The sequence below is a fragment of the Leishmania martiniquensis genome, chromosome 27 (assembly GCF_017916325.1).
Source record: "Leishmania martiniquensis isolate LSCM1 chromosome 27, whole genome shotgun sequence".
Classification (NCBI taxonomy): domain Eukaryota; phylum Euglenozoa; class Kinetoplastea; order Trypanosomatida; family Trypanosomatidae; genus Leishmania; species Leishmania martiniquensis.
The window spans coordinates 467,782-736,616 of NC_090162.1; the positions used below are offsets into that span (position 1 = coordinate 467,782).

At 59.3% G+C, this 268,835-nt stretch overlaps 69 protein-coding genes across 69 annotated transcripts in view; 48 read left to right on the plus strand and 21 right to left on the minus strand.

Moving 5' to 3' along the window:
• LSCM1_03454 (uncharacterized protein) overlaps positions 1–167 on the minus strand; it is a gene marked incomplete at both ends in the record, with an annotated part of 1,323 nt that extends 1,156 nt beyond the window's left edge. The window contains one exon of the mRNA XM_067320996.1: positions 1–167. This exon is cut by the window's left edge and continues 1,156 nt beyond it. Coding sequence (XP_067177606.1) covers positions 1–167 — 167 coding nt within the window.
• A 1,301-nt stretch (positions 168–1,468) lies between these two features.
• LSCM1_03455 (uncharacterized protein) lies at positions 1,469–4,495 on the minus strand (the record flags this gene model as incomplete). Its single annotated transcript, XM_067320997.1, has 1 exon — positions 1,469–4,495. One exon carries the CDS (start codon positions 4,493–4,495, stop codon positions 1,469–1,471), a length of 3,027 nt encoding a protein of 1,008 aa, XP_067177607.1.
• Positions 4,496–6,659: 2,164 nt separating this feature from the next.
• On the minus strand, positions 6,660–11,324 carry LSCM1_03456 (uncharacterized protein; the record flags this gene model as incomplete). The annotated part of the gene is made up of 1 exon (XM_067320998.1): positions 6,660–11,324. The coding sequence occupies one exon, from the start codon at positions 11,322–11,324 to the stop codon at positions 6,660–6,662; it is 4,665 nt and encodes a 1,554-aa protein (XP_067177608.1).
• A 2,548-nt stretch (positions 11,325–13,872) lies between these two features.
• Positions 13,873–14,466, minus strand: LSCM1_03457 (uncharacterized protein; the record flags this gene model as incomplete). The annotated part of the gene is made up of 1 exon (XM_067320999.1): positions 13,873–14,466. The coding sequence occupies one exon, from the start codon at positions 14,464–14,466 to the stop codon at positions 13,873–13,875; it is 594 nt and encodes a 197-aa protein (XP_067177609.1).
• A 908-nt stretch (positions 14,467–15,374) lies between these two features.
• LSCM1_03458 (uncharacterized protein) lies at positions 15,375–17,348 on the minus strand (the record flags this gene model as incomplete). Its single annotated transcript, XM_067321000.1, has 1 exon — positions 15,375–17,348. One exon carries the CDS (start codon positions 17,346–17,348, stop codon positions 15,375–15,377), a length of 1,974 nt encoding a protein of 657 aa, XP_067177610.1.
• Positions 17,349–19,103: 1,755 nt separating this feature from the next.
• LSCM1_03459 (uncharacterized protein) lies at positions 19,104–19,808 on the minus strand (the record flags this gene model as incomplete). Its single annotated transcript, XM_067321001.1, has 1 exon — positions 19,104–19,808. One exon carries the CDS (start codon positions 19,806–19,808, stop codon positions 19,104–19,106), a length of 705 nt encoding a protein of 234 aa, XP_067177611.1.
• Positions 19,809–21,181: 1,373 nt separating this feature from the next.
• LSCM1_03460 (uncharacterized protein) lies at positions 21,182–21,844 on the minus strand (the record flags this gene model as incomplete). The annotated part of the gene is made up of 1 exon (XM_067321002.1): positions 21,182–21,844. The coding sequence occupies one exon, from the start codon at positions 21,842–21,844 to the stop codon at positions 21,182–21,184; it is 663 nt and encodes a 220-aa protein (XP_067177612.1).
• Positions 21,845–22,613: 769 nt separating this feature from the next.
• Positions 22,614–23,702, minus strand: LSCM1_03461 (uncharacterized protein; the record flags this gene model as incomplete). Its single annotated transcript, XM_067321003.1, has 1 exon — positions 22,614–23,702. One exon carries the CDS (start codon positions 23,700–23,702, stop codon positions 22,614–22,616), a length of 1,089 nt encoding a protein of 362 aa, XP_067177613.1.
• Positions 23,703–25,379: 1,677 nt separating this feature from the next.
• Positions 25,380–27,827, minus strand: LSCM1_03462 (uncharacterized protein; the record flags this gene model as incomplete). Its single annotated transcript, XM_067321004.1, has 1 exon — positions 25,380–27,827. The coding sequence occupies one exon, from the start codon at positions 27,825–27,827 to the stop codon at positions 25,380–25,382; it is 2,448 nt and encodes an 815-aa protein (XP_067177614.1).
• Positions 27,828–30,820: 2,993 nt separating this feature from the next.
• Positions 30,821–32,578, minus strand: LSCM1_03463 (uncharacterized protein; the record flags this gene model as incomplete). The annotated part of the gene is made up of 1 exon (XM_067321005.1): positions 30,821–32,578. The coding sequence occupies one exon, from the start codon at positions 32,576–32,578 to the stop codon at positions 30,821–30,823; it is 1,758 nt and encodes a 585-aa protein (XP_067177615.1).
• A 4,041-nt stretch (positions 32,579–36,619) lies between these two features.
• On the minus strand, positions 36,620–39,628 carry LSCM1_03464 (uncharacterized protein; the record flags this gene model as incomplete). Its single annotated transcript, XM_067321006.1, has 1 exon — positions 36,620–39,628. One exon carries the CDS (start codon positions 39,626–39,628, stop codon positions 36,620–36,622), a length of 3,009 nt encoding a protein of 1,002 aa, XP_067177616.1.
• Positions 39,629–40,550: 922 nt separating this feature from the next.
• LSCM1_03465 (uncharacterized protein) lies at positions 40,551–41,249 on the minus strand (the record flags this gene model as incomplete). Its single annotated transcript, XM_067321007.1, has 1 exon — positions 40,551–41,249. One exon carries the CDS (start codon positions 41,247–41,249, stop codon positions 40,551–40,553), a length of 699 nt encoding a protein of 232 aa, XP_067177617.1.
• A 2,857-nt stretch (positions 41,250–44,106) lies between these two features.
• On the minus strand, positions 44,107–45,348 carry LSCM1_03466 (uncharacterized protein; the record flags this gene model as incomplete). The annotated part of the gene is made up of 1 exon (XM_067321008.1): positions 44,107–45,348. One exon carries the CDS (start codon positions 45,346–45,348, stop codon positions 44,107–44,109), a length of 1,242 nt encoding a protein of 413 aa, XP_067177618.1.
• Positions 45,349–56,309: 10,961 nt separating this feature from the next.
• On the minus strand, positions 56,310–57,572 carry LSCM1_03467 (uncharacterized protein; the record flags this gene model as incomplete). The annotated part of the gene is made up of 1 exon (XM_067321009.1): positions 56,310–57,572. One exon carries the CDS (start codon positions 57,570–57,572, stop codon positions 56,310–56,312), a length of 1,263 nt encoding a protein of 420 aa, XP_067177619.1.
• Positions 57,573–61,708: 4,136 nt separating this feature from the next.
• LSCM1_03468 (uncharacterized protein) lies at positions 61,709–63,730 on the minus strand (the record flags this gene model as incomplete). The annotated part of the gene is made up of 1 exon (XM_067321010.1): positions 61,709–63,730. The coding sequence occupies one exon, from the start codon at positions 63,728–63,730 to the stop codon at positions 61,709–61,711; it is 2,022 nt and encodes a 673-aa protein (XP_067177620.1).
• Positions 63,731–66,385: 2,655 nt separating this feature from the next.
• LSCM1_03469 (uncharacterized protein) lies at positions 66,386–67,627 on the minus strand (the record flags this gene model as incomplete). Its single annotated transcript, XM_067321011.1, has 1 exon — positions 66,386–67,627. One exon carries the CDS (start codon positions 67,625–67,627, stop codon positions 66,386–66,388), a length of 1,242 nt encoding a protein of 413 aa, XP_067177621.1.
• A 1,395-nt stretch (positions 67,628–69,022) lies between these two features.
• Positions 69,023–70,579, minus strand: LSCM1_03470 (uncharacterized protein; the record flags this gene model as incomplete). Its single annotated transcript, XM_067321012.1, has 1 exon — positions 69,023–70,579. One exon carries the CDS (start codon positions 70,577–70,579, stop codon positions 69,023–69,025), a length of 1,557 nt encoding a protein of 518 aa, XP_067177622.1.
• Positions 70,580–77,367: 6,788 nt separating this feature from the next.
• On the minus strand, positions 77,368–78,333 carry LSCM1_03471 (uncharacterized protein; the record flags this gene model as incomplete). Its single annotated transcript, XM_067321013.1, has 1 exon — positions 77,368–78,333. The coding sequence occupies one exon, from the start codon at positions 78,331–78,333 to the stop codon at positions 77,368–77,370; it is 966 nt and encodes a 321-aa protein (XP_067177623.1).
• A 1,225-nt stretch (positions 78,334–79,558) lies between these two features.
• On the minus strand, positions 79,559–81,148 carry LSCM1_03472 (uncharacterized protein; the record flags this gene model as incomplete). Its single annotated transcript, XM_067321014.1, has 1 exon — positions 79,559–81,148. One exon carries the CDS (start codon positions 81,146–81,148, stop codon positions 79,559–79,561), a length of 1,590 nt encoding a protein of 529 aa, XP_067177624.1.
• A 720-nt stretch (positions 81,149–81,868) lies between these two features.
• Positions 81,869–83,701, minus strand: LSCM1_03473 (uncharacterized protein; the record flags this gene model as incomplete). Its single annotated transcript, XM_067321015.1, has 1 exon — positions 81,869–83,701. One exon carries the CDS (start codon positions 83,699–83,701, stop codon positions 81,869–81,871), a length of 1,833 nt encoding a protein of 610 aa, XP_067177625.1.
• Positions 83,702–85,459: 1,758 nt separating this feature from the next.
• On the plus strand, positions 85,460–87,190 carry LSCM1_03474 (uncharacterized protein; the record flags this gene model as incomplete). The annotated part of the gene is made up of 1 exon (XM_067321016.1): positions 85,460–87,190. The coding sequence occupies one exon, from the start codon at positions 85,460–85,462 to the stop codon at positions 87,188–87,190; it is 1,731 nt and encodes a 576-aa protein (XP_067177626.1).
• A 639-nt stretch (positions 87,191–87,829) lies between these two features.
• Positions 87,830–89,026, plus strand: LSCM1_03475 (uncharacterized protein; the record flags this gene model as incomplete). The annotated part of the gene is made up of 1 exon (XM_067321017.1): positions 87,830–89,026. One exon carries the CDS (start codon positions 87,830–87,832, stop codon positions 89,024–89,026), a length of 1,197 nt encoding a protein of 398 aa, XP_067177627.1.
• A 736-nt stretch (positions 89,027–89,762) lies between these two features.
• LSCM1_03476 (uncharacterized protein) lies at positions 89,763–90,437 on the plus strand (the record flags this gene model as incomplete). Its single annotated transcript, XM_067321018.1, has 1 exon — positions 89,763–90,437. One exon carries the CDS (start codon positions 89,763–89,765, stop codon positions 90,435–90,437), a length of 675 nt encoding a protein of 224 aa, XP_067177628.1.
• Positions 90,438–91,046: 609 nt separating this feature from the next.
• LSCM1_03477 (uncharacterized protein) lies at positions 91,047–92,246 on the plus strand (the record flags this gene model as incomplete). The annotated part of the gene is made up of 1 exon (XM_067321019.1): positions 91,047–92,246. One exon carries the CDS (start codon positions 91,047–91,049, stop codon positions 92,244–92,246), a length of 1,200 nt encoding a protein of 399 aa, XP_067177629.1.
• Positions 92,247–93,177: 931 nt separating this feature from the next.
• LSCM1_03478 (uncharacterized protein) lies at positions 93,178–94,059 on the plus strand (the record flags this gene model as incomplete). Its single annotated transcript, XM_067321020.1, has 1 exon — positions 93,178–94,059. The coding sequence occupies one exon, from the start codon at positions 93,178–93,180 to the stop codon at positions 94,057–94,059; it is 882 nt and encodes a 293-aa protein (XP_067177630.1).
• Positions 94,060–95,817: 1,758 nt separating this feature from the next.
• Positions 95,818–97,416, plus strand: LSCM1_03479 (uncharacterized protein; the record flags this gene model as incomplete). Its single annotated transcript, XM_067321021.1, has 1 exon — positions 95,818–97,416. The coding sequence occupies one exon, from the start codon at positions 95,818–95,820 to the stop codon at positions 97,414–97,416; it is 1,599 nt and encodes a 532-aa protein (XP_067177631.1).
• A 3,194-nt stretch (positions 97,417–100,610) lies between these two features.
• On the plus strand, positions 100,611–102,689 carry LSCM1_03480 (uncharacterized protein; the record flags this gene model as incomplete). The annotated part of the gene is made up of 1 exon (XM_067321022.1): positions 100,611–102,689. One exon carries the CDS (start codon positions 100,611–100,613, stop codon positions 102,687–102,689), a length of 2,079 nt encoding a protein of 692 aa, XP_067177632.1.
• Positions 102,690–103,542: 853 nt separating this feature from the next.
• LSCM1_03481 (uncharacterized protein) lies at positions 103,543–105,381 on the plus strand (the record flags this gene model as incomplete). The annotated part of the gene is made up of 1 exon (XM_067321023.1): positions 103,543–105,381. The coding sequence occupies one exon, from the start codon at positions 103,543–103,545 to the stop codon at positions 105,379–105,381; it is 1,839 nt and encodes a 612-aa protein (XP_067177633.1).
• Positions 105,382–106,428: 1,047 nt separating this feature from the next.
• LSCM1_03482 (uncharacterized protein) lies at positions 106,429–107,730 on the plus strand (the record flags this gene model as incomplete). The annotated part of the gene is made up of 1 exon (XM_067321024.1): positions 106,429–107,730. One exon carries the CDS (start codon positions 106,429–106,431, stop codon positions 107,728–107,730), a length of 1,302 nt encoding a protein of 433 aa, XP_067177634.1.
• A 2,949-nt stretch (positions 107,731–110,679) lies between these two features.
• Positions 110,680–111,819, plus strand: LSCM1_03483 (uncharacterized protein; the record flags this gene model as incomplete). The annotated part of the gene is made up of 1 exon (XM_067321025.1): positions 110,680–111,819. The coding sequence occupies one exon, from the start codon at positions 110,680–110,682 to the stop codon at positions 111,817–111,819; it is 1,140 nt and encodes a 379-aa protein (XP_067177635.1).
• A 3,331-nt stretch (positions 111,820–115,150) lies between these two features.
• On the plus strand, positions 115,151–116,173 carry LSCM1_03484 (uncharacterized protein; the record flags this gene model as incomplete). Its single annotated transcript, XM_067321026.1, has 1 exon — positions 115,151–116,173. The coding sequence occupies one exon, from the start codon at positions 115,151–115,153 to the stop codon at positions 116,171–116,173; it is 1,023 nt and encodes a 340-aa protein (XP_067177636.1).
• Positions 116,174–118,085: 1,912 nt separating this feature from the next.
• On the plus strand, positions 118,086–120,089 carry LSCM1_03485 (uncharacterized protein; the record flags this gene model as incomplete). The annotated part of the gene is made up of 1 exon (XM_067321027.1): positions 118,086–120,089. The coding sequence occupies one exon, from the start codon at positions 118,086–118,088 to the stop codon at positions 120,087–120,089; it is 2,004 nt and encodes a 667-aa protein (XP_067177637.1).
• Positions 120,090–123,410: 3,321 nt separating this feature from the next.
• On the plus strand, positions 123,411–127,943 carry LSCM1_03486 (uncharacterized protein; the record flags this gene model as incomplete). Its single annotated transcript, XM_067321028.1, has 1 exon — positions 123,411–127,943. One exon carries the CDS (start codon positions 123,411–123,413, stop codon positions 127,941–127,943), a length of 4,533 nt encoding a protein of 1,510 aa, XP_067177638.1.
• Positions 127,944–130,054: 2,111 nt separating this feature from the next.
• LSCM1_03487 (uncharacterized protein) lies at positions 130,055–131,035 on the plus strand (the record flags this gene model as incomplete). Its single annotated transcript, XM_067321029.1, has 1 exon — positions 130,055–131,035. The coding sequence occupies one exon, from the start codon at positions 130,055–130,057 to the stop codon at positions 131,033–131,035; it is 981 nt and encodes a 326-aa protein (XP_067177639.1).
• Positions 131,036–132,440: 1,405 nt separating this feature from the next.
• Positions 132,441–133,421, plus strand: LSCM1_03488 (uncharacterized protein; the record flags this gene model as incomplete). Its single annotated transcript, XM_067321030.1, has 1 exon — positions 132,441–133,421. The coding sequence occupies one exon, from the start codon at positions 132,441–132,443 to the stop codon at positions 133,419–133,421; it is 981 nt and encodes a 326-aa protein (XP_067177640.1).
• Positions 133,422–134,668: 1,247 nt separating this feature from the next.
• LSCM1_03489 (uncharacterized protein) lies at positions 134,669–135,100 on the plus strand (the record flags this gene model as incomplete). The annotated part of the gene is made up of 1 exon (XM_067321031.1): positions 134,669–135,100. The coding sequence occupies one exon, from the start codon at positions 134,669–134,671 to the stop codon at positions 135,098–135,100; it is 432 nt and encodes a 143-aa protein (XP_067177641.1).
• Positions 135,101–136,344: 1,244 nt separating this feature from the next.
• Positions 136,345–137,466, plus strand: LSCM1_03490 (uncharacterized protein; the record flags this gene model as incomplete). The annotated part of the gene is made up of 1 exon (XM_067321032.1): positions 136,345–137,466. The coding sequence occupies one exon, from the start codon at positions 136,345–136,347 to the stop codon at positions 137,464–137,466; it is 1,122 nt and encodes a 373-aa protein (XP_067177642.1).
• A 2,360-nt stretch (positions 137,467–139,826) lies between these two features.
• LSCM1_03491 (uncharacterized protein) lies at positions 139,827–141,752 on the plus strand (the record flags this gene model as incomplete). Its single annotated transcript, XM_067321033.1, has 1 exon — positions 139,827–141,752. One exon carries the CDS (start codon positions 139,827–139,829, stop codon positions 141,750–141,752), a length of 1,926 nt encoding a protein of 641 aa, XP_067177643.1.
• Positions 141,753–143,922: 2,170 nt separating this feature from the next.
• On the plus strand, positions 143,923–146,625 carry LSCM1_03492 (uncharacterized protein; the record flags this gene model as incomplete). Its single annotated transcript, XM_067321034.1, has 1 exon — positions 143,923–146,625. The coding sequence occupies one exon, from the start codon at positions 143,923–143,925 to the stop codon at positions 146,623–146,625; it is 2,703 nt and encodes a 900-aa protein (XP_067177644.1).
• Positions 146,626–148,110: 1,485 nt separating this feature from the next.
• Positions 148,111–148,758, plus strand: LSCM1_03493 (uncharacterized protein; the record flags this gene model as incomplete). The annotated part of the gene is made up of 1 exon (XM_067321035.1): positions 148,111–148,758. The coding sequence occupies one exon, from the start codon at positions 148,111–148,113 to the stop codon at positions 148,756–148,758; it is 648 nt and encodes a 215-aa protein (XP_067177645.1).
• Positions 148,759–151,488: 2,730 nt separating this feature from the next.
• LSCM1_03494 (uncharacterized protein) lies at positions 151,489–154,002 on the plus strand (the record flags this gene model as incomplete). Its single annotated transcript, XM_067321036.1, has 1 exon — positions 151,489–154,002. The coding sequence occupies one exon, from the start codon at positions 151,489–151,491 to the stop codon at positions 154,000–154,002; it is 2,514 nt and encodes an 837-aa protein (XP_067177646.1).
• A 1,607-nt stretch (positions 154,003–155,609) lies between these two features.
• LSCM1_03495 (uncharacterized protein) lies at positions 155,610–156,614 on the plus strand (the record flags this gene model as incomplete). The annotated part of the gene is made up of 1 exon (XM_067321037.1): positions 155,610–156,614. One exon carries the CDS (start codon positions 155,610–155,612, stop codon positions 156,612–156,614), a length of 1,005 nt encoding a protein of 334 aa, XP_067177647.1.
• A 1,244-nt stretch (positions 156,615–157,858) lies between these two features.
• On the plus strand, positions 157,859–161,935 carry LSCM1_03496 (uncharacterized protein; the record flags this gene model as incomplete). Its single annotated transcript, XM_067321038.1, has 1 exon — positions 157,859–161,935. The coding sequence occupies one exon, from the start codon at positions 157,859–157,861 to the stop codon at positions 161,933–161,935; it is 4,077 nt and encodes a 1,358-aa protein (XP_067177648.1).
• A 1,767-nt stretch (positions 161,936–163,702) lies between these two features.
• On the plus strand, positions 163,703–165,790 carry LSCM1_03497 (uncharacterized protein; the record flags this gene model as incomplete). The annotated part of the gene is made up of 1 exon (XM_067321039.1): positions 163,703–165,790. The coding sequence occupies one exon, from the start codon at positions 163,703–163,705 to the stop codon at positions 165,788–165,790; it is 2,088 nt and encodes a 695-aa protein (XP_067177649.1).
• Positions 165,791–167,577: 1,787 nt separating this feature from the next.
• Positions 167,578–168,051, plus strand: LSCM1_03498 (uncharacterized protein; the record flags this gene model as incomplete). Its single annotated transcript, XM_067321040.1, has 1 exon — positions 167,578–168,051. The coding sequence occupies one exon, from the start codon at positions 167,578–167,580 to the stop codon at positions 168,049–168,051; it is 474 nt and encodes a 157-aa protein (XP_067177650.1).
• Positions 168,052–169,341: 1,290 nt separating this feature from the next.
• Positions 169,342–170,754, plus strand: LSCM1_03499 (uncharacterized protein; the record flags this gene model as incomplete). The annotated part of the gene is made up of 1 exon (XM_067321041.1): positions 169,342–170,754. One exon carries the CDS (start codon positions 169,342–169,344, stop codon positions 170,752–170,754), a length of 1,413 nt encoding a protein of 470 aa, XP_067177651.1.
• Positions 170,755–171,461: 707 nt separating this feature from the next.
• LSCM1_03500 (uncharacterized protein) lies at positions 171,462–173,675 on the plus strand (the record flags this gene model as incomplete). The annotated part of the gene is made up of 1 exon (XM_067321042.1): positions 171,462–173,675. The coding sequence occupies one exon, from the start codon at positions 171,462–171,464 to the stop codon at positions 173,673–173,675; it is 2,214 nt and encodes a 737-aa protein (XP_067177652.1).
• A 1,978-nt stretch (positions 173,676–175,653) lies between these two features.
• On the plus strand, positions 175,654–175,980 carry LSCM1_03501 (uncharacterized protein; the record flags this gene model as incomplete). The annotated part of the gene is made up of 1 exon (XM_067321043.1): positions 175,654–175,980. The coding sequence occupies one exon, from the start codon at positions 175,654–175,656 to the stop codon at positions 175,978–175,980; it is 327 nt and encodes a 108-aa protein (XP_067177653.1).
• Positions 175,981–177,322: 1,342 nt separating this feature from the next.
• Positions 177,323–177,535, plus strand: LSCM1_03502 (uncharacterized protein; the record flags this gene model as incomplete). The annotated part of the gene is made up of 1 exon (XM_067321044.1): positions 177,323–177,535. The coding sequence occupies one exon, from the start codon at positions 177,323–177,325 to the stop codon at positions 177,533–177,535; it is 213 nt and encodes a 70-aa protein (XP_067177654.1).
• An 80-nt stretch (positions 177,536–177,615) lies between these two features.
• Positions 177,616–177,879, plus strand: LSCM1_03503 (uncharacterized protein; the record flags this gene model as incomplete). Its single annotated transcript, XM_067321045.1, has 1 exon — positions 177,616–177,879. The coding sequence occupies one exon, from the start codon at positions 177,616–177,618 to the stop codon at positions 177,877–177,879; it is 264 nt and encodes an 87-aa protein (XP_067177655.1).
• A 774-nt stretch (positions 177,880–178,653) lies between these two features.
• On the plus strand, positions 178,654–179,058 carry LSCM1_03504 (uncharacterized protein; the record flags this gene model as incomplete). Its single annotated transcript, XM_067321046.1, has 1 exon — positions 178,654–179,058. The coding sequence occupies one exon, from the start codon at positions 178,654–178,656 to the stop codon at positions 179,056–179,058; it is 405 nt and encodes a 134-aa protein (XP_067177656.1).
• A 3,416-nt stretch (positions 179,059–182,474) lies between these two features.
• Positions 182,475–187,364, plus strand: LSCM1_03505 (uncharacterized protein; the record flags this gene model as incomplete). Its single annotated transcript, XM_067321047.1, has 1 exon — positions 182,475–187,364. One exon carries the CDS (start codon positions 182,475–182,477, stop codon positions 187,362–187,364), a length of 4,890 nt encoding a protein of 1,629 aa, XP_067177657.1.
• A 1,155-nt stretch (positions 187,365–188,519) lies between these two features.
• On the plus strand, positions 188,520–189,821 carry LSCM1_03506 (uncharacterized protein; the record flags this gene model as incomplete). The annotated part of the gene is made up of 1 exon (XM_067321048.1): positions 188,520–189,821. The coding sequence occupies one exon, from the start codon at positions 188,520–188,522 to the stop codon at positions 189,819–189,821; it is 1,302 nt and encodes a 433-aa protein (XP_067177658.1).
• An 8,139-nt stretch (positions 189,822–197,960) lies between these two features.
• On the plus strand, positions 197,961–199,535 carry LSCM1_03507 (uncharacterized protein; the record flags this gene model as incomplete). Its single annotated transcript, XM_067321049.1, has 1 exon — positions 197,961–199,535. The coding sequence occupies one exon, from the start codon at positions 197,961–197,963 to the stop codon at positions 199,533–199,535; it is 1,575 nt and encodes a 524-aa protein (XP_067177659.1).
• Positions 199,536–204,102: 4,567 nt separating this feature from the next.
• Positions 204,103–204,759, plus strand: LSCM1_03508 (uncharacterized protein; the record flags this gene model as incomplete). The annotated part of the gene is made up of 1 exon (XM_067321050.1): positions 204,103–204,759. The coding sequence occupies one exon, from the start codon at positions 204,103–204,105 to the stop codon at positions 204,757–204,759; it is 657 nt and encodes a 218-aa protein (XP_067177660.1).
• Positions 204,760–205,379: 620 nt separating this feature from the next.
• Positions 205,380–205,568, plus strand: LSCM1_03509 (uncharacterized protein; the record flags this gene model as incomplete). The annotated part of the gene is made up of 1 exon (XM_067321051.1): positions 205,380–205,568. The coding sequence occupies one exon, from the start codon at positions 205,380–205,382 to the stop codon at positions 205,566–205,568; it is 189 nt and encodes a 62-aa protein (XP_067177661.1).
• Positions 205,569–213,850: 8,282 nt separating this feature from the next.
• On the plus strand, positions 213,851–214,489 carry LSCM1_03510 (uncharacterized protein; the record flags this gene model as incomplete). The annotated part of the gene is made up of 1 exon (XM_067321052.1): positions 213,851–214,489. The coding sequence occupies one exon, from the start codon at positions 213,851–213,853 to the stop codon at positions 214,487–214,489; it is 639 nt and encodes a 212-aa protein (XP_067177662.1).
• A 3,204-nt stretch (positions 214,490–217,693) lies between these two features.
• On the plus strand, positions 217,694–220,195 carry LSCM1_03511 (uncharacterized protein; the record flags this gene model as incomplete). Its single annotated transcript, XM_067321053.1, has 1 exon — positions 217,694–220,195. One exon carries the CDS (start codon positions 217,694–217,696, stop codon positions 220,193–220,195), a length of 2,502 nt encoding a protein of 833 aa, XP_067177663.1.
• A 1,562-nt stretch (positions 220,196–221,757) lies between these two features.
• LSCM1_03512 (uncharacterized protein) lies at positions 221,758–224,484 on the plus strand (the record flags this gene model as incomplete). Its single annotated transcript, XM_067321054.1, has 1 exon — positions 221,758–224,484. One exon carries the CDS (start codon positions 221,758–221,760, stop codon positions 224,482–224,484), a length of 2,727 nt encoding a protein of 908 aa, XP_067177664.1.
• A 2,541-nt stretch (positions 224,485–227,025) lies between these two features.
• LSCM1_03513 (uncharacterized protein) lies at positions 227,026–230,961 on the plus strand (the record flags this gene model as incomplete). The annotated part of the gene is made up of 1 exon (XM_067321055.1): positions 227,026–230,961. One exon carries the CDS (start codon positions 227,026–227,028, stop codon positions 230,959–230,961), a length of 3,936 nt encoding a protein of 1,311 aa, XP_067177665.1.
• Positions 230,962–231,605: 644 nt separating this feature from the next.
• Positions 231,606–235,427, plus strand: LSCM1_03514 (uncharacterized protein; the record flags this gene model as incomplete). The annotated part of the gene is made up of 1 exon (XM_067321056.1): positions 231,606–235,427. One exon carries the CDS (start codon positions 231,606–231,608, stop codon positions 235,425–235,427), a length of 3,822 nt encoding a protein of 1,273 aa, XP_067177666.1.
• Positions 235,428–237,525: 2,098 nt separating this feature from the next.
• LSCM1_03515 (uncharacterized protein) lies at positions 237,526–238,923 on the plus strand (the record flags this gene model as incomplete). The annotated part of the gene is made up of 1 exon (XM_067321057.1): positions 237,526–238,923. One exon carries the CDS (start codon positions 237,526–237,528, stop codon positions 238,921–238,923), a length of 1,398 nt encoding a protein of 465 aa, XP_067177667.1.
• A 2,711-nt stretch (positions 238,924–241,634) lies between these two features.
• LSCM1_03516 (uncharacterized protein) lies at positions 241,635–243,302 on the plus strand (the record flags this gene model as incomplete). The annotated part of the gene is made up of 1 exon (XM_067321058.1): positions 241,635–243,302. The coding sequence occupies one exon, from the start codon at positions 241,635–241,637 to the stop codon at positions 243,300–243,302; it is 1,668 nt and encodes a 555-aa protein (XP_067177668.1).
• Positions 243,303–249,992: 6,690 nt separating this feature from the next.
• Positions 249,993–251,837, plus strand: LSCM1_03517 (uncharacterized protein; the record flags this gene model as incomplete). Its single annotated transcript, XM_067321059.1, has 1 exon — positions 249,993–251,837. The coding sequence occupies one exon, from the start codon at positions 249,993–249,995 to the stop codon at positions 251,835–251,837; it is 1,845 nt and encodes a 614-aa protein (XP_067177669.1).
• Positions 251,838–254,475: 2,638 nt separating this feature from the next.
• Positions 254,476–254,844, plus strand: LSCM1_03518 (uncharacterized protein; the record flags this gene model as incomplete). The annotated part of the gene is made up of 1 exon (XM_067321060.1): positions 254,476–254,844. The coding sequence occupies one exon, from the start codon at positions 254,476–254,478 to the stop codon at positions 254,842–254,844; it is 369 nt and encodes a 122-aa protein (XP_067177670.1).
• Positions 254,845–255,294: 450 nt separating this feature from the next.
• Positions 255,295–255,750, plus strand: LSCM1_03519 (uncharacterized protein; the record flags this gene model as incomplete). Its single annotated transcript, XM_067321061.1, has 1 exon — positions 255,295–255,750. One exon carries the CDS (start codon positions 255,295–255,297, stop codon positions 255,748–255,750), a length of 456 nt encoding a protein of 151 aa, XP_067177671.1.
• A 1,803-nt stretch (positions 255,751–257,553) lies between these two features.
• On the plus strand, positions 257,554–258,915 carry LSCM1_03521 (uncharacterized protein; the record flags this gene model as incomplete). Its single annotated transcript, XM_067321062.1, has 1 exon — positions 257,554–258,915. One exon carries the CDS (start codon positions 257,554–257,556, stop codon positions 258,913–258,915), a length of 1,362 nt encoding a protein of 453 aa, XP_067177672.1.
• A 5,135-nt stretch (positions 258,916–264,050) lies between these two features.
• Positions 264,051–265,034, plus strand: LSCM1_03522 (uncharacterized protein; the record flags this gene model as incomplete). Its single annotated transcript, XM_067321063.1, has 1 exon — positions 264,051–265,034. One exon carries the CDS (start codon positions 264,051–264,053, stop codon positions 265,032–265,034), a length of 984 nt encoding a protein of 327 aa, XP_067177673.1.
• Positions 265,035–268,788: 3,754 nt separating this feature from the next.
• The window catches only part of LSCM1_03523 (uncharacterized protein), a gene marked incomplete at both ends in the record, with an annotated part of 13,383 nt that continues 13,336 nt past the window's right edge, over positions 268,789–268,835 (minus strand). The window contains one exon of the mRNA XM_067321064.1: positions 268,789–268,835. This exon is cut by the window's right edge and continues 13,336 nt beyond it. Coding sequence (XP_067177674.1) covers positions 268,789–268,835 — 47 coding nt within the window.

Consider the following 268,835-nt stretch of genomic DNA (forward strand, 5'->3'; position numbering starts at 1 on the left):
GGATCCAGTGGGGTGGTAGCCTGATTATCCATGTAGATCGGGCGGGTCTTGAAGAGAGTGAGGGCAGACGGAGGGCCAGCGACGGCTGCGGCAGCCTTGGCAGCTGCCCCAGCACCGCTAGCGGTGGCGGCGGTCGTGCAGAAAAGCACACGCGACACCCGCCACATTATACCTCCGCTCGTAGGCTACTCGTACTTGGGACGGATATGGGAATGGGGGGCAGCGTTTCTGATGCGCAGGCACAGACGCGACAGGGGAGTGCCTCGCCGTACGCTTTATGACTTGTCCTAGAAGGTGTGTTTACCTCCTTGCTGTGCTTGCGTGTGCAACGTTCTCACGACTCAGAATGGTGGTGCGCGCGCTGGAGAGCACCATGGCCACAGAAAGAGAGAGAGAGCAGGCACATGTCCACAGGCGTGGTAGAGCCAAAGAAGAGAAGGGCGTTAAAAGCGGGCGGTCTGCAAAGGGCACGTCGACAGCAGCCATACATGGAAGAGGAGAGGGACAGAGCAGCATGGCGATGGCACCGCCCAGCAGCGTCTTGCGGAGCAAAAAGGGAAAGCCTACGACCGCGATGTACAATGCGGGGGGAGGAGAGGGGCCTCTCCCGCACGGCGAGCAAAGGTGCCCGCATACATTCCGCGTTCAGTTGATCGAGCTGCATCTCCAAATGCGGCACTCTTAATCAGGAAGCAGTGGTGGCGACGCCTTCTATTTGTTGAGCTGAAGTTCACTGTTTATGAGACATAATCTGCGTCCTACGGTGGGCCCGAAGGGACATGTAAATAATAAAAGGTCGGGCGTGTCTCTCTGGCGCCTCCAGAATGCACTGTGCACCAGAGGTTGGCCTACTTCCACCAAGGTCACCCCCTACTCCCAAACATGCAGACACACGCCATACCGCTGTGCGCCGACTCAGCCACCTGTGCGCGGCTCCTGGCACAGGCCCCGCCCACTCTCCGCTTCGCACACCGCCTCGAAGCCGCTCCTTCCATCATGCCGGTCGCCACGTGGTGCATGCCTGTCGCGGGGTAATGGCGGCGGGCTCAGGCACTTCGCACCCGTGTGTAAGTGTGAGGGACTGGGCGAGGTACGTAAGCGCTACGAGGGCGCGCCGACCATCACGTAGACGGTGCAAAACTGTTCGCACGCGGCAGTCTCTCCGACACAACCCCCGCCCAAAGCCTGGCCACCGGCACGAGCAGCGATGCGCCCCTCGGGCCCCCTCACCTCTTGAGCACTTGGCCCTGCTGCCCGCACACGAAGTGCACCGGCATCCATTCGGATGGAGGGACGGGGGAGGGGGCTGCATGGCGCTGCCCGCGCAGAGTCGGGCGCCGGCGCCTCTGAGGCATCGCGCACTGCAGCATTCTTTCCCCTTTTCTTCGGCGTCATCGGAGGCGGGGGATGGGATTGCGGCGGAGTGATCATTCACCGACCGTTTAAAGCCAACGCCTGGCATGAGCAGCTACCAGAGCAGTTCATCCGCAGTGCCCACGACCTCGTCCGCATTCACCGCACCCTCCTCCTTCTGTTCGTCATCGCTATCCTCACCGTCCCAGCCTTGGTAAGGGTCCATCAACCCCATGTTTGCCACTGTGGTGCGCACGGCGGTGGCAAAGCTGCGACTGGCGACGTCATCACCCACCGTGTAGAAGTTCGCCGCCTCCTGCTCAGCATGCAGTTCGTTGTAGACGGCTCGCATCGTGTCAGATGTGGCAAAAAACGCCGGCAACTCCGGTGTCGACTTCGCCTGCTTTCCATTACTGCTCGACGAGTAGCCCTCTGCAGCCGCTTTGCTTTCGGCCTCCTGCACCCACCGCCGCAAGGACATGTCCGTGATGCGGAGGAATGTGCGATAGCTCATTGACACTGGGTAGGCCGCTGCCGCCTTCACTGCGTGCGCCAGGTTCACCACGCGGTACTCTTGAAGCAGGGCCGCTGCCCCGCGCCGCAGGACTGGATGCACACGCAGATATGCATCGAAAGAGAGCTGCTGTAGCGCCGACGAGAGAGAAGACGTGAGCACCAGCATGCGGTGGTTGCGATCCGCCGGCACGCGACTTTCCGCGCTCATGTCTACGCTACCTCTCACGGACTCGCCACCGACTTCCTCAGCGCCCATCAACAGAGAGCCGGAGGTCAGCCCGCGACTCACCCCCCTCGGGCGGTGCATGTACTCGTACAGCAAACTGCGCAACGCGTTCGCGGCGTAGCCATCTGTGTCCATGGCCCCGGCGAGGACGTCGTAGTCGTCAAGGACGACGATCCCGCACTCTGTGTGCGACGCTTCGCTGAGGGCGTCCCTCAGCTTCGCGAGCTGCTCCTCGTGGTCGGGCAGCTGCGTCAGGCGACGGCAGGAGATGTAGCGTACTGTTGTAAAGTCGTAGACGCGAGTGAGGGCGCGGGCCACGGTCGACTTGCCGGTGCCTGGGGCCCCGGTGATGGCGAGCATCCCCGTGACGGTGCGGTTGCTCTGCATCACGCGCTCAATCACTGCAGTCGCCCTCATGATGTTCTTGCTCACGGTACCGTCGTAGTCCACCACTACCACGCCGGCCCCGTCGCCGTCAACGGAGAGTTGCGACAACACCGACGCCTCGTCTTTAGCACTGCGGATGTCTGTGATGGCGCGCTCGAAGTCTGCCAGCGTTACTTGAAACGCAGGCGACGAGGCGGCTGAAGTCGTGGTGCCGCTCCCTTCCGTCTCCTCTTCCGCAAACCCACCAACATCGACTGCTCGGTGGCCAATCGCATCGGTGCCCGCCAGCCCCCCAGACCCCTCGTCGGCCTCCGTGCTCTGCGGGCCGCCCTGGACGAGACCACCCATGCGATACCGCAGCAAAGCATAGCTTACGGCCGAGCGCACCGTGCCTGCAATGTCAGACCCCGAGAACCCACCGCTCTCCAACGCCAAATTTCGAAGCTCCACGTCTGGCGCCAGGAAGTTGTGCTCACGCAGTTGCTCTGTATGAATGAAAAAGATGTCCTCGCGGCCAGGAATATCTGGTGCGGGGATCTCGATGAGCACCTCGAAGCGGCCAGGGCGAAGCAGCGCTGAGTCGATCGCCTGCAGGCGGTTCGTCAGGCCAACAACCAGCACGTCGTTCCGGCTCTTGACGCCGTCCATCAGAGACAGCAGCGTGTTTGTGATCCCGTCGTATACTGCCTTTGCAGAGCTCTCATCACTGGAGTGGCCACGACGGCGGAAGAGGGCCTCGAACTCGTCGATCACGAGCACCAGCAGCGTGCCTTTCTTCTTGGAGCAGCTGGCCTTGTGTGCTGAACGGTCAAAGTTATGGCCCTCCTGCTGTGCTGTGTCCTCCTTGGAACTCGTGCCGATACTGTATCCCTCGAACAAGTCCCGCAAGTTCTTCTCCGACTCGCCAACGAACTTCGACAAGATATCCGCCGCGTTCACAACGGAGAGGCGTGTGTCAGGGCCCAGCAGGCGGAACAAGCTGCGTGCAATAAGTGTCTTGCCGTTCCCGGGAGGTCCGTAGAGAATGACGCCGCGCACGTGCTGCAGCTGCAACGCGTCGGCAAGGGGCTTCAGAGACGGAAGTCGAGACAGGAAGACGCGGCGGAAGAGAGTGCGGAGCTCACGCTTGAGGCCGCCGATGCCGAGCTCCATCCATACCTCCTCGCCGCCTGCTGCGGGGTCGCTGTCGTACAGATCCGTCGCGCCGCTACGCGGCTTGTTCCAGCCCTGGAATCGGACCTGAGACGAGGACCGCGGCGCGTACAGACGCTCTAGTGGATGATGACGCACGTCCTCCCATGAAACCCTCTCCAGCCGCCTCCGTGGTGCCCCGGCCGCCGTCTTGCTTTCGGCAGCCGTCGTGTTGCTCACTCGCAACTCTACCGCACGGCGCAGTATGCTTACGGTGCGGTAGGTTTCCTCACCGCTGCGTCGCTCCTCAAGTCGCACGTCGAACCACATTGGTTGGCTCAGCAGCCGCACCAGCTGCGGTGCCATATCCTCTACAGCAGCAAGGCTGAGCAGCGGGTTGGCTAGCTCGCAAGAAAGGAGCTGTGTGGGGAAGACCGGTGAGGCAGTGAGTCGGTTGCAGGTAAGGACGACCTTCTCGAGCAGGGGTGTGCTCGCCTCGTTCGGCTCCTCGCCGAGTAGTGGTGGACGGCGGTGCTCCAGCAGAAGAACCCGGTGCAGTACCGCCTGTGAGTCGCCGCTGTCCACGTCCCGCACCTCTGATGGAAGGTGAACGCCCTGCAGGGAGAGTCTGACCATCTCGATTGGGGCCTGAGAACGTGACCGAGATGCGGACGCGGTAGCGCTTGCCGCAAAGCAGCCAGTTGTCTCCCGCGCCTCCGCCGCGCCATCGCGGCAACCGCGGACGTACAAGATCTCTGGCAAAGCATCCTCTGTCTCGGCGCCAGCAAGGGCCTTCGTGCATGACAGGATACACAGAGAGAGCACCAAGATGGTAATCGCCCACTCAGCACCATGGCGCAGGCGATATGGCGGACGGCACATGGTTGGACAAGCAGAAACGCACTGCACAACGGGGCCAGCCCAAGAGAAGACGGCCCACGCGCACTCACAGCGACGCTGCAGACGACTTTAATTACGGCCTCCCCCCGCCCGAAGCAGGAGCAGCGCCTTGGATATGAATATATGTATACGTATGTGGGTGTGTTGGGGTGCAAGAGAAAATAGGGAGAGGCGTCGACGGCAAGCGCAGAGCACACGCAGAGAAATCGAGGTGGATTCGGCAAAGAGAAGAAGCGACGGAAACGCGCACAGTAATTTTGTGTGGTGCCGCGTGGATGCGTGGCTGTGGGGTACACATAAACAAAAGACACACACACAGTGCACTATTCTGTGCGCACGCGGCCCCCACGGATAGGACGATAACGGGCACAGTTAACCGCAGCACACGTGGCCCTCAAAAGAGGACACCTGCGGCAGCGGCGAAATACCAAAGGAGGAGAGAGAGGAAGGGTAGGGGGAGAAACGTTGGGGGAGGAAGGAGAAACTTGGATGAGATTACTTTCGAGTGGGAATCGAGTTGTATGCACTTGCGTGGAAGAAAGTTGGGAGAAGGAGCCGGTGGTGAGGGTGCAGGCCTGGACAGCGTGTTATCGCCTCTCCGTGGATCCGCTGCCTGTGGCACTGCTCAATGTGAAAGAACCTGCAGCTATCCTCCTCCTTCGTGCCGTCCTCTCTCGTTTCTACGATGCTCCTTCAGCGCAAGGGATGCGCAGCAGCGATAGAGGCGACCAGAACAAATACGGTCGAGCACGCGAGGGCAAGTACCAGGAGCGAACCCCTCAGAGGTCCCCTGTGTCACACACCTTTGACAGCGCAGAGCAGCGCATACGAAGTAGTAAAAAAAGGCGCGCAGAGGTAACACCGGCATGCCTGTGAGTGAGTGGAGCGCAGATTGCCAGAACGGCCGCCAATCGAAGACAGTGAAAGTGGGAAAGCGTAGGGGTGGTCGAAAGAGCGTGTGAAACAGTGTGTAGGAGCCGGGGAAAGCAGCGCATGCAAAGCGCAGAGACACGCGAAGGGGCATGGCTGGGAGTCCCCGGGGAGGGAGAGCGAAGTCATGCAACTGCTCAGGCGCGCTATCCGCTCTGCTCCTTTTCGGTCCTGTGTCGTCTTGGACGGAGAGAAGAATAACGCGCCGGAAAGCTCGGCCGCTGATCCAGCTGCACGATAAAGCAGTCAGTCGCGTGCCGCTGTGCTTCACGGGTGTCGTGCCACACAAGCCCGTCCCGCATATGCGCTACGCTTCAGCCTTCCTACCTGTGATAGGGAGTCAACTCATTCCTTCTTTGCCTTCGCTGACAGTTTCCGGCCCCCCCTTCCCATTCGCGAGAAGGGAGAGAGCGCCAAACGACGCGGTACACACACACACACACTGACACACATACATGCCACTACTCCGCCGTGTACACATGCGGCCATGTGTATGCAATACGAGTACACAGAAGCCGAGGGACGCCCCTCGATTGGAGGAGGTAATGCACGTGGAAAGCGGTGGAAGCACACATACATCTGCCTAATGTACAAGGGGGAAGCGTATGAATGCCGGGGGAGGTGGGGGAGAGAGCAAGACAGGGGGGAAGTTCACGCGCCGGCGCAGAGTGAAAGGTTACAAAAACAGCAACGAAACATAAAAGGAGGGAGAGAAAGAGAGAGAGAGGATTGTCTGGGGTACACTAAAGAGAGGAGGCGTAACACCAACAGCATACAAATAATATATATATAGGGATGTATATTAGATATATATATAAGGCAAAAAAAGTAGATTCTGCGTACAGGTACACACACCGCCGCCCCCTCCCCTCCCACCCGCGCTCTGTCTCTCTCGCTCTGTGTGTGTGTGTGTCAGTGTACCTCGCCTTCCTCTCCGCGCTCTCCTCGGCATCTGAAGGTGAGTAAGAAGAACGCGTACGCACAGAGAAAGAGGGACGCAGGGCGCTACACAAAACATCGGGCGCGCGTGTCTCCTAGAGCGCGTGGGCTCAGGTTGATTGAGGGATCGATGTTCGTCATACAGCAGCTCCCACCCCCTCACCATACCGGCAGTCAAGGGAGAAGGAAAGGGGAGATGCCAATGAAACCGAAAGGGACGTGCGCAGAGACCATACGTTAATTATTCCTTTGGTCTTGGCATCACCACGATCGCCACCTATTTGCGGTTGAGCTTTTCAATGCGTCTGTAGATAGCGGCGGCCAGCTTCGGGTCATGCAGCGTCTCCACAGCGAAGCGCGCGTAGGACTCCAGCGTCGCCTTGTCGTCTGGGTCCATCCTCAGAACGTGCTCGAACATGTCCCGGGTCGCATCGACCAGTGAGTGCAGTCGGCCCGAGAGTGAGTGTGCGTTGAAGCCCTGCGATCCCACGGCGCTGCCGCGCTGCAGCCCTTCTTTTTGCGTGCGCACACACTCGCCATGCAAGGCACCGAGAAGGTGCCGCAAAACCTCCGCGTTGCCTGGCTGCAGCCTGTGTGCCCGCTGCAGCATTGCTACAGCGTCCTCAAAGCGATTCTGCCGGTTGGCGTAGAAAGTGCCGAGCTGATGGCACGCTGTAAAGCTGTCTGGGTTAATGGCAACAGCCTTCTTGAAAAGCTGCTCCGTCCTGTCGAACACGCGCTGGCGCACCTCGTCGTTTGTGTAGGCCGTCTTGCTATCGGTGCAGGCCCACATAAACTGGCCGTACTGTAGCACCACGTCCTCCGATGTCGGGGCCAGCTGCAGCGCCGCCTTGAAGTGCAGCTCCGTCTTGAAAGGGGTGGGCATAACACCGGCCATATAGTTGGCGAACGCCGCGTGTGCCTGGGCTGCGTTCGGATACAGCTCGAGAAAGCGAGCATAGAGGGCTTCGCCGCTGCCCACCTGCTGGTTGTCAAAATAGCGGCAGAGGTAGTGCGCGTAGCACATGGTGCAGTTCAAATCGCCGGAAGAGGCCGCGTAGGCCTTCGCGATGTACTTGCGCGCTAGCGTGTGGTAGCCAGAGTGCATGCACAGCGTGGCGTAGTTCACGAGGATGGTGGCGTGCTGCGGGAAGCGCAGTAGCGCGCGGCGGTACATGCGGTTCAGCAACTGCGGCTCATTGAAGCGTGTCTGCACGACGTAGGTGGCAAAGCACACAGCGTCCTCGCTCATGGAGGTGGCGACGCCGTCCAGGAGGAGCGGCGCGAGATCGCTGAGGGGCATGACGGCGCTAAGCTTGTTTGCGTCCGACAGCTGGCTCTGCACTCCGGCCGCGAACGCCGCCGCGACGCGCTCAGGCGCTACACCGAGGCCCCTCAGCAGGTGCTCCATCGCCTCCATTCGCTGCCCATGCGACAGCGTCTCCCAGGCGTTGCCGATGCCGAGCCGTGCCAGCCGCATGTGCATCTCAGCCGCCGACGAGGGGTTTGCGCGCATGACGCGCTTCATGTACGCAGCCCCCTTGGCGTAATCGCCGGACTGCACAAGGACGTCCGCGACCACCTCCGCCACTTCCAAGTACGTCGGGCACACTGCCGCGGCTCGCTCGTACAGAGTCGCGGCCAGCTTCGGGTCCGCCGTCGATTTGAGTGTGGCGTAGTTGACGAGCAAGATGCCCATCTCGCGCTGGAGCCTCTCCGTCAGCACCGGCATCGAGGAGACGATATGGTCGACGTGTTGCAGGGCAGCAGCGTACAGCTCCTCCGCATCCTTCATGAACCGATTCTGATGAAAGAAGAAGGCGCCGCGGCTGAGCACGATGAGGCCACTCAGCGCCCTGTCTACGCGCTCCCGCGTCCACGAAGACGACGATGTCGAAGGGGATCTTGATCGCGCGTTGCCGCCACGCGCCCCGCGGTCATCGCGAGAAGCCTGCTCCTCGTCCTCGATGCCGTTGACGACCATGTCGGTCACGACAATGCTGGCGGCCCGGCGGAAAACACGACCGATAGAATCGATGCTCGTCGCGATATCCATGCCATCCAGCTGCACGCGGTCAGAGGAATCGAGTGCCTTGAGACCCATGGCGTATCGCGCGAGGGAGCTGGCGTCGTGGTCACCGCGTACTTGTTGCACTGCCTGCAGCAGCACAGACCCCATGCGGCTGTTCCCGAGCCGATGGCAACTGGAAGCGAAACTGTTTGCGACGCTCAGCCGTGTCTCGCTTGGCATCATGTTGTCGGGAAGAAAGAAGACGTAGAAGCAGAGCGCCAGCGTCTTCTCCATGTCTCCAGCCTGGCGAGCGAGGGAGATGAGCTTCACGTAGGAATCGACGACGCCGCCGCCCAAGGCGCCTTCGATTTCGATGAGGCGTTTCTGCACCTCGACCGCCTCCGCATAGGCGCCAATGCGCTCGCAGCACGCCACGTAGTTGCTCAGAATCCAGTGCATCACGTCCGGCTGAAGAGAAAAGTCGGCGCGCGGCAGCGCAGGAAAGGACCTGGCGCGAGCCTGACCGCTTGTGAAGGCAGCACCGTCCAAAACACCGATGCTGCCCGCGGTCGCGCGCTGGCGCCGAGAACGCTTGTGTAGTCGCGCTTGCGCACTCTTCACTGGCGCATCCCTCTTGTGCCACCCTTTCACAATGTTGCGGTAGTGCTTTACGGCCCGCTTGTGGTCACCGACGTAGGTTTGGAGACAGAAGGCGAGGTGCCCCTCCACCTCCCCGGGGTGAAGAGAGACCATCTCACCGCCGGCACCAAGCTGTGCAACAGAGTCGCCGCAGCCGTCGCGCAGCAGCTCAATCGTGCGTATGTACTCCTCCAGAGCCCGATCCACGAGGGCGACAGAGGCGAGCATGTCCGCATACTGTCGCCGTGCCCATCCGCTGATGAGACCGAGGTCAGCACGCTCGAGCAGGCGCAGACATCCCTCTAGCAGCCCGATCGCCTGGCCCGTCTTGCCCACCGCGTGGAATGCCATGGCTACATCAATGAGACCGCCAGCCGCACGGTGCGCTGCGTTGCCGGCAGCGATGCGCGCCTCCGCGGCAGCAGCCTCACTGTGGCGGTTGTTGCCGCTACTATCCCCCTGCGCCTCGGCCGCCTGCAGCCGCGTCTCAGCGTCTTCCAAGAGTATGCTCGAGGCCGTCTCCAGGTAGATGGCAGCCGCGTCGCTGCTCTTCACTTGGTAGAGTAAAAGCCGGCCCAGCTCTAGCATGGCCCAGCCGACGTCCTCCGTCTCCATGTGCTCGGTCACGCCGTCGAGGTAGCTCTCGTAGAGTCTCTGGCTCTCCGCGTACTGGCCAGCGTGCCGGTGCACACGTGCCATTGAAAGTTGCACCTGCAGCAACCGCGCCGAGTTCGCTGAGGGCCCCTTCGACTGGAGCAGCAGCAGCTGCGCGCGACCTTGCGAGATGGCATGATCGACGCGCTCGCTGTCCTCATAAAACAGCTTCGCATCTTCCGTCACAAAGGCGTGATTGAAAGGCAACGGGCTCACCAACCCAGGGGCGACCTGGGGCGGGCACCACATCGGGTTGCGCTCCATCGTGGATAGCGCCATCTGATACTGCTCAGCAGCTTCCCAGTATTGCTGATTACTCGCGTACGCGTTGGCTAGGAGCACGCGCAGGAGTAGCAGGTGGCACTCTGGATCACCCACAGCGTGCTCATGTTCAGCAGAGTGTGACGTCGCAGCCGCTGTGGATGTGCCGCTCTCACCAGGCGCCGTCGCAGTGGCACAGTCCTCCTGACCCAGCGCCAGGCGTCGCTGAAGCGCATATGCGGCCTTGGCTATGTGCACCACCTCGCACAGCAGATGTGTGGTGCGGTACGTCTCGAAACTGATGAGGCAAAACATCGCGTTGTTCACGAGCACACGCGCGTAAAGGGTGAGAAAGGCGACGTCCTCTCGACTACGACCGAATGGATCCTCGTACCGCTGCTGCATAGCGTGCTGAATGGCGGCGCAGTCAGCGAAGGAGTCCTCGCGCAAGGACAGCGAAAGCTGCCGCTCCCATTCTCGCAGTGTGGGATCAAAGGTCGGCTGTGCCCACTCGGCCAGGGAAGAGGCCCACGCCTTTATCCGCTCCTTGACGTGCTCCACGAAAGATGTGAGCTGCAGATGCCTCCGCAGCTCAGCAGTTCTCAAAGCCGCTGCCTCCACCTTTTCCACCTCAGCAGCCGCCGCGGAAGGCAAGCTGGGAGGAGACCTGCGCAGTCGCGGCGTTGGGGTTCTGCCTCGAGCCTTCACCGCCGAATCGGCGGCCAACCCTACCCGCCCGAGGTGCCTGCCCTCTTCCACGGGCCTTTGGGCTGGCATCCCACTGGCAGCCCCAGCCGCCTCACTTGACGCTTTGTCGAGAGACTGAAGCAGCCGAGTCGCCTGTTGTCGGGGCGTCGCGCGTCCGCGAGGCGAGTCGGTTGCACATCGGCTACGCATCGGCTTCACGTCAAAACTGTCCGCTGCCGTTGCCGCAGCAACCGACGCGCAGCGCCGACCTTTCTGCCTGCGTGACAGCTGCCCTCGAGGCGCCGCCGATTCCGGCCCGCCCCTTCGCCCGCGCGACGACACGCCACAGCCTCTGCCTGTCCGGCCTGCCGGCTTCGATGCTGCCGCCGCCGCTGACGGGGGTGATGCCGCCGGCATTCCCGCAGCACCCCCCGGCATCGTGACGGGCAAGGAGGCTGCTGAGGCTTTGGCGAGCGATGCCGCCTTCGACGAATGAGTTGAGTAGAAAGCACACGACTGCCATGAGTTGCCCCGAGACGTACACATTTCTGAGCAGCACAGAATGCCTCCTGTGCGGCCCGCAACCGGTCGTCCTGCCCGACGCGCCGCTATACCGGTACCGGCGGACGCCAAAACGCTCGTGCGGCGGCTCGCCAGGAGACTGCCCTGGCGCGTTGAGAGGCGTCTCATTGCTAAGCCTGACCAGTTTACCCCAAAGAAGGAAAAAAGGACACCTATTCGACCCCCCTCCCTTGATCAGCTAGAGGAGAGCCGTGAAGAGGCGAGGCAGCCAACGTGCTGCGCCCTCTCCTGCGCAGGCGAGCACAATTTTCCCACTGTCCTCGAGACAGGAAAGGACGAGAACACCGTCGTGATAATCGTATATGGCGCCCCCGGGTGAGCGCACTATCGAAACGAGTGCTGGAAAAGAGGACACCAACACCAGGGGAGGGGGAGGGGAGGGAGTAATAGCGGCAGCACGCGTGGCGGCTACAGCCGCTTTGGCTGTCGTGAAAGCAGTAGCAGTAGTGGTACACGCACACTCACACAAATCAGCGAAAGGGCACCCGTACACCAAGAGGTCGAGCTCGCAACGAGTCGAACCACAAAGAAAAAGAAACTTTGACGGGAGAGGAGACGCAGAAACGCGCAGAGGGGGTGGGGGTGGGGGGAAGAGGTGTTAAGATACGCAAAAGAGCGTGAAGCAGTGTGATCAAGATCAGTGGATTCCTCCCTCCCTCTCTCACTCTATTCCGCTCTGTGCGCTTGAAGACTCACAGCTCTTCCTTATCTCTCTTCTTATTTCGTGTGTGTGGTCGCCGCCACCAATACGCACACCCACGCTGAGGGACGGAGGGGGGAGAGAGGCGCCAAGACAGGAAGAAAAAAATCGTTGGAAAAAGTGGAAGTGGAGGGGGGCAGCGGCTGAAGAGAAGGAAGGGGGGAGATTGAAAAATCTGTGGGACGACACCAACGCGCTGCCGTACTGCCAAGCGCACACAAAGGCTCAGCAACTTCCACAAAGAGGAAATGTACGGATACGCGAGTGGGCAATGGGGCCGCGCACACTCCGGCACCGTCACACACACACACACACCTCCGTTCTTATTCACGGTGCGCAGTGCTGTTTGGTGCTGAAGCTGGTTATATGTCCTTCCTCGGCAGGCCTCCGTGCGCGTTCGAACCCGGCGGATGGGGTAGCGAGCTCTGTTTATGTGAGCGTGTCTTTGTACAATATGGTGCTTGTGCCTGCGTCCGTGTCGTTTCGGTTGAGCGGTAGGCAATGACTGTAGCCGGCAGACGCGCACGAGACCAGAAAAGAGAACGAACGTGTATCACTCGTTCGACCTCGCAGGGAAGGGGCGCAGCAGGAGAGACGGCGCCGAGGAGGAGGAAGAGGACGCAGAGACGCTGCTGATGCAACGCGGTGACGCCGGATGAGCCCGTCGCTGTCTTTTTCCGCTTCCTCCTTTGTGTGTATGTCTGCCGGTGCTGGCTCGTGGCTCTTCAGCTCTCCTCTTTCTCTCACACACACGTCTGCAGTTGTCTCTGAAGAGCCAAGGCGCTGCTCCTGTGAAGAAGAGTGAGGGTGCAGCCACGGACGGGGGTGCGAAGTGGGCGGAAGGAAGAGAGTTGGGAAGGGGCGAATGCCTTTAGAAAGGCGCGCGTGTCCACCCCTGCACCAAAAATAAAGCGAACGAAAAGAGGAGTCGCGATGGTGTTCAATGAGAGATCCCTTCAGCAGTCTGTAGGTCGAGGGGAGGAGGGGGGTAGCGACGTACACGATTGATGCGTGCTCTGTGGACGGGGCAGGAAACGAGCATGAGGGGTGGGAATGTGAGAGCAAACGTTGTTGAAAAGGAATGTGAGCAGGCGGGGCGGGGGTAAGGTCGACAGTGGATGGAGATGAGGCGGGGCCGAGGCGCCCATCGATGTAGCCTATCCATGTACAGCTCGAAGGTCTGCGGAGGGGAAAAAAGGAAGCCCTCCAGTGGGGACGAGGCCCGCAGCGCTGGTGGTTCGGCGCGCGGAGTCAGAGGCATGGAACAGACCATCGCCCCCAGCCAGACGCCCCTACTTACTCGCTTTTCATGCTTTGAAGCCGTTACCGAGAACGTCCACCAGTCATGGGTGAAAACGGTGCTTAGGAACGTCGGCCCCCACCTACCAGCCCCTGCGTCTCCGTCGGATGCGTCGTATCTGCATCATCGCGTTGAGGAATGAACGTATCGACTCACAAGCGTAAAGGTCTAGTCCACAGGCACGGCGGGGAGCCTGGTCCGCGCTCAGAATCCAAGTAAGACCAGCGACATCGAAGCCCCACCTCACCTCGTGGGGGGGGGGAGTGGAGAAGATGGCTGAAGAAGCGGTCACCTGCTTCTTTCCGCAACATCCGCCGCCCTTCAACGACCCTGGGGCTCAATACAGGGTGCCCTGGCGGCGGCGAAAGAGACAGGCAACGCCGCCGGACGCATGCGAAAGGCCACCGCTGAAGGCCGTGTGGGTGAGAGGCGCAGGGCGCAGGCGGTACAGCCAGACCGATGGGGAGAGGGCGCGTGGCAGCGGGGTGGTTCAAAAGAGTGTCTGCACGCCCGTGCGGAGTCCTAAACTCCCCACCACCACCACCACCACACACACACACACCGAGGGACTGAGAGGAGATGTGTGTGTAGTCAGGGCATTTGTTGGCGCACCATCGAGGTGTGCGTCGATGATCGGATGGCACGGCAGCAAACTCTTACTTCGTCTTGCCGCCCTTGTGATTCTTGTGGCCCTGCTGTCGGTGCTGTTGCGGATGCGGTGACGCGACAGCCTTTGGCTTGGAGGTACAGGGCACGTTTTCGACGGCGGGCGCGCGGAAGCATTGATAAAGGAGGATAGATGGAGTGATGATCCACAGCGACCATGGAGCGATGAGCATTGTCAGTCGGTCCTGAAAGGGGTTGTGGCGCGTGTATTTGAATCCCTCGGCAACGTCAACGAGGCAGTAAAGGACGGTCTTGTACAGCGTCATGAGAGCAACCACAATCGTGAGTTTTATGGCGTCGCTTTGCCGATTGCACATCGACAAGAAGAGCGCGCAGACGCCCATCGCCACCTCCGCGAGGTTCATCCACGACTGCACCACGACGAAAGCATCCTCGTTTGCAGTGTAGCGCCTGTCGTATTGGGCGTACATGGTCCAGTACGTAAAAGGGACGACCTCGGCCAGAGGGTGGGGCACGTCGGCCCTCTGTGGGCGCATCAGCACAAAGATAGAGTCGACGATAACAGCGGGGGCCGTGGCAAGGAACCACACCTTTGCCAGCAGTGGGAGAGTGGCCTGCGGCATTGCCTGCTTGGGTGTGTGTCGCTCGTTCAGTGTATAGGTGCGTGTGTATACGCAAGCGGTGACCCGGCACGTGTAGAAAGGCAAGGAGTTACGCAAGGAAAGAGGCCTATTCGATGTATAGAGGGGAGGGGGAGTTGGCGAGATGCGAAGGCCAAGCTGGTAGGTGTCCAGTGCATGCGTGCGCAAGCAGGTGCGTGCTATGCCGGAGATGGTCACTGCAAAGTAATAGATGCTGAAAGTGGAGCATGCACGTGTGAATGTACATATATATATATATGTGTATGTAGTGTGTGCGTCGTTAGGCAGCTCGGAAGGATTTCAGCCACACCACCGATGAGCACACCGAAGGAAAGGGACCAGAGAAAAAAGGGGAAAGAAACAGCTCACGTGCTGAGCATGTAGGCTTTGTCAGTGGGCGCAGATGAAGTCCGCCTCCGCCTCCTCCTCCTCCTCCCGCCCCCCCCCGCAGTGCTCCGGAGCGAAAGCGTCCGTGCCACGTCAAAGAGACGCGCCTCTGTGCGAGAAGAAACCCACGGCAGGAGGCAGGGAGAAGAGGAGTTACTTGTGGCACCCAGCCTTCCTCCTCTTCTCCTCCCGGGCCCTGTGTAGCTGTGCGCCGCCTCACCACCCCTTCGCCAGTTGATCTGGTCTACTGCCCAACTTAGGGACTCTGTAAAAAGAGGAACAGTTGCTGTGGCGCAACATGTTTGTCTTACCAAGACACTTGTACGCGCATGGCAGCAGGGCATGCGCAAAAATTTCTCGCCTGCCCCCCCTCCTTCCCTGCTCACATGACCCTTGCCGGAGCCTAATCTACGGCATAGCAGTCAAGTGGCATGCACGCTTACATACAGTCGCACTTAGTCTCCCATCAGCATGGTCAATACACACGAGAGCGCAGCGACGGCCTAGAATGCCATGGTGTCCGCAGACTCCATCACTCCTCGGGACGCGGATACAGAAGCGGAGGCGGAGGCGGCGGACTTACGCTTTGCCGGCATCTTTCTGGACTTCTTCTTGGCCGTCTTTTTCTTACTGGACGCGGTCCCGCTGCCGCTCGCCTGGCGTTTGCGAGTCGGCGTGACAGCCTCATTCGCCGCACCCTCCTTTAGGTGCCTGTGCGGTCCGCTTCCACCTGTCTTCTCGGCATCCGCATCCGCTCTCGGTTGCGCGTTGGCTGCTGTGGCCTCGATGGTAGCGGTTTCCTCGCAGTCGTCATCGGCAGTCTTGCAATGAAGAGGAATGGCAGTCGCCGCGGCGACCGCGGCGGCGGCCTCTGCTGACGTCGCCTCTGCCGTTGTAGTCAAGTGCTCATACGCGAAGTTGCCTGTCACCCCCCCGCTGCTGGAGCGGAACGCACCGATGGTCTCCATCGCATGCACCGTTGTCCGCAAGTCGCCCGTCTCCGTGCTCCCCTGCATTTGGCGGGTGCGGCGGAGTACGTCGAAATCACCGGCACGACTCACCTCCTGCACCTCTGACACCGCCACGCTGCCATCGCGTACAAAACGGGCCTCGGCGTAGCGATCCGCTGACTCCATCGTCATCTCGCCTCGCTCTCGCGTGTGGGTGTTCACGTAGGATGTCGAGGAGGGGCCAGATCCTGAGGGGGCCACAGACAGGGTCGATGGCGTGGCTGCCGCGCACTTCTCTGCGGCCGCCTCGTCGTCATCCTCGCCGCCTTCGACTTCGCCGACATCCCTTTCGATCTCCTCATAGTCGTCCTCCTCCGCTTCTGCGGCCGCCATCGTCGGCGCAGCTTTCGCTGGCGTCTCAGTAAATGGCTTTGATTCTGCCTCCGCCGCACCCTCCTCCGTCACCTTGCTGGCGGCAGGGCTCGCAGCAGCAGCAGCGAAGCTGCTGTGGCGACTGCCGCCGCGGCTGCCAAGCTGAGGAGCTCGACTCTGGTAGCTATGCTCCATCACGCTACCGCGGGTCCTCGCTGCAGGCGTGTATCGGTGGCTGAGGTACTGCGGCTGACTCGTTGAAGCTCTCTCGAGCGAGCCCCGCATGGCGTAGGGGCGTTGACTCACACGGTTCTGCTGTGAGTTGGAGGCCTTCCGCCGCGCTATTTCACGGCTGCAGTGCTCGATGGCGAAGAGGTCGCTCAACACACTCTCGAGGTGGGCAGTGAGCAAAACGAGGTTGGAGTCGCGAAGCGCAACACTCAACGTGCACACATCCCTGTCGACGTAGACCGGGTCGGGGTAGTCTTCGTCAGCTTTCAGATCGGCATCCGTGGACGAGTGAGCCGCCGCCGCTGCAAGGGCAGCCCCGCCCGGGCCGCCGAACGCTGCCGGAACTGTTTTGCGCGTCAGGCAAGCCGTCAGCATCACCTCCCTCGGCCGCTCGTCAACGTTGCTGCTCTTTCCCAGCGTCGCCGATGTCGAGGGCGGCGGCACAGCGGTCAGCGTCAAGGAAGAGCGCGGCCGATTCACGACGGCTGGCAAGTCGGACCAGCCTTGCAGCACGGTCAGCAGCTGCGCCACGTTGTAGGGTCGCAGAAACAGCCGCCCGTACATAAAGTCCTCTGGTGTGCGAGGCGGGTCGTCGGCAGAGACCGTCGGCGCAGCAGGCGCCTCCGCCGCTTCCGCGCAGCGATCATCCTCACAGGTGTCTCCCGCGGTAAGGGGGGCCACCGGGGGGAGAGGCTCTCGTACGCAGAGGACGAGGTGCCGCGGTCGCTTGCTGCTGAACTGCCAGAGAAGACGGGCAGGGAAAGGGGCGACATCGCTGTTACTACACTTGAGAGTGGCCGGGGTGAAAAGCTCACGAACGAAAATGCAGCGGTACGTCGTGTGCAGACACAGCGCATGGGCAGCGCGGGGCACTACCTGCGCGCCGGCAAACCCTCGTGAGCAGCGCAGCAGCCAAGATCGCATGGCGGGCCGGCACCGCGCTGTGCACAGAAGAGAGATGAAAAAGAAGACGGTTACGGTAGGCACGACTCCTGCCTGAGCATGTTACGGTAAGGGCGGGGTGCGCTGGTGCGCGAGGACGCCTGCGGTATTGATGAGCTTCGATTCTACTTCCGTCCCTCACTGGCTGGAGAGAGCACCGAGGGAAAGGGTGGTCGCAGAGATGCGCAGCGCCGCCCCGACCCTTTTCGGCTGCACGCTCGCTCTGAAAAGAGAGCGCGCAGATGGTGGTGGAGAGGAGCTTTCTTTTTTGTTGTTTTTTGTGTGTAAAACAGTCAATTCTCTACTCTCAGCAGCGCGCTCGCAGACCCGATATGCTCGTGTACTTTGTGTGTGGGGGGGGGGGCGTGCCACACAGGCGAGGGAGACACAAGAGCCGAATGCTATGGTGAGATGTGTGACGAAAGACAGCTTCTTCGTTTTGAGTGTGTGATGAGGATGCGCTCAAGAGAGCAGAGGGGAGAGAGAAGGATAGAAGCGGGGAAGGGGCGGCACCGGCTCCACATCGTATCGGACAGAGGCGCACACGCACGCACACACACACAGTAAGAGGGCTCTTTTTCCCCCTTATTTCCGCTTGGGAGACGGTATTTGCCCGCAACGTAGGGATACAGCAGATGCTGGCGAAAGGACGAGGACGCGAAGTGGGGGGAGGGGGAGGGAGAGGCGAGGCAATCGTAGATCGAAGCAGGTGAGGAAAGATGAAGTGTCATACGTGTCACAGACACACAGGTGGCCCCTGTGTGGCTTCCGGTGCAGGCTTGCTGAAGAGGCTTGCCGGCAAGCGCCACAGGCCCTTCGCCTAAAAGAATGCTGGCGAGAACGCACGCAACAACACGAGCGCTCAATAACGAAAAAAAAACATACGGGCGCACTCGCCAAGCCAGCGTGAACACCCTCACCTCAAAAGCCTACCGCATGGCAGGAGTGTACATTACCCCACCGAGCGCACACACAAACACAAACGCCTGCGAAATCTTCGCCATTTTGTGTGGGGGGAGGGGGGGTTCTGCCTCGGCTGTGGCTGCTGCTGTATGCGTGTATCGGGCCGTTGTGTCCTCTCTCCTCCCTCTCCTCCTCCTCTTGGGGGCTGTCGACGCTTCCTTTGATCACTCCTGTTTGCCTTTGCATAGGCGTGCACCCGCCCGTGTTTTTTTTCGTAACCATGAAGGCAGCGAACATCATTTCCACTAACGTTTGTGCAACGAATCCTTCCCGCCTCTCCACCTCCGCTCCCGCCTCGGTCGTTCTCTCGCGCACCGCAAAGCGTCGTTTCCTATCGCCTTCCCCCTTTTCGATACGGCCCGCGTGGAGGAGAGAGGGGAGGGAGGGCCGGGGTGGAAGTAAGTCATACATGTGCATGCTCGCTGTTGCCTTGCAGCGCACGGTGCTCCGCACGTGCGCCGCCTTTTCTCCCGCAACGCCCACGAACACGCCTGACACAGGACACGTACTTGTGTAACCAAGGATGCCATCACGCATAGCGAGTACGAAAAAAAGAGCTACACATGTGGCACACGCTGATCTGCCCCATGAAGCGACACAACACCCTTTTAATGCGCCATACGAATTGGGTTGCGCTCGACCGCCTTCGGCCCATCAGCACCCAGCGCGGCAGTATCACAGCTAAGCACACCCCTCTCTCCCTCTCCCGCTATGGACGCGCGCGGAGTGCACGAAAGCGTGTTTAGAGGCGCCTTGCTGCCCGGCATAGGCTGCTCAGCTTTCTTGTTTGTCGGTGCTGATGTTGCCGCTCGCACGACGGCGGTTTTGATTGCGGCTTTGGCCTCTGTTGCGGTCCTGATTGTTTTTGAGGCCGTCGCTCTGGGGATTATCCCCACGCGTCAAAGCCCGCAGGTGCTGGGCAAAACCAAAGCTCTCCGTCAGCGCGCTCTGGAGGAAGTGCTCCATCGTCACGGCAAACTGATTCTCGAAGCGAACCGCCCACTCCTCGTTGATCTGCGAGTTGCTTCGGTGCACCTGGCCCTTCAGCACGTAGCCGTTCGCTGTCCTCTCGAACGCCATGTCGAACGCGTTATTCTTGACGTGGTGACTCTCGATACGGTTCTCAACGACGCTCACAAAGCCGGCGAGGTCGATGTGGCGAAAGCGCATTGAGATGCGACGCTGCCGATCAAACTGCGGCGTTGTGTCGTTCGGGTCCGCCTTTCGAGGGCCGAGCTGCGGAAACTGAGAAACGAGCAGCTGCTTGCCGTCTACCGACACTCGGGTCATGCTCCCATGCGCTGGGTCATCACGCACGTCGTGGATCTCGAACTTGGGCAGCAAGCTTGTGGAAGCGAAGGTGCGGCGGTTCTGATTGCGCCGGTTCGGGCTCGCCGCCGTGGCGGGGCTGGACTGGAAGCGCACCTGCGAGGCGGCAACTGTCGCCAGAGAAGGTCTGGCAGACACAAGACGGAACATGAAGCGCGCAAGCTCTTGTCGTGAAGGCAATAAACGAAGTCGAGAGGGAGTGAAGAGCTCAAGAGATGGGGAAGGGGGAATGCTACGCGATACGTCCAGCTACTGCTACGGTACTACACAGGCACCTGAGCACGAGAGCGATCGAGCAAAGGAGAAGGCGGCGACAGAGCCAAACAGCGATCGGCCTCTGTGCAGGGCGGAGTGCGGGGGAGGAGGAGGAAAGGGCAAACAGAAAGGGGGAAAGGGCGTATTTTCCAAAAAGAAGAGGCGGTTATCAAAGACACGCAACAAAAACAGACGCACGTGTGTACGACCGTTGTGCCAAGGTGCGCGTTGGGGTTGTGAGTCGGGCAGGTCGCTCAAAGAGGGGGAGGGGGGAGAGGGAACAGAAGGAAGGGAGCGGGCGCGGGTACGGCATTGTTGACGTGAATTCAGCGCCGCCAGGACGAGGTGCAGGCGAGCCAAGAGAAGGATGTTGAGCATCCTCTTTAAGGCGGCTGACTGAGCACCATCCACGACAGCCGCAGTGGTGCAGCGCACGCAGCCCGGTTCCCCCTCTCGGAGCAGAGTCCCGCGCTGGACAGGACGAGGAGAGGCTCTCGGAAGCGCTCCGCCAAGTAACGGAAGGTTCAAGAGCCGCAGCAGCGGCGCCAGGGAGAGGTCCAAGCAGAGAGGCTGCGCAAGCGTTACATCGGTGGGCCGCCAGAGAGCAGTGTGAAATAGCACATGCGAGCATGTGTGGTGCACCACCAATGGATCGCAGCATCCGCATGTGCTCTCCTGTCGTCTCCCGAATGCCTTTGACGCGTCTGCGTCGGCGTGTGCAATGACATCGCGTGATTGGTGAAGCGTCCTCGACAAAGGTCACGCTGGCTTGTCAGGTAGCCTTCATCTCTCCGCCCTCGCCCTCACCCTCTACTCCTCGCTCTTTTTTTCTTTTCGCCAGCAGTGCTTTCACAAGGCGGCAGTGCGCTTTACTTACGTTAAACGTTGGACAAAGGGAGAGGAAAAACAATAGCCGACGCAGGAGATGGGTAATGCGCGGAAGGAGATCAGAGGCCCTCTTCAACGCGGGCGAAGGGCCTCTGAGGACGCAGCGAACAAAGAAGGGGGGCATGGGCGGGTAGGAGGGCCGTGGTTGGGCAGCAGCAGGCAGCAAGAGGAGGACAAGGAGGGGGAGTGGCGGCGCAGAAGAGAGAAAAAATCAAGACCGCACGCCGTGCAGGCAGCACAGACACGAGTGGGCAAGTCACAAAGAGAAGCGTTTGTGGCTACCTTCGCCGTTTCCATCAAACGCCGCGGCGTGCGTGCGCCCCCCCCGCGCCTCCACCTCTTCACTACTCCTCTTTCTCTCCACCCCACACCGGCATGCCCTACTTAACAATGTTCCAGCCATTCGTCGACCGCACCGAAGCATTCTTGCGCTTCTTGCGCTGTGGCTGCTGCTGGCGCGGCACCTGTGGAGGCTGTTGCGGAGCCTCCAGCGCCGACTTCTGCGTGCGTGACGGCTCTTCAACTGCGTTGGCTATGTCTTCCTCACAGTCCACATCACCGGCCGCCTCACCGCCCTCCTCGGTATCATCGTCGAGCTCTTCTACAGTGCCACCGTTCACGGACATGGCGACCGGGTTCGTCTGCGCATAAATCAGCAGCGTCTGCAGGTAACGCTCCACCAGGCTAAAGTCGTCGAGGCAGCAGCGGACATACATGTCATGCAGAACTGTCCCCACCTCCTGCATGCTATCGTCCTCGATGCGGACGAAGCGGATGTTGTCAAAAAAGTCCTCAAAGTACAGCTCCATGTCGTCCGCGTACACCTCGCCGTCGCGCTGGTGCCAGGCGCACAGATCTTCATATAGCACAGCAGGGGCGCGGCTGTCACAGTGCTGGGCGACAAGCTGCAGAGCAGTCCACTGCTGCAGCACCGCCCGAAGACCGCGCGCAAACTGTCCCAACTGGGCTTCGTTCGCACGAAGTGTCTGCATTGAGGCCCGCAGCTGGACCCCGTACGACGGTTGCGCACGGCCTGCCTGCATCGGCGAGAAACACCAGAGAAAACAAAAAAGAGAGCGAGAGCGAGAGACGGGCTCTCCAGGCTAAGAGCGGGTGTGACTGGAGAGGAATTTTTTGTGCCGAGCACTGTACGCACCGTCACCTGAGAATGAAGACTGTTGCGTGTGCTTTTGGCTGTGCGCGTCGCGCCTTCACGTGTTGTTCCTCGCACGCGCACGATGAACGCGCCTTGGTGATATGGACTACAGGAAAAAAAAGAGAGTACCCGGACACTGTAGGGACGCGCCGATGCGGAGGGGTGTGTACACGCCACAGCACGCACACGGCTCACGGCTCGATCGGCGGAGAGGAGAAGCACAGAGGCGCGGAAAAGAAGCGTTAGACGTGAGGGAGGAAGCTCTGTAATCAACGAAACGGAAGAAGAAAAAGGACGGTGCGGTCCGGAGAATCTGTGGGGAAGAGAAGGGAAAAGGTGGTGAGAAGGTTCCCTGCAGAATTGCAAGAAAGGAAGAGCCGTGGCAACGCCAGCGGCGCCAGGCTTCACAGCAACCCTGGGCCGCTCAGGGGTTGCCTCTTGCGTTTTCGATGCACCCTAGTGGCTTTCCTACCTTCTCCCCTAACCCCACGTACACACACTTGGCGCTCGGTCATTGGCATAGCCGCCACAATGCCGTTAGGCGACAGTGGCCTGCACCCCTGCAGAGGCTCTCACCCTCCTCTTTCATCACTGTAGGTGTGTTTTTTCTGCTCTCGTTGCCCCCTCTCAACGGGCCAGTACATTTGGCGCGCGGCTCAGCTCCGGTGCAGCTGGCGAACTGCTGTGTCGATGGCGTTTGCCGTCGCGCTCACCGTACTCTCGCAGCAGTGACGAAAATTTCCGTACTCGTTCGTCATGAGATAGCTGTGGTACCCACAGCAGAAGTGCGCCTGCTCTCCGACCACGAGCTCCTCCCAGTCCTCCCCGAGGGCAGAGGCTATCGTGAAGACCTGGTACGGTGGAAGCGGTACCTTCGCTTTTTTCTGCAGCCACAGCAGCGCACAGCACACCTCCTTGTACTGCCGCTTTGTTGTGAGAAACGCCACACAGCGTTTCATGTCCTCAGACTGGCAAGTCCTTGTGGCGGCCTCAATGACGCGCGAGAGCATACCTCGAATGAAGCTTAACAGCTCCGCTTCTGCCCGCGCCACCATCACTCGCTTCTCCGCAGTGTAAGTACTGACGCCGCAAGGCCCCTCACGTGCCTTCGCCGTGACGCGACTCAGATCGCCGGCACTCTTTTTGTTGTCCAAAAGGGTGTGGCAATACTCATCCATGTAGACGCGGAACGTGCGGGTGGTCTTGCGCAGATCATCGAAGCCGGCGCTCATGCCCCGAGTAACGCAGGGGATGCCGTGGTGACTCTCAATGAGATGCCGCCACCGCTGCGCCGTCTGCGCCCGGGTCAGCTTCGCCATGTTCGACGCGCTCACCTCTGCTAAGTAAAGTATCGTCTCCGTTGCCTCGTGCTCCGGCTCCTCGAATGGGTACTGAACAACGCGCATGCTGCACTCCACGACTCGCTCGTTGATGTCGCCCTTCGGCCGCGTGGGGTCGAACATGGCGCAGTCAATCAGGACAGCGCAGCGCTCGAGGCACTCGACCGGCAAAGAGGACTCGCCCACAGGCACACAGTAGGCATCGCTACTCGTGCCCTGCGTCCACGCGGCCCCTCCGCCGCTGTGTCTACCCAGCAGTCCTGGTGCGCTGCGAACAAAGTCGTCATGCGCGCCGCAGTCAGCCTCGGGCTTCTTGTGCGTGCGTCCCTTAGTGCGCTTAGGAGCCTGTCGCTGCAGGGACCTGTATGAGCAGCTGCTCGCCTCTAACTCACTGTCGCTGTACATGCGTCAGTGTGTGTGTTGGGGGGAGGGGGGTGGCAGGTCTGATTCTGATCTCGCACGTCCTTCACGCCAACGAGAGTCAGACGGACCTTTGGCGAGCACACCAAACGGAGCACAAAGGCAGAAGAAAGAACGTGCGACAGAGGTCGAAAAGGGTCAACGCTCTCATACACGCAGAGATAGACACACGAGCGCACATACACACACGCGCGCGTGAGCGTCGATCTTTTTCTCTCCCTTCAATACTGACGCGCTAAAGAGCAGTGGTGGCGCAGTGCCCGTCAGAATGGCGTGTGGAACACACCGGCGGCCTCGACGATGAGGCTGGCGTCAACATGAGCGCGAGAAGCTGGCGTTGGTCTTGGCTAGAGCGACAGATGCAGAGGGAGAGTAAGAGCCAGAGAGAGGATGCGATGAGGAAGAGGATGAGAAGAAAAAGAGAAACTCAGCAGAAAGCCGTCTCCACCCTGCCAACACTTCTGCCCCCTCCCCCTCCTCCGCCTTCTCCTTCTTTCGCGCTACCGATCCCGCAATACCCCGTGCCAGACGACGTAATGAATTGCCTCATACAGCAGCACGCATCGGCCCTTCTTGTAGGTGTGCGCATGTGTGAATGACGGCCATTGTTGGAGTCGCACTTGCCTCTCAAGTCAACAGGAACATTTAAAAAAAAGACGTGGAAAAAGGGGGAGGAGGGATGACTTCCCGCTCGACGCTCGGTGAGACAAACACGCGCACACAGCCTGAGGAGAGAGAGGGGGAGAGGGGCAGACGTAGATGAAGAAAAATGCATGGGCTGCTGATAAGCACAACAAAGTGGCACAGGAAATCCAAAGAGTCAGCCGTGGAGCAGCCCAACCTCTCTCCGCACACTCTGCCGCTCCGCCTTCCCCGGCAGTTCCCAACACCCATCTTGGTCTCATCCCGTTCCGTGCGGAATGGCTCTGTTGAATCGCAGACGCACGCGTTGGTGGAGCATTGGCGCCCTTGCCTGCCTCTTTCCTTTTTCTTCCCCTATAGACAAGCATCCCACGTGCGAGTGGGCGGTGGGGGAGAAGGCGGAAGGAGTGGGGAGTCGTCAGTGAAACCGAAGCACAGCAAACACCAAACGTGCGAGAGTGAGCGCACACAGATTCTCAGACACGCCCTCTCTACACCGAGAGATCACCTGGCTCTGAGCGCACGCAAGACGCGCAGCTGCAGAGGAAAGACACAACGGCCAAAGGGGAAAAAAAAGGAAGCGACAGAGCGAGAAAGGCCGGCGTCTCTTGGGAACCGCCTCAGCTGTCACGAACCCGCAAGAAAAGAAACGAGAAGAAAAAAAGAGTTGCCACTGGTAGGCCTACCTTTACATGGAGTGGCTACGCCTTGCCCTTGCCACCGGCTCCGTCCCCTTTCGCCTTCCGTTGGCTGCCGCACAGAGTGTGAGAGTAGCCAGCACCATTGAGAGCGCACACAAGAAGCTGAAAGGCGATCCGCGCGAGCGTTTGAAAGAGAGACAGCTTCACACACGAAAAAAAAACAGAAACACATAAGGGCAGGCAGGAGAAGTGGAGAGAGCGTAAAAGACGGGCGGCGCATTTAGGCTGAAGGCCAATAACAGCCAGCCAAGGAGCCGAAGAAAAATAGCAGAGGCGCCGCGTGCGACGCGGCGTGCTCGACTCCGCCCCCAGCGTAGGACTAAATGCCTGGCAGGCTAATTTCGTCATCCGAGTCGCTGACCTTCGGCCTCTTCGGCCTCTTCGCGCCATTCTGCTGTGCTTTGCCGTCAACGACATCGTCATCGGAGAGGTCGGCGGAAAAGTCTCTGTCAGTCGCCGCACCACCACCACCTGCGCGGCGGCCCGCCACTGCCGCGTTGGTTTCGGCCGTTCCGCTTTCGCGACGGCGATGGTGTCCGTTGCTGCGGTTCCTGTCCTCGGCAGACGAGTCGCCGCCGTTGCCGCTTTCACCGCCGACGCTGCTGCTGCTGCTGCTGCTACTGCGGATCTGCTGTCGCTCCACTTTCTTTGCCGCCTTCAACCACTCGTTGGCCTCCTCGTGAAGGCCGGCATCCTTGCAAAGCTGCGTCAGGTAATTCAGGCACTCAATATTGTCGGGGTGCTTCCGGTGCACCTGCTCATATAGCCGCTTCGCCTGCGCGAAGTCGCCGCGGCGGCGGTGGCACGAGGCCATCATCAGCTGCCACTTCACCTCCTGCGGCTGAATGTGCGAGGCGCGCTCGAAGAACTGTACCGCCTTGTCATACAACTCATTCTTCACGAAGTACGCGCCGAGCCAGGAGATGACGCCCATGTTCACCTGGTAATAGCGGTAGGCCTCCAGGTAGTAGTGAAATGCCTGCACATCGTCGCCGTCTCGGGCGTAGAGGGAGCCGATGCGGGCCAGCGCGTTGGGGTCCGTTGGTACGCGCCCAATCAGACGGTTGAACCACTCTAGCGCTGATGGGTCGCCGACAAGGTCGCTGAGGTCGGCAATCTGGTACAGTACCTCGCTACTGTCCACGAGAGCCTGCACGCGCTTGAACATGCGCACCGCCTCCTCATACAGCCCTAGCTTCTTAGCGGTCAAGCCAAGGTTGTAGATGGCCTCCACGCTGTCGGCCTCCACCGCCAGTGCTTTGTTGTACAACTCCCTCGCCTTGTCGAACTCCTTCCTCACGAAGGAGAAGTTTCCCTTGTTAACGAGCGCCTTGGCGTTGTACTGATTCGCGTCGAGACTGAGATCGCTGTACCTCTCGCCGCTGTCGTAGTCGCCCTCGAGGAAGTAAAGGTACGCCAAGTTCGTCGCCGCACGTGCGCGCAGGCTCTTGTCCTTCTTTTCAAACTCCTTCAGACCATTGATCGCCTCTTGATATCGCTTGTGCTTGAGAAAGGTCAAATGTTTGCACATCTCCAGCTCACTCGCCACGTGCGAGGTCGGGTCGCGCATCTCGTAGTTGCGCAGCTGGGAGATGATGTAGTCGTAGCCGACGCACCAGTCCTTGTGGAGCACTGGCGCAATCAAGCGGGCTGCGGTGATGACGTACCTGAGGTACCGGGCGCGGCGCTCCTTTCGCATGCGGCTGAGGCTATCGTCCACCAGGACGTCCTTCCGCTTCTCCTCCTCCTCAAAGTCCTCCTCGCCCTCGAGGCCGGTAAGGCGACAATTCGTGAGGCGTGTGAAAGTCCGCTTCATCTTCTCCGTCTCGCCTAGCGCGTAATAGCACAGGATGAGGTTGAACGTGGCGTTGACGTCGCCATTGCCCTCCACCACCGTCTCATAGCTGTTCGCGGCGTCCCTGTACTGGCCCAGCTTCACAAACGCGTTTGCGATATTTCGGCAGAGGTGGTAACGGAGGTCCTTCCCGGCGGTCGGCGTCTCGTCGAGCACCTTGCGGTACATCTTGATGGCCAAGAGGTAGTTCTGCTGCGAGAGGTAGATGTTGCCCATGTTCACCCGCAGGCGGCCGGCCTGGGGGAACTGCACATTTCGAATGATGAGATTGTACGTGTTGAGCGCCTCGGTGTACAGCTGGTGGTTTTGGTACTGAACCGCCAAGTTGAAGTGCACGGCGTAGGTAAGGTCGACGTTGATCTGCTCAGATGACCCATACTGCTCTCGCTTTTTGCACAGCGCCCTCTCCAGCTTGCCAGCGTCTTTGGCCTTCTCGAGCGCCGCGCCGTGGTCCTTCTGCAGAGCCAGCATGGCACTCTCCTCGATCAGCCGGTTAACCTGCTTCTCCATCTCGGCCAGCTCGTCCTCTTGGCTGTTCTCGCTCCGCTTCTTCAATGGTGGGGCCGGACCCATCGTCATGTTGGCCATACGGGCCTGGCCAGTCGGGTCAAAAAGGGCGGCAGCAGCGGCGCCGTTGCTCGCGCGGTTGAAGCCGACGGCGCGGTTAGACGTCATGGGGCGCGCGGCGCCCGAGACACTACAGCCCATCGTTCCGGGGCGGTTGCCCGGTACACCCCAGCTGGAGCCCAAGCCCGCCCGACCCCACTGCGAGGGCGGAGCCTGCATAAGGGGGTTACCACTCATCGCCTCCTCTGGTGGTGCTTCGAAGGGGTTAGAGCTTGTCGTCCATGGGTTGGCACCCATGCCCGGCGCCTGGAATGCGGCGTAGATGTCTTCGTCGTTGCCGCTCATCTTGCAGACACCCTCGCCTCCGTTACAGGTGCAAATAAGAGCTCGAAAGGGGGCGGCCCTTTGTGGCAGAAGGGCGGTGGGGGCCTTGCACTAACACACACGCACGGGCGACGGCTTCGAAAAGGCGAAGCTGTGCGATGAAGGAAAGCGGGTTGGGGGAGAAGAGAGAAAGGGGGGCGAGGAGGAGGCTGATGTACAATGGATGAATGCCGTCGCTGCTACCGGTCTACAGGAATGGGGAAAGAGGTGCGATGAAGCTGTCGAATGAAGGAGGCAGGCTGAAACTCAAGACACGATGGAGCACAAGACGTTCCCCCACGCTCCCCCTTGGTGCTTCCGCAATGCTGGGGGAAAGCGAATGAGGAGCGATTTGATGCCACGAGGCGGAGGCACAGGGTTAGGATATCAAGAGCACAACGGGTTCGCAGCGGGGCTTGGGGGAGGTGAGGCAGGGAGATTAGTCTATGTGGCCTCCTTTCTAGCGGGCCTCTTGGTAACGGGCCAAAGCAAAGGCGAAGGCGGTGCTGTTAACAGAGCGCTCTCCAGAGAGTAACAAGGTGGAGAAAAGGTGCGAGGCAGAAAGGGCATCGGAAAGGCAGCACACATTCAGAGCTTCCAACTAACGGCGCGCATCGATACGAGCGAAACAACGAAAAAAAAGCAGTGGCGGAGCCCTTTCGGAGCGCCATGCGATGGGAACTGCGCGGCAAGAGGCGCAGCAACAGGCACGCGGTGGGCCATCGACCGCCCCATGATGCGCTGCGAGAGAAGAGCGCGAAACACGCAGACCACAGCGAAAAAAAGGGAGCGCTCTGGAGCAGGCGGGGTGACGTCGATGGCCGGTTGACCCCTTCACTTACCGTTTTTTGACGTCACCGCCGCTGCCCCCACCCCCTCCCTCCTCCACTGTGGTTTTTCATTTTGTTGCTGCCGCGAGACGAGTAATGTCTGCTCTCAAACATTTCACAGACTTCACACACACACACATTAGCGACGAAAAGGGAAATCGCCCCCATCGCTTCCATGCACCACACACGCCAAGCCACACAGAGGAAGAACAAGAGGGAAAAGGACACGCCCTAAACCGGAGCGCACGACGCCCATGGTTGCTCGCGCGGCATCCGCTCAAGAGAAACGAGCAGTCACAGCACGAAACAGAGCCGGTCGAGTGGAGCAGGCGCACACGTGGCTAGCAAGGCAAGCCCGCCTGGGAGACAAAGCAAGCAAGAAAAGGCAGCGGGTACTGGCGGCAGCAGCCGAAGGCACCCGCACAAGCCTCGATTGGGGAAGGCAAGTCGTAAGTGCCCACAGCAGCCTTCTTCACGCAACGGTGCAGCGCTTCCTCTCGCGGTGACCTCTGCTGGCAATGTGGCTGCGGAGCCACAGCAGCTTTCGCCGCGCCACACAATCTTCATGCGAGCACACAAAAAGCAGCAGGCTCGATCGCTTCCATCTCAGTCTTGCGCCCACACACACCCTTCCGCCGTCCTCCCCTTTCTCAAGCCTCATGACCGGAGCGCGTCATCCTGACACACACTGAGGAAGCCTGCAAGCTTAGCAAATTCGGTGAAAGTGTACAGACCCCTGCAGCTGGAGTCCGCGTGAAAGCACAGGGAAGACATGGAAAAGGTGAGAGCACGTGAGCGAGAGGAGGGGGAGGAAAGAGGAGAAGGCACCGATCAGCAGGCGCTGGGAAGGGAAGAAGCTTGGCAGCAAACGCAGAGGTGCACCTCTTTCGAATGGCCCTGAAGAGGAGAGGGGAAGGAGGGCCAAGCGATAAAAGGAAGAAGCGCAAACAGTACAGTTCCGCAGCGCAGACTAGACACATCTTCGGGCCAACACGAGACGACGCAAGAGTCACATGGATACAGAGGAAGAGAGAGAGGGAGAGGGAGGGGGGGATGGGGAGGCAATCGGAACAGGAAAAGGGAAACGAGGGCGCAACAAAGCGATAAAGGACAGAAACAGACGCGCACAATGCGCACCAGCAAACGCGCAGGAGATGACGGAGAAAAACGACAGGGTGCTACTTTTGTCGGGTTGCCCTGAGATCGCTCATCATCGCTCATCCCCCCACCCCCACAACCAATGGGTGAGCCTACCAGTGTATACGCATAAAGCGGCAGCTTACCTGCCTCTGCAGCGCTGTGAGAAGATCTGCAAGTCGGGCTGGCAGCACACATTTTTTTTTGGAGCCCTCCAGCACCCTTTTGCCAGCATCCTTAGCCGCGCAGGCAAAGCTGCAGAGTCACGCGCAGCACAGAAACAGAAGCAGTCAAGCGATGTGCCGCACTGCTACATCATCAATGCGATTCGTCGTGAGCTTGCTCAGTCGTGACCACGATCAGGAGACGCATCGAGGAAGCTGCAGCCCACACCTCTCCACTGACGCCAACGAGTTGGCTGGGGCGCACCCGAGGAGAAGCTGCAGGCTGCTGGCCTCCCCCTCCTCACCCCCCCCAGAACACACACTTAGCGGAGTGGGTAGAGTACCGGGTCTCCTTGATGATGCCACAAACGGAGGTGATCCGCATAACGACAAAAAGGCGGAAGTGACGGTCGACGCAGTTTTTTAAGCAAAAAGTGAAGGGAAAAACTAAACACAACCGCAAACACACATAAACCGAAACGCGGAGAGGGGAAGACAGAAGAACAGCCGGGGAGAGAGAGAGACGAGGCCGGGCTGCGCGTGTGTATGGGTATGTAGATGCCTGTGCTGATGCTTGAATGTGAGGAGAAAGAGTGTGCGCGAGGCGGAAGCGAGCCGAGCAGCAGCACAAGCAGACTACCCATCTAAGGCACGCCTACCTGTCAGCGAGTGCCAAAACGTGAAGCGCGTGAGGAACGGGTTCGAGGCACTTTCGCGTGAGAGCGCATCTGCGCCTTGTGCAATCGTTAGAGCGTTTTATTCTTTCCCCTTGCTCGGTCGTCTCTCCACTGCGGATGCGGCGCCCGCCCTCACGGTGCTTCCTCCCCGAAGCCGTGGCGCGCCGTCACGACGGAGCGAAGCGCTTGAAGGACGGCGGCGGTGGCAAGCCGGCCGCGCTTGGTCGCGTTGCGGCAGTACCGGTGGCTGAAAAGGTCTCCGGTGCGGCAGCAGAAGGATAAGCGCCGTAGCCCGTCGCCTCCGCCTTGGGAGGTGAAGGTTGCACCGGTGCGACGGGAGCAGCTGCAAATGGCTGGGCTGTCGCTGTCACTGGTGCCGGGAAAGCGTATGGATTGCTCGACGGTGCCTGCGGCTGCTGCCATTGCGCTGCTGTGTTCACACCGAATGACGCCTGGGCAGCAGCCGGGGCTCTGGCGCTCGCAGCAGCCGCGGTGGAATCATGAACGCTGGCAGTATCGCTGGCACTGCCGCGGCCGCAGAGGTATGTGTCTGGAGCAGCAGTTGGGTACGATGCAGCTGCCGGTGCACTCGCGTGCGCAGAGGACGAAGAGGGCACATCTACGCCGTTGTTGCCCGAAATAGAGGGGTATTGGCTCGGCGCCTGCGACGCACGCGGCGGTGGCACATATTGTTGTGGCGACACACGAGCTGGTGGAGATGCGAGCATGTCGTTGTGTGCAGGAAGAGCACAGAGATGCGGCTTCGAGGGCGGATTCGATAAGGCCGGCAAAGCTCTGATGGGTGGCGGTGGAGGGGAGCCCGTCTTCGCTATCTGTGTCGGCTCCAACGCGGCCATGTGCGACGGCGGCGAGAACGACGGCGCGTGTAGGTTACCTGTGTGTGGCGCGGAGGCGGCAGCATAAGCACTACCGCCGTTGGGGAACGCTGGCGCAGATGTGGCTGGTACCGCGGGCAGGTATGCCTGGGCAGGCGGCGGTAGCGTAGAGGTCGCCTGCGCGTGGGCCAATAGGGAGTGCCCGGGCAGGGTAGCCGGCATGGTCGCCGAGGCAGTAGCTCCAGAGGTTGGCTGGTTAGAGAGATAGGAGGCTCCGGGGTGGGTGCTCATCGTTGTCGGCGGAGGCAGCCCCACGGGAGCGGCCGATGGGGTATACTGCGGTGCGACGTCACCGTAGACGCCGTACGCCTGTGCCTCCTGTCGCGGCGCCGCTGGGGTAGCGTTCACGGTACCAAAGTAGTCCGGAACAGCGTATTGTGGGCCGCCGCCACCGTGACCACGCCCGGGCGCCCCGAGAAGTGGTGGCGGCCCTCGAGTAGCGGCGGCCGGTGGCGGCGGTCCCGCCTTCTTCTCGCCCATCCTCTCCCGGTTCGCCTCCTCGAGCTTCTCGTAGTATTCCCGCTGCACGCTCTCCGGGGCATCTCGCGACACAGTCCAGCGGCCCAGCTGCGTGTCGTAGTAATACCAGTTTCGTGTCACTGGAAGGCCGTTTTCGTCTAGTTCGGGGCGGTCGTCTGTCATCGCATTGCCTTTCATACCGCCTTGCGACCCCGCCGGTCCGAAGCCGAAGGGATCGTTGTTCGTTCGGCCGCGCATGCTAGTGTTCCAGTAGTGCGTCGCCTTATCGCTTGCCTGCTTCCACACTTGCCCGAGCTTCGACTCCAAGCCACTGGCCAGGCCCGAAAACGTGCCGGCGCCTCCGCCACCTTGGCCACCGCCGCCCAGGCTAGGGTCTGAGTCACCCGCCACGGCCGCGATCGGGTCTGTGCTATAGCTGCGATTCTCTGTCGTGGAGAAGCCCGCCAGCTCGCCTCCGCCAAGAGTACCGCTGTCACCGTCGCCGGAGCCGCGACCGCCAATGTCGAGGCCGAGCTTCGATTGAAGCCAGCCCACCGCACGAACGGACATGCTTGTAAATGCGTTTCTTCTCTCGTGTGTATGGTGGGGGCGAGAGGGAGGGGGATAAGAGAGAGGTGGGATTCTCTCAGGCGAGAGAGAGCAACACAGCACCAAAAGGCCCTGATGAAAGGGCGCAGCACTTCAGCTAACGGTCAACGAGTGACAAGAAAAAAGGACATAAAATTTGCTTGTGCGTAATATACCCAACTCTCTCCCACGAGCAACACACGACTCAGTCTGCCCTACAGCCCCGACCTATCGCACAGGCCCACCCCCGCCTGGTGTACACCCGCAGCAGCAGCAGCGGCACAGAGAGAAGCGTTACAGCGCTGGGTCGGCTTCTTAATGTCAGGCGAGCGAAAAGGATGCGCGGTTCAAAAACAGATATGTTTGAAAGCGTAGCGAAAAAAGGGGGGCGCTGAGCGAGTGCGCGCACAGCGTACGTAGGTGTCCCCGCACGAGTAAGAATGCGTGCACGATTCGGCAACGGTATGGAGAACAGGTAACGGGGCTCACAAGAGCGTTCGGTCTCAAGAGGGAGGTTGGCGACAGCGGAGAAAAGCGAAGCCGTGTATGGATGAGAGCTCCGCGTCTTCGCGCGACTGGCGACAGATCCGAAAGACCCCCTTACTGCAAGCGAGAGGGAGAAAGAAGTAGGGAGGAAGGGAGAAAGGGAGAGAGCTGCAACGGTACACAGACACGCAGACTCCTTTGGAAGAGATCGGTGGCCACGCAGCAGAGATGATAGAGAGCGGTGGGCAGAAAGAGTAATTGACCGACCTCAACGGCCCCCCTCACTAAAAAAAGAAAGAGGGCCGATGGTAATAAATAAACCGTTTATTACGTCGCACGCAGTGTTGCTATAGAGTGCGCGTGGTGTACTGTAGAAAAAGTGGTGGGAGAGGGTGACACCTGTTCACTCCAATTTCTTTGCGAGCGCGATAGAAACAATGTGGCACCCACACAGGTACGTGGGTAACAAGGCGCGTATGTATGGTGCCCCCGCATATTCGTGAGTTCGGAGTGTACGCAAGCGAAAGCACAAGGGATGAGCGTGAGGTTAGGGAAGAGGAAGAGGGGGGGCAAAGATGGAAGAAATGAAGCCGTCCGCCAGTGAGGTGTGAGTTGCCTACAGAGCAGACACACGCATACGCAGAGAGAGAGAGATAACGAAGATTCATCAGGCAAAGCAACTGTATTGGCAGAGCCTCACACCACGCAAGTGTGTCTGGGTGTTTACCCTGCGTACGCCTCGTCTTGTGTGATGGGAAAGGTGATGGGAGGGTGCGCCAACAACAGCAATCCCATCATCACCCACGCTTCTCGTTTCACCGGTTTCCTCTTCAAGTTTAGGACGGAGAGCCACCAGCGACGCACGCAGCACGTGATGATGCGTTTTATCGAGTACTGCTTCGGCGCGTGCGTCTGTCCTACGGGGCCTTCTTGTGTGTAAGCAATGGAGGGCAGCATGAGAAAGCAAGATTGATATGGCAACGCAGATGATGGGCACACTCGCAGCACAGACGGAGGAAGGGGGAAGCGCCCCCTCATGAACTCGATGGGGCACAAAACAGATCCACGAGAAAGAGCACTCTCTGCAAAACCGAGGAGAAGGCAGACGGGGACGAAGCACCTCTCCCTTCGCTGCACAGCAGCACCAATGCATCACTCATCCACGCCGCCTTGCCTTCCGCTCTCCCGGTTGGCAGGCGTACGACCTCCTTTCCTCCAGCAGGTGTGCGCGCTCGCCAACTATTCGACCACGCAGCCGGGGTAGCGCTCGACCTCTGCCCCAACTGCCACGGCCGCGCCTGCATCGAGCCGTGCTAAGGGATCGTCCAGGAAGAGGGCGACGCTCGCAAACGTCCTGTTTGGTTCTGCTTTGACGCACCGACTCAGCAAGCGGCCGCCAAGCCGCCGGGCCATCTGTCTCGCACAAGACGGTCCAGTCCTTCACGGAAAGGTAGGACCCAAGCTACCACGTATCGGCTAAAGCGCCGCGACTGTCAGCACCGGCGGCGAGCCAGTTGCGTCAGTGAAGGCGGGAAGCGCATCCGCCGGTGCCCTCGCAGAGACATTCCCACCACCACCACCACACACACACACACAGACTCCAACACCTTCAGCCGACAGCTCACCGGCACGCAAAGGAAGCAACTCGCCGGCAATGCTCTGCATGTGGTGGTAAAAGAAAGCAGGAAGACAGAGGGGGTCGTCAGAGCGTCGCACCACCGTCTCCAACTCCAAGTCGGCCAGCAGAGGTGCGCCCGGTGGCATCCGAAAGTGCGGTAAAAGGCGGCTGTGCACGTGCGCGCTGTCTGCAGCTCTGCAGAGGGAAGAAAAGGAAAAGCAAGGCGTGCCGCTGCGCACGTGGAGGGATAACAACGAGGTGCCTAACACATCGTAATGCAGCGCAATAACGCCCCTTCAATGGGTCATGCAGCCGACGCAGTCGTCCCCTCCACCACCGCCAAAGCCCACCTGGGCGCAGGCGTCGGTCCCCCCCCAGCTGGCGAGGTCGTCATGAGCACATCATTCTTGTTCACTCTGTGGCAACAAGAGAAGAAGTCCATCTAGTGCACACCGAGGAGCCTTGTAACGCGGCAGAGCCGGTAGACGCGCATGCCGCTCACGCCCGACGCTTGGCATCCCCATGCTATGGTGATAAGGCAGCTGACGACGCTTTCTTGGCGGCACCGGCCGCGGTGCTCTCCAGCACGGCTGGGCAAGAGCCAGTCCTTCAGATAATCCGCGTGCAGCGGCGACGGTGAGCAGGCGGCCACACACGTTTAATGCTGCCCACGCGCGCCGCACCGCTTCGAGAGGTGCCTCTTCGCAACAACCTTCATCGTCTTCCTCCCCACAGCCACCTCCTCCTCCCTTAACGCTGTCGGTGACTCGCCGCGTCTCTCACCCCACGCCACTGGCGCGCGTTCACTTGACGCGACGTGCAGCGTGGAAGGGGCGGGATTAGCATGAGCGAGAGCTCGTTGGGCGAGATAGCGGCGCACCTCTCCTGACGGCGGACGGCGCTCGAGAGCTTCGACATCAAAACAGATGCCGCCGCTCGCGTCACCGCATACCGGCCAAATAATAGCGGGGCGTTTCGGCCTGAGGCATTCGTCAAAATTCGCTTCGCAGGCCAGCGCCATTCCACTCAGCCTCCGCATTTCACGGCCGGTGTGGCCGAGGGCAACGGCGCTGGGCAGTTTAGGGAGGCGGGACTTGGAGGATAGTCGAGGTACTGGCAGAGACGAAGCGCATACGACGCGGTTCAAGTGCGATGTGTTCGAGACGATAGAACCGCATGGACAGCACGATCCCACGCAGGTGCAGCCGTGCACTGTGAAGTCCCAGGAGATGGCCGCGTGAGAGAGGGAGGAGTTGTCCATGCACGGCGTGCGCCCGTTTCAGTGAGGCATTGAGGAAAAGGAAGAGAGCGAAGGCAAAAAGAGGGAGACGTAAAGCGATCAGGCCACTTGGGCAATATGGTGATGCGGCAAGACGAAGGGCGCCACGCCTCTGCATCCCCTTGCGTGGTGACAGGTCCGCGAGCAACCCTCCGCCAGCCCCCGCTCCCGTGCTCGTGGTGATAAGGTGCGTACCAGTAGTAGCGCATGGCTCGTGTTGGAGGCTTCGGTGCGAGGGGAGAGGGGCATAGGCGCCTTTAGCGGAGAGGGGGCTGAGAGGAGCGACGATGTGGTTTGCCATCCGCCAAGACTGCGCACACGATAGGAGGTGAGCGGAGGCGAGGGAGGACGGCGAGAGGACTCGGGGCCGCTAGAGCGGAGACACGCATCTCGGAGAGGACCGTACAGCAGGGGAGAACCCAAGAAAGAACGAGACGCGTGAAGGCGTCGCAGCACACGGGTGTGCATGGGTGAGGGGAGCCAGGCAGACGCGCGCATGCACACGTCGGAGGAAGAGGACGCCTCTCAGGCAATGAGGACAATGCGAAGGGGGGTCGGTATAGCGGCCCACATACACACACACACGCCACCTTCCTCCACCTCCCCTCTGCAATTGTCCCACGGTCGCATCGGCATCAACTCAGCCGGACATCTTCAGGTACATCAGATTTTGCGATAGGGCTGTGTAACCAACCACGGCGTCCAGGTATGCGTGCAGGTACTCGGCGTAGAGACAGGCATACAGCACGTTTCGATGCTCCTCAATGGCACCACGAAGGATTTGGGAATGCACACCTGAATCGTGCGAGAAGCGGTCTGGCGTAGCTGGGGTCCTGCTTAGCTCCGCATCCTCGTCGGGGTCCAGGAGGTCCCAGTGCTGCACCAGCATGTCGTACAAAAACGGAATGGAGAAGGGAAGGGTGGAGGCGCCAGTGCTGGTGCCCGCTGATGCTCCACTGCTACCCCTGTCTTTTTTGGTTGGGGTAGGCTCCGTGGCCTTCCTTTCCAAGTGATGTTGCAGGAGGTCGCGCAACCGACGCAGGGCCGCCACCAGCGGGCCTCGCTTCGAATCCAACAGCGTGTACACCACGCGCAGGTCTGGCAGAACGGTCAGAGACACGATGAGGTCGGCAACAAGGGAGCTGACAGTGTATGGGGACGAGTCGAGGTGCTGCACCATTAGGCACAGAGTCGTGATGAGAGGGGAGGACTGTACACCTGCATGGAACCAGCAATTCACTGGCTCCGTTTCCGCGGCCGGCGCCTCGGCCGCCCTTGTGCTCTCAGCAGTCAGCATGGCGCCTGTAGACGAGGAGCCGCGCAACGGTGTCATGGCGCTCATCATGCGCTGCCGAGCCCTCAGCGCCGTCACGGGCATGTTAGACTCGACTCGCAGCAGCCGCGATAGCACAGCTTCCCCGACGCGATCGGGCTGCAGTCCTACTTTGGGGCCCGCCGCAGCGGCCGAGTGCAGACGACTCAGAAAGCAGTCGTGGATGTTCAGGTGCGGCGGTGCGACGGCGGTGTCCCATGAATCGGTGCTGTTGCAGCGTCCGGAGTCGTCAGTGCTGGACACGCGCGCCACCTGCTTGAGCTGCACGTCCGATAACGACATGATATCCATCAAAAACACCTCGCGCACAAACACATGCGGAACATGTTCGGCGAGGGTCTGCACTAGCAGCAGCGTCGCTTTCGTCGCCGACCATCGTGTCGTGACGAAGCCCAGTACCGCGCTGCTCTCCTTGTCCTCCTCAGAGAGGCAGGGGTTGCTAGAAAGGTGGGGAAGGATATAGTACGTGAAAAATGATGTCATCGGGTGCTCATGCAAAGCCGCGGCCGCCTTCTCCTCCCGCTGCCCAAGTGTCTCGGCACGGCCGTCCGTGAGCGCCGCGGCATCCTGCACCACAACCTCATAAAACTGTTTCTTTGGCACTATACGCCCGCTCCCTTTGCGGATCGTCGTCGAGAGCAGCGCCTTGGCAAAGCAAACCTTCAGCGGCGGCGCGGCGCCTTGCAGGCCTGCAAGTAGGTTGGACACCACTACACACGCCGCCGAGTACACGTGGCTGTCCGACGACTGAAGGAGCGGCAGGAGGGTCCGATGGAGAAACTCTTTCTCGATGAGGGGTAACAAGCGCAGCGCATCGGCGACGGATGGCGCCATTGTCAGCAGCGTTGCCCAGAAACGCAGCACATCACGAAGGTACAGCAACTGCGTCGCGCCGTCGTCGTTTCCAGGAATCTTACAGAGCGTCAAAAGGGTCGTGCGGGCAGCGTGGAGGGTGAGCGACGCCACGCGTGTCTCTTTGGCAACGAGGTCCTGAATCCACGGATCTGAGCACTTGGCCAGGGAGACAACGGCGCTTAAGGCAAAGCGACACGTGTCGCGCCGGTGCGTCCACTCCTTGGTGCTGCAGTCGTGCGTGAGGTAAAGCAGCAGCGCGTCCAGCAGCACGAAGAAGTTGCGCTCTTGTGAGCCTTCCTCGATGACAAAAAAGTTGGCCAGAGCGGGCACCCGCTCCATCTTCTCTGCCAATGTGCTGAGGAAGATGACAAACTGTGTGCGGCCGGCATCTTGCAGGAATGTGCCGTCATGTGGATCATCGCTCGCCCACTGGGGCGCCGCTGTTACCCCTGAAGTGGATGGCGAAGGCGACGCCAGTGTCGTCACAGAGGGACGGGTGGCGGCGTTGGCGGGGTCGAGGGCCCTGCTCACCTTGCGAACCATGTCCAGCAGCGGGACAATGAACGCAGACGGGCAGAGCTGCAGCAGTGACACGGCTGGTTCACCAGCTAGAAGTGAGAGGCGATCCATCGGCGCATCGGCGTCCTGCAGTAGACGCGACAGGAAGCCCAAAAGGATGGAGCGAACGCCGGGTGGTTCGTTCTGCTTGGCGTACTGGCACAGAGTGAGGAGAAAAACGTTGCCGATGGGCGGGGGGCCCTCGCAGGCTGCTGCAGCGTCTCTCGTCTTCGACACGGCCTGCGCCTCGGCTCCTGGGGGCGGCGGTGTCGACACACTGTGGCCATCCGCGAAGAGAAAATGGTAGCAGGGCGGCAATCCCGAGCAGCCGCCATGAAAGCCATCCAGCAGGCACGACGACGACAGCGAGGCGGATGGCGAGGTGCGGATGTCTGTGGCAGTCGTCACCGCCTCCGCCGTGCCACGGGCCCCTGTGCCACCGCAGGACGCCGATGACGGTGGCGGGGGCGGCGTGTGGCGGGGGCGGAAGTCGGGGACAGAGTTCAACGGCGGTGCCCTTTCAAAGCGGAAGGATCTCCCAAGGGCGGAGTCGTGCCGATGCAGCAGAAGATGCTTCTGCTGCAACATCATGCGATCCGCTCGCAGCGCGTCCAATATGGTCGAGAGTGCCTGCTCCACGCTGCCCAGCTCCTTCACGAGGCTCGCCCTCTCATCGCATGTGTTGGCGCATTGCACCCGCTGAAAGTAGTCGCACAGCTGCAGCCACTGCTCTTGAACCACCGCCACCATGGAGGCCGGCAAGCGATGGCCGGCAGGAGGCTCTCTCGCGGAAAAGGGAGCAGCTGTGGCGGTGGCCACGGCGGTGAACGCGTCTCTCGAGTCGCGCGTGTAGCACGGCGGCCCTCTAGAAGCATCGGCAGCCGTAGAAGCCCCTCGCTGCATCGGCTGCATCGACTGCACCGCTCATATAAGCGAGTGAGAGCCACTGAATCGTAATCGAGCCGTATGAATTTGTCTGTGTCCATGCGCGTGGGGGGGGGGGGCAGAAAGGCGACTTCAGCGCTGCCCTCGGAGCTGCGAAGGCATGCGGTCCGCCAAACGGTGTCGGTCGACTCAGCCACAGGGAACCCAAAACTATGGGAAGCGGATCGACTCGACTGACGGTCTGCTTGCGCTTGAGTGAGAGAAGAACCCTTTGCAGGAGAGGAGCTCGGCAGGTAGCTTTCACTACACAACCGCAAAAAAAAGAAGTGGAAGGAGAGAGAGGTGCAGCGAGGCGCAGCAACGACGAAACGGGCATAGGGCAGTCTTTTCCAAAAGACTGAGCGTACGCCACGCGCACTCTGCGTGGAGGGTGGAAGGAGAGACTGAGGGAGAGGCATGTGTAGAACACACCACATGTGCGACGCCACAGCGGCGGCAACTTTTGCCGAGTCAAGCTACCCTGCCACCCGTTCGAGTACTCCAGCGCCACCGCTGTTCCTCTAAGCGATGTGCCATCGCGTGCGCACGGCCGTTATCGGCGTTGCGCTTATCGTTGTCACTTTGTTGATCTGATTCGGACTCCCGTTAGTTTCTTATGCGGAAGCTCAGCAGGGGCAGCTAGCATCAGACGCTTCATGCCGTGTTAGTGTGGGTCGCCTTCACCGACGACACGCGTACGCCATCGGCGCAGCGGGGGGAGGAAGAAGGAGCGCCAAACACTGCTCTTCTCGGCCACTTCAGGGCCATCCGAAACCAACGAAAAAGGGCGTACGTTCACGAGCATCTGAGCGTGACGCTGTCACCTTCGTGAGGCTGCGGTGCAAACACCCCCCGACAGGCTGGGGGAGGAAGTCGCCGTCTACACGTCCCCCTCCGCAACCTAGTCCTCACTGTCGTCGTCAACGCCGTAGAAGAACTGCTGCTGGTGTTTGATGTTGCGCCAGTTTGGATTGCACACGTTATCTGCTTCGTCCCCGCTTCCCTCCCGGTACTGCTCCGATGCACCGTCGACGGCCGTGCGCGCTTCTGAGCGGACTTGCGGGGCGGTAAGCACTGATGTTGTTGTCAGTGCTGTGGCGCCATACTGCGGCATGCGTTGCAACGCAACACGCTCGTCCTCAGCGCGCCGCTGCGCCGCCGTCACGCGTTCACGCCACCCTTCGTTCTTGGGATCTTTGAGGAAGTTCTCCACTTGCTCAGGTGACGGTTTGAAGCTGACGGCGCCATCTGCAATTACGACAATGTCTTTGATGCTGAGCCAGATGACTTTGTGGAACTTTCTGGGCAGATGCACGACTTGCTGGACCCCCACGAGAGACGCTGAGGCATCCACCTGCGGTTCCCCCGCGTCACGGGGTGCAGCCTTCAGGCTTTCGCCATGCGAGGTCGGGGTGCTGGAAAGAGAGTTGGTGGACGCGCTGTTCGGTTGCGCTAGAAGAAGAACGCGGAGGTGCTGCCCATGCGGCGACTCGAGGCAAATCGCGAGCGTCTCGCCCTCTTTGGGTCCTACCCACCCAGAGACGTCAAGGTACTGTTGGGTAAGGTGCTTCGCACGATGCTTGCGACCAGCTCCGCTCATGTCTTCCCCCTTCGCAATGAGAGCGAAGGGCAGTGCGCGAAGGCGGCGTGTGTGCGCCCTATAGTGTATGTGTCCGAGTGTGGAGGGAGTCAGGTGCGGGTCAGGGGGCAGGTACGTCGGGCATCCGAAGGACAAGTTTTCGATCAACTGTGGAGAGTGACGCATAAAAAGGCTATTGGCGGGTGGTGCGAGCGCAGCACCAGCACAGAAGAGACGCTCGCGCGAACGGAGGCGTTGCCTCATCAGCCATGACCTACAAGGCAGCCGTGGATACGCACGCCGGGAGGAGCCAAAAAGGCCCGCGCCCTCACCATTCACTCACACCAAGTTCTCCGCTGGCCCCTGAACTGCACGTGCGGAGAAGGACGAGTATCCCCATTCGCTTACCCCAGTGTGTTTTTCTTCTCGCCTCCGTTACCTCCCCTTTATTAAGGACCAGTTCGCCGAAGTAAGAGGGTCCTGCGCAAGTTGTCGGGGAAGTGCCGCCCCAGTCGGTCGGCGACGGCATCCCCTAGGCACAACGAAACAGAAGCGCAGCCTGTGCATGGGAGAAGAGCACACGCACGCAGGCAGACGGGGCTTGCAGGGCAGGGGGTGAGGGAAGGGCCCGCGCTCAGATGAGCTGCTAAGAACCCCTGAAGATACATTACACATGAACAAAGAAGAGTGGGGGAAAGGCGAAAGGCGAGCGCGGCTTTACTGATTCATCAAAGCTTCCTCTCATCAGCCGCAGAGGGGAAAGGGGGGGCTCTGCTGCTCTCCTCTGAGGCCCGTCTGGCCGCACTCTCTCACCACCACCCTTTGTGCTGATATTTCTTTGAAGTCCTCTCTTCTTGTGGCTACGCCACAAGGCCCCTGCTTGTTTAAGAGCCCCCTCCCACCTCTCGCCCCCCTCCCTCTCACTCCTCGAGGCAGCCTCGTCCGCTCTCGGGGTGGTATTTTTGTGTGTTCGTGAACAGCCCCTCGTCTTCGTTCGAGCCCCTCCACAGGCCCCAGCCGATGTGGAGAAGAAAGAAGTAAGGGAATTTTTAAAAAAAGGGGAGGCAGCATTGTGGCGATACAGCGACAGCGGAACGTGTCGATGCGCGTCGGGCGTGCACGCCGGGGACGGGGAGGGGAGGGAGTCCGTCTCTAAGCTGAGAGACAGACAGACAGACAGATGTTCGCTTTCCCAGATGGAGCGTGACGCTGCCCACCCACGCCTACGAGATGGAGAGCGAGAATGAGGGGAGGATAAAAACAACGCGCACACGCACACACACACACAAAGGCAGAGGCGAGACGGCGAGGAGCAGAGGAATGAGCAGCAAGAGGGGCAAAAAAAATTAAAGCGAAGATGGCATGCACATCCCCTTTGCTGTGTGATTGTGACCTCACAAGAGAGCCGGAGCGGGCACACCGGCGTGCACGCACGGCACAAATCAAAAAAAAGGGAGAGAAAGAGAGATGCCAGAGAAAAAGTTTGCTTCTTTTTTTTGCTGACCAATTCCTTTCAGCGCGCCCATTTCTCTCTGCCGTGCAGCACACCATTTCAACTCCACTCCACCCTGGCCTATCCACGCAGGCCCCCAGCCCGCCTCGTGGGGCAAAGCAGCGCTAGACACATACTACAGCAATGCCTACTCAGCGATCTGAGCACGGCCATTGCCTTAACCTCTGCTCACTCACTTCGCCGGTTGCCTTAGAGCCGCCCACGCTACGCCACTCACCACACGGTGCATCCCCTCCCCCCCATCTCGAGGTGTGGCTCAGGTTCCGCGCACACAAGTCGGGATACGGAGATGCTGAGATGCCACGCCCTGAGGCGCACACTCTGTCATGAGGGCGAAGGATAAAAGGGCAGTCGAGAAGACAAATCGGAAAGCGAAAAACAAAGGTGGCGGTAGGCGAAAGCAAAAGAGGGCGGGGGGCACAATAGCGGCATCGGCGCTCCCCCATGTGACACCCAACCACAAGATGAGAGAAGGGGGAGCGGTGAGCGAGAGGAATGGCGAAAAGAGAGGAGGTGAGGAGCACACGCGGAAGCAACAGGAGGAAGACGGGGCGTCCGCAATGTTCCAGTCCGCGGCCCTATCACTACACACTACCCCCTTCAACAAGTTGGCACACTACAGCCGCTCCTCCCTCCTCTCCTGCCCCTCGCCTCAGTTGACCACGCACTTGCTCCCTTCATACTAACAAGCCTGTGGGCTCAGAGACACGCACAAGCACACCCACACACACTCCTGTCTCTTCGTGCCATGGTGCGTTTTTTTTCCTCGGGCGGAAGAAAGGATAGAGAGGAGAACGCAAGAGAGAGAGAGAGGGAGCGACCAAAGGGAAAATGAAAAAGAAAAGCGGGTCGGGTCGACGAAAGAGGGCGGAATATCGTATGGCGCACAGAAACGCACTCAGGCACAGACACAAACAAATTCAGCAACGGGTTATCGAAGACGTCAGCATTTTCTTCGAGCATTATACGGAGAAGAAGAGTCCGCTGCAAAGGCGAACGAGACACGTATAGGAAGAGAACAAGACGCGATTAAGAGCGAGGCAAACGAAGTGAAAGGATGAGGTAGCAGTGTAGAAGCGGCTACGGTGTCGTGGTGTCGACCGCCTGGCGAGAAACAGTGCGCTTCTTCGACCACAAAAAGACGGCTATTGCATGCAGAGAGGAAAGAGGGAGCGGGGATGTCGTCCGCCATCCTTGTCACGGGGGTACGCGAAGAGTTGCGGAGCAGCGGTCCGACGAGTTCAGCACCGACGGCATCCACGCTGAAAAGCATATGTCCTGTCTATACCCGCCTCATGTTCGATGCGAGCGGCTGTCGTCTCGCGGATGGCGGTGGGAAACTCAGCACTTTTCCTTTTTCGACGCTCAAGGCCAGTCGCGGTACGGGACGGGAAATGTCACTTCGCTGCTGGAGAAATGCGCGCTGGACTGCTCGTCGTTGCACTCACCGATAATGGAGATGAGCAGGGTCATGTCATCTGGCTTGCCGCCCTCGTAGAGGGCACCACTCTCTATACACTTGGAGGCGTACGGGGAGTCACAGCGCTTGTCATGCGCGACCGCGGTGGCATCGACCATGACAGCGTTCGCGCCCATGTCGATCGCCGCCATGATGTCGTCGAGAAGCGTGTGAGGGTTGCGGTTCTTCTCGTAGGTGGCGACATGCGTCGGTGCCTTCACCACCTCACCATCCCATTCGTGCAGGTATCCGTGCTGACGGAACACACGCTCCACATGCGGCCATATAAGCTCTGCAATCCGACTTGGGTACAGATTATCAAAAACGCCATCGGTGCCGAGCACAACCACGTCGCCTTTCTCCACCGGTATAAGAAGACGAACCCCATCCTTCGGTGTGTCGTTGCTCCCAGTACCCAGCTGGTAAGGGTAGTCCAGCTGGTGCGCCTGCTCCTCTGTCACGTAGCGCACGCGGCCACCGCGAATCAGCATCATTGTGCAGTCGCCAACGTAGACGACGTCCAGCAAGTAGTTCTCCGCGCCGTCTGTGCGCTGAAATCGCACGAAGGCTTGGTGCAGGTCTGACGTCGTCGCTGCCTGCGTCACCACAGCATCTTCAGCAGCGGTACGCTCCTTGGTGACCCCCGCACCCCCCATCGCATCATCAGCGGCTACGACGACTGCGGAAGCGGAAGCTGTGAGTGGCGCACCAGTGGTGGAGGCCCCCGACATTCGCAGTGACGGTCCGTCCAACAGCACCACCTCATAGTGATCCTTCGACTGAATCTCCTCTTGTGGCTCTTGCAGCGTTGCCACCAGCGCTGTGCATGTGCCTAAAACGTCACTATGCTTGCAGCGTTCGTAGCCACGCTCGAGCAGCCGAAATGAGCTCGCCGGGGCGTCACCAAGGAGTTCATCCTCCACGTACTCGTACATGCTCCGCGCCAGTGCCGCACTGTAGAGACCCGCGTTCAAGTCTGCGTTTTCTTTCCACCAGCTAACGCCATCCAGCACCGCCTGTACATTAGAAAGTGTCAGGAACGCGTCCTCGCCACCGCGCTCCGCTTTCTCCGGCAGAGGGGCCGCTCGCACATTACGGTATAAAAAAGATAGCCTCTTCCCGTAGCGGGATCCGATGAGGCGCAGCATACTTTGGTGGCTCTATGGCCACAGAAAGAGGGAAAAGATAGAGCAACGACGCACACGGTGCGTCATCAATGAGTGGTGAGCCGAAGAGAGCGGGGCGCCACAGGAAGTTTCCGCCTCCTACACGCGTGCACACACGCACGCGCGTCGACACACAACTAAGAATCAGCAGACCTCAAAGAGAGGCGGGAGATCAGAGAAGTAAGTTCAATGAGCCGTCGCCCTACGCCCAGGAGCAAAAATTGTCCATCAACGCATGGAACAGAAGAAGTGGCGCTCACAGCGCGGTCTCTACACGAGCAACAGAGCCGACAACGCCTCCGTGACAACAAATGGGCACGGCATGCACCAGGATATGGGCGAAAAAACAGTCTTTCCCTTTTTTCTTTTATGGCGTAACCCCCGCAACACACAAGCCAACAAATGTGTACACATATAGCTGTGGCACGCTCACCTGTGGCTGCACGACGGTGGCGCCCTCGTCGCCTGGAAGGAGCGGCCAGCCGTCGAAGCGGGCCATGCGCCTAACGGGCTCTCCACGCCGCCCCCTCGCCTCCTCTCTGCATGCGTGATGCGCGATCGGCGCCGGATCGGCGCGGGCGAGCCGCAGGCATGGATCCACGCGGGCCGCGTGCAGGGTCCCGGCTCAAGCGCGGAAGCGGCGGCCTCGCTCGCTCGGGCCGTAGGAGGCGCCCCCGGTGCATGCAGGATGAGCCGCAGGAGGACGCCACCCAGCGTCACGCAAGGGCCCGCACAGACCCCGTGCTCTGCCTGTATGCCGTGTGTCTCCACCAGCTGCCGCAAGCCCACGTGTTCCGTGACGGGGCGCCGAGACTCGACACATCGGAGACTGCACGACGCAGCGGTGTACGTCGGGGGCGTCCGCGTCATGCTTGCCGCGCCCGCGCCCCGTTAGCCAGCCCGGTCAGATGCAAGAGGTGCCGCATATGCCGCCCGCATCCACCCTGGGACTGCGCGACATGGGTTTCCGCGCGTCCATTCACGTCCACCACTCTTGCCCTCCGAGCCCCAACACGCTGTGCTCGGGTGTCATGCACCATGGCAGTCGCGCCGGACAGCGCCTGTGCACCGTGCTCACACTTTTGCATCCAGAGACCTGCCTCACGGCCGCATGGCTGCCGCCGTACCCCGCGGCCATCGCCCCCCGTTTCCGTGGCTATCAGCGGGGGCGTGACCGGATGGCCCGCCCGCATGTGCCGCGATAGGGGGGACGCTGCCGGGTCGGTGGCAGCAGGGGCCCGCGCAGAAGCAAGTGACCGCGCACAACAAGCGCACGGCCTGGCGTCCTGAGAGAGGGGAAGGGGACGGTGATGGACACTCGCCGGGGGAAGTCCATCCGGCGCGAGTAAGATGGGCGTAATCACATCAGCGGCCGCACCGTGTGAAATGATATGTGCCTTCGCCTTCGAGCGATCCGAGAAGCTCACGTGCCATATCGCGCACGACGCCGGGCGGGCTGATCTCTCAGAAAAGACAGGAAAGGGTGGGAGCGGTACCGCGGTGCCAGCGCTGCATCAGGTACCACACGATCTTCTGCAAGTGCCGCCACTGCCAGCCACCCCCCCCGGGTGCAGCAATCCAAAGTACGAGCAGGCGATCATGGGAGCTGCGCGAGGACGCCCCGCTGTCGTATCGTGAGCTCGTCACATTTGTTGGACGATGCGGGACAGCGGGCACCATGGGGCTCTCGGCGGAGTGCGGGGCAGCGCGTATTGCCATCGCGCAGGCGCCGGCCAGGCGTCAGAGACGCGTCCCCGGGCCTCTAGTCCCCCCCGTAGGAGGCGGCAAAGCGTCTGACCTCCGTTTGCCTTTTGATCCCTGCGGACTGGGGCGCTGCTGTGATGCTGACCCGCCTGCGAAAGGGCCGATGGCAGAGGCGCACACGACAGGCCGGCAGCGCCCTAATGTGCGGCCGAATGCGTGGCGCGAGGCCCCTTACACCGTGGTAGGGCCCATGCTCGGTAACGTGAAAAGGGGATAGCGACTCTCTAGCAAGAACCGTACCCGCTTGCCTCTGCCGTAGTTGATGGAGTTGCCTTAGCAGTCCTTCGAGCCTGAGCACCACTTCTTCCTACTCAGCGTGTAGACTGCAGGGAGCAAGACCGCCATTTTTGGTCGTCGTACCCATGGCCGTGTGATTCTTATCGAGCGTCACGACAGCTCCTCATTAGATGTTTCTCTATGAGACGCTGTCTATCTACCTCGGATGAAGGAGCCCACGTGAGCGACCAAAGCAGGACGAAAAAAAAAAAGCGCAATGCTGCTCCCTCCGTCAGCAAGCATGTAGCGTGCGCCTTTCATATGGCGTTGGTGCTCAGAGAGTGGCGCACCAGGAAGGCGCTCACTGTTAGCGACTTCACTTTGAAAGTACGCTGCCAGCGACGACCACGAAAAGAAGGAGGTCGAAACGGAAAGCGAATGCAGCGTCGTACTACGAGCAGCAACGAAAAGAGTTGTGCGGCATACACGATTGAGCGTACTGCATATGCACACTCGTCCATGGTGTTCGCGGAGAACAACTCCATCAACGAAAAAGTTTATATCGGCTCTCCTCTGCTTTTCTGTGTCCTTTGGCTCTTGGGGAGGAGGGATAGGGGCACACGTGGGCGGAGGAAGGGGGAAGCGTGACTGTTGCTGATTCAGGTTAGAGGTGAAACGCATAATGATGACGAGATCACAATCCAAGACAACTCACCCACAAGACCAAGCAAGCAATGGATAGCGGAAATGGTACTAGCCAGAGTATATGAGTTATATATACCTATATATATATATAGATATAGATATGGAACGGAAGAGGAATTTGGAGCAGGTAGGGGAGCAAACAATATGGTCGGAAGCCCTGCTGTGCGTAAATGCTGACGGGTCAGCAAGGGCGGGATACTCTGCCGAGAGGGCGAGAGGACCTCGCCATTATGGGGAGAAGGCAGATGAGGCTGACCGCAGTGCGCCAGCACGAGCGGCGAAAAGATACAGGGAGAAGAGGCGCGGTAAGGGAAACATCTGTATCGACATGTTCGCCCACTGCGCAAGCCTGTCAACGCCTGAGGGCGCGCCTGCGCCTTTGAATGCGCGGGCGGCGCAGAGATTGTATTCGTGTGAAGGGAGCAGGGAAGAGAGATGCGGGTAAAGGATACAAAGTGGAGGAGCATATTCAATGAGTTGAGAATAAGCAGGCCTACTCCAGGCGCGCAAAGATGGCGAGCACATCTGTGGTGACTTCTCGCCTCAGCAGCACGCGCGCCCTCTGTGCAAAGAGCGGTTTGCGGAACACAAGAGAGCGCATCCCCTTCCTCACGCCTCCGCTATAGGGGCCCACGTTGGGGTTCACCTGCAGATAGCGCCAATTCACCTTCTGTCGCGTCGAAGGACAGCAGGGCGCTCCAGAAGAAGAGTCCGACAGAGGGAAGCGCTCTTACAAGCGAGTGCCTCAGTGCCCACAGATGTGAGCATCTGGTACGACATGAGAACAGGATTCGAAAGACGGCCGCACAGCCTATGCGCTTAGCCCTTCTTTCCGCTCCTCGTTTCATCACTCCACTACGCCCCGCTCGTATGTGTGTGTGGGTGTGGGTGCCAGAGAGGAGGCGCTCGCCGCGTTCCACTTTCCTCGTGCAGCGGCTGCGCGTCTCGTCTTTGTCTGCTGACTGCTTCTCTCCGAGAAATCCTCGTACCTCACAGGTCTACAGTGCGACCCAGCAGCACATGCAAGCGTAGGAGAGTACACTTCGAGGTGAACGCGCACAAAGGCGCCGCTACCCTCCCTGCCACGATGTAGCCGCTCAGACCGAGAACACCGTCGACGATGAAGTGCGAGACAAAGCACAACTGGACATACAAAGAATGAAACGAAAACCTCAAACGAAACGAAAATAGGCTAAAGCGAGTCGGAGAGGAGAGAGGCGAACGGCCAAACAAACAAAAGAGACCAAATCGAAGGAAGAAAAAACATAACAAACAAAAAACAAACGGATCTATGGGTGTGTCTTCCGGCACGCGTGCCTCAGACGGGAGTGCAGTCAGGCATAGACCAGCGTCAAGGCGTCCTTCACTTCTTCTTCGCCGCCTTCTTCGCCGCCTTCTTCGCCGCCTTCTTCGCCGCCTTCTTCGCCGGCTTCTTCGCCGGCTTCTTCGCCGCCTTCTTCGGCGCCTTCTTCGGCCCAGCCTTCCTCGCCGGCTTCTTCGCGGCCTTCTTCGGCCCGGCCACCCTCTTCGGTGCAGTCTTCTTCGCAGCCTTCGATGCCTTCTTCGCAGCCGCCTTCTTCACCGCAGCGGAGCTCTTTCCAGGCGCCTTCCTGGGCGACGGGCGCGGCGACTTCTGTGGCGGCGCCGCAGCAGCGGCGGCAGCAGCAGCAGCAGGAGTACCGGACATCTTCGAAGGGACGGTTTGTGATAGAGGGGGAGGGGGGCGAACGCGGAAAGGCGAGAACTGTGAGTGGCGGGGGAACTGATGAGAGCTGATATCGGGGGGGGGGGTGGCCGGCGCAGGCGGGAGTGCAGGAGTGAGGGGGCCACGAGGGGAGGAGGGAGGGGGTCAGCGCGCGCGTCAGCATCGAAGCAAGAGGGGGAGGGAAGAGCAGGGATATAGTCGGCAGTGCAGCGCCAGCAGCGATCGAGAACGGCAGTGGTGAGCCGAGCGAGTCGCGTCGTTGGCCGGCGCACCACATCGCCCGCCCCCTGCCCTCCTTTCGGCAGCGCAGGCAGACAAACAACGCCGTGGCCGCGCCCTGCCAGCGGTAAGCAAGTGCGCGCATGCCAAGCGCGTAAGAGGGGGGGCGCGTGTTCGCCTGTGCACGCGGCATCGCCAGCCTCGCAGTGTCCGGTACAACGACCGCGCGCATGCCCTTCCTCCCTGCTGGCCGCCATGCACGGCTGCCGCGGCGCGCACGGCAGCTGCTGCACCTTTGCGCGTAGTTCATTCGCGTGGGCAGTGCGCGACGGCGGGCGTGCGCCTTTCATACGTCACGTTGAGAGCACCCGTGCGCCGGCGTGGCCGTGGGTCGCGCAGCGTGGAAGCGCGTGCGGCGACGGGAAAGAGAGGCAGCAGAAAAACAGGGAAGCTGGCAGCTGGCCGCGCCGCCAACGCAACAGAGACGGGAGGAACCACCAGCGCCCACACGCAAACACAGACGCGCCCGCCCGTACACACGCGCGCACACCAGCGGACGAGGCAACAGCAGTAAGGAGTAGAGCGGAAGCAAAACATGAAGGCAAACAGGCAACTCAGTCGACGAAAAGCGCACAACACTCAGAGAGGCGCGCGCACGCCAATGTTGGCGAGGGGGGAGGAGACACAGAGCGCCGAGCAGCCCATTCGGTGCAAGGCATGCGCGTGTACGTGTGCGCGCGAACACACAGAGAAGAAGCGCGAGGCCAGCATCGACGGGCACAACGACGGACAAAAATGAACGGCAAAGCGTCTCACAACCGGAGCAGAGAGCAAGCAGCCAGAAATGACGCGGCAGCCATACTCCTCCCTCCCTCCTCCCGAGCACATCGGCGCGGCTGTCCTTGGTCGCTCACTTCACCCTAGCACCAGCAAGCCAACAAATGTGTACACATATAGCTGTGGCCCGCTCACCTGTGGCTGCACGACGGTGGCGCCCTCGTCGCCTGGAAGGAGCGGCCAGCCGTCGAAGCGGGCCATGCGCCTAACGGGCTCTCCACGCCGCCCCCTCGCCTCCTCTCTGCATGCGTGATGCGCGATCGGCGCCGGATCGGCGCGGGCGAGCCGCAGGCATGGATCCACGCGGGCCGCGTGCAGGGTCCCGGCTCAAGCGCGGAAGCGGCGGCCTCGCTCGCTCGGGCCGTAGGAGGCGCCCCCGGTGCATGCAGGATGAGCCGCAGGAGGACGCCACCCAGCGTCACGCAAGGGCCCGCACAGACCCCGTGCTCTGCCTGTATGCCGTGTGTCTCCACCAGCTGCCGCAAGCCCACGTGTTCCGTGACGGGGCGCCGAGACTCGACACATCGGAGACTGCACGACGCAGCGGTGTACGTCGGGGGCGTCCGCGTCATGCTTGCCGCGCCCGCGCCCCGTTAGCCAGCCCGGTCAGATGCAAGAGGTGCCGCATATGCCGCCCGCATCCACCCTGGGACTGCGCGACATGGGTTTCCGCGCGTCCATTCACGTCCACCACTCTTGCCCTCCGAGCCCCAACACGCTGTGCTCGGGTGTCATGCACCATGGCAGTCGCGCCGGACAGCGCCTGTGCACCGTGCTCACACTTTTGCATCCAGAGACCTGCCTCACGGCCGCATGGCTGCCGCCGTACCCCGCGGCCATCGCCCCCCGTTTCCGTGGCTATCAGCGGGGGCGTGACCGGATGGCCCGCCCGCATGTGCCGCGATAGGGGGGACGCTGCCGGGTCGGTGGCAGCAGGGGCCCGCGCAGAAGCAAGTGACCGCGCACAACAAGCGCACGGCCTGGCGTCCTGAGAGAGGGGAAGGGGACGGTGATGGACACTCGCCGGGGGAAGTCCATCCGGCGCGAGTAAGATGGGCGTAATCACATCAGCGGCCGCACCGTGTGAAATGATATGTGCCTTCGCCTTCGAGCGATCCGAGAAGCTCACGTGCCATATCGCGCACGACGCCGGGCGGGCTGATCTCTCAGAAAAGACAGGAAAGGATGGGAGCACAAGCACTATGCACCTGAGGAGCAGTGGAGGGGCCCCCGAAGTAGTCCTCTGTCGTCTGCATGTGTCAGGGTGGCAACGCTAGCGGCGGTGGAAGCGGCATGAAAATGCTCGAGGATCCGGGTTAAGCCTCCGTCAACGCCTCCCCCTCCTTCATGTCACAGACACACAGACGCAGGGGCGTCGAATGGCAAATATGCTTTGTCCAGCCGTCTTCGAAAAGAGCAGAAATGGCCGGCTCACGGGCTCTCTGCTTGTCAGGCCAGCTGCCCGCCGCTAATCATGTTCAGTGGTAGCTCTGCTGGGAACCTCTGCAGCGGTTCGGCCAGCACTGCAGACGGAATCAACGTTTGCAGCGGGGAAGCGGGAGCGGCGATCCGCCTCTGCGGACGCGTGTGCGACGAAGCGCCGCATTAGGCCGCGGTGACCCGTATCGAAGAGGGCACACGCCCTTGAAGGGGAAGGGGGGTACTCGGCCCCATGAAGCGCTCTCGTGCACGGTGTCCTGCCCTCCAGAGCGGGAGAGGTAGTGTGGCTTGTACAGCATCCCTGGGTGCCATGGATGTGAGAAGTTCGGCGTCCTCTGGAAAGAGGGACTACCGTAGTCTGGCATTGTTGTGCGGCCCCAAACCCTGCGAGTCTACCGCAATGATGACGGAAAGAATGCCCCAGAGAAATGTCGGCGTAGCTCTGCAGGTGAGCTAGAGCACCTTCGACGTCTTCTGCTGAAAGCACGCAGAGTCATGGCTGTCGTCAAGGCACCCATGGCCCAGCGAGTGAGGTGGAGTTCCTTGCTGAGCTTTGTCCCCGCCGTGGTGAGGACATCATGCTCTGGTGGGTTGAGCACCCCAGCGCAGCCCACAGGCGCTGCTGCTCCTCGGGAGCCTGGCTGGCGCGAGGCTACTGTATGGGGGAAGGGGGTAAACTGGGGGATCCCAGGGTGGAGTGGAAGGCAGATGCCACATGGCTGTGGTCGAAGCATGCCTGCAACTTTATCGCGGACCCGTCCCAAGAGCACCTGTTCATGCAAGCTGCACAGATTTCTGATGCATCGTCCCCACAACGCTGACCTTCTGCCCTCTCGCACTGAGTGTTGGCTGTCGCCTTTCTCTCACTGCTAGTGCGCGTAGTGAGCCGGGGGGAGCAAGGAGAGTCCGGATAGGTGCTCCCTTGGTCGAGGGTCTCTCAAGTTGAGGCCATCACAGGACGGCGTCCATCCCTCGATGGCCGTCTCATGGGGGCCCTTCGGCCAGCGCATCAGAGAACGGGCGATGCCACGGGAGACGTGTGAGGCACTTTCTGAGGAGCTGATTTCAATCGCTCCAGCTTTGGCGCCCAGAACAGTTAGTAAGCGGATTTACCGGCGGCACCGGCATGGGCGGGGCCGTCCTTCCGTGTGTCTCCCACGCCGGGTGGTACGAGTGCGCAGCCGTTCCAGTAGCGCTACGGCTGGGGGTGACATTGCCTGGCATGCGATGGAGGGCTGCCCGTGCCGCCAGGCCGCTCGAAGGAATGTAGACGGACGTAAAGCGCATCCGCCTATTAGGGGGTATCGCATCGAAGCCGGACTGTCACTGCAGTGGCTTTGCCTCGTCAGGGCGGAAGGGTCAACACCGGTGCGTCTGTGCTCTCGTGAAAAGACAGAGAAGCCACCACCACTACACCTGTGCCCCCCCCGCCCCCCGTCTGTATATTGCCGCGCCGGACGGTCGACACCCCGAGAGACCGAATGCCTTGCAGGCCTGCTTAGGAGGCGGTGTTGCGGCTCTTGCGCCGTACAGCCGTGAATCGAATACGCCCCACGGAGTCGGGCCACACCGCACACCGCTTCGCGCCGGTCCGCCGACGGGCATTTCCGCCGCGCCCACAGCGCAGACCCCCGCCCCGCGACGATACCCGCCATCACCGCGGAGCAGCCCAGGCGGGGGAAGCGGCGGGCGACCGCGTGGATGTCCTGCGTCATCGGCACGGCTCGCAGTGAGCCGATGCAAAAGACGCGGCCGTGTGCGCACATTTCTGCGGTACAGGGGCAGTCCGACCCTGTATGCCGGCATCGTGAGCTCGCAGCCGCACACGAAGACAGGCTGCAGGTTCTTGGCCTCTCTCCCCCACCCACCCACACACACACACACAGAAGCACTGGGCCGTGACGATGCCGCGCAGTAAGGCGTCCGGCGTCGCCTGAGCGCGTATGTGCGACGAGGGAGAGAGCAACATGCTCAAAGACGTCGGTCGAAAACGGGGAAAGGGGAGGCGGATCGTCCGAAAGCTTCACGGACCCCATAGAGGCAAAGGTAAACCCTTAAAACGACACCTGACCGAAGGGAGTGTGCACGACAGAAACAGCTGAGCTGTTTCATGGCGAGCCACCAATGACACACAAAGCCTTACATCAAGCGCAAACCAAAAGGTTTTCGGCGACGGCAGAGAGGAGGAGGAGGAGGGGCGGAACACCCCCGCACCTCCTACACAGGAGTCAGCCGCATGGGTGCACGAGGGGTGCGATACGAAAGACACGGCAAGCACGAGAGAGAGTGAATGAGAGGCAAAGACGCAAGAACATTCATAAGCTCAGAAACAGCCGAAACAGAGAAAAGGGGTCGAAAAAAGAAAAGGGATGCGCATGCGACGGTGTCCGGATGGATGGCGTTCGCTTCTATTCCGCTCTGATGAGCTTCCCCCCTCCCCCGATGCAGTCTTTTCTTTTTTCCTCCCCAACCACTTCGAGAGTCAATGCCGCTCTTTTTTCCCTTCTTCGCTTTTGTCTGCCAAGTGCCTCTCCTCACCCTCTGCTGCGAAGTGCAGACGAACGTGATACAGCCGGCGACAAGAGAAGGCGATGAACAAGCACGGAGAGTAGTGCGTGAGAAACCTTTGAAGGAAAAAAAAGACGCGCATCTGCAACAAACGTCGCAACTCCAGAAAACGGAAAGCAGAGAGAAGGTGCGGTGCGATGGCGAAGCCGATCCACCCCTAGAAGGGGGCGGCGAGACCAAACAACTTCGCCTAGCATCACTGACAGCAGCACCCACCCGGTGGCATCGATGAAAAGGCAGCCAAGCACTTCGCTTCTTCGTTACTGTCTCGCTCGCTCACCCGCCCGCTCGAGCCGGGCCAGCATCCCTTTCCTATAGCGTGTGGATCAACAAGACTCAGCCTTTGGGCGCTTGTGGTGAGATCGAAAAAAAAAGTGTGTGCCTGCGCTCCCGTTCCCCAGCACAATCAGCACGCATCGGCAAAATCAGCTCTCTGTGATGCAACGACATGATTGCCGCCTCAGCTCGCACCGCTCTGCAAGACCTTTGTTGATTTGTGCTCACCCCCGCCTTTCTGCTGAGGTGCATCCATGCCCATGGCTTTTCGTTTGTTCTTTGACCCTGAACGCTTGGCTCTCCCAAGATGGGCGGAGGCGGAGGCGTGGGGTCACGATCGAATGAAGTCACTGCACACAAGATGCCGCTCTGAGGAAAGCGGTGGGGAGACGAGAGCCATGGCAGTTAGCGTGAGCCCCGGGGTGGCCAAGACCCCCTTCCAGGGTCGGTCCAACGCGATTTGGTTCATCCTTTTTGTCGGTGTCTGTTTGTTTGCGGATAGGAGATGATATGCGGACGGTCCTTCGAAGAGACCAAAAATCGATGCGGCGAAGGGAAGGGGGAGCGGGAAAGGAGGCAGGCAGCGGCAAGCATTCGAGTGCGCAACTCCGTCGGCTTCCTGAGCCACGCACAGAGAGAGAGAGAAACACACAAACGCAAACACATGCATACACCGACATACATTTTCAATATATATATATATATGTACATTCAGGCACACGTGCACTCGCCCATGCAAGCGCGTCGAAGGAGCTTCAGTCCTCGGGTAAAGGGGCAAAGAGAGGGAGAAAAAGAAGAGCAAAGGAAAGGCGGTGCACACAGTAGGAGAGAGAGGCGTGGACGCGTTCGAGGGAGAGTCAGGGGCGGGTTGAAGGGGAGGGAGAGGGAGGGGGGCAAGAGCAGCAGATGGAAGCGAGAGGGAGACGAGCGGAAACGGAGAAATAAGCCGATGACATAAAGAAAAGGCAGCAGCAGGTGCAAGCAAAGGCGCGAGCAAGGGAAAAGAGAAAACAAAAACGTGGAAGATGGTCGCGCTTCGCTGTACCACCCGCGGCAGATGGGGAAGGGGAAAGACCTCTGGGATGGAGTCAAAGCAGCTAGCCGATATAGGAAGGAGGGAGGGAGGGAGGGAGAGATCAATCGTGAAAGCCAGGAAATGCTTCCTCAGCTCTCCCTTAGCCACCACCGAACCCCTTCCCTCCATATCTTTCCTCTACATCAAAAAGCACCCCAGATGTGGCCGGCTGTGGGATCGCCGGCCACTCTGAATACTTGGACGCACCGGCGGCTGGGTCGACCGCGAAGGCGCGTTCGTTGTAACACGCTGCGGGCGAGCCCCCTCCGGTCGTCTTGGGTGTTGCGTAGACGGCACGCGCGCGATCCTGCCTAGATGCTGGGAGGTGCCACTGCTCTCCGCTTCCAGAGTTGTGGGAAGGCGCAGCGAGACCTCGGCGGCGGGCGGTAGGGTGAGCCTCGCCAAACCTCTTGGCGAGCAACTGCGCAGTGTGTGCGGCAGCCGCGCGGCGTTCCCAGGGCGCCCGTCGTTGCTGCCACGACGCTGCGCCTGCAGGAGATATTCACGTTGCAGCTGCTGCGCTATTTCGGCATCGCGCCTCGCGATATCTTTCTGTCGCGCCACCTCTGCCGGGTCAGCGGCTATGCAATGCTGCAATGCCTCAAACTCGCCCACGCCTCGGAGCGTTTCAGCGCAGCACATCGGGCACAAAGTGCTGCGCTGCTTCCATTCCATGAGGCAGGGAAGGTGGAAATGATGCTGACACGCGCCGCGGAACATCGGATTCTCAGTTGTGTACTCCTCTAGGCAAATGCAGCACAAATCCGCCTCCTCCGAAATCGAGATGGAATGCTCGCACAAAGACGGCGCGGCTGCTGGCACCAACGACGGTTTCGGCTCAGAGAGCGCGGCAGATGCCACCGACTCCTCTGCTGACCTCGGAGTCTCCATGGAGGATCTAAGGGACACAGGCGTCCCTGTCCACTTTGAGGGGACGCTCTGCTGCAGTAGTGATTGATATATGTCGAGCCTAGCGGTGGCGCGGAAGGTCTGCGGCAGCTCCGAAGTTTTGTCCTGCCTGTCTGCCCTTAGTGATGTGCTACTGAGCATTTCCTGGGATTCTCGAGCCCGCAGGGAGCTACTCAGCGGCGTCGCAGCATCTGGTGGCTGACCGTATCGCCTAGTCGGCGTGAGTGAGGCAAGCACTTGATCCCCTTCTTCAGCGGCATCTCCTGTATTGCCCATCCTGCTCGGAGAGGCAGCCGAGGCACGAAAGCCTCTGCTGCTCGAGGTCAGGCTTGGGAGCTGCGGCGACTCGAGCCCCTCACCGTCGCAGAATTCATTCAGATTAGCTTCGACAAGGTTGGCCTTTACAGGTGAGCAAGCGCACTCGGCCATGTAGCGCTTCTCCGCGCTGGCAGAGGAGCGAGAGGGGGAGTGGCTGCTTTCCATGGTGCTCATCCTTACCGAACGTCTCAAGAGCGCTCGCGAAACACCCGCGCGAGGCGCCGTCGATGCGCAGGCGGAAGGAGCGGGAGAGACGTATGGGGCAAGACACCGAGAGAGAAGGGGGAGCGACACAAGTCAGCAGCAGCAGCAACAGTCCCTCCACACCCTTTACCTCGACTGCCGGCAGAACGGGAAACAGACGTGAGAGGGAAACTGAGGTGAAGAGAAGCGCAGAATGAGAAGTGACTGGGGGAGAACAGGGTGAGGGAAGGGACGGAGCGGAGCACCGAAGACGAAGACCAAAAAAAACCTTGAGGAGAAATCTGACAAGGGAGAGAAAGAGAGAGCGGAGTGTGAAAAGAAAAAAAAACAGAAAAACGCGATGTACGCGTCAAAACGCGAAAATCGAGGGCGAGAAGAACTGAGAACGGCTTGGAGAGGAGACGAACCAACAAGAAAGGTGAAGGGGGAAAAAAAAGATGCCTATTCACAACGCAAACGCACACGCATTTATAAAAAAAGAGACACCACAGCGATAAAAGGCCCGAAAACTGAAGAAGCGTGCGGTGAGAAGTGGACGCAAAGAAAAAAAAACACGGAAAGCGGAAGGAGCCCCACGCAGCCGCGCGCTGCTACTTTACACGAATGTGTACGGCGTGCGTATCCGTCAACCCTCCCTCTCTTTCTCTCTGTGTGTGCTCTGTCGGTGGTGAAAGGGTAGGGGACGAAGATGAGGCAGCGCCAAAGAAGCGGCAGTGGAAGCAGAGACGAGGTCCTTCCTTGCCTTCACTCTCTCAAACCGCTTGTCCCTTTGACCCCTATTTTTGTGGCGACGGTTTCGTGGGCTGGAAACAAAGAAAATGCTGAGTTCTATAGCGACTCCTCCTCTTTACTGAAGCGCCTTTTTTGAGTGTGCCGTCGCTGCGTGCGTGTGTGTGTATGTGTGTGTGCGTGTGTGTGTGTGTGTATTGGAGGGGGGTGAGAAGGGAGTGATGGCGCTTCTGTCGATGAGCGTACGTCCCCCGCGGATGAGTTGCCCGGGATCGCAGGAGTGGGCAAGAGGAAGGACGAGGGCGCTGCACTGGGGCGAGGAAGAATACACGAACAGCGGAAGAGGGTGGCAATTGCTGATGCTTGCGTGAGTCTGGCAACGGTCAATCGAACCTACCAGGTACCCGTCATAGAAGGAACTAACCAAGAGAAGCCCCTAACAAAAGGGGAAGAGAGGCAACGTAGCGACAAGAAAGCCGTGCTGAGGTGGGCAGAACACAAAGGAAAAAGGGACGAACGAAAAGCGAAATGAAACGGCCAAAGCAAAAAGAAACTGGCGAAAAATGACGGAACTGTATCACCCCCTCCCCCGAGTCCCTCTTGACAGCGTTTTTGAGGGTTGGCAGAGAGGCGCTGGAGAAGAAGCGCCGCAGCACGTGAAGAGAAGGGGAATTCGTGGAAGCAATGTCGGTGGCGGTGGGAAGAGCGACAGACCTAAAAAGGAAAACAGAGGGGGAGCAAGCGCTAGAGATGATGCCCGGCGCGCCTTCGTGCGTGATGTACGCACTCTTCCGTGCCTCTAAGGCGGTATCTTCCTTAACGTGTATATGGAGAAGAGGGAAGGAGGTACCCTCTCTGACGGCCCCTTCTGTTTTGAATAGAGAGGCCTTCGGGGTCCAGCAAGACGGAAGAGATTCGATGTCTTTCTTTCACCCAACTGCTGTTGCGCGGTCAGGGTCGGGTGTGCTGAGAGCCTCTCTCCCTTCTCGTGCTCTGCTTCGGCGCGCCCGAGATGAATACGCTCACACGCCCACTGCTTCACCTCGAAGAAAAAAAGCGTTTCTCGTTTTTTTTGGGGGGGGATGGCTGACGTCTGCTTTCAACACTGTCGAGACGGCACGCCGTAGGGAGAGGGGGAGGGAGGGAAGCCTCTCTGGCTGCCTGCGCGAGCGCAGCGGATTTTAGCGAAAGGCCGAATGCGCAAGGCGGGGGTGGGGGGACGGAGGAACGGGACGAGAGACGGCAGCGGCGCTGGAGGGGGGAAGTGAGTCAGTGAGAAGTAACGTCACCAACGTTGTACCCCCGGCTCTCACACGGGCGCGACGGAGGCGTGGAGAAAGGGAATACAAAAAGGGTAGAGGAGGAAAGGGAAGGGTCTCGCAGGAGCAAGAAGAGAGGGAGATGGACGGGTACGCAATCACTAGTGAGCCCCTGCGTGTCTGCTGAGGTTGCCGTGGGTGCTGAGACGAGGAGAGTGAGATGGGGGGAGGGGGAGGGGGCAGGAAACTGATACTGTCGCGAATCAGCAACCACGACGCAGATTCACGCGACAGAGCGAGTTGATGGGGAGAAGAAATACAATAAAGAGCAGCAGGCATTCAAACAAATGCCATCAGAAATAAGAAAGACGATGGGAAAGGGAGGGCTGGCGCGATGTGATGTTTCCTTTTTCACATTCAATACGCACAGAGACGGGAGAGAGAGGGGAAGCTGTGTGCGCGATGAGAAAGGGGAAGGCGCGGGTGTGAGTGCGCAGCCTCACAGATGAGTCGCCGCTTGTTGTAGAGAGGATCTCCACCAGGTCGAAAGGCCTGGATTCCTCTTCTTTGTGGGGGTATAAATTGAGATCTCCTCACCTCTTTGGCGCTGCACACACAGGAGGGAGGGAAAGAGGAGGGAAAAAAGCAGAGGAGAGGCCGCAAGGCGCTCTCACTCTCAGCAACCGTCCCTGTGACGGGGTGTATGAAGGAGAAGCTGGGAGGAATAAGAGAAGGAAGGCGGTGCACGATGTGACGGCCGTTGCGCGAACGCTTACGTTTCGGTCGGCACGAGAGCCACTGTCACAAGCCAGTGAAATGAGCTACCTCTCCAGGCACACGCGCAGCAAGGGCGGTGCGCGAGTAGGTAGAAGGTAGGCAGAGCAACGCAGCCGACGAAAGGGAAATGAGTCGCACCGGTCAACTAAGTACACGTGCCCATCGAGTAAGGTACAAGAGCAGCAATAGTGGCAGTAACCAAAGACAACGGGGAGGGAGATGCAATGCGCTGTGAATAAGACCTGCTGAACGAAAAAAAAAAGAGGGGGAGGAAGACGAGGAGAGGTGCGACAGAGGTAAGAACACGTGTATCAACACAGATACAACGGTGTGAAGCGAAAACAAAATGTGGGCAGTAACGAAAGATGAAGAGAAAGGTGCACGTGCGAGCTGAGGCACATGAGCGAATGATTCTCCTCCACACGTGCGCACAGGCAGGTTTGAATACATATGAATGAATGAATGCATATATATATCATATATATATATATGTGCATGTGCATATATATGTACATATACGTATAAAGAGAGAGAGAACATACGTTCGTTTGTGCGGAGTCGTGCCAGAGAGAGGAAAGGGGTGGAGAAAGGCGGAAGAGGTTGCAGTGAAAGAAAGCAATGATGGAGACGTTGCGCAGCTGCGCAGGTGAACGCTCGCACGCCTCCCTCTCTCTTTTGCCAAACCCATCGGACGGGGCCGACACCACACTTCCCATTCGTCGGCTCCATGTAGTTTATGATCGCCATCCTTTTTTTCTTGCATGTGTGTGTATGTGTGTGTCGTTAATGAAGAGAGAGAGCGTGTCGCGCATTACGCGTGCCTCACCATCCCTGCAATGGTGTAGGAGCCTACGACACCTGAGAGCAGTAGAGCTTCCAAAGGAGTTCGGCGCCCCCTTGCCATCCTTCGCTCCACGTGCACCAGAGAGAATGTTCGCCGCTCCAGTGTGCATTGCGCTCCTCAACACGGACAAGTTCAGGGAATCGATCAGCCCATCGCCGCTGCCACAAATAGCGCACAAGAGAGACTGATGACAGCCACCACAGAGCAGCGGCGGAGCGCGGGCCCATCCCTATCCCCTCCTTGTCCTCGTTTGGCCTAATAGCCTGGGCTTGCGTTGTTGAGGTGTCGATGGAAAAGCACCATCTTGAGAGTGGTCGCGCACACATACACACAGTGGGGGGAGAGAGAGGGAGAGGGGAAGGCGTGGACGGCCCCTGCCCCCTCACTTTAGAACCACAAGCTACCACAGGACACCACGCTAATGAAGAACCGACGAGACGGCCGGCACACGTCACACGCTGACAGCACCACGCTGGCCCTTCTGCAGGCTGTTTTGCTCAGCCCTGAACAAGATTCACAAGCTGCGACGTGTCGCGGCCTTCGCGGTCCCTGATGGCTGCCATGATGGCAGACGTGTGCAGGCACCCCATCTCGCAGATGATCATGTCCACGTACGAGGCAGGCGTCACGTCGTAAAGGTATCCAGAGGCACTCGAGGAGAACAGGGTCGAGCCGCCAACGCCGCTGCGCGCGAGAAAGTCGGCGCCACGTGCTGGTGTACCCCACCCCCCAGACGCGCGTAGCTGGGGCGGGGATAGCGTGGGTGGGGTGGGGTAAACAAGTGGGCTGTGCGTGCCTGTCTCGCTGCCGTGCACCTCGGCGACAGGCCTCATATCCGCGAGTTTCGTGTTCTGAGCCAAGTTGCCTACCCACACCTCTGGAACAAACTTGTAGCTCTCACTAAAGCATAGCACAGGCTTGCGGAACAGCTTCGCGCAGGCCGCCACGAGCGCCATGCCACATCGCCCGAACATGTCACCGTTCTGCAGCACAGCCGAGGCACCCATGAACACGCGCGTGCACTTGGGCATCAATGTGCAGCATGCTGTGATGAGACCATACGTTACACCAATGCCAGCGCTTGAGAGCTTGTCGGCCAGCTGCCGCCCCTCAAAGAGTGGCGCCGAGTCGATTACAATGACGCGCTTCGGCTTGCATTGCGGATCGCGCGAGCGGGACAAGAGAATGTACTCGACCAGACTGCTGCGGCCAAACACTAAGATAGTGTCGCTGCTCGAGACGTACGGCAGCGAGCGATCCTCCACAATGCTCTTGAAAGACATCTTCAGCTCCGCCTCAATGGCGTCCAGTATCTTCAGTGTCACCTCACGCGGGTCACCAAGGTCCTTGATGAGGTCAACCATGTTCGGCTTGGGGTGAATCACCTCATCCCGCAACGCGACAAAGCGGCGCACGAGCACATCTTTCACGTGGCGCATGCCGGCAGAGGCCTCCCGCTTGCGGCGCACGAAGTCAAAGTTGATCTGGATGAGCTTTTCAAAGGCGGTGGTGTCCACTTCGTTCAGCGAGGGCACGGCGAGGACCGTTGTGGCACGACTGAGTTCACGGAAGGCAGAAATGAGTGCCAGAGCACGCGCACTGCCGCCGACGAGAAGCATCTGCTCCATCAGTACCGCTACCTCGGCGATGCGGGGGTGAACAACGGCGTCGCGCGGTGGCACGTGCATGCACTTGAGGCCGTTGGCATCCATGGCGCGTTGAACGAGGTCGTGCAGTCTCTTCGCTGCTGCCGCCCGCTCCTCCGCGCTAATCTCCTTGGCAGGCTCGCCGCCTTTCGCCGCTTTGGCGCTGCCACCCTTACCGGCCGAGACGGTAGCCAATGCGGCTGAAGAAGCCGCAGCGGTCGCAGGGGTCGTCGTGGAAGAAATGGATGCGATGTGCGCCGTCGACGGAGCTGACGATGCCTCGCTCAGAGATTCTAAGTGATGTATCTCGGCGAGCAGCGCCGCCTCCTCCTCCGTAACGGCAGCGACTTCGGCGTCGCTGCCACCTGCCCTGACTCTCCTCTGCACCTTGCGCAGCGCATCACGCCTCTTCCTCAACTCGCGCTGCGTCTTGACGGCTAGGCGGGCCTCGTCGCTTCCTTGGCCCACATAACGCATCTGGAGCTCCTTTGCGGCCCCCTCCGCCTCCTTGTCTACTGCGATCATCTTTGACGATACCCCGGCAATGGGCGACGAAGGGGAAGCGATCGGTGCTAGTTCGGTGGCGGAAGCGCTCCCGGCGGCCCTCTCGGTGAGCTCCGCCAACTTCTGCTCCATCGCGCTCAGCTCTGCAGCCGCCTCCTCTGCGGCAGCCTTCGCAGCCTCGTACTCCATCCTGCTCACCACATCGTCCTTGATGCCCTTAAGCTTCTTCTCCGCCTTGCGCAAGGCGTCTTTCTTCTTCTTTAGTTCGCGCTGTACTTTCACGGCAGCACGAGCGTCTTCGGAGTCTTTGCCGGCGAGCCGAAGCTTTGCCTGCCTCTGCGCTTCCTTCTCGTCTGCAGAAGATGACATGAGCTGCGATGACGCCTGTGGATTAATCCGTGTGGTTGACAGAGAAAAGAAGGGCTCTGTGGGCGGGAAGAAAGGTCGTATGAGGACAATGTGATGTCGCTCGGGTCGTTTTTTTGTGTTTGTCTGACTTGGGCGGGCGGCAGAGAGCTCGCGTGTGGTGTGAACCTCCTGGACCAGAGCGCCAGTGAGGGAGCAGCTGCGTCGGCGCGTGTAGAACGGAAAGAAAGACGCAATAAAGGGCAAGAAGCGTGCACACCGACTCCGTCTCGGTATGTTCGACTGATAGATCAAGACGCCCCGCACGCGCAAGCGTGACGACGAGAGGGATGATGTGGCGCTCTCGAGCAAGTAAAAGAAGAGGGAGACCCGAGAGAGGGGCTCTGATGGGGTGGTGAAGGACCGGAGGAGACACGGTGACACGCAGACATGAGTCGGCGCACGCGCAGAAGGGAAAGGGGTAGTGGAGAGGAAGATGGGATGTGGGTGAGGGTACAAACACCGCGGGAATGTACCGCGTGAAGAAGTCAGGCTTGATTCGCATCGCATAGCAATGAAGTATGTGCAGCCCTGCAAACGTGGCCAAATGGCAAAGCTGTCACCGCCATGATAGTCATGCCACCACGCGCCTCTCGCCGACGCAACCATCTTGACGACTTCGCGCAGGCTGGCCTACACCACCGTGTCAGGCGCTAAACACACATATGACACGCAGAGAACAAAGAGGCTCGGCCTGCTTTCAGCGCCGGTGTTTCTCAGACGTCTACGTCATGGGCATCGGCCTTCTTTGTTTGTTTCGTTTCCTTCAGCGGCAGCGCCACCACGTGAAGCAACGCGCGACGCTCGATGCGGCGAACAGCCACACGCGTGGCCCTCTGCTTTCGCTGCTGCGCCCAATAGCGTATTCATGTGGCGTTGTTTTGTCATCGCTGCCTCCACATAGTGAGATCGAGGAAAAAGGCGTCTCACGCGGTACAACGAGGGTAATGAAACACGATGACAAAAAAAAAAGCGAAAGGGGCAAAGAAACATTCAGTACAGACAAGAGCGAAGAAGAGGTGGGACCGAGAAACGAAGCTCTGATCTCGGTGGCGTAGCCGGTACTCTCGCTCATGAAATCGGTACATATCAAATCACATCTGTGTCTTTCACCCTTGCGAACAGACACGTTGCTCTGCTGCTCTCGTCTCCACACAGGAGCATCAGAACCAAGACGAGAGTGTGGGACACTTCAAAGAGCAACCGATCACACGGTACTCAAGAAGGGGGGAGGGGGGCCAAACGGCTACGACGCACAGACACCAAAGCACACGCGCATACGTGTGCACAGACAGCCGGGAGAGAGGGGAGTCACAGTGCAAATAAAGAAGGACATGGCGGCAAAAAAGGGGCTCCCCATTCGGCACAAGAAAGAAAACAAAGTCTAAACAAAATCCAACAGACAACAAAGAGAAGAAAACGTCATGTCAAAGTGCGGTGTGCACGGTGAAGGAGAGAGGGACAGAGAGGAACAGGGGGGAGGGTTGTCGGAGGAGAGAGACGGCAGCAGAGGCAAGGATCGGCAACGGCCGAGAGAGGGAAGCGGTCAAGAAACAGAAGAAGGGAGAAGGGGAGCGAAACCCCTCAGAAGAGAGCCACTCCAGCAACATTCGCACCACCATCACACACTCCTTTGCCCCTTACCCCAGTGCCTTCACCACCACCACCCACGGCCTCCGTCGATTTCGTTTTTGTTTGTCTATTTGTTTCCTCTTTGCTCGGCATCAGCGCACACCGCGTACAGGAAGAAAATAAAAACACAGAAAGCCAAAGAAAGAAACGAGAAGAAAAAAGTCAACGACACGCGCAATCAAAACATGCAAAGGAAACTTCTGCCAAGCGCGCATGGGACATAGAAGAGGGGCGGATGGGCGAGACGGCGAGCAAGCGAGCGAGGTGTCGGTGGTGGCGTGGCGCGTGCCAAACCGTCCCCAGGAGAGAGAGAAGGACATAGGAATGCAGCGCATGAAGCGTTTGTAAACGGAAAGAAAACAAAAGGAGGCCGCCATACAGAAAGAGGAAACACATCGCATCAACACCCACGCCCAGTGCGTACACGAGACGAGTGGGGACAGATACACGAACCCGCAGAGGAAAGTGGCAGGAAAGCGGTCCCTGCCCCCAGAAGATCGTGCGCCTTCAGAGGGAGTAAAGTCGAGTGTAATGAAAATGTGCAAAGACGCACGGCAACCTACACGAGGGACGGGGTAGACAGCAATGTCAGCGGATGCCGACGTGAACGTCTTCAAGCCATCAATCAGCCATTCTTTGCGCCCGACAGTGGTTTCAGCATTCGAGCCATCGCCTCTAAAGCCAGGCACACCGATCCACTCACCTGCAGAGATCTGCAGATAGAAACGGTACAAGAACGTATCTGAATGTTGCAACCGCTGGCCACCTAAAGGCTTGGCAACCTGACCGTCCTCCCTCGACGGCGCACCTTCCGCAATGTCAGCAGCAACTGAACTCACGCTCACCGGCACCAACGCGGCGGCAGGAGCGAGGTGACGATCAGCCCCTCCCCCCTCTCTGCGTCTTGTCAGTACCGTTTCTCGTCCTCTTTTTCCTTCATAAGCGAGTCGTGGAGGCAGTCTCACAGCCCAGTGCCGACCTCGGCGACTAATTCTTTCGGGCAGATTTCCTACGCAGGTTATCGACTTCGTCTTGGAGTCGTGTGATCATCTGGCCGTTCGTAAGGCGCTCCTTATCGAGGGTCTTCTGCACCTCGTCGAGGTAATGGAGGTGCTCACGGCGGAAGCGCCCCATCTCCACCACGGTGCTCTCCTTCGCATGCTGCAGCGCAGAGGCGCGCCATTCCATCTTCTCGATCTCGCAGTCTATATTGTCCATGCGAATGTTCGCCACAATGTGGGAATCATACAGCTGGTCGATCTCCTTCGCCATCTCTTCCACAATATCCGCATCAACGCGCTCCTCCTCCTCCATGTCGTCACCGATGACGGCGTCACCTACTAGCTCGAGGTGTGTCTGAATCTTCGCAATTTGCATGGCGCGAAAGCGGATGGCCAGCTCATTCTGCTTGATGAGATTATCCTCCTTGCTTAGTTCGTACAGCGCGACGCGGCGGTCGAAGTTGCTGTGGCGGATGTAGTCCTCCGACGTCATGCCGTGCTGGTTCTTGTCGGCGATCTTGTCTCGGCGGGCAGCCGCACGCGCCATCACGTCGCACTCGCGACGCAGGGCCGACAGCTTCGCCTTGCGCTCGGCGAGTACCTCGACAGCCTCCGCGCGCTGATTCTCCGCATCGGTTGTCTCCTGCAGAATGGCGGCAAGCCGCAGCAGCTCACGGGACTGGCCCTCCAATAGAATACGCGTATTCTCACGCTGGCGGTATACCTCCGCGGCGTCTCTCAAGGCAACGTTGTAGTCGTTCTTCTTTTTTGCGCCTATCGCAGAGCGCAGCCTGCCATCGGCGTCCATGCCAGCGACTTCCACAAGGCTAATGTACTGCTGCTCCGCCTCCTCTGCGCGGTCCTCCGCAGTGGCCAGTGCCCTCTGCAGGCACTCCTTCTCCTTCACCAGCAGCTTGTGCGCCTGAACGGAGGTCTCCACTTCACTGCACTTGTGCGTCAGCTCGTCAACGAAGTCCCGTGGAAGAGAGGTGCCGGCACTGTCAGCCGCACTGCTGCGCTGCGCCGAGACACGAGAGCGCTGCGACTTTGGCTGTACAGAGCTGCCCGTGCTCTCACGCATCTCTGATATCTTGGCCTGGGTTGCATCCGACACCTCGAGGGAGCGCTTCGTGGCACGCAGATATTCCACTTCGTTGCGGAGGGCCTTCGCCTGGCTGTCGAGCTGCAGAAGCTGCTTAGACAGCTCCAGCACGCTAGGGGACGCCATTGCTGTAGGAAATGTCCCTCTTGACCTCCGTTGATGTGTGCTCGTCAGTGACACCCCTCGAAGAGTCCGAGACAACCGGCCGGCGCACTAAAAGCCGAAAGGAAGTAGCGAAAACGAAGAAAAAAAGATACGTCCTCCGAATCGGGTGCGTGTGTGAGCGGCGGTATTCACTACTGAGTATCTCGTGTGGTGAGCAGTTTTGGGGACGAAACGGAGGAGGAAGGAGGGTTCCGGAGACGGAGAGAGATGTGGGCGAAGACCTCTGCATGGAGGAAGGGAGGAGGAGGAGGAGAGACAAAAACGAGTGCGCCGCAGAAATTCGTCCTTCTTGTTGCGCGCTCTTTTCTCTTGTCAACGTGGAGCTTTGAGCAGCGGGCGTGACGTGCTTGTGAGAGGAGACGGCGGCGGGCGCAGACGAATCGAAAAGGAAAGAGAAGGAAAGTGGGATAGCTGAGGTCGGCGCGCCCCTCGGCAGCTCTAAACAAAAGGAAAGCGCCGCGCGTACGGCAGCAGAAGTATTAATAGGCGGCAGAAGGGCAAGCGCTAAACGGTAAGTCTTATTCCTGAAATGGACTCCAGCTGAGGGAGATGCCGAGGCCTACATCCAGCTGACGTGTATAGAAGAGGAAGCCACTAAAAGGATGAGGGAGCGCTGAAGAAGGGCGGGTCCGGAACGCTGAGGGATGAGCATAGGAGACAGCCGTCCATGCGCACACAAATAGGGAGGGCGCCGCCCAGGCGCAGCAAAGCACACAAAAGGGGCGACAAAGATAAAAAAGCGATAAGCGGGCCGACCGTTGCACCCTCCACTCCCACCCCTCTTCTCAGCTGCGCACCGACTCCTGGGTGTATCTCACCCACACACACACACACATAGACAGACGTGCATCTGTGTCTGTGTGTAAAGGACGCGGAGCAACGCCAGATTTAGACATTCCAATCACTAACCGTTTCAAGATCGGTACGAGTCGAAGCGTAGACCTGCACCGCGCAGCCACACGCAGGCGCCCTGATGTGCCCTCGAGGTGTTGCGGAGCGGCTAGCCGGGTCTTCACGAAAAGCCACGTGAGGTAGAAGAAACGAAGAGCAGGCGGTGCGCAGAATGGTGCTTTTCACGCCAGCCACTTCATAGAAGCACCCCTCAGGTCGCATCTGTGTACATGAGTGCGAGCGTGCGGGAGGAGCCTGCGATCGAAGCAAACACACACACACAAACGAGAGAGAGAGGAGACGTATATGCGCAACGTGTACCGCAGAGGATTTTGAAAGATAAAAACATGTCGGCAGCACTGGCCCAAGCAGACAGCGGAGCAGTCAAAACAAAAGCACTGCTTCACCCCCCCTTCCCCCTTGCGATACGTCGGAGGGGGGGTAGAGAGAAGAGAAACGAGAGACTCAAGGATCCCTGTCAGCCTTGTCTGCAGGCGGCAAAACGCTCATGTGCACTGACGATGTAGAGTCGCTGCCGTCATCCACCCGCTCCAAACTGCGAGCGCTCGCTTGATGGCTGGGGTGGGCTACCCCATCACCCTCTTGAGGTGCTTGCTTTGGTAGAGAAGATTTACTGTCCGTATGCGCAGCAGGGGCTGCACGAGTAGTACCAGGAGACTCGCTTTCAAGCCCGAAAAGCTTCGACACATCGGTGTCGATGAGCTCAGCACGGTCATGACGATCCGAGAATCGTATCGGTGCCGGTTTTGTGCCGTGCTCTCGCGTATGAGGAAACTGAAAGACGGTGTGCTCGGCGCTGTTGTCCTCGTGAACCTCCACGTTTGTTTCGCTCTGCATTTCCGCCTTGTTGTAGCGCATAACATCCATGAATTGATCGAAATGCCCGCGCGGGTCCGTGAACCCTTTCGCGCCTTGAGACCTCGACATTGCAAAGTTGAACTCCGCCGCCTCTTGCATCTGCTTGCGCATCTGCTCCTCGTTCGCTGAGAGCCGCTCATTATAGACCGGAACACCGTGGATAGTGTCCACGGCGCGCTTGATGCGCCGCGTGCGGTCAAGCCACCAGACAAACTTTGCCTGATTGTGCTGGTCCTTTCCGAGATCTGCTGCGTACATGTGCTTGTAGATATTTCTGTGTGTGCTGAAGTGCTTGTGGCGCATCTGCAGCACCTCTGGCCTTTCAGCTACCTCCTCTGCCGTGACAGTAGCCTCACCGCGCTCCAGCTGCTCAATGCGCCGCTCCTCCAGCATGTCTTCCAACTCGCTCGCCTCCGCTGCCCGTTGCTGTCGGCGCTTTTCCCGGTTACTGGCGCCGAGATCATCGAGGGTGCGCACACCGCGGTGGCGATTTGTCAGGTACTGCTCCTCCTTCAGAACTTCCTCTTCACTGTAGCCAATCTGACGCAGGATCTCCGCCTCTCGAGCCTTCTGGATTTGTGCTTTGCGCGCCTCCATGTGGGTGTTGGCGTCGTCGATGCTCTTGTGTAACTTACCCTTGTAGTTGCGGTACTGTATGCGGGGCAACTCGACCGTGTCGAGGATGTCCTGTAGCACCTGCCTTTCCAGTTTCGTATGGCCTAAGAGCTCATCGAGCGGCTTCTTGCGCTGCTCCGGTTGCAGAACCCAGCGAAGGTCCTCGTCATCGATACGACCGCGCACCAGAGAGTATGGCTCATGCTTATCACGCTCCCACGCGAGGGGAAGGTTGCCGCTGATGACCGTATGGTCCGTCCGCAAGTTGTCAGCCATCTCCAAGTACGTGTTCAAGTACCACCGGGGTGCCACGTGGTCCGTCAGCTCGGTGCTGTTGGCGTCTTTAGACGTCTCCACGTACATGATCGGCTCGGTGTTCACATCGTCCTGGCGGCTGTTGATACCCTGTGCCGTAAACTGCGGCTTCTTGAACTGCTGCTCCACTGGGGTCTTCTCCAGGCGCGGCATCTTTTTGGCCACGTATCGTACAGGTGCTTCACGCACGGGCTTCGCAGCAGCGCCACCCATGGATTCCCTCAGCTTCTTCTGCTACAAATTGGTATTTCTCCTATGCTGTCACTTGTTGATATGTGTGCCTATGAGCACCGCTGTCGCCACTGCAGTGGTGTCACTGCTTTCCGCTTCGCGAGCTTGATGCTGTCTCTGCCCGCTACCCCAGCCCTAACACGGACACACACACACAGACATGCACACCCTCTTTAGATGGTGAGTAAGCGCGGGTCGGATTGGGCGCCTGCGTGCCGATAACGAGTAGGGAATAGATATGAGCGAGAGAGGTACAACTCCTCCTCATGAGCGCACTCATGCATGCACAGAGTGACGGGCAGGCGGGGAAATGGCGTTCGCACGATTAAGACGAAAGCACTCAAGAGAGACAGAGAGAGAGAAAACGCCCAAGAAGGGAGACGAGACGTTCGTCCATAACGTGGTTCACTGCGCACGTTTCCGAGAGTCGAGAATAGACGCTGGCGACACTGGTGCAAGACACAGAGCTTAGAGGCAAAGGCACCGAGGGAAGGGGGACAGGAAGAAAAATGAAAGGAGTGCAATAAAGGCCCTCACAGCACATTCCCCCAGTGACAGGGGGGGCGTGGGGTGCGGCCGAATGCGCCTTTCCTCCCTCTATTTGCTGGAGCGGCACAAGATTGGTTTCTTCCCCCCCTCCTCCTCCCACCCACCTTTGGCACTCCTCAGCGAAGCACCACCCACACGCTTTACGCTCACCTGTGTGCTCAACTAGCTCAGTAATGCTTGGGTGCATGCACCGGACACTTTGCCTCGTGACACCTCTTCCCACTCAGGCGTCTGCCCAGACTTTCACAGCTCTTTAGAATCTGCGAGAAGACGGCATACCATTGCTTGAGTAGCGCCGCGCACCAAGGTTCCCGGCGAGCACACAACCCTTCATCACCTATGAGGAGACAAGACAGCCGCAACGGTGAAGGGCTCACCATGCACGCAGTCCTTTGCATCCAGAGATGTCGCACGGAACTGAAAGCACGAAGTGAGGCGTAAACGAGGGAAGGCCAGGGAAATAGAGAGCGCGCCTTCACACCGACAACGCACCCAACCAAGGCACAGACGAGAGCTAGAGCAATAGTCAGCGCCAGACACGGTGCACCAGCCGCCAAACCCTCATGGCCCTTCGAAGACGAAATGCCCCCATGCAGCATCGTCGAGGCGCATGCGCACCCCCGCTCCCACGCGAAGGACGTCCGATGATGCCCGCAAAATGTTTTTTCTTTTTTTTCACGCTGTTCGTTTCTTCTTTGTGTGCGATTCTGCAACACGTCGAGCCCATCTACACACGTCGACAAACGTGTGCCGCTAGAAAAAATAGGCTAAAGCGAGTCGGAGAGGAGAGAGGCGAACGGCCAAACAAACAAAAGAGACCAAATCGAAGGAAGAAAAAACATAACAAACAAAAAACAAACGGATCTATGGGTGTGTCTTCCGGCACGCGTGCCTCAGACGGGAGTGCAGTCAGGCATAGACCAGCGTCAAGGCGTCCTTCACTTCTTCTTCGCCGCCTTCTTCGCCGCCTTCTTCGCCGCCTTCTTCGCCGGCTTCTTCGCTGGCTTCTTCGCCGCCTTCTTCGGCGCCTTCTTCGGCCCAGCCTTCCTCGCCGGCTTCTTCGCGGCCTTCTTCGGCCCGGCCACCCTCTTCGGTGCAGTCTTCTTCGCAGCCTTCGATGCCTTCTTCGCAGCCGCCTTCTTCACCGCAGCGGAGCTCTTTCCAGGCGCCTTCCTGGGCGACGGGCGCGGCGACTTCTGTGGCGGCGCCGCAGCAGCGGCGGCAGCAGCAGCAGCAGGAGTACCGGACATCTTCGAAGGGACGGTTTGTGATAGAGGGGGAGGGGGGCGAACGCGGAAAGGCGAGAACTGTGAGTGGCGGGGGAACTGATGAGAGCTGATATCGGGGGGGGGGGTGGCCGGCGCAGGCGGGAGTGCAGGAGTGAGGGGGCCACGAGGGGAGGAGGGAGGGGTCAGCGCGCGCGTCAGCATCGAAGCAAGAGGGGAGGGAAGAGCAGGGATATAGTCGGCAGTGCAGCGCCAGCAGCGATCGAGAACGGCAGTGGTGAGCCGAGCGAGTCGCGTCGTTGGCCGGCGCACCACATCGCCCGCCCCCTGCCCTCCTTTCGGCAGCGCAGGCAGACAAACAACGCCGTGGCCGCGCCCTGCCAGCGGTAAGCAAGTGCGCGCATGCCAAGCGCGTAAGAGGGGGGCGCGTGTTCGCCTGTGCACGCGGCATCGCCAGCCTCGCAGTGTCCGGTACAACGACCGCGCGCATGCCCTTCCTCCCTGCTGGCCGCCATGCACGGCTGCCGCGGCGCGCACGGCAGCTGCTGCACCTTTGCGCGTAGTTCATTCGCGTGGGCAGTGCGCGACGGCGGGCGTGCGCCTTTCATACGTCACGTTGAGAGCACCCGTGCGCCGGCGTGGCCGTGGGTCGCGCAGCGTGGAAGCGCGTGCGGCGACGGGAAAGAGAGGCAGCAGAAAAACAGGGAAGCTGGCAGCTGGCCGCGCCGCCAACGCAACAGAGACGGGAGGAACCACCAGCGCCCACACGCAAACACAGACGCGCCCGCCCGTACACACGCGCGCACACCAGCGGACGAGGCAACAGCAGTAAGGAGTAGAGCGGAAGCAAAACATGAAGGCAAACAGGCAACTCAGTCGACGAAAAGCGCACAACACTCAGAGAGGCGCGCGCACGCCAATGTTGGCGAGGGGGGAGGAGACACAGAGCGCCGAGCAGCCCATTCGGTGCAAGGCATGCGCGTGTACGTGTGCGCGCGAACACACAGAGAAGAAGCGCGAGGCCAGCATCGACGGGCACAACGACGGACAAAAATGAACGGCAAAGCGTCTCACAACCGGAGCAGAGAGCAAGCAGCCAGAAATGACGCGGCAGCCATACTCCTCCCTCCCTCCTCCCGAGCACATCGGCGCGGCTGTCCTTGGTCGCTCACTTCACCCTAGCACCAGCAAGCCAACAAATGTGTACACATATAGCTGTGGCCCGCTCACCTGTGGCTGCACGACGGTGGCGCCCTCGTCGCCTGGAAGGAACGGGGCCAAGAAAACACGCGTGGTCAACGTGCGGCGCAGGGTACAGTTACCACATCCAGCGCAGGGTCGCTCAAGAAGGACGCTCAACACGGCTCAGTGGTCACGTCGACGAGCCTCAGCTAGTTCTCGCGAATCGCAGCAGAGCACTACATGCAGGCTAAAAGCGCAAGCTTCTCTTTGAGCTTGCAGCTCGCTTTACAAAACGGGGCGAGCACAGGTCTTTAGGCGTTTTACGCGGAGTTGCACGGCGTGGCCTGGATCTGCCCCTTCACCTCTCCGGAGAGCGTGTTCGGTGCAACGCCCATCAGGCCCTCAGGGCCGTAGTCCCACGCATCTGCTCCATGAATCGGCCAACAGCGTCGTGCGTAGAGATTGGAAACGGTGTCAGGAGGTGCTTGATCGGAGCACACGTGGCCTTTTCCTTGCCATGCACTTCGCACGCTCTCTGAAGCACCCACACGTCGATGTCTTTGAAGATCTCTTTCACCTCCTTCACGAGTGATTCCGGCACTCGGAAGCCAAGTGGCGCACCGCACGGCACCATCCCAGTGTAACGGGTACGGATGAATACCTCCGCACAGTCGCCGTCTAACGTCTGCCTCCACTGGGAAAGGAGCATCTCGATGTCGTTGCGAAGCCATCGCCTACGCCCGCACGTGCAGAGGGGGGGCGCCTTTATCATTTACCCATGCGCTGTGCGAACGCGTACGCGAGTTTAGTCATCTTTTGCACGATCCGCTGCATCGTGCAAAAGCTTGCGCATCCCCGCTTCTGTCATCTCGACGACTGCGGCATAGCCCCCCACCCCGCAGCCCATTTCTTTCACCCCATCATGAGATTAGATGACGTGAATGTTATTCTGCACTGCCACTGCCTTGCTGAACACCGCCAGAGCGCACGGGGGGCATCACTGCCGCCTGCATCTCGTCACCCTACACCTCATGCTGCTGAAAGCACTACACTCTCACAGCAAGGGACTCGAGCCTCGCGTGTCTTCTTGTGTGTCTGTATGTGTCTGTCTGTGTGTGTCTGTGTGTGTGTTTGTGTGTGTGTGTGTGTGCATTTTGCGTCGAAGACGGACGCCTTGGCGCTGGGGACGCGGTACTTTTACGCGTCACAGGGAGCGGATAGGGGCATAGGCGAGCTCTTTTTTTTTGTTTCTGTGGAAGAAGGGAGGCTGCTTCAGAAAAAAAAAATGTGGGGACGTCTGAAGAGCTCCGGTGATGAGGCTGAACACGAAAGTACAGCGTCCGTTTCGGTATGGGCCATGCTCTTGATTCACGTATGCAGCATTACCCATTCTATGTGTCACCATCTCTGTCGTCTTTTCGCCTGTGCGCGCGGCGTGTGACAAAGGGGGTGAAGAAAACATCGGCGGCATTAGGAAGAATCTAATCAATGGTGTAATGTGCAAGTCGTTGAATTCTTATCGGAGGTGCTGACGCGGTGGCAAAGAAAACACCGGAGGTCGTGGTGAGAGAAGGAGGATAAGCGCCTATGAAGGGAGGGGAGGGAGGGTTGTGAGAAACAGCAGCGGGCGTACGCCCGTAAGGGCGTGCAACCAAGCGGCACGAAAATAAGGGACCGGGACGTTGGCAAGTTGAATGGTAAATGAGCCGCACACGATGCGAAGAGAGAGAAACATAAACACGTGCACAAGCAAGAGAAAACGAGCTGCAGCGATTGCGACGCGAGCTTTTGGACGAACGAGTGAAAGTGTGCGTCCCCCGACGTGTTGTAACTGGCGCCCCTCCCTTTTCGAAAAGATGCACGGAAGTCCAAACGTTTCATGCAGCAAGTCCCCTTTGCCATAGAGCACGAGCTCTGTCTCTCTCTGCCACGCCTACGAAAGGGACTTTCGGTGGTGCAAAGCAGCAGTAGGCAACCGTTACAGCAATTTTCCAGCTCAGCCACCTCAGCATGGTCCCTGCCGCAACCTCTGCCCAGTCGCCACTTCACAGGTCCCCTCCAAGCCTCCCCATAATCCCGGCCGCCACTTGATGCGTCCCCCCCTCCACGGGCATGTCTCCCAGGCCCCTCTGACCCCATCAGTCGGCATCGAGGGCCGGGTGAGATACGTTCGAGCCAAGCCGACATTTCGCCCGCCACATGGGTAGCACAAACGTCCTCACTGTCGCAGTTCGTACCGACGCAGCGCCATGCAGGACCCAGCAGGCGCCGTCCGCGGCGATGCATCGCGCTGGCTTCGCTACGTCACAGGCACCTGGCCCTGCCACAGTCGGGGGCGGTTCACGATTGGTAGGGGTACGGAGGCTGCTCGGCTCCCTCCAACAGAGTGGGGTACTGAGCCTCATTTCACAGCTGTAGTGTCTCTCGTCATCAGAGCCTAGAAAGTCGGAGAGTAACAACAAAAAAAAATAGCTCTGCCCTTGCCAAGCTGTGCGCCGTCTTCCATTCCCTCTCAGGCCGCTCACTTTAGCCTCACGCCCAAGACTTGTAGCATGCCTCCCTCTCTTCTCCTCACTCTTGACGTGGACGGTAGCGGAAACGTGTGCGCCCTACACAGAAATGCTGTTCTTTTTTCCCTTTCCGTTTCATTCTCCTCGAAAAAAACAAAAGAGTACTTACGATGCACCGTCTCATGTGTGTCTGTTATCCCTAACCTCACACACACACGCGCGCGCACGCACGCACACCAGCGCCCCATTCGTTGAAAACGGCAGTGGCACGGGCTGGGGGGATGACGAAAGAGGGAAAATGCACAGCCGAGAGACTGTTGGCAACGGATATGAAAAGAGAACTGGGCAACGAGGACCAAAAGGTACCAAAAAGTACCAGAAGAGCAAACCGCGGGAGCACGCGGACACCACGCGTCGTTGGAGCAGATGACGCAACAAAGTGCGTTCAAGAAGGGGTGAACGAGAACGGGAAAAAAGAGGGGCATCCTCTCCCCAATGTGCATCGGCCTCTTCCTTTTTGCTGGTCTCCAGCACCCGCGTGAGTAGCCGCCCTCGCTCTTCCCCCCCTCTCAACGTATTCATCACACAGGAAGCGTCGCATGGTCACCTCGGGAAGCTGCTGGTGCACAAGTCCTCCTTTCCTCTCGCACCACCCACAGATGCACGCTCCTACGCCAAAGGTAGCAAAAAGTCGCATGGCCGCAGTCAGCCGTGTGCTCCCCCCTCCTCGCCCGCCAACCGCTGACTGAAGCCCCTGAAGTCACGTACGCATCCATAGAGATTCATGGAACGTTCGAAAACACGAGAAGACACGGTGGCCGTCTTCAAGCCCTGCCTTTCCTGAGTTGTTGGTGCATCTGCTCCGACAGTGGGCCTCAGCAGTGAAAGAAACGCGAGAGGTGCGAGTTTCGCAGAGGGAAAAGTGGAACGCGTATTCGCCTGTAGGTCATCCTTGCAAAAACGCGAGACGTGACGCTGTAACAAGCGAAGAAGCGAGCAAGGGGGCTCCACAGACGCACACACACACGCAGGTGCGCGACATTAGACATCGTTGGCTACTTCACCGAGTCGACAGGCCGTCCCAAACGTTACCAAGAAGGTCACACACTTCGTTCTTGGAACGACAAAAGAAACTTTACGGCGGCGCCCCTCCTCCTGCGATGCGGACTGCAGACAGTGTGGATAAGTCGCGTCTTGAAAAGCACCTCGCCACACCGCGCTGTGTTGAGCACCTCTTTGTTTTCCACTGACGCCGTTCTCCTCTCTTTCAGCCAAAGCGCCCGTGGTGACCGTTTGCACCGCACTACGCATCTGTTTCATACTTCTCGATGATCTCGTGCGACGGCCACACGCGCACCATGCCGTCCTCGGCGCCAGAGGCGTAAGAGTTCCCATCTGAGGCCCAGCGTATGTGGAACACGGGCCCGTGGTGACCTCGGTTCGACTCCACCTCCACACCGTCCAGTGTGAACTCCTTTGCCTTCAGCTTCGATCCGGCTGCGACGCGCTGCCCGTCTGGGGAAAGAGACGCACACTCCACATCCTCGGAGGTGGTGAAACTGTTCTTCACCTCTAAAGATGTGGTGTCGATGAAGCTGATGCTTTTCTCATGAGCGGCGACGATGGAGTGGCGATGTGTGTACTCGACAAAGTTAAGACCAGGAATCTCACGTCGCAGGTAGGGGGCAGATGTGTCACGGAGATCCCACTTCATGATCACGTTCTCGCATGCCGTCACCATGGTGTTCGTGTCCAAAAAGTATGTCGACTTGACGTTAACAGCGTCAGGGCTGCCGAACGAGAGCGGGTCAGCGTCGTACCGAGTCGCATCGTAGATGCGGATGTTACCATCGAAGCAGCCTGTGGCAATGCGCTGGTCCATCCAGTCGCAGGACTTGATGTACTTTGGGTGACTCCACACATGAAGCTTCTTGCCGGTCAAGGCGTCCCATACCATCGCAGAGTAGTCACCGCTACCCGTCACCAGCCGCGTCGCACCAGCATTGAAAGCGGAGCAGAACACGGCACCCTTGTGCCCCTCAAACGTTCCTACCCAGTCGCCGGTCTGGCCATTGCGAAGCATCGGCTTTGCATCGTGGCATGACGTTACAAACCAGAAGGTGCCATCGATGATCTCACTGTAGTTAATGTGGCACACCGGGCGCGTGTGCCCAGAGCAGATTTTCACCTTCGTGATATCAGCAACACCGTTGTCCGCAGCGGGGGCTGCTGGCGCTACCTTACCAGTCGGAGCCACGTACTTACTCATCTCAGCTGCCGTGAGCAATGCTAAGTGAAGCAGAAACGTCAGTGCAGAAGCAGCAAGGCAAACGCGCACTATCGGTTCTGAGCCAAATCACCGCGTCAGGAAGCTGCAGTAGCATACGCAGATACCTGTGTGGACGCTAGTATGCCGTCACTACTGTTTTGCCGCCACACGGCAGTCGTTGTTGCTGTTGTTTTGGTGGTGTGTGCGTGCCACGGTGTGAGCTGCCGCCGCTTTTCTTTTTTCTTCCTGCTCTGCAACTCAGGTGTCTGTATCGCGATTTGACGAGAAGGTGAGAGAAGCACTAAAAGCTGACGCCCACAGAACGGCAACTGACCGCGCTAAGAAAAAAGCGTAATTTTGCTCGTTGAGAGGCTCTTAGGCGGCGCAGAGCGATGGAAGCCAGCGGAACCCAGCGTGCTGTGAGCGCCACAAGTTGAATTGATAGAAACAGGTAGCTGAGAAGCAGGAGAGGCGTACGTAAAGTATGAGAGGGAAGGGTGCAATCACTCACACCTATCAGACAACCTCTGCTGCCAGATCACTCAGTGAAATCCAGAGCTGACCAGGCACAAGTCTCACCACGGGAATCGTAGAGGAAAAGGGAAAAACAAAGGTTGCAAGCACTCGGGAGGCGGCGATACGGTATCGTTCGCCAGCAGGCAAGCACCTCGGCACAGGCTGTATGTATCGAAGACAGGAGTCAAGAAACGAAGACGGCTTAGATGACTTTGTTTTGCTTCCTTGGAGACGAGAAAAAGAAGAGTACGAGTTAGTCCCACTTAGCCCTTAGCCTATACAGAACACAGCCTCAGGCTGCTGATCATAAATGCACGGAAAAATCGATGGGAAAAAAGAGGGGCACAGCAAGCTTTGCCATGTCCTTGATTTTACCAGCTTCGCTAAGAACCACAACGCTGCATCCTTCACCCGTAGTTTGTCTGTCGTCCCTTACAGAGCTTTCAACTTTCGCGCTGCAAGAGGGGGCAGGCCCGGCACCAGTAGGTACAAAGCATGAACGGCCGCATTTTTTAGAATTCTCCGGCATTGAGCCGGTTCTCTATAGTGAGGGAAAAAAGGATGGCGGTGCGACTCGCTTTCGACCTGTCTTGGTGCTGCGGATCGCTGACACATGCCGTTGGCTACTGAAATGCGAACACAGACTTCGAAAGCATGCTCCGGTTCCAATGTCCCCTTTCGCCCCTACTTTCACGTGGCCATCTCTTCTTCACTGCGTGCGCTCACGCGGCACGGCACGGAGAACATCGTCCACACGCAAGATCATCTCAGCCGCCTCTGAGGCATACGCCACAACAGAACTCTTCACCTTGTAAGACTCGGTGATGCCAAGTGTCTTCACGTCCGCAATGTCACCACGGATGACATCAATACCGTACGATGTGTGCCCCTGATAGTGCTCTGCTTGGAGGCGCGTGACAAGGTCATTGCTATCGAGGCCGGCGTTGTCTGCAATGATCGCTGGAAGGGTGCGAAGCGCAGCAGCAAACGCCATCATCGCCAGCTGCTTCTTCCCAGCGATTGACTTGGCCTTCTCCTCCACAGCGTTCGCCATAAGAAATTCAGAGCATCCTGCACCGAGGACAGTGCGTGTCTCTTTCACTGTCTCCGAGATGACGCATACTGCATCGTGGATGGAGCGCTCCGCTTCATCAAGAATATGGCGCGAAGCGCCACGCAACACAATCGTGCACGCCTCACCCTTGGGCAGTCCAGAGAAGCGGATCACAGTACCCTCACCGATCATGACCTCATCGATCTTCTCCGCAAAGCCGTACTGCATGTTTGCTGTATCCTCGAATGTCGAGACCACATCAGCTCCAAGTGCCTTCGCAAGGCGCTCGATACCATCGAAATCAGCATGTTCGATGGCCATGATACCATGCTGTGCGAAGATCTCCTCTGGATAATTGTAAATGAGCTGACGATTGATGAAGCAGTTGATGTTATGGTTGATTATCTTCATGCACTTGGATTTCATCTTGGCCTTCTCTGACGCCTCGACCTCCGCAAGCTGAGATATGCTATCAACGTTCACCTTGGCTCCAAAAATCTTGATTTTATCGGTATCCATGGGGGTGTTTGCTACAAGAATCTTGGCGTTCTCCAGGCGGCGGGGCTGGCCGATGCCGATCTTCTTGTCCAGCAGGAAACCAGGCTCCAGATAGCTGTCCCGAAGCGTGCCACCAAGCTTCTTCATGACATTAATCATCTCAAGGTTGCCGCTGCCTTTCAGGCGAAGAACAGCGTCGACGCAGAGTTTTGCAAAATGATCTGACTCCACAGTGATGATCTTGGAACTGAGGGTCGTCTTGGCAATGCGAATGAGGTCTTCATAAAAAAGTTTCTCGTCCGAGCCGTGATCCTCAGCGGACTCTGCGAGCGCCTTCTGCGCAACATCAGCAGCCATGCGATAGCCCTCAATGATGGTCTGAGGATGAATGGACTGATCCAGCAGTTTTTCAGCATTGCGTAGGAGCTCTCCAGCAAACACCGTGACGCTAGTCGTGCCGTCGCCTACCTCATCATCCTGTGTCTTGCTCATATCGATGAGAATTTTTGCAGCCGGGTTATCCATGAAGAGAGACTTGAGAATTGTCGCACCGTCGTTCGTGACACGTACAGACTGAGTTCGATCCATTCCTTGAAGAATCTTGTCCATGCCCTTTGGGCCCAAAGTCGTCTTCACAATATCGGCCACTGATACGGCACCCATGATGTTCATGAGGCGCGCACGCTCGCCTTTCTCCTCCGAGGCGCCCTGGCGCAGCACCTGAGAAGCCTGGTTAGCAAAGAACATTTTCGTGTAGTGTGCAAATTAGTGCAGCGCGAAATTAAGAGCTCCTGTGTTGTTGTAGTTCTTTTGGAGGAGGTTCGAGCTGAATGCTGTGTATTGCGGCGGAAAGGAAAATCTAATGCAATATGCTTTTCATGTAAGGACAAGGTAGCTCTCCTGAATTTGTGGTAAGGTTGCAAAATGGAGAGAAGAATGAAAAATAGTGAAAGGCGAGGTTTGCGCTATGGACGACAAAATAGGCGCGTAGGTCCCAGAAATGACGAAAGATGAGGATGCACATGCGCCCCGTAGCGCAAAGGCGGCAACACTATACTATGTGCGTTCGAAACGCCAGCGAGTACTAGGCACTCTGATTCATTATCAAAAGTTTTCAGTCGACGCTAATTGACAAGTCGACAGCAAAATCAAGCAACAAAAATTGCTTCGTTGCCACCTTCCCGTGACGACAAAAACAAATGACTCGATCGCGATGTTGACAATGACAGGGGTGGTCAGTTGATCAGCAAAGCCCTCACTTCTTCTACACTATTTTTCCTCATGAATCTGCAGCGCATATATGGAGTAGAAGTGTATATCAGCCACATATGATAAGTGGAAGCTTTACGTATAGGAAGAACAACAAAAAGTACTCTTCTCGCTCATGATTTATAAAAAAAATACCGAGAAAAAACGATATGAATTCCTGCACTGAAAACTGGAAATTCTTCAAAAAAATCAGCTGGCTTACTCAAGGTGTAGCACAAAACTAACATTATGTACATCCAAGTGACGCTCCATGTGAGCCAGTGCAACTTCCGTGATCCTTTTTCGAGCGCTTGTGTATTCAATATTACTACGTAGCTTGCCAGCCACGGTGCAAATTGTAAGTTCACGCGGGGGAGTCGAGTGCATCCACAGCTTCGGGCAACCCACCTCTTGCAACAAAGCCGTTGCAAGAAGTACCTCACGTAATGCATCAGAGTAGTTGCTTTCATGATCAGGGGCTGAAAGCACGAGCACCTTCCCTGTTTCTTCAAGGAGCGGAAAGGCTGAGAGTAAAATTAGGGTCGCACTAATAGCGCTAAAGATGGGATCCGCAATCCAGAGGCCGAACAGGTGAATCAGAATACTTGAGATAATCACACTGACACTGCCCAGTAGATCAGCGAGAATATGAAGGTACACACCACGCATATTGTGGTCTACTTTGCCACCGATGCCTTCGCCATGCGAATGCGAATGACTGTGGCCGTGTGCATCGTGGAAAAACAAAATGCCTACAACGTTTACGGCTAGCCCAACTACAGAAACAAGGAGCAAATACGAGCCTTCAATTGCTGGTGGGTCCACAAACCGCTGTATCGACTCAACCATCACGTAAATGGCAATAAAAAGGAGAAGAACTCCATTTACAAATCCTCCTAGAACCTCGTACCGCGCATAGCCGAAAGGATGTGTTTTTTCGTTCGGTCGCCATGACGCCGCGTGCGCCGCATACAACCCAATGGCAATAGATGTACCATCCAGTAGCATATGAAACGAATCTGATATCAGTCCGAGAGAATTGACGGTAAAACCGTAAATGAACTCCAAAAACATAATGGCGATCGTCAAGAGCAGAAAAATAAAAAGCCTGCGTTCTCTTGAATTAGAGAGTAGAGTGGCAATGGCACTGCTACCCTCGTGGTTATGGTCGGTCTTCTTGAGCAGCTGGGCTGCGTTAACGGAAACGCTACTCAGCGATACTGCAGGCGAGTCCGTAAACGTGAGGCCTCTGTGAGCAAAATAAATGAGACCAACACAAAACACCAAAGCAAGGCTTTCCCAGCCATAGGCAGAAGGAAAAACGCTCTCACCGCAAGCAACCGACGCAGCTGACATACCAGCGACAGTGGCGACAATAGTGGGAATAGTCAGCTGCGGTGATAGTCCTGAAATCGCGCAGGTTGCTAAGATAATGCCCGATATGCAGTAAAGAAGAAGGAGGAGCATCTCATTCTCACTAATAGGACTATGCTGCGCAATTGTGGTAGCAAAGCCCACAAGACTTAGACCACCAGCAGCAAGGAGAAGCGCTGTTTGATCCGTTTTCACCGCATCTTTCGTTGAGAGATATACAGCACAAGAAGTACTAAGAACTCCAACCGGCCCGAAAATCGCGGATGAACCAGTTGCACTAGCTGGGTCCGATGTGAAGGCCAATATGACATAGCTAGCGACTGCACAAGCCATTTTTCTGTGCCGCGAGCTTCTTCGGATTCGAGCAATATATAGCATGCAAGATCCGCAGGCGAACGCGCAGGCAAATCGAAGAGGGCCCAGCGTGGCCAGCCCGTAGCTGGCGCTCGTGAAAAACAGAGCGCATGCGCACGCTGATAATAAGCGACCCTTGTCACGAGGAGGGTCGTGAGCTGCTGCCTTCGATCCGATAATGCGCGGAAGACGGGCCAAGAAGAACAGTACTGCCGCGAATGAGCTCAACCAGACGATACTTGTGCCAGACAACTTCGCGCAGTGGTAGGTGAACACAAGACACACAGATGCCACGAGGCTCAGAGCTACTGCAGGACAGGCCATCTGGCGATGAAGCGTCATGTAGAACTGTGCAGAAAGAAAAAGAGGTGGGAAGACGAAAGAGGAATGATGACGAAGTGAAGAGGATATATCTATTTGTCAGTCCGAGTAACCTCGACTGAAAGTTCAGCTAGTAAGAGGCCTATTGTTCCAGTGGCCCCCAGTGCGTCTGAGAAAGTGCGGTGGGGGTAGGGGCTACTCAATGAGACAATTTTAGGATGAACACGTCAGCTCACTGCAGAAAACGAATTACTCGTATATGGCATTCAAGGTAACTCTGAAACTGACGGGCATGGGAAGTCCCACATGCATGAGATGAGGAACAGGGTTTTTTGGGATGAAGGCACCGTTTCAAGCACTCATGAGGCTGCCATGCTACATCAACAAAATAAACACAGTGCGAGAAAGATAAGGCAACCAAATCTAGTACACTCTGTCGCTGATGCTAGGAGCACCCGATGGAGGAACACAGCAGCTCCTCCAATGGCCTCACCTGACTACAAGCGAGGAGAATGCTGAAGGAGGGTCAACAGAGAAAGCAGCGACAATAGTAGAGAGGGGGCCACTGAAAATCAGATGCGCCAAATCAACTTCGGAGGAGCCTGCCAAGGTGGTCGGCGTACCAGTCATCGTTGCAAGCCGACATATGCGGTCGGAATAAGACGCGAGGGAGGCGGAGACTCTACTTCACCTGCGCTGCAGACTCCTATTCTCACATTTTCTGTGGGGCACCATTAATACTACCGCTACTACCACCAATCTCGCTTCGTTCCCAGCTGCATCGCGCGGCTATTGGTTGAGGCGGTACGCTCGCAAATGAATATTCAGCGCACCGACACTTCGCCCACAGCAACTGAGCCCCTGCAGACCTCTAATTTGACTGCGCATATGTTTCCGCCCCCCCCCCCCGAGCAGCAGCCCTCGGCTGGCTGGGTCTCAATTTCTTCGTTTAGTAAAACCAAAGATTTACTTATAGTGACGGAGACTAGAGCTGTGAAATGAGGCTCAGTACCCCACTCTGTTGGAGGGAGCCGAGCAGCCTCCGTACCCCTACCAATCGTGAACCGCCCCCGACTGTGGCAGGGCCAGGTGCCTGTGACGTAGCGAAGCCAGCGCGATGCATCGCCGCGGACGGCGCCTGCTGGGTCCTGCATGGCGCTGCGTCGGTACGAACTGCGACAGTGAGGACGTTTGTGCTACCCATGTGGCGGGCGAAATGTCGGCTTGGCTCGAACGTATCTCACCCGGCCCTCGATGCCGACTGATGGGGTCAGAGGGGCCTGGGAGACATGCCCGTTTGGGGAACACGCATGTTGTGTTGGAGGAAGGGGAGTTCTCAAGTGAGGCTTACTTGGTGAGTATATTTCCTGTGACATAGTCAACAGTTGATGGAATGCAAAGGCGCCACCTCGTTGAAGTACGGCAAATCGAGGTGTTGCACAAAGGTGTCCTTCAAAGACGGGAGTAACAAAGAATTTCACCAGGGCCCTGAGAGAAGTTTTTCTCATGCTCAATTTGTGTAGATGAGGGGGGCCGGGAGAGGTTCGATTATGAGTCGCCTGCCTTTTTTTCGCATCGCTAACGCAAAGCAGGTAATGCGGACTTTACCCTTTTCTCATCTGTGAAGAAAGAAACGCAACCCACGCAATTTCCGCTCCGGCCTTGCCTGCAGAATGCAACCAATAATCCCTCTTCTTTTTTTCTGCTCTCTTCCCAGATCATGCCACCAATAAAAAGGGCCAGCTTATGTAGACGGCAAAAATGTTCAAGATCGACTACAAGATTTCTTACGACGATTTCGTCAAAACAATCTATCACCACGCACGACAATATCAAATAAAAGTTGCTGATCCTCTCAAACAATCCGTCACCGTCAAAGCGCTAATCGCAAAAGCCAGGGAGGAAGAGGGCAAGCGACACTACGCCAATGCATACTACTACGTCAACAAGTGCCTCCTTTTTTTCGACAAGGAAGAGAACCCTGTCGATTTTACGCAAAGAGATCCATCGACGAGAAGAATTTTCAGTGAGGCTCTCGACTTAGAGGCTAAGCTGAAGCTGAAAGAGCTGCCTATCGAGTACAAAGCTATGATCGAGGAAATCGATCGTAGGGAACCGGAGCGCCGTCGTATCGTAGCGCAGCAGCTGGAATCAGACTGGGTCAATGGCCATGGAAACAAGCAGTCTTCCACGTCTATAGACACGCACTTAACAAGACAGCAGCAACTGCTGTCTTCGGAGAATAGCAATGTGGATGAGTTGTTGCAGCGGTTACGATGGGCTTCAGTGCCTCACATGAGACAAGCCACCTCAAGCACTGTCCCGAACGAACCGCCTGCTCCCCCATCGACGTCCACTACTATTTCCCCATCCGGGCCGCCTCAGGTCCCAGAATATCCTGAAGCACCAGGTAGCAACTCCCCCCCTACAGCGGTCTCACCTAGAAGCTACGTGGCCTGTACACTGAATCCGTCGAGTGCCGCTATATCTGTGCGACGGAGAGGTATCGTAAATTTAGGCAACACTTGCTATATGAATAGCGTGCTGCAGGTACTCAATTCAACGCCACTCGGCCAGTATTTCCTCACCGATGACTATGTGTCGCACTTGATTGCGACCAAAGGAAAACTGACTCGTTTGATCAACTCTTTTAGCTTTGTAATCCGGGAGCTCAATCGCGCTGATTGTAACTTCTCAGTGAGTGCATCACCGTTCAAGGATGCCCTAGGAGAGTACTACGAAGGATTTCAAAACTCAAACCAGCAGGATGCGAACGAGTTTCTGCGTGTTGTATTGGACGGCATTCATGGAGCTTTGAATATGAACGAGAGTAATCGAATAGCGTTTCCCGAGATCGACAATTCTAAAGGCACCGATGACGATCTTGCTCGGCGCTACTGGGCACAATATTACCAGAAGAATTCGTCAATTATCGTTGACTACTGCGCCTTTCAGGAGCGGAGCGCGATTATCTGCCCCTCCTGCAATCATCAGTCCCGCTCTTTCAACGTTTCTCTCAGTATCGAAATACCTATTCCATGGACCTCGTCAAAGGTTTCACTCGATGACTGCTTTGCCGCGTACTGCCGAGAAGAAATCCTTGACAATAGCTCTATGTACATGTGTCCGAACTGTAGGCAGAAGGTGAACGCCCGCAAACAACTACTGTTTTATTCAGCGCCGCCAGTGCTATTCATTACGCTGAAGCGATTTCGATGTTATGGCGACTTCACCACTGCCTCAAAGGTCAACTCCAGCGTTTTCTTCAGTAAAACGCTGAACATTGCTTTATACATGTGCTCAAGTTTCTCGAAAACAAAGTACCATTTGGTGGGGGTTGTTAATCACCAAGGTAACATGCATGGTGGCCACTATACTGCCGATGCAGTTGGCGCCGATGGCGTGTGGTGCCACTTTAGCGATGAGCGGGTGACAAAAGCGGATGTGGCAGACAATAACCTTGCCTACATCCTCTGTTATGTACGTGGATGAAACACCTGTTTGGGGTAGTGACGAAGGGCTCCTTTTGTACATTTTTTCCGTGTGGAGTCGATGCCATAGTTTTTTTTCGGTTTGCTGTTTGTTCGGTTGCTTCGCTTTGTATTATCCATGATTCCCTTGGGGCCGGCATCTGCTGTTTTCATGCACTTCCTTTCATGAGAGCCGGATACCGAGAGAACGCTGTGAGCCAGCCTCTTGCGGTGTACAGTAAGTCGTCTTTATTCGCATCTTAGCGGCAGCGGCGACAATGGTAAGGTGCTTACTCTCAGCGACGGATAATAAGAAAAGGTCCTTTGGCCGAGGTAGTCTAGAAGCAGAGTGCATGCTTCAGTGCTCTAGAAGGACTCTGAGGGAGCTTCGTATCGGCGAGCGTGTTGCGTTTTATTGGCGACGCCTCATTTCCTTGAGCAGCACTCAAGTATGCGTCAACAGTGAGTTGCTGCTGGCTTTCAGGCACCTTCCTTTTTTTTGCTCTTCTTTTTTCTTGCTTTTATGCCGCTTTAGAGGCAAGGGAAAGAAGGCTCAGCCTTCTTTTTTAGGAGGGGGCGACTTTCAGGAAATGCAATGAAGAGGCGTATATTCTCTTGGGGTGGGAAATATACATGAGCGCTACTCTCGTAGTACTTCCTCATGCAAACAGCACACTTTCTCACTCCTCTTTTCCCGGCTCTCTTATCACTTCCCTCTTGGCAAAGAGGCGGGCAACCGTATATCCGGACACCCAGCACCTGCACGCGAGGAATGCAAAAAATATATAGAAGGAGTCCGTCTAGAAATGAAACCCAACAAGTGTACGCCTTCTCCGCTCCGTCCGTGAAGCAATACGACCCCCGGGCGTTGTCGCCGTCACGACTTCGCTATGTAGGAGCTCAAGTGACGAAACGAGTGAGTCCAAGTGACCTCCTCTGTGGAACGTCTGTGGCAAAGTTTCATGAGCGAGGTTCACCGAAAAGTCTCCTCACGTCACTCGAGCGCGCTACAGTGCCGACTACTTTTTCGGTGGATCATGAATCTGTGAGTACGGCCCTTGCTTCTCCATGCCATCCATTGCTCCAGCAAGTGTTGCTACTTATTGAGGCTGCAGAAGTCGAAGAGCGCTTGGCGTTTTCTCAGGAAGAGATGGACTCTTTTGAGTCCATAATCACCTCACTCAATGTAGCTAGGGAAGTCGAGGTGATTCGCGTTGCTGCTTTTGAATTATTTCACATCGAAAGAGCGTTTCGACGGGCTGTCAAGCGACAAGAACGACATGAACGACGGATTCTCCAGCGTTGGTATTGCGAAAGCTTCGCAGATACTCTGCTCTCTGAGGAGGTGAGGATAATTCGAAGGCAATCGGAGGAAGCCAGAAGCGTATTCAGCGGCTCGTCTTTGCGCTCGGGGAGCACTTCTGTACGACGACAAATACAAGAACCCTTAGATGTTATCGCCCATCAGATTCGCCCTTCCTTGTCAAGGAGCGTACCACGCTCGACAAAGTTTTTAGCGGCGGCACCCGCTTCTCCGTTGCAGTTCTCTGAACCGAGGCAGCGAGGGAAAGGTGCTCGAGATTCTTCTCCTACGGAGATCTGTTCCGAAGTCCCGCACGGCTCCACTCGAGTGTCGTCGCCGATGATATCAAATCCTTCTTTCCCGCAGCCTGTAGGGTTATCTCGCTCGCTGAGCGTTTATAGCGACTCAGTAAACGTTGTAGACGGGCGACAGTATAATTGCGGGTACGGTGGCCATCGTCAGAGTACGGTTGGAGGCATCGAGGCAGAATTGGAAGCTCGAATTGCCCGACAAGAAGCATTACTGCTACCTGCAAGACAGAGCTATCAAAAGTAGATAGCTGTTTTTTTCAATCGCCAGGCGCCAAGCCGCCATCCTGCTGCTCCTGAAGTGGGGCGATGATTTACATGCGAGACGCACGAAATAGGAGTGGATGTCGGCGGGGGCTTTCCCCCTTGTGATAGCCTGCTAAGTGAGGCACTTTTTTCTTTGCCGAATCGCTTGTTTTTCTTGCGCTCATGATGGCGCTACTGCTGCTACGGATGCCAGGTTTGCGCTCTCGTTAGCATCTTATATTATGTACTAATCGTCGTGTTGCTCTCGCTTTGCACCTGGCGAGCACCTCAAAGCAATCAGATGCCATGACCACACGCTTAGATGCACGCATTACGACGCCGCTCAGCAACCTTCCCAGCTAAGATGCTACTTAGCGCAAAGAGCAAAAGGAGATCCCTCTCTATTTCAGGTGCAATGAAAAGCTTCGTTCTTTGCTTGTCCTCCTCTTGTGCGTGTGTGTGCACTCGACAAGTCACTGGCTTCATCTTCTAAGGCTACTGTGGCGCTACAGCAACGAGGCAGTGAGACGCCAGCAGCAGAAGAATCGCAAAGCTTCTCTGCTTTGTCTGAAACTAATCATCATCTCGCTTAAGGCACTTTCTGGTGTCACAATAAGGGCACTCTAACCTTCTCCCCTTTTTCATTCCTCGCTCTTGCAAGGCACGCTAACAGTACCACTGAGGGACTGGTGCGCGGTAGGCAAAAAAGAGAGGAGCAGAGGCGGGGGTACGGCTGTATGCGTCGCTGCTACAAACTTCAGGTGCGCCCACGGGTGCTGAGTCTCTTGTCAGACTTGGCACAGCCCCGTACCTCAACTTCTTATCACGACCTTCTGCGCAGCTCACACATCCCGACTCAGTCGCTGCCTTTCCTTCCACCACCTCGATGGGCGGCGGAGTTGTCACGGGCGCTTCGCAGGGCCTTCCCGGATGTCGCACAGGATCACCACACTCGTTTTTTGCAAGTATTTGTGCACCCAAGTTTTACCACAGCTGCTGGTGTGTCCGGCACAATGCAACCTCTTCTTTCCATTGGTGACGCGCTCTTGGAACGGATTGGTGGCCTATGGATACTGGCCACATTCGAGGGCATTCGACGTGAGGAGTACGCCTCTCTACTTGCCTTGCTAACCAGCGACACCGCACTCTGCCGTGTTCTGCGTGATCACTGGCGCTTGGAGCACATGGTGCTCACAGATGCCTCGGCTGACCTCTTCTCGCGCCAGCGCCTCAGTACGACTAAAGGACTCATGAGTTGGCTTTCTCAAGGGAATGCGAGTGGAGTGCAATCGCTACCTGATCCGTATGGCGCAGGTTGTGTCAAAGCGATGGCTGCTGCAGTGCTTTTAGAGCACGGCGGCGATGCAGCAGAGCACTTTGTGAAGTCGGAGGTGCTCCCTTACGTCTTGTAACGCCGGCGAAGGTGATTCTTCTCTGTTGGTTTCCTGGCGCCGGCGGCCTCCCAGTGCCCACCGTCATCACTGCTGTGCTTGTCGTCAGGTCATGCCCTCTGGCTTCTGTGGACATCGGAATTCACCAAGGAGCATAAGAATGCGAGGCAAGAGCGCTACTGATGCTGCACTCCCACCTCTATTTGCATCACGCAGCCGGGGGCACTTAGCACAGCCTCAACCCCCTGGAAAAGTAAGCCTTTTTTTTCCCAGCGAATGATGTGTAGCACGAGCGGATGAAGCTGACAGCGTTTGGGGCAACGACCCGCCCTGTGGAGAATTTATACAGTGACCACGGTGCTTGCAGACTCGCTGAGCGCTGCCAAATGGGGATACGAATGCATGTTTTTACGCCTTCAGCAGAGAAAACAAGCTTCTCAGCGCCTCCATCTTAATAGGTAGCCCTTACTTTTGGCATTGCTTTGGCCTTCCTCACCTCTCTGTTTAAGTTGTTCCTCTTCACAGCCACTAAACCTCTACGTAGGCGAAAGCCGCGGGTGTCCGTCGTCGCAGCTTTTGCCGTCGCCGCGTCGTCGTGTGAGTGTCGCACCACTTTTCTCGGGGAAACACATGGCCACCACGGTGGACTCTAGCGCCGGGGTGGAAAACCCCGCCTTGTCCTCTTCACAGCTTTTCCTTACCGCATATGAAGAGGAAGCGCCACGGTGCAAACCGCCAGAGGAGTTGCTGGCAGAGCGACTGCAAGCACTCAAGAGGTATCAGTACGCCATTCCGGATGATCCCGAGTGCGACGCCTCCGGCTCTAGCGCTTACCTAGCGATGTGCGCAACGATAGCCAAGGCGACCGGTGTGAACGCACCAACTAATTCTATCGCGAAAGATTTGGCAGCCGAGAGCGAGGTGCTAGACTTGTCGTACGCCGGTCTAGGAGTGAGCGGATGCGCAGCGCTGGCCGCCGCCCTTCGCGTCACATCTGCGGTGCAATCGCTTATTCTTGTTGGCAATTACATTACTCCGTCCGCGGCGCTGGAGCTGGTACGCGCTATAAACGAAACGCGCAGCGTCCAGTCTCTTAACCTGTCGAAAAATCAAGTGGGCCGTGTGGAGACAATGCGGAAAGGCGCGCATAACCTCACCTCGATCTCCGGCGGCGCGGTGGTGAACGAGGCGCTCGCCCCTGGCAGTACGCTGCGTTCCTTGAGCCTCGCGAACAACCATCTCGGTGACACGGAAGTCTCTGCTTTTTCGGAAACCCTAGCCGAAAACATCACCCTGCACGAATTGGACCTGAGCTACAACCGCATCGGCTTTGTCGGAGCGAGCGAGCTGGCTAAGGTACTCTCCCGCAACAGCGATCTGCGCGTGCTAAACATGGAATGGAACCCCCTGCGAGCAGCAGGTGCCTACCTCTTCTTGTCTGAGGGGCTGCTGCAGAACAACACCATTAAGCAATGCAACCTGAGCTCTTGTGGGCTGGATGACAAGTGTGGGCAGTTGGTAGCGCGTGTAGTATCCGAAAATGCCATTGAGGAGGTGATTATGGCCAATAACCGTATTGGCCGCGTGGGTGCGGAGGCGATTGCCCGTACCCTACCGTCCACGTCTGCGCTGACAACGCTGGTCATGGATGGAAATCCCATTGGGGACTCTGGGAGTGCAGCGCTACTGGACGTGATCTTGAGCGGCAGCGTTTCCACACTTCGGCTGATGAGCTTGCAGCACTGTAGCTGCAGCGACCCTGCCATCCTCCGACGCGGGCAAGAAGGCTCCAGCGCAACTCTCACGATTCGCATTTCTGAGAGCGTGTAGATCTATTGCTTTTTTTTTATTTGCTTGTTGCGTCTCCCCCACTTAGATGACGTGCACAGGGAGAGTTGCTGAGGTTGAGTCTACGCGTGTGTGAGTGTGTATCTGGTTTCATTCCTCGTTGGGGGGGGATTTCGTCGTCGATGTACATACCACTGACTCCTACAATGGAAAGCTTAGCCGCCTTCCCACCCTGCTCCAACACGGGCGACTTGCGCTCAGGCGTGCAGCTGCGGAAAAGGAGATGCGGCGGTGGAAAGGGTCTCCTTTACTCCCCCTCACTCCCACCCCCTTCCCTTCCTTCTTTTCGCACGTCTTTCTGTTCACCGCCACTCAAATACGGGAGAGCGTAGAGCCGTGCGTATGGCCGCCACCCACAGCCACGCTAAAAGCGGCGGCGGCACTGAATAGGAGCAGAGACGGCGGAGGACATCTTCGGTTCTGAGCACGGTGTACACAGCAGGTGTGAAGCCAAGGTCGTCGTGTTGGTACGTCGCCACATTTCTCATCCGAGCATTCAATACCTAAATGGGAAGAGAATTATAAAGCCACGCGTTCCTTCGGCACACACCTGCACGCTTCTGTCTCCGTCTCCCGCCGGATTTGTGCTCGCTCAGGTCCTTAGGAAGTATCCACTGCGCGTTGTCATCTCTTTTCCAGTGTGCCTCCCCTCTCTCTCCTCCCTCCTCTGCACCCAGTCTCTCTAGCTCTCCCTTCCTCTTGGGTGGTAGGCGCTGTGCTTGCGTGCCTATTTGTGAGCGCCTCGCCCAGCCAGTTTACAGCGCTACATCGCTGGCGTACACAAGCAAACCAATTTTCCGGCTCAGAAGAGCACCGAAGGGCGAAGAAGGCTCGGCGCTTTGTACGTTGTGCCGATACAACAGCTGCTCGCACCGCGATCGCTTTGCAAGTTGGCTTACCTTCAAGACTCATCATGGATCCTTTAGCTGAGAAGATGCAGCAGTGTGAGGCGGCACTCGCCAGCCAAGTGGAGCAGTGCTGCGAAGAGGGTGAAGCAGACCTACCGTCATCTCTTCAGACGTTGGCCCTCCTGAAGTCGACCACAGAGGCGCTGGCAACGGTGACACCTGTGCCACAGCTCAGTGAGAGTCTTGTGAGTAACGTATCTTCGTTGCTCGACTGCTGCGGGCCTAGGGATACGCCACTGCTGCGCGTTGTCACAGAGTTCCTCGCTGACATGTCACTGAGCGAAGCCAATGGTTCCATGTTTCTTCGCTTTGGCATACCAAGCTCCTACGTGCTCGTGCTGCAAGGATGGTCCGCGCTGTCAAGCGACACTCTCCGTGCCGTCTTTGACTTTCTGAGCACCATCTCTTCGAGCAGTGCACAAAGTCGTCGTGCGCTTCGACCGTGCATCCCATATGTCCTGTCTGCCATGGAGCGCCACCTCTACGAAATGGATATCTTGTTCGGTGGAGCTGTCACCCTCAGTACGCTGACCACCATGGACGACGAGAACTGTGAGCTCGTTGCCCAACGTGGTGGTGTTCAGATCCTCATCGACGCCTTCTACCATGCCCACCGTATGGAGAACACTGTTCAGAAGGTAGCGCTAAAAAAATCGCTGCAGTCAAGCTCGGCTCTACTGACTCGCACCCAGGCTCGACGACTGGAGGAGAGAGCGGTTCTCTGCCGTGACGTTCAAAAGTGGTGCCGTGACGTGCTGCTCAAGGTGTGCTGCACGCGCTCGAAGACGGTGGAAGCTGTCCTGCAGCAGGCAGACTTCGGTGCCTACGGATGCTGCATCCCTTTAGATGAGCTCAAGTGGAGCTTAGTGCTTGGGCAGAGGATCTAGAGAGGTGCTCTCTCCTCCTATCTGATGCCGCGATGAATTGCCTTTTTTTCGTGCCCGCCGTGTATTGGTGTCGACGGAAAGGAAGTTGACACGATGCGGGTGAATGATATGAACGCACTCGCGCCTTCGCATCCTTGTGCACTGCGCCGCTTTGAGCCTCTATGCGCTGTTCTCCTCTCTGTAAGGGCTTGGGAGACGTAGTTGAGATGAGCGGCACGTAAAGGATGCTGGATGGGGCGACGATCCTCCCGCCAAGGTTGGACTTGCCAGCGTCGCTCAGGAGCGCCAACTCGAGTGTGCAAGCCATCTCCTCCACTGCAAGAAAGGGAAACAAACGTAGGCGCTTATGTGTTCGGTTCTAGGACTGCGCGCCTCCTGTTGCTCACTCCGGCCATTCGTCGCGCTCCCTCAATTTTTTTTTCACTGCTGCGTCGCCCGTTCCCTCTTTCCTTGCCGTCGCTCTCTTTCTCTTTGACTGGTCTCGTGCGTGTCCATATCAGCAAAGGCTTATTGCAGTGCCATGGAAAAGTCGGCGAACATTACGCATACATACACAATGAAAAAAAAAGAAAGCATTGCGTCTGCCTGCCCGTATCATGGGCGCTTGCGCTCCCAGAGGCGAAAGGCAGCCTGATCTTCATCGAAAGGGATTTCCTGCCGGCAATCATTTTTATAGCATTCGGCTGCGCAGAGGATTCGCGTATGGTAAACAGACCTGGCTCACCACACTTACTCAGTGACAGTCACCCCCTCCCCCTCCTGGAGGTGGTGCGCCACTTGCGCGATGGTGTGTTTCGTCTCGTTTACGTTGTACGAGAGTCCTTCTGATCTCCTCATGCGCTCACCACGAAAGCTGTACCGCTCTCACCCTCATCTACGCTCTTGATTTTTCTCCCTCCACTCCTACTCTCCCTCGCTCGCCTCCTTTGCCCATCACACACCCGTGCACGCCATACACGCACCCCTCTCCTGCGCGTCCACCACCCTCTCCCCCGCTTTCGCTCGTCTCCTCTCCTCCTCCTCACTGCAATCCGAAGCCCACATCAAAGTCCCCACTCCTATCCCCTCCCCTCCCCTCCTCCTCCTCCCCTCTTTTTTTCCACGTACTGCCTCAGGGAGAAGGTAAATCGAGCAGAAGCCCCACTTTCACCACGGCCACAGAATCTGACCACTCCTTCTTCCCCGCAGAGACACAGAACAGGAAAAAGAAGGGAAAAGAAAAGTAAGGAGAGAACCATCCGCACGGAAAACTTCATCCTACCTCGCCCTTTTCTTTTTTCTCCGTCTCTTCGTACTCGCCTTTCTTTTGTTGTCTCTCCTGTTGCGGCTTCCTACTCTCTCTCTCTCTACTAAAGGAAGCCGACGACCGCGACCGGTGGACCTCGTCCGGCTCACTCCTCTTGTCCACCTACCCCCTTGTCTTGGTCACCGCAGCAACTGACGCCGGACCATTTTGTCTGCCCCTTCTTTTGCACTCACGCCAGCGAAAGTAGTGGACGACCTATGCAAGAACGCCTCTCATCATTCAGCTCGTCTTTTCTCTTGCCGTACCTCTCCTTTTCTCAGCGTTGCTGTGAGGCCCTTTTGTAGGGACTTCGCCTACTTGAAGGGAAGCCTGTGATTGCCGCGCGTGATTACCCTGTGCCGCAGCCTCTGTTTTCTTCCTTTTTTTCTTCACACATCACGGATTTTATCTGTCGCTTCTAGCGCATATCCGCAAGCGCGGCCCCCATTTCGGAGCGCCGTGAAGTTTTCGGTATGTCTCAACAGAACGCTGTCGAGGCTCTTCTGGCGCGCCTGCAGATGGGGGATGCGATTCCCGCATTTCAGGCCATGGGTGTGGACCGTATCGTCACTCTGCGGAAGATGTCGGAGGAAGCCCTGCGCCAGGCTGTTCCGGACACTGAGCAGCGCCAGGCACTGATGGACGCTATCGAAAGTCGTGGTCACCTCCAGTCACGCCGCGCTGGCCCTCCGTCTAGCCAGCCGCACCTCCCTCGCACTGCTGATGCTGATTTTGGCCGTGGGGGCAACGACGATAGCCGCGGTGGCTATGCACCGCGTGCTGATCGTGGGGACCGTGGTCTTCGCGGCATGCGCAGCGGGCGCGGTGGCGGTCGTGGTTCCGGCATGCCGAACGGTGACGATGCGGCTCGTCTGTGCCGCCACGTCTTCACGTCTGAGGGTTGCAAGTATGGCGACAAGTGCCGTTATAGTCACGATGAGAACGACCGCCGCCGCGCGCAGGAGCTGCCGACGGGCGTCGGCATGGCGCAAAGGTCTTTGGAGCGCCCGCCAGCGAACTTCAAGTTCACGATCGAGGTTGAGATCCCGACAGAGCGCATCAAGTACCTCCTCGGCTCGCAGGGTAACAATATGAAGTACATTAATGAAACGTGCGGCACATACAACGAGCGCTTCGACCATGTGGACGAGAAGGAGGAGACCTTCACGATACGTTTACTGGGCGGCAGCGAGGAGGCGGTCAGCAAAGCCAAGGAAATGCTGCTGCTGTCGGCTGGCGTGAAGCGTGAGGAGGAGAAGAAGGATCGCTTTCAGTATGCTGTGAACGAGCTGGACGCGAACACGCACGCCGCTCGCCTGTTTGCGGCCTGCAACACCAAGAACAAGAACACCACGCGCCACCTGTCGGACGCCATCGTGCGCAACGTTGTCTCCAGCTTCAACTTTGTTCGCCCGCAAGAGGTGCGTCACTTTTACATGTACACCTCCAGCAGCGACAAGGACAAGCTCGAGATGGTGAGCAAGATCGTCTCTCAGCTGAAGGGCGTGCAAGCGATCTTGTTCTGCGACCAGAAACGCGTGGAGGAGATGTGCAAAGGCTCGCAACGGATCGCGCGTCACTTCAACGGCGTGGAGCCTCAGTTTGTGTTCCGTCAGCTGTCCAAGGAGGAGCGCATGATGGCGCTGGAGAGGTTCAAGAAGGGCGTGACGAATGAGAACGGCGTGCACCAGCGTCTGCTGGTGACGAGTGAGGATTACGCCAAGTTGGCTCGCAAGACCATCATTCCGTACGTGAACCTCGTCATCAACTTTTCCGTGCCGCGTGCGGAAGAGTTTTACGTTCTGCAGTCTCAGGTCTCTGGTCGTCAGGGAACCATCGGTGCTTCTTTTCTATGTGTTAGCAACTACGAAGAGTCCCTTTTCAGGGAGCTCGAGAAGAACATCCATTTCGAGCGCTTCGAGGACGAGGAACACTTCCGCGAGACGGCGGTAGAGTTGTCATACGACACGGAAGCTCATCCGCTGACGCCGGAGGACGCTGACCCTCCAGCGGACTGGCGCGAGCACCTCCACGACAAGAAGCCGCGCCAGAACTTTGGCAAGCGTCGGTAGGCACGCGCTACACACACACACACACATGCACACTGGCAGAAACGAGGGGGGGAGGATGCAAAAAAGGGAGCAAGAAAGCGGGTACTGCTGTCTCTACAGCGACGTTTCACTCGCTGCCCGCTGTATAGTCTCCAACTCTTGTCTTGCTTTTGTGTGACTCGTGCTAATGATGCAGTGCTTCTTCAAGGGAGATGCGGAATGCGGGAGGCAACAGCATCAAAAAAAAACAAGAATGACGCTTCTTGTTAGTTTTTTCCCTTTCGCTTCCCTCCCTCTCGTTGTTTCCTCTACTAGAGTGAGTGAGGTCGTATGCACGAACCTTTCTGTGTGTGTCTGTGTTTATGGGGCTGTCCGGATCGTTGACTGACCTGCATGCGTTTTTTTTTTCGTTTTTTTTTGCACTTTGATATTGTCTGAAGGATGAAGGGCGAGGGGGAAGAGGGCTGAGTGGCGTCAAATGAACAGGGGTGGAAGAGGTGGGGCGTAAGAGATGCACTGACCACCAAATATGCCGAGGAGGCTGACAAACAAAGGAAAAGGGGGAATAGTTGCGCTCTGCGAGGTGGCGGTAGCGCCTCCTTCGATTTCTCCCGCCTCCCCTTTCACCTTCGCCGGTCTCATCCTTCCCTCTTTTCTCACTCTGATTTCGCATCTCAGAAAGTCTTTGTGAGTGGTGACGAAGACGACAGAGCTCGGTGCTGTTCATTTCCTCTCCCACCCCCATGACGGACATGTGTCGTCTCCCTTGCTCCTCGCCTTGCTCTCCTTCCCACTCAGGCAAGTCGCCTGTGCCTTCCCACAAGCCCGCCCTCTTATCGGTCGACCCCCTCGCCCCTGTCTGTGTCTTTTTTTTTGCTTGTTTGGCTGTTTCGTTCTGTTTCTCTGCCCCTCGTATGGCTCCTCATGGGGGTCCTCGGGCCTCTGCGTTTCCCTTTGCGTTGTTTTCCCGATTTCTCATCTGTGTGTGTGTGCGTGCGTGTTGGTGTGTTCTTTCTCTTTTCGTAAAGCGCTGTTCAACTGTCTCTCTCTCTCTGTGTTTGGGATGCGCGCGTCTCTCTCTCTCTCTTTCTGTTTGTGGGTGTTTGCGTGCGCGTGTGCCAGCGGTACGTCTAGGCGCATACAGGTAGACGAGGGGCCAGGTGATGGCTTTCGGTACCTGACAACGTGGCTTGGTTATAGAAGTAAATAGAAAGATGTCAAGGAGGAAAGGAACGGGTGAGCGACGAAGGAAAAAAACGGAAAGATCGTCGTCGGCGGTGGACGATGCATGAGACGCGCACTTTTTTTCGGTGTCTCTTCATGTCAAGGAAGACAGCGTACTCGCGTGTGGTGCGGTGTGGACGAAGATACGCTTCCTTGGGTATGCGTGCGTGATCGAGTCGCTCTCCTGTAGGAACGCGACCCAACGGCTCAACCAGCAACTGTGTCGTACTTTTTGTTTTTGTGGCTGTGAGAGTGTAGGTGGGGAATAAAGTGCTCTAGAGCAAAGGTTGCAGGGCATAGGGGGAGCCAATGCGAGGAGGTGGAGAGGCTCATTGCAAGCTGCGCAGCGCTAACGGAGAGCACGGGCGAGGAAGGCAGCGAAAAAGCTGGTGAGCGATGACTGCCATGGCGGAGCTGTTCGACTTTCCGCTATCAGCATAGCCCCCCCCATCCCACCCATACACACACGCACCGCGGCCCAGGATGGGGGGGGGGCTATGCTGATAGCCGTGCAGCAGAGTATGTGCAATTTATCGTAACCCGAAGGAAGGTTTTTTTCTTTTGCTTTTGCGAAAGCGACTTGGTCGTTGCCACTGATCACGTTTGCCACATTCTCCACCCGTATATCGGTGCAAAGCTGCCCTTCCTCCTGCCCCCGTGCACACACCCACACAGGTATCTCTCCCTTTTTCTCGTGCTACCATTAAATATTTGTGCATGCGTAAGTGCCTCACTTTGTGGGATGGAGCTGATCTCGTATCTTTTTGATTGTTGATTGCTCTCTCGATCGTATTGGTGCCCTCAGTCTTCCGTGTACGGGTGGTTTCTTTCCAGGCGCTGTTTGCAGGCTCGTCGGCTCACACGAGAGAGGCTGCTCACCTGCGTGGTGCCGGAGACCTGCCCCTTCCTCACTCTACCCATCTTGAAATTTCACTATCGCATCCCTACGCAAGCACGCTAGATATGACGCGCCCACGCACGGATACCATCGGGCACATGCGTACCCCTCCCTCACCCCCCACTCCCAAAGCATCTGTAGGTGCTGCCTGCCACGAACACCTTACACGTACACGTACGCACGCATACATCCGCACAAGCGCGTAACCACGAGAAGCACGAACAGAGGCTGTATTTCTTTCTCTCCTAAAGAACTTGAAAGAAAAATAAAATATGAAATCGCGCTGGACGACATTTGAGCAGAAGAGAGCAGGTTGCGGGGGGCTGCCCCGCCTTCTCACCCTCTTTCTTCACTACCACCTTCCCCCGCGGCGGCCTCCTTCACATGCATGCGCGCGCGCACGACGCTCTTAACGAGCAAACGCGAGAGGTAAGCGCCCGCATGCCCACGACGCACCGAAATCCGCTCACCTGTGAAAAGGGGCGGCAATCGTGTCAAGTTTGGCCGCCGCTTTCCTTGGCGTCGGCGCATGCTTCTCTGGAGAACACCAGCTACGGCTCCCATGCAGGCGTGAACGAGAGGAAGCCCTGCGGGCGGTATAAGGAGGGAGGAGCCACATGGGTCGCAGGTGCCAGCGACGTCACCAGTAGTCCACAGGAAGAGGCGCACGTTCGCTTCTGCTCGCACCCTCTCATCTCCTTATCACCCCTCTTGCGGCGCTGCATATCATTTCTGGCGTTTCATTGGCATTTTCACGTTCCAACAATACTTTAGTGCACATCTTTTTTCACCCTCCGCCCCTCTTCCTCTTTCTTTGGATGCGGTGCGCTCTACTTCACACCTGAGCAACTGCCTCGTTTGTCCATGCCTCCTCCCCATATCATCTCTTCTCGATGGGACTTGGGGCTCTCAGTGAGTGCGCGCCTGCATCTACCCGTCCGCCCGCTCGTGCGATAGTGGCGTGAGTGGTCGGGACATCACACAACTCTTTACGCAAGCGGACAAACAGACGAGGGAAGGGAGCATTGCTGCTGTGAAGCACGAGATTATATATATATATGTGTATTGGAAACACTTGCGCCTTCGCGTCATCATGTGCGCCGCTGCCGCTACCGTGAACGTGGAGCTGGCACTGAAGGAGATCGTCAAGGCGACCATCGCCAAGGCCTTCCCGCTCCTTCCACCCCAGGAGCCTCTCATTACCCTTGGGAAGGTAAGCGAGTATCAGTGCAACAATGCCATGGGGCTGGTGAAGCTGCTCTCGCAGCAGCAGCAGCAGCCTATAAAGATGACCCCCCAGATGGTCGGCGAGGAGCTCAAGAAGAGCTTGGTGGACAACGACATAATCGACGAGTTCGAGCCGACCCCCAAGGGCTTCATCAACGTCGGCATCCGAAAGGAGTGGGTCGCGAAGATGGTGAACGAGGTCCTAAGCCAGGGCATCCGCCCACCCGTCGTACAGAAGCAGCGGGTGCTCGTCGACTTTTCGTCGCCGAACATTGCCAAGGAGATGCACGTCGGACATCTTCGCTCCACCATTATTGGCGAGTCCATCAGCCGTCTGCTGGAGTTCTGCCAGCACGACGTTGCACGCATCAACCACGTCGGTGATTGGGGCACGGCGTTCGGCATGCTCATTCTATACATCAAGCGCAACTTCCCCGACTACACGACGAACCCACCGGACATCTCAGACCTCACAGCCTTCTACCGCGCCGCGAAAAAGTGCTTCGACGAGGACCAGGAGTTCAAGGAGCAGGCTCGCCTCGAGGTGGTAAAGCTGCAGGCGCTGGAGGAGGAGTCCATCCAAGCGTGGAAGTACATCTGCGACGTTTCGCGTGAGGAGTTCGACAAGATCTACGCCCGCCTTGGTGTAACCATCGAGGAGCGCGGCGAGAGTTTCTACAACCCGCTTATCCCAAAGGTGCTGGGCCTGCTGGAGGAGGCGGGACAGATGGAGGTGCACGACGGCGCGAAGCTCATTATCAGCAAGGAGGAGCGAAAGCTTGATAGCCTCGATGCGCGTGATATGACGAAGCTGGCGAGCCAGCACCTCGCACTTGTCTCGCGCGACGGTCCGTCGTACCACCCAAACCTCATCGCGGCCATGAAGAAGGCCGGCATCTTGACCGGAGCCGAAGGCGAGGAGTCGGTGACACTGTCGAAGGAGGTGAAACCGTGGAAGAAGTTCGATGCGCGCATGGATCTGGACAAGTTGATGGCCCAGCTCGCCCCCTTGTACAAGAAGCAGCTTGATCCTCTCTTCCTAGAGGTGTTTGAAGCTGCAGGGATTGTCAAAGGTGACAGCATCCTTGTCCCCCGCTTCTCCTTTCCGCTGATGGTGGTCAAGAGTGATGGCGGCTACACCTACGACACAACCGATGTGGCGGCCACGTACCACCGCTTCGTCGTGGAGAAGATGAACCGCGTGATCTATTGCACGGATCTGGGCCAGTACGAGCACTTCCGTATGTGCCTGCAGACGGCCAAAGACATGGGCTGGATGAAACACGCCACGTGGGACCACGCCGGCTTTGGCCTCGTGACAGGTGCGGATGGCAAGAAGATCAAGACGCGCTCGGGTGAGACGGCGAAGCTGAAGGACCTCATGGACGAGGCGGTGGAGCGCTCTCTTTCGATCCTGAGAGAGCGTGAGGCGGGCGAGCGCAGCCAAGGTCACTCGGAGGCGGAGATTCAGAAGCTGTCTAACATTATTGGCATTGGTGCCATCAAGTACTTTGATCTCAAGCAGACCCGCACCGGTGACTATGCCTTCAGCTACGACAAGATGCTCGACCTGTCTGGCAACACGGCCGTGTTCCTTCTCTACCAGTACGCCCGCATCTGCTCTATCAAGCGTAAGGCCGGCGTGGCGGATGAGGAGCTGCTGAAGGTCACTGACATATCTCTCGAGACCCCCCAAGAGAAGAGCCTCGCTCTGTGCGCGCTGCGCTTCCAGACAGTGATCCTGAAGACTGTTGAGGATCTCTTCCCCCATCACCTCGCGGACTTCGCGTACGAGCTCATGACGAACTTCTCCAATTTCTTCCAAAATTGCCGCGTCGTGGATGACCCACTGCAGAACAGCCGCCTGTGCCTCATTGAACTCACCCGTATCACCCTCAAAAAGACGTTGGAGCTACTGAACATTGAGACGGCCGAGCGCATTTAGTGGCAGCCCGATCATACCTGCCGGAATGCGAGCTCTGTGCCAGGCGTTGGAGTAGCGAGCAAAAAAAAAGGAACAGAGAGGAAAGGGATGGGGGCCGGGGCACGGCGCGGCCAAAAGGCTGATGAGCGTCTCGTTGTTTTTGTCTTCACTGCACCCGCCCAGACTCGCCTTATTCGCTTCTGTCCTCTTTTTTTTGCGCTTCGTATCGCTCTCCCTCTCTGCATTTACTCTTGTCGTGCCTGTGTGTGTGTGTGTGTGTGTAGGAGTCTGTCTGCGCGCGGAAGTGCTCGTTAACGCGCTAATTAAAGACCTTTCAGACGTCCTTTAAAGTCACACGTCTTCATCTGCACGTGGACGCGAACTGTTCTTCACTTCACGAGGCGACCTCGAGGCCAGTTTTTTTACCTCGTTGTGAGGGGCAGAGACGTTCCTTTCATCGGTGCGCATCAGTGAACGGGGGCGAGAGGGAGCATGCCTATCTCTATGTGACTGCCTTAACCCCCCCTCTCTCCTTTACGAGCAGAGGGAGAGTCAATCTGTGGAGCCCCCTCACTTGACACGGGAAGGCGCATGAGCGGGGGCGACGCCGCATCTCTTGCGCTTAGTGGGGTCTTCATCTTTTCCCTTCATATGCTTAGCTGCTTCACTGTGCGTGTGCGTGTGTGCGTTCCGCTTCATATTCTCCCCCCGTCTCCATCACATAAGCCCCGCAGCATTCAACAGACTCTCAAAGTGGTCATCAAGGCAGAGGCCGCTACTTAAGCACATTCCCCATACCCGCTCTTTGCCGCTGACGTAATCATCACGTGGAGGCTACTAGCATACCGGTCAGTCAGAGGAGGAGAGGGGCACAATGCAGACGTGGTATCGTCCCCACCCGTACGGAATTTACCCGCGCGGCAACGCTGTGAGGCATTCTGACATCTTCGACCGACTTGGCACCCTCTCCCTCTTCACCACTGCTACGACGGATGCCGACAAGGAACACACGGAGCAGCCCTACCTAGACCTCATCCAGTGCTTTCTCTCCTTCCTCGAGGTGCCGGACCTGTGCCGGCTGTCACGCAGCTGCACGGGTTGGTATGTGCTGGTGCACTGTACAGACGCCTTCAAAACGGCGTATACGGCCTTGTCGCCGTCCTACCTGCGGTACCGAGGCAGCTGGAAGGAAACAGCAATACGAGGCTACGTGGAGGTGTATGGCGGCATGTCACATGCGGTTCCCGCCTCTGCCATCACAAACACCACCCCCTCTGCAAGTCAGTCGAAACTGCAGACAAAGGTGAGGCAAGCTGATCCGACGCCGGCTGCTGAGGCGCCTGCCGCGCTAGTACACCACACACCGGTGTGTGTTCGCCGTCGCTTCTTCTGTGACCAGCTCTTCCAGGCTTGGATGTGCACCATTCTACCACCATACTACCACCTCCAACCCTTCGCGGTGGAGCCAGAGGAGGCTTCGCCGCCGCCTTCATCTTCCTCGGCGAGAGCCGAGAGTAGTGCAGGGTGCAACATTAGGTCGAAGGGCCGAAAAGCAAAGCGAGATGCAGCATGGCCTGCCCCCGCGTCGTCTTTCTCAACCGCCGAGCTCTCCAGCTCGGCGGACGCTACTCGAGGGCATAGCTCAGGGTACACCTCAAAGTTTCGCCCCGTGGAGCGGTGCAGCCGTATTTCGGTCGCCGAGTTCCACGAGCGCTTTGAGAAGCCGAGCGTGCCGGTGGTGATCACGGACGTGGCGACGGAGTGGCCACTTTTCAAGATCCTTCAAGGCCGCTTCGCTAACTTAGCGGACAAGAAAGACGCCCTCGTGCGTAGTGGCTGCCCCGTGACGTCACCGCTGCGCTGCGAGCACACAAACATGAATCTGGAAGACTACGTTCGCTACGCGACGGAGCAGAATGACGAGCGACCAATATACATGTTCGACGCCGAGTTTGGGAGTGTGCTGGATGCAGAAAAGTTGTATACGGTGCCGCCCTACTTCGCCCGAGACGACTTCTTCTCCACGCTCGGGGATCGCCGGCCTAAGTTTCGCTGGATCATCGCAGGACCGCAGCGTGCTGGCAGCAGCTTTCACGTGGACCCCAACTACACAAGCGCGTGGAACGCGAACATGACGGGTCGCAAGAGGTGGCTACTCTTTCCGCCTGGGGCGACGCCACCTGGCGTGCTGCCGAGCGCTGACATGACTGAGGTAGCGACCCCGGTGTCGCTGACAGAGTGGCTCTTAAACTACTACGATGCAAGCTTGCAGCAGCTGCAGCACTGCGGGTACGAGTGCATCTGCGAGCCGGGAGACATAATGTTTATACCATGCGGATGGTGGCACTTCGTCATCAATCTGGAAGACTCGATCGCGATTACGCAGAACTACGTCTCGCGGTGCAACTTGCCCAAGGTGATGAAATTCTTGCGCGCCATGAGGCGCTACATCAGCGGTATTGACGAGGATGCCGATACAGCGACGGGGGAGTCTACGGCAAGGCGGCAGCGCAGCTTTGCAAAGGAGTTTGAGGCTGCTATGGAGGCAGCGCACCCAGCTTTAATGCAGGAGGTGGCGCGGCAGCTGGAGGAGGAGCGGCAGAGAAGAGAGAAGCGCCGGCTTGCTCGCTTGCAGCTGCTGGACCCGTCCTCAGAGGGCTTCACGTTTAGTTTCGAGGCGGCAGCAGAGCGGAAAAGGGACGCGCAAGGGTGAGTCCACAGGTTGTCGTCGAGAGCACGCTTGCACCGTCATGGGCAAGCGTCTTACGGCGGCGCCATCATCGCCAGCGTTCACTTCTGTTGCTCCCATCCTTGGATTCGTGCCCCGCAGAGACGCGAGTGGTCATGGCAAACGCCAATAGCAGTGCCCTGCCCATCCTCGCAGCTCTTCCCCAATCATGCACACGCGCATCGACAGAGGCGGAAAGGCCACCAAAACGGAGCCCTGCACGGAGGGGGGACGCTCGCGAGCACGAAAGCTACTCCTTCGACGAGGGACGCAGACTGCATACCGATGCGCCTTGCCGTATTGCGTGCACCTCTACTCGCCTGCACCTTCTGCGCTGGGTCAAATAATCACTATAATCGCTGCTGCGTATGTGTTTTTAAACTAGCAGAGTCGACTACCCGGAAAGCCGCACGTGTATGTGTGCGTGCGCCACGCATGGGTGCGTGGCACCTGATGGTCAGTCCTGCTTTATCGCTACACGAGAAGGCGCGCACATCAACTCTGATGGGAGGAAAAAGCAACGAAGCAGAAAAGGGGGGCTGCTGGTGAGAAGAGGCTATAGCTGAGCGAGAGGTAAGTGGATGGGAGGGGGAGGGAAAAAAGATGCCGCCCAGCGATACGAACAGGGCAGATGAGGGCTGCACACCATCTGACGATCGAAAGCCGCGCGCTGTGGAAGCGGTGCTGGCGGCGGCAAGGAGCTGCCGTGCTGAAGCTGCACGAGGCTACCACGAATCTCTTCTCCTTCACCTCGATCTATCACCTGCACGATTCGGACGATGGCACCCGCTTCGTTGCTGTTACCCTCTTTTATGCTTCACCCCTTTCCTTTCCATTGGGCAACAGTGCCGATCTGAAAGGTATCGCCAAGCGGGAGGTGGCACATTCTACGCTTCGAATCCTCTGTAATCGGTAAGCCGTGCGCACACCCACCCACCCACATACGTGCGTCCCTGACGGCCTCAGATCCGCTTCGAGAAGGCATCCGCCGCTGACTTGTAGTCTGCCCTCTTGCGCACGCCTTGGGTCACCATGGGCATCCTAACGAGATGGTACGAAAGCCTGGCGCAAGAGAAGCGGCTGGAGCTGCTGATGACCCTGGGTATGTACGACGAGCGCGTATACGAAGTGGTGGAGCGGCATCAACTGGCACCTGACATTCTCCAGACGCTGCCGTCTCCCCTCGCCGCCCATTTTTTGGCACGTGGCATGTGCTACGACGCCATCAACGAGGAGGTCATTCGCAACTTCGTGCGCATCTGCATGCTGTTATCGCGCTACCGTACGGTGGAGGAGGCGTCGACGTTAGCGGAGCTGATTGGCAGCTGTGGGCTTCCAGAGCAGTATCGGATGCAGATGTTCAACTTCAGTGAGACATACCGGCACATGATTCTTTCGCAGTCCTTTTTCCCTCAGAGGGCGGTGCTGCGTTTACTGTCGTACATATTCTGCGACGATTTCCTCTCCGATGCGGTGGCGCAGCTGCAGTACAAGTCGGACATTCTGAACCACGTAAACAAGGTGTACATCACCACGCCCGACTTTGTCTCATGGCGCTACTCTGTCCGGTGCATGTCCCTGGCGGGCGGCTTCAACGAGGACCGCTCAGATGTCGAGTACACAGAGCTGCTTACGCGAGCTGTGTCCCAGGCGCTCCCTGAATTTCTCAGCTACTTTCTGGTCACGTTCTGCTACGCCCGGTTTCGCTTGTACCCGCAGCGGGTGCGCGGCATCACTCCGCGGTGGTTGGTGCGGCAGCGCGCCTGCTTTTCCGCCCTCTACTGCGCCTCTCTTGGTGTGTACGCCAACTTCCTCTTGGAGTACCGGGCGCACAAGCACCGTGTCTTGTATGAGCTGCGCAAGAGCCGAGAGCTGCGACGGCGCCGTGCCGCGGAGCGCCGCAGCGTTCCGTACGACAAAAATCCGTACTTTGACAACCTCGAAGGGGTGACGCGACGGGTGTACACGATGCAGCTGTCTACTTACACCTTCACAGCTCTTGGCCTCACGGTCTCCATGCTCCCCTTGACCTCCGTGAAGTTCCCGAAGTTCATGGGTGACGTCGCGTGGCGGCACCCCTTCGTGCCGCGACTCTTTCCTGCCCTGCTCGGCATGCACGCCGCCTCGCGCTGCCTCATCCCCTTTGTCGTCGCACCCTTTATGGCCGTCAGCGTGGCCAAGTACGGCAACTGGGGGACCTCCCTGTACGACCACTACGTTGAGTTCCGCATGCGATTATGGCACAGGAAGGTGGACGTGGCCTTTGACACGTCGACCGAGGTAGATGAAGTTGATATCACGGCCGCTGACATGAAAAAAAAGGGCGAGCTTTGAGGCGCCGCGCCGCGCGTCTTTCTCGCGTGCTCTTTCCCTTTTGATGCGCGTAGGCGTACGCAGTTTTGTGGCGAACTGTGCATACATGCGCTTGCACGTACATGCAGACGCGTTTGCCCACAGGGCTAAACACACACACACACTGTTCCGCCGGCGCAGGATGCGGCTTCACTCGCTTTTGAGAGGGCCCTCTCAGGAAGGGGAAAGGGGAGGTGCAGATGCGCTGTTTTTGCCATCGCTTGTCGGCGACGGGGAGAGCCGCGGTGCTGCTGCCCCTCGGCCGACCCGTCTGCTTCTGTGGCGATGAGGGCGAGCGGGTTCTTTCCAGGACGCCTGGGGAAGTGCAGATGCTCTTCACACAAGCATGCACCTGAACACATACGCTTCTGCTGCGATGACGGCGTTGCCGTCCAGCTAACCCGTAAACCGTGGTGATGCGCATGACGCCGTCTACAGTTGGCGAAAGGAGAGCAAGAGAGAGAGGGAGTCGATCTATCCCATGGCGGGGACAACCCCCCACCCCTCCCCTCTCTGCTCTCTCTCCTCCCCTCTCTGCTCTCTCTCTCTCCCCCACCATCGGATCTCTCTCTTTCTCTCTCTTTCCTCCTACTCCTCTCGCCAGCTCGTTGCGCTCTCCCTCTCCCATTCTCTCTCATCTGCAGCTTTTGCTGCATACGGCGACGTCAGGTGGCACGCGCACAGGCACCCCAAGTGCAGTCACCGCTGACTGCGCTGCACCACGCCGACCCTCGATCGTTTGTTCCCTCACATCTTGGGAGGGCCGCATAAACATTCACCTACGCTCATCGGCCGAGCCTAGCGAGAAGGCTGAACGTGGCACTGGTGTGAACGTCACTCTGCTGCCTGCCTGTGTGTTTTCACGCAAGTGCGTGCTCGTGTTTCTCCTGCTTTACCTGCATGCCTCTGCAATTTCTGCCTTGCCATACATGCGGGCAAATATTATGGTAGAAGCGTATCATGAAGGGTGGGTGCTGACGGCTAGTCTTTGATCCCTCCTCCGCCGCCAACCGTTGGGTGCGGCTGTCTCTGCGAAAGCATTCGCGCTTCTCCTTTCATTGTGCGTTTACAGTTTTCTCTTGTGCGTTTTTCTCGGGGCATAACCGATGAGGCGAGGCCGAAGAGGGAGGGAGGAAGGGAGACAATGAACCGTCGAGTGCTGGTGCTGCAGTGGAATCGATATCCTTTGTGGCGTCCCTCTACTTGCCAGTTTCACATGTAGTCTTCGCTGGCTCCGAGGAGCGGCCCTCATGTTTCGTATGGGCCCCTCTCTTTGTTTTTCCCTTATACAAATCCAACGCAGTCTATGCCTTCTGAGTTGGCCCCCGCCCCATCCGGCCCCTTTCCATGCCTCCACACCGGCTAGCTCGCAGGTTTGCCCTTGCGGTTGGCATGTCTCCTCCCCCGTCTTCTTTTCTCGCTCGTGCGCTTTTCTCTCCTTCACGCGCGTGTCTTCTGCTCATTTGTTCCCGGCGGGTCTTCTCTCCTGGGAGCCCCTCCCTCCCTCTTCGGTCCTCATCGGCACATCGGGCAAACCTCGGTGAGATCGCTGAGGGCGATGGGTTTGGTTTTACCACCTCTTTCCGCTTATCTTTGTCTCTCCCGGCATCGACTGGTGTGCTTGCGTCTCTCTTTTTTTTCGCTTCTTTTGCACGTCATGGCTGCCGCTGTGTGTGTGTGTGGTGTGTTGGTGGCCAATCTCAGGCCACCTCAGCCGGGGAGACTCTCACAGGGCATCTGGTGCAGGAAATTTCTGAAGTGCGCTGCTCTATTCTGCTTCCGTCTCGCTGTAGCTGTTGCCGTTCGCCGCGCAGAAGAAAGAGGGAAATACCGTCTCTATTTCTGGGGTGGGGAGGAGGAGGGAAGGGATTCTTTCAGCGCACCCTCTTTGTGCATCCTCCTTATGATCTCTTTACGCTCTGAGTTTGCTCGGCCTTGCGCGCGTGAGCCCGCTTCCCTATCCTACTTGCTTCTTCCTGCTCGTCTTCTTTCTGTATCACCCGTAAGCATCAGACATGGAGAGGGGAGGGATAGCTCAATGCTGCTGCCGCCGCTTTCTGTTCTATGCTTTGCAGCTGTCTTTTGCGTTGTAGCAGCTGAAGCGGTGAATGGTGTCACGATGGCGACAGCGAAGCATTATGCCCCCCTCCCCTCCCCTCCCCGCTCACCATGTACCCTGCCCTTTCGCGTCGGAGGCGGAACCTCTAGCGACGACGTGGTGAGTAGACGTACCAAATCAGAAGCCAAAAAGACGAACAGCAAGCCATCGCGGAGATGCTTATAAGATATGCGTGCGTGTGTGTGCAGGTGCCCCCTCCGCCTCCCCAGGTGGACCGGGTGAGGCCCCTCCCTCATCCTTCCATGCCCTTCTCCATCTCGGCTGCGAGACTTCCGACAAGAGTCCTCGCGCTTCTGCATCGTTTCCTGTTAGCGCCCTTTTTCCTTCACTGCCTCTCTTCATCCCCCCCCGACACACACACACACACGACACCAAACCCCCTCGTAGTCTGTTCTCCACCTTTTGTAAGTCTGTGCGTTGGTTTCAGTCGCTGTCTCTGTGCTCTTCCATAGTGTCTCTACAGCGAGATACAGTTGAGGGGCAGATGCGCGCTCACACGGCGACGCATTCCCTCCCCGACCCGAACGGAGTGTGCCGCCCCCGCGTGTGCATGGCATCATAGACCGTCTTTCCTCTCTGCCCCCTTCCCTCTCCCCCTCTTCCCGTGAACAAAACGGTGCAGCGGAGCCGCCTGACGGGTCGTCAGCGTGCGCTCATTACCACATGCAGAGATCGATACTATACGCGAGCGAACCGCATCCGCAGAACTGCCAGTGCTGGGCGGACTCCCGAGCAGCTCTCTCTCTCTTGTTGCTGTTGGTCTGTGACAGATGAGTGATGTATGTGCACGTCGTTGAAGGACCTCTGCTGCAATGGCTTCCGAGTCGCACTTCGATGTCCATGTAAAGGGATGTGCAGCAACTGCATTTGAGATCAGCCAAGCGCGTGGCCGTGTAGCGGAAGCGAGGCGCGTGCTGCTTGAAACCGATGATCATCTACGTCAGATACGCAAGGTGTACCGAGCGCTTGACCTTCATCCAGTGCTGCCATCTCCACGAACTTCAACGGCACTGGCCGCACCGCGCCCAGTGATGCACACCCCTATGGCAGCTCACGGTGAGCGCCCGCCGAGTACGGAGCTTCGAGCGCTGGGAGACGCCTCCAACAACGTATTTTCTCTTGCCGCACAATACAGCGTCGCCGCGCTAGAGGTTGCCTCACAGGGCTCTTCGACTACACGCACCTTTACTCCCATGCCAACCATGGAATCGTATGTGCACAGGGTGGTAAGCGAGCTACCGGTTAGCGTTGTGGCTGAGGATGCTCTGACCTTTGTGGCTGCGTGGCGAAAGGAAGATGGCAAGCGCACGCCGCTAGAAGATCTCATTAACGACTGCTCGGAGGCGCGGTGTAACTTGGAGATAGAGGAGCAGGGTAGCCGGGACCGACTGCGCCAGCTACTGCTGACTGTGTGGGAGCAGATGGAGCGATTCGTGTTGATGGGTGAGTACAACAAGTTTGTTGTCTTCTGCGTTCATCAGGAGCCTGTGTGGCGCCAGGCGGCTCGTCAGCTTAGAAGGGAGCAGGGGGCACAGCTCAAGACAGCCGCGGACATCTTCGCCCGTTTCTACATGGAGGAAGCGGCTTGGACGGAGAAAAAGCTTATGTTTCAGGAGGCTGCCGGCTTTTTGTCGCAGTGCTTTGCCGAATTGGAACAGCAGCGGTTTTCCCAGGCGCGCGCGGCAGAGCGCCACCGCGGTCTCCAGTCGGCATGCCAGATGGCCCCTCTGCCGTTCGGGCATCGCTCGCACCCGCAGCATCTTCAAAGTTATAATGATGGCAATGCTGCTTGTGCAGCAGCCGACTCGACGCCGCTGAGAGCGCAAAGGCCTCGTGGTGATCCATCGCACGGGTGCTTCGGGAAGCACAAAGCGCGAGCGACCAAAAATGCGGGGCCCCTCTTTGCGGTGGAAGTGGGTCTGCACACGCAGCGCGGACACGCAGGAATCTGACATCTCGGCAACGGGAGGTGAGAGTGAGGCGGCGCCGCACTGGTAGCACACCACCGGCCGCATCTTTGAAGGGCGGCGACGCGAATCGCCGACTGGCATCCCTCCCTCCTCCGCCCCCACCGCCGCTGCCGGTGTCGTAGCACACTGCAAACGCGGACACGAAGTGGCCGAGGAAAGAGGGGGATCGGGGCACACCGCAGTCACACACGCACACACCTGCAACGGAAGGGGAGGGGGGCGCAACTGCGCAAAAATAAGTTGAGATTAGGGCCACCGGACGTGTCGGAAGGCGTCCTGCGATGCGAAGCGCCGCGACGGCTGTGGCACTGCCGCCTCACCGAAGCCGAACGAAGCTGCCAAGACGGTGAGCTTCTCTGCAGCTACGCCAACTCACGCGTTTTCACGCCACGGCGTGGATAGGTGGATGTGGAAGGACCCTGGCAAAGAGGTAGGCCCCCAGGGAAGGTGGCGCACACTACCACCGTGAGCAGGCAAAGATGCGCTGGCTACAAGAGAGCGTAGACGCAAGCTGGCTGTTTGCCGTCAGCGCTTGTTGAGGCTCGAGTCTGTCCGCCGCTCTCATTCCATGACGTACGGCTATGCATGGATGTGTGCAGTCAAGGATGGTCTCGGCCACCATCTTTCTTTCTCCAAGAACCCTACGTCTTTCACTATGAACGACCTTGTGAACGCATGTAGTTGATGTCTCCAGCAACTGTCTCGACGTGAGCCTCATCCCACTTCCCCACCACGAGCGCGTTCTCAAGGGCGCAGAATTCTTCTTCATCTTTTTTTTTCTGTCAGCATTCTCTTCTGGGCGATGCGCTGCTAATGCTTTCTTGTGGTCGCCACTTGCCTGCGCACCGGAGAGTCCGTAGACGCCAAGGTGCCCGACTTGCGTGCCGCTCATTTGTGGATACGTCTGTCGGCTTGCACTGCGCACTCCTTCGCGGACGCTGCGGCGCATAAATATATGTTTGCCTGTGTGTGCCACTATTTTGTATGTGTGGGCGCGGGAGACGAACTCCCGATGCAAAGGGGAAGATAGCGTTAGTGGGGGTGGGTAAGGGGAAGGGAAAGAAGAAGAACCTCTTTCCCTCTCCCCCACCACTACCCCTGCTGCTGCTGCTCACTGCATTTTTTCTTCATTTCTACGCGCGCTTTCTCTATTTCCTCGCAATCAGTGGAGGGAGGGGGGCACAATGGCGTCTCTTTCCGCATCGAATGCCCTTTCCTCCTGTGCCTTGACGAATGCCTTGCGCACGTTACCGGTGCTGTCCACAAAAAGGGCACTGTCTTTGGTGTCAGTTCGCTTTGTCTTGTGCATTTTGGTGTACCTCTATGTGACTCTCTCTCTCGCTATATATATATATGTGTGTGTGTACGCCACCCCTTTCTCTGCGTCGCATGTCCTTTGCGTGACTGCTTGTTTCGAATAGTTTTTTCTTTGTTTTTTTTGTTCCTTTCCGAGAGGGAGGCCTTGGTGCCCGATGCGAGTAATGCGTCTTAGCCCGGCGCGCGGACGAGGCCGTTGTATCCTTCCCCTCCCCCCTCTTTGCCATCCCACTTTCTCTCTGCCTCACCACCATTGCTTTCTAGTCAGTAGCGTGTGCATACCTCTTTTATCGCAACTCTGGTGCCCCCGCAGTTCCACAGATACGCATTTTGCCTACTCTTGTGTGCGTGTATGTGCGCGCTCTCTTTGCCCCCCTCCCCCTCCCCCGACTCTCTCTGGTGTGCTTTTCTTTTGGGCACCTGAGCATGTTATGGACACATCGGGGGGAAAGTGGAGGGATGGGGGCTGTATATGGAGGCCATAGCACATTTCGTACACATCTTCATGTCTGCCTCTCCTCGTCTTTGTGCTTATCTGCCGATGTATTGGTTAGTGCTTGCAGCCGTGCGCTTCGTTGATGCACCCGACGCCCGTCACTCCTTTCACCCCCCTCTCCCCACTTCTCTTTTTTCACTTTTTATTTTTTGTCGTTTGCGTTTCCGTTTTTCTCCCAAGCGCATCCTCATACGTAACGTTTACCTGCCGCTTTCCAGACACACACACACACACACACGCGTGTGCTAGCGCACAGTCAGATGAGGCACGAGCATCGGGGTCAAGTCCGCCCTGCCGGCGGCGCACTCCGTGCTTACGCCTTTTTGTCTGTGCCGTCTGCATCTCGCTGTAGCTGCTGCGTCTCATTCTCTCTCTGTCTATTTCCCCTCTCCGCCTTCGTTATATCTTCGGAGAGTGATCTTTTTTTTCGGTGTAGTGTTGAAATCGATCTTCTTTTTGTTTCGGCGGCCGGCGCTGATGTTGTGGCGGGCACTCTCTGCGTGGACCTACGTGTGTGGCGCCGTGCCAACGTAGCCTGGGGTGTCATCTCCTGAAGACAGAAACAGGGAGGGGGTTCGCGAGAGTGTGTGCGAGCACGACATGTATAATAGAACGCTAAGTGAAGGCGAGCAGTTCTCGCTCCTTCTACGGTTGGCACATAAAGAGAGAGAGAACAAGCGAGTCGCTGTTGTCGTTGCGCATCGCGTGCGTATAGGTGTAGGCGGGTGTCGCCGCCTTCGACTTCTATGCCAAGGTGTTTGGCTTTCAGACTGAAGAGCACGGTATAGTTACGCGCGTGTTCTCAGACTCCGCGGCACGTATGTGGCTTCAGCAACAAAAATGACCGACATGAGAGGGGACTCCCCTATCCATGTCATCATCTGTACACCTTCTGTCCCCTTCTCCTCCCACCCGCGCTCTCCAAACCTTCCCGGCCGATTTTGCCATGCTAACATATTCACGCATCAGTATACCTCAGCAACCATCATTCTGCATTCACGCCGCTTTTTGCCATGGTTGCTGCAGCGGCCCCCTTCCCCGTTTCTCTGCTGGCACCGCTCCCCCCTCTTCTCTCCCCACTCCTCTAATCTTTTTATTGACTCTTTCGCGCGCACCTCATTAACCATTCAGCATTCCGTGGTCTACTGGCGAGGGACGCGGAATTCTCGCGGCCCAAAAAGGCCCGACTCCACCAGCGCAGACACACGCTCGCGGGCGCGTTTCCACCCGTCTTGGGCACTCCTGATTTGTTCCCTTTTATTTGTCGTTCTTTATTCCAACCCTTTTTTGCCGCTCTTCGGCTGCTTCTTTTAAAAAATCGTCCGTGGTAGAGAGGGCGCTGGCCAGCACTCGGCTAAGCACATTCACGCGGTAAAGGACACCCCATCTCTCCCGAGGACTGCGTCCTTGTCTGTGTGTGTGTAAGGGGGGAAACCAAGCGAGAGCTTTCTCTCTGCTGTTTCAGTTTAGTGAGGCCATCGTTTACCACTTGCGAGGTTTATGCAAAGCTCCAAGGCGCCACGCCCACCACCGCCGCGCCGCGTGCCGCCGGGGGCCGCCATGACCAAGGATGCGAGCTCCGACACCTACCTCTCCACCCACATCCTTCTCCGTCTCAGCGGCGCCGCCCTTATCTCGCAGCAGCTACTGCAAGTGAAAGACTGGACGAGCGACATCAAAATGGCTGTGGTCACCGCCGATGACTCGCTCAAAGCGATCTCAAAAAACCTGTGTGTACGACCCCCATCGCTGCGCGACGACGCCACCACTGGCGGCGACGATGTGCAGTCGCTCGCCTTCGCCTCCAAGGCACTCTTGAAGCTGGCTCAGGAAGAGGAGGCGCAGGATGCATTCTACGCGAAACTTAGAGAGACGGCCACTGTGCGTGCGGAGATGCAGAGGGGGTCTCAAGATGCAACGCTCCAGCAGTACAAGCAGCAGGTGGAGTGTCAGCTTGCTTCCTCTATGGCAGACTGCCGATTGCCGCCGCAGGTGCGCCGGAGCAGTTTACCACTGCAGGAGCATCAGCTACTTCTGAATCCTTACAGCGCCGCGCGCCGACAGCTTCTCAGCACGGCGCCCACCGCCTTGTCAGGTGGCAAAATCGCCTCTCCGTCCGTCAACCTGTTGGCTGCTACTACAGGGGTGTCCTCCACGTCGATGCCAGCCACCATAACCGCCCCATATCGCAGCTCGACCTTTAACGCCGCGACACAACAGCAGTCGCCGCTTCGTAGCTCGCCCGCCTCCCGCCGCGGTGCAAACAGCAGTCTCTCTTCTGCTTCTCCTTCTGCATCAGGGACTTGGAGTGGCGTACAGACGCGCTACGACTCGACAGCAACGGCACAGCAGCCAGCACAGCAGCCAGCACGGACACCCCAGCCAGTGGCGCACGGCGCCTGCAGCGGCACGAGTCGTCCACAGCGAGGAAGCGCCACCGGTGGTGTGCACACTGGACATCCGAAGCAGAAGCTGAGCCAGAACAGGCGGCAAAGCAGCCAGTCAAACTACTCACCCCTGTAGGGCGGATGACAGGCGTGCGAGGGCGAGGGGAGTAGTTGCCGCGGAGAGTGCACGCCGGGGGTGACTTGGCGGACAACGCCTCGAGTGCCGCTGCCCCTCATGGGTACTCGTCTCCGAGCGCCCCTCTGCTGGCAAGTGAAAGGAAAAAAACAGATGCGCTTCCGTCACCGCTTCCTTCCTCTTTTCGCACCCTCTTTGCTCTGTCAGTGCCGGCTCCTCTGCAAGCGTGCATGCAGCTCGTGTCGCCAACGGTGGCGTGGCATCATGATGCCGGTCAGCCAAGGTGAAAGCCGTGACGGAGGGTAGGGGTGGGGATGCGTACGTGGGCGGAAAGGCCGTGAGCGAACAACACCCGGGCTCTCCTCCACTTTAAGAGTTTGCCCTTGGCCCTGGTCTGACTTTTTTTCTCGCCCCGCTGCGGATTCTTTTCTCTCCTCACAATGTGAGCCCAGCAGATCGCGCCATCGCGCGGGACTTGGGGGCACCCCATCACGCGTGCCTATGGCACTCCAGCCCTCCCCCAGTCTCCTCCCGTCCTTTTCGGCTTTTTTCCTGTGCTTCGCTCGTTTCCACGCGCCCACTTGTTGTTCCGTTTCCCAACAAGACTCCGAAAAAGTATACAAACATATATATAGAGAGAGAGAGATAGAAGCACGTCCGTAGAGGGGTCGAGCGAGAGCGAGGTGCTTGAAGTAGACAGTTTTTGTATGCGCTTGCGCATCTTCGTCGGCTCTTTCATCGTCGATCTCTCTTTCTCGCACTCTCGGCGGCTCATCTGCGTTCGCAAGGACAGCAGGGGGCGACGATCGATGTATTCGGGTAGTTTTCTATTCGCTTAGGAGCTCGCACAGCTTACTCGTTCTGTGCGAGAGTACAGAAGTCAGCTCTGATGTCACCCAATCGATCTGCTGCTGCTGTGTGTGCGCGCGAGTAGGCCTAGCTGCCCTTTGCCCCTCATCCCCTCATCCACCCACCCACCCACCCATCCACACGCACTCACCGCAACCCACCCACCCATCTCCCTTCTCTTTCACACTTAGCGTTCTGGTGCTCTCTTTGCCTTCCTCGTCCTCTGCCTTACACATTGCCGACCTTTTCCGGTATCTCTTCACCGCTGTTCGGCCTCGATCCGTGCCCCCTTCACCCGCGATCGCCCTTCCACTCACCTGTGCTCCTCGACACACACACACACAGACACACAATTACGCAAACACACTCGGCTAAATATCTGCCGTTTCACAGCGGCCGGAAGGTATCAACACCAAAAATCAAAGGGGGAGCCAAACACAGCGTTTTGGCTCCTTCTCTGCCCTTTTCCCCCTCTTCTCTTTTGTTTGGTTGGCTGCGGGTGTCTTTGTGCGCGTCTGTGCTCTCTGTCGTCTCCAAAGGGTCGCAGCTGGGGCCGCGTACGCAGGGCTGCGCTGTAGGACCCGCAAGCACAGGTGAGGAGACTCCAGGAGCTGAGGCCTACGCTACTACGTCGGAGAGGGAGGCGCGGGTCTGCGCCCTGCGTCGCTCACTCCACGGCTCGCTGGCGAGTTGTACAACTCCTTTTTCCTTCCCTTTCAGTTGTGTAGGGACCTCCTCCGCCTTTTCCCTCGTCACGCCGTCGCGCTTAGACTTCTGGCCCTTTTCGCGCCTGCCGAAGCCGCAGCGATTCGCTTTCGCGACTGCCCTTTCTGTTGGGAGCACTCCAAGAGAGGAAGACGCCTGGGAGAGCCGTCTCTTCACTCTGTTTGGATTTTTTTGAAGTCGGTACGTGGCACCATCGACAGACAACGGCGCACACGCTGGCAGAAAAAAAAAGAAGCGCACCAACTTTGCTGCTGCGCTACAGCGTTATTGCTTTCTCAGCGGCCGTCTCTTCGCCGTGTCCCAGGACCCTCTTCATAATTCGTTCTTTTTCTGCGCGATGCTTCCATCTCCTGGGATGAGGCTTCCGCCTACCACTCTCCTCGAGGTGGACGTCGCTCCGCAGATGGTCGACATCCACGAGGAGTTCGCGCCTCTTCTACGCCTCTCTGGCATATGCACTGTGAGCAGTGACGGCAGTAGCAGCAGCACCGCTGTGGGACCGAACGGCACCAGCTCTGGCCCCGGGCCGAGCAACGGCGGTTTCTCCGGCGTCGAAGAGGAGGAGGTGCGCGGCAGGCGCAGCCCAGCCCTCTCCCCTGTGCGCGCAGCCGAGAATAAGCTGGCCGAGCTCATGGCCCCGGTTATGGTGACGTTGCCGCCGCCCATGTCCGAGGAGGATGCCGCCTCCATCGACCGTTATGTACGTAACTTCCGCATGCAGGAGGAGTATGAGCGCGCGTACATTGCTCTCATTTTTAACGAGTACAAGAAGCGGAAGAGCATCGAGCAAAAGTGGGATAGTGAGCTGGCGTCGATGCAGAGCGAACTGAAGCAGCTGCGGCAGAGGGAGCTGCCTCCAGAGGTACGCGCCGCTCTCTCTGTCATTGTAACGGAAGAAGCCGGCGCCCGAGCGACTGTCCAGGACGCGTACGACAAGTTCCTAAGGTGGGTAGAGGAGACGACGCCGCAGTGGATCGAAGCGGTGCAGCGGCAGGAGCAGCAGCGGATGGACAACGAGAAGGCCAAGAAAGCGGCCATGGCAGCCGCACGAGAGGCCTTGGCGCAGGAGCTGGCCATGGGGAAACACCTAAGCGACGTGAGCGACGGGACTTCCCCCCACACTGTCGGTACCGTGTCTGGCCTCCACGAGGACATTATCCCCTCCTATAAGCCGGCTCTCTCTGTGGAGCAGCAGATGCAGGCGTCTCGCGAGGTGGCTGAGGCGCTTTCTCCAACGGAGCTGCGCCGAAAGGCCATCCACATGCTGGAGGCGGAGGAGGCGGAGATGAAGCACCGCCGCGAGCAGCAGCTGCGTCTGTTGCGCGTGCAGGAGGAGCAGTTGCGCGCCGAGATAGCCCTCAAGGCGCAGCACAAGGAGGAGAACGCTAAGCGACGCGAACGCGAGGCCGAGCAGAAATGGGCGGACGAGCTGGCGCGGCGGTACGATGCGCTGCTGCAAGAGGAGCTCACCTTACAGAGTCGCATACGGGAGCGCGAGGAGGCCGAGGCGCGGAAGGCGGCGGAGCGACGCGCGAAGTTGGCGGAGGTGGCGAGGGAGGAGGAGCAGCTGAGGCGGCGCATACACGAGTCGGAGGACCGCCGCAAGGCCTCCGAGGAGGAGGCGGCGCGGGTGGCGCGGGAGAAGAAGATGCGCGAGGTACGCGAGCAGGAGGAGATGCTGCGGCAGCGTATCGCTGAACGCACGGCCGCTGCAGAGGCGGAGCAGCGCGAGCGCGAAGCGGAGGCCCGCATACGCGCGGAGGCGGAAGCGGTGCGGGCTGAGCAAGAGGAAGCGCTTCGCCGATTGAGAAAGGAGCAGGAGAAGAGGGAGAAAGACCAGCAGCTGGCCTACTTGCGCGATCAGGAGGAGGCGCACAAACGGCGCCTTCGAGAGAAGGAGCTCGCTGAGATCGAGGCGAAGCGCCTTGCCTTGGAGTCGCAGTGGCAGCACAGAGCAGCGGCCACGCCAGCCTGGGGCGGTCACTCCGTGGCCTCCACATCTGCTGCCCCACTTGCCATGCCGTCAGCGGTCGCTCCTCCAGCCGCGTACGTGGTGCCGCAGCAGGCTTCCATGAACGCGTGCGCCCCTGTTTTGCCCCCACACGCCTACCAGCCGGTGCCGGTGCTGCCAGCACCTGCTGCTGTGACACCTGGTTTCTGCTACCCCAGCCCCAACCCAGTGACAGTAGTTGTGCCGGCAGCAGGAATGCCACCGTCTTCACGTCCTGAGTGCGGAGGCTATCCCTTCACTCAGGTGCTGTATCCGCCTGTGGCCCAGCAGGGCCCTCAGCCCTACCCACCCGCTACCACGGGGTACCACCCCGCGGCACCGCACTGCTGAGCTCCACCAGAGGGCGATGATGAGGACGCGGGTGTCGCAATGAGCGACTGCTGCCATGGATGCTCCGCTACGAGGAGCTGCAGGCCGGGTGACGCGGGGACCCTCCCGACACATGCCGTACACAACGGTTCGCATTTCAGCTCCTCCCCCGTCTTCCCGTTTCCATGCAGTCATGCTGTTGTCACCGGGGTGGTCGTGGTGGTGGTGGCGTGTGAGGGGGTTGGTGAATGGACCACCTTGTGTTGCATACCGCAACCTCTGCTCTCATGATCGCTTCTTTCATGCGCGGGCAGATGGGGCAGCTCCCCCCCTTCCCGTAGCGTCTTGTCTTTACTCCTTTACCCCCTCTCTCCCTGCCGCACTGTCGACATCGGCCGATGAACCCGCGCGTGTTGATGTCTTCAGGCGCATTCTGTCTCCTCAGCAGTAAACGCGGCTCTTAGACCGCACCTCCGCTCTGCTTCTGCTGCGCTGCTGCCGCCTCACCTGATTTCGTCGTCGCCTCTAGTGCGCGCATGCGTGTGTGTGTGTGTGTGTATCATACCTCACTTGCAAGATCTATCGGCTCTCTCTCTCGTCACTTCGTTTACTGTTTGCTTTGCCTCTCTTCTTGCCGATGGGCGGCAGCGAGTAGTTGCGCATGCGTGTGCAAGCTGTAGCAGCAACAACAGAGTAACGTGTGTGCCTTGGGGGGAGGGTTAGCGACAGGTCTGTCGCAATTGCCCCTTCCCGTCGTGAACGGCGAAAGGGGTAGCAGTGAGTCTCCGCTGTGCGTGCTGCACGTCTTTCCCAGGTGCACACGACATCGACCCGACGGGGACGAGAGTGGCTGGAGCCGGCATGGGTCTCGCTCTGCGCTTCTTTTTCGTCAGCGCATCAAGCACCGGCGGCACTGACCGTTGCTGCTGCTGCTGCTGTTTCGCATCCTTTTCTCTTCTCCCGTGCACATCTTCGAATTAACTTCTTCCCCCCTTCCTTTCCCTCCCCTCATGTCACCGATCCCCTCGTCATACACACAAAATGCCGGCTCTAGAGTGGCATGATCGTTAAGATTGTGTGCACACCCGCGTCCGACTACGACACATACACTCCTCCACCCCAGCTCGCGCGCATCCTTCGCCGTGTGAGCTCGCCAAGCGGCTCTGCTACACCATCTCTTTCTCTCAAGGGAGCATACACAAATACCCATTTGAAAAGGAATTCTTCCACGTACACACACACACGCATACACACACATATATACATATACGGAAGGGGGTCTGAAAGAAGTGAGAGAGAGAGGAAAGGGGAAAGCGGTTTCGCGTTACGCTGCGCCTCTGCGTATTCGTCTCCTCTTCGAAGAAAAAAGAAAAAGGGTCCTTTTCCATTCTCTCTCTCTCTCTCCCTCTTTCTCTCCCTCTTTCTCTGTGCGCGTGAGGGGGCTTCTTCTTTTTCTTGTGTGTGTGTCCTCTTGGCTCTGGAGCTACCGGAGCTTTCCCCTCCCTCCCTCCTCCTCCTCCCTGCCCTTTTGGCCCTCTTTTCTTTTTCTTTTTTCACCTCTCCTGTGCTCCTTACATCTCAGGCCTTTTTTTCTCTCTATTCCGCGTGTGCTCGTTTGTTTCCCGTTGATGTCAGCTTTGCCTTTTCTTTCGTAGGAGGCGTCTTTTATCAGCCATACGCGTCATCTTTCTCTTGAATCTCTGCGTGTAGGTGTGCTGTGAGGGTAGATCGAGCACACGCATACACACACGCAAAAAGGCGGTGAGAGTAGGGGAGACGAAAACACTTTTCTTTTTTTTGCGTGACTGCGCTCGCCGCCGTCGTCTCATCCTCCTCCTCCTTCGACGACGACGCTTCTTTGAAACAGTGTCGTGCCTCTTTGTGTTCCGGATAAGATATGTGAGACAGAGGCGAGTCGAACCGGGCCAGCCAAATTAAAACAGTGTTGGTGGCAGTGGTGGTGCAGTCGCGTCGTTCCTTTTTTTTTCTTTCGCTGCGGTCGGCTTTTTCGCTGGTTCGTGCGCTCATCTCTGTGGAGCGCCATTGGAGAGTGCGGCGTATCACTCACCCTCTTTTTTTCTGATCATCACTTTGCTTTCGTTTTTACATTTTGTATCTCTCTTTCTTTTTTAGCTCATCTCCCTCTCCCCTCCCTCTCCTTTTCTGCTCCTTTCCCATTGCATATGCTCTGAGTGAGGCGAGCGTACAGCCCCCCCTCACACACACACACGCACCATTATTTCCCAGTCGCTCACCACTATACACCTTGCCGCCGCCTTCCTCTCTAAAAGAGCGCCTGCCGTTCCCTTTCTCCCGCTCTCGTAGCCCCAGTGCGCGGGCACACAGGTCCTCGAAAGGCATCGCTGACATCTCGACCTCTTCCCTTTGTCCACCCTCTCTCGCCAAGGCGCAGCAGCGGCACTCCTTTCAGCCTTACATCCAGCGTCCTTTCTCCGCGTGAGCTAACCCTCACAATAGACAAGGACGTTGGAGCAGAAGGAAACGAGGGGCTAACGTCCATTTTTTCTCTGTGTGCTGCTTGTGGCATTCGGCGCCTTAGTCTCTGTCCGTTTGTGTGTGCGTGCGTGTGTGATTGTGCTTGATCAGCATCGGTCGGTGCGCATCATCGCTGCCTCACTGCTTTCCTCGTCTGCCGCTCTTCGTGTACTGCTCACAAGGGGAGAGGACGAGGGCGCTTTGTGTTTCTTTTGTTTTTCTTTCCGTTTTGGCGCCTGAGCCCTTTTCAGTCTCCCTCTCTTTCGCCTCCTCTGTGCCGCCTCTAACGAACATTCTCACTCCCACTGAAACAGACAAACGCGCGCACTCTCTCTCTCCCTCCCTCCCTCTCTGTCTGGGTGTCTTTCTGTGTTTTCACGTCCCTCTTGAGTCTGATTGCATACGCATTCCGTGCGTTAGAGCGCGTGGCTTCGCCTGTGTCTGGAGCGTCCGCTCGCTCTTTTTTCGCGTTCGGGATCTTCTCGTCTCCTCTTGCGTGTCACCATTTCTGTCCATTACGGCTGCTCTCTTCCACCGTCGCGGAATAGCTTTCATCCCTTCATTCTCTCCCCCAACCTTTCGCCTGCGCGTGTGTTTGTGTGCGTGTGTGTGTCTCGCTCGCTCGCTCTCTTCTAGTGAGCTGTCCCCTGCTTCCTCCTTCAGGCACTAACCGTAGCTCATTCTTCTCGCTCCTCCTCCGTGGCTGCCGCCCGCTTCCAGTGGCCCCACGCACTCATACCGCCCCCCTCCCCATCCCTCTTCCCTTCTCCCTTAAAAAAAGGCGCACAGGGCGCTGCTTGTTATCCAGTCTCTCAGAGCAATTCCGGCGCAGGGGCTTGGGATCTTATGAGCTCTTCACCGACTGCTACCCACTCGTCTGCCTTCCCTGATTCCACCGCCGCTTCTATCGCGCTGCCAAGCGACGACTTCTTCGAGTGCCCTCGGTGCCACCGACATTGTAAGAGTCGTACGTGGTTTCTGAAGCACTTGGAGGCGTGCGGCAAGAGCGCCAGCTCCACCAGCACGCACGGCCACACGGTATCAGGCGAAGGCAGTCATGGGTCCTCCGATGCAGTAGCGTTCGCCATGATGGTAAACCACCACCGCCACCTTTCGCGCAGCTCTGCCACAGAGGACGTAACACCGCCGCTGATCGAGTCCGTGGCATCGACAACGTCTTCGTCGTTGAATACGTCGTACTCACGGGTGCATAGCCAGAGGACCCCACGTTTGGCCCAAGCAATAGGCAATGCCGATCGAGAGGGGGCCCCCTCGGTATCAATCGATGCAGTGGCCACTACTAGCGCTGGACTCTTGCGCAGTTCTGCCGCGGGGCTCAACGGACCCGGCGACGGTCGAGGCGGATCACATCCAACAACACCAGCTGCAGCCGCGCGAGCGCCGCCGCACCATCTCATCGATAGCTTAGCCACGGCTGGCTCAGCTTCCGGCGTCGCCGCTGGAGGCAGCATCGTAGCGAACGGGGCGTCCAAACCTGCGAGCCCCTCCCAGGGGAATGCGGCGCAGTTTGCAAGTCCGCGCGGCCTTCGTGCAAGTGCCAGCTGCGGCGAGTTCGGGTCTGATCACGCATCAATAGGGCTTGCCCCTGCTTCTGCCCCAGCGGCTGCGTCGCCGTGCTCGTCTGACCACGTGGGACGCCGTGATGAGGCGCAACAGCATCGGCAGCCGGACACCCAGGAGAGCTTTCGGCTGCAGTCAGATTTCACGTGGACGCAGTACACCCCCAACTCCTCGGAGGAGGAAGACGCGGTGAGCGAGCATGCCGGCTCTATCCTCGAACACGCAAGTCCGCTATTGTTGCGGAGCCTCGGCCGCGTGCAAGAGAGCAGCTGTCCGGCAGTGCGCAAGTCCGCCGATTCTTCCTGCAACACTGGCGCGGAGCGATGCATGCCGCCTAGGGACTCTGGCAGGGCCGCTGATAAGGGGGCTCGTGAAAGAGGATCTATCAGGAAAAGCAATTCTCACAGGAACGGCTCCCCAGGCGCGGCCGTCGACGTCGGTTGCCACGTGGCAGCCGGAAAGCTGCATGCAGGTAGACTCCCTCGGGAAGACGCGCGGGAAGTGCCGCAGCTTTTGTCGGGGCCCATCACCGAGCTCTCTCCCCTAGAGCGTAATGCAGGCAGCGCGTCAGATGGGTGGCAAAGCGCTTGGAGCGGAGCCAACAGCGACCGTTTTCACCGCTCAGCGCGTGACAGCGCGTCTGCCAACACCTTCAGCCGCGTGTTGTCGTCCGCCTCGCCTACGTTGGCGCCTGCGATGGCCAGTCCAAGCGTGCTGCAGACCAATATTTCGCCTAGTGGTACCCAGGCCGCTGGCAGCAGCGTGAGCCGACTTAGTGGACTGAACTGTAGCTCGAATGGCGGCGGTGGACGCACCCCGCGCCACGGCGATCGAAGCGGCGCCGCAACTCCTCGTACAATTTCCTTCCAGCGCGGGCGTGCTGTCGGCTCTGGCGGCTTCGGCACTGTCTATCAGGTCATTCTGTCCGATGGCTCCCTCGCCGCTGTAAAGGAGCTGAAGCTCGAAAACGCCAACTTGAAGGCGATTGACCGCGAGGTGCGCGCTATGAGCAGCATCCCGCCACATGCGAATTGTGTCCGCTATCTCGGCTCGCGCTACAGCGCTCATCATTACTACATCATAATGGAGTACATTAGTGGTGGCAGCATCAACTCCTTGCGCAAGTCTGTGGGACGGTTTCGCGAGTCTGTCTTCCAGCGCTATGCGTACATGGTGCTTCTCGGCCTCTCTCATCTTCACGCCAACGGCATCGTGCACCGCGACATCAAGGGCGCCAATGTACTGCTGGACGAGAGCGGGTGTGCCAAGATCGTTGACTTCGGATGCAGTAGCGACCGGAACCAAGCCACGACAACGCTGAGTGGCGGTGGGACTCCGCTGTGGATGGCCCCAGAGGTATGCCGAGGCGAGCCGGCCACGGAGAAGTCTGACGTCTGGGCCTACGGCTGTCTGTGTCTAGAGATGACGAACGAAACTGGGGTTCCGTGGAACTTCCCCCCTGGCATGACGCTACAGGGGGTAGTGTATGCGTTGGCCTGCGCCAAGTCCCCTCCCGCCATCCCGGCGGATCTCTCTCCGGAGGCACAGGATTTCCTTCAGCGCTGCCTGCGGATCGATCCAGAGGAGCGAGCCACCGTGACGGAGCTGTTGCAGCACCCTTTCTTTGACATGGACCTGGTGGGCGATTCGGAGGAGGATGAGCTGATGTCGTCGTATGGGGCGAGCGTGCGGCAATCGGCCGTGAAGCGGGCCGTCCGGCAAATGAACCGTGGCAACGCGTCCGACGCCACGGCGCAGCAACCCCCCCTCCAGGACGAGAGAGCCGATATGGGCGAAGGCGCAGGCGGCGCGCGGGGCGTCCCTCTGAAGCAAGAATCAGTCGGCAGCTCTCTGTCTCCACGAGGAGACCACAGCGGCGAGCCGGGTCGAACGTTGGACGCCGATGTGGGAGCTCTTTCGCGGTCGACAATCTCGCAGTCGAAGAGCCCCTCGGGCCCCCAGCTGGATCACTACACCCAAAGCGTGAATGCCGGCTTCAGCTTGCAGGCCGTCGACGAGGATGACGATGGCGGCGGCGTCGGTGCCGGAAAGGTGAAGGACAATGCCGGCTCGAGCCCCAGTGTGTTAGGAGGGTCGAACCCGGCTGCTACACAGACCGCTGTGTCGGCCAACCGGTGCCACACGCCATACAGCTACGCTGGTGTGGAGGAGGACGAGCACGAGTATGCGCAAATGATTACGGAGATCATCACACAGGCCCGTGAGGCGTACACAGACGAGGAGCGACGCATGACGGAGCGTCGGCGGAGGCTCAACATGATGTACCCGAGCAGCGACGAGGACTCTTCCGACACCACTACGACGACCAGTGGCGGCAGCCAAACGAGCAAAAACGGCGACGGCGGCGATGGCAGCCACGGCGGCTGCTCTGCAGAGGAGGACGAGGAGAGTCAGCATGGGGACATTGAGAGTGACTTGAGCACCACAAGCAGCAGCGACGGGTATGACGGGGTAAACGGCCGCTCTCTCGGTGGCCCACGCCGCCATTCGCTTGGTGCAACGTGGGGTGCTCAGTCTGCACGCTTATTGGCCACTGCGGAAAAAACAGAGGAGCCGAAGAGCGCAGTCGACCACGTCACGCTGCAGAAGCCGGCCTTCGCAGTGCAAGCAACTGCTTCCTTAGCTACCGCTGTACCAGCGTCGTCGGCTTTTAGTGGCCGTCTCCCCCGATCTGGCGCACTTCCTAGTTCAGCGGTCGCGGTGACCTCGCCGGGCAGCGTGCATGTCGATTCAGCGGACACCTCCCTTTCGCCTTACAGGACTACTACTTCCTCTGGTACGCCAGGTGTGGAAGCCGGCCCCCAGTCGGTACGGTCGCCCCAGGGTGTATCGCTTCATCCTTCTTTCGCCTCCTCCTACCCGCCACGGCAGCGGCGGCCGTGCTCCATCTCGCCCCCGGCACACCTCAGAGGAGTCGTGGGAAAGGACCTCCGAAGGGACGGCAGCCGCTCTCGAAGCAGCGGGTCTTTTCGCAAAGCGACTTGTGGCAGCGTGGTCGCAACAGCAACCGGCGGTGTCACCCCCGCACCGCGCGAGCCGGGAGGACCCGTCAGGGTGCCCACTCCGATTCATCAGCCGGCCGCCTCCTCTCCCTCCTCGCCACACGCCCTCGCGGGCGCAGGAATTCCGCCTCCTCTTCCCAGCGCTCCTGCTGCTCAGCAGTCCCCCGTTGGTGGCGACGCTGTCCTCAGTGACCGCAGCAGCAGCTCCCACACCCCGCTGCTGACACCGTCGCTCACGGTTGGAGGGCCACGCCGTCAGGCTACTTCGCAGCAGCCCGCCGCGGCAGCCATGCCTCCATCTGCCCAAGCCGACCACCCTGGCAGCCCGACGAAGTTTTATGGCAGCGACTCCGATAGGCCTGACGTGAGCAGCGCTATCTCGGAAACAGGTGTGACGGATCATCTGTCAAAGGGGCTCTCGGTGGCCCAGCAGAAGGGGATGCATGAGATGTCGGACTGGGGGGCCAGAAGCGATCGACGCCACAAGCTCTCCTCTTTGTCGCCGGACATTGGCCGGTGCGGCTCGAGCGCATCGTCCGCAGCCACCGGGAGTGCCATTTGTGGAGGGGACGCCCATCACACTCACTACTGTCTTCACCACCGGAGCAGTGGCCACGACGAGGATCTCGACTCCGAATGCACCTCGGAAGCGGAGTCGCTCTCACGTCGTGCACCGACGGGGTTGTCGGCCACGGAGACGGTGGCTGCGGCGCAGGAGCCGCAAAAGCGCAAGCTTTGGGGACTCGGCATCTTTCGAAGTCTAAGGAGCAAGTAGCGTGCGCTAGCACTGCCGGTGTGAGAATTGTGAGCGAGAGTGACCGGGGGGAGTGCGGGAGATGGAGAAAGATAAAGCATCTCCGTGTGTGTGTGTGTGTGGCCGCGCCTCTTGGCATGGATGGATGTGCTGACGCTAAGCGAGCATCATTGCTCTTGTGGGCGTTTTTTCTTCGCCCCGACCGCCCTCACCTCCTGCTCGTCTTCTACAGCTCTAAGCCGCCACATGTTTTTTCACCAATTCTTCCTCCTCCCCAACTAGATGAGGAGAGAGAAGTGAGTCTACGCTATGCGTAAGGTAAAGGAAGGTGGTAGTGGTGATGAAGCAACGGTTGGAAGGAGGGAGGGGGTAGGGCAGCCAAAAAAAACAACGAGGGGAGTGAGATGAATGGCGGCGTGTGGACGAGGGCGGCTTCATGAGTGATCGACTTCTTTTTTTCTGCCTTCGTGCCGCTCATATCCCTGTGCCAGTTGCCTGCCGACGTCTTCCCCACACGACAGCCCTCTCTCTGACTCGCTCTTACGTCGTCGCCCTGGTGGCATCCCACTCGTTCTGTCGTGTACGCTGTGCTGTGTCGCCCGACTCTTCCCCCCGCACTCTCCCCACCCTCCTTTTCTTGCTGCGTCCTTCTGCCCTGCTGCCTCCGCTGCTTGCCTGTTGTGTGTCGACCGCCTCCTCCCCCTCCCCTTCGTCTACCACCTGCCCCCCGCTCCCCTCCCACTCCCGCCGCTTTGCTGCGTCGCTCTTTGTTGCTTTTTTTCTTTTCGCTCACCGCCTCGTCTATAAATATGCAATGCTGGCACACAGACACACACACGTGCACACGTTCGTCTTGCCTACCTGCGTGTCTCCCCTCTCTCAACCACGTCTTTTTTTTTATCCGTGTTTGCCGTTTGCCTCGAGCGCCTCCTCGCTTTCCTCTCTCTTTTAGATACATCCATATATATATATATATATGCGTTTGTGCGTGGGGATGTGAATGTTTGGTGTACGTGTACGTATGTGTGAGCGCTCTCTTTTCATGCATGCTCTCTTCTGCTAGATCATGTGTCGCTTGTCTGCTGGTCTGCCTGGATGTCCTCTCTTCGACGCCTCCATCTGACCGCACACCCAAACACGTGTCTTTCCTGTGAATGTGCGTGTGCATGTGTAGGTCGCCGCCTTTTTGTTCTGGCATGTTTTTCTTTGCTTACTCTCTTCCAGTGCCCTCGTCGCCTTCTGCACATGCGTGCTGCCTGCGTCTCCGATACCCCCCGCACTGGTGGGTCTACTTGTCTGCTCGTCTGTCTGTCTGTCTGTCTCTGTCTCTCCCTGTATGTCTGCGTGCGGGCGTGTCCGTCATCCCCACCTCCTTTCCACTCCCGTTATTCCGTTCACCATCCTCCTTAATTTCACCACGCGGTGAGCGTTTCCGTCTGGCCGGTTCAGCTCCGCTTTGGTGGTAAAGGGGGGCAGAGAGGAGGGGGAGACTCGGCTCACTCCGTGACCGCAACGTTGGCAGCGTTGCGTTGATACTGTGGCGCGCCTGGGAAAGTGGGTGTGTGTGCCGTATGAAAGGACGGGATGGGGACACTGACGCTGGTGCTAAACAACACCCACGGTGCCCCCCTCCTCGTACGACCCCTCTTGACCCCCTTTCTGTCTCTTTTTTTTGTTTCTGTAGGGAAACGCAAGTTCCTTCTAACACGTGGCGTTGCGCGTTGTCCTGCGCGCTTGAATTCGGGCAAAGAAGCTCTCCATTCTACGCATGCGTCGTTTGCGCACGAACATTGTACGGCAGGCTATAGCGCTCACGGTGCCAATGACACCAAGTGGCGGATGTGGGGATCTATATGTTTGTGTGTGTGTGTGTGGCATGCCCCTTCGTTGCTCAGAGGTCCTCCTTAGCGCCCACGTCACACGCACGCGCACCTCATGTATCCCGCGCGCCTTCAACGAACCACTTCACCGCGCATTTTTGACTCATCTGCTTCTCTCTCTTTCTTCACCTGCTCGTTCTCTTTCCACGTTCGCCTTATTGGACGCCGCCGGCCATGTGACCGACGCTGGCGACGCCCCTAAATGTTTCCTTCACTGGCCCCACGACTACTTCGCAGCTCCCTTTCGCAACCATGCCGTCTATCACCACCGCGAAGCGCGAGTACGAGGACCGCCTCGCCGACTGCCTGACCAAGTACAGCTGCGTGCTGTTCGTGGGCATGGACAACGTCCGCTCGCAGCAGGTGCACGATGTGCGCCGTGCGCTGCGTGGCAAGGCGGAGTTCGTGATGGGCAAGAAGACGCTGCAGGCGAAGATCGTGGAGAAGCGCGCGCAGGCCAAGGACGCGAGCCCCGACGCGAAGCACTTCAACGATCAGTGTGAGGAGCACAACCTGCTGAGCGGCAACACCGGCCTGATCTTCACGAACAACGCTGTGCAGGAAATCACGTCTGTGCTTGACGCGCACCGTGTGAAGGCCCCAGCACGTGTCGGCGCGGTTGCGCCGTGCGATGTTGTTGTCCCTGCTGGCAGCACCGGCATGGAGCCGACCCAGACGTCCTTCTTCCAGGCGCTGAACATCGCGACGAAGATTGCCAAGGGCATGGTGGAAATCGTGACGGAGAAGAAGGTGCTGAGCACTGGTGACAAGGTCGATAACTCGACGGCGACGCTGCTGCAGAAGCTGAACATCAGCCCGTTCTACTACCAGGTCGAGGTGCTGTCCGTGTGGGACCGCGGCGTGCTGTTCACCCGCGAGGACCTGAAGATGACGGAGGACATGGTGGAGAAGATGCTGATGGAGGGCCTGAGCAACGTGGCGGCGCTCTCGCTTGGCGCCGGCATCCCGACGTCTGCGACGATCGGCCCAATGCTGGTGGACGCTTTCAAGAACATGCTGGCCGTGTCTGTGGCGACCTCGTACGAGTTTGAGGAGCACAACGGCAAGGCGCTGCGCGAGGCCGCGATCAGCGGCTTGCTGGCCGGCTCTGGCCCTGCTGCCGCGGACTCTGCCGCCGCCGCCGCTGCCCCGGACACTTCTAGCGCTGCTGCCAAGAAGGAGGAGCCGGAGGATAGCGACGAGGACGACTTTGGCATGGGCGGTCTCTTCTGAGCCACTCTCCATCGCGTAATCTCCCTTGCAGCGCTTTTGCGATCGTCTTTCGGTTCTCCTCGACGGAGTGCTGCCGCTCTCTCGTGTGTTGGTGGTGGAACCTCCCTATCAGCCCCTCTTCTGCGCACCCGCATACGCTCTCCGTGAATCACAGAGAAGAGGAGGTCCTCATGGGCGCATGGCGGGCGTGCCGCTGCGGAGGAGGAAGGGGGGTAACGTAGGCCATATGGTAGGACGATGAACGCAGCGACGCCCAAGAGGAGGCACCAGCGCCGCGCCACGGTGGCCGTCGTGAAGGGAGGTGGAGGTGTGCACGTGCAGTGGGTGCCTCTCTGGCAGGACACCCGCTTTCTTTTCGTTTTTATTTACGTATATGCCCTCATTTCTCGTTCAACGCAAAACAGCCGGAACGCGCGGAAGCGCATCATGCGAGCTTTCTCACATCGGGGTTCGTGGGGGTGCCGTGCTCGTGTTATGGACGGCGCATGGGTCACAGTCTACGGGCTTCGAGAACGGGCAACGATGCCCGGAAGAGCCGCCGGCCGTGTGACGATGAGGGGATCGATGCCTTCATACGCGGTCGGCGCTCCTCGTCACCTGCTCCTCGTGTCGTGTAGAGGCGTAAGGACCATGCAGGCTTCTCGGCGTGGCGAGGTGTGTGCAAGCATGTGCGCATCAGTTCCAGATCGTGCATGCTATAGGTTACCCACTGCGGAGGAGCTCCGGGCGTCATGCTGCTCCAGGTGGCGATACGCCATGACTGCATCCGCGCGCCTGTGCACGCGCCGCTTCATGCGAGCATGGAGGGAGATAGAGGGGGGGCGCCGTAGGCAGGCAGCCTCACAGTTTGTAGGATGCTGACACTTCGCCTGTGCCTATGGGTACCACAGCGTTTTCGTGGCCGCGCGTGGATCACAGCCAAGTGATGTGAATCGTCATCAGCCATCCTTTCGCATGATGTGCGCCGCTTGCCATGCCTGCCCGACCCCTCGACTCCTCCGTAGTGACACCGCCTGCAGGTTGAGTGCCATGCACGACGCCGATCTTTTCTTGCCGTGCTCTCTCTACACTCCCTCTGTGTTGGCGCGCGCTCTCCTCGCCCCTTCCCCTGTCCGTTTCTTCGCTTCTCTTTTCCCCCATCGTTTTGTGGCCGCTATTTTGTGTTGCCCGTGCAACGCGCGAAATAAAACGGCGACCACTTGACAACGGCTCTCGTCTCTTCCATCTCTTTCCCCTCCGCTCCTCCCTGGCTCCTCTTATACACACACACAAATATATATATATATGTATTTGTGTGTGTGTGTGTGTTTGTTGCCCACTCAACGTCCTGGTCTCTATGGGCGGCGCTGAATAAAACTGAAAACGGACAACAACAGATAGCCAAGGCTATTGCAAGTCTCACAAGATGCCGTCTATCACCACCGCGAAGCGCGAGTACGAGGACCGCCTCGCCGACTGCCTGACCAAGTACAGCTGCGTGCTGTTCGTGGGCATGGACAACGTCCGCTCGCAGCAGGTGCACGATGTGCGCCGTGCGCTGCGTGGCAAGGCGGAGTTCGTGATGGGCAAGAAGACGCTGCAGGCGAAGATCGTGGAGAAGCGCGCGCAGGCCAAGGACGCGAGCCCCGACGCGAAGCACTTCAACGATCAGTGTGAGGAGCACAACCTGCTGAGCGGCAACACCGGCCTGATCTTCACGAACAACGCTGTGCAGGAAATCACGTCTGTGCTTGACGCGCACCGTGTGAAGGCCCCAGCACGTGTCGGCGCGGTTGCGCCGTGCGATGTTGTTGTCCCTGCTGGCAGCACCGGCATGGAGCCGACCCAGACGTCCTTCTTCCAGGCGCTGAACATCGCGACGAAGATTGCCAAGGGCATGGTGGAAATCGTGACGGAGAAGAAGGTGCTGAGCACTGGTGACAAGGTCGATAACTCGACGGCGACGCTGCTGCAGAAGCTGAACATCAGCCCGTTCTACTACCAGGTCGAGGTGCTGTCCGTGTGGGACCGCGGCGTGCTGTTCACCCGCGAGGACCTGAAGATGACGGAGGACATGGTGGAGAAGATGCTGATGGAGGGCCTGAGCAACGTGGCGGCGCTCTCGCTTGGCGCCGGCATCCCGACGTCTGCGACGATCGGCCCAATGCTGGTGGACGCTTTCAAGAACATGCTGGCCGTGTCTGTGGCGACCTCGTACGAGTTTGAGGAGCACAACGGCAAGGCGCTGCGCGAGGCCGCGATCAGCGGCTTGCTGGCCGGCTCTGGCCCTGCTGCCGCGGACTCTGCCGCCGCCGCCGCTGCCCCGGACACTTCTAGCGCTGCTGCCAAGAAGGAGGAGCCGGAGGATAGCGACGAGGACGACTTTGGCATGGGCGGTCTCTTCTGAGCCACTCTCCATCGCGTAATCTCCCTTTCTTTTCTCCAGGCAAGCGTGAGGGAGTGCTGCCAGGTTCGCCGGGGCCATGTGAGACGCGCACCTGCGAGCGACTAACGGAAAGCGCATCACGACCGCTTGCGCTCTTTGTTTCTCTGTCCTTTTCATGTTTTGTGGGCCACGGCTTCTTTTTGGTTCTCATTTTCAAACGCACAAAAACGAATATGCGCAGGCGGGCGCCAACAGCGGCAACGCAACGGACATAAACGGAAGATGCGGTACGCATGTGTGTCTGTGCCTGAGGATGGGGGGAGGGAGGGAGGGGGTAAGGCAGGCTGGCTGGTGTGCGGAGCAGAGCGAGCTCCTCATACCTTGCGCGCGCCTGCCTTGTTGTCGAACAGGCGCCATTACCAGATGGCGAGGAGGACAGTGAAAGGTCTTGTGCGTATGTGCGTTCGCTTCGCCCGACGCCTCGATCTGTCGCCCCCGCTTCCTCCACGGGCTGGAACGTGTGCGACTGCTGAGAACGCGCGCATGACCCTGCCACTGCACTCCGTTTCTGTGCTGCCAGAGAGAAGACACAGTCTCCGTGGGCAGAGGCCACGGAGCACGAATGGCTGAAACCATCACCGGAGGGGGGGCTGTGAGGCAGAAGGTGTGTGTGCGCCCGCTCGCGCGTGCCAAAGCTCAAGCTACCGCCGCCCTCCCCGTCCCCCCTACCCGCGCGCCTCTCTCTCTCGCTATGGCTTACAGCAAGCTTGAGTTTCTCCGTCTTTCCTCGCTCGTCTACTGCTTGTGTGCTTCTCTTTGATGCGGCTTACCCCTGGTGCTTTGCCCGCTGCGGTAACTTCCACTCAACAATCCTGCGCGCGCCACCGTGCTCCCTAACGCACACTTGTTGACCCGGTGGTGCCCTTGAGTGGCGTGTCCATGAGCACAGTTCGGCTGCTGCGACTTCACGAAGCTCACCACGAGCGCGTCCCACTCGGCCGCCTCTCCTGCCCCTTCACCCCCTAACTCTTTGAGGTGGAGCTATTCACTGCTTGGCGTATAGAAGCACCCATCAAGCACCACACGACCACTGAGGACCCTCTGCTCCACATTTTGGCAGGGCTAGGTATCGTCACACCCACACCTTGCGCAACATCGATCGGGCATTGACGGCGCGGTATGAGGAGGACGGTGGCTCGGAGGCATTTTTCCTCTTGATTACTTGGGCGTTTTGTTTGCTTGCTTAGAAGGACATCGTTGCGTGATACATGTCTCGAGTGCTTACGGTTCTCCTAACGTACGACGACCCAGAGTGCGGTGGCGCTGCGGACGCGCTGGTAGAGCACCTGGAGCGTGATGCGGCGGCTGCGGAGGGGCACTGCCAGCTTTCCGTGAAACCGATTCAGGTGCTGCAGAGCGGCTCTCACAGAGATGCCCTCTACGGCTCGCTACAAGACCTGTTTCAGATGAAGCCACAGGATATCTTTGTCATCACGTTCCTCAAGGGAAGCCAGCCGGAGGAGTACCGAAAGGTTACCGAGTTATGCAGCAGCGTAAGACCCACTGCTGTGCAGTGCCAAGTACTGACGCACTTGGCGAACTACAGTGATGTTGGTCTCATCATTCGCAATTTGGTACGGCTGGTACTGGATGAGATGGCCAAGGATGCGAGCCGCAGCAGCGCCGGCGCAACCACGTAGCGGAGGCGCGTGTGAAGGACGAAGGAAGCTCGAGTAGAAGAGCAGGTCATGGGGACAGGCGCTCAACTTCTCCGCACAGAAGAGGAGAGGCTCTCCTGCCCTTCCCTCCCTTCTTCCCGCTGCCACTCTTTTTGCTCCCCTTCCCCCCTCGGGGCTGGCGGTGCTGTCGCTTTTCCTGCTGCCTCTTGACGGGCTCGGCCTGCGAGTTCCGCTCTCCAGCTCGATCTCTCCGTCTGCCTACCCCGTGCATGTCGCGCGGGCCATCCTGTCTCCCCTCCGCCGCAGCGCCCTCTCTCTCCCCCTACCGGCACCGCTATGAGTTGACGCAAGTGCCCTGCCTTTCAATACCTAGTGCTGGCGTACGATACCCGAAAACGGCGTGGATACAGTGACGTGCGGAGGAGCTGTACCCCACTCTCGTCATTCATGGACTCTGGGCCCCGCAGCTCTTCTGGTCGTCTGCTTCCCTTTCTTGTGTCGCATGTGTGTCTTTCTGTGCTTGCGTCTGTGTGTTGGAGAGGTAAAGGGCTCCTTTTTTTTATGAAGAGGGAACGATGCGTGGGTGGTGATGGCCACATTAGTGGAAGCGGTGGCTCTCTGCGTCAAAAAAAATGATGAGAGGGGGACGCACAAGCAGCCACGAAAAGATGGCGACAGAGAGACTCTTCACACACACACTTGCAGATACGCACTCCCGCCTGTGCCCACGCCAGCGCGCGACGTAAGGCTCACCTGTACGGGTTGCTCTTCATCTCGCATGGGCTCTCTTGCTGAGGGATGAGAAGGGTGCGCAGAGCGATATTCGCAAAGCGCCACATCCTGCGGTGGGGTCGAACACCACCCTCGAGCTGCCACTGAGGAAATTTTTTCGAGTGCCTGTGTGCAACGGTACACCCGCGGCCTTGCCAAAAAAAATCTGTTGGGGCGCTTCGGGCCGCCGCTGTTGCCTCGTTCGTTGCTCGGTCGGCCTATGGGAAGGGCTGCATCTGCCGACCCATCTCGCCGCTGAAGGACGTCTCCGTATGCTTCTCTGTACTGACAGTGTTTCTTTTCCGACTGCGTGGCTTTCTTTTTTTCCATCCGCGCCATCTCTGCCGGCCTGCGCGCCTCTCCGCGCACGCTGGCGGAAGGAGAGCAGTTCGCGGAGACCGCCACAGGCTACATCGGCCGGGGTGTACCGAAATTAATGCCGCTGCCCTCGTCCCCCTCGGGCGCGCCCCCTTCAACCTGATTTAGAGCACAGGATGGAGGAGTGGATCAAGGCCTCCCTGGAGGCCAAGTACATCAGCAAAGTGGAGGCGTCAAGCGTGCAGTCTGGAGTCTTCTGCGAAGCGTTCACCTCCCCATGGTACGATAACGGAGTGGTCTTCGACTGGACCGCGCTGCATCAGAGACTGACTCGGCCGACTGCAGCTTCGTCAGGCATCACCAAGGCCGTCGCCGCATTTCGGGGATTCGGTGCTGAGGCGCTGAAGGCCGCGTCTAACGAGGGCAAGAAGAAGTGCTTCTCAACTGTAGTCGAACTGAAGGAGCCGTGGACCCTTCAACCCCTCTCAGAGCAGGCGCAGGACCTCAGCGCTTTCGAGGTCCTTTCGGGCACCCCCTCCTCCGCCCCCGCAGCGACGCCACCGGATGCGAGCAGCAGCCCTCTCGCCTCCTCCTCAAACAACGCGAGACAGCTGTACACATTTCTGCGTGGTCCGCCGGGACAGCGCGTGGTGAAAGATGACATGATGCGCGTGCTCTTGAGTGTCGAAAAGCAGTTTCGCACAAAGGGGCTGCGCGTCGTCTCTTTCCTGAGCTCCTTCGTGCTGTTCGGTGCCGACTTTACCGATATGCTTCATTGCACGGCTGCGGTATTTCACGCCCTGACTGAGGTAGGCTTCTCCATCGACGACCACGGCTCCTGCCTCGGCCCCCGTGTTGTCTCGCCGCTGCGTGTGGGCTCGGAGGATTGGTGGACCACCTCACCACTGCAGCAGGTTAAGTCGGAGGAGGACGTGGCCGAGCTTCTTGTGCGTCTTTTCTATCAGTGGCTGCAGGACGCGTATATATGGGGCTGCACGGCTCCCGTCCGACTCTTCCCTGATGCCAAGGAAACGCGTGCGGAGAAGTCGGCCCGCCTCTTCGAACGTTTCCTGCGCGGGCTTGTGCTACCTCGAGCGCGTGAAATCGGGCTAGACACCCTGTACGAGTCGCTCCCTGAGGAGGGCGGCAGCCTAGTCGAGCTGGCCGCTGTCGGATTGGAAAAGAAACGGGCACCAGCGGGACTGCAGCGGTGGAGTGTGGGGGAACTTCGTGTCCTTCTTGCCCAACTCGGCGCCTACGAACATATTCCATCTGAGTACCTTTCGAGCACTCATTGAGTAACACCAAAAGGTGGCGCTGCTGCTTTTGCAGAGCCGCGCCCCTCCCCAACCTTTTTTTTCTATCTGCAGCGTGAACGCATGTATCTCACGCCTTAGTCCTCTGCCCGGTAGAGCTCCTTTGGTGAGACGTGGAGAGCTGTGCTTGCAGCATGGTAGCTGCTTGAAGCACATGGAATGGGGCTGCGTGGTGCGACCGGCGCCGCTGTTGTCGCTGCGCCCCCCTTTCCGCTCGGATGATTCGGAGCAGAGGCGTTATGTTGCAGCGGTCCTCTCCATAGCTACTACCACCTGTGCGGCAACGTGAGGGTGTGGTCACACGCCTATGTGCAGCCGCCTCTTCTCGAGTAGGAGCAAAGAGGAGGGCAGCGACACAGAGACGATACGTGCACGCAGAGGAGCGATGAAGCGTTCGCGGAGAGCACAACAAGAAGCGTCCTGATCCCCCACCCGCCCACCCCCTTGCGGCGGATCACCCTGCGGCCCCGCGAGCGAGCTCGAGTGGCCGTCTTGCTCACCAGCCTTTCTTGACACGCGCGCGGGAGGCTTTGGCCGCTGCCGTCGATGGTTTTACGCGGGCCCCCGGCCTGAAACGTTACGCCAGCCTTCTCCTCTGCCCATTTCGTCTCTTTGTGCGCCACGCAGGGGCGCGTCTCACCCGCAGGCCGCGCACCCGCTCCTATTGCATCGGGCCTGCGAGCTGAGCGCCATTTGGCTGTCTTCTACCGAAGCTCTCGGCGTGGGTGGCGGCGCGTGTTTCGCGAACAGCAGCGGGCCCGATAGCGCCATCAAGCAGGTCAGCGGCGGAGGCTTCTGCCGTGGCAGGCAGCGCCGCTCGCTCGCCTGCCAAGCCGCCCCCGTAAAAGGGGGGAGTGGTGCCGCAGCTGTTTCGTGGCGCTCGGCTCTTTTCATGCGGACTCTCCGCCTCCCAAGCGGAGGCGCCCTTCTGGCTTGTGCTCCGCGTCCCAACGCGAAGAACGAACCATGGTCAAGCTTCTTCGTGCGTGCTGGATGACTGAAGTCTGCGATGCGAGCGGCCCGACGAAAGCCTCGACCGCAGCGGGCACATTGTTTCAAATCCCAAGTACGATGGGGTGCACGTCGCGACAGAAGATGCTTACCTCGCTCAAGCCGCTCTCTCCTCCTCCTTCTCTCTGTGCGCCCCTCACAAGTTGCGGCATCATTGGAGAAGGCAGAGCCGAATCGACTCCAAGCGATTCTCACCGTGAGGCATAATGCACTCGTCTGACGAACTTCGTGGCGAGCATGGTATCCGTGCGTTGGGCGCTGCGTGCCATCCCAGGTGCGGAGCCCGGTGCAGTGGATGTACAGTGCACCTCAAGTACGCGTAAGCAGACGATGTTCTGCGCAAAGCTGCATGTACTCCGCACGGTGTCTTGTTGGAAAGGTGTGGACCGACTTCTCGGGCGCACCCCTCCTCTTAGCACCGCACAGCAACACCAAAGGGCCTTCAGCGAAGCTGGACAGGCATGATGACGTCCTGAGAAATTCAGATGTGACCATCGCTTACCGTTAGCGTCGCGACCGCGCCCTTCTACTTCCACACAAACCGAAAAAGCGAGGACCCGCTTATGCGCCGTCGACATTTAGCACAGCTTTGGGATGGTGGTAGAGTAGACTGTGTCGCGTGCGCTTGCACCCCCCTTTCGATATTGGGTGGCGTGGCAAGGCTGGTCCTGCACCCTCTCATCCTGCTTCCGCCGGGCATTCTCTTGACCCACGGTGCCCCTTCCCCTTCCCCTTCCTCCCCCATCTCGGCATCCTTCTCCCTTATGTCTCATGCCTTCCTCCCTCTTGCACGGGTGCATGCATGCACTCACCCGACCACGCGCGATTGGGGAGCCCTCGTCCCTCCTCGACAGCGCATGGACTCGCTCGTACGGGGACTGACCGAAACATATGCATCGTCACCGTTTGCTGGCGCTAAAGAGTAGTCAGCTCCCAAACCCGTATTGGCGTGAGTGTCTCCTTCCTAGTCAACGCCTCGCAGCTGTTAGGAGAGAGAGAGACGGAGAGTGGCACGGCGACGCGCAGCACTGCCGACGACGTCACGATCACCCAACAGTGGTCCCTCTCTTAGACCTACATACGTACGCATACGCGCGCGCTCGAGGTAAGTGCTATTGCACGTGAGGGGTGGCCATCAACGCGGAACCCTCGCTTGTTCCCCCCCTCAGGGCTCCTCTTCGGCCCGATCTGTAGTCTCCCCCTTCTCTGTTCCTCGTTGCATACACAGACACACATATATATATATATACTGATATATATTGATTTACGCAGTTTACGTGGCCTCTCTCTCTCTCGCAACAACGCCTGCTCCTGCCGTCCCACTCAACCCCATGGCGGAGATTACTGACGAGTGGATTACGGACGATCCGCTGCGACGGCAGGTGCAGATAACGGAAGTGGTGCTCACCCATTGTGCCTCGGTGCTGTGGCGGCAGAACAGGGAGAAGCTGAACAAGGCCACGGGGTGGGCGGCAACGCTTCGCGCCTGGCTCAGGAGCAATACTGAGGGACTAGATAGCAACAGCAGCTTCTCCGAGTCGAGCGTGAGCCAGCGGCCAATAGCGCTGCAGAAGAGGCAAAGCGACGTCACCTTGGTCTTGGCGGATGTGTTTGCGCCCATGGGGAGCTCAAAGCCGAATCAGCCGCCACACAACTTGCCCGCCCTGTCGACACCTTCATCGCGGCAGAGCTTTCACATCCCTTCTTCGCACAAGAACGCCGCAGACGGCGCTGTCAACTCCCACCTGGCCCCAGAAGGGCAGAGCAGCATCGCCTACGCTGCGGTGGCGCATGGGGCAACGCTCACCAACACGAACACCTTGAGCCGGAGCAGCACATGCAGCAGCACGGGCTGGCCACGCTATCCCGAGGTCGGCGCTGGGAACAACCGCGTCTGCGAGCCCCGTACCGGGCCATCGCCGCCTGTCGTAGCCGGCATGTCGTCCTTGTCTCGCCGCAGCACCGAGGAGATCTGTGAGGAGTGCTGCTCCCCACCGACACCCGTGACGACGCGGCTGGACGAGGCTGCTGTGCTAAAGGCGAACGCCTCGCCATCGAGCGAATGCAGAGGTGCCCTCGAATCTCCCTTCGCGCCTCTGCAGGTGAAGCGCTTATCGGGCGGCATTACGAATGAACTCTTCCACGTCTATGACGCAGACAACCCGTCCGCGTCGGTGGTGGTGCGCGTCTTCGGAAAGGAGACGGACCGCGTCATATCACGCGAGAGCGAGCTGTTCTACCAGTCTCTCTTCATCCCAACCTATGTCCATGGCGGCAACTTCCTCGTGTACGACTACTTGGACGGCTACTACGCGCTGCCATACCAGGACATGCCGGCGGAGGCGATGACAATAGCGCGTGCCATCGCAGCATTCCAGGTGCGGGCCACGCGCGCTGCTCTGCGTGATCACGCGTGTCCGCTGCTGCGCGACTCGCATAACATGGACTATTGGAAAAGCCTAGAGGAGCAGATGCAGGCAGCAGAGGAGAGCAGCACGACAAGCAGCTGCGGTGCCCACAAGATCCAGTCTCGCTATGACCGCGAGTCGAACTACGTGATCGATTCGTTGACGAAGTGGGTGAACCTCATTTTGTCGCAAGAGATAGTGGATAAGGTGCACGTGGAGAAGCGCGAGAGCTTTCTCGAGACGGGGCGCCGTCTGCAGTCAGAGTGTGCGTGGATGGTGTCGATGCTGGAGGGGCAAAAAGCTTTCTTGCTGGAGGGCGTCTGCCACAACGACCTGCTGAGTGCCAACATAATGATTCATAGGGAGCGCCAGGATGTGCAGGTGATCGACTTCGACTACACAAAGCGCAGCTTCTTGCTCTATGACGTGGCGAACCACTTTAACGAGTACCCTGGCCTTGACTGCGACTACGACACCCACTTCCCGTCCGATGCGCATATGTCCGCGTTCATTGCCGAGTACCGCCGCGGTATGCGGGAGGCGCTCGAGGCGGCCTGGTCGGAGAAATGTACCCACGCCAACTCCACCACGGGCGCGTCTCGCGAGGACCAAATCTTCCCCAACGCGCGGGAGCTGTTCTGGAGCGACAGCGAGGAGGCGGAGGCAAAGGTGGTGGCGCACTGGACCCGGCTCGCGAAGCTTCTCACACTGGCCTCGCACCTATCGTGGAGTGTTTGGTCGCTGCTGCAGGAGGCCGTCTCTGCGCTGGACGTAGACTTCCTCGACTACGCCCGTGTCCGCTACAGCCGCTACCTTGCCGTGCGTGATGAGTGCTCGGAGAAGCTGTGATGTCGGGTAATGAGAAGGGGGAAGGTGTCGCACTGCGAAGACAACGCCTTGAAGAAGGCGGCCCGCACCGGCTAGTACTTACAATCGTGTGTTAGACGCCTCTTGGTGCTCTTCCCCTCTGTGCTGTTCGCGTGCATGATGAACACTGCAGGACAGAAAGACACTATCGACGCGGTGGCGACGCAGCTCTGACGTGTCACTCATCCACAGCGAAAGTAATGACTAAATGTATATATATATATGTGTGTGTGCAGCAGCAATACCGGCTTCCTCTCCGAAAAATGGCGCCGTCCTTGTTCTTGTATGAGGTGGCTCGCGTACACAGTTGAGTGGCTCGTGATTTGTAAAGCCGACCTTTTTGATCGCCGGTTTGCTGTTAATGATGAACAATTCGGTGTCGTCGGCTGGAGTGCGCTCGGCTCTCTTCTCTACTCACATGTGCAGTTGGTGCGGTGGAACTCCTTGTCGTGGGTCTCTGCTTTCGCGGGAGGGTCAGGGGCGCATGAAGATGTGCACTCTTGCCCCCTCTTCGTCGCCGGCACGCGCCTGGGGCCGACACGCCGTCCTTAGCCCCCTTTTACCCTCTACAGACGCGTGATTTGGTACATAAGCGCGTTGCTTTCTGCAATTCTCTGTTCTGGTATGTGGGGTGACGTCTCCTCGACGGAGGGCGCACACGAGACGGGCGTGTCGGCCCCCTCCTCGCGTCTCTCTTTTTCTCTACCCAGCCGGCGCGGCGTTTCTCATGCCTTCGCTGCCGCTCTCTTTCCGAACTTTTCTGCCGCCACACAAGGCGACGGCTGCAGTGAGGGAAGAAGATCAAAGGCCCACGGGCCCCGAGAACGAGCTCGCGCACCGCCGCTGTCCACCTGTGTCATCCTCAACACTTGGGCATCTCCTTCCGCGTGCGCAAAAAAAAGCGAGGAGAGAGGGACGGTCCGTATGCAGAGGAGGAAGCCCCTTTTGCTTTGCCGTTGCCTGCGTGCCATCGGCCGGGATCGAGAGTGGGTAACGGGGTAGGAGAGGAAGGAGGAGGGGCGGTAAGCCGAGCAACCGCCATTGCTGCCTAATCCCGAACCGCCCCTGGTGGGGCCGCTGTATGAAGCGCCGACGGCGGAGGGGTGGGGAGGGGAGAGCGATGCGCCGCTGCTGATGGCGGCGATGGGGTCCTGAATGGCGTCACGTCGGAGAGACCGGCGGCGGTGGTGACTGCCGTACTGCCCACATGACGGGCAAACGTACCGACCTGACTCGAAGGCATCTCGCACGGCCCCCATTGCGCTACCTGTGTGAGGAGCCGAAGCCCCTCCCCCGCCCCCTGAGAGGGGGGCTGCGCGAGGTGGGGCTGGGCATAGAAAGGGACGCTGCGTGGCGACCTGCGAAGTGGAGCGCTGGCGGAGCCTGTGGGAAGGGCCGTGCTCAGATGGGTGAGCCGGCGCATTGCTGTGGCCCCTCGCTCTACCGCGGCTGCTGTGCACAGGTCAACGAGCCTGCGTGACGGGTGCGGCGGGTCGGCAGGAGGGGGGAAGGGTCCGAGTGGAGTCCGTTCCGAGCGTTTCACATGGGAGGGAGTGGAGGTGGTAACGGGGACGATGAAAAATAAATCGTTTTCGGTGTATTTCCGCAGAGCGTTATGCCGCCTTTGGGGGAGCGTTTTGGATACCCTGTGTTCCTCATCACCCTACGCAGTGCTCCTCTTTTTCACGTGTGTCGCCCTCTCGTTTCGCGTGCTGCGCAGGCCGGGTCGAAGTGGGAGGGGGAGGGAGGCGACAGGTATGGTTGCTCGGTGCGGCACAAGCGCACAGGCGGAAGGGTAGGCAAGCGCGCCCCATAGCCGTTTGCGAAGGAGCGGTTCCATGGGCTGAAGATCAATTCTCAGTGAGACACGTCAGAGGTGCCATGACGACGCCGGCGAGCCCCTTCGCGTTGCCGGCTGTTTCCACTCCACGTCTATGCGCATGAATGTGAGGATTGCGCCTCACCCCTTCACCTCTCACGTAACTCTCTCTCTCACGCCTCGCCTGTCTCGGTTTGAACGGCGGCATGAAAACGCACGGGCTCGCAGCAGAAACACACGCGTCTCTGTGCTGACCGCCGCTACGTAGCGGAAATTGGAGCTCTGCTTGGCTCACATGCGTAGCGTTGAACTGCCGAAGCACTCACCACAGAAATGCATTTGGTGGTGGACCTCAGCCCTTTCTTTGCAGGTGCGGCATGCGTCCTGGTGAACTGCAACGGCGCGGAGCTTGCCATTTCTCGTGCCTTTGCGAGCGCAGCGAACGCGTGCCACGAGGCGCACCGGCCGCAGCGCTCGCGCGTGTCCGTTGCAGTGCAGCTGCGGATCCAGTCAACGCTACCGTCATGGACCCGGCAGGCGAAGGACGTGCTGCTGCGCTGCGTCGACCGTGCCGTGATGCGCATCTTTCCTCCACTGGACGCTCTGCAGTACCTCGATGCCGATTCACCCGTCTTTCTCGCTGCAGATGCCGCAGCCTGCGGTGAGAGCTCGGTGCAGCATCTGTGCGCCACATTCAAGATTCAGCCGTCTGCCTGTCTGTGGCCCTCCTCGCTGCTCAGGGAGCATGCGGTGGAGGGAGAGGTCGTGTCAGGAGTGCGTCTTGGCGAGTCAGAGACAGAAGCTGCGGCAGCGCGGCAGTCGATGGACGAGACGCTATGTGACCTTGACTTGTGGAACCGAACTCGGGCGGTGCATCAACTCCACGAGACCAGTATCGCTCTTGACAGGACCCCGCAACGCAGTGGCGACATGACAGCTGCAGGGGCGACACCGATGGACACGGCGGTGGCGCTTCAGCCCCAGCAGCAGGCGTGGGAAGAGCAGCGAACCAAGCTGCAGTGGCAGCTTGCACGATGGCTGACAGAGCTGTTCATGAACGAGGGCAGCTGGGCTCAACCGCGCGGGCCGCCGACGACGGGATCCTTGGGGCCTGCTCAGAAAAGTTCGATGAATGTAGCGACGCGGCGACTCTTTCAGAGCCCTTTGCGACTGTCGTTTGCGCACGTCGTTGATGCAGCGCTCGCAGCACCGAATACATCCTCCCACGGCGCTGAGCCCGGCACAACCGTGCCACGCCGCTTCCTCCACGCAGACGTACGCGGTGTGGAGTGGGACGGCTTGCTGATCGGGTACACGACTCGGTATGCCTACATTGCGGTGCCCAACTTTGTGGCCCCGACCGAAGCGGCATCAGCAGTGGCACCGCGCTCCTCTTGTGTATGGAGCTTTGTAAGCCGCATTCCAATACCCGCATTCTTGAGCGAATCGGTCGCCAGAGATGCGGAAGGTCGTCCTAGCGCGAAGGGCTGCTCGTCTCAGAAGCGGCCGCGCACCTCTGCGTCTCACCACCTGAACAGTGCCGCCTCGGAAGAGGGGAGCTCCGGCGCCTCCGCTGCGCGCAGAGTGCTAGCCCACTGCCTCAACGCAGAGGAAGTGATGCGTCACGACACAAACGCCGAAACGGTGTTCCGCCTTGCCGATATGCCGTGCGTGACGACAGTTCGGGCCCACCGTGTATACTGTGCGCGGGTTGACCCACGCATGCACGCCGCAGCGCGGTCGTGGGGCTACTCCCCAACCAAAGTGGAGTCGGCTGCATCGCCATACGCACTCTCGCTGGTGCTGGAGGACGCCTACGCGGTGCGGATGCGTGTAGCTCCCGGTCTCACCACCGCTGCGCTCACCTTGGCCATGCCCTCCACAACTACTCACTGGGCCGTGTCTCTGCTGTGTGGGGATGACCCTCAGCCGAGCCCGGAGAGCGACGGTGAAGAGGGGGGCAGAGCCTCCAGGCAAAGCGCCAGCGACGCAGTTGCACGCGCGGTGCACACCTTCCCCGACTTGGTGAGCGTGGTGCAAGAGAGCTGCCATCGTTTTCAGCGAGCGCACGAGCGATTTCGCGCTTTGTACGCGCGTTGTGTCCAGGCGCGCGGCGCGCAGACCTCCACAGTCTCCGACACCGCACCAAGGGCGGAGGAGGCCATGACAGAGGGTCCCTCCTTGACGAGGCCACGGAAGGCGCCTGCTGAAGCAGCCGTACGGGAATCCGAGCTGGCAGCCACGAAGGAGGCGCTCTTGCCCACTGTCGCCTCACAGAATCTGCTCTTGCTGCGCCAGGCAGAGGCGGTGTACAGCGCGTTGTCAGATTCGGTCTCCGTGCGCTTCGGGAAGCTGCGTGGCGCTGCGCGTGTGCCTGTCCCAGACGTACGCACAACTGCCGACGTGGCGCAGCTGGAGGAGTGCCATAACGTCGAGTTCAAGGCGAAAGTGGGGCTCAAAACGAAGGGTTCCTTTGGTGGCGCCGACTCTCCGAAGGGATGCCCTCCCGTGTTGATGGACGCAGAGCGACTTCGCCACACGATGGCCGCCATGGCATCGTGCCGTGGTGGAGTCATACTACTGGGCGTCACGGACGACGGTCGCATCCTCGGCCATGCAAATCAGCTCGATGCTGTGCGTCAGTTGCGCACGTCTGGGTTCTGCCCGGCAATGGTGAAAGGCACTGTGCAGGTAAAGGAGCTGCGATGCCTGGGCGTGAGCGGACATGTCGGTAGCGCCCGTGAGGCGGGCTCTAGCGAGAGCCATGACAACGGAGCATCGCCCTCAGCACAGCGCGTCATGCCCGCGAACTGGTGGAAAGGGAGCGTCACCCCAGGCCTGCCGAACGCATCTGCCGAGGTGGGGGGAGGGGCCTCTCCTGGGGATCGAATCATCACTGTCGTCACCGTCCAAAAGGGTCAGGCGCCATTCTACGCGACGGCCAAGCACACACCCCCGTATCAGCGCGGGTGCGCCAGCACGACGATGATGCCGGTTGTGGTGGTGGCACGCCGCATCATGCAGGAGCTGGGGTAGCGAAAGTGATGCTATCGGGGTTCATGCCATCACCTCTCACAGAAGCGACGCAAGTAGACGAGGAGGCATCGGCAAGCTCTACAGAGAGAGAGACAGAGCGAGGTACAAAGCGTACCGGACTCGCTGAGGGAGACGCAGCACCAGTGCCGTTCTCGGCTGAGATCATGGCAGGTACGTGCTCAGGCCGTCTTGTTCTTGTTTGGTCTGTCTGCTCTTAACTGCCCTCTCGCATGCCCAGCTGTGCACAGGCGCATGTGCGGATGCACTCCTCTTTCCCTGGCTCGGCCGACTCGTTTGCGACACGTGCGCCTCCATCGAGGTCGCACTGCGGTTCGCTTAACAAGTCAGGTACTAAGCGATACACCTCAACTCTGCCCGTTCCCGTGCCGTGCACGAGAGGGAGTGCATGTTTTGCTGAAACGCACACGCGTTGCGTTGGGCTTCTGGGCGTGGCGCGTGTGCCACTGTGCGCGTAGTCCATGCATGTGTGTGTGTGTGCGTGTGTGTGCGTGTGTGTGTGTGTGTCCTTTTGTATGACCGGCGAGTGCGCCCCATCGCGTGCTGCATGTTGCATACAACACATACACCTCTTTCATGCCTCGTAGCCCCCCTCTCCGCCGTACGTGTGAGCTCTCTCTCTCTCTGTCGGCGCTCCCCTCCTCCATCACTCTTGCCCTCTCCGCCTTCTCCCGCCTCCGCTTTGATGCCTCTTGGCCGCGACTCCTTTCCCCCTTTTCTCTCTCCCCATTGCCACCGCTAAGAGCAATCACTCCCTCTGTGCTCTCTCCACTCGTCACCATCTCGCTTGCTTTGCACTCTCACTGATTCGAGTGATCCTCTTCCTCTACCTTGGCGCCCTCGCACCAGTCAGCATCCGCTTCCACTGCTGCGTTCGTGTGCGTTCCCCCCTCCCCCTTTTTTCTTTCGCTTTCGCGCTGTCGTATCTTCAGCGTAGCAGCTGTATATCTGCATTGGCGTGCATACACACGTACACGTACCGCTCCCTCCCCTCCTCCCCTCCCCTCCTTCTCTCCCCCTTTGTGTGCGCGCTGCACAGAGTGCCACAGCTGCCGCCTACCCGCCATTCTTTGCCTCCTCTCTCTCTCGCTCTGTTCGCCCGCACGGAAGATCTTATTTCTGTCTTCATTGCCTTTTTTTCACTCAGGTGATCTCCCGCTTTTTCCGGCTCGCTACTCCCTCATTGTGTTTACGCCTCTCCATCGCTCTTTCTCACCGTGCGTGCGTGCGCCCTCTTCGCTTGTTGCCAGTGCTTGCCCTCGTCGTGTACGTCGTCCCTCACACCCCTTCGGCGCCTGGGCCGTCCTTTCTCGTCGGGCCGCACCATTACTGTGCGTCTGATAGTTGTTGCCCCCCTCTTCCCAACACACACACACACACACACCGGAACGCGCCACCTCTTGTGGCGGTACTTCGTCCGCCTCTCACGGGTGTTGCAACGAGGCGAAGAAACAAACTTGGAAGAAAATGGGCCTCACGGACCTCTTCAGGCGTGAGACGCCGCAGGATAAAATTCGGCAGTACAAGCGCTCTCTCGATCGCACCTGCCGCGATCTTGACCGTGAGCGCAGCAAGCTGACTACGCAGGAGCGCAAGACGCTGATGGAGATGAAGAAGATGGCGAAGCAGGACCAGGTGGACGCGGTGCGCATCATGGCCCGAGACCTCGTGCGCACGCGCAGGTACAACCAAAAGATGTACCGTATGCGAACGCAGATCCAGGGTGTGTCGCTGCGCATGCAGACGATGCAATCCTCAGCGCAGATGGCCGAGGCGATGAAGGGCGTAACGAAGGCGATGCGCTCCATGAACCGAAAGATGAATATTCCCGAGATGCAGAGGATCATGCGCGAGTTCGAGAAGCAGAATGAGATGATGGGCATGAAAGAGGATATGATGAACGACGCCGTCGACGACGCCATGGATGACGACGGCATGGAGGAGGAGGAGACGGAGCAGGAGATTCAGAAGGTAATGGACGAGGCGGGGCTCGACTTCCGCGCGAAGGTGGGCGTCACTGACACCGCACTGCCGGAGAAAAGCAAGGAAACGCAAGGGGAGTCGGATGAGCAGCTGGACGCCCGTCTGGCAGCACTGAAGGCATCCATGAAGTAGCACAAGAGCGAACTTCATCACAGGCGGCCCCGTTGTTGTGCGTGCAATCAGCGCACCGGAAGCGAAGGTGATGCCGCTCAGAAGGAGCCCGCGCCCGCTGACACACACACACACACACAGAGACATGCGTACACAGACAGACGAGCACGTATGCACCCCCCGCCACATGCCCTTCGTGACAGAGGGGCAGGTGGGTGGTGGCAGGGATGCGCTTGTGGTGGATCGGGGTGTAGACGTCCACGTGCATGCATCTGCCGGGCTTCGCCAGTCCGAACACCGCTGTCTCAAACCCCCTTCTGTCGGTGCGCTTGCTTAGCCTCAGCTTCTTCTGTTTGTCGATGACGTTTCCATCGAGAGCGCACATCGATACACCCACACTCATGCGCAACAGCTCCACACACCCGGGCAAGCCGCCGCTCCCTCCCAGCTGTATGCTCCTGCGTCACGAAATTAGCTTTTTCCTGATTCGTTGTGTGGTCTCTCCTACCGATGAAGCTTTGACAAAAATATGTTGACCGGTTGGTGGCGCGTCTCGGCATCGCGCACGTGCTCCCTCTCTTCTCGTTCTGCTGACCACACACTATGTATTCCCGCGCGACTGCACGGCGCAACATATATACATATATATATATATGTATTTGAGGGGAAGGAGTTCCTTCACGCTAGAACTGAAGGACAGAGACACTTCATGGCGAACCAAAGGCACTCAGAATAACAACAAGAAGCGGAACGAGCAAGCGTATGCAGTAAACCGCTCTGCGCACATGCTCGTTCCGGCACGTTTGCTCTTCTTTTTCAATCTTTTCCTTTCGTCCGCTGCCGTTTCGCTCGAACGCTCCCCACCTCCTCTTCCCCCACGCCACCGCTCTGCTCCCTTCCCCCTCCCCCCACACACACGCCCATCTTCAAGTCAGCTAAAAGGACCTTTTCCCCTTTGTCGTTACGTTCCCTTTTTCTTCGGCTTGCGTGTGCGCTTGTCACGGCTCATTGTTCGTACATCCTCCCGTCTCTCGCTAAGCCCTCCCTCCCTCCCCTTTCACTCCCCATCTATCCAGATGAGAGGTGGGTAACGGGGTAGGAGAGGAAGGAGGAGGGGCGGTAAGCCGAGCAGCCGCCATTGCTGCCTAATCCCGAACCGCCCCTGGTGGGGCCGCTGTATGAAGCGCCGACGGCGGAGGGGTGGGGAGGGGCGAGCGATGCGCCGCTGCTGATGGCGGCGATGGGGTCCTGAATGGCGTCACGTCGGAGAGACCGGCGGCGGTGGTGACTGCCGTACTGCCCACATGACGGGCAAACGTACCGACCTGACTCGAAGGCATCTCGCACGGCCCCCATTGCGCTACCTGTGTGAGGAGCCGAAGCCCCTCCCCCGCCCCCTGAGAGGGGGGCTGCGCGAGGTGGGGCTGGGCATAGAAAGGGACGCTGCGTGGCGACCTGCGAAGTGGAGCGCTGGCGGAGCCTGTGGGAAGGGCCGTGCTCAGATGGGTGAGCCGGCGCATTGCTGTGGCCCCTCGCTCTACCGCGGCTGCTGTGCACAGGTCAACGAGCCTGCGTGACGGGTGCGGCGGGTCGGCAGGAGGGGGGAAGGGTCCGAGTGGAGTTCGGCTCATGCTGTCGAGTGGGCAGATCTAGCAGAAAGGAAGGAGGTGAAAGCTGTCGGGGAGCCTCTGGTGAGGCGTCTCATTCCTTCATCCTTTGTTCTGTGCGCGCGGCTTCCACGCCCTTTTTTTATATCCTATGCTGCTTAACGTTTGCTCGTGTACGTGTAAGAGCTTGAGTGTGTGTGTGTTCGTGTGTTTCGTACCCACGCACACTGGCAAGCAATTCAGCTCTCTATCTCTCGCTAGTGTTTCCTAGAATAGATGCGAAAGCGAAAAGATTGCCGTCGGACATTAGCTGCTTCATCGAAGGTGTAAGGGAGGTGTGTGTGTGTGTGCTGGCTTGCCATGATAGGAGCGAGTGCCCTACATGCTGCAGGGTAGTGGTATTGGCGAAGCTGCGACAAGATTCGAGAGTTCAATGGAGGGCAGAAGCTGCTCACTAATGCCAGCTTCGTTGCGTCACGCCAGAAACATGCACCTCTATCTACATCTTATATATATGTATGTAGGAGGGGAGCCAGTTATCGAATGAAGCCGAAATCGTTGCTGTAAAGCAACGTGCTGAGGCTCGACAGCACTGGCTGCCCTGCTCGGACAGCTTGTCGGGGCATCTGTGATATCAGGCGCAGAATGCGCGGCTTGCGGTCGACCGCTTTCTTCTTTCTACTTGCGCTTGAGCGGGTCGTGGGAGGGTAATGCCGCTGGCCGCGACTCCCCTCTCCGCCTCCTTACGGGCCTGCACGTCAGGCGCTGACTATGCTGGCGGCTTACACTGCCGGAACTCTGCCCTTTTGGGACTTTGCGGATGTCTTTGTGAAAATGCGTATACATCAATGTGTCTGTCTGCCTCGCTCTCTGTGCGTCTGCGCGTGGCTAAACCTGTGCCACTGCAACGCTGCCGATCTTCCTCATCCTTTGCCCTCGCTCTTCTCCCTTCTCGATAACTTCCTTCCCTCTCGGGGTTGTGGCGCACAAATCAGCGCGCGAGCCCACGAACACGACCACGACCTGTGGCGACGACCACAGGAGCCCCCTCATAGCCCAGCCGATTCGGATCACCCGCCTTCAACTGCCTCGTGGGAGAGGCTGACACACACACACAAAAAAAAGGGCGAAAAAAGGAGCGGGGATGAGCTCGTCATCCGTGATTGACCTAACCAAGAAGTGGTTCCTGGTTCCGCTGCCGCTGCGCACCTGCAGTCTGCGCGATGTAGCCACAACCACCGTCACCAAGGAGCAGATGGACACCTACTACCAGGAGGCACAGGCCATCCTCGAGAAGGAGGGCAAGGCGGCGCAGATGGACCGTCGCCGCTGGTATAGCTCGCAGTTCATGAGCCGCGGTACCACGTCCGATAAGATTGCCTCCGCCGCAGTCAAGTTGGCGGATACCGATTTTATGTTTTACCTGGACGGGTTCACGCTGCTGTTTGACACGGCGCGCACGGACACGCACCACTACGAGGCGGCGCTCAAAGCTCTGGCGGCCGTATGGCCAAAGTTGTTGCCGCCTCGACCACTGAAGCGCTTCGTCTCGCAATACTTTGTCACACTGCCCACGGACGAGGTGGCGCGCAAGACAACGCTCGTCTACTGGTACCTGGAGGATTACCTGAAGCGAACCTATGCCCAGTTCCTGTCCTTGAGCCAATCGATGCTAAAGGACCGCATTGTCCAGCGCCGCGATACGTGGTTGGACGTTGTGGGTAAGCTGCTCTGCTCTGTCGCCGAGGGCCGCAGCAGCGCTATGGCAATGGTGATCGACAAGCTGGGTGATCCCGTCTCCAGCGTCGCCCACAAGGCCTATCATCACTTGCTGAAACTTCTCTCCGAGTCCTCAATGCATCAGTCAATGCTGTTTACAGAGTTGGAGAAGATCATCTTCATGAAAAACTGCCCTCTTCGTACGATGCGTTACGCCGCGAATGTCATGAACCAGCTCGTCTTCAGCAAAGAGGAGCGCAAGCTGGCCCTCAAGTGCGTGCAGACCTACCTTAGCCTCTTCCGGCAACTTGCACTCACCGGCAACGTCGACTCCACAGTGACGACGGCCATCATCGTAGGGCTGCGCCGCGCCTTCCCATACGCTGGCGTCGACCTGGCCCCGCTGGAGGAGCACCTCAACGCTCTTTTCATCCTGGCGAACACTGGCAACTTCCAGCAGCGCGTGGCCACGCTGACGCTGCTGCAGCTTCTCGCCTTCAATAAAGGTACGGCGGAGTCTTTTCTAAACCGCTGGTATCGTACTCTCTATGGGCTGCTGTTGCTCTCGCCGAAGCAGATACCGCAGTCGGCACAGCTTACCAATTTTTTCTCCCTCTTGCATAAAGCGATGCGCGCCGACAAGTCCAAGGCGCGCGTGGCCGCCTTTGTTCACCGACTACTGCAGCGCGCCGTCTTCTTCAATGACGCCATGATATGTGCAGTGTTGCTGCTGATCGGCGAGATGTCACAGGCACACCCGCACGTGCGCAGCATGCTCGACGCACGCGCGAACCCCGCCGCGGCCTCCGCTGCAGTCACGCAAAAGGGTAAGGCGAACCGCAGCATCACCACTACCTCCGCCTCCACCTACGACCCAAAGGCTCGTGAGCCGCTCTTCGCGAATGCGGCTAGCGAGTGTGTCTGGACGCTCAACATGCTCTCGCGCCACTCGCACCCGTCCGTGGTCAAGCTTTCCATCCTGCTCCTGTTTGGCGAGGACATCGTCTTCGACGTGCACCCACTGGACGACATGACACCGCTCAACTTTCTCAACATGTTTGTGGATGCCAAGGCCAACGTGCAAGACGGCGACGACGCGAAGGGCGGCAACACCGCGACGGGCATTTCCGTCTTCCACCGCGCGGCGCACAAGGCGACTCTGCCCAGCACATCCGACCCGTACTTCATCAACGCCAACGCGCAGGATGTGGACGTGGCGGCGCTCTTTCTGCACCGCTACGCCGTGCAGCGCCAACGCTTCCTCGAGGGCTTATCACAGGTGCGCTCCACGTGGGGCGACACAAGCGGCGAGGCCGATGTGGCGATGCGCGTGACCAACCTCGACGCAGCCCTCTTCGGCCCCTCTGGCACGCTGGCCAGCCTTGGGGAGAAAGCCGGCGCAGCGGCCGTATCGAGTGGTGCCAAGAAGTTATCAGAGGTACCAAAGCGTGCGAAAGCCAAGGAGGAGGGCAAGGAGATGTCCTGTGAGGATGAGAAGGATGAGCAGGCCAGCACCGATGGGAAAGCGGCCGATGATGGCGACGCTAACGATGACGACCTCGGCACCTTCGACGCGGAGGCGAGTAACGATGACCTCGAGTGGGGCCTGGATGACGAAGCCACTTACGACGCCGAACTCGATGAGGAGGATGAGGAGGACGAGGAGGACGAGGACACGGAGGATGCCCTTGGTGGGAGAGCAGCAGCGGCAGCGGCAGCGGCGGACGAAGGAGGCGACTTTAGTGAGCTTCTCGAGGCGAACGCGAAGGAGGTGTCGAAGAAGCGCAAGCGTGAAATGGACTGGCTCGACGAGCGGTCGTCTCGCGGCTACGGTGCCAGCCGCACCGGTGGCGCGTCCCCATACGGCCGTGATCGCCTACGCGGCAGCTTCTCTTCTCGAAGTCAGGGTGGCCGTGGCCTCAAGCGCGGTCGGTACTGAGGCCCACCACAGGGCAGGGTCGCCGTGCGTACTCATTTCTCAGACGTCGACTCGGCTCGTGCCTGTGCCGTTGTGCTCTCTGGGTGGCAACACATCAGCGCTCCACCCGCTTTCCCTCGAGCTTGGGGCGGCGGCGCGCCGCTTAACTCGTTTTCGCCTCTCTTTCTCCTTCACTCCGGCTAAAAGCTGAAATGCACCTCTGCGCATCCGAAGTGGTGTGCTGATTTCTGTCTCCCACTCTGACGCCTGCCTGAGAAGCTCTGACGCCGGCCATCGCTTGCCGATGCCTTCCTGGGCAGTGTAGCTACCTCCTCCGCCTTGGTGTGAAGGCTCTGTGTGTGCGAGTGTGTCTGACTGTGTGGGTGTGTCTCTCTCGATGAGAGCCGGCGTCCTCTTTACGTGTAATCAGCGGCATCGTGCGAAGTCGTCATCACCAGTGCAATGGTGCCATGGGCGTAATTTAAGAAGCGTCGAGGAGATGGGAGAAGCGGAAGGAACAGTCGAACCCGACGTAACAGATATGTTTGATCGCGTGCGTTTGTAAAGATGGAGCAGCACACGAGGGAAGAGGTGGTGCGCGTGTGTGCCGACAGGAGTGTCCCCAGGTGCCGAAACGCACGCGAAAAAAAAGAAGGGCATGCTTGCGGCAAGCAGCTGCATCGAAAGCGCGCGTGCACGAGCGCACAGGCATTCTGATACGCACACGCCACCGGTGCTACTCGTGTGCAAGGAAACCGGGGGCGAGGTGGCGCCATGAGCTTGCTGCGTCCCTTCATGTGATGCATTGATTCTTCCTTGAGGGGGTGGGGGAGTCGACCAATCTGCTGCGATCCTCCATGCGTGAGGGTACGCGTGTCCGTCACGACAACCTCGCAAGATTCTGATAAAGCGCCTTCTTCCCCACCGTCCAAACCTTCGCCTTCACTCCACCGTGGGCGTTCATCCGCCTGCCACGTTCTGTTCGTATAATATCTATCTCTATGCGGTCCTTTGTCTACATAAAATCGGGGAAAAACTGGACACATATCCGCTTCGGGAATACGTCGGCGCGCCATATCGGGCGGCACCGCGTCACTGCCCTCTATCGATACACGCTAATGCGCTGGGTGTTAGTATCTCCTCTTCATCTCCCCACCCCCATCCCTCAACACAGAAGGTCCGCCGGAAAAGTCAGTGCACACCCCTCTGCGAACTCGGACGTACCACACAGCGTCGCACTATTATCACACCTCTCCGCCATTTTACCACCCGTCACACCACCAAGGCCCACCTTGCCTCTCTCTCTTATGCCCGTACGATCACCGCCGGCGCCTTCTCTCTTTACGTGTGGTGCTCACCCTTTGGCATAGGCTCAAACTTCTTTTGCCTTTTCCACATTTATACGCTGATCGTTCTCTTTACTCTCGCCTGGACACAGCAGCCATACGCAAGCGAGTCTGTGATAAGGGGCTAACGCCACACAAGTCACAGAGAGCTGATCATAGGAGTCGAGCATCGAGCGTGCGTTAGCGCAAGGGCATCATTGCACGCTCCCTGGGTGTGCTGCTGTGCCCTCCACCTCCCTTCTTTGTGGTTCGCCAGGCTTTGTCGACCTTGCCAGCTTGATAATGCCCCTTGTTGCTGCCAAGACGCCTACCCTTGCCACGGCCGCCATGAAGCGCGCCGAGGCAGAGCAGCTGACGCGCCTCATGACCCTCTACCGTGCGGTATGTGTGCGCCACGATGAGCTCGGTATGGAGATAGTGCTCAACGACATTCTCGCCTTTTTCACAAGTACGCACCAGCACGAGCAGGCAGAGGCGTTCATCGCAACGTGCAACATTACCTTGCCACATCGCGCGAACAACCAGGCTGCTCGCTACTTTTACTACGTAGGTCTCACACGTGCGCTTCGGCTCGAGTACGTCGACGCGCATCAGTGCCTGCAGCAGGCTCTGCGCAAGGCACCGGAGCGCGCCTTCGGCTTCCGGATTGCTGCGACGAAGCTGTCGCTGGTCGTGCAACTGCTTCTTGGTGAGATTCCGCCACGCTCTGACTTCCTCGCCAAGGACATGCGCGACAGCCTTGCGCCGTACTTGCAACTCGCCTCGTGCGTGCGCTTTGGCCAGGTGGACCGCTTCATGACAGTGCTGCGCGAGCACCAGGTGACCTTCGAGCATGACCGCACCCACTCCCTCATCCTGCGGGTTCACCAGCACGTCATCAAGACGGGTCTGCGCCGTATCTGCCAGGCGTACAGTCGCATCAGCATCTCCGACGTTTGCTCAAAGCTGGCTATGAGCAACGTATCGGATGCGGAGTACATTCTCTCTAAGGCCATCCATGATGGCGTGATCGACGCCGTTTTAGACAACGAGAAGGGCGAGCTCATCTCGAGTGATAGCATCGACGTTTACTCTACCTCGGAGCCGCTGTACGCGCTGCAGCGCCGCATCCAGTTCCTGAATTTGACGCACAACGACGCCAAGCGCGCCATGCGCTACGACGTGACAGACCCCGAGATTATCGAGGAGCGTCGCAAGGAGGCCAAGGCGGAGCGTGATGAGCTGGAGCGTGCCATCCAGGACGAGTCTACCGGGATGGACAACGTGAACTTTGAGGACGGCCTGTAGAAAACAGAAGCTGGTCGCCATGCTCGACGGCGCATCTGCCGGATGCCGCGCCTGTGCTTTAGGCGGCTCTTTTTCGCCTCAGAGAGGAAAGCGCCTCTGATGAAGGGGAGGAGAAGTGTGGATGCGCGAGAGCGCTGATCGGCATGCACGCTGGAATACCCCCCCTCTCCTCATCTCATCTCACCCCAGCACCCTCGTCGTCGTCTCACATGTGCGGTCTCTGTCTCTGTCTTCGGTACTCTGCGCCGCCCCATTTTCGCCGTCCGTCCCGCGCTCAGAACGGAGAACAAATGTATGAAGGTCAGCCCGTCTCTCTCTCTCTGTGTCTTCGTCTGCCTGTCTGTGTCTGTGTGTGAATACTATTCGCTCATCTCACGTCCTGTGCCATGCGTAAGGACGGTGCCCTCGACACAAGTGCGCGCGTGTCTGGGCAGTGTGCATGAGCAGTGACGAAAGGGAGGGGGAGTGGAATAGTAAGCGCTGGCCACACGTGCCCGCGGCGGTGTGTCGCGTCTTTGTGTGGCCGCAGCCCCCTTTCCCTTTTCTAATCATGCAGCCGCCGGCTCGTGTGGAACGCGGACACCGGGCCGTTGGACTGCCCGGCAAAAGACGGGGGTACCCAAACGTCGATGGGGGAAAGCCGTGCCGGAGTCGAAGGCATGTGGTGTCCTCTTCTCTATTCGCCACTCTCAGCAATGACGGCAGCTCTCGCCTCTCGCTCCTCTCTCGAGCCGTCTCCTTTCCCCTGTCTTCTTCCCATTGGCTCCTGACGCGTTCCACTCGGCGCTCCTCGCGATCCGAGACGGTGACGCGGACGCTGATCACTCGGCTGGTCTTGCAGTCACACCCACCAGATTGAGGATCAGGGCCAGGTGCTATCAAAGCGTGCCCCTTCTGCCTCTCCCCCCCTCAACTCTCACATCAATTTGAAGAAGCGAGACGGGTGGGCTGCTCTTCACTACCTATTGGCCCTCCCCCTCTACGCCAGGGTGTGTGGGTGTGCGTGGCTACAGTAGTACAGTGTGGTACTTCTCCCTCTTCCCTGCGGTTACACACACACACACACACGCACGAAAAAAAACGCACAGGATTGAGCGAGCGGCCTCGCTGCACCGTGCACGAGCGTTACCCACCCATCCTCGAGTGCTCACTCGGGTTGCTTCTCCTTTCTGCAATGATGTTGCGCGCACGCAACAAGTAGTCCAGGAAAGAAACAAAAAATACAAAGCTTGACAGCGAAGACGATGAGCTGTCCCCCCGGGTCAAGCGAGGCGAAAGCGGCGACAGACGCTATGCAGCAGCGCAAGAGTTCGATATACGCCAGCGATAGGGTGCGCAAGGTGTCGCGGCGTGAGTCAGCGCTGCCGTTATGTATGTCCCGTGCTCAGCATGAGGCACGCCGTCAGTCCACATCTATCCAGCTCACTGGCAAGCGACGTTATCAGCGCCAAAGCTATGGGTATGGTAACCCGAATACTCCTTCCCTGCTGGCGACTCCGACGGCAAATGGCTGGGCTGGGTTGCTGAACTTTGCTGAGGCGAACACTGAGGTCGGGCGGGCGATACAGATGTGCTCCTTCTATCCCAGCATGCGCGTCGGTGGCACCGCCTTCGAGAACTCCCTCAACCAGGCCCGCCGGCAGAGTGTGCACGTCACGAACGGCTCGTTCAGCGTATCGTTTCATGGCCGCATCGGAGGTGCCGACGGCGGCGGCGGTGGTGGCATTGTCTCCGTCCTGCAGGAGGACGGGGCGCGCATGCGTGCGATGAGCATAAGTGTAGCGCCCGATTCTTCTGCTACACTGCGGGAAGCGATGGACGAGTCGCGCTCCATGCTCGAGCTGAGCCAAGGCAGCATCCTCGCTGCATCTAGCGGAGGTGCTGGGGCACACGGCAGTCTCCGAAGCTCCTTCTCCACCGCCGATGCTGCCGCTCGCACACTCGCATACACAGGCGGTAGCAACATGGTGCAGCTGGCTTGTGCCCTGAAGCGGGCTGCGATGTGGGAGGTGGTGGTGGTGACAGCACTCACCCATCGAGCAATGGAGCTCCGTTTCCGCCGCCTACGGTTGCGCCGAGTGCTCGAGCGCCACATGCTGCCCACGCTTCTGAGGCGCAAGAGCGAGACGGGCTCGATAGTTCCCAAAAGTGCTCGCTCAAGGGACAACATGGACATGGACGGCGGCGACGCCGCTAGCCAAGGCGCGCCGACCGACGAAGCCGGCGCTGTCCCTCAGGGTACCTACCTCCGCGACCACGACGCTTTCTTCGACTCCCTGCACAACGCCACGCTCCTCCAATCGTTCGCCGAGAGTATGACGCGGCACCGCTTCCTGCCAGGAGACGTCATCGCACGGGCTGGCGACTCGAGCCAAAAAGCTATGCACTTCCTGATCTCAGGCAAGTGCGAGGTGTGCACGGAGCGTTGGCGGCAAGACAGTGACGACGGCGAACCAGCGGCCGGGCCAACCGCCGCGGGTGATCATGGGTGGCATCACCAACGGAAAACGGGCGGGGGTGCTGCGCCGCAGCCGACCAAGGAAGTCATCATGGCCGGCACCTCCTTTGGTGGTGTGTTTGGCGGCAACGCCACCTTTGCCAGCACCTACCGCGCGTTGTCGCAGTGCATTGTGTGGGTCCTGCGCAGCGAGGATTTCGAGCAGATCTTTCGCTCGTTTGCGGACCGCACCATGCTCGACAAGTACAAGGAAGCGATGCGACAGCACGGCCTGTGGTGGCTGCAGCAGCGGTACCACCCCGCCAAGTGCTACGGGTCCATCCCCATTTACCGCAAGCTTACGAAGCGCGCGTCCTCCTACCTGGAGGATTTCACTCCTGTGGTCAAAGTGCGTGGTGAGACCATTTTCTCCCACGGTGACGTGGCTGGCGACGTGTACTGCATGCTCGAAGGGACGGTGCTTCGACGGACGAAGGGTGCAGCTGGGACGTACGGAGACGACAGCGTTGCACAGCGCCTGGGCACGAATTCCTTCACAGCACTCAATGTCTCAGGTCGCTACCTCATGTTTGGTGAGGAGCCGCACTTGGTCCCTGGGGTGCAACCGTACACGTGCACCGTGAGCAGCCGGGTGGCGCTCTTTTTCAAGGTTTCTGCCGAGAGGTTTGTGAACGCCCTGCTCGACGACCCGCTGCTCTACGCCCAGCTGCGGGCGCAGCTCATGCAGAGGCGTCAGGACAACATGCGCCTCGATCTCGAGTGTCTCACCTATGTGCCACTACTGCAGCGCTTTCCCCCAGAGAAGCGAGCCGAGTTGGTGCAGCACGCGCGGCCACGCGTGATAAGCCGCTCCGTCCCGCTTTGCGATCCGGCGCAGCACATCTCAGATCTGATCATCATCGTAAGCGGTACCGTCCGTGATCCACGAAACTACAGCCAGAAGCCCACCGCGCCGCTCGAGGTGCCGGCGCCTTTCGAGGTGGAAAGGCTGGATGGCGCTTTGGGCGAAGAGGGTGGTGGGAGGAAACTCGGCGCTGACGGCGGCGCCAACCCACACGTGAAAAGCGGCAAGGCGGATCGACGTCATCATGCTGGTGCGGGCCCGCAGTCAGCACAGGCAGTGGAGCGGGGCACAGCTCACGCTTCGGGCAGTGGTGCTGGCGGTGCAATCGCCACGGCCGGACAGCGCTCGCATCACGGCGCTCGTGAGGGTGATGCCCCCCTAAAGGGCACGCTGACTCAGGTCTCCGACCTTGCCGCGGGCGCGGCCGCGGAGGCAGAGGAGCAGGATGGGGCGGATTGGAACTTCTCCTTCAGCGATGTGACGTTCTCATCGGCGCTTGCAGCCACAGTGATGTCTTCGAACAACGCCACGAACCTGAAGGCTGGCGGGGCACTTGCCACAGGCTCTGCCCCTGTGGCGTCGGCGCAGCAGCTGCAGCAGCTGCTCGACTCGGCACCGCTCGTCTATCCGGACGAGTCAGAAGATATCAATCCAGCGCTACCGGTGCAGCCGACCCGCCACTTCGCCTCGACCCTGGGAGGCAGCTGGGAAGCTCTTCTCTTGGACAAGTGGCCTAACGGGTGGGAGTCGGTGACGACAGTGGAGATGTGGACCATCCCAACCCGCATGCTGCGCATTGTCTACAACAGCTGCCCCAAACCAGTGCAGCTGGCCATCTTGAATGGCCTTCGGCACGCACAGAAAGAGGACCTGCAGCTGCCCACTCTCCCGCACACGAAGCTGCCGCCGATGAGCATCTACGCTCAGCACGGGGAGGCGGTGTTGGCGGCAGCGGCCACAGCGGTTAAGGACAGCAAAGCGCTGGGAGCGAAAGACTCCAGCCGTCGCGGCGGCAACACCAAGGTGGCGTCTCCGTCACTGGAAGGCTGGTCTACGAGGATGATCGGCGAGGAGTCCGGGATGGCCGAGGTGGGAACGCAGCACTCGGGTGGCAGCACCTGGGGCACCCACTCAGCTGCCACGCGCAGCTCTGACCCGACAAAGTCGGCTGCCGGCAAAGCCAAGGGAAAGGCGCGTCCGCTCGCCCCTGTCGCTGCTGGGCAGACGGCGCTGGCGGCCACACTGCACGGCCCGAATCAGAAAACTACGCAGACCACCCGTAGTGGGGCGCACGCAACTCAGGAAGCGCCGTCGCGCGAGGGCGGGGCGCAAGCGAACGCGTCGGCGTGGCGGGCCCAGGACGGCCGGGAGCGCCGCCTGCGGCGACTGCGCAATATCGCCAGCGCTCGAGGCGCTACAAAGGCGATGCCCGCAGAACCTACTGTAGACCCAGCCTTGCAGGCCTGCTACGACGGTTTGAGCGGCGCTGCCGATCCGTTGATGCTGCGGATTGTGCGGGACCCCATAGTGGTGGTGCCGTCGCGGCGGGGCACAAACGGAGCGACACTGCCGCCTGGCTCGACACCATCGGCACATCGACTTCCACCAATCATATCGTCTTCTGAGGCCGCCCCGGCCGCGGCGTGGCCCGCTCTCACGCCGGCGCGGAATCGCTGGTTTCAGGAAGTGCCCTCCTATGAGCCCTTGCCTGGGACAGTGCACGCGGTGGAGACACTGGCTTCACCACCAGTGTTTGCGCCGAACTCAACGGTCTTGGTCTCCGCTGTCGTGTCCCCGGTCAGCCGGCATGGGAAGAAGCTCGAGGGTCACGTAGCTTACTACGCAGCCACCGTCTCTTCGGCCCGCGCTGCCAGCAGGGCAGCCCTTGGCGAAGCGGCGGTCGCGAGTGCTGGGGATGTGGCGACGGCGCCGGTTGCCACACCGATGCACCCTCTCTCTTCAGTCGAGTTGGACATCCGCCGAAGTCATTTGCCAAAGCGCCGCGCCTACGCCGTCTGAGGCCCGGGTGCGAGCATCAGGGGCGGACTGTGAAGGGCGGCAGATGGCAACGCCATCCCACTCTTGCGTGTGGCAGGCATCCGAGGGACGGCTGCAGTGACGCTTAGCGCGTGCCTGTGCGGGCTTGGCGCCACTTTGTGCGTCTTTCGGCCTCGGGTGAACGGATCGTGACACGTGTCCTCTCTCCCTTTGTCAACACCACTCCCTCCCCCTCATTTTTTTTTCGTCGCTCATCAGCCCCTCCTTTATCCCCTCCTCGTCGGCGCTTCTCAATTTTTGCGCCCGTGCCTTGCGGGCTTCACGTTTTGCTGGTGCAGATGGCGTAAGAGCTGCTTCGACATTGGGTGGGAGGAGAACAAGAGCGAGGGAGGGGGGCACAGGCGAGCGCTAAAGTGCATCGTGCACGTATGGGTGCAGCGAGGGAGAAGATCCGGCTTTGCGGATCCCACAACTGCTGCTCAGACCTCGCGTGTGCGTGTCACCTCACCCTCCCTCTCTTTGCTTTAGTGGCTGATTGGCTTTTCGTTGCCTGCCTCTCATAGCACCCGCGCGCACCCCTCCCCCTCCTCTTCCGTTCCTGCTAAGCTGCCATCACATGTTCGTCCGTCCTCGGTTAGTGGCGCAGAAACCTTCGCCGCTCTCTTCCCATTCATATGCACAGTAAACATGTACATAGTGAAAATGCTGTGGCTTCTCCGGATAATGTCCTAGCCCTCCCTCCCCCCTCTCGCTCTCCTGAGCATTTATCTTCTCTTCCTGTTGTGACCCACTGGTACTCTTCTTCGTGCTTGCCGAACAGCCCACCCGGTGGTGGCATCTCCCTCCTCCTCCTCCTCCCCCACCTCTGCCTTCCCTCGCGCGTATCCTCATTTCATCTCTAATGATGTTGCCTTTCACCTCGCTCTCCCTGTCGCACCTTTGTCTCTCTTCTCCCCTCGAGCCGCATACGCTCTCCCTGTCCACCTGCGGGGAGGCGGACGTGAACGAGCACGCACAGCAGGCACGGTCACAAAAAGCGAACATCCACAAGACCCGCTGCGGCTGCTCGCTCAGGGAAATAGGAGAGGTCGAGTCTCTCGCTGCTCAGCGTCCCTCTCCCTCCCCCCTGATCCTCCCTTACTCATGTACATCACACAACGCTGAAGACGCTGCTAGCGTTGGGAAGTAGACTCCATATTAACGTGCTCCCCCCCCTACATCTCCCCCACCCCCTCATTCCTGGGAAGGGGCGAGGGGGTGTTCTCGTGGAGCAGATTCGCAAGCGGCGACATGCGTGTGTATGTGTGTGTGCGTGCGTGCTTGCGCGCGCGGAGACGCGGCAGTGGCTCGGCACCCACCCGCTTCTCCTGTATGTGTAGGCGTGAGAGTCGCCCCTCACCCACGTCCCTGAGGCCCTTACGCACACATCCTTCATGCCTCACGGTGTCCCTTTTCATTTGCTGCTTCCACCGTCGGCGTCTCCTCCTCCTCCTCCTCCCATCACCACCATCTGCGCGTGTGTGTGTGTGTACCTCTATCCCGCTGTCCCGCTCTCCATATGCGCCGTCTCCTCTCTCTCTCCCTCTCTGTGGAGCGGCTTACATTTTCAGCCCACTCAACCACACACCCGCGGTGTCAGAAGCGGCGCAGCTCTGTGCCAGGCGCCCTTCGATGCTTCGTGTCGAGTACTCTTAGCCTTTGCGTTTAGACTTCATCGTGTTAGGGAGGCATTACCCTTTGTCTCGCCTGTGCGCTTCACAGGTTCACGGTCGGCCTCGGCCTCTGCTGATGTCGGACGCCAATTGGGCACTGGAGGAGAATGGAGCGCGCATTGCGGAAGTGTCCCACGAGGCGGTGCACATTGCCAGTACCGCCTCCAACCTACTACAGCCCCGCGAGGACCAACTTTGGATCACCGGAGACGCCCCGCAGCACGTGACAGTTTCCCTCTCTCCATCCCACCCGCCGCTGCAGTACGCCGGCTGGCACGTATGGCACGACTACCTTACGAATCCCCGCATGGTCGAAATTGCGTCTGGTGCGTCGCCAGGCACAGTGAGCACCCTCCTTGTGTGCCAGGCGCTACCCGGCGCTGGCACTCAGGTATGGAGGCTTCCGAAAGCCATCCCGCAAGACCATCTGTACGTGCGCTTTCGTATCATGGACACGTTTGGTGCAGGCCCGACGTACATGAATAACATTGTGCTACTGGAGCATGACCCCGGTCCGAATTACAACGTGCACAGACAACAAATAGAAGCCGCTGCGACTGCGACAGAAGACTTCCCTTATCGCGACTCAGTTGCCCAGCACCCATCTGCTGCCGCAGCGTCACCCTACATGTCTCCTCTTGCATGCGCCTTTCGACCAACCGTTGCCGCAGGCGGGGCGGACTGCAGCCCTTTACCGCGACGTGTCCCACCGGCGTCGGTGCTGCCTGGTGCCGTTCCCACCCCCACCGCGACCCCGCGCGGCCGCTGCTCGGCGGATGTTGGGGTGTACATTGGCTCAGGGCCCTCTGCGTCAGTGCACCGCGGTGATGGCACTCTCTCACCAGGAGGGGCGCGCAGCAGCAGGCGCATGAGCCAGCTGCTCCGTGATCTTGACGAAGATATTAAGATGCTGAAGCCGATCAAAATCGTCAGCCCAGGAAAGAATATGCTCTTGAGCGCGCCACAGGATTCGCCCGCAAGGCTGCTGGGCAGCGAGTGCGAGGACGACGCGTCCGCAGCCCGGACAGACGGGGGCAGTCACGAAGTCCACGCAAATGGTAAGGGTGGTCATCGTGGCGAGACCGACTCGACCGAAGGACGTCATCACCGCCGGCATCACTGTCGCAGCAGCAGTAGTCGCCGCAGAAGCCGCGCTGACCGAGCAGGGCGTAGCCGCAACAGAAGATCTGCGCAGTCAAGCAGCAGCCAACCTCCTCAGCCAGCATCGATAAGCGGTACACCTATGACTTTGGCGGTCTGGCCGCCGCCTGGTGCACCGTCTCCAGCAGCAGAGCTCAGCGCTTTGCATGACGCGCGGCTAAGCGCGCTCGAGCAGACAGTTGCGGGGCTGAATGAGGCAGTGCAGCGCCAGTGCGACGATCTCGCTATGATTAGGCGTGTGCTGCTGCAGCAGGCGATGGAGCGTCGGAAGGAGGCAGAGCAGCGGAGCGAGGAAATGCGAAAGATGGGCGCTGTGGCCTCGGCGCCACCAACGCCGCCGGCGCCACCGCCCGTTGCACCTCCGCCGACCGTGACCGCTGTCGCCGAGGCCCCTGCCTCACAGATAGCTGCACTAGATCAGCGTCTGACGCACCGCAACATCTCAGTTGGCTTTCCCGAAGGCGCTCTACGCGCCTATGTCGAGTCGGTGCTGGAGCATAAGCTGCACAAGCACATGAAGAAGGTCGAAGAAAGGCTGCTGAAGCGACTGGACAATCAGCTGCACGATGTAATCAAAGTCCTCTCCGCCACAATCGAGGGGCGTCTGGGTGGTTTGGCACCGTCGACCGCAGCAGCGCAGCGGCGGACCGCGTCGTTGCACCGGTCTTTCTACACGGAGCGCGTGACGCCGACGCAAGCTGGTGGCCTGCCGACAGCCTCTTTTTCTACTGCGCGCGAAATGACTCGCGGCTCCGCCGACCTGGGCGGCCCCCGCATCGACATTAGCGATGTGGGCTCCTGTCCGAGTTCATTGAAAGGGAACTACTACCATATGCCGCTAACACGTCACGACACAAGCGGGAGGGCGCCGGCGACTGGCGCGGCTGCAGCAGCTACCGCAGCGCTTCCAGCCTCGTATACGACTCTGCGCAGCTCGCCGCACGCTTATCCCGTCGCAACAGAGGCGCCACCTGTCTCCTTCGCAAGGCGCAGTCTCTTTTGAGGTGCGTAAGAAGAGTTCGTAGGCGTCGCCCTTGCCCTCTCTTTCCTTCCTACGGCTACCCCTTCAACGACACGTGGGCGGATGTCGGCTCACACGACGACAACGATAGATGTGCCACTTCGACTGCGCTTTCCTTCTCTTCTTTTTTCTCTTGGGTGCTGACTTTGTCTGTTTGTGTGTGTGCGTGCGCGTGTTGGGTGGCGGCGGCGGCGGGAGAAGAGAGAAAGAGACCGCATACACGTTCAGAGGAGACCTTTGCGCCATTGCCATTTTTCTGTTCTTGGCTGTGTGTGTGTGCGCGCCTTGTCGCTGAGCGGTGAGTTTTCTCTCTCTCGATCGCTCGCTCTTCTTTGGTCTCCTCATCTTACCTCTGTGTGCGTGTGCGTGTCAGTGCGCCGTCGTGCGCGCGACCCCCCTCCCTCTCCCCCCTCTTACCGATTTCACTGTCTTCCTTTGAAGGCATGTAGACCTCCGCCGCGCGTGATGGGCTTTGTCCCTTCGTTGCGGTTGCACTTTCCTAATCACAAACCCATTACCATTTCTCCTTCGCCAACGACGTTTTCGTCCGCACCTCTCCCTCCTCCTGCCTGTTTGCCTACATTATACTCCGTGTCCCTCTCGTCGTCCTCTCTCCCCCTCTCTTGTACATCGCCTTCTTCGTCATCACTGTTATGGCTTGCAGCCATCCCCTCTGTGTTTCGCTCTGGTTAGACAACTTCACCATGTACATGTGCGGCACGTGCACACATACACACACAAGCACACGTCTTGCCTTTCTCTCGTCCACCTCACCCTCCCCTGTTCTCTCATCTTGGGAACTGCCAAGCGACCTGGGGAAGGCAAGAGGAGGTCGAAGGAGACGTCTATCATCCCTGCGAAATTTTGCGCGCGCACCAGACACTTAGAGGGAAAAAACAGAGCAAGAGCACGCCACTCTGCGTTACTACCTAATGCTTGCGTGGGAACGTGCATGATCAGTGTTGTGTTACGCCCTCGCTCGAGGAAGCAGGGGCTGGTAGGTAGCACTCGCCCTCCGAAAAAAACCGTTCCCTGCCCCCACTCGGGGAAAGCCGGCTCGGAGAGAGACATGCGAGTGCGCGTGCGCGCATGAACAGGAGGGGAACTATGGCAAGAGTGCCTTTGCGCCTTCGAGTGGCATCGAGCGACTCCGCTACGACCACAGCCGCACACACACAACACACCGATGCATTGCAATCACTGGCCAGGATGTGTCCCCCCTCCTCTTATGGTTCGACACGCACTTCTGCAGTTGGTGACAGCTGCGCTCCCCTACTCGTCCTCACCGCCTCTGCCTCCCGGCCTTTCTCTCTTTTTGTGCCTGTCTCTGTGTCCGGTAAACCGAGCACATCCCTCACCGCAACACCGCTGAGCACACTTGTCTCGTGAGCCCTGTCTCGGTGCACTGCGCCCGCAGCCCACACTCGACCCCGAACGCCCTCAACGTGACACTCCCTACCTCACCTTCACACGCAGCAAAGAAGTGAAAGTACCCGCGCATACGTCATCCCACTACGAGCTTAAGAGGGATCGGCTCTGCGGCGCGCTCAGCTCTCGCGCTTGCAAAAAATTAAAAAGAGAGAGGGAGAGCAACGGTAGAGGGCGATCACGTCTCGCTCACCCTTCTCCCCTGCGTCCCCGTTGGACTGAAGTGGTCTGTTGCGTAGAAGCCGTTAGGTGCAACTCCCGCAGGTCGAGGGAGAGGGGCTCTTCGCCAGAGGAAAGGAGCGGAGCACGCAGGCGGAGCAACAACAACGGGCTCGCAAGCTATGCAGGCTCGTAGGAATAGCATGATGCGCCGTGTGGCGCGTCGGTACGCGCGTGTGCCTGGTGAGCACGGTGATGCGAGTGTGCCTGCCTTCTACCCCATCGCCATCAACCCCGGCTGGTGGGGGCAGCCCTTTGCAAAGGTGAAGGACGGAAAGAGTCAGATCCTCTTTGCCTTTGGCGTCATCTTCCCCGTTGCCTTCTACTGGACGTTCGACGTCACGATAGGCCAGCGCACGCGCATCGCTCAAGTCGGCAAACGGGCGATGGCCTCCAACTTTCTTTTTAGGCAGCTGGACCTCGATGACCCTGATCACGCCATCAAGTACGAGCAGCTTCAACAGGAGGTGGCAGAGAACAAATTGAATGTTCGCTGGGGCGGCACGAACTTCCTGGCTAGTTACCTTTGGGAGCCCGGAGACCCAGAGCCAGACGTCCGTCGCAAGGAGGCACCTGCGCATCATGGTCATCACTAGCGAAGCTCCCAGTGAGACGTGGGGCCTGAGCGAAGCACTGCAGGTCGTCATCCTGGGCTGGCTGCTCAAGGGCAAAGCGGCCTCGGTGCTCCCAATGAAAAAAATAGAGTGTGTGCGTATGCGTATGTGCTTGCGACTGGGCTGTGAGTCGGTGCGCGCCCGGCATTGCATTTTAACGTGCCACGGTCGTGGGTCTTTCAAGACGTAGGAAGGAGGAGTCAGCGACGCGGGGAGCGCCACAGGAGAACGGGTCATTTATACCGGTTGCGTGTCTCCACTGCCACCGCCACTGTCTCGAAAGCAGCAGCAGCAGTGGAGGGGCAGGCGGCAAAGGCAGCAGTTGGCACTTGCTGCCTTCCCTGTTCTGTTCTCTGCGTAACAGTGCACCTATCGTATCCGCCCCTTTTCAAGTTGTGCAACGGAAGTGGTTCGGGCGCGCACGCACCCCGGCTCCCGATTGTCGGACTCTCCCCACTTCCCCCCCCCAACGCCTGCTTATCTCATGCGTCCTCCCGCTTGATCGACGTGTATGTCATCTATTTATCCGCTTCTCTTACGCTGTTTCGGAGCCTGACAAGATGTATGGCGCCTTTGTGCCGGCAGTCGTCGGCGTCACTCCGCCCCATTTGTAGCGTTACTCCGCAGTCACCGTCTTTACCGCAGACGAGAGCGCAACGAGCAGCGCACGACAAAAAAAGTCACCCGCGTCTACAGTCTCCCCGCTCTCCTCTTCTCTCGCCCTCTCTCGTTGCTTCACGCGCCGCTACGTCGCTCATCAGCGCGCGAGTTTCGCGCATGCGCACGGGCGAAAACAAAAGAGAGCGACGGAAAAAAATTTTGCTCCTCGTCTTCAGCCACGCTTTTGCTCTGCCCGCGAAGACGCTGCCGCGCTTTTGGCTCGTCAGCGTTGAGGGGGTCCCTGTGTCACAAGTGCGAGATCAGCCAAGAGACGACTTCCGGTCAGTCTTGGAAGAAGCGCTTCAGTGTTGCTGCGCTTCCCTCTCATTATAGTTCCACTCCGGCACATCTCACCCTCTCTTGTCTCTCTCTCTCTCAGCACCTTTTGTGTTCGATTCTCGGCCAGTCATTGGCCGAATCGTTGGGCGCACCTCCCCCTTCCCCATGCACAGGCCTTATTGGTGTGAACAGACGCGGGTTGTGCTCGGAGGAATCGCGCAACCCAACGCCCATCCAATCAAAGCTGCCACGCCTCTCTCTCCACGTGAGTGCTCTTCTCCAACGACAGCCCTGTGACCAGCGCACTCTCATTCTCTCACCGTGCCTCTCCTAATGCGGATCGAATGCATAGAGAACATATCGGTGTGCGTCGCTCTCACGTATTGGGCGGCATCGATTGTTGTACTGCTGCTGCGCCTCTTCTGCGCTGAGTTCACTGACCTCTCGGCGTATGGCGCGCGTACCGCCCCTGCTACCGTCACTCCAGATGTCCGCGGTGCCAGCCGCCAACGAGATGGAGAGGGCTCTTTGGCTGCGTCGGCAGCTCCCCTGGCTCGCTGCTGCATGACACCGGTTCACTTGTTGGCATCTTCGTCGCTGGGGACGCGGCGCGTCACTCGCAAGCAGTGTTTCACCGCCTTTTACATCATTGGCCTCGCCACAAGTGCGTCCCTCTTGGGGATGCGCTGGATCGACCACCGCTGCGACGTCGCCTCCGTCCCGCCCTCTCTGGCTGCCGCGTCATCGCTGGTGCCGTCTCCCTCGCTCACACGCGTGCCACTTCTGCTCTTCACTCTTCACTGCGCAGTGCGCCTCACCGAGACGCGTCTTGTGCAGCGCTTCCGCGAGCGTGACACCGTGACTCTCTTTGCGGCCGTGGCAGGCAGCACGTTTTACGTCATGGCGGCCATTTCGAGCGCCGCGCCGAGCTACACCCGCGTCCCGTGTGCGTTTCACTGGCTGAACCGGTTAGTGTTGGTGAGGTGTGTCTTCTGCGTCGCTGCTGCGGCGCACCTGTCGCTGCAGGTCATTCAGGTCACCGTGCATACGATACTGGCGCGACTGCGACAACGTCCCTCGTGCGCGGTATTCTCTACAAAAGCAGCAGATGAGTTTGCCTGGGAGGAGGGTCTGTGGAGGCGTGTGCAGGCGCGGCTGGCAGCTTCTCGCCCCTCCCGAAGCGAGCCCCCAGACGCTCTGCATGCGCCACCGGAACTGCACGGTGCGTGGCGCCGGTACCGCTATCCGTATTCCTGGAATGTGTGCTTTCGGGTGGCACTCGACCCACACTATACCTGTGAAGTCGCTATGTACGCGGTCAACACGGCCCTCATGCTCCTGTGCGTACTCCCCGATGCCGCGTCACCCGCCATCGGCGTAATCGCTGGCGCAGAGGGAAGCGTGGGGGGTCGTCTCCCGAGGGACGAGCCATGGTGGTCGGGTATTGCGTGTGCCCGCGTCCTGTGGTTGCCAGTGCTGTCCAGCGTTGGTGTGACAATGTTCACCGCCGCCAACCTCAGCATCACCTCTGCCGGGCACCGACGCTTTTGGAGGGCGACCAATGCTACCCGTCGTCTCGTTGCCGATGTGGTTCGAACGATACTTGATGAGGAGCAGTCCAAAGCACACGGCAATGGCGGAGACCGAGTCCCGACAGAGGTGCTCCGTGCCGCGGAAGATATGCTACGCGAGGCACTCGTGGAGGAGGTGGTGCCCAGGTGGAACATGTTCCCTCTCGTATGGTAATCGGGCGGGTCGGTGGCTACTGCACGGCCGCCAGTCCCCCCTCCCCCTCCGCCCTCGTGCTTGCGCCGCTACGTGCTGGACTCCTTCAACGGGACTCTCTCGCTTTCAGCTGTTCACACATGCACACGAAAGAAAAAGTATCTTGGTCGCCGTTACAAGGATGGGGGCGAAGAAGTAGCGGAGGCATTGCCACAACGGCGACGTCACTGCAAGCTGTGCTGGTCCAAAGAGGTCCATCGCGACTGACACGTGCGCATGCATGCCCACGCGCTTACACAAAGAGAAAAACTAGCGAGGGACGATACGACTGCGGTGCGCAGCCGACATTTGGAATGATCGTGCAAGTCTGCGCGTGAGCATCTCTCGTTGTGAGGGTGTCGCCGCCTCGTGTAAGGGTGTCTGCATGCAATGCTCCTCAGTAACCACATGGAGGCGCGCACATCCCCCCTTACTGCTCGACCCACGACTGCCTCGCTCATTTCCTTCTCTCGGACCGCATTGGAGTTTTGTTGATAGACACACGCGCGCATGTTTGCTGCCTCGGATACGATGAGCACCAAAGCGAGCCGCGGGACGCACCATTGATTTTTGCTACTCAGCACACGACACACCAAAGAGACGGCAGCAGCGCGTAGCAGCCGCTGCGTGCTCGCCTTAGAGTCACTAATCACTCTTACTGCTCTTACCCTCGTCGGTGCTGCTGCATCATGCCTCCTGTGGCATCCGGCTACACGTTCGCTGACTTCCTCCAGCGACTGGAGCGCAGTCCAGTGTCACACATGTCTTCCCTCTATCACGAGCACCGTCTCCTCTTCGTGAATCGGCCCGACATGCTCTCGAGGGCGATTCTTTCGATCTCATGGGAGAGAGGGCTTTCCATTCTGCAAGCAGCGTACTACACCCAGCCGGTGGCCGCTGAGACATATAGGGTGCTGCTGGCACGAATGCTGCGACACAACCGGCACGTCTCGAGGATCGGCGCAGGCCAGCTTGTAAGCTGGCAGGCAGCAATGCAGGTCATGAAGGAGGCGGTGCTAGCACACGGCACCTCGCTGCCGACCCGCGTATCCGTGTCGACGCTGCGCCTGCTCGCTCCACACCGGCAGTGGCGTACAGCCATTGCTGTGCTTAAACTGAACCAGGCGAATGGCCAGCTGACAAAGCCCATGCTGCTCGATGCAGCGCACGCGTGTGCCACACGAGCCGCATGGCCGCATGCGCTCCAGCTGCTTTTGCACCTTCATCAGCAAGACCCGCCACTGCTGTCTGACGCAATTCAGAGTATGCGACCGCCTGGCTCGACGGCCCTGACGGCCGCTGTCAGCGCTCACGCACTGCTTCCGTCCGCACACGATGGCGGAGCACCGACACGGGCGCAGCAACACATTTTGAGCGTCCTGAACAGCGTGGTCGGGAGTGTTCCTTACGAGGCAGCGGTGCGAAGTCCGCTCTGCGTATCGTATCTCACGCACCTGCTGGCGAGCACCACGTTGACATCAGAGCTAAAGGCTCAGCGGGCAACGGCGGCCATGGCGCAGCTGCCGTGGACAGTCGTCTTGTCGCTGCTGAGCGACCTGAGCGAGCCGGCCTTGCTGGCGGATGCCGAGTGGGCACGCGTCCGCGATACCGTTCTGCTTCCCTCCAGCTCGGACACTGGTGGGCGAGACGGTGGCAGCGGCGCATGCACGGAACGACAGCGGCCGCCACCGGCGAGCCGGAAGCTCCTGAGAAGATGCGCCTCTCTGGACGCCACCTCTTCCGACGCGGCGGGCGCGGAAAAAGGCGATGAGGCCACGGAGGAAGCGGCGCCGCCCTCTCACACTTCACCGACCTCGCCTGCCTCAGCATCGGCGGCAGCCGCAGCTAGTGTGCGATCCGACAAAGACAACATGGAGCTCGCTGCTGCGGCTCTCTTCTCTCGCATGCCACTCCTACACGCATCCCCCACGACAGCGGCCGCCATGATGGCCGTAGTAGTGGAGAAGCTTCCTACGCCGGTGATGGCAGACGCGTTTCTTCAGAGCTGTGCCGCGCATCTGGCGCGGTCTGTGTCGGCTCCTTCCCCGGCAGTCGATGACTTTGACGCCGCGCTAGAGGGCAGAGGCACCACGGGCTCATTAGCGGCCACACGCCACCCCGTTGTCGTCCACGCGTTGTTGCGCAACTGCTCCCGACACGAAAACGGCTGGGCGACGGCAGCGCCGGCACTGCTTGGCCACAGCGCGGCGCAGGCAGCGACCCCGCCAGAGCTGCTGAGCTCACTTGTTCGACAGCTGCGGCAGGCGAAGCAAGCGGCGCTGGCGGTTCGTCTGCTTCACGAGCACATCATCCCTTCCGGTAGTCTTCTGACGCCCTCGTCATGGGAGGACATGTTGGAATGTGCGTTGGCATACAATCGCGCCATTCGCCTGCGACGGATTCACGCAAAACGGCCGACCGGTCGTGACGCTAGTGCCGCTGCGAAGGCGACCCCGACAGTGTCGAGCGTCCACTGGATGTCTGCGCTGAGCTGGGTAAAGAGTCGGCAGGTAACCCTCAGCGAGCACCGAATTTGTAAGACAGGCACCGGGCCATCGCAGGGTGCCGTGCCGCGCCATCCGATGGAGGTTGTCGCTCTTGGAGCGCCTCTGTCGCGCAAGATGCTGAGCCTCCTCATCAATATTTGCGTGTTGGGTGGCAGCCCCCAGGGCGCCCTCCATGCCCTTGGGTATGCTCGATGTGTGAGTAAGACGGAGCTGCCGCATACACCGCAGATACGAGCGCTCCTGTTCTGCATGCAGTACGATCGCCCCGCTGAAGCAGAATCCATTGTGGAGCAGTGCGCGAAGGGTGAAGGCCACGCTGCCGCAGAGCCGTTGCGGCACCTGCTGCGGCTTATAAGAGAAGGTAAGTCCCGTGATGACGAGGAAGATGATGAGTGAGACGCGCTTGTGCGGCGGCGCGCGTGTCGAAGAGCATGATGCGGTGCCGCTTGTCTATTGCAAGCGCTTTCGCTCGGCCATGTATGACGATGCCTCTTCTCTTGAGAGGAGGTGAAGGGGTGGGGAGGGGGCTGTGTGGTGCCCTTTACGACGGTGTTTCTTCTTTTTTTTCGGCTGATCACAGAGTGGCGCCTCTTCTCCCTTTCCGAACTTTAGCTCGTCTCAGTTTCTTGTCATGTTCTCCCTCCTCCCCCTCTTTCTGTTCCACCAGCGTCGCCACACCGCCGTGTGAGAACCGTCTGTTCAAATACCAGCGAAAGGATGCACTGACCGCGGGGCCGGCATGACCGCCGCCCCATTCACTCCCCCCTCTTATACATAGGCACCTCCCTTTTTTTCCTCTCTTGGAATGAGAAGAAGTAAGGGCACGCTCTCAGGAGACATGCGAGACGCTCCACCGTGCGCTAGAGGTATGAGGGGGAGTCGAGGGCCGCGCCACTTTCCTGTGCGCATCACTTGCGCTCTTTTCGCATGTCTCTTGCTTTATGCGCAGCGCAGAGACATCCGCACGGCAGGGGTGCGTGGACTCGCCTCAGCGCGTGGCACCGCAGCAGTTCAGCTTCCCAACGCTGTGCGGGGGGGGGGGTAAGCCGAGCAGCCGCCATTGCTGCCTAATCCCGAACCGCCCCTGGTGGGGCCGCTGTGTGAAGCGCCGACGGCGGAGGGGTGGGGAGGGGCGAGCGATGCGCCGCTGCTGATGGCGGCGATGGGGTCCTGAATGGCGTCACGTCGGAGAGACCGGCGGCGGTGGTGACTGCCGTACTGCCCACATGACGGGCAAACGTACCGACCTGACTCGAAGACATCTCGCACGGCCCCCATTGCGCTACCTGTATGAGGAGCCGAAGCCCCTCCCCCGCCCCCTGAGAGGGAGGCTGCGCGAGGTGGGGCTGGGCATAGAAAGGGACGCTGCGTGGCGACCTGCGAAGTGGAGCGCTGGCGGAGCCTGTGGGAAGGGCCGTGCTCAGATGGGTGAGCCGGCGCATTGCTGTGGCCCCTCGCTCTACCGCGGCTGCTGTGCACAGGTCAACGAGCCTGCGTGACGGGTGCGGCGGGTCGGCAGGAGGGGGGAAGGGTCCGAGTGGAGTCCGTTCCGAGCGTTTCACATGGGAGGGAGTGGAGGTGGTAACGGAGACGATGAAAAAGGTAGCGATTTTCATCGCACGGGAAGCGGCGTATGTCTCTTCTTCCGGGGCGATTTGCGCATTCGGCAGCGGATTGACGTCGGCAAGCTGTTCTCCTCTGAGCCGCTCATCGGCGTCCCCCCCCTCGTCTTTCACTTCGTCCCGTGAGACATTGCACTTCCTTTCGCTTGTGACGGCTCTCGGAGCTCTGATGAATCGCTCTGCTCTCACTGGTGGTGTGGGTCATGACTGCTCGCCAGGAGACTCCTCCGTTGCCGTATTTTTGCGATTGCCCTTCCACATTCTCCTCCGCTGCCCCCCTCCTCCGTCACCTTCTTCCGCAGCTCAACAGAAAGCGGAGGCCGCGCGCGTAGGTGGAGCTGCTTCTTCCATGACCACACTGCCTCGAACAAGCGCTCATCTCCATATTGTCTTCCGTATACTTTCTCCGGCGTTCTAGCGACGTGGCAGCCGATTGTTGTCGGCTTCATCACAGGCCCTTCCTTCTCCCCTTCCCCCTCCAAACACGGCCACACACAAATACACACAGACACACGCACACGAGTAGCTCTCGTGCTTCGCACTGGCATTTTTTTTTCACTTCGCCTCTCCGTTCCGTGTCGGCTCGATCTCGTACTGCGCCTGTGATCGGCTTTTTCGACGGAGCAGCGCCCCCTTTATTGTGGTGCCTCACCGTGGCAGCGCCGTTCCCACAGACATCGCTTTGGGTTTCGCATCTGCAGATTGTTTGGCGATCGGAGCGCAGAAAGCCGCATACCGCAAAACGAAAAAAGATGTCTGCCACACCGAAGCAGGCCTCCACCGCCACCACTTCTATCTCATCGGATGAGAAGTGGGACCACTCGCTTGAAACGCTGATCCGCAAGTCCACGATCGGGTTAGCCATCGGCATTCTTCCGGGCCTGTTGCTGGCCCGCTCACCAGCGGCACGGAGTGCCATTGTGGCCCTATGCACCGGTATCGGTAGCGGTATCGCCTATGGCGAGGCGCGCTACCTCTTCGATCACGATATCATGTTCGACAAGCGTCACTTGATTCAGGTGCAGATAGCCAGCGGCAGTGGCGGCCAAGCACGCGGGGCTCAGAAGTCGGTCGACTGAAGCGAAAGAAGGCTGCGGAAGGTGGTGTGAAAGAGGGGTAGAGCGAGGCTGTTAGCGGCCCACAACAAGTGCGGGGGCTGCGGCAGTTTGTGACGGGAGAATGAGGGGTCCCAAGTGGGCCTCGTCCCTCGAAGCCCTGCTATGCTTCCTGACCTGCACCACATGCACGTTGTCGCGTCACAGAGCTCTCGGTTAATGCCCTTCCCCCCCTCTTAACGTCATGTGGTTGTCCGTACGTGCCTACTTACGCGCCTGTGCGCATGCCTCTGTTTGATGCTTGTCGTGTTCTCATTAGAAGGGGTGTCGATGTGGTCGTGCGCTGCGGGGCTGTTTACGTGCTCACCTCGCTGTCTGTACAACCATTTTCTTTGTCAAGGAGGAGAAGACGGAGGGAAGGCCGTGGTGGTGGGTGGATCTGCAATGCATCGAGCTCGCCTGTCCACGCTTTCGGTGGGAGAGGGCGTCAATACTTTCTTGGGGCCGTTTTCGGGCTGTTGTTTTTGGGCTGCTTTCGTGCAATTCGGCGGCCCCCGCCGGCACGCAGACGCGCATCTTCACAGCGGATGTGCGTGTGCCGGGACCGGGCCCACCACAACGGTCCTCACCGCGAGAATCCCCCCGCCTCAGTCCACCCTCTCTCTCTCTCACACACCTTCTCCGGAAACAAGCGAAGACGAAAGAGCACTTCAACAGTATCGCTGGTACACGAAGCCCTCCTTAGGAGGCGCAAGCTTCGCTACGAGGATCCTCTCCTGCGACCACAACGCAGCCTCCGCCTTTGATTTCGTCAAGTGTGAGGTGGCGGCTGACGGGCTGTTCGAAGGCGTGTGCGTGTGTGGGGGCCGGATGGCCTCCTCTCATGGCAGTCAGAGGAGGTCGAGTGGGCAAAGCACTTCGTCATTTCCCGCATTCTTTTTTTTCCCATCTCTGGACTGAGAAGGCGCGGTACCGGGGGGGAGGAGGAGGAGAGGGGGCCGCTGCCTCGCTCCTGGGGCAAACGAGACCGATCCGTTTCGTCTAACCTCTCTTCACTCAGTACGGCATTCCCATCCCTTGCTCGACCTTTTTTCTCTGACGAGGGCTCCTCTCCCCCTCATTGTGCATGCGTGTGTGTACGTGCCTGTGCTCCCTCCCTCCATTTCGGTGTCGGTAGACAATCTACTTGCACGACGTCCAAGAGCCACGGGCGCCCTTGCATACAGGTACAGCGCTGACTGCGCGTAAGCGCTCTGCATATCACAGAGGCAGCAGGTTCAAATCCACAGCAGTCCAGGAAGCGGTAAAGGCACTTTTCCACTATGTGGACCACAGTTTCATTGTGCGATATCCTCTTTAGAGCCATATGAGTCACGTGGCCGTCCGTGGCAGCAGCACTGCGGCAACCCTGGCGGCTCGCCTCACCGTAGGCATGTTCACTGTCCTCACTGGTGCCCCAGACTCCGAACTCGTCAGCGGCCTCACGACCTCGATCATGGTTCCCGTGCAGGCTGAGCGAATACCCTGTATTGAAGCCCTACACCCGCTACCCCATGGCGGCCGCAACGGACGCGTTTGACGTCGAGCCTCTGCAACAGCATACGGCGTCGTGCTCTTCTGGCGACGCCATCGTGCCCATTTCGGAGGAGCGGGCGGAGCATGAGCGGAGGATGGACTAACTGGCCCTCTTACTTCTGCCGCAGCTTTCGAGATGCCACCGACTTCGTAGCGCGCGGCATCGCCTTTGTCGAACCCGAAGGCGCCACCGGAGGCATTTCAGCCGGTGTATGGCGCCTTGCCATCTGCGACGAGGGTATCAAAAATGGAAGTGGACACGGCGGAGCCACATCGGCGTCGTGGCTTGGCGCTGGTGTCCCCTGCTCGACTTATCTCGGAATGCCTGACGCGGCGGCCTCTCTCTGAACTGCGACGCGCACCTGACAGAGAAGCCCGGCTACACGCGAGGCGCACCTCACGGGGCGCATATCGACGAGCTCCGTCTGTGATGATAAGCTCTCCGAATACTGCATTATTTTTTTCTTATGTGGGCTGCGTCGCGCTCCTGCGTTGCTCATCGATTGCTCACGATTCTCGCCATACTCTTTATGCGCACAAAGAAGTGGAGTAGAGGCTACCTATGGGACACGCAGCGCCGTGGCCGCCGCCCTAGCACAGTACCGCCGGACTTTCCATATTTCTTCTCTTCCCCCCTCCCCGTCCTTCCCGCATCTTTTCTGCTCTCTCGGTGGAAGTCGGTGCCCCGGCGCGCGTATGGGGAATGGGGGTGCGCCGGTGCGGGAGCGCACTGCCGCCCTCACTGACGCACAAACGCAGAGTCGTCTTCACAGCGGCAGCGGTGGGTTCGTCAAGGCGCCTCGCGAAAACCAAAAGTACCGCTTCGAATACGCCGGGGCGGCGCAGGCGGTGGGAGGGAGGAAGGGGAGAAGCTCTCTGAAGGATGTCCCACCGCCATCACTTTCTCTCACTCTCTCTTCTTCTGCCCCCCGCTCACTCACGGCACTCTGACCTTTCCTTTTTGCTTTGCTCTTCTCCCCGACCCGCCATAGGAACTCTGAGGGCCCGTCGGCGCGCACGTCACGCCTCTTCTACACTCCTACTCCCCTTCTCTTTCACGCGCCTACGCGCATCTCGCTCTTGTCTTCGTTATCCGCCGCAGTATTCGCACAGGTAGCAGCAATGGCGGTCCCTCATGGCATGCTAATCTCCCGCAACGACATCACACCAGACAGTCTGGTGGATTTGCCGGGGGATCGCAAGATTGTGGAGCAGATTTCAAACACAATGGCCAACTCCTCCCTGTTCAAGATGGAGAAGGAGGACCACACGCTGGCGAATCTGCTGCGCATGAAGCTGCACGAGTCGCCGTTCGTGCAGATTGCTGGCTACCGCGTACCGCACCCAACAAAGCACAACGTGGAACTGCGCGTGCAGACAGCGTCGAATGGGACGGACACACCCATCCCTGCCCCGAAAAAGGCACTGCAAGACGCGATCGACGGCTGCTTGAAGGATTTAGAGGTTTTCGAGGAGCAGCTGCGGCGTGAAGCTCAGCTGAAGGGTCTTGAGGCGTCCCCTTCATGAGCGGATGCGGATAAAAGAGAAGGTCCATGCCACTGAGGGGGGGCGAACGGCTGCGAGGTGTGGATGCATGCGCATCTTTTGTCGATATGTGCTTGGACCCTCGACATGAGGAGCGCTAGGCAGCGTTTCTTCCTAGGTGGATTGCGTGCGTGGGATGATGGGTGGCAGACGTGCCTTTAGGAAGCCGGGTAAGACAGCTTTGCTGCGAATGCTCTCTGCAATGCCGTTGGGTCTTTGCTGGGCCACCGTGCGCGCGCGCACCCTTTTTTTTTTTTGGTTACGCGTGCGCGCCTGTTGCTGTCTCTACACGGGTGTTTTCTCCGTTGTCGTTGTCTCTGTGTTTTTCGCCTTTACTCTCGCTCGGCGCGCAGACCTGTTCCGCCGGCGTCAGGGCGAGAGGTGGAGCGGCTCGTTGAGCAGGCGGCCACCGCTGTCACCCGCGCGCACTCGGCCGACCATCCCTTCGAATAAAGAAGAAGCAAATGTACTCTGCAGAAAACAAAATGTACTCTTAGTCTTTCACAGTCGCCCTTCTCTCTCTTTCTCCAAGCACAAGAGGGGGAGGGAGGGGCAAGGAAAGAGCTTCGCACACCTGGCGAGTTGTGCGAGGCGCAGGGCTCTATCTCCTGCCCGGTGCCTCATCCGAATTCACTACGCTTCCTCCTCATGCGCCCTCTCTCGATCTAGTGTTCACCTCCGTGGCTGCTGCAACGTCACGCGGTGCTCGCTCCCCCACCTTCCTCCTTCTCATTTCATCAGCCTTTCTCTCTTCAACTCCTTTGGTTCTCGCCTGGCGTTCGTTCTCGCTCGCTTCAATTAGCCGCGGTGTACTGTGGCGGCGGGTGACGTTCTCGTCGAGCGGGCTCGGCCAGCGCGGCGTGGAAGGGGCGAGGAGATGGCGGTAGAAGGGGCAGGCCAAAACCGTCCGCGACTCATCGCTGCCTTCACACACGCACACACATACATGCATATATACATATATATATATGTATATATGGTGTGTGTGTGTGCCCTCACCATCATCGTCGCGATTCTCTTCCTCATCTACACTCGTCGACAGCAGGACGAAAGCAGAGGGGGGAACAGTGCCGCGCAGGTCTCGTCCTGATAGTCGCCCCTGCATCCTTGCTGCTTGTTGGTGAGCCGATCAGCAGCCGCAGCGGTGCCCTTTCAGCTACTCCCTTCTCTTTTTTTTGTTGTTCATTGGGCGCGGATCTCCTCTGGGCGGCTGCATCCGTGCCGCCTCTCCGCCCTCACTGCCTCACCGTCCGCCAGCCCGACGCCCTCACTCACTCGCTCTATCTTCACGTGTTACACAGCCAATCACTCTGTGTCTTTGGGAGCTCTCCAGAAGGAAAAGGACTGTATCGCTGAGTGGCAGCCGCGGCGCCCCTTTACCTCCCTCTCCCAGCGGAGCGCTGGTGCGTAGATCGTCGAGAGCGCCAGAGCCCTCCAGAGAAGGGGAGGGGCAGATGCTCCTTTGCATTAGCGACGCGCGAGCCTCGCCTATAGACGGCCGGTACTTGAGCGCCCGCTTACCCCATGCTTTGGGCAGTTGCCTCTTCCTCTGCGCACCTCGTGGCTCCTCGTTGCTGCTGCTTTGCCTTGCGTTGGCGCTGCCTTCGCTTGCCGCTCCGTTGCCGCCGGCCACCTCCGTCGGCCCCTGCTCCCCATCCCCCTTTTTTTCTCCTTTTTACCCGCTACCTTTGCCCTGCAGCTCGAGGGAACTCCTCAACGGAGGCGACGTGTCCATACGTGGGGGGGGGTCGCTCAGTGAGGAATAAACGTGTGCTGAAGCCTAGAGAGCGCAACGGTAATAGCGTCATGGTGCGAGAGTAGACCACCGGTGCACTAGGGGCAAGAAGCCCTTCGGCCACAGCGATCTCAACGCCTCCGCCTGCGTCATTGGTGAAGCCCTCGCGCATAGCGTGGCTACTCCCCCTGCCCCCCCTGCTGCGGCCGGCCAGCGCTCAGCCGCAGCCACCGCAGAGGCTCACCGAGAGGGCAGTATCCCTGCCCAGAAAAGGGTTGGGAGGCCATCGGTATGGAGTAGCTCTACGCGACATCACTTGGCTTGCGATGTGAGTGTTGGCCCTCCCTCCTTCCTCTTCCTCTAGCATACTTCTAGACGTGCTTTCGCAGCAGCGTGCTCTGTGCGAGCTGCCCACGGTGACGCGATCCTGCCGTCTTGCATATGCACCGACTGCTCACCCCTTTTAAGTTGGTTGCGCTGTCGCTTGGCCGCCTGACGAAGCGAAGCAGTCGCTTCGTTAAGCCGTTGGTTGACGTAGTTTACTGGAACGTTCTGCAGTTGGCGGTCACTGCACGGAGCTCATCTGCGCTGCCGTGCGGGTTGTGTGCGGCTCCGTGCAAAGGAGCGCTGTGATGTGTAGAGCGGCTCTGGCGCCTCTGCAACGCTGAGCTGCATTCCTCCGCTCTCCTCCGACTCTCGGGTTTCTCGGGAAGGGTGGGGCTCACCTCAGCTCATCTGACGTCTCCGGGACTCCGTGCACCACTTTCTGTGAGGGAGCCGAGAGGCATCTTTATCCCTGTCAACGCGTCATCACTTGTGTTCGCTGGTGCCAAGCACCCCCGACACGAAGGAGTCAGAGCGATGCATCACGCCTGATGCCGGCGACCATTTCCTCGACGGCACCTGATCGTGGCGGGCTGCACCATCCCTTGCAGATGCGCTATCGCACGCGCTAATCCACCCTGGACAGTATTACTGGCTCCCACCCGGTTCTGTTGCTGAGCCTCTCCCAGGCTAAGGGATAAAATATGGAAGGAGGAATATGTACGGTGCCCAGCTGCGGCCCTCGTGACGCAGAGGGAAAAGAGGGAAGGCGCTACCGCTGGTTTTCGATGAGCCCATCCCGTAAAAGCCGCTGCACATGGGCTGTTCTTGTGTGTGGCCGAGCCTCGCGTGGGCACGCGTCAGTGGCACAGCCCCGCCGAAGGTGTAAAGCGCAGCCCAACTCGCATCGATCGAGGCGAACATGCGGGCATGCTCATGTCCTGTGTGCGCACCTCTCTTCCTCTTGCTGCATCTCTTTGCCTGCCTACTCCCCCTCCCTCCCTCCCTCTCTGTCTCTGCCCCTCTCATACTGGAGAAATCGCTGAAGGACTGACATATACATAGGTGTATATGTGCGCGTGCGGTTACTCCTGAGTAGCTGACGGACTGTTTCCACCCGCCTATCCCCCTGCCTGCTTCCTTTCTCTTTTTTTTGTTGTCCCTCCCGAGTGGTGTGCTTTCGAGCGACTCTTCCTCGCTCCCTTTCGGCATCGCCACTGCCCAACACACGCAGAGGCGCCTTTTATTTTGGTGCCACTCATCATTTTTTTCGTTTTCTGACGGAGCGAACAATACGTCCAGGCAGCTTAGCGGCGTGCAGGGACGGTGCCACGCGGCCATGCCGTCCAAGTCCAATGCCTGCGACACATCACCTCCGCGCGTGCCAACGGAAGAGAGGGCGATGAGGCCTTCGCATTTAACGGCAGAGGCAACTAGTTGTTCGCAGCTGCTCACCCCGCCTTCAGCGATAACGAGCCCACAGCTAGGAAACCGCTTCACCGATCGTACAAGCGCACATTCTCTGCACATACGTCGCAGCAGTACGGTGCTTGAATCGACAGCACAGATGTCAAGGTCGGGCGGTGCGTCATCAGCGTGCCATCCCTTCGACTCGGGCCTCGATGGTGATACGGCCGCCCTATTTGAGGTACTGAACTTCTCCACGGTTTCTCTCCTCACCGTGTGGGTGGTGGACTGCGCTGCAGGGCTCTTCTCACTTGTTCTGTCAGACGTGTACGTGAACCAGTACCCCGAGTTCCCGCTCATCTTCTTTCTGGCCCTTGGCTCACACTTGAACCTCTTAGCCGGCGTCTTTGTGTACCTTCTCGGCCGCAGGAAGTACGGCCCTCAGGCGTATCGCTTCTATCAGCCGTTCGCGGGTGGGGTGCAGTTTGTGCTGCTGCAGTGCTTTGGAGTCGCGTGCGTGGCGGCCTCGCTTCTTCTGACGGCGGCCTACTGGCTGCTCTTCGAGCCAGAAGCGAAACATTCGCACGGGTTCATGAGCACGATAGGCGTGCTGGCGCTGTTTGGCAACATTCTTATACTGCTCTCGCTGCGCAGCTTCAGCTACTACGATCCCGCTAAGGCATCGGAGCCGAGACCGGTCACTGCGCTACCAAGCACCAGTGCCGCCTTCCTGGCTGACAACGGTGTTTCAGCGTTCTTGCAGTATCTGCGCCGCCGCCCCAACGCAGAGAGCGCGCTGGAGGTGTCGATGCTGATGGCACAAAGTATGCTTAGCGTGGTGGCCATCCACTTTCCAGGGCTGCAGGAAATTATCTTTCGCGTGAACCTCGCCATAACACTGACGTGTGGCACGTTGAGCCTGCTCTTCATTGGGCATCGGCGCTCCCTCGGCTTCATCAGCTTCCGCTTGTGTATGCATCGCGCCTTTGACAGCATTCTTCTGTGGCTGTCCCGATTTATGTACCTCGCCGCAGTAATCGCCAACGTGTTGCTGCTAGCGGACTCTCGTGCGCACACTGTGAAGCCCTCCTCTGTGCTAGCTGTTCAGGGACTGAGTGTCGTGAGTTGCATTGCGCTGCTGATGTTTGTGCGCACGATGCGCTATGAGGCTATCGAGGAGATGCCCGACGTTCCGAGCAGTGTTTTCGAACTGGGCGGCGTGGTGGCTGTGGCGGCGGCGTTTCTACTGGCATTCCTCAACGTGAGCATCTTCTTTTACGCACAGAACTTCCCCGACGGCCTCGATGAGACGGTGGAGGGGACGAACTGGACGTATCAAGAGGTACTGCTGCTTGTATCGCAGCTGGCGCAGCTTCTCTCTCTGCTGCCAACGCCGATGGTATACGTTTCTGGCGCAGTTATGCACGGCGATCACTTCCGCATGCTGTCCAACAGCCGCCCCGCTGAGACGCTCCCGGTGCTGCTGCTACAGACTTTGAGCTATCTGCTGTACGTCGCCTCCATCATCAGCTTCACGCTTTTTCTATCCAGCAGCACACCATTCATTGCCTCGCTGGAGGCGGTGATGTCCACGCTCAGTGTCTTCTGCATGACGTGTGCGGTACGACTGTTCAGCTCTATTATGCTCCGACGGCACACCCTCCAGGCTGCGTCAGGGGGGGCGGTGAAGCCGGCCTCGTCGCTGCTGGTCAATGGAAGGGATACCTTCCAGGGGCCCCTCAACCTTTCCAGGGCACCACCCCGCCCCGATGCCGCGCCGTCACCCGACACGGGCAGCCCAACGTCGGAGGAGTTGGCCACCACCGCGTACATCATGAACGGGGAGATGATCTTTGGCTACCTTTTATGCCTGACAAACGTGCTGCTTCGGCTGCTCGTCGACATTTCGTTGCATCACGTGTGGGGCGAGGTGGAGCTCCCACACGTGCGCCTGATCATGATAGCCAACATCTGCTTCATTGCGTGCGTGCCGCTGACGCACTACTCGGGCAGGGACAAGGGTGTGCAGGTGTTTCACCCCTTCTCCGGCAGCGGCAGTTTTGTCGCGCTGCAGGTGCTCGGGTGGATGATCTACGCCATCTTCGTCATCATCATCATCTTCGGGACTCTTCTGGTGAGCAGCCCCAACAGAATGCCCATGGAGTGGCACACGCTTATGGAGGACGGACATGTCATGTACACCTTGTTCGGGGTCCTTGAATTGATTCCGGTGGTGCTCATTACGGTGTCCATTGTGATCGAGGCCCGCTACACCATGGCGACGGCGCTGCAGCAGCGCTTGGCGAAGGAGTCGTTCCTGGAGCTGCGCCGCTTCATGCGCGAGAAGTTGGCGGACAAGTCGGACGAGGAGAAGGCCGTGGCCCAGCTGGCCTTTCAAACGCTCATGACAGCAGCTCTGCACAGTTTTGATATCCCGTGCACCGACAATCTCCTGAGCATCTACAACGAACCTGCGATAGCGCGACGCACCGAGAAGAGCGCCCGCGCGCCGAGCCAAGTCAGCACTGGTACTAACGATGAGACTGGCGCGGGGGGCGGTGACGAAAGCGGAGAACGCCTTGACTGGACCTGTGCTGGCGAGGACTTGAACACTCAACGTCAGCGTCACGAAGGCGTGCGTCTCATTGTGACACTCCTCTGCTGCGCGTCAGCCGCCTTCTTCGTGGTCGCTGCATTCATGGCTAAGATTGTCATCTTGTCATTGGGGTTCGCGGTGACCGCGATGATCATCTGCACAATTTCCTGCGTCGGCGCCCACGCTGGATACGGTGCGGTCCTCCATCGCCACTCAAGCTTGTACGCAGCATTTATGCCGTTCCGCGGCGGGCCGGCGTTCGTCATTCGGCAGCTTGCCGGCTGGTGCTGCTACGCAGGCGCGCTTCTGGTGACGCTCACCACGACGATTGAGTCTGTGGAAGTCTCGGCCACTGCCATGGTGATTGCAGCGCTGCTGTCAGTGGCAAGTCAGGTATTTATCTTCACTTCGGTCCCGCTGTTCTCCTACCGGCGCGGTGAGGCGACCATTCTGGAGGTGAACGGCGAAGGCATCGTGGCTCTGCTGACCTTCTCTGCCGCAATCGCCTTCGGCCGCGTTTACACGCCTGTCGTGGCCTTCTTTGGACGTGATGCACAGCATTATCTTCACTACAGCGACGAAAGCAGCGTGTCCCGCCGAACGCGTGTGCCTTTTGTGCTGGCAGTGATGAGCCTGTCCATGTCCGTGCCTTGCACCCTGATAGCCCTCAGCCGCACAAAGCGGCAGTGGGAACGTGCCATGAACACCGGCGTTGCATCCGAGGGGCAATCAGCGCAGGATCAACGCCCCCCTGACCGGAGGCGCCGACGCTCCATGTGGGCAGCAGGCGTTTCGAACCTTATGGAAGTCCTCGTCATTCTGTTCGCCACCGTGACTCCGCTGTCCATCGGATTCTTGGTCTATTACTTCTTCACACAGTACACGCCGCGCCTGGTGCAGGTGATCGAGGCCTACCTGCCAATCTGCTTCGCCCTCACCGCGCTGACGCTGGCGCTGTCTGTCGTTCCGTACGTGACGAATGTCGGTGTGCCGCCGTTCGTGGTGGCGGTGCGCGTGACGGCTGTGGCGTGGGCGCTGTACGGCCTCCCCTTGATCGCTGGGAGCGTGCTGTTTCTGCCGTCGCTGCTTGTGCCACGGCACAGCACCCTGTTCCTTGCATGCGGCACGGTTGCCATGTGCATCGGCGGAAGCTTGGCGCAGGTGCGGCTCGCGATGAGGCTTTCGGTGTACGCAATGATCGGCTACCTGACGTACCAGATGTGCGTGCAGCTGATGGATGCCGGCCTGTCGCTGGCGATGGTGCGCGCGCTTGGCGTGCACGTCCTCGACTGCGCGCTGCTGGGCGCGTGGCTGTGGTACATCCCGCTGTACGCGGGCAAGCCGTCCTACACCGGGCTGCAGCGCAGCATGCGGTTCACGGAGTTTGCGCGCAGCTTCCTGTTCGCCGACGCGGTGAAGTACTTTGACTTCCGCGTGATTGTGGACGACCCCGCCGTGCAGATGCGGGACGACACGTCGCAGTATCTGTTCTCCTTCCACCCCCATGGTGTGTTTCCCGGCACGGCGCTGTTTGCCCCTCTGACGGCGGAGTGGGCCCGCAAAATCGGCGTCAACGCGAAGAGCTATGTGTCGACGCACATCGCGAGCGTCGTTTTCAACCTGCCGCTGCTGCGCGACTTCAACCTGCGCCTTGGTGCCCTGTCCGTGAGCCGGCGCTCTGTGGAGGCGAGCCTGGCGCGCGGCAACAGCGTCCTTATCGTGACAGGTGGCCAGGCGGAGATGCTGCACACGGAGGTGAGTGCTCGGAGGCTGACCCTGATCACGCAGCACACTGGCTTTGTGCGCCTCGCCATCGCATCGCGGGTGCCGCTGGTGCCGCTGCTGTGCTTTGGGGAGAACAACGTGCTGGGGCTGCTGCAGTTTCCGCGCATGCAGCGGGTCTCGCTCAAGCTGTTGGGCTTTCCAGTTCCGATGATTCCGTTTGGCCGATTTGGTCTGCCTGTGCCGTTCCGCACGCCGCTGACGCTTGTGGTGGGGCCGCCGCTTACTATACCCAAGGACGCGGACGAGAACAACCCCGACGACGTGCGGCGCGTGTCGGAGGCGTACTTCCAGTCGCTGAAGGAGCTGTTCTACCGCCACCGCGCGGAGGCCGGGTACGCCGGCATGGAGCTCGTGCTGGTGAACGAGAAGGAGGAGGTGCGGAGGCGCAAGCAGGCCCGCGAGGCTGCGGCTGCGGTGGCGCCTAAGGAGAAGGCCGCGTAATGGGCCGGCCGCTGCCTGCCGTGTGTGTGTGTGTGTGTGTGCTGCCTCTCCCACACGACACAAATACACACGCGCACACGCTGGCGCGCCGCTGGCCCCTCTTTACAGGTCAGCTGAGCTGTGCTTCGCGGCTGGAGTCCGGCGGGCTTTCCCAGCGCTCCGCCTCCACCGCTGACCCCCTTCGCCGCGCCCCCAACCCCACTCCTGCTTTTCCTCTGCGGACATCCGCAAACGCGGAGATGGAGCAGTCGAGGGAGTCGTGCGGTCGCGCCGATGCAGGCGCCGGCTCGGTGTAGGACTGTGGAGTGAGGAGGAAGGCGGGCAGGCCAAGAGGGCCGCGGGAGAGGCGGCGACTGCCTCCCTCCCCCTCCTCCCCCTTTTTCGCGCCGCAGCAGAGGTGCCCGAGAGCGACGGATGATGCTCTCACCACCCGCTGACTTACCTCCAATATGGATGATGCGCTCGCTGGCATTTAATTGGGACCAGGGTACGTCTGTCTTTCGCCGGTGATGCTACTCCCAGGTGCCTGGTGTTTGTGCTAGAGTGTGTCTTGCAGTACTGTGGCGGGTGCGACTTCCCACTCTGACGAAGAACGGTAGCCCTTGTATGCTGTCTCTTCTCCCTAGCGTGTCTATGACGAATAAGCGCGTTGGGTGTGGGCACACTGTGTGCCTTCGTCTCTGCTCGCCAACACGCATTTCTGTCTAAAAAAGCGGAAGCGAACCCATCGACCAAATACAGAGGCTTCCGAGGGGAACAATGGGTGCTCTGTGCCGCCTGCTGTCTTCACCTGCCCGCCCGCCCTCACGCGCTCTCCTCCTCGTACTATCAGCTGTGGGCCTCCATGCCCTCTTTCTCCGCTCTCGTGTCCTTCGCCACGGCAAGCGTTGGCTTGCTATATTCGGCGCGCAAGTGAGGAATGCTTCGCGCGCTTTCTCTGCGTTCTGTTGGCCAAATTCTATCGCCCCCCTCGCCCTGCCTCCTCGCCTGCGCCACTCGCGCGTCCCCCTTCGAAGTGGGCCGACCTCGCTGGTCACCTTGCCACGCCACCCTCTGCACCTCGCGTTCTCTTTTTCGAGGCTTGACGCCACACCACCCAATTAGTGGGCGCTGAAGGCTTAGTTTTGGCAGCACGCACAGTGCGATCTGCGCGCGATGCTGCGTCGTGCGCCCCGGTGCCTCGCGCGCTGCAAACACGGGCAGACCGCGTGGTCGCCGAACAATACGAGCAGCGGCGCGGCGCCGACGAACGGGATCACGGCGCAGGAGGCGCTGCAGATAGCGTACCGACCGATGCCGCTGGCGAACACTGTGGAGTACGAGGAGGACTTCGGTGCAAACATGATGATCCACCGCGAGTTCGTGTCGTCGAAGCACCGCACGCGCATGGCTTCGGACATCTCTGCGCTGGCGTACAGCGACCTGGAGCTTGCGCGGGCGCGGCAGCAGCTCGCGGGTGTGATGAACCGCGAGCGACGCGGCGCGCTTGTCGGAAGTGGCGGCGAGGCTGGCGACCGCGTATTGTTCAACTCGGACCTGGACGAGACGACGCGGGAGGTAAAGAGCGCGCGCTTTCTGTTCAATGAGCAGCGCATGCGGTTCTGCGACCGCTTCCAGACATTCTTCCGTGAGCGCATCGAGCGGCAGGCTCGTTGCAAGGCGGGCGCCGGCGAGGACCGGCACTACTACTTCTCGCTGATGGAGGCGTGCGCTGTGCTGCACGGATGCGATACGGCCGATGCCCGGGAGGTGTACTACCGCCGCTTCCTGGGGCTGGACCTGGACACGCTCGAGGCGGAGGAGGCCGCTATGCGTGCGCGTGCAGCAGATGCAGCGGAGGTGAGCGCGCATCTGGCGCAGGGGCAGGCTAGCGCAGGAGGTGAAGCTCTCGTGACTGCTGGAGCGTGTACTGCCGGGGGCCCGAGGAACGCGCTGGACGCGGTGCAAGAAATCATCGAGGCGCTTCCGCCGCTGTTTCCGCCGCCCACAACTGCTGAGGAGGATGAGGCCGGCGAGGCCTCCCCTGACGCTCAGCCGGCGCATGCTCCGGCTGCGGGTGCCAGCGAGCTGACTCCTGCAGCGGCACCCGCGCACCTTGCCGAGGACGTTGCGCCGCTGTTCAAAGCGTATCTCGCGCATGCGCGCGGCGAGAGCCCTGTAGCCTCGTATGACATAACAACGGTGGGCGCGCACGCGGCGCACGCGGAGCGGCGGCGGTGGCGCTCGCTCATGGACAAGATTGCTGCGGAGGACTACCACGAGCTGAGTGATGCGGAGTTGGGGGACGCGTACGTGCTGAATGGCCAGTTGCATACGGTGAAGTTCTTCGACTTGAAGGTTGGGGACACGGTGCGCGAGATCATGCAGCTGCTGGAGCGCGAGACGGGCTCGAGTGCGTCCGGTGACAGGGATGTGCCTGTTGAAAGGTCGCCGACGCACCCCGAGCGACGTGTGTGAGGCAGTCGTGTTGCAGGGCTGCCGCTCTCCAGTCACTCTCGCTTCGGGAGCCCTCCCGCTGAGGGAGATGTGTGTGCTGGACGCGGGCCAGCCATAGCGGGGAGTGGGCTCCCTCCTCCTCCGTGCCCCCTCCCTTCTTCTTCGCTGGCGTATGACACGGCGCATCACAAGCAAGGCGTTCCTCCCCCCTCAAAGCTCTTCCCTTCCTGCTTTTCTTTCCTTGCGCGTGCGTTGATCTTTACAGTGCCTTCGTGCCTAAGCACAGAGGTGTCACGCCGAATGCGAGCACACGCGGAAGAGGAATACTTGGGCGGCGCGCCGGTTCACCGTTCGGTGTCGGTCGCACATGAGCGATTCGGCGGGCACGGCCCCTTGACGTCATGGCTCCCAGCTGCCGTTGTGCACCGCTCCCCGGCTTCACCTCCTTCTCCTCACTCTCTCTCTCTACATCTCGTATCGCCTTCGTTGTGTTGGGGCTTCCCTCGCCTCCCGTGCATAGACATGCACGCAGGTCCGGCTCCTTCGACGCATCGATTCATTCTGCTGACCAAGCCGCACCGATAATACACCCCCGCGCGCTTTCCCTTCCCCTCCCCCCTGCCCGCCCCCTCTCTCACTACCATTGGACTGGCTGCTGCACTGCACCCACTGAACTCCCCCTCCCACACACTGCACAGACGACGACTTGCCTGAAGTACACCTCTCACCCCCTTGCTCTCTGCCCCCTTTCGTTCACTGACGGCAGTCGGCAGACGGCATTGGCTGCGCCTGCACGATGACTCAGAGTGTTCACTCCCCCGACGCGCAGATGGCCTTCGTGAGCGAGTATGGCGCGTCCTTCAGCGATGACGCGGTGATGGAGCTAAACAGGGTGAGCGAGGCGCAGACGAAGGACATGGTGTCCCCGTCGCCGACGCCGGACGCGGATGAGGCGGCAGACGCGGCAAAATATCGGCCGCGCAACTGGCTCACACACCTGCTGAACAAGGCCGTGCCACATGGCGGGACGCTGTCGAACTCGTACAACCTTGCTGCGGTGACCCTGGGCTCCGGTGTCATCGCACTGCCTTCTGTGTTCCAGGCGACGGGCATGGTCGTGTCCATCGCCGTGCTGATGTTGATCACGCTGAGCACCGTGTATTCGGTGTACATCATGATCCAGGCGGCGGACAAGACAGGGCGGCGGCTGTACTCGTACGAGGCGCTTGCGCGTGGGTTGCTTGGGCGCGGCTGGGACTATCTCGCCGCGTTTCACATGTGGATGTTCTGCTTTGGGTCGTGTGTGTCGTACGTGATTTCGACGGGTGACCTGCTGTCGCGCGCGACGGACGACCCGACGGTGAACAAATTCGTGCGATCAACGCGGGGCAACCGCCTGCTTGTGTTTGTAATATGGGCGTGCGTGATGCTGCCGCTGTCGATCCCGAAGGAGATCAACTCGCTGCGCTACTTCTCGATCATTGGCGTGTCGTGCATGATAAACTTCGTGATTGTCATCATCATCCACTCGGCCATGAACGGGTTTCAGAACGGGCGGCCGATCCATCAGCCGCAGATGTTCAAGAGTGGCAACAACGCGATTGTGGGGTTCTCGAAAATTCTGTTCGCGTTCCTTGCTCAGACAAACGTGTTCGAGGTGGCGCGCGAGACACCAAAGCCGAGCCCCGGGCGTATCTCGAAGGACATGGCGATCAGCCAAGTCGTGTGCTGCGCCCTGTACATCCTCGCGGGCGTGTTCGGGTACCTAGAGTTCGGCGAGCAGGTGACGGACTCCATTCTGCGGTACTACAACGTGCGCAGCGACGTGCTTGTGGCAATCGCGTACGTCGGGATCGGGGTGAAGATGTGCGTTGGGTTTGCGATCTGCATGCAACCGTCGCGCGACGCGGTGTACTACTGCCTCAGCTGGCACTTTCCGATATTCAAGGACATCCGGAGGGTACCGTTCTGGCTGAACGCTGCCATCTGCGCCGGGTTCTCTGTGCTCGCGCTTGTGCTGGGGCTGTTCATACCAAGCGTAGACATCGTCTTTGGTCTTGTGGGAAGCTTCTCCGGTGGGTTCTTGGGGTTCATCTTCCCAGCTCTGTACAGCATGTACGCCGGCAACTGGGGTCTGAAGGAGGTGGGCTGGCTACACTACCTCTCCACGTACTCGCTACTGATTGCCGGCGTGGTTTCCGTTGTATTCGGCACGGTTGCCTCGATCTATGGGGTGGTCAGCTGAGCAGCGGCGAGGCAGTCTCGCTCGTCTGCGGTCGCTCGCTGCGTCGGTGTTTCACGCGTTTGGAGGAGGAGGCGAAAAGGGGTGGCTTAGGGCTGAGGGTAGGATGCTCTGAGCCTGTGCGTGCTCTCATCACCCTGTGCCACCCGCCTTCCCACCACCATCACCTCACTTTTGGCGCACGTGCCTTCCTCCACCTTTCGGTGCCTTTGCGTCGTTGGCTCGGCATAGGTGGACATGAAGTTCGGCCATGTGGGAAGTTTTTTGAAGGGGGCTCGGCCGTCCTCGAAGCCGATTCGTGGGTGTGACCGCACCCATGACGCTTTCCCCTCTGTTGGCCCGCTCCCTTTTCGATTTTTTTTGGTGTGACCGGCCGCGCACACGCACATGTCTGCCATCGAAATTGGCGGGCAACGCGTCGGAGGAGGAAAGGGAAAGGTGCGAAGGCTTTTCGTTTGCACGCCGGTGTGTGCGCAGTCGTTTTGTGTGATCGCGTCCCGCCACTTCCCCCCTATCTCGCCTCCGTGTCGCCCGGCGCTGTGCTCAATAGACCACGTGAGCCTCGCGGATTGCTCGACGCTCCAAGTACACCGCACTTCCCCTTGTAGTTCTGTGCGCACTGATGTAACGACGCACCCTCCTTTGCGCCCGCTGCGCTTCCCCCGCGGGCTGTGTCCGTCGCTGCGCACCCCCGACACACACCACCACCAATACGCACACGCATACACTCACTCCAGATGCCAAGGCGTGGGCTCTCTCTGCTCTGAGGGGTGTCTCTCGAAGAGCCCCTTTTGGGTGGCACGCCCATTGCTGCCGCAGGCATGCCGATTTGGCCGCAGCGGGAGCGCCTCTGCCGCGACGGACGCACGGCAGCGCTCGGCGTGTGTTGCGGCGCATGCGGGTGAGCCATCCAGGCACGGCCCCGCTGATATGGACCGAGGTGGGTGATGGAGGCAGCGGGCCCGCCTGCTGGCAGCAGTGCCGTCCTGAGAGGGCCGGCCCCGTGGTGCACGGATGCGAGCACTGCGCGCACGCGTTGTCAGGCGCAGCCGCTGCGGTGCATCACACCCGAACAAGGCACGCGAGGGCGAGAAGAGGCACGGGTGATGGCTGAGCTGGGCGCGTTGGTATCCGCCCTCGCCAACCCCATAGAGCACGTGAGCGACGCATGCGGCAGCACCCGCATTCGGCCAGGCGGGCTGGTGCGGCCCAGGCGGTGGGGGGGTGGAGCGCATGACGCGAGCAGCCCGAGCCACGGCGCCGAGTTCTCCCGACTCCGGTGTGGGGAGCGGCGGCACCACATTGTGAGGTGCCGCGGTGTGCTGCGACAGAGGGCGACACGCGGCACGCAGGCGGACGGCAGAGTCGCTGAGAGCGCGTCCCGACCTGATGCTGGTCAACTTTCGCCTCGGGCTCACGTGGAATGTGTGGATGGGTCACCCCCTGCAGCCTGCACACCAGACGCCGCCGCTTCGCGCGATGAGGCTGAGGGCCCTGGCGACGCGGCGCGGCTGGGCCGATTCGCGCGCTGCACCCGGGCCCGTGTGGCGCCGATCGCGCCGCACGCATGCGAAAGGAGGGGCGTGGAAGCACGCGGGGGGAGGTGTCAGGTGCAGAGGGGTGTTTCGGTGGCACGGCGGTATGCTCGCGACGGCCAGGACATACAGCCGTGGGTGCTCTGGGTGCGCATCTGATTCGCTGGCGTGCCGGTGGCCGAAAAAGCGTACGACGACGGAAGGGAAATCCCCTGAGTGTGAGGGGGGGAGATGCCGTCACCCTCTGGCCCATTGCTAAAGGAGCGGGATGGCGGAGCGCAGCGAGACCCCATCAATACCCAAATGCTTCAGCAGCAAAGCGAAGGTGAGAAGGCAGTGGCAAGAGACAGCTTGTTAAAGCTGCGGCGTTAGCCTCCTTACTGCAGGTTCGAGAGAGCATCTCTCTCTCTTTGTCGCTACTTCTGTCGCCGACTCCGCGCTCTTGGAGAAGGTCACCGCTTCGGTGCGACTCGGTGTGCAATGCGATGCGCGGGTGATAGCAGCATCACACGAATGCGCGAATGAAGTTCCCGAGACCTTTCTCTTGCTTTTGTTTTGTTGCTTCTCCTGTAATGTATTGCGGTGTTGTACTGCGGCGTGTGGGCGGGGCTTTCTTTCTCCCTCTCCTCACCCTGCCCTTCTCGGTCTCCCTCACAGAGGCACAAGTGTTTCTGTTAACGTGTTCTAAGTATGGCAGCGATGATGACGAGCGAATCCTCTTCCCCCCTCTCCCCCTCCCGTTCGGTCAGGTTTCACTCTCTCTCTGTTGTATCTGTACCCCCTTCTTTTACTTTCATTTTTACGCATTGCTGATGTGTTTTCTGTAGATTTATATATGTATGCGCACCTGCGTGCATCTGTGTGCGCCCCGGTCGAGATGGTGCAAGAGGGGTTTGTGCACATGTTCACAACCTTCCACGTGAGCGTTTATGCACCCTCGCTGCCGCTCATAGAAAGCGCTGGTGCTGCTGCACTTTTTCCGCTCCACTTCTGCGTTAGCGCGGCTTTGCTTATTCTTGCTTCTGTCGCGATGCGGTCTTGTTCGCCTGTGAGGGTGACTGCATGGGTGAGCTTTCAGGAGATGGTAGCTCGTGCGTGTGCATGTGTGTGTGTGTGCAGTGTCCGCACTGGGGGCGCAGGGGTGGAGCATGCCACAGCTGCTGAGATGCACACACACATGCATAAAACCGCACTCACATCCTCATGTGATGGACAGATGCAAGGCGGATAGCAGAGAGCTGCAGCGAAAACCGGAAGAGGAGCGCAATCGGCAGCTGAGAAAGGGCAGCGCAACTCACAGGTGAGAGGAAATATGGGGACATACCCGCCTCTTTTTCACCTTGTGTGTGTGTGTGTGCACCGGTTCGTTATTACCGAGCTCTTCGCCCGCTGGGACCATGCTGCGCATGCGTGTGCATTGCTGCACCATGCGTACCTCGTGGAGCGCTCCTAGTAGCCGTCAAGAAGGAGAGAGGGAAGACAGTTTGCCGAGCCAGCGCCCATGGCGGCGCGCACACACTCCTGTGTGGGTGTCGGTGCGTCGATGAATCAGCGACTGGTGGGTGTGCGCCCAGTACTCGGTGAGCTAGCCGAGAGGTAAGGGAGTGCAGATGAGGAAGGCGACTCAAGATGGTGGCGGTGCCTTCTGTACGGCATGCCTTGCACGAGAATGGGGCACAGCTGGCGCACAAGCGTTCTCCCTCCCTCTCTTTTCCTCTGACTGTGTTTGTGTGTGTGTGTTGGTGTGTCCGTGTGCTTGATAAGTGTAAAGACGCGCCCCTGGTGCCTTTTTATGATTGCTTTTTCGTTTCTTCTGGTTCCCTCTCGGACAGCATCTTTGGTTGCTCAACCCTCGCCTCCCCATCCTCCCCGCCACTTTCTCCCCACTTCCACAACGGCCCAAAGAAAGAGAGCGGCATGCACATATCTTTTTTTTCGTGGGCGTCTCGATCGACTTCTTCATCTTTCCCTGAAGTTGAGGTCATTTTTTTCCTTTTTTCCGGTCCGAGTACGCACACGAAACCACACGCTCACGTGAAGGTCACCGTACTCTCCCTCTCCGACCCCACCCCCTTCCCCAGAAGCCCATAGCAGGTTTAGTGCTCTCCCTCCCTCTCTCTCCCAATACGTGTCCCCCTGTGTTAAACCATCTCGTCTTAGGCAAACATGAAGACAAACGTGAGAAGACGCGACGCATCGCACAGCTAACTGAGTTATGAGGGTCCCGTTCACTCGATAAAAAGCAGGCGAGGGTACCCCCTCCTCCCTTTTCTATGATCGCCTTTCACCACGACTCGCACCGCACGACAGCGGCGAAGCCTACGCGCTCCCTGACTCACGCTTTCCGCCTCTTTGTTTGTTCTCGCTCGCCACTGGCTTCCACTACTCAAAATTGAAAGATACGACCCGGTGGGAGGGGGGTCATTACCGTGCCCTTCGCCTGCCCGCCTCGCCTCTGTGGAAAGGAGGTGTGCCATTGATGGGAATGGCACGGCCGTCTGCGCACCATGAAGGGGGCTGCAAGAAAGTACATGGCAAGCTATTTGCCGGGGCCGCATCGCCCCTGGAGGGGTATTATCGAAGCTGTTTGACAATAGTGTCTGCGCGGCGCACGCACGCCGCACACCACCGTCATCGCCGTTGCGGACGGATTGGTCGGATGATCGCATGCTCACCATCCGACGTCGCAGAAAAGCGGCACCGCATGGCAGCCTGCGCTTAGAGGAGGACGCGCCGTTTTTGCTTCTTCAGCTCTCCTCCTTCGCCGCGGTGCAGAGGGGCCCTGCGTGCCGCTCTCCGCTTGGGCAGCAGCCGAGGACGTGCGATGCGCGAAAATAATAAAAAAACAATCTTCAGAGAGGCGGGCAAGAAGGCGAGCGAACCGCAGCTGAGTGCAGACGACTGGAGGCGTTTGCGGCCTCGCCTCTCTCACGTGACGGGCGGCATCAGCTGTGCAAACTTCTCCACTCTCAAGGCAGTATGTGAGGGAGATGTCTTGCGGGTCTGGGGAAGAGAAAGGAAGAGGTATGCGTGTTGAGCTGGCAATGCGCCACGCGGCTATCACGAACATCGGCGAGGATCGAGTGCATGTAGCAGAGCCCTCAGACGTGTTACCTTCATTCAAGGCGTGCCATCATGACACGTGGGTGTGCGCGTCCGGTGCTCCCCGCTAACAGTAATCTCCATGTGCTTCCTCTCCCATCCTCTGACGCCAACCGCACTTCTTTTTTTCTCGTGCCTCGCACCGGCACCACTTGTGCGTGTTTGCGGGCCTGATTCGACGCTCCGATGTACGCTGTCCTCCTCTCTGCCCACCCCCTTCCCCGATGGCCTCTCTCGTCTTGAGCCCCACGCTTGTTTACTGCTTTTTTTTCTGCGCTTTTCGGCTTCTCTTCCCGCCCTTTGTTGTAGTTGTCTGGCATGTGTTGAGCATGCCTGCGCGTGCTCTCGGCGGTATCGCTGCCCTCCGCGCTGTCTGGTGTTGGTCGTCTTTCCTTCAGGAACAGTGGGGAGCGGGGGGAGGGGGGTTGACAACTCAATGCGCAGCATCGGAAGGGCCCAGTCCCCACGGACTCTCGCTAGGGAAGTCGCGTGGTGTCTCTCGCTCTCCCTGTCAACGTGGAGCCACTCACGGCGGTGACAAGGTCAAGTGCCCACGACAGAGAGGAAGAGGACCGGTAGGGCTCAGCGTCACGAATGCCAGCGACCGCGGCTGGCATGGCGTTGCGGCGGGGCGAGCCGCGACGGTGGAGGCGCTGGTGCTATCCCCATGATGGGCGGAGTTGCACTGTGGCAGGAGAATGTTGCAGCTGACCTTTACACCGCGCCCAGGGTGTGGGGGGAGGACCTGGGCGACCCCAAGAGGGGGCCCACCGGGTGGTACGACATGGTGAGAAGAGGGGGTCTGGGGCAGCTTGCGATGCCGAGAGAGGGGCAATAAAGCTCCAGAGAGAATAATAAACGCTTGCAAGCAAAAACGTTTGCCAGCGTGTGTATGATTCGGACTCAGAAGTGACGTGCAGACGCGATGAAGTGTACCAGCGTCTGGAACTGCCAGGTAGAGGCACAGGAAGAGCACGCTGCTGACGTTTCGGTCCTTTCTCACCGACACTGACCCTTTTTTCTAGTAGGGGAAAACGGCAAAAAGACACACGCGCGCCATCGTCTTCATATCTTCAGTGCGCGCGCGCTCTCACTCTCTCTCCCTCTTCGCCCAGGGTGCCTTCTACGATCGGACGTTGCCTTTAGCGTCGTGTTCCGTCTGCACGGCCTCCCTTGCGAAGAAACACAGGAGTAGACGCCGAGGAATATATATACATACATATGTATATGTATCTCTTCAAACCACCTTGCGCCCCAGAGCAACCTCCGATCTCCCCATATATGAAGTGCACTCCGCAGATGACTGCGGAGGAGACGTTGATGCCGCCTTCCCACAGCAAGACCTGGAGGACAGGTGGTGGTGCGCCGCCGTTCGGGTCATCGGTGAGGACGTCTCCTTCCGAATCCCCAGCAAAAGTGGGGAGCGACCTCAAGACTGCCGCAGCTCTCTTCGTGGGTTACCTCACTCAACTGATGATGTGGGTCTTCGCATACCGACTCGCAAAGCTAGGCACACCGCGCCTGGTGCAGGTGATCGAGGCCTACCTGCCAATCTGCTTCGCCCTCACCGCGCTGACGCTGGCGCTGTCTGTCGTTCCGTACGTGACGAATGTCGGTGTGCCGCCGTTCGTGGTGGCGGTGCGCGTGACGGCTGTGGCGTGGGCGCTGTACGGCCTCCCCTTGATCGCTGGGAGCGTGCTGTTTCTGCCGTCGCTGCTTGTGCCACGGCACAGCACCCTGTTCCTTGCATGCGGCACGGTTGCCATGTGCATCGGCGGAAGCTTGGCGCAGGTGCGGCTCGCGATGAGGCTTTCGGTGTACGCAATGATCGGCTACCTGACGTACCAGATGTGCGTGCAGCTGATGGATGCCGGCCTGTCGCTGGCGATGGTGCGCGCGCTTGGCGTGCACGTCCTCGACTGCGCGCTGCTGGGCGCGTGGCTGTGGTACATCCCGCTGTACGCGGGCAAGCCGTCCTACACCGGGCTGCAGCGCAGCATGCGGTTCACGGAGTTTGCGCGCAGCTTCCTGTTCGCCGACGCGGTGAAGTACTTTGACTTCCGCGTGATTGTGGACGACCCCGCCGTGCAGATGCGGGACGACACGTCGCAGTATCTGTTCTCCTTCCACCCCCATGGTGTGTTTCCCGGCACGGCGCTGTTTGCCCCTCTGACGGCGGAGTGGGCCCGCAAAATCGGCGTCAACGCGAAGAGCTATGTGTCGACGCACATCGCGAGCGTCGTTTTCAACCTGCCGCTGCTGCGCGACTTCAACCTGCGCCTTGGTGCCCTGTCCGTGAGCCGGCGCTCTGTGGAGGCGAGCCTGGCGCGCGGCAACAGCGTCCTTATCGTGACAGGTGGCCAGGCGGAGATGCTGCACACGGAGGTGAGTGCTCGGAGGCTGACCCTGATCACGCAGCACACTGGCTTTGTGCGCCTCGCCATCGCATCGCGGGTGCCGCTGGTGCCGCTGCTGTGCTTTGGGGAGAACAACGTGCTGGGGCTGCTGCAGTTTCCGCGCATGCAGCGGGTCTCGCTCAAGCTGTTGGGCTTTCCAGTTCCGATGATTCCGTTTGGCCGATTTGGTCTGCCTGTGCCGTTCCGCACGCCGCTGACGCTTGTGGTGGGGCCGCCGCTTACTATACCCAAGGACGCGGACGAGAACAACCCCGACGACGTGCGGCGCGTGTCGGAGGCGTACTTCCAGTCGCTGAAGGAGCTGTTCTACCGCCACCGCGCGGAGGCCGGGTACGCCGGCATGGAGCTCGTGCTGGTGAACGAGAAGGAGGAGGTGCGGAGGCGCAAGCAGGCCCGCGAGGCTGCGGCTGCGGTGGCGCCTAAGGAGAAGGCCGCGTAATGGGCCGGCCGCTGCCTGCCGTGTGTGTGTGTGTGTGTGCTGCCTCTCCCACACGACACAAATACACACGCGCACACGCTGGCGCGCCGCTGGCCCCTCTTTACAGGTCAGCTGAGCTGTGCTTCGCGGCTGGAGTCCGGCGGGCTTTCCCAGCGCTCCGCCTCCACCGCTGACCCCCTTCGCCGCGCCCCCAACCCCACTCCTGCTTTTCCTCTGCGGACATCCGCAAACGCGGAGATGGAGCAGTCGAGGGAGTCGTGCGGTCGCGCCGATGCAGGCGCCGGCTCGGTGTAGGACTGTGGAGTGAGGAGGAAGGCGGGCAGGCCAAGAGGGCCGCGGGAGAGGCGGCGACTGCCTCCCTCCCCCCTCCTCCCCCTTTTTCGCGCCGCAGCAGAGGTGCCCGAGAGCGACGGATGATGCTCTCACCACCCTCATGACCCCTTCCCATTTTTTCGTTGGCGCAGCTGTCCTTCTGTGGAAAGCTGTGGACAGCTGCACGTCAGCCGATGCGTGCTTCAGTCGGTGTGCTGAGGGCTGCGCTGTACGTTCTCTCTTCATTTGTTTTTTTTAATGAACACATTTTTTAATTTGTTTAGTGGTGCTGGCGCCAGCTCGCCACGGCCCGCGTCGCTGCAGGTATCGTTGTGCCTGTTGCGTCACGGCGACTCTGAGGCCTCTGGGGGAGGGTTCTCCCTTGAGCCTCTCGGTGTGCCCCACTATTCCTACAGGAAATATACATTTTGGATGTATATACATGTGTATATATGCATGACACATGGCATGAAGGCATCTCTCCCTTTCCCCCTCTCTTTTTTTGTGTCCTCAGTTGTCGGGAGCCTCTGCCTGCTCGGAGAAAGCGATGCCGTGTAATGCCGAGGGTCGTTGCACAATGCTTCGGAGAAAAGGGAGGAAGAGGAAGCTCTTGGGCGATTTTTGCGGAGGCGGGGTGTTTCGACTCGCCGTTTACCTTTAGCTGTTCTCCGTGCGTCAGCATTTTGTTTTGCCCTGGGCGGGGAGGCGGCAGCATGCTTGTGCATTCACGCCTCCATCGCTTCCTGCAGCTCTTTTTTGGCTGTGCTTCTCGGCTCTCAATGGAGGAGCGTGCGCGTGCGCCACCAGCCAAGGTGAGGCACGGTAGAAGAGGATGTTCGAACCGCGCGCGCGCCCCCTTTTTTCTCTACAACGAGACGAGCAGCACGTAAAAGGGGGGGACATTGTACCTTTTGATTTCCACGCATGAAAGGCGCCCGGGGTCGTGGCTTTGTTAGCCACATGGGAGGAGGAGGAGGGGGAAGGGCTGCTGGCCGAGGCCCAATGTGCGTTGAATGAAGGTGCCTGCAAGTGTATGTATGTGTGTTCGAAATGTTTTTTTTTCGTTGTTTCAATTTTATGGGCAGTCGGCAAGGCGCACCTCTTCTCCCGTGTCTGCGGTGCTGTTCAGGCCTCTCGTTACCCGGTCCGTTTCGCCCGTTCGCTCATTGCTAGGGGAGGGGGACGGAACAGCGAGACAGACACCGCGCTGGATGGGCTACGGATGGGAGGATACCCTTTTTTTGGCAGCTGTATGGAGTGCATCTTCGCTATCGCTGCTGCCGCCGGTGCTGATGGGCGGTTGTGCTCCTGCATGCTCTTTGTTGCGGTGCTGACGGACTGAACCCTTCCCCCAATCCAACTGCGGGAGGACCTTTGGGGGCACCGAGGCCAAGCGCCTCCCCTCTTCCCTGCTTTCTTGTTCCAAGGGGCATTGTGCACGTGCGAAGAGGTCGGTATACGCATACGGGCTGGGAGGCGTGCACGCAATGGGTGGCTCCTCCTCGTATGCCCAGGATGCGGTGGGAACCAAACCCACGTGCCCAGACAGCGAGCGAGCGAGAGGGGGGGTCCCACGGCAGCAGATATCGCATCGCCAGCTTGCGAGCTTCGCCCCTTCAAGAGCGAATGGCGCACGCCAGCCTCCACGGGGCTGCAGGAGGAGGCAAAGCAACAGCGCAGGCACGGGACACCCCCTCCGGCACACCCTAACGGCATCCGTGCGAATCTCTTGGGCGCGGTGGCAGGGAATTTCATGGAGAGAGTGAGGGCATCTGGCACTGCAGCTAAGGCGTGAAGCGGAAATACACGCACACACACACACATGCACACTCGCACGAGTAAAGCGCAACCGACAAAGACAGAGCCGTAAAGGTCAGGCTCGTGCAGTGCGTCCCAGTACACACTTGCGCTTCCCGTTCTCTGCTTCCTTTATTGGCTAGTCCGATCCGCTCCCTTCCCGGTGCCCGCTCTTTCCTGCTCCAGCCGGTTCCGTCTCCTCTGTCACTCTGCGGTGTGTGTTGATCCTTCATTCTCTTGTCCTACGCGTCCCTTCACCTCCTCAGGGTGAGGAGGTGCAGAGAGTAGAAAGACAACGGGCACCGTCCAAAATGAAAGCAAAAAGGGGGTAGGCGCAAAAAAGCAGCAGCAACAGCTGGCGATGCCACTGTGAATCGAATCGGTCTGCTCAGGGCCCGCGTCCAGAGATTTGTCTGGTGTGCATTCATGTACCCCTCGGCGGCCTGCGAAGTGAATTGGTGTTGTTTGGTTGGCTCCGTTTCGTGCGGGCCACCGGGAGCACGGGGGTTGCGTATCCAAGCTCAATGATAAGAGTGCACTTTGATTGAATGGCGCCGCCAGGGAGGCTGGCGCTTCTCAGCAGCTTCACTCTTCACCGCATCCTTCTCGGATGTCGCTCTTGAGCCCCATGGCCGAAGATGCACGCTCTTTGTAGGCGCTTCGACAAGCCTTCAAAATACACCACTGCTTTTACGGAGTCCCCTCTTCTCCTGCTGGCCCCCTTTTTCTTTTACTATTTTCGACGGCACTCGCACGCGAGCGCCTCACTTCCTCCCTCCCTTCGTAAGGAACGTCCACGCGTACGTGACAACCGCACCGGTCAGGCCCTGCATCAACTCATTTTTCCATCGTCGCACGGCAGATATCTTCCGTTGCCCATCGGTAAGGCAAGACGCGCCTTTGCGCTTCCATTTTCTTTGTCACCCATCAGCCCTTGAAGAAGGGAAAAGGGAAACGTGAAGCGAAAAGAGACGCACGGACGCCCCTCCATCCCCTCCTCCACACACACACACACATACGCCCAAAGATTATATATATATTAGCGAGCGAGCAGCAGTCGCCCTGCGGCATCGGGGAGCAAGACGGACCCTCTCCCTCCCCCTTTTGCTCTTCCGATCAGGCCTCCTTCTCTGCACACGCAGCCCCCCATAACTCCTTCCCTTCCCTCACAGTTAAGCGGTGAAAATGTTTCCTGGCATGCAGGGTCCTCAGGCGCTGCCCGATCAGGTGGCATACCCGATGTTCTGGCGTAACCTTAATCGTTTCATAGCCATCACAACGGCCACCGTAGTGGTTGCCGTCGCCGTTCGCTACTGCGAGCAGCGCACACACTCCATGCTGGTGTCGAGCTTGTGAGCGAGAGAGGAGAATCGTGATGCCCTAGCGGCAGTTGCGCGGCCTCGCATGACCAGAGTCGGGTCGCCTCTTCGGCGCGGCGCCGTTTCAGCTGGTACGTGGGACGTCACAGTTTTGCTCTGCTGCTCAGCCACTGCCTTCCTTCTCCTCCTCCCCCCTCCCTCCCCCCATCGAGTATCTCTCCCCTCTCCTTTTTCTTATTTGCTGTGCCTTCATGGGGGAGCGCTTGCAGAATGATTGCCCGCTTTTTTTCCTTTTTCGAGGGGGTGGGGGGCTCTTTTCTAGGCGTCGCGCGTACTCGCGCGAAAATTAAGTTGTGCACATGTGGCCCTCTCTCTTTCGAGTCCCTTGAACTGTGTACAGGACTCCGAGCAGAAGTGTCGGAAAGGTTTTGAGGCGTCGTTTACTGTTAATGCGCACCAAATAACGTTCGCGCTGCCTTAAGCGCACAAGAAATCTGGCGTAACCACAAGGAGACTCGACAGCAATGCAGCAGATGCGCTTGAGGACGATATATTGCTGAAGGGGCCTCCAGAACACTACGCTTCTGCCTCTCGGAAGCTGTTCTGTCACGGCGCGTGCTTTGAGGACAGTAGCACAGCTCGAGGAGGGGTAGCAAGCATCTGGAAAAAAAAAGCGAAGAGAGAGGAGGATTTAGTGGGAGGTGAGAGCAGCCGCCTCGACCTTCAAGTATGGTGTGTGTGTGCGTGTGTGCGTTCACAGATCCCGGAAAAGGAAGTTGTTCTTGTCTCTACTCCTCTCGTTGCCGAGGCACATCGCTCATTGGCCATCTTCCGCATCTCACACATTTCTTTCCAATGCACACACCCTGGTCTTTTCTTTCCTTCTTCCACCCCCCCCCCCTCCTTCCATCGTTGGATCAAGTGCATGTGCTTGTCCCCTCCCTTCCCCCTTACCGCCCCATCATGTCCTCCCCATTACGTGCTGCTTACGCTGGGTTCTTCCCTGCCCTCCTTATAGTGCGCTGAGCTTGATGGCACACACCTTTGCCTCACGCGAAATAGGCGGTCTTTTTCCAGTTTTCTGTTGGGCTCTCCCCCTTTCCACCACACACACACACTCGGGCTCTCCCCCGCCCCCAATGGCTGCCTCCGCTTTTTGCCCAGCAGTTCATCTGCACAGCTTTAAGCTGCTTGCGTGCGGGGATGATGCCGCCAATGCAGCCCCGTCCTCGGCTCCGTTGACGGCGCCCCTTTCGTTCTCGCTCACCTTCCAGTTCTGCCGCTGTGATGAGGCTGGCGGAGCGCCTACCACGAATGATTTAGGCGTTGCCGTCGACTTTGTGGCAGATGTGGCCTCGAAGAACGCGACGGTGGCTCTCCTGCCGCTTACCCCTTTGGGCGGCCCACGCACAGAAGCGGATTCCATCAGGTCGAACGGCGCTTTTGCGGTGATGGCCAACCCGTCGGACTCATCGGGCTCCTCCTCGGATGGGGCGGCAAGCGCTCCCGTAGACGATGATGTTGGTGCTGCACCAGGCACGATGTATCGGCTGACGGTTCACTTGAACGACCTTCGCGCGCTCGGAGAGGTTGAGCTGAAGCACTTGCTGCAAGTGAGCATGATGCGTGTCCGACTGGTGCATCTCGGCGCCAGCGATGGCGTCACGGACAGCGACGCAAGTAGCTCACGCACACAGGAGGGCTCGCTAGCGGAATGGAATGTCGTGTGGCAGGTGCGGCGCAGCCCGCAGGGTGCAAAAGAGCTCATACGCACGGTTCTCGACCCGCTCGCGTAGTCGTAGGGGGGGAGGGGTGCGAACGACTTCATGCGGCACCATGCGAGCGGTACTGCCGAGGGGCTGCTAGTGCATGGACGCCCGCACACCAGCCAGGAATGGCGATGCCGCGTCGGCAGGCCCACTTCAAGTGTTGTACACACACACACACACATTTGCAACAAGAGAACAGGCAGTCGCTGAGGTTCGTTAGAGGGGCGCGCATGTGTCGCAACCTTCACGCGCCCCCTTGCCCCTCCACCGCCGCGCTGTATTCCACTCGTACGTCGGCAGGCGTTTGTTGATGGCTTTTCGATCATGTCATCTGTGGAGCGGAGAAGTGGCGCGTCAGTTTCGACTGCCGCCTACTCATCTTCCCCCGCCCTGACCTCCCTTTTGTCGTGTACCCTCTTCCGCCATGAGCACGATCTTCTCTACATGTGATGGCAGCGGCTGCGTTCGGCCGGCCACAACTCTGTCAACCTCTGCCCTCCCCCCCTTTGTTTACGACGCCACTGAAACGACGCGTATCAGTCTTATCGAAAGAGATCACTCCCTTTGCAAGACCTCGTGTTGCTGACATCAGCAATTCCACCCCCACCCCCACCTCTTTCAGCCCCAACAATAGCCACAGCAACATCATGTTCCTCGGTGGCTTCGTGCCGCGCCGCTTCTCCCAGTTCAATCGCGATCCATGGTGGATGTTCTTCATTTTCTCAGTCGGTGCATGCATCGGCGAGTACCCAGCCATGCAAATCAAGTACAACGCCCGTGACTTGGTGCTAGACCCCCACCGCTACGTATGGTCGCACCTGGACGATCACCACTGAGGCAGTGGTGCAGCTTGCGGTGACGCGCACTCGCTTTCCCCCTCGATACCCGACCCCATGCCCCCTCTCCCTGATACAGACAAACGGCGGCCACCGTCGCCGAAACTGCACGGAGGGAGTGCAAGGAAGACGAAGGGGATGGCGACGTGGCGGGACCGCCCAGAGAGGTACGACAAGCACCCACATATGCGTGTGCTGGCGTGACTGGAGTGCTCGGTCCCCTCTCTCCCTCTCAGACATCCTCTCACCGTAGTCTTAGTAGCCCCTCCTCTTACCCGACTCTCTCTCTTGTTCTTCTATCTCATAAGAGAATCCGGAAAAAAAATGAAGGCGCCGCCATTCCACTGGTAAAGGACCAACGATTAGTAAACTCGCTTCTGTGGTGCGCCGGCACCCCAGCGAACAGACAAGAGACGCTGCAGAGGAGGGCGCGCGGGTTAGCCTCACGGCAGCGCCTCAGGCCTGTGTGCACGGGTAAGATTGCAGGTGGGCCTGCGTGGTCTCGCTCATTTCACCCGCTGAAGGTGCTGGCTCAGCTTTCCAGCCGCCGCCTACTGAGCGTTTCTCTTTTTTTTTCGTCTGTGTGTATGTGTTTCGTCCGTCTGACGGAGGATGACAGGGTGTGGCAAGGCGACGTGAAGATCAGCCAACAACTCGACCCGTGGGCTTTTTGTAGGAGTACTCTCTGCGTGACCTTACGTGGGCGTTGTGAATGGAGATGGGGTGATGGAGAGGAGAGAACGCACACCGACCCCCTTCCCATACCCCCCCCGCACACATACACCAGTGTTCCACCCTGCGTCCAGTGCGCTGTCAATCACTTCATGCGCGTTTCCTCTGTTCCCACTCACCCTCCCCGCCGGCTTCGCATTGTGATTGCCACTCCCGTTCCTCTCTCCTCTCCTTATTTCTTGTGGCGTAACCCCAACGCCTCTTTCTCGCATGTTTTTTCCTTGTACGCCTGCCCCCTTTCTTGCGCGACTTGGGCTTGCCATCCCCATCGCAACAACAACAACAAAACACATCACCCTCGCGCACGCTGACGCATTCGTGCGCGGCACACACACACACATGCACACCAAACAATCTGATGCATCGCGGCATCCTCTCACGCGCTAACCATTTCTTAGATCTCTCTCTTCTCACCATCTCGTGGCCCATCGCGAATATTCCTCGCTACAACTGTTACTTGTACCACTCCTCTTCGTCGCCTCGTATCTACCCTCCCCCTCCACCTCTCCCCATCGTTCACAGTACGCACACACACACACACTCCCCCTCCGCCGTACTCACAAATGGCCGCTGCTGCGTCTGCTGCTATGAAGAAGGCTGCTGCGAAGAAGAGCGGTGCAAAGAAGGCGGCACCCAAGAAGGCCGCCGCGCCCAAGAAGTCCGCCAAGAAGGTCGCTGCGCCCAAGAAGAAGGCGGCCGCCAAGAAGGCGGCACCCAAGAAGGCCGCCGCGCCCAAGAAGGCGGCACCTAAGAAGGCCGCTGGCAAAAAGTAGAAGGCGCTGCAGAAGCCACCTCACGCCTCTCTTAGAGATCGCCCCAGTGTCTGTGTTGTAGCCGGTAGTGTTCTTCATCGTTCCTCGGCTCACTCGCGCGTAGGGATGCGATTGACGGATTGCCTGTGCGCCGCATCATTACCATACGCGTACGCTGTGGGGACGCTCGCGTGTTTCACGCCGCCGCCTGCATCAGCTGTACGCTGCCTTCTGTCATCTCGTGTGCGTCTTCTATACATATATATATACATATATATATGTATGCTTCCTCTACGATGATGTTTAGCCGATCTCCCCCTCCCCTCCCCCCACCGTTCCGACGATTCCATAGAGATTGTTTCCTCCCTCCCTCCCCCTCCCTCCCTCTCTCTCTTTCCCGGAGTTTCGTTCTGTATGTCTGCCTCTCTCCTGTATATATTTGGTATATATATGTACCAAATATATATATATATATCTTTTCCCTTTCTCTCTATCGCTGTGCCTGTGTATCTTCCCCTCCCCTTTGGTTACGTTTGTACGCTTCCCTCGGCACAATGCATTGGGGCACCCTTTCTTTTCGTCATTTTTCTTGTGTTGCTCTCATGCCTTTCCTTCCCTCACCCCCCCCACTCACCACTCCCGGAATGCCCTCCCTCGCCTTTTTTAAGTATTGGTCAGTGCGTCCCTCCCTCGGACCACATAGACTCTTTCGCTTTTTTTTTCATTTTTTCGCAGCTCTCTTCTCGCCCAAACGATTCTGCCCGTTTCGGCGGCGTTTTTTTTTTCATGTTTGGCTTCCTCTCGAGAGTCCCCCCTGAGGCGAAGAGAGAGTGGGGGTGGTAAAGTGGTGGGAAGAGAAATCAAAAGCGAGGAGGGGTGTGTCGGAAGACGGCGCGCGACGCACGCTAAAAGAAAAAAGGAGGTTGCGAACGACCGGGGGAAAGAGAGAAGGGAAGACGGTGGGGCGTAAGGGCGGAGTCTGTGTACCCGAAGGAGTGTCATTCATTTTTTTGTTTGTTTCGTTTGCTTTGCACGTTTGCCTTTTGATTTCTCACCCCACGTCTTCTCCACGCATGTGTCATGTGAGAATGCCTACGAGTGGCTCCCTTTTTTTTGTTTCGTAGTCGTGCGATGTCCCTCGGCGACTCTTGTACGACGCTCGTCATCTCCCTCCTCCTCCCCTGCCACAACGCGAGCGCGTGTGACGGGGTGTTGAGTTGCGAACCTGCTTGCACGTGAGCCTTGTGTGTGTATATGTCTGTGCATGTCCCTCCGTGGGGTTGCAACTTGCATCCTTGCCTCGCTCTTGCTGTGTGTAGACGCCGGCGATGGAGAGCACAGGAGAACGTATGAAATACCGCGTGAACGGAAATGGTCACGGCGGCGAAGACAACGCAAAAAAAACGCACAGTGCGGCCACTGGCGCACCTCCGCGTGGGAGTGTGCACGCTCATGAGTCACCGTGTGCGCGGGTGGACACGGCGCAAGACGGCGTTGGTGCATCGAGGTCAGCGCTCATCGTGCGCCAGGAGGGCAGCCTCGTGCGTTCTCGGCATCCCAAAGAGGGCTCGACGCCTGGGCAGAGGTGCCCCATGATTTTCGGGAGAGACAATCTTGCTTACCGCCGTCCGTGCTTCTCTTCCGGCGTACATGGCTCTGTGTGCCTCTCTTTGCGCGTAAGCGTGGTCACTCACACGGTTCTGGACGCCGGGGGCGGCATGGGGCAGCGACGCACGGCCCCCTCATCGAGCAAGCTTCACTTGTACGCACGTCTGTGTGTGTGTGTGTGTGTGGATGTGATACATGTGTAGTACCCCGTCGCCTTTTACTTGCTCCCGCGACCACCAGGAAGTGCGCTTCATGTTGACCTCGTCAGCGTCCTCACCCCGCGCATGGACGACCTGCCCATACGTTCAATTTCTGTGCCCTCTACCTCTCCCATACATCTCCACGAACAACTTGATCTCTCCTCGCACATGGACCTCATTTTCTTTGCGTTTTTTTGTGTGTTTGTGATGCCTCTCGTGCGCTTTTCTTTTCTGCCGACACCCACCTGCTGTGTGGAACACGACCACCCAACGAAACACGCGCCTGAGCAACTCGATAGCACAGCTCTCCCTACCTTGACGCATTCACTGCTCCCTCGCTCAGCTCCCCTTTTCAGCACTCGTCTTCCACACCGTCCATCGTCATTGGTGTGTATGCTTTAGTCTCGCCCCGTATCTACCCTCCCCCTCCACCTCTCCCCATCGTTCACAGTACGCACACACACACACACTCCCCCTCCGCCGTACTCACAAATGGCCGCTGCTGCGTCTGTTGCTATGAAGAAGGCTGCTGCGAAGAAGAGCGGTGCAAAGAAGGCGGCACCCAAGAAGGCCGCCGCGCCCAAGAAGTCCGCCAAGAAGGTCGCTGCGCCCAAGAAGAAGGCGGCCGCCAAGAAGGCGGCACCCAAGAAGGCCGCCGCGCCCAAGAAGGCCAAGGCTAACGCAGTGCGTGCAGCTTAGAGAGTGTCAATGTGGGCTTTTTCTCATCCAGGTGTATCTGAACTTTGAAGTCAACGGAAGAGGAAGCAGGATGTATGCTGGAGGCTGAGGTCTCAGCACGCACCAGTGTAGAGAATTTGCGGAGCGTGAAGGGGCGGAGAGACACGAAAGAAGCGTGAGCCTTACGTCGCGTGCAATGCCAGCCTGCTTGCGGTTGGGACATGGGCGCCTTATGCAACTGCATCATTACTAATATACAACAAGACGGCTCCGCCCTTCTTCTCTGTTGGCTTGCTAGGCGTTAGACTTGTGGCAGAAGTGGTCGCGCGAGTCGGAGGAGGGGGAGAGAGGCTCCCCTTGTTGGGCTACCTTCACTCCACCATCTCGTGCTCTTCGTTGTCGAGGGAAGGCGGTTCGCTCGTATGTGTTGTCCATGTCTCTTCCTCCGCCCACCACCCACCCACCCGACCCCCCCCTCTCTCTCACCACTTGCGTGTATGACTTCCTCCGCCATTTATTTTTCTTCGTTTCCTGCCGATGCCCATTTAGGCTCCCTCCCTCCCTCTCTCCTTCTTTATATATATGTTGTGTGTGTGTGTGTGTGTGTGGCATGCCCAGCAGCCCCTTATTGTATCATACAGAAGCCTCTTCCCCTCTTTGCTTTTCTGTTACCCCCCTCCCCCTCTTTCTCTTTTGTTGTTTCGCTTTTGTACTCCCCGCGGGGTTTTCATTGGTGGTGTACCTGTACCTTTTTCCCTCTCGCCTGCTCGCGGGCTCGGAGTGCCCACGGCCGTTTCCTGTTCTTTTTTTTTCTTTGCCTTCTCGTTCTCTGCTTCTCTATGTCACCCTTGCGAAAGCGAAGATGTCTGCCCCCCCCCCCACGTGAGAGGAGGAGGAGGAGAGGGGTGAGGGAAGGGAGCCGAACGATCAACTGTGCGGGAAGAAAGAAAGGATAAGGTAAAGCGCTCTCTGGTGTTTGTGGCGCGCAGAACCGCCAAGTACACCCGACCCCCCCCCACACACACACACGCACTCCCCTCTCCGCCTCTTCTTTCTTTCGTTCAATGAGCGCGCACGTCGCGTACACCGCACTCCCGCCTTTTCAATCTCTCACTTCTTCTCGCACTCCCCTCATGGCTCAGTCCAGCGTGAGGTAGACAGCAAAGAAAAGGAAAAGAAGGCCAAAGAAGCAATGAAGAAAGGTAAGCACTCAATGACATTAAGGGCTCATGCGCCGGTGAGTTTAGTTGCGTAGCCACAGGGAGGCGGTGGAGCGGGGCCCGCGACTGATGGTATTGCAGAATTACGCACACTGAATACGTGGGTTCTCTACCTTGGCCCCCGTGTGCAATGTCAACTTGCTCGACATTTTTTTTCGCTGCACGTCAGTGGCTTGTGGGGCCGCTTTTGTCTCACGTGCTCTCTCTCTCTTCGCCTTCCCGACTCCGTCGCCCAAAGCGATCGTTGGAAAGGCACCATTCGGAACATCCTCACAGATGCGCAAGCTCGCGGCGCCTTCACACATGATGCGGATCTCTCTCTCTTGATCTTCATCGTGACCTTTCTCACCCTCCGCCTCTCTCTCTCGCCCAGTCACACTCCTTCGCGCGCACCCTTTCCTTCGCCCGCAAGAAAACATTTCCGCGGGGCGAAAACTTGACGCATTCATTGTCCCCATCCGTCTCACACCCCTTCATGCGATAGCGCTGATTTCCCAAAGGAAAAATACCAAAAAAAAAAATAAGACTGACGATTTGCCGTTGGTGCGAAGAGGCCGTTTTTCTCTCCGAGCGAAAAGAAAAGGGACGGAAAAAAACTATCTTTATATCATAAAGAAACCCCGAAACCCATCGAGGCCACCCACGAAATACTTCGCCATCTGCACGCAGAGAAACGCGCTGGCTTTAATTGACACGCCTTCAACAGCGACAAGAGACGGCGCACACACAGGGAGAGACAACGACGAAGAGAAAAGAAGAAACGCAAAATCACGACATAGGCAGGAAAAAGAGAGGAAGGGAGAGAGGGGAGAAGGCAAACGAGATAGCCCCCATCCCCTGCAGCTTTGCGCATTGCCCGCAGGTGTTTTTTTTTCTGTTCTGGTTGTTTCTTTGTTGTCTGTTTTTTCCTTACGAGCATCTCGTTACGCGCAGAACCCCCTTAGCGGCCCCCATCGGTAGTGCCTTTGTTTCCCACGCACCCACCCACCCTGCCTAATCCTCTGCTCCCCTAATCGAACTCCGCTCGACCCCCCCCGATCACCCCCATCGCTGATCTGCCCCGTTCTTCTATTCCTCACGGGATAGAAAAGAAGTGGAAACGATAAAGTCTCACACAGAGACGGGTCTTTCTCTGCGCCAGTAGTCGGCAGGCGGAAGGCATCGAGAGGAGCCATTGAGGAGTGGGGAATAGTGCTGTTCGACAGGCCGTATTCGCTTCAGCGCGTTGGGTGCGAGATCTCTCTTCGAGGCTATTTGTTCTCACCCTCGCCTCCACCCGGCCAGACTCGATTTTGTGCACCCCACTTTGCCCGTTAACAGAGACAAGCCCACGTGCAGGCGCGCCCACCCACACAGGATACCTATCAAATTGCACAGGCGCAGCTGATCATTGCCTCCGACTCCCTTCCTCGCTCTCGCCACTCCACAAACTCTAGTGTGTGGCTGCCACGCACTGCGCAGTTCTCGTCCGTGACAGCCCTTTTCTCCCTCCTTCCCCTTTTGTGGCCTCCGCTCCTCTGCTCACATACACGCACACACCACTCTCTCTCTCTGTTTTTTTCTTCAGTTCGATTGTTTGCGCTTCCTTTGTGTGTGTGCGTGTGTTTATGTTTCGCAGCAGTGTCCAAGTTTGTCGCTGTTTTCCTTCCGTCATCTCCTCTTTGTCTGCGTGCCTTCCTGAGGGAGGCGACCTTCTTAGCACTCTGTGACTTTTTGCTTTCCCTTTCGCGTGCGTGTGTGTGTGTCTTCGCGCTGTACAACCAGAGAGAAAGCTAAAAATTACAAAGGAGAAGCGTAAAGGAAGAACCGACTGAAGGACGAGAGGGAGAGAGGTACACGCGAAGTAGCCGTCGCAACATTCCGCACCAACTCGGACAGATACGCCGACAAGCCTACACGCGGCCGCTCACCGAACTGTCTCTCTCTTTCTCCTACTGTGCCTTTTCTGCCTTTCCGTCTATGCATATTCTTCGGTAGTTTTCTTCGCTTCTTCGATCTTCCCCTTTGTGTTGTGCTCTTTATTTCTTCGAACTTCCTCTCTCTTCCTTCCGCTTTCCTCTGCGCGCCACCTGTGTTTCATACCAGCGCCCCCCTTCTTTTTTTCGGTGCGTTGCCCACGGCAGCAGGGGCGTGTTGGTGTCAGTGGTGCTTGAAGCGTGTGTGCGTGTTTAGGTTCTCGTTTGGGCTTGTGTGTTGCTATTAGTGGAGGCCGCATCTTGAAATAGTCTCTCGCCTACCCGCACTTCCCCCTCGCCCCCGTTCCCTACCCCATCCTCCCTCGCTGTCCCTCTGGTGCCCCCTCGGGCCCTTTTCCAGGATCACCTCCCTCGGCCCCATCCCCCGCTGTTCTTTGGATCCGCTCTCTTCATTTCATCGAAAGAGAATTTTCGCCCTTTTCTCTCTCTTTCTCTGTGCAAGTCCCTTTGCTGGAGGCCATTCTTTGTTTCCTGTCCTCGACCTGTTCACAGCTGCCTCGAGCAGTTGCCCGTTCGTGTCGTTTTCCTTTAACCCTCTCTTGTACGTCGGCGTGCCGCTTCTCGCCCCTTCTCCCGTACGCGCGCGTCGACAATCTCGCTCACCCGTTTCTTCCTGAGCCCCTCCCTCCCCCCACACACACACACTTACACTCACCACCACCACCACACTCCTCGTCACCATCAGATTTTGATTGCGGCGTCTCTCTCGCTCTCTTCGCGCCTATTGTGCCATCCTTTTTTTGTTTTCCTTTTTCTTAGCGTTCCTCTCTTCTCTTTCCGTTTGTTTGCCATTTCCCTTTTGCGCGCCTTTTTTGTGTTGTTTCTGTGGGTTGGCGCACACCCGCGCGGGTGACGTTACAGACATCCGTTAGTGTGTGTGTGTGTATCGTTCATTGGCTCGTTTACCCATCTGCGAAAGCGCCGTGTGCTCTCCTCCGCATCTGCCCCTTCCGCCGCCTGTTGCGTATTCGTTTTATTGGTGGTGCGGTCGCTGCGGTTACCGCTTGGGCCGGTCGCGTCTACCGCTTTGGATCACCGGGCTCGGAGGACGTCGCCTGAAGCCATCTCCCCTTCCCTTCCCGTCCCCCCCCTCCTTCCCTCTCTCTACCTCACGTCATGTCCACCCCATCTTCCGTTTCTCCGCAGAAAATGACGAATCTGCATAAATTGCAGCGCGCCTGGACGCTGTGGTACGATAGCCCGTCTACGTACAATACAGAAAACTGGGAGATGTCCTTGGTGCCGATCATGACCGTGCATTCCGTGGAGGAATTCTTCGTCATGCTTAGGTACATGAAGCCTCTGCACGCCCTGCGCACCTCCTCGCAGTACCACTTCTTTCAGGAAGGTGTCAAACCAATGTGGGAGGACCCGGCGAACAAGAAGGGCGGCAAGCTGTGGGTGAACCTCGACATCACCAACGCTAATGGTCGGAGCAGCAACAACTCCGGCGGCGCCGCTGCCGAGAGCAGCGCGGCGGAGGCCAAGACAGATCTCGATAAAGCGTGGGAAAATGTGTTGATGGCCACCGTAGGCGAGTATCTTGACTGCGTAGAAAAGAAGGACACATTGACTGAGCCCTTCGTGACGGGTATTGTCATGTCCAAGCGGAAGTACCACAACCGTCTCGCCGTTTGGGTGAGCGACGCGGCCGCGACGGACAGAATTGAGGCGCTGAAAAAGGCACTAACGAGGGAGGCGAGCCTGGCGCCAATCGCATCGATTGTCTTCACAAAACACGGCGAGGCTTCTTAGTCGTGTCTGTTTGTCTGAGCCGATCACCTGGACGTTGATGAGGGCGTTTACTTCGGTACTCGTTGTGATGTGTTATTCCTTTTTTTTGTGGGTCGGTGTCGGTCGGTTTGATTTTATCATTATTATTTGTGTAGCTGAGATGAAAACCGAAACGAAACAACGAAAAAAAGAACGACCGCAACGGCGGGAAGAAAAAGGAACGCAGAAACGCATACGCAAGCAACGTTTTTTTTCTGTCGACTTGCGGATAGATGTGCTGTCATTCGCCTTTTGTGGTCGCTGTTTTGGTGCTCGCGGGGGTGGGGGTGTCGCACCTAACTCGCGTCGTGTCGATTGGCGCATGCGGTCGTTGCACGCGTGAATGCGAACGCCCTCTCCCCGTCCCCGGTCGCCTTGGCCTGTGCGCACGTCTCTTCACATGACACACTGTGGAGCAGCCGCGCCTTAAGTTTGTGTAGGTGTGGGCGCAGTTGAGCCTGTGGCATCGCAGGAAGCCGGCAGGGGAAGGGGGACGGAGTACAAGCAGCGTCTCCCAGCGATGCGGGTCTTTTACGACCAGGTGTGCGACGCCCTAGCAACCCCTCTCTTTCATCTTCCGAGGCACGGTCTTTCTTGCAGCCGCCCTCCCTCCTCCATCGCTCTCCCTCACCCTTCGCCTACCACCTATCCTGCCGTTACGCTGGCACTCCGGCTGTGGTGCCGGCTGGCGCACGGCACGTTCCCCCTTTTTTCGCATCTTTTGCCAGCTCGGCCTCTTCGGCTCCCCACAGCCCCTGCGACGTCGACAAGGAGTCTGTGCGCGCTACTGGAACGAGCCGTCTCGCAACGATCGCGCGATCGTGTAGGGAGCGCGCACCAGCCGCACCAGTCTGACTTTACGCTCTCACCGCTTCACTGCAGACCCGCCGGGCGTGCGCCTGCACACGGTGGCGCACCGCCAGCCAGGCGCCTGGGCAGGAGGGGTGCCAGTGGACTGCACCCCCCTTTCTCGGCGTTGACAAGCAACCCATTCGTGGCAATGGTCGACGCGCTGTGCGGTGGTTGCCAAAGCAGTGGCAGCTCGATGTGCACGGCCGAGGGCCACTTGCTCGCACAAGCGGAACACGCCAGCAGACCTTCGACGCTCCCTCTCTTTCTCTTTCCGCGCAGCGCTGACTACATCAGAGCTGCACGCGTACGCCTCTTAGTGTAAGGGGGCAGCGCTGGCCTTAACTGCGGGGGCCCTCTAGCGCCCTCACCTCGAGGCAGTCGCTGCTGTCGTGGGACCTCTACGGCGCAGACGGCATAGGCCCGCTGTAAGAAGCCGACTTACCCCCCCTCGACACGATAGTGCCTCTGCGCCGCCCCACCTGTCTCCACCGAAGCGACGCAAGGCGAATGCCTTCTGTGGCGGGTGCTGCCGTGGACGCGCTTTCCCTTCCCCATAGCGCTCAGCACGGGCCCCACAGCGGTGGAAGACAATGTGTGGCAACGGATGTGGGCACAAAGCGCCGTGCCGCCCGCCTGCCGTGCGCGCCTCTCGTTTTCCTCGGCTTCTGCCCGCGTTGAAAGGGAGTATCTCGGTGATGCCGACACGCGCGCGAAACGGCTAGTTCCAGAGGCGCTGACGCCGACTGCCCGGATCACGCACCTGGCCACCGCCCCACACCAGCAGCGCGAGGACGCTAAGCCTTCTCGGCGACAGAAGGCCATCCTCACCCGGCTCAGCACGGGCCCGCTTTGCCCAGCACACCTGCGACAGGGGTGGGTGAGCCGATTTGGCCGCAGCGGGAGCGCCTCTGCCGCGACGGACGCACGGCAGCGCTCGGCGTGTGTTGCGGCGCATGCGGGTGAGCCATCCAGGCACGGCCCCGCTGATATGGACCGAGGTGGGTGGAGGCAGCGGGCCCGCCTGCTGGCAGCAGTGCCGTCCTGAGAGGGCCGGCCCCGTGGTGCACGGATGCGAGCACTGCGCGCACGCGTTGTCAGGCGCAGCCGCTGCGGTGCATCACACCCGAACAAGGCACGCGAGGGCGAGAAGAGGCACGGGTGATGGCTGAGCTGGGCGCGTTGGTATCCGCCCTCGCCAACCCCATAGAGCACGTGAGCGACGCATGCGGCAGCACCCGCATTCGGCCAGGCGGGCTGGTGCGGCCCAGGCGGTGGGGGGGTGGAGCGCATGACGCGAGCAGCCCGAGCCACGGCGCCGAGTTCTCCCGACTCCGGTGTGGGGAGCGGCGGCACCACATTGTGAGGTGCCGCGGTGTGCTGCGACAGAGGGCGACACGCGGCACGCAGGCGGACGGCAGAGTCGCTGAGAGCGCGTCCCGACCTGATGCTGGTCAACTTTCGCCTCGGGCTCACGTGGAATGTGTGGATGGGTCACCCCCTGCAGCCTGCACACCAGACGCCGCCGCTTCGCGCGATGAGGCTGAGGGCCCTGGCGACGCGGCGCGGCTGGGCCGATTCGCGCGCTGCACCCGGGCCCGTGTGGCGCCGATCGCGCCGCACGCATGCGAAAGGAGGGGCGTGGAAGCACGCGGGGGGAGGTGTCAGGTGCAGAGGGGTGTTTCGGTGGCACGGCGGTGTGCTCGCGACGGCCAGGACATACAGCCGTGGGTGCTCTGGGTGCGCATCTGATTCGCTGGCGTGCCGGTGGCCGAAAAAGCGCATCTTGAAACTGAAAAAGGACCACTCTTTCAGCCTCCCCCGCTTTGTTCACTCCCTCCCGCTGGTGCGGCCATCACTGCGCGTGTGCGAGAGGGTGGGGCGGGGCGGAGGAAGACAAACATAGAAGGGCGAATGCTTCTCGAAAGGTGAAAGTGTAGAGACCAGCGCATTGTCGGGGGGGTCGAGTGTGGTGCCCCTCTCACCCTTTTGTTTGGCCTGCTTCAGTGCACGCGGGTGCAGTGTACTGGAGTCTCTGCCGGCGGTCTGGTCTTCATGTGGCGAGGTCGGAGGCACAGAACGAGAGAACACAGGCGCTTAGTTGCCCCCGTCGTATGTCAAGGCCGAGCGTTGCCTCGCGTCTCTGCAAGGAGCGAAGATTCTCTGCTGCAACTTTGCTTGCGCTTGCCTGCCCGTCCTTGTTCTTCCTTCCGTGCTCCTGGCGCGGCATCATCGATGTGCGCTCTTCCGCGCCACTTTTTTTTTGTTCGGAAGTAGTTACCGCAACACAGGAACATAGGCGTACTTTGAGCAGCTCGCTGGCGGATCACCCAAACAATGCCAGCCGTCGCTGTGGAAAACGGGGTGGCCTCGCATTCCGGCAACGTGACCTCTGGGGTCCACGTGTCGACGGCGGTGTCTGCTGCCGCCCAAGCTGCACCGATGGAGCTTATCACGAAAGAGCTGCTGCAGATCGCTGAAGAGCTTTGCGTCATCGTGCCACGAGGCACATGGCAGAGTTACGGCAGTGAGGAGGAAATTCGAAGGCAAGGAGATAAGGGCGGCGTGGGCGCTCCAGCCATACCTCGTCGCCCGCCCATCACCATTCACTTCGAGGTGTCGAGGCAAGTTATTCTGCGTCACCGTACCTCCACGCGCAACAGCTACGTCACGAAAGAGGCAAGTGAGGACAGCCGCGACCTGCGATCTGTTGACAACCTGCTTTACGAGGTGATGCGCGAGGAGGTGGATATCGGCGTGCAGGCCATACGAAAGCGAATCGAGGCCTCTACGCAAACCCACCACGCCAGACGTGTGAATGCAGTAGCGCAGGCGGAGCCAACTGTCGTGGACGCCTGCATCCGGCACGTACCTCCGCCGAAAGAGGAGCAGCCAAACCTCCGAGCATTTCTGGAAAAGGTGCTCCCACGCACGCTGCTCTGCCTGACGCAGAATTACCAGATTCCCATCTATACAGACGACTTCCGCAATTTCAACGAGGACGACGCCGTCGTCGCCACCCATGATGAGCTTGTCCTCATCGAGAAAGCGAACTACGTCCACATATCTACCAAGGGACGGAAGGTAAGCGGCGTGAGCTGGCGCAGCGGGCGGAAGCGCGACCACTTTGTCTGTGTCGCCTCTATCGCCTTGCTGACACTGTCGGAGCGGTTGCAGTCCAATCGGCGGTGTGAAAGCAGCGTCTCCCTTGTGTGGGACCTGAGCGATCCGATGCATCCCCGCTACTTGCTCGAGGCCCCGGAGGAGGTGCAGGTGCTCCACTTCCATCCAACGAAGCCCAACTTGATTGCCGGCGGTGCCCTCAACGGTCAGGTTTTCCTATGGGACCTCAGCAAGGCTGACGTTGCCAACTTCTTGTCCAATGCGAGCCAGCAGCAGCAGCAGCATCAGAAGCAGCAGCAGCAGCAATCCAATACGGCCGCGGCTGCTGCAGTGGGCGGTGCCAGTGGGGAGGCTGGAGAGTTCCGGGAGGTGAGTGAGGTGCCTCGTATGCCAGACAGTCTGAAGGGTGTCAGTCTAGATGTCGATGGAGACGTGCAGGTGCCTCGTCTGCAGCCGTTCCAGCAGTCGCGCGTCGAGCTGTCGCACCAGGGTCCTGTACATGACTTGCAGTGGCTTCCCGACAGGCTTGAATTTAGCTTCGACGGCAAGCAGACCGTTGTGAACGAGACCCATCAGTTTGCCACCATGAGTGAGGACGGCACGATGCTGGTGTGGGACACTCGACCGCTGCACCTGCCGCAAGATAAGCTGCGCAAGATTAAGCATCAAAGCCGCACCGGCGGTGGTGAGCAGCCATGGGTGCCGCTGTTGCGCTATCAACTCACCAAGCCCGATGGCACTGGCGAGATGCCAGGCTTCCGTTTCTTCTTCAACGGCTGCATAGTAGAGGATGCCCCTTCCTACGCTGCCGTTGTTGCCAGCACTGATGGCGAGCTTGGGTTCTGCTCCATGGTTTCTCAGCACGAGCGGCGATCCTCACTCGTAGTCGCTGCCTTTGGGTACACAAAAGAGACGCGCTTCGTGCGGTCGGTGGTGCCAGCTGCGCACGCCGGTCCCGTCTACTGCGTGGAGCGGCACCCGGTCGTTGGTGACGTTTATCTGACCTGCGGGGACGGCTGCTTCAAGGTTTGGCGTTATGGGCTTTCCATGCCACTGTACGAATGCCCTCAGAGGCCTGGGAGCGTCACGTGTGCCGCGTGGTCTCCAGGCCGCCCGGGGCTCATTATCATAGGCACAGGTAACGGCATGGTGGAGGTGTGGGACCTGCTGGACCGCAACCCCGAGCCGATGCTGACTCATCACCTAGTCCAGGATGCCATCACCTCCATTGCCTTTCAACCGCTGCCACACCGCGTGACACGTCGGTACACGCAGCAGCTCCTGCTCGGTACCAACCTCGGGTCTTTTCATTGGTATGTCCTGCCCCCGGCGCTGTCGCGCGCGTCCAGCGGGGAGAAGAAGTACGTGCGTGCCATGCTGGAGCGTGAGACACGGCGGGTCGCCTACTACGACTGGCGCTGGTCTGAGCGACAGTCTGAGATCGATCGCTTCGGCATTCAAGTCGCAGCAGCACGGCTGCGTGGTACGATCGCGCAGGCGACGTCGATTAACGGCGCGGCAGCAGTTCACGCGAAGGAGAAGAGCGACGCGGCTGATCCTCTGCTCACCGAGCGTCTGCCTAGCAAGGATGAAGCAAGCTTGAGGGATGTGGATAACCCGTACGCTCAGGACCCGCAGCGAGATGCGGAGTTCCTGGAGATGGTGGAGAAGCTGCACCGGCAGGAGCTCCAACAGATGAAGTCGGAGTCAACTTAGTGGGCTGCTTGAAGTAGTGGCGCGGTGTGCAGCCTCTTCTTCGCCTCAGCCCCTCCCCCTCCTCCGCTTACGCCTTCTCCGACGCTTGGTGATAGAGCCCCCATTTGCCCTTGTTTTTTTTCGTGGCGTCTGTGTGAGTCTGCGTGTGCGTGGCTGGTGACTCATGCTGGCGGTAGGTTGCGTTCGTTTAGCTCTTGCCGGCCCCGCTGCGTGAGATAGAAGGGATGAGCGGGTCGTGGGAGAGTGGCAACGGTACGCCATGACGGTAGAGCGTGCATGCTGAGGTTTCTTGGTGATGTGCTCCAGCACCTGTAAGCCGAAGTGCTCTAATGCTGTCTTTTACTGATCCCCATTTCTTTTTTTTTCACTGTTGCCTTCCCCCACCCCCGCCCCGCCTGCCTCCTTGTCGGGTGCGTCTCCGCGTGTGGGGTTCGGTCAACGTAGGCCAGGCTGGGGCACTGCACGAGTGGAATGTACATAGGACCTCCCTCTCGCCTACTGTATAGTGCGATGAGGCTTGAAATGAAGAAGGACGCTGGCTTAGATGTGCCTGTGCTGGCTGCTCCGCAGACGTCGGCTATGTATGATGAGGTCTGTGCCCTTGTGTGACATGCCATCCCCTTCCTCGCCCCTCCCTCCTCCCCTCCCCTCTTCCAGCTGCGACTCGGGCGTACGCTGTATCACGGCGAGGCGCACGAGAGTGAAGTGGAGGGGCGAGAGCGGAGGAGAGTCTAAAAGGTGTCATGGCCTCCAGCGTTCGAGGAATGCACTTGGATGGATGACAGGTCAGCGAGCAGTAAACTCGCGAGTGCCACTCGACTGATTTTGCCGCCCGCGATGAGTGTTGAACGGAGCACTCTTGTGTGGCCGCCCGTCCACGCTTCGTCTCTACCGCTTACCTACACGCACGCCGTGACGGGGCCGTGAGCAAAGAACTCGGCGCCGTCTTGCTCTCCATCACGGACTCGTTACTCTGACCAGAGACTTGCCCGCATCTTCTCGTTTGCTGCGGTGCGCCTTCGCTTACGTCGCCCTTCACTTCTGTTTCTCCGCTCGCTTACTCTCTCTCTCTGACACTCTCAATGCATCGCCCGATGGCTCGTTGCTCCGTGCCACGACGCCTGCCATTTTCAATCAGCAACGCCGGCGAGGTATTCGCGACTCTGTACGCCGCCGCGCGCACGTCTGTTACCGCCCCTGATTTTTTTCCGTTTGGTCTCTTTCCCTCCCCCTTTTTTGTTTACCTATTTGGAACTCAGTGGTGGTCTGCCCTCTGTTGGCTGTTGTGGTGTTGCCCTCTTTCGCTTCATTGCGTCCCCTCCCCCTCCCCCTCCCCGTTTTTCTTTGCCTGCCTGGGGGTGCACAGGCTCCCCTTCCCCCTTCCACAAGCACACACACACACTACTATCCCCAATCCAACCCGACTTTCTCTCTCTTTCGCACGGCGACCTCTGTCCCCCTTTCCCCATCTACTTTGGAGTGTCATACAGCTCTTTTATCTGTTGTTGCTCTACGCCTGGGCTGTCTCTCTCCCGCATACTCGTTGCCCCTTCATCTTCGCCATGTCCGGCTCTGAGGCACTCAATCACATACCGGATCGGTTTATCTTCTTGCCGTTCCGCCTCGGCGAAAAGGACATCCCGGACTGGTCTCTGTGCTCGCGCTACATCGCTACCAACCACTCTAGCAACAACACCACCACCGTAGATGACGCCATCAAGTCCATGTCAGCGTACCACAACACGATCGTGAAGACGTGCACCCTCAACGACTCGAAGCGAACACCAAACGAGAGCTTCATTCAGCACACGCTGCTGCGCTACTGCCGCCTGGTGGGGCAGGCGCAGGCTCACCTGCCACTGCATAGTGGGCACGTGAATAAAAACCTAAAGTTCCTCTGGTGCGACAGCTTTGACGAGTCGGCCAAGTACGAGAGCACCAATTCGAATTCGGAGCTGGTGAGCTGCGTGTACAACCTGGCTGCCTCGTACGTGTACGTGGCGGTGGCGCAGGCACACACAGGGTCCATGGATGAGGTGAAGGATGCGTTCAAAAACTTCCAGAACGCGGCCGGCTACTACGAAATGGTCACCTCAATGCTGGACCGACTGCCACCCGACCAGCTAACGAAGGGTGATATGAAGCGAGACTCTCTGGCGATGCTCACGCGGATGTGTCTCGCGCAGGCTCATCACTGCGGCTACCTCAAGGCGGAAGGGACAATGAAGGGAAAGCAGGATATGCTCTCCAAAATCGCTGTGGAGGCAGCGAAGCTGTACGAGGATGTTCTCTCCTCCTTCAAGACCTCGGTCTGGATGGCAAAGAGGGCAGCCAACGCGAAGGCAGTCGAGGCCCACCTCGGAGCCAACGTCTGCCTCTTCAAAGCACGCGCGCACCTTCACCTCGGCGTCAAAAGTGAGGACGATGGCGATTTGGGCGCGGCTATCGCACACTACCGAAAGGCAAAGGAGCACTTGACGAGGCTGCCCCGCATGCCGACGCAGCCGCTGACGTTGTGGGTAAACAGTATCGTCACGAGCGCCAATGTGGCAGAGGAAAAGGCAGAGAAGGCAAACACGTCCGTCTACTTCGCCCGCATTCCAAAGGAGGTACCGGAGCCGGAGGGGTTACCCCGCTCGCTCGGCACGGCGACAGAGCACCCGAGCTTCGTGCGTTTTGTGTCGATGCGCGGCGACGACCCCTTTTTCGGGATCGTCCCCGCGCACATCGCAAAGACGGTGAGCGCATGGCGCGAGAAGCAGCGTAACCTGGTCCATGCCTGCACCTCCGCTGCCTCCTACACGCGGAAGAGCACGCAGACGAAATTTGAGACGTTAGGGGTCGAGGCGGCGATTCAGGCCATGTCTGGTGAGGCAGAGGGCCGCGGCCGTGTGCCGGAGCCGCTGCGCTCGAAGATTTTGAAGCTGCGCGAAGAGAACAAAACCTCGAGCGGCGCCACCCTCAGCGTGACGGACATTCTCATGAACAACGTAAACACGTGCAGCGAGATGTACCAAGTCGCCGACAGCAAGCTGAAGGAGGTGAGCGAGGAGCTAGAGAAGGACAAGAGGACAGACGAGCGCTATAGGGAGGCTTACGGGGAGAAGATATGGCGTGCCGTGCACCCCGCCTTCGACCAGACCCCGGACTACCGCACGCTCTCGGCCGCCATCAGCGAGCACGAGAACGGCCTGCAGCAGTGGCTCGTAGCGCCCTTCAACGAGGCGAAGAGGACGATGGAGGAGAACATGCGCAACATCGCCCGCCTGGACTGGCCAATTGTCGATTTGGATGCGTTGATGCCGTTTGTGGGCACTAAGGAGGCTCGCCAGCAGTCAGACAAACTCATGGAGCTGGTGGGGAAGCTCAAGGAGCTGGTGGAGACGAGGGTGCGTATCGAGAACGAGCAGGCCGCGGAGGAGAAGGTACTGCAGGACATGCTCGACTCCGACGACGTTGTCTTCAGTATTTCCTCCGTGGAGTCGACGCAGCGAGATGCTATCCTGGCCAATGGATCCAAAGAAATCGCCGATGTGATCAGCAAGGTGAACGAGAAGGTGCGGCAAGAGCGTGCGCTTGTGTCAACGGCGGAGGAGCTGATGGAGCAGATCGGCACGTTGCAGAGCGCGGACCCGATTGTGGCAGAGATTCAGCATGTGTCTAACGGACTTGAAAAGGCTTGCTCCATCTATCAAGAGCTCATGAAGGACTTCGCTAGCATCTTGCAGTACGGCACGAAGGCCTTGGACGAGATCGAGACTACTCTCAGAAACGCCAAATCCTACACGATGAGCCGCCAGCTCGCGGCAGAGGAGGTGCAGAGCCGTCTGGATGCGCAGATCGCGGCGAAGGTGAGCGAGATGCAAGAAGCGGAGAGCCAAATCGCCGAATCGAGACGGCGCCAGGAAATCCTGCAGCAGCAAATTGCCTCACTGCAGGAGCAGGTGCTGCATCAGCCCGCTCATCAGTACCATCCGCCGCCGCCGCCACCGCCGCAGCAGCCAGCATATCAGTACCCACCGTCGCCTCTGCACCATCAGCAGCAGCAGCAGCAGCAGTACTATCAGACGGCAGCGGCGCCGTCTCCGGCATATATGTACCCTTCTCCGCCCATGCAGCAGGCGCCGCCTGCTCCGCCGTCATACGATCAACTCAGCAGCGTGCCCTCCGTTCCATCCGCGCAGCCACCACTGGCGCAGCAGATGGGTGCGTACCAGTATCCGCCCCCACCGCAGGAGCAGTCTCGGAGCTCTTGCCACCCCTCGTACAAGCCGCCATACGCACTTTAGGCACTGTGCGCGCGCGGGCCCCCTACCCCTCGCCACACGCATGCACGCATTCCCCACTCCGCTCACTGATGTCCTCGTGTCTTTTCCTTCGCCTCCGGCTGCCTCCCTTTTTTCATTGTTTTTTCCACCTGCCACACTTTCTCTCGCATGACGCTGGACACCTTCCTGCGCGGCATCATCAGGGCCCAGTGCTTCTGTGTGTGTGTGGGTGGGTGGGTGGGGGAGAGAGGCCAAGAACCTGCAGCCTGTCTTCGTGTGCGGCTGCGAGCTCACGATGCCGGCATACAGGGTCGGACTGCCCCTGTACCGCAGAAATGTGCGCACACGGCCGCGTCTTTTGCATCGGCTCACTGCGAGCCGTGCCGATGATGCCATTCGATATACGCGTCCACCCTTGCCCTTTCCTACTTTGCTGCGTGGCGTCGGTGCTGAGTACAGTGGCGGGGCTTAGGGCTGCGCGGTGGGCGCGGCAGAAATTGCAATGGGCTGAATGACGCCTGGCGGTGTTTGTCGGCCATTTCTCGGGGCACCGCCTTAGTCCAAGAGAGGTGAGCGGGGAGGTGGCTGCATGTAGTCATGTGCAGAGTTCTTTGCTGCAGTATGGTATGTCGAGAACGCACGAGTCCTCCGCTCGCGATCGCCGCACGTCCTTCAACGGTAGATGCGTCGGACGATCCCCTGAAGAAGGGATGCCTTCCTCAGCTTCTCTTCAGCATCCTCCTCCTTTTTTTCTCTTCTGTGCACGTCTGCGTAATTGTGTTCGTACCCGTCTCTCTGTGAGGGCCGGCAGGGTCGCGCCCGCCCGTCCGCCCGCCCCCCTCCCTCTACCCCTCTCCCTTCCCCCAACAGCCACAAGAAAAAAAATATGAGCCTTTATACTCCTCGCCAGCGGCGATTCTCTGGGAGTGGGAAACGGAAACTGTATGCGAGGCCGTGTGACACCCTTCGGTGATGCGCGCGTCTTTGTGTGTGTGGGTGTGTCTTAAACCTTTCACATTTGTTGTCTCTCGTCTTTTTTTGTTGAAGATGTTCGTGCGTATGTGTGTGTCTGTGAGAGAGTGAGCGAGAGAGTGGCAGGGGAGAGGGGGCGGCGCCCGACACGCACTCTTTTCTTCTTCCGTTTGCCAGCTCCTCCACCGCTTTTGTCGTGAAGCGCCATCCCTTTTCCCCCGGCTTGGTGAAACAAAACGACAGAGCCGCACTGTACGCCGCACACGGCGGCGTTCTGAATCCTTTTTTTTCTTGCGGCCGTTTGTGAGCCTTTGAAGCCCTGCGCCTGGTGGCACCGCGTCCTCCCAGCTTTCCTTTGCCTGTGTCTATGCGCACGGCACGCACGCCAGGATATTTCGCAGTGGGTCAGGGGGGAGGGAAGGGGAAGGCCTCCTTTGCTCTCTGCTTCGTTTCAGAATGATCGCTTTTCCCTTTGACACATACACACACCTTCCGCTCTTCCCCCCTGCCGCCTCCCTTTCCTCTTCCGTTTGACATGTGTGTCTCTGCGTGTTGTCGCCTTACTTCTTTGCTTGCTGTCTTTCATCTATGCGCATGACGCCACAGCACGCGCGGAGTTCCCCTCATTGTAATATGTGCTTGGTGGTACGCCCTACAAGACAGGCAGGAGAACGCCTTCTACCCTCCCTCTCACCTTCCGCGCAACCCCCTCTGCTCTTTTTCACTGTTTCCGTGTTGCCGTTGGACTCAGAGGGGCTTCCGGAGGGACCCCGTTGCGGTGTGTGTGTATGTCTCTCTGTGCGCGTGAGTGTGTGTGTCCCCTCCCCCATCTCTCACCCTCTCTGAAGTGTGGGAGGCGAACAAAACAAAGAGAAAGCAAGAGCGCACGCAAAGCTGATCGCTGCCAGGCGCGTGTGGTTATGCTCACATCTGTGGCGGAGGGGGCCCTACCACTTTCCTCTCTTCTGCCTCGCTGCTGCCGCTTATCTCTGCGGTTGTGGGGAGTGGCAGTGGCTATGGAATCCCGCGCCCTCTTGCGTCCCTTCGCTATGAAGGCGTCACTGCTGTCCTCAGCCACCCCCACCCCCCTCTCCTCCTCCTCTCGATTTCGCTTCGGTATTTCTCTTGGTCTGTTTGTGCTGTGCGTTTTTCACCCGCCATCCCCATTCGCTCTTGTCCGTTTGGCCTTCTCCTCTGTGCTGTAAGCGCTTCGCCTTTGTGATGAATGGAAGGGAAAGCGGCAAAAGAGATTCCTCCCCATCCCTAACACACACACACACGTACAAACTTGACGGTGCGTGTGCACTAGTCTTTGTGCGTGTGGCGGCTCCTGGCGTAAGCCCTCCACGTCGATGCATCAGAGGAGGGGGAGGGGGCAGGCAGGTCACGTTTGCAGGTGCGTTTTTCATCTGTGGGTGCGTCGTGTTCTCTTCCTCTCTCTCTAAGCGGGAGTGCTGAAGCGACAAGCCAAACGCGGCCCAACGCGTCTCGCCATAAACGCACACACATTAGATACGCGCATTCGCCCATAGATTTTGAGAAGAGTCGGAAACAGAAGCAAAGCGTTCTGTCGCCATTTCCCAGCGTGCGATGAGCGTGACCGATCCATACTCGCTGTCACCGCCCGATGGTGCGGCGGAGATGACACTTTTTCAAATCCTGTTTCCGACTCAGGGTGCGGATGCAGCCAGGGTCGCCATGAGAGAGGTCGTTCCAGTGAAGACACGGAGCGACAGCTTGCCTGAGAGGGTGGCAGGGGTGCTTGCGGTGCCGTCCTCATCGGCCTCCGAGCGAATTCGAGCATGGGAGACAGCGCCCGGCACGCCCACAGCACGGCTGCTGAGTGACCCGGAGAGCAGCGAGTCGGAATGCTGCCACGATCCCTCTTGCCGTCACACTGCGGATGCGCCGTCGCTGTCGCGTGAGTATGCGGCAGAGGGATCCCGTGTCCAACACCCAGGTGCAGCTGCTCAGGATCATAGTACGTGCGCCGATGGTGACACTAGTAGGGTGCCATTCGCGAAGCGCGTGCGAGAAGTGGAGCGTCGATTTCGGGAGCAGATGGAGGTGCACCGCGGCCTGGCGGCGGCCTCCCGCCAACTCGACGTCCTTGAGCATTCTGTTCACATGTTTCAAGCAGAGCGGCGCACGCGCGCGTTCGCGCGGACACTTGCGGAGCGTCAAGACGCCATCTGGGCCCGCGTGTGGCCCGCCAGCTCTTTTCCAACGGTGGAGAACGCTGCAGCGATCGGTCATCGTCAAGCGGGCGCATCGGCCCCAGTTGTACCCATTCCGGCCACGCGCGGCGGGGAGACGCCTGCGGTGAAGCCAGCTGTGCGCCCTGGCGACAGCTCTGCGACCCCCTCGACCAGCAGCGCTCCCTCACCCTGGCCTCAAGGGTCGCCGACGGGTGCTTTGCTCAAAGACATCATCACCGCTTACTCGAAGTCGCGCGAGCTTCGGGGGACCAGCAGCGGCAGCAGCAGCAGTGCCGCTGTCGCTCCCCCTCCGCCGCCCTTATCAAAGCCGAGAAAAGGAGCCCCACTCCCTCCGGCACGGGTGTCTCAGAGGACTGCCACTGGGTTGCAAATTGTCAGGCCTGAGGAGGCGCCGAAGCCGTACACTCTCATTCGCTATGTCAAGGCGCGGTCCGAGCAGGTTTCAGCCACGCATAGCACTGCTGACCGCCAAGGCAGCTTGGCATCGCCAACTGGTGCCTCTGCCGCGACGACAGCAGTGTCTGCAGATTTCCCGGAAGCGATCAGAGCAGTGGAAGACTACTCGCGAGAGCTCTCCACCGTCGAGGAAGAGGACCACCAAGCGCACCAAGAAGGTGCAGGCGAAGTCTCTGATGAGAGCAGTGGCAGCGTCACCGATGCAGCCGCATCGATAGATGACACGTACGACACAAATACGTTCGACTCGCATGTCTCGTACGAAAGCGCCGCAGGCTCCTCGGTGAGCAGCTCAGAAAGCTCCATCGCGAGCCCTTCCATCCCGACCGAAGACGCGACGTCGCCTCCCCTCACGTACACCACCGTCTCCGAAGACGCGGAAAGCGCAGCTGTCGGGTGTCGGTCAAGGGACAGTCTTCGCTTCGAAGGTAAGAGGAGTGGCGCTCCCGTGGCGGAAGACCCGCGCGCCGCGCCCTTTGCTGAAGTTCTGCATGCGTTCTTCGACGCCTGTCGGTGTGTTTCGGCAGCCTCTGCTCAACTGCTTCAGTCTCCGTACATTCGAGAGAAGAGCCACACTGCTCGTCAGCGACGGAAGCACGCCTCGCTGCCGGCGACGAAGTGCGCTGCCAGCTCAGCTTTGACTTCAGAGAAGGACGCCAGTGAAGCAGGAGAAGAGACGAGAGACTTTGTATCCTCTCTAGGTGCTCATGCAGCCACCGGCGCAGGCGTCTCACACGCTGCTTGGTGCGAAGACTTATACCGGCAGCTACGCAATGTGCGTCGTCTTCAGCGCTTCCGCGGCCACCTGCTTCGCCACCTGAAGCGCGTTGATGTCCAGGAGCAGACTCGTCGAAAGGCAACGCGACTTCTGCGGGAAGCGCAGATCCTTGCCAAAGCGCGCCGTAAGCTGCTCTCTGGCGCCATTGTCCCGGACGATCCCTCCTTGGAAGGAATGTTGCGCGACATGGAAGGGGTCTCCAAGGGAGGACGTGAGGAGAGGCGACTGCGCCGTGGTGGTAGTGGTCACGGCAAGGGCAAGCCATGGCCGCCGTATCCCTCGTCTCCGCGGCATCCAGCGAGGTCGCTGAGCGACCAAGACACGATAACAGAGGTGCTGTTCACCGACACGAATAGCGACATCAGCGATGGTGTCGCCTCAGCTGACTCTGATGTGGTGGAGGAGGAGCTGCCGTATGGCAGTCACCAAAGCGGTAGCGTCGTCTCGGACAGCATCGTCGAGGAAGAGGTGGACAGGTGGGAGGACGCCTCGGGCTACAGCGAGGCTGCCAGCGGTGGCGCCGTCTCGTCCGCAGTGTCGAAGCGCCGTGGAGGCGACGGGGAACCCTCCTACGGCAGCGACTCCTTTGAGGCCGCGAGCCATGCAGACACCGTGGGAGGCTCTGCGTGGGTCGGGTGCTCTGGTGCGATGGCGCAGGGCGGCCTAGAGGCCATCGAGGAAGAGCTCGCCGAGAGGCTCGCTGAACTGCCGCCGGATGCCATCTCCGACGGGAGACGGATTCCATCCGACGTGGACGAGCTCGTCGACCTCCTCCCCTCCTCACTCATCCCAAGCGAAACCGACGGCGGCGCTGCGAGTTTGCAAAGCAGCTCTGCAGACACCCTGATCTCTAGCGTTGTCACGGACCGGAGTAGCTCCGCTGCAGCCTTGCAGGTGCAGCAGCGCCGCTTATACGTCGGTGCAAAAGGCCTCGCCGAACGGTACGCGGCCGCCGGCGAGGCAGCAGCGGGTGTCCGTAGTGGGGCCACGACGGATCACACGGCGTACATTTGCGACGCCCCAACCTCTGGTGTGTACAGCGTGCCGGAGGACGCCGATGTGGATACGTCGGTGCGGCAGAGTACAGACGTCTGCCCGGAAGGTCCCCTAGACTCGCTGTCCAGGACGAGTGGAGGGGTAAGCGACCTGGACAAGGCAGTACCCGACGGGATGGCTAACACGAGGCGGAGTCGAAGGTCAAGCACAACCCCCTCGGCTCCTCGCGACGGGGGCAGCGGCAGCAGCAGCAGCAGCTCGGAGGATGCTTTGGCAGGATTGGAGGCGGACCTGAGCCTAACGAAAGAGCGTCGACGCCAAGCGTTGCGCTCTGCCTCTGATGTGCCAACGTTCGAGCAGCTATACAATCCCCTCGTGCAACGGCTGAGGGAGGAGGGGGCACCGAGCAGCGGCGATCACACGAGCTCTTGTCACGGCAGCAGCCGCTCACCGACGCCAAGTCGACGGGAAGGCGAGCCTGGACACCGCGTCGACGTTGTGGGCTCGGGCGCCGTTGTCTCGGCCCATCATGAGCGAGGCGCGGAAGACATTGCACCCCATCCGACACCGCGGACAGAGGTCGGCACACAGGCAGAGATGCACGTCGTGGCTCGCCACCCTGCTGCTACACTGGGAGCTTCGCAGATTCGAGTCACATATCCAGTGGAGGATTATGTGGCACAGAGTGCGTGGAAAGCGCGTCAGCTGCATATCTTGCAGCAGTTGCGGTCACCAATCGCAGCTGATTTGGGGAGCGCACCCGAAAGCTCAGTAGAGGCCAGCGGCAACCCAAGGCACGATCGTCAGCGGCGGCATCAGCCACCGAAGGACGAGGCTGAGGCTGCACTGGATGCTGCTGAATCTGCGGCACGGGAAGAGTGGGCGCAGCACTGGGGCATTGTGGAGGCGCTACTGCAGACGCGTTTCTTCGCTTCATCTCGAGGCGATGCTATCGAGCCATTGCAGGCACCGGCTCACAGTGGGAACGTCCTCCCTTGCTTCGCTCCCTTGAATTCAGCAGCATCTAGTCGGGACGCTTCTCAGTCAAATGTGCCCGTATCGTCAGCATCATGCTGAGCGAGCTCGCGTCTGCATGCATAGAAGCAGGTTGAGCTCGTTTATGGCCCCCGCCACCACCCATCTGTGGTTGTATTCTCGTGTACATGCATTGCGTTGCTTCCGTAGTTGTGTCACAGGGGGGGGTTGCACGAAGATGAGTGATTATGTGCCTGTGAGCCTGAGCGGAGCCTACTCAGCAAAGCTCCTATTAAGGCGCATGGGAGGAGAGCACGAGAGGCACACCAAGCAGGCACATGAGGGAGAATGACACGGCGAACCTGCCGCCGTAAATCTTGTGCCGTCGCCACCGGTCAGGGGCCGGACGGCTGTGCCATGCACTGTCTCCCTCACCTCACCGCCCGCTGTGAGGTGAGCTGTTAGATGAGGTGCACGATGGGGGTGTGCCGCCTCCCTTCACTCGGGTCACCTTCAAGTCTCAGCGTTTGCCCCTCGTCTTTGTGTCCACCTTCTGCTTTTCGACCAACATCATGTATACACACATACTGTCGCGTGTGCACCACCTGTCGCAACCCTTCCTCACACACACACACACACAGAGAAGCGCCGATACAGCACCTCCGCATGGGAAGACAGGCGTTGGGTTTCTCTGGCTGCGCTCCACGTCTCCTTCTGGTCCCGTTCTCGCACCAGGCTCCTGACATATGGCGCATCGCCGCCGAGACGCCGTCGACCCCTCCTCCGATAATGAGGAGCACGTCAACTTCCTCGACGATGACTGTGGCCGTAACGCGCTGCAGCTGGCGGCACGAGGCAGCGCAATTATTTCCACCCTGCAGCGACTGGCCACCCACATCCCGGCTGAGTTTACGGCTCCGAGCGGGACACCTTATGCAAGTCTCATCTTGGACTTCAGCTACTTCAAGAGCCAAGAGCAGGTGGAGCAGGCCATCTCGGGTTCACCAGAGCTGCTTGAGTTTGACAAGGAGCTGTACGACACACACATGGAACTGCTGGAGAATTTTATGGCGCTTTTTCGGGGCATCTACGGCTACGTAGTAGAGCTCAACCGCTACGTGCGCGAGATTCAAGACGGCCAGTACGTGGCCCAGACGCTGGATACGGTGCTGGCATCCGCAGATGGTCGACAGCTCCTCTGTGAGCTGTATCACCTCTACGGTGTAATGTTGCTCCTGATGGACCACAAAATAGGCGGCTTGGTGCGGGAGCGCATCATTGTGAGCTACGTGCGGTACCGAGGCGCCGGTGAGGCCCACACTGTGGAAGTGGCTGAGCTGTGTCGAGCAACGAGCCAGAGTGCCGTGGGGGGTGCATCTGTGGCCGACAGCAGCAACTACCCTGTTGACTTCTTTGGGCGCGTTCCGGTGCAGAAAGGCGTTGTGGCGCGACTGCTAGCCTGCATTCGGTCAGACGACATATACCGCATGTCCAGCCACTACCCGAACCCAGAGCACCGCAGCGCTGCCATGGCGTTGCAGGGTGGTCTCGCATACGTCCTCCTCTTCTTCTGCGGCGACGTGCTGGCGCAGCAACCGCCAGTAATGAAGGAGTTGGTGGAGAAGCACTTTGCCGACAACTGGGTTGTGCACTATTACGCCGGGTACACCGCAGACCTTTCTGCGGCCTGGGCTGCGTTTCCAGCGGCACGCGCGGCGCTCCTGCGCACTCTCGAGACGCACAGCGTCACGTATCACGTGCAACGGATGTGTGCTGCGCTGTCACGCAGCGCGGAAAATGTGCAGGCCGTGTTGGGGGAGGGTGTGCTAACAGAGAACTATGTCTTGGACAACATACACGCGTCGCTTCTGCCCCTCATCACGGAATCGAACGTGGTGCTTCGTTGGTTTGTGCTCCAAGGGGTGTGCCCCGCTTCGGCGGCATCGCCGCAAGTGTCGAAGGCTCGTGGCGACCCCGAACAAGAGAGCCTGCGCGCCGCGGCAGAAGCGGCGGCGCAGGCGGTGCGCGCCAGCTTTGAGGACGACGAGCTTCTGACGCTTCTCCTGGCCACAGCGCAGCTCGAGCACCACGTTCAATCGCGCTTTGTCCTACTACTCCAGGAGAAGACAGGGCGCTGGGCCAGCGCGAAGCGGCAGGCAGTGCTGCGCATGAAGAAGCTGTCACACTTCTTTTCGGAGGACAACCTGCTCGACACGTCGGTGCACGATGCAGAGCTGGAGCGGTGGTTTGCCGAGGTTGGTGCTCGTATCGCCAACCTGCGCTTAAAGCGGCAGAGGTCGCACGCAACACGGCGCAAGCTGCAGAGGCTGGTGGCGGCGCTGGAGAACATACAGGATTTTGCCCAGGTGAACCAACAGCTGCAGGTGCTGCAGTACGTTCGAGAGACGTGTGCTGACCTGCAGCAGATGCTGCAGTACATGAATGCGGAGCGCCATGTGCTAGGCCGACTTGCCACTGTCACGGACTTCAGCTATGCGTGGGAGCTCCTCTCCGCTCGCGGATACCTGGTGCGAGAGCTGCAGGCACGCATTCGGCAGCAGCCGGTGGTGGCGGCGCAGATGCAGGCACTCTTTGCGAAGCTCTCGTCGCTGCTTCACCTGCCGTGCATTCGTATAGATCAAGGCATCGCCGTGAGCGCCGCAAGCGCGCTGGGAGTGGATGCACGGCTTGAGCGAGCGCTGCAGTCGACCTCCACTTTTTACTCGGAGGAGGTGATTTCCTTTCTGCGAAGCGTTCTGCAGGTGATACCGACCTCGATCTTCGAGGTGCTGCATAAGGTCATGTACCTTCTCACGGGTACATTGCGTGAGTGCCCAAGCAAGCTGCAGCGCGATGAGTGGAAGCAGTGGAGCCAACTTGAGACGCGGGAGCAGCTCTGCGCGTACACTGCCGACATCGCCCGCTACGCAGCTGGGCTGCTGGCAATGGAAGAAACGACGGTCGGTATCATGCACGTGAACCCACATCAGCTCCTCGAGGACGGTATACGCAAGGAGCTTGTCGAGCATATCACGCGGGAGCTGCACTCCGGCATCTGGTTCGACCGCTCGAGGCCGTCCACGGTGGAGGGGCTGGACAAAGAGCTGGTGCAGCTCGGGGCCCGGCTGCGTGGCATGCGAAGCTCCTTCGAGTATATTCAGGACTTCGTCAACGTGCACGGGCTGCACATATGGATGGAGGAGTTCCAGCGCATTGTCCGCTTCACCCTGCAAATGGAGTGCAACGCGTTCGCGCCCAGGAAAGTGTACCCGTGGAGCTCACCCTATCAATCGGAGAGCATTACGATACCGTACTTTGCGCCGACGCAGCCCAAGCACGCGTACAGCTTCCTCGGCCACCTGGTGCAGCACCTGCTGTACCTGACGGACCCGTGCGAGTCCATCTACTTCCCCGCCTACGGTGCATGGTTCACACGGCACCGACTGTGCGAGTGCGTGGGGCCGCGCTTGCTTTCCCGCATCGCAGAGGCGGTCGATTGCATTGGGCTCACCTGCCTCGACGAGCTCTTGAGCTCTATCGCCACCAAAGACATACAGCTACTGCTGCAGCGACTCGCGGAGTCGGTGGTGCCGCTCGAAGCAGCGCAACGTGGCATCGTTCAAGATGTCTGGAAGCGGTGCATGCCCCCATCCACGACCCCCGACAAAGACACTTTCTTGAAGGACTACGATCAGCTGGCAGCTGTGCTGAACGAATCGGCAGTGGCGGAGGAGATTGGCGTTGTTTTGATGCGCGTTGGCCGTATTGCGGTGATGCGCCAGCTGATTTCCCACCAGCTGCGCTCAGACAGCAAGCAAGATAGCTGCGCTCTGGTTGCGTGTGCGCAGGCAGTCAACACCGCCGTCTTAGCAACACTAGACAGTCACCTTGCCATGGACCCGCTTGAGCCAAGGGTCGCTGGCGCCACGCGGTCGTGTCCAGAGGTGTCGGAGGGGCTGGTGTGCAGCACGGCACCGCTGCTCAGTTCTGTTGGCCTCACAGACCCGTTTGCGATGATGTACACAGTTGCGGATGGGAATGACGGCGCCCCCCCTTGGGATGACCGCACTAGAGGCGGGGTTGGCATTGGCGCGCCAACACACGTGCCTGCCACTATTACCAGCAGCACTGCTTGCCCCGTCGCGCTGCCGACGAAGCTGTCGCTACCCTTTCTGGTGCTGCCGCTGTGCGTAATGGTGCTGCTCAACGTGCAGAAGTGTACCTACAGCTCCCGCTTTGACAGCTGCATTCCAGCGGAGAAGACGGACGATGTGGACCCCACAGTCCTCGCAGTCGGCGTGGCGAGCCTACTGCAGCAGTTCCCGCTGGAGGCAACACACCTCCTCTCGCAGCTACTGGCGCAGGTGGTGAGGGTATCCATCACTGCGAGATCTTCAACCCCTGCGGAGAAGGGAAAGGGGCCGCCCCAGCCGCTCGTTTGCCGCTGCGCCGATTCCTTAGCCATGTGGATGGATGTACTCCAACACTACCTGCTGCGGTGCACAGGCAGGGAGCCAACACCGATGGTGCCCTTCAGTGTACTGGACCGCTTTGCGCAGTCAACGTGAAGGGCTACGGGGAGGAAACGAAAGCAGACCGCATGAAGGATGCGACGCGCAGCATTGCGAATTCGCCCGCTGCCGCCGCGATCCGACCGCCTTTGCCGAGGCTCTCCTCATGTGCACCTGTACACACACACGTCGCGCAGCCCCTCAGCCCCATTTTCCGCTTCATCGTGCGCGCTTCGCGCCACCGGTACGCCAGCGAATGAGATGTGCACACAAGGCGGCCCCCGCCCCTGCCCCCGTGGCACCCACGGCTGTATGTCCTGATCGTCTCGAGCACATCGTTCTGCCGTCGGAACTCATCCATGCCAGTGACACCCCCCCCGTGTGCTTTAGCGTCCGTGCGATCGAGGACTGCTGGGGGTGAGGCCATCACAGGACGGCGTCCATCCCTCGATGGCTGTCTCATGGGGGCCCTTTGGCCAGCGCATCAGAGAACGGGCGATGCCACGGGAAACGTGTGAGGCACTTTCTGAGGAGCTGATTTCAATCGCTCCAGCTTTAGCGCCCAGAACAGTTAGTAAGCGGCTTTACCGGCGGCACCGGCATGGGCGGGGCCGTCCTTCCGTGTGTCTCCCACGCCGGGTGGTACGAGTGCGCAGCCGTTCCAGTAGCGCTACGGCTGGGGGTGACATTGCCTGGCATGCGATGGAGGGCTGCCCGTGCCGCCAGGCCGCTCGCAGGAATGTAGACGGACGTGAAGCGCATCCGCCTAGTAGGGGGTATCGCATCGAAGCCGGACTGTCACTGCAGTGGCTTTGCCTCGTCAGGGCGGAAGGGCCAACACCGGTGCGTCTGTGCTCTCGTGAAAAGACAGAGAAGCCACCACCACTACACCTGTGCCCCCCCCGCCCCCCGTCTGTATATTGCCGCGCCGGACGGTCGACACCCCGAGAGACCGAATGCCTTGCAGGCCTGCTTAGGAGGCGGTGTTGCGGCTCTTGCGCCGTACAGCCGTGAATCGAATACGCCCCACGGAGTCGGGCCACACCGCACACCGCTTCGCGCCGGTCCGCCGACGGGCATTTCCGCCGCGCCCACAGCGCAGACCCCCGCCCCGCGACGATACCCGCCATCACCGCGGAGCAGCCCAGGCGGGGGAAGCGGCGGGCGACCGCGTGGATGTCCTGCGTCATCGGTACGGCTCGCAGTGAGCCGATGCAAAAGACGCGGCCGTGTGCGCACATTTCTGCGGTACAGGGGCAGTCCGACCCTGTATGCCGGCATCGTGAGCTCGCAGCCGCACACGAAGACAGGCTGCAGGTTCTTGGCCTCTCTCCCCCACCCACCCACCCACACACACACAGAAGCACTGGGCCCTGATGATGCCGCGCAGGAAGGTGTCCAGCGTCATGCGAGAGAAAGTGTGGCAGGTGGAAAAAACAATGAAAAAAGGGAGGCAGCCGGTGGATGTCACGCTTGATGGAGAATTGGTGTCTGTGTGTGTGTGTGTGTCTGTGTGTGTTATAAGGCGGCGAAGTCCTCTCGCCAGTCTCCTATCGCCTCCGCCTGTGTCTTTTTTTATTAATTCTCTGCTGTCATGTGAGCGCGAACGTGCGCTGAGTCATCGCCTACAACAACGCATTTCATCTTCGGACGACCCCTGCAGTGCTCAGCTGAGCATCTCTGAGAACCGGCAACAGTGTTCATGGATGTCTGCCGTCTTCGCACTGTGTTATTCTTCACGGCCTTCACGCCCCTCACTCTCTCTCGGCTCCCTTTCCTCTTGGCTGCATCGGATGCCACCCACACGCTCCTCACGGTAGAGGACCTGTGTTCGGAGACCCTCGCACGCTCTCACGCGCCCTGCCCCCACCTCTGCCGGAGGCAAAGGAGCAGAGCTGAAGCGGAGAAACGCGTAAAACGTCAAGGGAAAAGAAATAAGTTTACTTAAATGACGAGAACTAAACGTTAAAACGCCATAGGAAAGATAGCAGACGGAGGACACGGGCATACGCCTTCGCCACGCGACCCTCAGCAGCAGACACACCACACACACACACTCGTGCGCACAACTTGCGTCTTTTCTCGCTCTCTCGATTTCATTGATCATTCCTTCGTGTGGTTTTGTTTTCCGTTTCGTGCTTACCACTGTGCCGGGATGGAGGAGGGGGCGACGAGGGGTCCTGTCCAATGCACTGCGCTCGTCTCTGCGGCCCCGACACTGACAAAAGACGATGTCGAGCGCTTTGGTCGGCAGATGTTGGTTGAGGAAATCGGTGCCGCTCACATGGAGAAGATTCGAAAGACTCATGTCGTGTGCGTCGGCGCGGGCGGGTTGGGCAGCACCATTCTGCTATACCTCGCAGCAGCCGGGGTTGGGCAGCTCACGATTGTGGACTATGATGTCGTCGAGCTGTCGAACTTACACCGACAGGTAATGCACACGACGGCGGCGATAGGCCAGCCGAAGGCGGTGAGTGCGAAGGAGTCGTGTCTGCGCTTATTTCCAGCGGCGCGTGTGGACGCGGTCGTGGAGGCGCTCAGCCCCGCCAATGCCGAGCGACTTATTGCCGCATGCGACATCGTCGTTGATGGAACGGACAACGTGGCGGCGCGCTACCTCATCAACGACGCCGCCATGCGGCGCCGCAAGCCTCTCGTTAGCGGCAGCGCTATGGGCTGGGACGGGCAGCTCTCTGTCTACGGCTATCAGGGAGGTCCATGCTACCGATGCTTGTTCCCGAAACCACCCCCTGCGGAAATGATTGGTAGTTGCAACGACAGCGGCGTGATGGGCCCTGTGCCTGGCATGATCGGCTGCTTGCAGTCGTTGGAGGTGTTGAAGGTAGCAGCAGGCGTCGGTGATGCGCTGAGTGGCCGCATGTTTCTCTTCAACGGTCTGCGCTTCTCCTCGCGTGTCGTCCGGTTACGCGGAAGGCAGCCGCACTGCGTGGCATGCAGCCCTGCGGCGTTGGCGGATGCGACGCCGCTAGCGGAATTCGCCGCGCTTGCACGCCCCGAGTACACCGTGACTGCGTGCGCCTCCATCCCCGTCTCGAGCCCATCCGTGATATCCTGCAGCGCTTCGGAGTACGCCGCCGCTGCGGCTTCTGCTGCTCCACAGCATGTCACGCTCGACGTGCGGGTGCGCTTACAGTACGACATGGCGCACTTGGCGCAGTCGATAAACGTGCCATATCAGTCCCTGCAGCAGTGGCATAGTGCGGGCACGGTGGTGACGCAGCTGGCGGACGTGTTGGATAAGGCGGTGCCACCGCAGCCAGATTCACAGGGTTGCGTGAAGCACGCGACCGCTGCCGCCTCTCATGACGCTGCGGAATCAAAGGTGGTGGTGTACGTGTTGTGCCGTCGCGGCATCAATTCTCGCAAGGCGATGGTCTTGATCGGCGCAGCGCTTGACGAAGCAAAGGCGAAGGGCGCAGGTACCGCTGCCGCCGCCGCCGCCGCTCGACTTGGCCGGTACATTTTTCGGAACGTGAACGGCGGCCTCAACGCCTACAGCCGCGAGGTGGACAGAGACTTCCCATACTACTGACGGCAGAGCTTCCGTGGTCGAAGTCAGTGGTCCTGGGCGGCATCGCGTGAGAGGGCCGTGCCGCGCGACTCCTGAGAAAGGAAGAGGGAGGCAGGAGGAGGGCAGAGACGTCGATATCGGCGGGAGGGCAGCCGATAAGATTGCGCGCACACGAGAGACTCTCGCCTTTTGTGCAAGCGTATCTGTTCTGAGTTTGCCGCCTCTCTCCTTGTGCGTGAAGCGCGCTGCGTATCACATGAAGGTAAGCCATCAGTGCGCCACCCATGAACGCAGATCGCGCTGTGCACACTCACTCCCTTCCGCTGTATCGCACTCGAGTACATGCACCAACGAATGCGATTGCGCGCGAGATGGAAGCAGCATTCACAACGGGCTCTGGGATGTCGCCCAATCGTCGAAATCTTCGCCTGTGCTTCGGTGGCTTCGCCACATTCCCACGCGTCTATCTATTCTTCTTCCTCCCTCTCCCACACCGCCGCCACCACCACCACCCCGAAGTGCGTGCGGGGCGACGCTGAAATCCTTCTCAGGCTTGCAGCGCGGAAAGACTCCACGTAATGCTCGTAGCCCCTTCCCTTTCCTTCCCTCCTCCACGGCAAGCACGTCCTCTGTCGGCGTCTCAGCTCTTAGCCAGGAAAGCGACGTCTTCGTTCCGGAAAAAAAAGTGTTTCCCAATGGCCATCCGCTACTGAACCGCTCCCCTTCCTCCTTATCCCGTCCCTCGAGCGGCATTCCTCTTCCCGTTGTGTGTGTGTGTGCTGGCGGCGTTTGTTTTTTGTCTTGCCCTGCGGACTCTCCCCTTCCCTTCCCACCCTCTCTCTCCATGGATAGCACTGTCTCTTCGGTCACGGTGGCGCTGTATTCTGTGCTCGGGGGTCGTCGCGAGTGACCTTTGGATAAACACAGTGAAAGACACTCTCTACAGCATGCGGTTTGGCAGCGGGCTGTCGGTCATGTGCCCACCAGAGCGGCCAGCGCTGCGTCGCCGAGCCGTCTTCAGCGTGCGAGCTGAGTGATTTAGCGCGCTCCGCTGACCGAAGCATTCGGTGCGGCCGGAGCCATGGACGATGCGGCTGCGCTTGGTGCGCTCTCTGGTGCTGCCGACGGACCACGAGAGGCTTACACGCAGAATGCATTGCGGGAGCCTGTGGACAGTGACGCAGCCGCCGAGCAACGTGTTGTACATGGTGCACCCATCTCTGCCGGTGGCCACAGCGGCCCGTGGATCCTGCCCCTGATTCAACAGCCTCACGCGAAGCACGCTACCCTTTGCGACGCCCTTTCTGTAGGGCATCATGTCTGCGCTGGTGGGTGGCAGCGTGCTTTCGAGGCGCTGCAGTGGGTGCGGGCACCCCTTTGCTTCGTATCCTCTTCACGCCGCCTCCTACTCAATCGCCGCCCGCACTTTCAGCCACGCGGAAACGCCAATTATTCCGAGCCTTCTCGCCCGTTCTTGGCGCCGTCCTCTGATCCACGGCGGCAAAACTGCCCGTTACCCAACGGTACGCGCGACTGGTGAGGAGCCCGCGGTGCCCAGGCGCAAGCCGATGGGCCTTCGTCCGACGGCGGTGCTGTCGATGGGTTGCCAGTGAACGCCCCGCACCTACCCCTGCACACCCTCCGTTTTATGGAAGTGCAAGGGCTCTTCGAAGCACCGCCAAAGGGCAGACGCGCCTCCTTTGCAGGGCTGCACGAAGTGCGAAGTGAAGACTTTCCCTGGTGGCGGCGAAGAAGATAGGCGCGAGGGGTTCGATGTTCGCTCGGACACCCCTCCCCGCCCCTCTTCTGGGGGCGTCTTCCCATCCGCTCTCTCCGATTCCGCTGTGTCTCGGAATCATGCTCGTTGTCGCACAGATGTGTGTCGCACCGTCGCCGATGGACTTCCGAGTTTCGATGGCGCAGATGAACCAATAAAAAGGACCCACCGTGGCACGAGTGCAGTTGCAGTTGGCGCTCGCATGTGCCCGCCACCCACGGGAAATCTGCGGGCAGCACCAAACATGTTCGTGTGAAGGGTGTCTTCTGTGGCTTTGCATCCCCCTATCGGAGTGCAGGGAAGACGCAGGGAGGGAGTGAAGGGGGGAGGGAGAGAGGGGCAAATCGTCCCCGCTGCCCCTTACCTTTCTGCAGACCTGTAAAATCGAAGGGGTGCGAAGGAGCGTAAGCGTTGGAGTACGACGCACCCCTGCCACCTCACCTGTCCATCCGCCTTTTCTCCTCGTCGCCTCTTCACTCCTCCACCCCTTCTTTTACACCGACAGACTCGGACCCGTGTGCGCACACAATACAGCAACACAGTCAACACACAGACTCTCTCACACACACACACCACACACCTCCTCAACGCATACACGCACGCGCCCGAAAAAAAAGAAAGGAGTGCGCATTTCACCCGTTGTCCCCGCGCGTGTCAACCGTCGCGCAATCCTCGCGGGTGTTGAGGTTCTGTGTGTGTCCGCTTACTTTTTCTTTGTTAGACCTCCGTTCTCCATCCGTCTCCTCACTCTCACTCTCACTCTCTGCACTTCCCCCCTCACGTCCCCTCGGTCCTCACGCAGACATCTATACACACCTACGCCGGGTGCACTGAGCTCGAGAGAAGCGTGCGAAGCAGCAATAGCGCGGCGGACCTCCTGGTGCTAACGAGGAAGATCTGTCCTCCCACCCCACTCCCATTCAGTGTTGCCTGCGGCTTCGTGGAGGACAAGACAATGTCGCGTCCGTACGGCAAGAAAGGGTACTCCCTTCACCACCGCAGCGGCTTCGGCGGTGGCGGCATTCTTGGCAGCGGCAACAACAACGGTAACTTTGGCAACTCCAGCGGTGGCCGCAGCGGCGCCCGCGGCGGAGGCGATTATGGTCGTGGCAGCGGCCGCTCCGGTGGTGGTGGCGGTGGTCGCTTCAACAGCCACCACCAGGGCGGCGGTGGCAATCGTAGCAACCACAACCACAATAGTGACAAGAACAACAGCGGTAGCAGCAGCGGTGCTGACGTGATGAAGGTGCTTCTCTCTCTCCTCTTTGAGAAGTCGTACAGCCACATCTTCAACGAGGCAAACGGCATGCTGAACCTCTCGAATACCCGCGCCAGCCCTGACCTCGAGCCGGTGCAGAAGCGCGTGGACTACAACAGCGTCGCGTTCTGCAAGGTACTGGCGGAGGTGCTTCGAGAGAAGTTTGCTGACCGCATTCGAGTCCTGCAGCTGGATGACAACAGCATCCGTCAGCTCAAGGTGTTCCTCACCGCGCTGGCAGACGCCGACATCCACCGCGGTATCACCGCCATTTCTGCCCGCAACAACGGCATCAACGACCTCTCATTCGTCAGTGGACTGAAGCGCTTCGACGGCCTCAACGAGCTTCTCCTCACCGGCAACCCCGTCACGAACCAGAAGGAGTACTCCACCCGTCTCAGTCGAGACCTGCCGCGGCTCAACATGATCGACGGCGTCGCCGTGGACCGGGCACTGCTGCGCCTTCCCAATCCAGTCAACTCGGCCCCGCCATCACAGCAGCAGCTCAGTGTCCTACACTACCTCGAGCAGACCATGTTTCACTCCATGGCCTCGCGCAACTACGACGCCATCACCTACCTGTACAGTCCACAGTTCTCGGCACTCTCCATCAGCCGTGGCCCGGAGCCACTGCCCCAGCGCGTGCCTGCGAGCGCGGTTCTCAACACCGGCGACCTGGAGAAGCAGCTGCGCAACCAGATGCAGGCCGACTTTTCCAAGCTGCGTTCGAGCCAGGACTTCCGTAACCTTGCCACGGACAGTGCGGGGTCCATGCGGAACATCGCCAAGGGTCCGCAGGAGATCGTCTCCAAGCTGCGGAACATGTGCGGCGGCGACAAATTCATGTCGGTAGAGATAGAGTTCAATCCAAACTTTAACGTGGTGATGATGGACCAGAGCTACCACATGCGCGTGCCCGTGTGCGTCGTGACGGTGCACGGCAAGATGCGTTACATCTGGAACCCGGTTCATCCCGAGACGCGGCAGAACACCTTCCCTGCTGGCAAGGCCCCCATGATTTCCACGTTCTTCGACCGCACCCTCACCCTCACCTGGGACGGCAACACCAACGTGTGGTCGATCGCGAATGACATGGTGCTGATGCGTCCAGATCGCGCTGTCGTGCACGACGACGGCACCCCGAGCAACCCGCTCTTCTTTGCGAACACCCCGTCGCGCATCGAGCAGATGCGCCGTCGCCTGATGCCCGGTGTCACTGCCGACGTCATGGCCGTCATCGTCAATGCGACCAGCTCGGACGAGGAGGTGAAGCAGGCTGTTATGCAGCTGCTCATGCTGCCGCAAGACCAGCTCCAAGCCGTGGCGGGTGATGCGGAGGCTGCGAAGCGCGCACTAGGCCTCTAAGGCCAGGGCAGCGATGGAGGTAACTGCTATGTTCCACCTCTCTCCCATAACAAAATTGCTAAACAAAGACCAAGCCGGGCCAGCGCTGCGTATCGGTTAGGCACTCGCATGCGTGAGTGTCTCGGTGTGCGCGTCGTGCGCGAGTGGTTCCATGGTCGCCTCGCTTTCATGCAGCTCGATCGATGCCTGGAGACGGCGCCGGCGGTCATGGGTGCGCCTTCTCCCACCACCCCACCACCCCCGAACGTGCCTCTCCTCCTCTTGAGGCTTTTGTCTATGGTGTTAGTTTTTTATTTTTTTAGTTCGTTCGTCTGTTTGCCTGAGTACCGTCGCGCTGTCGCTTCCTTCGACCACATCACCCGCCTGCATGGAGCTAGTCAGCTTTGGGTCTTTGAACGAAGCGCGTGTCGTTGCGGCGCCTGACACAGCCGCCTTTCGTTCTCTTTCCTCCACTTTTCCTCTCTCCCCTCCCCTGAACCTGTCGGCGTTAAACGGTGCTGCTGTGCTGCCTTTGCGTTATGTTGTTGTCTGTCTCTGTGGTGTGCACCTTTCACCAGCGGCACGGTAGATGGCGTCTCCTCCTCCTCCTCCCTTGTTACCGTTTGGGGTCTGCCCGGGTTGTTTACGCGTCATTGTATGAGCTTTTGTGGGGACATTGTCGGGCCTCGATGAAGCGCGTCCTCATGTAGTTGAACTTTGGCCCGACGTTTGGTTGACAGCCGTTTCTCTCTCTCTGTGTAAGTCTGCATGCGGACGAGTGCAGCTCTGTTTAAGAAGCTTTGGACAGCATAATGCTAAGTGAAAGAAAAAGAGAGGAGGAAGGTACCATCACCACAGCATCAGATCGTTGAGTACTGCCACGGCAACGGCCATCTCCCTACCACACGCTGCGTTGCACCATTTTCCTCTCCCTCTCTTTTTTGTGCATCTTTACTTTGTGCTTGTGATGAATCGCCTTTTTTATCCCCCCCTCCTCTCTCTCCCGTCATCGACCGCCACTGGAGATGTGTCTGTGGGGAGGGGGGCCCGTCTGTGTGGGTAGGCGCGCCTCCTTTCTTTTTCTTGCTCTCCGCCGATCCCCCCCCCCTACACACACACACACACAACCGACGCCCTCTCCGTCTGTCTGCGTAGATGAGAGCGAGGAGGAGAGAGGGAAGGGGGAGAGTGTGTGTGTTCCCCACTGTATTCTGTTCCAGCGGTCACCTTCCCCGAGAAGACGATCATAAATGAGAAGAAAACTGCAGCAAATCGGGAGCGACACAACTTGAGCTGTTTCTCTCAAACAGCGACCGGCATGCGCGAACGCCGCGGAACGCGAAGATCCGCGGCGACAGCGCAGAGGAAGGGAGGGGGCGAGAGGGCGGGAAGTGCCACAACAGTAACAGCAGAAACAAAAAAAATATGTCTGCGCTTCATGGTGACACATCAGAAGTGGAGTGCGTGACCGTCTTTGGGTCTTTCTCCGCTCCTCTCGTCCCATTGCTCTTGAACTCTTCCCTTTCTATCAGGTCAACTGCCCATCAGAAGAGTTGAGCACGCGCACCTGTAGCTTCTTCGTGTGTTGCTGTAGATGCCCTCCTCGCTCATCCACCCTTACTCTCCTGCTGCTGCACCGTCTCCTGGCCATTGAGCGGAGGGGGGCGGCCACGTGTGCTTGTGTGCGTTGGTGTGTGCTTGTGTGTATTGCAGAGGAGCAGAAGCAGCTGTTGTGGTGGCTCATCCCCGATCACCCTCTGAGCATACCTCAGCGGACTCGTGGGACAGACGCACACACACACAAAAATGGCGGCGCCTCGAAGCCGCTGTTTTGTTGCTGACGCTTTTCTTTTCTGTGAGTGAGCGAAGAAATGAAGAGATGAAGAGTAAGAAGAACGCGGTGAAGGTGTTGAACACGAGCGAGCTTGTGCCGGGGTCAGGAAGTGGGGGAGGACACGATGAGCGCGCCGGCGAGGTGCTGGAGTGATTCACACAGAGAGGGGCCGCTTCCTGAATGGGAAACGAGGGGGGAGCAAGGAAACCTTCGCAGCACTGCGCATAGGTGTGTATATGTAGCATCCTCGCCACTCCCCCCCCTCTCTCACACACGCACACACAGAGACAGACACAACTCGCCTTCTTGTGTGCGTGTCACATGCACCGGCATTACGCACTCTCGTGGTTTACGCGAGTGCGCCTCCGCAGGTAGCGCCGCTCTCATTAGCGTTCAGCGCATGCACTCCTTTCCATATGCCTCTTCGTGTGTTTCGTGAGACTTGGCCTGTGTAGAGGGTGCCCAAGCAGAGGGAGGGGTGTGGGCAGGCCAGCGGAATCACACTGCGTGCATCTCTGTGAGGACCGCGGCAGGAATGTCGGGGCGCGTCTGTGTGTGTGCTGCCGCTCACTGTGGCGCTGGGTCAGTTATTGTGAGCGTGTATGAGCGCAACTGAGGGAACTAACGCGGGAGGAGTAGCGGAGGTGCGTTTTTGTGTGCTTTCCTTTGACGGGGAAAGACGTTGCCGTTACCGTGTCGATGACGCTGCCAGTTGATTTCTCTTTCCACGCGTTGTCATAGAGCACAGAACGTTGGCGTATCGTACCCCTTTTTTTCTCTTCGCTGCTTTGTGAGTCGTACGAGCCCCCGCTGTTGCGCGCGCGCTCAGGCACATGTCGGCCTTCTCCCCTCAACTCTGAACTCCTCTGGTGGCGTGCTCATTCATCATGAGCTGATGGAACCCTCCATCTGGCAGCCCTCACGCAGCTGAAAGAATAGAGGGAGGGTGAGGAAAAGGGGGTAAAGCCCATGTGTGTCTGTGGAGTGGCGCGGCGGCCCTTTCTGTCTTTCTCCCCGCCCCCCCCCCGAGCCTGTGTATGTGTGTGTGTGTTGTTGTTTTTGCACTCATTTTGCACTCCGCTACGCTCTCGTGCTTCTCCTCCCTCCCCCCTCCGGTTCATTTCCGCGTGGTTCTCGAATCCCTCGCTCTCGTCTGCAAAGTCATCACCACCGGCACCAGATGTGCGCGCGCGTACGGCGATGCGAGCATCGGGAGAAGGGTGAGGAGGGTGTGGGGTAGAAGCGTGGTATACACCTGGTGCATGGCGCCATTATCAAGCATGGGGAGTGGGGAAAGGGAGAGGCATAGATGCACCCAAGCAGTGGAACGGAACACAGAGGCAGGCCGTCCGCAACGCACACCGATCCTCAGCGGAAGAGACCCCTCTTATTCTTTTTTTCTGATGCTCTCAGTGGGCGCCAGATGAGATGTGCATGTGTATGCTTGCGCTAGCGGGCATCGCAGCATCGCCTTGCAGGAAAGCGCTGCCTTCTGCTCTATTGTCGCCTTTTGGGGGGGCGAGAAGGGGGACTCGCTTCCCTTTCTTGGGTCTGCCGGATGTCACTGGCCTCTTGGTGTTGTGCTCCCCCTCCTCTCCCTTTTTCTTCCCCGCCCTCCTGCTCGTCGTCGCCTCTCCCCCACACCCCTCGCGCCCCTTTCCGTGTGTGTGTGTGTGTCTTTGCATCGACGCAACGTCTTTCTCCCTTCTCGGGCGCTTCCGCGTGCCTGGTCTCTTCCTTCGCTTTTTCTGCCACCTCTTTCAAGACAGCCGTTCCCCCTCTCCCCACCCCACCACGACATGGCGTGCTCGGGGAAGCAATGGAGGGAGGCGGAAACGGCAAGGTCGGCCTTTGCTCACGCTTTCTCGCAGCTGCTCCATCGCTCTCACTTCGTGCCACCACACAGCTAATGCACATGGGCATCACGCACTCACGTACTCACACATGCACACACGTAGCCGACCCCCTCCCACTCATCGGCACCAGTCGACACTGGGCTCCTATGCGCACGCATCTGCACCATCTCTCTCTCTTTCGATGTCCTCCTTCTTCCCTCTGCGCTATGTTCTTTGGCTTCTGCTAAGCTTCTTTTATGGCTGTCGTGTGGTTGCTAATCGCATGTGCCTTTCCCATGAGCAGATGCTCTTCTCCCAGCCAACCACGTAGCCTGCAGTGCCACGCTCGTCTTCGGCGCATGCGCATACGCATGCAGGCGGTGGCATACTCTGCGCGTGGTCTGTATCTTCTCTCTTTATGCATATATATATATATATGTCTGTGTGTGTATGCCTTTTTTTCTTGCCGGGCACCTCTCTTGACTCCTCCTGAGAAGGACGGACACGCGGCGGAGCAGGTGCGAGCACCACTCCCCCGCTGATGTCCACCCGAGTCTGTGTGAGAGGTGCTCGCCGGTTTCCTGCATTGCCTCGTCCTTCTTTCTCTCTTTCGCTGTGAGGTCATACCCTCCGCACAACGAATGTGCCCCCCCCCAAATAACAACACAAAGAGCCCCACATACAAACGTCGCACGTGCATTTCTACGGTCCCTCACCTCATCTACTCTTCCCCCACCCCTCTCCTGCCTCTCTCTCTCTTTCGTGCGTGTGTGTGTGTGTGCGTGTGCCATTCGCAGGAGGATTCACATTCGTGGCTGTCCGACGCCGGTAATGGGGTTTCGGCCTCGACGCGGTGCCGCATCTCCCCTCCCTTTTCGCTCCCTCTCTCCCCCTCCCCCTCCCCTCTCTCTCTATTGGCGTTGTCATGTGTGGCGATACGCAAAATGGATATCGCGCCGGATCATGCCCGCTCGCCTACCGTCGGCGCCCTCGCTCTTCCTTTTCGGCCGGGTGCTGTGATGGCAGCGCATTAGCCCACAACTGCTTCCCTAAGAGTAAGGCGGACCTGGTTCAAACGCCTCTTATGCCCCCCCTCCCCCGCCCCTCTCTCTCTCGCCTCTCTCTCTCTGGTCACCTGCGCCGCTTCGGGGTCATGTCGCGCTTTTAGAGGGAACATTGTCGTACATGTCTGTCATTCGTAGCGAAGCGCGACGAAGAAATGAGCGACCGCCCTCTCCCCCTCCATTCTCTCAGTCCTTCTCCCCTTCTGACGGTTCCTCTGGCCCCAACTTCTCGCCTTGGCGAAGTGGCGCGCGTGTGCTTCTCGTCATGTCTCACCTGTGCCTCTTTGGTGGTGATGGGTGTGCATTGCGCGAGCAGCAAGTGTGGCCGTTGAAGAGGCCGCAAACCCGTTCAGGGGTAGCCGGCACAGGAGCAGGTTGGAATGGGCAACGCGCCGAACAGCACGCAAGCGCACAGCGTGAAGAGAGGATGCACACTGTCGTCGTCGTTGCTGCTGGTCTGGCCCCCCCTCCTCTCTCTCCCCCTTTTTCGATCCTCGTATTCTCCTTCGTTTTGCCAGCAGCTGTGCGAAATGTGTCTGTATGTGTGTGTGTGCCCCTGCACAGAGGCATAGGGCAGATGCGAAGTCGGAGGCGAGGAAGAGAGAGGGGAGACAGAGGCGGGGGGGCACGACACCTCTGAGAAGACGACGGTCGGCGAGAGTGCTCCTGTGCTTCGAGCTCGCCTCGATGCAGTCCCCCTCCGCAACTAGAGGACAGGGCGAGAGAGAGCTGTCAAGGAAGGATTTGCACGTGAAGGGTAAACTACGGTGAGTCGCCTCTCTTCCTGTATGCGTGTATGCGAGTGTGTGTGTGTGTGTGCATAGAGACGGTCTCACTGCTTCGTGGGGACTCTGCTCCGCCCGTTATTGTGTTTTTTTTCCGGGGGCTTGGGGGAACGATTTCGCGCCACTCAACAATATGTTGGTTGTGCCGTCTCTCTTGGCCTCTTCTCCCTATTCACTGTTGGTTTACTTCGCCGCCGTCCCCTCCTCTCCCGTCTAGTGTGAATTCGTGTGACAGTGCTGTACCGTTTCGCAACGTGAAGGGGGGCGAGAGGACATGCTACTCGATCGCATGGACGAGCACCATTCTCTTCCACCTCTCCCCTGCGTCACCCCCTAGCTCGACCGCACACGCTTACAGAGGTGCAACGAATCAACCTTCAGACGTCGTTTGTGTGTGTGTGTGTGTGCATGCGGTGTACTCCTCCCGGCTTTGGTACTCGCTGATTATTCTTTGTCTGGTGCCGCCGCATCGCTTTTTTCTCTCTTTGGCGTGGATGCATGGGAATGAGGGGCTTCACACACACACACACGCACACATACACACAGAGGGAGAGGTGTGCGCGGCTGCAGTACAGAGTGTGGGCAGTGTTTTGATATGCGGCGAGCCCAATGTGAAAAGAAAAAAATCGAAGCAAATAAAAGGAACGGCATGCATCCACGCACACACCTGCGAAGGTGCCGCCAACTTGGCTTTCGCTCAGTCTCTCTCTCTCTTTCTGTGCTTGTGTATGTTTGGGTATCTGCACAGATACCCGTTGTACACCACTGCCCGCGGCTTCACAGCTCCCCTCATCTCTTGCCGCCCCTTTCCACCTGCCGACACCTCTCGGCTGCCGTATGCTCCGCGCCATTCTCAAGCCATCCACCTTCCCATTCTCCTTCGCTCTTTCTTTTCCCTCGTCCCGGTCCTTCTTGCACACCTGCGTCTTGTGCCGACGGTGATGATGGAGACTTCGATTGTGTGCATGTGTATGTGTTTGCCTGCGCTCTGCTGACAGCCACAAGCGTTCTCGTGACGTGCAGGAAGGGCGAGGTAGGGCACAGCTCCTCCTTCCCCCTGTACCCAAGCCCACCTTTGTGTTGTTATTTTTCTGGTGTGTCGTACCCCGGGCGGGCAAGCGTCTTCAGGAGTGGCGCCATCCTTAGATTGTGGTGCGCGCGCGTCTTCCCGACGGCGTACCACCACAGAAGGAATGTCTCGCCCGTATAAGAAAAGCAAAGGTGCCGTTGGGGCAACCAAGTACAACACGCCATGCAAGTTCTTCCTGCGCGGCAGCTGCTCCAACCCGCGCTGCCCCTACCTACACGTGCGCAACGAGACCGTGAGACGGTTGGCCAGCCATAAAGAGGTTGCCGCTCAGCACGGGAATGGCGCTGTAAAGGTGATGTCGACGATGCTGAAGCTCTTCTTCGAGAAGCAGAAGCAGCTCATCTACAACGCAGAAAGTGGCATGCTTAACCTGTCGGAGCTCACATCGTATGACGACCTATCCTCTGTCGCCTCTAGCATCAACTTGAACACGCGCACCTTTTGCATCGCGCTGTGCAGCTGCATCCGCGACTTGGTCTCGCCACCGCCGACGATTCTGCAGCTCGACAAAAATGGCGTCAAGAGCTTCCACCACCTCGGCAAGGCCCTCGAAGAGGCAGGCCTTCATGAGTCTCTGCGTGCCCTGTCGCTGGCACACAACAGTATCACCTCTACCGACATTGCACAGGAGCTGAAGCACTTTTCGAGCCTGACGGAGGTGAGCCTCGTCGGCAACCCGGTCACGGAAAGCACTGACTACAAACTGAAATTCAAAAGGTACGTGCCGTGGCTGCAAGGTCTGGATGGGGAAAGTATGGAGGCCCCGCCGCTGGAGCTGCCGTGGCCACTATTCTTCGACCATGGGCACACGCTGGGCGACGTGGTCAGCGCCGCCGACGACCTCTCCTCCACCGTTCGGGGCTACGACAGCGCGCAAAAGGCATTGCTGCACTTCATTCAGTCGGCGCTGCTGGACCCGCTCGAGAGGGAGCCGGCCACTGGTCTGCTGACCGGCGTGGATGCTGTGTCGGATGCCTACGCACTCAACGCCACTTTTACCTTTAGCCTCGTGTCCAATGAGGCCGCCGTCTCGACGCCAAGTCGGACGGCTGGCGGCTGCGCTGCCTCGACGCAGCGCGATGTGGTGCGCGAGATTGTGGGCTTTCGCATGCGCCAGACGGAGAGCAATCACAACGTGCTTCTCGGCCTCAAGTCAACGACCGTGGCAATTGGTCGAACGAGCGTGTGCGCGAAGCTAGAGCACGTTTTGTATCCAAAGAGCTTTGTCGTGGGCCACTACATCCATGACAGTCCTGATGTGACGGTGCTGGACAACAAAGGGTTCGGCCCCAACGCCGTGGTGGGCATGAAGCAGCCGCTCTCTGTCGTCACACTGCATGGGGTGATGTTTTGGCGGTATCGAACCACCGGGTCAGACGCCGACGTGCAGCACAGTAGCCTCCTGCGCGACGCCATCATCATCAAGCGGAACTTCTCGCGCGTGATTACAGTATCGTCGACGGATCCGGGCCGCTGGCATATCGTGAATGACATGATCACTCTCTACCCCTTTCGAGGCGGCGGCGGCAGCGATGGAGGCGAAGCGGAGGCCTTGAGCGGCGGCGCGGGCGTGAGCACCGCTCCCTTGACACCAGAGAGCATCCTCCTCCGCGACGTGCATCCGTACGACGTGGTCTTCAGCCCTGCCACGGACCCGAAGCGCGCGGCGCGGATTGCGCGGCGGTATCGCGTGCCTGCCCCCATCGTGACCACTCTATGCTCTGTCGTGCACTCAGACAGGGAGTTGGCTGTCATATTGGTGGACCTCACTGACATTCCGTTGGAGGTGTACGAGCAGTGCGCGACGCTTGTCGAGATGGACCCGCTCGCGAGCATTTTTCTCTGCCGCATCGGCAACCGCTTCGGCATTGAGCCGGCGGATGGGGTCATGCTCCTGCGAAAGTGCGGCCTCGATTGGGCTGCCGTTGTACAGGCAATCGGTCGGTGAATCCGATGCGAAATGGAAGCAAGAAGAGTGCGTGGCGGAGGCAGTAGCAGCAGGCCGAGGTCGCGCTTGGTAACACGAGTAGAGCCCTCTGTTCGGCTCGCACCCGATACCCTTCCTCTCTCCTGACTCGCTCGGTCTCTCCTTTACACACGCGTGCCGCACGCCCCCATCATCTCTGCTCCCTCCCCCTTTTCCCCCATCTCTCCCCCTCCGCTGCTTCGCTTGATCAAGCTGCACGCGCCGCCCCCTGACCGGGTGCGGACATGCCCGTTTTTGTGTGTGTGTACCAAAGCGGGCATGGGAAGAGTATGGGGAAGATGAAAAAGGGGGCGGGGCGGGGGCCATAACGAGTAATAGCTGCACAAGCGAAGGCGGAGCCGCGCCGCATCTGCAGGGCAGGCTCTTGTGAAAAGGGCAGGTCCATCTCCTCAATACCCCACCCACCCACCCACCATCTCTGGTGGATGAGTGAGGAGAGGAAGGGGGAACAGCTGCGAATGGGGGTGGTGAGGTGTGGGCCTATGTGGAAGATAGGATCCGCGTCTTGGCACGTCACGCTCCTTGATACGGCAGCCTCTGACTCTGTGGCGCGGCATGGTGCAACGAGGCAAATCACACAAGCGCCTCTCGTCGTGCGAAGCTACGAGCGGCACGCACTCCCGCCCCCAATGCAGCGCAAGGACCTCCTCCCCTCTTTCGGCGCGCGCGCTAGGCAACACCCAGCCTCTTCTCTCGAGCACACATGCCAAGCGCCACATGTGGTATAACTCTTTCTGCATCACCCCCCCTCCTCCCTCAACGTCCCTCTCCCTTTTTTTTCAAAGGCTGCTTTGGCCCCTGGCGTGATGGAAAGAGTGCTGAGGGGGCGCACACCAAAGAACCTGATGCATACGCCTCTTCAGCCACGTCGCCGCTGTGACGCCATCCACACGCGCCGTAATACGTGTCGGCAATCCGTTTCCCTTCCCCTTGTACCCCACGCGGAAGTGCCACCGTACACGCCACGGCGCCGCTCGCACAATTGCCTCCTCGCCTTTGCTTTTCCACCTGGCTGGCTGCTGTGTAGGCCGCCTCGCTCAGAGCCCCCATCCCGGCTCACCGTTCCAGCCCGACTTCGCTTCTCCTACTCCGCTTCACAGCGCCCAGATTCGCTCTTGCGTCGCACAGACAGCGAGTCGCAACGACTAAGCGGCGTGCCCCATTGGATGCACAGTCTTCCGCCAACATACAAGGAGCAGGCCGAACGCAGTGCAAGAGAGCAAACGGGACGCACGCCATCTCTACGCATGTGCACCGTCATAGGCCCAGGTGCTCACAGAAACACCTCATGCTCCTTCCACCTTTCTCTCTCTCTCGAAGGCATGGAATCCTTCGCGTTGGTGCTTCGCGGCAGCCCCTCACTTTCTTCTCTCCCTCGTGACGGACCGCCTCCGTCCTGCTGCTCCCGTGTGTGCGTTTCTTTTTTGTTGTTGCTCTGGCAAGCGCCACCGCCAGTGGTGAGATTGGAGAGTTGTGGTGGGGCGCACGTATCCATCCTTAATCACGCGAGCTTACGCACGCGCGCGTCTTGTCTTTTATTTTTTTGTTGTTTGGATTTGTGGACGGGTGTGGCGGATATTTCGCGCGCTTCGTACGGAGGAGACGTAGCAAAGGCGCCGTGCCTTTTGAGAAAGACAGGCGGTCGAGTGTCCGGTCCTCGCGCACGCGGTTCGTTTCTCACCGTGGCTGTTATGGCCTGTATTACGGCACCGGCTGCCCCGGCCTACACATCCCACACCGCGCTCGTCTTCACCTGACGTCCTTCTTTTATTTTTCCCTTCTCTCTCTCTGGGTATGTGTGTATGTGTGTGTGTGCCTGCTGTCGTGTGGTCTCTGCTTTGATGGATATCTTCCCGAGGCCGGACCTCTGCTCCGCGGCGTCGTATAGGGAGGAGGTGGGGGAGGAGTGTTGGGGAAGGAAAAAGGATAGAGTTTTCCTTGCGCGCTCGCGCGCCGTATTGCATCTCTTGCGTTCTGGAAGAGACGCGGGCACGCCTGTCGCGATCTCTCGCGCTCTCCCTTCGCTGCGCGGCATTTTACTCGGCGGTGATATATACATATATTTATATATATAAACGTTGGCCAGTCAGGACAGTGTGAGATGAACGCCAAATGAAAGTTTTCAAGAGACTGGCCGAGTGCCATAACTCGAGGCGACGAGGAAGCGGCACAGCGCGCACGAGTTCATGAGAGGGGGTACGCACAGAGGCGCTCGCACCTGCATGAGTGCATTGCCGCGGTGTCAGGGCACCCATTCCCTCTGCTCAAGCGGAGAAGAACACTTTGGGAGATCAGGACGGCAGAGAACGCGTCTCTCTCGACGGCGGTCTTTGGTCCTCCAAAGCACCCTGTCATGGGCGCCGGCGATGACAGAGTTTGGGAAGGCCCTCTTTGTCGAGTGCAGGAGTGAGCCTGGATGTGTCCTACCACCATCACGCCACAGGGCCGTTGTTTGAGGAGAAACGTGAGACACAAGGGCAGGCGTATCGGCGCAACTTCTTCTCCACGCGTCTTCATGCGGCACAACAGCCCCGCACGCGCCGCCTCGGAGCAGCCGCAAGCGCCATAATGGCCGATGTGGGGACGTCTAGTTTTTGCAATGGCCACCGAAGCAACAGCGCGGCAGTCCCCGTGGCCGCCGCACCTCACACGTCTTGTTCAGCTAGAGCGCGTCAAGTCGTTTCATGCGACATTGCCATTCCTGAGCGTCGCGTATGGCTGCCAGCCGCTGCTCTCCGCGGCACCGCAAGAGGTGGAGGAGCACAGCTCGTCGGCAGCGCTCCTGGCGAACCTGGCTGCCAAGAGTCACCTAGTCGATAGTACCGAGATGGTGCCCGCGCAGCTCACTGCGGGCACGGAGAGCGGCTCGCAGGGACTGCTGGCCCCTAAGTGGGGTGCCACCCGTCATGATTGTGGAATAGAGCTCTCCATGGAGAGGGTAACGGTTCGCCAACGGAGGCGCCGGTAGCTGCGGTGCGGAATATTGGCAATCCTCGGCAGCAGCAGTCTGCGCGCGCACACACACACAGTCTCGGTTCACTGCATCATATCCCTACGCTCGATGCACAGCCACTGCGTAATGAAGCTTTTGGGAGGCGTGGACGCTGTCACACAGGGTTGAAGGGGTGGCGCTGGCGAACGCGTGCCCCACAACAGCGCCCCGCTACCGCCGCCAGGCTGGGTGCGTGGCCCCCCCTCCACGGCATTCTTCTGGAGGCGGCCGTGCTCGATGCTTTGCGCTTTGCCACCGACCTCCCCTTCCACGTGGACGACCTAACGGGGCGGAAGCTGATTTGGAAAGCCGCGGCGGATGCACTACTGGCGGTTGCCATGGAGCTTGTGGTGGCGCCCCTCGTGCTGCGTCTCGAAGACCCCTTACCGTTCTCTTCGCTGGCGCGGGCTGCAGCTGTTTGTTGGCATGCCACGCCGCCTGCGCCGCCGCCATCTGAGCGGCACCATGGTGTGGAGGGGCGCAACGATTCTGTGGGCCCTCTTCGACGGCATCGGCTGCCTCACGCTGCTGAGCGCAAGTGGCACGACATTCTATACCGGCCCCAAGAAGGATGTGGAGGTCTTCTTGCAGGAGGACCTCAGTATCCTGCCCGTCCCCGGCGAAGATGTGGTGGACATGATAACCCTGACAGAGCTAGGCACGGCTGCTGTCACGCCCGAAACTTTCTCCTTCCACAGCAGTCGGTATCATCGCCACCTGCAGCATGATCTGCAGGCTCACTGTGTCCTCATGGTGGCAAACGCCTTTGCCAACTCGCCCAAAACGCCCCGCGTCGCTACCTGCGCGTTCAGTGGCTCCTGCTGGCGTATGCGCTGCGCGGCAACGTGCAAAGTAGGGGGGGGGCGCTCGTGCCGTGGGTAGGACTCCCCCTGATCAATCTGCTTGTCTGTGCTCTCTCAGCGCGTGCAGACAACGAGGGACAGGGTAGCATCCACAACATCCGCGGCATACTTTTCCTCCTGCTCTCGTGCTCTGTTCAGGTGAACCCCGTTTTTCTTTTTGGAAGGCGGAGCTACAACACAAGCGTGCGCCTCAGTGACTCAAGAAGAGCCTGCGCATCTCGGCCACCCCCTACTTCGTGTCCGCTATCGCGCGTCTCGCTGCACCGCGTCTGTGCTTTGCACTGGTGGGGCTGCCTTTGCGCAGCTGCCATTTTTACCAGGACGCCACTGTCGTGCCCTTCAGCATTATGGCAGCGCTCACCAGCTTCGCGCACGCCTGCCTCAAACTCGTCGCGGTGCATTGGCTCCCGTGCGTCGACCATCTGCTGCTGCTCCATCGCGTCCGCTATGGCCTCTGCGTCATCGTTTGCGGCTTACTGGCGACAGTGTTGCGCGGCCACACCTTCGGCTGCGACGCCGAGCTGCCTGGGACCAGCATGACGCCGAGGAGAAGCAGCAGTAGCGCCAGTGCCGCCCTCACCCCGTCCCCGCGGCGCTACACTTGGCAGCAGTACCTGGACCTTGTTTTCTTCTCGGACGACAGCTGGTGCAAGTCAGCGCTGCTACTTGTCTTGCTGTCTGTCGCCATCATGATCGCGCTGGGGCTCAGCATCTACATGAATTCCGGCGCAAAGGTCCTCTCCTCCCCTTCCTCCCCCCTCCGCATGCCTCCGCCCCTAAAAGGGAGGGAAATGTGTCTGCTTTTTCTCTCGTCGTCGTCTCCCTCGTTTTAGCGGAGGTGTGGCGGCGGGGTGAGGCGGCTGCCTGTGTGCGCCCCCCTTTGCCCCCTTTCCGTTCTCCTCCATGGAGATTTACATATCGACGCTTTGGCCGCCGCCGCCGCCGCCCCCGACCACAGCCACGGCCACCCGTGTGTGTGTGTGTGCATGCGTTGATCTCGTCGCATTCTTTTTACCCCCTCCCTCCCTCTGTTCTCTGTGACCTCTGGATTACTTACCTGCTCATGGGGGTCGTCCTTCGCCGCGTGAGCGTTGGCGTCTTCCTCCTCCTCTCAGCCTCGATGTGCGACGAATGGGATGCGGCGTGTATGGTTACTGCCCCATCGATGCTGGCGCCCTCGTGTCTCTCCTCCGCCTTTCCACCGCACCACCCCCCTCACCTTCATGCACAAGACGTCTTTTCAGACTCTGACAGGGTGAAGTCTGTGCCTCGCTGCGGCCTCGCCCGGGCTCTCCCTCTCTTTTTCCTCCGAGACGTTGAAGACCGTGCGTCACCCCCCCTCTCTCTCAGCACAGGGAGAGGGGAGGGTAGGAAGGGAAGAGGACGGGGGCCTACCGCAGGTGGGTGTTGTCCCGTACGGCTCACTCATCTCCCTCTCCTCTTGCCACAATGGAACATGTCTGTTGCACCACTTCTCTCTGTGTGTATACACCCGCACATCTCCTTCCCTCATCACACCCGCGCCAACACATCCCGGCAAACGCGCCACTGCCCTCTTTCATTTTTTTTGGTGCGCTGCTTCTCATGTGATGTCCATAGGGGTTCGGCTCTCTTTGTTTTCCCTTCGTGCGTGCCTTTGTCCTCTCTGGGGTGCTGGTGCGCGGCCACGCACTTGACCTCTCCTCCACCATCCACTGCTCCACGTAGACGCAGCAAGGCGTCCCTTTTTTTTCGCAGCTTCGCCCCTGGGTGTTCGTCGCTGTTTTATCCGCCCATCCGTACAGAGTGTTCACCCTCCCCTCCCCCTCATCCTCCACGCACGATGTCCGGCGAGAAGGAGCTGACAGATGCGGAGAAGACCATCGAGCGGTATAAGGTCAAGAAGCTCATTCAGATGCTCGAATCTGCGCGGGGTATGGGCACCAGCGTGATCAGTGTCTACATGACTCCAAGGGAGCAGATCTCTGGCATGGTGACGAAGCTGAACAACGAGTACGGGACGGCGTCGAACATCAAATCCCACACAAACAAGTTGAGCGTGCAGAGCGCCATCACGGCAGCCCTCGGACGCCTCAAGCAGATTCCGCGCGTGCCGCCGAATGGCCTGCTGCTGTACTCCGGCACCGTCATGACAGCTGACAACAAGGAGAAGAAGCTGACGCTTGACATCGAGCCCTTCAAGCCTGTCAGCCGCAGCCTCTACTTGTGCGACAACAAGTTCCACACGGAAGAGCTGCGCCGCATGCTCGAGTCGGACGACAAGTTCGGCTTTATTATTATGGACGGTAGCGGCTGCACTTTTGCGACGGTGTGCGGCGATGTCAAGGAGAAGCTCGGCTCCTTCACGGTGGAGCTGCCAAAGAAGCACGGTCGTGGTGGTCAAAGTAAGAACCGTTTCGCGCGCATCCGTATGGAGCGGCGCCACAACTACGTGCGCAAGGTGGCCGAGTCGGCGGTCAGCTACTTCATCACGAACGACCGCCCAAACGTGCGCGGTCTCGTGCTCGCTGGCTCAGCCGACTTCAAGGAGGTGCTTTTCCAGTCCGACCTCTTCGATCCTCGCCTAAAGGAGGTAGTGGTAAAGGTCGTTGATGTGGCGCACCCGGGTGACGTGGGGCTGAACCAGGCCATTGACCTCTCCGCGGACGCCTTGTCGGGCGTTAAGCTCGTGCAGGAGAAGAAGTTGTTGCAGACGTTCTTCGATCAGATCGCTATGGACACGCAGCAGTACTGCTTCGGTGTGAACGACACGATGCGCTGCCTAGAGGCAGGCGCAGTAGAGACGCTCATCTGCTTCGAGGACCTCGAGGTGAACCGGTACGTCATCGTCAAGAGCAGAGGTGCCGAGGACGAGGCCACCGAAATTCATCTGCTGACTGAGGCGGAAGCAAACAAGAAGAATATCCACGCACAAGAAGCTGGCAAGACGCAGAACGAAATCGAGTCGGAGAACTTCGTGGACTGGCTTGCCCAGAACTATCAGAAATTTGGTTGCACGTTGGAGCTCATCAGCGACCGCAGTCAGGAGGGCACGCAGCTGGTGCGTGGCTTCGGGGGCATTGGCGGCATCCTGCGCTACAAGATGGACGTGATGGCGCTCCGAGACCACGAAAAAAAGGACGAGGACGAGGAGCGCATCGCCGCAAACAACGACGAGTTCGACTTTGACGACGACTTTATGTAAGCGAAAGGCTCTTACCCCCACCCCACTCACCACCCCACCCCCACGCACTAAAGGGAGGGGGTGACTACCCCAGCGGTGGATGCGCGCCGCCTGCAGATGGTGCTTGCCACCAAGTGTGTGTGTGTGTGTTTAGTTGTCTCCCTTGCGTCTAGGTGGGCATTTCTGGGGGCGCGCAGCTGCACTCGCCGGGCGGGACTTATATGTTGCAAGGTGTTGCGTGTGAGGCGGCAAACCAGCGCGGCTGGCGGCACCCTTATGTTTCTGTTATCCCATGTGCGCTTGCTTGGGGTTGCCGTCCATTCGCACAGAGCACCGAAGGAAATGAAGCGAGCGAGGGTGGGGTGAGGAGGACCGCTGACCGAAGGCTTTTCACCATCAAGGATGCGGAGCAGAGGTGCGCGGGTGGCATGGGAGGCAGTGCCGCTGGCGAGAAGAATGCGCGGAGTCGTGATGCAGCACACAATGTTCACCCACAGTCCACGGCGCTCCCCATCTCCGTCCCCCCTCCCCCTACTCTTCCCTGCGGCCTCTCTCAATGCACTCTTCGAGGTAAACTCGGTGCGTAAAGAAGGGAAGCGAAGGTTTTAAAAAAGGGGAGGCACAGCTAATGAGTGTAATTAACGCCGCCGCGTGCTGCACCTCGACGAAGAGGAAACGAACTTACAAGACAAGCAAATATGTTGAGTGACCGTCTTCTCCCCTCCCCTCCCCTCCTCCCCCCCCCCCGATGCACGCTCTCAGAAGCGGCGAAGGAGGAGGAGGACGAACTCCGTGGAAAGACGGGCGTTGGGATAAAAGGTGCTGTGCTGGATGGCACACACGGGTGTGTGTAAGAGGCGGTGGTGTACAGCCTTACCTGTCCGAGAAGGAGACGTATTGGGGATGGAATGGCGTTGGGATTCGTTTGTGCACACACACACACACACTATCCCTGAGAAGCAGAACAACACGCCGGTAGATGAAGCGGAGGTGCGTGACCATCAGTGTGGGTCTGTGTGTGTGTGGCTTCCTCTGTCCTTTCCCTCCCTTCAAACGCACACACTTGCCGTTTCTTTTCTCCATCTTCTCGCAGCTGCACTCTCTCCGCGATCCTCCTCTCACTCCCGCCCTTCGCCTCCACTTTGTGTGTGGGTACCTTCTCCATACCCACCTCGTTTGTGCCGCACATTCCCTCCCCCTTTCCCCTCTTCCGATTCAGCAGGAGTTCTCTTGACGGTATGGACGAGTGTCGCACTCGGTCGAGGCACACGGTATTCGGCATCGACTTCGTCTAGCGCAAAGGAGGGGCGCTGGTGGTGGGGGGAGAGCGGAGAGCCTCGCGGTGGAGAGAGGCCGCCGACCATTACGCCGCCATTTAGCCGCCGCGGGTATCGTCTCAGAGAGCAGGTTCTCGTCATCGGTGAGCGGCATGCCGGCCGCTGCCGTTTCAGCACGCCCACGCTGTCGATGGAAGATCGCGAGCCTGCGTCGGAGACAAGGGGAGAAGACCTGAGAGTGGGCCCCTCCTCAGCTGCCCCTGCGCCACCGGTGGCGCAGGGGCAGCTGTTCTCGCGGGTGCCATGGCTCAGCATGGCGCCGTCTCCCCTCGGTGCCCCGGGCTGTCATTCCACCCCTCCACAACCGTCAAGGCCTCCCTGTTGGGCACGCTGTCGAGCAAGCTAAACGCCATCCTTCTTCATCACGCCGACGCGCACCAGGATCTCGCCTCGGCTTGCATACGGCCATTCACGTATCACACGCCCCGAGGCACTATCACGGTGCCAGGGAACCTCCGCTTCTACCGCAACGGAACCTCAACGAATTTCAACGAGCGCGTACGTGCCGCGGAGGTGGTGGCGAGTAGTATGGAGTTGCCGAAGCTTTTGAGCCATCCAGCGCGACCGCTGGCGGCGGTAATGTGCCGCAGCGGCATTGCATGCACGTGGTGCCTTCTCCCGAGTCCCGCAAAGTGCGTGGACCGCATCTGTGCCGCCGGTGCCATCGGCCGCACCCTCCTCATCGCAGCCAATAACCATGCCGGCGAAGCGTACGAGACGGTAGAGAAGACACCGCGCGTCAGCGTATCCAGGACCCTGTTGTCACGCTGCTATGTGCGATGGGGCTGTGCAGTGTCGTCGCTTTCGTCCTTGCAGTCTGCGGCATCGATTTGGCAAGCGTTTCAGCAAGACAGTATCGGTGTGCGGCGGCTGCATAATCACGTCGTTCTTGTCTCCCCCTCCCTCCTCCTCTATCGACTTCACGGCTGCACCACATGGCACTGCGCCCTCGTGTGTAGGAGTCGCTTTCCCAACACGTCTCCCGGCATGTACGGGTGACGATGGCAACTCTGAGGAGCTGCGCCTACTCATGGACAGCCTACGCAGCTATTTGAAGCTCTTCTGGATGGGCGTGATTCGTCGGCTCGGCAAGGGTGCATTTACTACGGGGATGGAGAGCTTTGCGGCGCGGCCTGCGAGCGCCGATGTGAGACAAGGGCAAAAGTGGGCCACGAGACGGTGCTCATGGTGAAGTTCACCATTGTGTACACGGTGCTTTACGTCTTCGCGGGGGGGAGGCTTCGCATCGCCAGGGGTCCTGCTGGGCACCGAGGCACCCACTGAAGCTGCCGTGCTGGTGGGCCCCAAGGGGCACATCCTTGTCCCCGAACCCCCCCCGCCCACCGCCATTGTTTGCCGGCTTGCGGCACCTCCTACGCAGAGACAGGGGCCCGCAGGTTTGTGCGTCGCACCCACGGTGAGGACGACGATGTTGTACAGCGCCGTAGCTGGTATGCGCGAATAATCTTTCTCCCGTGCAGGGCCTGGCGGCGCATCATGGCACGGGCTACAGCTGCACACCCTCACAGGGCACTTGTCAAGGGCAGACAATCGGCATGTACGAGCTCGTTACGCAGTCACCGTTGGCAGAGACGGCGTGGGCTGCGCTCCCTGGCACTGTTGCGTACCAGTCCTCCTACTCCGCGTTGACGGTTCTGCTGAACGGCTGCCCCGACTTGGCCGTGCAGCTCCTCCGGAGCTTTTCAGAGCCCCTGCGCCCCATCGTCAAGACAGGCATACAATCCGCAGCAGGCTGGCATGGCACAACAGTGCGAGACGGCGATATAGGAGGAAGTCCTGCAGGACGCCGCATTGGCCGAGGCACTGCGAAAGCCGGTCATTAGCTTCACACTGTACGCGCCCACCCCGGGCGACGTCAGTCCCTTCGCCCTGGAAGAGGTGCTCGAGCGTGCTCTGCGGCGAGCGGCTGCCACAGCAGCGCCTCCGTCACCGTGATGTACAGCGAAATGTACCACGACGTAGGGAAGTGGACGTATAGCCCCGCCATCACCGGCGTGCTGAGTGTCGTTTCGGCAGCGCCGCTGCGAGTGTGGGGCTACGGCGTAGTGTGCAGCGGTATCCAGTGCGAGATTGTCTTGCAGCAGACTGTGTGCGGCGCCGTCGTGAGCGCCTCCTGGATGTGGGCGTACACGTGCATGCGGTCCTTGCCGGGAGACACATGAGCGTGAGGTGCTGCTGCCCACTAGCGCCTTCCTGCAGATGCCCCCCTCCCCTGTTGTGAGGATGGGGATGCCGCACCTCGACATCGCTGCTTTACCTGCCGTCTGCCACCGTAATCTCATCTTCACGCACCCGACAGCAAGCCCACTGTGCAATGCGTAGGCGTGTGGTGCATACCAACTGGCACATCGCGCTCTCAACACTGTTGCGTTATGTTCTGCAAGGACCTCCAGGCAATCAGCTCGTCGTGAGAAAGTCGTCTGCTGAGCGCCACGCAACGTGCTCTGAGAAGGGCGATGGGCGGGTGGCATCGCTGCTGACGTGTCCCGTGTACGTGCAAGGTGAGCTCTCTCGTGTAATCCAGCCCCCACCAAGACAGCGTATCCGCGACACGCCTGCCTTCGTTTGTCTGCGACATGGAAGCGTTGCGTCCATCACTATGCTTTCTGCGACATACGTGCGGGCATGCAGTCATTTTACGGAGGAGCGCTTCGTTTTTTTTTCGCGCCTCAGGCGCTTTCTTCTCCATCCGTCTGATCTGCTCGTGTAACGTTGGCGGGGTGCGGGGTGAGGACGAGGTGATCACTAACAAGAGTCGAGAGGGGCGGTGGGGAGCGCGGACGGTCCTTCTCTCCCCCTCTCCCTCCCCCTGTGTCTATCGTCAACGATCTCACTATTTTGTATAGCTCGTTCGTTTTTCGCTTGCGCGATGGCGTCGCCGCAGCGCCATCACCTCAAAGAACGGGGAGAGGCGGTGAAGGTGAGGCGGGCCCGCTCACACAAAGGAAGTGTTCTCGCGCACTGCTCTGCCTTGTCGGTGTCAGCAGATGCGCGGTATATGAGAGGTTTCCTCCCTTCTCTCTCCTTTCGGTGCGTCCTTCGAAAGCCGCCGCCATGCTATGCGGATCCAATGCTCATGTAAGCGCAGCCCGCTCACACAGATTCCTCTTTCCCCCCCCCCACACACACACACTCGCCTCCCTCTCTTCCCCCCTCCCCCTCCTCCTCCCTCGTCGACATCGAGTGCGCCTGCGCAGTCGCCGCACTCTTCTCTTTCGTTACTGTCCCTCATCGACTTCACCATCATCACGCATCAAGCCCCTCTTCCTCCTCATCACCACACACTGCCACCCCACACGCACACCGACTTGTCCATCCACGATTTTTTTGTTTCTCCTGTGTCTGTGTGTTGGCGTATCATTCGTATTTTTTTCATTTGCTCTCTCTCTCTTTCGCGTGTGGCGTTGCTTGAACTTTTGGCCTTCACTCTGACCGGCGCTCTTCAGACATCCGGCCCCCTCCCTGTCCACGCATACTCTGATAGATATATATATATATATACTACGCATTGCATGCGTTAAAGGAAAAGCTGGTGCGGGTGCGAAGTTCCGTTTCCCCTCCTCCTTCCTCCTCCCTTCCCCCTACACACACACACACGTGCACATTTTTTTTTCGTTTCCCTGGTGTAGAGCACGTACCGGCTTGCACATCACTCGCTGCACCGCCGCCACACACATCGCTTTTCATTGATTGCTTTTTTTGTGTGTGTGTTCTGTACTTCTGTGTTTCCCTCTCGTCGTTGCTGCCCTCTCTTTCTCTCTCCCTCTCTCTCTCTCGACACACGGCTAGCTAGCAGCAATGCCGCTCTGCGCCAGCATCCCCGCGACGGTCGACACCGACACGAACACCCGCCACCTCTACCTGGAGGATTTGGACAAGTGCATGAAGAGCTTCAACGATGCCCTCACGTCCACCATGAACGCATACCGAAACCTTCTCTCCGCGTTTGACCAGGTGGCGCAGGTGTACGGCAACGTCGCCCAGGAGTGCGGGGATGAGGTGCGCAAGCCGGTTGGCGAGTTCCGCGACGGGATGCGCGATCTCAAGGACAAAGGTGGCTTCGAGGTGTTCAACCGCGAAATCTTCGCGGGCACCATCTCCGTGATGGTGCCGGTGAGGGTGGACCTCAAGAAGGCGCTGAAGTCCTTCAAGAACCTGAAGACGAAGCAGAAAGACTACGACGCGGTCCGCTACGACTTGGAGCAGACGGAGAAGTCGTACGCGAAGAAGAATAAGTCGCTGGCGGGGAGCAGCAGCTATAAGAAGACGCTCGGGAAGCGGGACAAGGCGAAGACGTCCTACGAGCAGAGCCGCGAGGCCTTTGGCGAGGAGGTGAAGGCACTGCAGGCGACCACAAAGTCCGTCTTGCTGCAATCCCTCAACAACTATCTCCACTGCACGGCCGCCTTCTGTGGCCAGCTGGAGGCAACGATGAACAGCTACCGCACCGATGTGGACAGCAATGGCAGCACCACCTTCACCAACAGCAATATGGACGAGCTGAAGGAGAAGGCCGAAGCCGAGTCGATCGCACGGCGCGCAATGCGCAAGAGGGAGGCGTCGCTTCTGTACCACAGCGAGAGCGGCCGCCCCAGCATGCCGATGGCCGATGGCGATCACTACCAGGATCAGCTGAAGGCAGACCCTGACAGTGTCAGTCGCAACACCGACACCGACCGTGTGCCGGCGATGGACAGTGGCGATAATGGCCAGCGCAGCAGCACGATGCTCGGCAGCGCGGATGCTGCGAACCCGCTCGTTGGTGCGAATGGCCACGAGTAGTTTGGCGTGCGTGCGTAGCAGCTCTGCGCCACTGAGGCCAGTGGGTCAGGCACACAGAATGACGCGTGCGTGACAAGAAGAGAGTTGCTGGCGTTCAATGTGCAGCCCACCCCACCCCCCACGACAGACACCCAAAATTCCCATTCCTGATCCATCCCCCCCCTCTTCTGTCGTTTCCTCCGCAAGTAGAGATCGTCAGCCTGCCCCCGCCTCTGGCCTCGCCGATGGGTCGCTGCACGGACGCGCAAACGCAACGGGAACGACGGTGCATGCAGCCGACGTTTTCTGCGTGCATGGCTGGCGCCTTTCCCTTGGAGTGCGCTGACAGCTGTCCCTCAAAAAAAAAGCTCTCATGTTGATGTAAAGCGTGCGTATGGTTCATTCGCGTTTGGGTTTTCTCCTGTGTGTGAATGGGGAGGAGGGGCGCCTCACAGACCGTGAGAAGACCTCCGTCTCCGTCGTAGCTCATCTCTCTCGCGCTCCGGCCTCGCCGGCGCAGCCCTCCCTCACCCCTTTCTTTTTTGGTTTTCTCATTGTTAGGCAGTCCGGCGTTTCTCATTTTTCCTGTTATCTCCCGCATTTATAGATATATATATATATACATGTATCTCTGTAGCCGCCTCCGCCAGTCACTGGTGGGAAGAGAAGGGGCGAGAGAGACAAAGGAAAGTGTGTGTGTGTGTGTAGCGCCTGTACTCATTGCCTCGCGCGATATCAACTTGTATGGCGGCGAGTATCCCTGTTACGGTGCGCCGCATGGCGCGCAGCCCGTGGGAAATGGACACCACTGCCCATACCTGCGCGCATCAAGACACATGCGTGCCTCTCCAAAAAAATAGGATGCCCCCCCTGCCACGCACACGCACATCCTCACCACCGCCACGACCTCCTCCTCCCCCCTTACCCCCTTTTTCTTTTTTGTCGTTGCCTGCCCTGCAGCACTTCTGTCTTCTCCGTTCTCTTGTTTATCGGCCTTCCTCCTCATGATTTCACGCTGAAAGAAACGTGTGGCCGACACCCGAAAGCTCTCACGTGCAGTTGCGCCCGGACAAGGAAAAGCCCCCGTAGCGTGAACGCTCAGCATCTGTCATCTCGATTCAATCAGCCGCCCGCCTCGCGCTGCCTTGTGTGAAAATAACTTTTTTTTTCTTCACCGCCCACCCCCACCCCTTTCACTCCCTTCGGCCGGACATGTAGATATCCATGAGGAGACGAAACCCTGTGGTGCACTTGGACACGCGCAGAAGCGCTAGGTGGGCGTAGATCGACGGTGGCCGGGTAAACAACCAAAGCACGACTGCGCCTCTTAATCGCGCATTGAGAAGCGAGCGTACCCGCAGCTGCCCTGATAGCCTCTTGGTGCACACAGCTCTGCAGGGGAAACCGGACCACGACGAGTTTACAGGTCCAGCGAGCCATGGCCAGCACAACCGATTGTGCGGTACTTGTCAACCCTCTTTTGCACGGTACCCCCACCACCCTCCCCAGGGCTTGGGGGACCGGACATGATCGCCTCTGGCCCCCCCCCGATACACGCACGCAGACACTTACTTGCCTGCACCATCGATCCCCCTCTCAGATGTTGCTCTTCCACCTTTTTTGAGCTGCTTCTTTGTGTCACCCGAGTGCGCCCTCCACACACACACGCACACACTCACCCCCGCTTCGCTCTCTTTCGCACAGCAGCGGCACATTTCGCTAAGGTGTCAAAATCGGATCCCAGACTCGGACAGCAGCGAGAAGAGGGAAGGGAACGATGCGGCGCCGCATCGGCCGTAACGCCCAGGGCCGCTACGGAAATGATCCGGGGCTTTCGGCGGTGGGGGGCGCCCCTCCCCTCTCCTAGGCCGGGGCGGACCGGCCGGGGGGCCTCCCTGGCGCGCGACGCAGGCCGCCGCCCAGGCCCCTCGGGGGCACGCCCACGCTGGGCGCGAGGGGCTCGGCACGCAACGGCATACGTGCGCGGCCATGGCAGAGGCGCCAACGAACAACGCCCGAGCCGCAAACGGCCTCGTTCGGCGGCTGGGGCCTCGGAAACGCCACCAGCCGGGCCCATGAAATGGCGTGACCGGCGCTCCATGTGCTACCAGCACGCGGTCAGCTCAACAGAGGGCGACCCATCTACACATGTACAAGGCGTATCGCAGCGAAGAGGAGCGAGGCTGATATTTGTGGAAGCGGGGCCTACCATACTGCACCACATCTGGGTAGCCGCCCTTGCGACGCCATCAGGCAGGGAGGCGCTGTTGGTGAAAAGAAACGACCAGCCCCTTCGTCTCGGCCAGGAGGAGCATACCTTTTTCCATAAAGGCGCCACTGATGGAGCGGAGACACGCTGCATGACGTCGGGCCCCATCAGGCCGGCAGCGAGGCTATCTATGGCGACGGAAGCGTGCCCCCTCTTACGTGCGGCGGCCTTATTTTTCGGTTTGCCGCTCAAAAAGGATGCCTTTCCAACGACGCAACTCGGCCCGACTCCCCTTCCTCGATCTTCTACGGGCGTACAGAGGCTTGCGCCGTCGCTTGGTCAGAAGTGTGTGTGGGGGGGAGAGTGGGGATGGGTCGCCCCCTCCACTGCATCTCGCTCCCCCTCCGCGTTCCCGCTCTTCTGCTGACTTCGGCGCACAATCTCATCGTGCATTCCTCGTGGTTAGCGCTTCGCTCCAGCTGTATGGTGCGTATGCCGACGAGTCGTATGGGTTCATCAACTACGCGGATGCGCTGGCCGACGGATGGGAGGCCCTGACCAGGCGAAGGGGCAAGGGGGGGTTCAAGCTCCATCGAGGCCGCGCGCTGTCCCTCCCCCTCCCCCGACCACCCAAAAAGTGAAAAAAGGGGAAGTGGCAGGCCAGACAGTGGCGCCGGTAGCCTTTCCAGGGAAAGAGAGAGAGTAGCCCTGCCCCGGGGCACTGTAAAGCGGAGCGAGAGGGAGAGGAAGGGACGGGGGCGACGGCGCGCCCCCGTCGTCCGTTTCATAACACTTTCCCCATCCCTTAACACAACACACCCAGTCAGCGACAGCACGCGATTAACGATGTGCGACCTGCTCGGTACGCCTCGTTTGACTGACGGCCCATGGCCTTCCGCCCCCTCATCGCGGGGATGTGCTGTTCACCGCCCCACACGCGCGACTCTGCTGCCGTCCTGGGGAAGAGAGAGTGATCTTGGTGCTTCGCTGCACATTTTATTGGGCGTGTGTGTATGTGTGTTCGCCTCCTCCGCCTTCGTGATATCGAAGGAGCGGTGGGGGTGGGGGTTGAGGGGAAAGATGTCAGGGCTCGACGGCTCTTCTCAGAGGGCTCTTTTTTTTGAGCGTGGCCAACGTAGGCTTGCACGTGGTGAATGTGCAAGGATGTACACAACAGAAAGCCACAGCTGAAACGGGTGAAAGCGGAAGACATGGGGCGTCTCACATCAGCGAACTCGTCACGCGCCCTCCACGGCAATGCGCAGAATGTGGAACGAGAAACCAAAGACACCCCAGCGTCCGCGCGTGCACTCCAGTACGTGCAGAGTGCACGACACCCCCTCTCTTCGACGAACAAAAAACGCGCACCGCACGGCGACAGCGCTCGTGACTCCTCCCCTCCCCCCACTTCGCAATGCCCTGCAGCGAGCATGGGCGAGAGACGAAACATGAACAGAGGGCGCAAAGACAAAGAGGGGAAGAAGAGTGCGCCCATCCGCGCGGCCTGCCTGCGCTGTCGTCGCTAGCCGCGCAACAGCGCACAGTCACCATCGATCAAGTGCAGGTTTACGCATTCACCAAGTAGCACGCAACGCCGTTGAGTGTCGCCTTGG